At 39.0% G+C, this 210,991-nt stretch overlaps 3 protein-coding genes, 2 long non-coding RNA genes and 1 pseudogene across 16 annotated transcripts; 1 reads left to right on the top strand and 5 right to left on the bottom strand.

Annotated features, from left to right (window-relative positions):
- Positions 1 to 21,848: 21,848 nt before the first annotated feature.
- Positions 21,849 to 31,065, top strand: LOC148845918 (uncharacterized). Of its 2 annotated transcripts, none has more exons than XR_016102154.1 (3): positions 21,849 to 22,307; positions 30,406 to 30,593; positions 30,689 to 31,065. It is a non-coding gene; the product is annotated as an uncharacterized LOC148845918 (long non-coding RNA). The 2 variants fall into 2 exon arrangements; XR_016102153.1 differs by having other exon boundaries at positions 30,322 to 30,593.
- A 19,365-nt stretch (positions 31,066 to 50,430) lies between these two features.
- On the bottom strand, positions 50,431 to 58,417 carry LOC148845917 (BTB/POZ and TAZ domain-containing protein 3-like). Of its 4 annotated transcripts, none has more exons than XM_088953192.1 (7): positions 57,959 to 58,417; positions 56,511 to 56,593; positions 56,212 to 56,435; positions 55,174 to 55,304; positions 53,717 to 54,023; positions 52,945 to 53,258; positions 50,431 to 50,855 (listed from the first exon to the last, which is right to left on the bottom strand). In XM_088953192.1, exons 2-7 carry the CDS (start codon positions 56,551 to 56,553, stop codon positions 50,705 to 50,707), a joined length of 1,170 nt encoding a protein of 389 aa, XP_088809318.1. In that variant the 5' UTR covers positions 56,554 to 56,593; positions 57,959 to 58,417; the 3' UTR covers positions 50,431 to 50,704. The 4 variants fall into 4 exon arrangements, with proteins under 4 accessions (XP_088809318.1, XP_088809319.1, XP_088809316.1 ...); XM_088953193.1 differs by lacking the exon at positions 57,959 to 58,417 and adding an exon at positions 57,278 to 57,409; XM_088953190.1 differs by having other exon boundaries at positions 56,212 to 56,593; positions 57,959 to 58,308.
- Positions 58,418 to 77,633: 19,216 nt separating this feature from the next.
- LOC148845916 (uncharacterized) lies at positions 77,634 to 120,154 on the bottom strand. Its single transcript, XM_088954376.1, has 15 exons — positions 118,167 to 120,154; positions 117,276 to 117,940; positions 116,871 to 117,183; positions 105,707 to 105,853; positions 105,496 to 105,584; positions 105,262 to 105,354; positions 103,962 to 104,088; positions 96,679 to 96,743; positions 96,424 to 96,598; positions 93,602 to 93,796; positions 93,441 to 93,488; positions 91,296 to 91,442; positions 91,093 to 91,175; positions 80,506 to 80,621; positions 77,634 to 78,104 (listed from the first exon to the last, which is right to left on the bottom strand). Exons 2-15 carry the CDS (start codon positions 117,872 to 117,874, stop codon positions 78,022 to 78,024), a joined length of 2,280 nt encoding a protein of 759 aa, XP_088810502.1. The 5' UTR covers positions 117,875 to 117,940; positions 118,167 to 120,154; the 3' UTR covers positions 77,634 to 78,021.
- Positions 120,155 to 126,533: 6,379 nt separating this feature from the next.
- LOC148845915 (uncharacterized) lies at positions 126,534 to 133,929 on the bottom strand. Of its 2 annotated transcripts, XR_016101855.1 has the most exons (3): positions 129,296 to 133,916; positions 126,885 to 127,011; positions 126,534 to 126,797 (listed from the first exon to the last, which is right to left on the bottom strand). It is a non-coding gene; the product is annotated as an uncharacterized LOC148845915 (long non-coding RNA). The 2 variants fall into 2 exon arrangements; XR_016101854.1 differs by having other exon boundaries at positions 126,534 to 127,011; positions 129,296 to 133,929.
- A 3,418-nt stretch (positions 133,930 to 137,347) lies between these two features.
- On the bottom strand, positions 137,348 to 195,716 carry LOC148845914 (Tetratricopeptide repeat (TPR)-like superfamily protein). 7 transcript variants are annotated; one of them, XM_088953224.1, is made up of 7 exons: positions 192,928 to 195,716; positions 166,645 to 166,789; positions 165,881 to 166,519; positions 165,508 to 165,574; positions 146,314 to 146,611; positions 145,348 to 145,739; positions 137,348 to 137,461 (listed from the first exon to the last, which is right to left on the bottom strand). In XM_088953224.1, exon 1 carries the CDS (start codon positions 195,654 to 195,656, stop codon positions 193,047 to 193,049), a length of 2,610 nt encoding a protein of 869 aa, XP_088809350.1. In that variant the 5' UTR covers positions 195,657 to 195,716; the 3' UTR covers positions 137,348 to 137,461; positions 145,348 to 145,739; positions 146,314 to 146,611; positions 165,508 to 165,574; positions 165,881 to 166,519; positions 166,645 to 166,789; positions 192,928 to 193,046. The 7 variants fall into 7 exon arrangements, with proteins under 7 accessions (XP_088809350.1, XP_088809353.1, XP_088809348.1 ...); XM_088953227.1 differs by lacking the exon at positions 137,348 to 137,461 and adding an exon at positions 174,762 to 174,866 and having other exon boundaries at positions 145,147 to 145,739; XM_088953222.1 differs by lacking the exon at positions 137,348 to 137,461 and having other exon boundaries at positions 145,147 to 145,739.
- On the bottom strand, positions 189,643 to 201,440 carry LOC148845913 (putative glycosyltransferase At5g25310; annotated as a pseudogene).
- Positions 201,441 to 210,991: the final 9,551 nt, after the last annotated feature.

Here is a 210,991-nt window from a genome sequence, read left to right as displayed (position 1 = left end):
GGAAATGAAGCTTGAAGTCCTTTGGCATAGGAACAACAAGAAGTTATGGCGACAAAAGGGAAGGAACTGAAAGGAGAGGAGTAGCTTTTACTTCATCTAAGCTTACCTCCTCCTTACCCTTGAGCTCGGGCAGGACGCGGGTAGCAGTTCGGCGAGATCGCCAGCGCCTCTGTTGCTGCTTCGTCAGCTCGGCGCTGGTGCTGCTTACTTCAGTATTATTGAGCTCGATGGGCTCGGGCGGCTGATGATAGCTGTGAACCGAAAGGCCCTGCATGTAATATGCGGCTAGGACCTCAAACTGGTTTTCTGCGAGCGGGAGCTCGAATTGAGAGTGTTGAGGCGATGTAGGTTTGATCGGCTGGGAGGCCCCTGACTTGCCTGCAGGCTGCGAGGCGGTGGTGATTGGTCTCTCCTTCCTGTCGTAGGACGAGACTTGGCTCTTGGAAGGATTCTAGGTTTGAGAGGCCTCTCCCTAGTGAGGACGTTCGCTCCGACGGGAGGGCTTGGCTTGCTTCGCGGCCGGGTGCCGTAGAGGAAGCAACTGCTAGGCCTAAGGCAATGAAGGGAATTGCTGTTGGTACTGATACTAAGAAACCTGATGCAACACTTGCTGCTGGTAGAGTTGAAACTGCTGGAACTATTGCATTTGATTTTGCATGGCTCGCTTGCACTACACTAGGTCTTCAAGCTAGTTTTGGTTGCTCACTGGGGGAACAACGGAAGGTTCAATAAAGGTTGCTCCAAACGTGGAAGGGAGTGGAGTGTTCACAGGTGCCACTGTCAGAGGCGCATTCAGGCTGGGAATTCTATCCATAAAGAGGGGGATGGTGAACTGTCCAATGCAGACAGTGGGGAGCTGAGGTTGTTCCCCAAAAGCGTCAGAAGGAGATGTGATGCAGTATGATGGGTACGGTCTCGTCAGATAAGAAGCTTCCTGAGAACGTCGCGTTGCTCAATAGTGAGCTGCTTTGTAACGAGCTATCCCATAGCGAGCTGCATTGTAGCGAGCTCTTGAATGTATCTCGAGGTGATTCCACCTAAGATTGCCTTTGGGGCAGTCTTCTTGCCTAAGTGTTGGAGCGAGCTGATTCTCTCAGCTCTCGAGCTGGGATAGACTTGGCTTGAAGTATTCCCTTTTCACATACCAAGGCCCTTGATCTCGCGTTGTAGCGAGCTGTCCTACGAGGACTTTAATGAGCTCGTTACTCAGTTGTAGCCAAACTGTCATGCTAAGTTGTTGCTTACATTGAGTCACGTCCACGTGTCGCCCTCTTAGGAGGTCGGGTCAAATCACCATCCATTAACTTTCATAAAAGTATTTTCGTAAAAGTGCTTTCGTAAAAGTACTTCCATAAAAGTGTTTTTGTAAAAGTACTTCCATAAAAGTGTTTTTATAAAAGTACTTTCGTAAAAGTATTTTACATAAAGTGCTTTAGTAATGTACTTTTACAAAAATGATTTCATAAAAGTATTTCCATAAATAACTGAGTGGGGCGATAATCCAAGTCATAGCCCACACTCTTTTTTACTTTATCTCTTCGTCTTCTCCTTTTCTTATTCTGTTTCTTCTTCCCCTCTCATTCTCAAATTTCTTTGCCTTGTTTATTGTACACTACAACTAGGACAGATTACATAAAACTCGACTTCAAAAATAGGTTGAACTGTGATCGCCCCTACACTCAGGTTGAACAAGTGGGTCCGATTCATGTTACATTTGTTAAAATGGCATTATGAAAATTGACATATCTTTCCAAATTTTCACTAAACATAAGTTATCGCTTTTCCATGTGGGGCCCACCTTGGAACGCTGTGAGGTGCTGCCCAAGAGTCAATTGGTCGAATTTTCCAAACCATCATCGGCCATTATTCTAGGTTTGGTTATTTTAAAACCTGATTACAGGTCGTCCGTTGTATGCTAAAAGTGAATGAAAACTTTTAAAGGTCATAATTTTGTGTTCAAATGTCTTATTAGGTAATTAAATATAAAATAGGGTAAATTTTTTAAACTATCTTATGGTTTAACTAATTGAATAATTATTGTCTTGAGCTACCCATACTGTTTCTAATAATTACTATAGTCGTTAAGTCATAAAGGAACATATGAAATGTCTATTTTGCCGCTGAATCAGAAACCTGTGTAAAAGTTAAAATTATGAGTAAATTTTTTAAACTACCATTATAGTTTAGTTAATTGATTAAGTGTACCTTACTATTTGAAAATTGATAGATGATACCCTTACCCTTATCGTTAATATTTTGTCAAAACCCATATACACGTGATATCATATGTCATTTAAAATTCTTTTAAAACCCAATATTACCCCTCCCTCATCCCCTTCCTCTGACGGGAGTTGTGCCCATTGTTGTTGCACGTTGTTCAACCTCACCTCTCCTGTTTTTCCTCCCCTACCATCGCTACTGCAACTCTTAGCAGTGGCGATTTGGATCGAACCTCCCTCACCGAACAATCTGGGTTTCTAAACAATACAAGATGATAAACGTGCATCTAAAATCTAAACAATACAAGAAGATCGCTACTGCAACTCGGTGGTTGTTTGCAGAGGGGGCCACCGCCGCAGGTTAGAGCTGCAACGAATTGCTTCTGACGAGCTGAGGTGAGTGCCAGAGAGAGAGAGAGATTGGGGCCTGCACACATTTGTGCTTGAGGAGAGAGAGCAGTTGGAGCTAGACCCGTAACATCTCCGCAACAGCAGCAGAGCCGCTTTTGATCACCAAAGCCTTGAATTGATTCGTTTAGGCATAATAGCCGTCCGATCAGTATTATCAGCCTTCTTCTTCCTCCGTAATAAATTCAATCAAAACCCAAAACAAAAATAAATAGCATACACAGCCATAGCATCAATCACGCCATCCTGTCTCGAGCCTCTCGGCGCTAATGGCGGAAACGACAGTCACCCGTAGCGATTGTTGTGCTTACTATCGAATTGGCAGGATGAGAATGCCACAGTGTTTTCTCTGTTATCTCCTATATCACCACCGTAGAGTGAGAAGATCCAGTGGCCACAGAGTTTGAGAACTGAATATCTAATTAACAGCAACCATCATAAATATTACGACCTTGAAGAGCAGTTGCTAAAACAGCACTCTGGCGTGATTGATACTGAATAAGTGCTTGAAAACCAGCTGACTTCTGAAATTTGACGATCTTCTCACAAATCCATGAGGAGAAAAACTTGATGCAGCACTTTCACTATTATAGGATAGATCAGATGATGGACTGTAACTAAGAGAATTCGATTGGGCTGTGTGTCCTGCTCTCCTTTTCGTCTTTGAGCATTCTGATCCATTGTCGTCGATTATTGGTGCGAAGAGAACTGAATGTACACATTCCTCCCCCTAACGCTTGGTTGAACATTTGTATAGTAATGCAGTGCATTGACAGTTGAAGCAACATCATCACAAGCTTGGTGACGACACCAAAAGGCTCGACCAACTGATGCAGATCATTTTCAGATATTTAGTGCTAAACATCCCGCTGTTAACCCTTTACCTAATAGAACCGGTGCACTCTCTCAGTGATTGTTCACTTCAGGTTTCCTTCCACTCACACCGACTTCTCCCTTTCTGGGGTGACTTGTGTTGATGTCGCCGGTGCTAGGGTTCCATCACAAAAAGAATACGAACATTATCAATTTCATTATCTGGGGTCCACAGAATGCAAAAAAACGTGGTGGGTTGCTTCTACTGCTGGGTTCTCATCATCGTTTCCGACAGAGGAGAAGACGAGATGATTCTTAATGTAATCGCGGATGATTGGGAGTCTAGATGAATGAGTTACTAGGTTGCCACTACTTGGAGGGTGTGCTTGAGCATTTCACCATCACCGATTGAACCAGAGGAGGAAGAGAAAACAAGAAAGAGAAAGATAGAGGGGAGAGAGAGAAATCGGAGCAGGGTAATATTGGGTTTTAAGAAAATGTGAAACAAGAGTGTCAAATTTGTACGGATTTTAATGGAATATTAACTAACACTAACCACAGGGTAGAGTTATAGTTATGTAAGGATAGTTTAAGACACAGTAAGGGTATAATTTTTCAATTAACTAAATAGTAGGGGTAGTTTAAGAAATTTACCCTATAAAATATTACATATATTATATGTATAATATACATATACGCACAATGGGGGTAACCCATCCCCCAAACCCATAAATAAACCCCCTAACTCAGGTGCAAGCCATCTCAAGTCTCCGCTACAATCAATATGAGACCTTACCAACCAGCCGGTTGACACCTTGCAAACTAAAAAACTTATATATATTGAGTGATGATATGATACGACCCGAACCATTTGACCCATATGGTTGAACTAGTGACCCCCAACTAGGGGTGGCAAATGGGTGGACTGGGTTGGGTTGGGTGTGGGTTGAGTATTAATCCACCTATGTTAGTGGGTCACAAGCCACCCTAACCCACCCCATATGACCCATCTTGACCCACCCCATATGACCCATCTTGACCCACCTATATGACCCATCCACCCAAAATGTGACATATTTTCTAATTTTCCATTATTTCACATGGAGTAGAACATGAAAATATCAACTAAGAAAACAAAAATATGATAAAAAGTTCAAAAATAATTTTCAAATAAAAACAAAATTGCACAAAAACAATGAAAATGCTAAATATATTTCATATAAACATCAAACTTATAGAAAAAAAATTAAATGAAAGTATCATTTCACATAAACATGGAAAATTGTAAAAAAAACATAGAAAAATGCAAACAAAAATAAAAAATGCAGAAATTTAGAAAAATATAAAATAAGAAAGATAGAATTTTCAAAAAAAACTAAAGAAATTATAAAACATTTTAGAAAAACAAAAAATTGCAAATAAATAAAAAACTAATACAGAAAAATGCAAAAAAAACATAAATTATGAAACATTTAGAATAATGATAAAATGCAAAGAAAAATATAAAAATTACAAAAAACACAAAAAATGGAAAAATATAAAAATTACAGAAAAAATCAGAAATTATAGTAAATCAATAAAATGCAAATAAATAACAAAAGTACAAGAAAACCAAACATAAAAAATGTAGGAAAATTACAAAAATTGATAGATATTTTTGTATTTTTTAATACAAGAAAATAAAATGTCAAAATGTTAGTAATTTTTTTTATAAAAGTTTCCATCATTTTCTAAAATTAATAAAAATTTTCAAAAAAATGTAATTTCCATCATTTTCTTTACAAGCGGCTGATTCCATCTTCTTTACGGGCGGCGAATCCAGATCTGTTTTCATAGAGGAAGATGATCAAAACAAATATGGGTTTAACTAGATCTACTACAATCTCTGCAATGGATCTGTTTGGCGAACTCAGATTTGTCTTCACAGAAGAAGACAATAAAGCTTGAACCAGATCTAGCGCGACCTTTGCCATAGATGTATTTTGTGAACTCAGATCTATCTTCATAGAGGAAGACGATAAATATTTGAATCAAACCTAGTGCGATCTCTTCAGCATATCTGCGTTTAGGAACCCAGTGGGTACTCTCGACCCAACCCCACCCTGACCATCTTCCCCTGACCCAAATGGGTGATTCGACTCATAATGGGTGGATAAGATTGGATGGACTTAACAAACGTTCAGCCTCCGGGTCTGTTTCTGTTTTTTTAGCATTGCCCCAAAACTGCTCCCAAACGGGGCACTAAACGTAAAATCTCATGGTGGGTCAGACCGACCGCCCTCTTTCATCTTACAAGATTTACGAGAAGCAAAGATGCGAAAAATTCGTCTCACGCGGCTCCACGAAAAATGTGAATCTCAACGTCTCTCGTCTCCTCGAATCTTCCCTCTCTCTGTTGATCTCATCCTGTCATCCTTATCATTGATGAGGAACTCCTCCTCGACATTCCTTAACTTTTTCTAAACCCGAAAAAGACTAAAAACTCCAAAGGCTGCCTTTAAACAAGACATGACATAGTTAACAATGTCAACACTCAAGTACGAGAACCAGAGGACTTCTCTCGTTTGAACTCTTATTTGGTAAATGTCCGCACTTGTGGCACTAATGGGAAGTACATGTGATGCTTACGTAGGAACGGATCGGATTCGACCCAATTCTGAAATATTCAATCCGAATCTGATTTGAAGATATTTAAAAGGTTGACATTTTTAACTTATACATATAATAAATTAATAAAAATATCAAATATTAATACGTGTATATAGTATAGTATATCAACTTATATAGTTTTATATTTATGTATAATTTATATAAATTTCAGTTCAGATATTGAAATCAATATATATTATAATTTTAGTATAATCGGATTTCGATTTTAATTGGATCACATGAAATTAAAGCTGCATATGATGCAATTAGTAATCGGATGTGATGTAGTGCGATCTGGTGCTCTCTGTTGGTAGACAGCTCGGATGTTGGGCTGGTGAGGTCGCCTGGTCGAGCTACAAGAAGAATAAATCAGAGTGTCTAGATTGCTTGACCTAGGGTGGGCACTGTGAGAGCTAAATCATGTGTACCTCTTATGTGAATAAGGATGCCTTTGTATAGGCTAGCTGCTGTGAGGCTCAAAAAGCATGTCCAAGATCTATGGCGTCTGGTTCGGAGGTGGTTTCATGCCCATAGATGGACTCTGCGTAAGCGGGTAGTGTCTATCAAATCGCATACGAAGTGGTTGGGGTGATAACTAGCTCTTCAGACATGGCATCATGATCCCGGGGAAATTGGAGATGATAACCTGTTGAACGAGGAGGTTACCCGACACGTTAGGTAGGTCGCTAGATGAACTCAGGCCAGGTCGCCTCTTACGCCGACCTGAAGTCTTACTAGGTCGTTCGCAGTTCAGTTTGTTGTGGTCATCAGGGCGGGTGCGAGGTGTCCAAGGCACCCCCAAGGTCTGCTTACATGGTGTTGAGATGTCGTCTAATTGTTTTAAGATGCCACGTGTTATCACGTCACTGGAGGGCCAAATCGCCCCTCATCAATTACCCCACACTCCTGAGTTGAGGCTAGTTCGACAAAGGGAGTAGCCTAACACAAAGCCTTTGGCTTGGAGTGACTGGTCTGGTTCCCTATAAGCTCGGTCTGGATCACCCACTCGGCCTAGAGAGCGAGTTATAATGCGTGCCATAATTTTTTTAGTGTTGCGCGAGTTCAAATTTCGAATCTGACTACCAAGGCGAACAATTTCATTTTTTATACTTGGTGAAATTTATAGTCTTTGCAAACACAACTCGAAATGACCAAACTCTTCATAGATAATATCTCCTTAAGCTATCAACATTCCACGCACGGGGTACTTGCCTTCCATTCAACGTTTTGAGCTCGTATGTATCCTCACCAATCACCTTGAGAGCTTTGTCGGGGCATTCTCAGTTTAAACATAAATTTCCCACGTTGGGCACAGGTACCATAACCTTCCTGAGTACCAGGTTGCCAATTCGAAATTGGCATCTCTTAACTCAGGCATTATAATATTGAGCTACTTGTTGTTGGTATGTCGTGATCTAGATATAGGCTAAGTCACAAACTTCTTCCACTAGGTTGAGGTTAGTCTGTAGCTCATCCTCATTAGACCCCTCATCCTACGTCTTAGACCGCAAGGTCAGCACCTCGATCTCGATTGGGATGATAGCCTTCATCCCTTACTTTAGGTTGAAAAGAGTCTCGCTAGTCGTCGTTTTGATTGTAGTTTGGTAGGCCCAAAGGACACTGTGTACCTCGTCCACCCACAAACCCTTTGAGCCCGTGGAGTATCGCCCTGTTTGTCACTTCGTCTTGACCGTTTGCCTAAGGGTGAACCATCAGAGTGAAATTTTGCTGGATTTCCATCTCAACACAACAATTTTGAGATTTTATGTTTTTGAACTACTTCATCTTGTTTGATATCAACACCTTGGAGTCTGAATCTACAAACAATGTTCTTCCAGAAAAATTTTGTACACGTACTGAGTTATGTTGGACACCAGCTTCTTGACTTCCACTCACTTTGTAAAGTAGTCAACTACGACGACCAAGAACCTCCTCTACCCAGTTGTAGGTGGGAAAGGACCAAGGATATTTATCCCCTACTGTGCGAATGGCCATGGGCTAGTAGGGTACCTCATGTCAACATTGGGCTGGTGTGGTATGTTAGAATGCTGCTGCCCCCAGGTGTCATTTGCAGAGACCTTTGTGGATCTCGCATAGCACCTGACTCACTTTAGTTGGGCACAAGTACTACATGTAGGGGAGCATGAACGACTTACGATATAGTTGCTCGTCAATGATTACATAGCGAGCTAATTGTCGGTCTACCCTTCAAGTTACATTGCATTTTGCTAGTAGGGTCTCGTGGTGCAGATAGTCAATGAATGGATCCATCCAGCTTGGCTATACAACTAAAACAGGAGCGCCTTCTTGCGCCACCTTCTCTAGGCTAGGTCGCGGCAAGTCTTCAATGTAGACTTTTCTCTTCATAGTGTCTGTTACACTGGCCAGCTTTGAGAGTGCATCAACTTTGGTGTTTTTAGGCCTTCGCACTTTCTAGATGTACCAAGAGTAAAAGTTGGGCAAGATCTCTCTAAACTTGGCAAGGTAAACCGACATGGCATGCTTCTGTGCCTCATACTGCCCATTCATTTGGTGCACCACTAGTTGCGAGTCACCACATACCACGAGATGTTTCACACTGACCTCCTTCACTAGCGATAGCCTGGCTATTAGTGCCTCATACTCAACTTCATTATTCGACGCTCAGAATGTGAATTGGAGAGCGTACTCTGGATTTGCCTCGCTAGGTCCATAGAGGATCAGCCTAGCTCTGCTTCAGTGTTGGTTGGACAAGACATCCACATGAAGGATCTAGGGCTCCTTGTCCCAAGTTGGGTTGGGTGCCGTACTACTTGATGCCTTCGAGGTGGCCACAGGGTTGGCATACTGAATGTGCACTTGACGATGAAGTCATCCAGGACCTATGCCTTGATCGTTGGGCGTGACTCAAATCGGATATCATACTCATTGAGCTCGATGGCTTATTTTATCACCCTACCCGAGACATCAGGCTTCTAGAGGACTTGCCTTAGCGGTCAATCAGTTAAGATCACGATAATATGGGCCTAAAAGTTAGGGCGGAACTTACAGGTTGCTAGCACCAACGAGAATGCCAACTTCTTGATGTTCGGGTACCTGGCCTCCGCATTATACAAGACTTTACTCACGTAGGGTTGAACTAACTACATCATCACTTGTAGAGAGTTAAAGTTTGAGTTGACGCCTAGGTTCCAACCTAATTAGCAAAGGTGGCGAATTGAGGTACCTCTTGAGCTCGTCAAACGCGACCTGGCACTCTTGAGTTCACTCAAAGTCTTTGTTCTTTTTTTTTGTGTTTGAAGAACGAAAGACATCACCTAGCCGACTTAGACATAAGTTGGTTCAAGGCGGCTATCCGACTTGTTATCCTTTGAACTTCTTTAATCAACTTAGGGGGTCGCATATCTAGGACAGCCTGTATTTTATCCAAAATTCAATGCCATGTTGGTTCACTGTGTACACAAGAAACTTGCTCGATGAGACTCCAAAGACGCACTTGTTCGGGTTGAGTTTCATGTTGTATTTTCTTAGAATGTGAAAAATGCAGTTAAGATAAAAAATTAAAGAATTTGAAAAATGGGTTTTCACAACCATATCATCAACATATGCTTATATTTTATTTTCAATTAAATTAGAAAAAAAAAACTTTGTTTACAAGGTGCTGGTAGGTCGCTCAAGCATTTTTTATACCAAAGGGCATTATTTTATAACAATATAAGCCCATTTCAGTTAGAAAAGAATTTTTTTTCTTCAATCGGATCCATCTGGATTTGGTTGTAGCCAGAGTATGCATCCATGAAATTCAACAGCTTGAACCCTAAGGTCGTGTCTACCTAGCAATCATTCTTAGGGAGTGGAAAACTATCATTCGGGTAGGCTAGATTGAAGTTAGTGTAGTCAACGTACATGCGCCATTTGCCATTGGCTTTCTTCATAATTACTAGATTGGCAATCCGACTCAGATATTGGACATCTCTAAAAAAGTCTATTGTGAGGAACTTCCCGATCTCCTCATCTACTATCCTCCACCACTCCTGGGCGATGTTCCTCTTCCTCTGTAGCATTGATTTAATACTTTCATTACCATTGCAATTGTGGTGAAGAACATGTACCTACAATTGGAAGGTGTGAAACTCTGCAACAATTAATAGTTGATATGTGAAAGTACAAACCAAGTACCATTACTCCGTGAATTACTAATGGAAGATGCTTAGAGATGATGTATAGGTAACAATGTAATATTCTATGTTACATAGAGGTGCCTTTATAGAGACCTGAATATTGTGCAAGCCACTCGTTCCAATAGACAAAAAGAGAAAGATGTTATAACGTTCAAATTGGAAAACCCGTTTAAATAGAATAGAAAATAATCAATATGGTTAATCAAATTTTAAAACAATCAATCAAAACATAATATAAAAAGATATGATGTGGTGCACGTACACACCCACACCCACGTCCCAGCTCAGTCTGCTTAACGTGTGGGTGTGTTAAAACCACCCCAACCCCTCCAAAGCATGTAAACAAAGTGTATAGTGTATTTTCCTCTTATCCATAAAGAAAACAAATCAACTTATATACTTACCTCTATTACTAAGCAATGTGGGACAAGTGCTTTTATATGCTTAAAGAGGCTAAAGAAGATAAAATACAAAAAAGTCAGATCTATAAAAAACAAAATTCTGACACAAGAAAGGAAATTCAAAATTGAATATTCCCTCCAAAATACATAAATCTAACTATTTTTCAACTACAAAATGAAATACTCAAAATTATCAACTTTTGCTTTCTTCATAAAATATGAAAAAAGTTTTAATCCCACTATCTTCTATATTATCTTTATTTCATTTGATACATAAAAAAAATATCTTCTATGTATTAACTCAATCAAGGTTGGAGGGACAATAACTTCAGCCTTTTAACTTCATCTACTTCACCTCGGAATCAATATACACAAGGTCGTACGTATCATATTCTATTACTTTATCATCTTTGACATACTTCATCATTCGTATGGGTGCTCGAAGAAAGTTGTATATTGGTGAAAGCAGTTCATCCCAAAGGACAAGAAGTGTCCTAAATAGCTTCAATATATATGAGGCAAGAAAGACACACTTTTATTAGGCTCCTTTTGGGAATGATGCAAATAAAGTGTAAATGTAAAATATGCAGAGTGTAAAATGGTTCATGTAAATATAATGTTGGATTAGTTTTACATTGACAAATTTACCTTCTTACCAAACCAAAATTTAATTGTAATGAATGTAAACATGAATCCCAATAAAATATATGCCTTTTTTTTTTAACAAAAGTCAACATTGAATGCAATTTTACTTCTTTTTTTATCGATGTACATTTACATCTCATTTTAAATGTAAATATGCATTGAAAAATGTGTTTTGTCATCTGTCAACGTGTAAATGCATTCTTGCCAAATATCGGCAAAACTGAACCAGAGTACATATTTACTATGAATCGGGGTTTACACTCTATTTGCATCGTTCCCAAATGGAGTCTAATGGATTTTTTATTTTCAATTAGCATGGTATGGAAAACGAAACTGATGCCATCCCTAGCCAACAAATTGAAAATTTGTTTCAGCTCCCCCCACACGTCAGCCTAAAAATGTTATCATTATACCCATTATACCCTTGGAAGCTCTGTTCAATATTAATCTAGTTGTTGAACTCTCAGCAAGGAAGCTCTGTTCGAAAACCGAAACCTTCTTCTTCCCCATATTGTCCGGTGACTATCCCGATCGGTTTGTCTACTTCCCCATCTCTATTTGAAATATGAAACCTTCTTCTTCCCCATCTTGTCCAACGACTATCTCGATCAGTTCATCTTCTTTAGCTCTATCTGAAGACTGGAACCTTCTTCTTCCCCAGCTCGTCTAGTGACTATCTCAATCGGATCGTATTCTTCCCTAGCTCTGTTTGAAAATTGAAACCTTCTTCCCCATCTCTATGGGTGCTCACAGTTCGGTTAACTAAACTATGGGGTGCTTTTCTAGATCGAACCGACTTGTTCGGTTTTTACATTTAACCGAACCAAATCGATACAACCAGTTAACCAGTCGACCAATTGACTGTGGTTCAGTTTTTCAGTTTTTTATGCCCTCAAAATTTAAAAAAGGGAAAAACAAATAGTTGAAGAGAACTGGGAGATGCAGTAGAGCCTCGAGGTTGTGAAAGCAGGAGGGATTGCCAATGTCACCGAACAGGAGGGATCGCTAGTGTTGTGGAAGTAGGAGGGATCGCTAGTGTCGCTGAAGTAGGAGGGATAGCGAGTGTTGTGGAAGCAGGAGGGGTCGCCAATGTCGAAGGCCATCAGTGATTTGGTCGAAGGGTAGAGCGTCAAAGGCCGTTGGTCTATTGGGGAAGAAGAGAACAGGAAGAGTGGGCGTTTGAGAGAGAGAGAGAGAGAGAGAGAGAGAGAGAGAGAGAGAGAGAGAGAGTGGGAAAGAAATTAAGGGAAAAGGGGTGACGGGTGCCAAATAGGCTATTCTCCAATTTGCTAGAATGGCGAACTGAAACATGAAAGTCTCAGTTCGACAATTTGAACACTCTCAGACTTCTAAACTTTTTTATTAGATTTTCAAAACTAAACTAAAATAAAATATAATATATATATATATATATATATATATATATATATAAATATATTACTGTATATATATTGGTCGGTTCGGTTAACCGTCGGTTTTTTAAATGGTTAACCAAAATTGTCGTTTTTTTGAAAATATAGAACCAAAACTAAACCGACCGGTTGGGTTAACTAATTTTTTGGTTTGATTTCGGTCGATTTTATTTTTTGGTTTTTTTGCTCACCCTACCCATCTCATTTGGCGACTGTCATGATCGGTTCATCTTCTTCCCAGCTCTGTTTGAAAACTGAAACCTTCTTCTTCTCCAGCCCATCCAACTACTATCCCAATCAGTTCATCTTCTTCCCTAGCTCGTTCTGCGACGACATTAGTTTCGGATAAAGCTCTAGCCATCTAAATTAGTCTATTCTAAAAACCTATTCTTCCCCATCTCATCCGACGACTATCCTGAAAAACCTCATTGAAATTAATTTGCTCTGTTCGAAAAACCTCTCGGTGTTGAACCTCTATTTGAAACATAACCTTCTTCTCCCCCATCTCGTCAAGTGACTATCCTGAATGTTTCGTCTTCTTCCCCATCTTGTTCGAAAAAATATCTGGGCATTGAAACTGTGGTTGAAAATGCAACAAGGATTCTCAGGGCCTCTTGTGTTCACTGGACACCAGGCATTGATGGCACTATACATTCACCATTCAAAGGAAGCTCGAGGGCCAGTTTGCTGTACACTAGCCATTGGAGGCACTCTGCATTGGTTGTTGAAGGGATCTTGAAGCTAGGTTTAGCGACTGTTTGCAGGATTCTCAGGCCCCCTACATTCAACTAACTTGGTGGCCCTGTGTTCCCTGTGTTTCCGGCGAACTCCAGTTGGTTGGCCCATGTGTTTTCGACTAACTCCGGTGCTTTAGCATTCCGTTGGCCACCCGTGCGAAGCCTTCCCCACCTCGTTGCACTCTTACATGTCGTTCTCAATCAATGTCGGTGATTGATCGTTCAACCCCTAATCCAATCTTGGTAATTTGTAGCGCACCATAGATTGAAATCTGACCACAGATAATTTACTTTGCTACTTGATTGATTGCTAATGAAAATGAATTATTTATTATTAACTAAGATACGAATGACATTACCATGGGTTATGGAACATTTGTAGGTGTGAATAGCTAACGGAGTGTTGGGAATCAATCCCTTAGTAGTTTGTAGTACGATACTAAGTATTACTATTGCAAACGGAAATGCATCCTTAGAATTTCAACCATCTGGAATAACCTGCAAAAGTTGTTTTATAGCCATCGATTAAAATCTGAGGTTTTTTTTTTTCAGTGGGTGATATTATTTGTTAGCATGTACATTGCAAGTCACATGTGTTGCACTTGCAGGAGTAAGTGTTGGATAACCCAATGACTGAAAGTGATTCTGCTGGCGGTTGCAAATTTTTTGAATGGGTGATTCCTTGAGGTTGGTCGAGTGAGGTTACATTGGCAAGTAGTCATGGCGATGTTGTGAAATGCCTTAGAAATGTGGAGAGTGCATTTGATGTTTGTATAAGGCAGATTGTGTCCATGAAATCTGCCCATGGGTTAGCTGTTGAAAGTATGACTATAGTTAGGTGACATGTTTTTGTTCTTTTTGGTTCTCCTGATACTGGTCTTCTGGAAATAGTTTATCATAAGAGGTGAATACATTGGTTCAGCATTTTTATGATTGTATTAGAAGATTCCCCCTTTTTTCATGTTGGCGAACCATTTTGGCATCTCGTTGCAGTTATTTTTTACTTTTAAATATTAATATATAAATATAATTGCTTACACAATTTATTTTATTCACTAAGAGATATTTGTATATCCATCAAATAGACATTCTCCCAGGAAGCAAAGAAACCTAGGCTTACAAACAAGGTTGACCGTGGGAAATGCTGCTTTTGTAGAACTATTGTTTCCCACCGATGGTCTGGGCCGTTAGGCCGAGGGGTGACCCGAAGGTGTGAGGATGCTTAGTGGGTGAGTGGTAGTAGAGGGGAGTGGGTTTGGTGGCCAGCGAACCCCTCCACAGCCGTTGGAGTGGCCTCCGGGTGATTCTGCCATTTCCCACACACGGTGCGATGATACCACCTCCATGGGGTGGGGAGAGGTTTCCTAGACGTTTGTAGAGGAGGCAGAGATGCCCGGGCCATCGGGGAAGGCTGATGGTGGAAAATGGGGCTTTTGCATAACCACCGCTTCCCACCATCCGTTTGGGTTGTTAGGCCGATAGACGACTAGAAGGTGTCAGGATGCTCGGTGGGTGAGCGATAGTAGGAGGGAGTGGGTTTAGTGGCCGACGAACCCCTCCACACCCACTAGAGCGGCCTCCGGGTGATTGTGTTATTTCTGACATGCGGTCCAAGAGGGGGGGCACGGGTGTAGACAGACAGTGATACCACCTCCACAGGGTGGGGAGAGGTCTCCTAGACGTCCCTAGAGGAGGTGGAGATGGCCGACGGTGGGAAACAGTGCTTTTACAGAACCACTATTTTCCACCGTCCAGCCGATGGGTGACTTGAAGGTGTTGGGATGTTCGGTGGGTGAATGGCAGTTAGAGGGAGTGGTTTTGGTGGCCAGCGAATCCCTCTGCACTTGCTAGAGCGGTCTTAGACGGGCAACGGTACCACCTCCATGGGGTGGGGAGAGGTTTCCTAGACATCCTCAGAGGAGGCGGAGACGCCTCGGGCCAACGGGGAAGGTTGACGATGGGAAACAGTGCTTTTGCAAAACCACTGTTTCCCACTACTGCTCTGGGCCATTGGGCCGGTTAGCGACCGTAAGGTGTCGAGATGCTTGGTGGGTGAGTGGCAGTAGGAGGGTGCGATTCCACCTCATAAAGTGAAGCAAATTTAATTGTCAGGTGTGATGTACAAGCCTATACTATATTTTTGGCACATAGACATATAGATAAACCTAAGGGAATTCAATTGTCATGTGTACAGTGTAGGCACGCATCAATAGTACACAACTACTTCCATTAAAAATTGCGCATACATGTTATATTAGTATAAAGGAAAGGGAAGGTTCCTAACAACCCCTAGTGGGGGTGATTACATGTTGTGATAGTGTTTAGGTTGGGTGGGGGTGGGGGACGGTAGGGACGATACAACTATTGATTAAAATATATGACCAATAGATATGATTAGTCCCTTCGTGGTACCAAATGCACCGATGGCAACCATGGGGATTGTTACCCTCACGTTATAGATTTTTGCTCAATGGTTTCGGTCCTTGACCTCATCTCTATGATCTCATGTTCAAGTTCTAAATTTTGTTTTTCTCATAGCCAAATTCTCTTGCATCAAAGCTTCCATGTCTCTCTGTAGGTTCTGAATCTACCTAAGAATGTGGCAATATTCTGGGTATGTGACATCCACCACACGAATGTTGTGGGCTTCTCTGATGTGGTAGATTCCTATAGTAGTCACTGTTTATATGCTAGCTCCCATTGATGGACGGAGTTCGCTGACAAATGATACATCATGTCCACGTACGTTGAAGGCCATGATTGCTTTATAGAGATCATTATCGACACTCGCAATCCACTCTACATCCTATGCATTCAATTCATGAAGGATCAAGTCAAGCAACTTCCTATGTGAAATAATTACAGTGGTAATGCATCCTATGCATTCAATTCATGAAGGATCAAGTCAAGCAACTTCCTATGTGAAATAATTACGGTGGTAATGCCATTGTGCTGTATCATGGACTTGAAAAAACAGTAGAATTTGGTTAGAATGTGAAGTGTGTTAACCGAGTTCATGGTCCACCCCATTTATAGATGTTTTAAGAGCCTGTCAAGGCCAACAGGTCATTGCAATGCAATATATTGGAGTGATTTTCAAAGGTTAATTCCATGGGGATGTTTGTCAAAGGGTCACCACACTGGCCAATTGACCTGCATCACGCTGTAGTGCTCCTTCTTTACATCAGATTACCCCATGATCATTGGGCGGCACCTCGTACAACCGGTTTCCTTTACATTAGAATGCCCATTGGTCATTGACTTGCACCCCTTTCCCATTGATCCTAGGCCTGCCTTGGTCCTCGTGCATGGGCAGCCAAGACATTTGTGAAACAATACCTAGGTCTGGTCTATCCCTCAAGTCTATGGTGATATTTGTCAAAGGGTCATCACACTGATTGATTGACCTGCATGTAGTGCTGACCACCATACTCCACCTTTCCCCTACCCCTCTCATTTAAACCCCCACCCCCCATCACAAGCAGTTATCTCATAAGCACCACCCCACCACCAAGGTTGGTGGTGGTATACATATCCTTCGACTAATGCACAATATTGTGCTCTTTCTTTGAATTTTCCCCTATTTTCTCTTCGCATCAATTTTTATGGCTGATGATATCTATCTTTTTTGCAAGTGTGCCTTCCATTCAAAAACAGATATAGACCCGGGGCGATAAGTCAATCTTATGTTTTTGTATCTTTAATGGCAAATCAGATGGCATTGTTATAAACGAGAGCATAGATTTAAATTCATTCGTACAGAACATCTGTGGGCATTTTGGGATCGACCCACACATTGAGAAGATAGAGTACACAATCCAGTGTGAGGAGAGACACACCGTAAGACTTCAACACCAAAGTGACATACAAACACTTATTCAATACAACATATCCTTGGACATCATCGTCTCATTGAATGAACCGGCGGGGGATATGGATTGCTCAAATGATGGTGGAGAACTCGACTTCAGCGACTACCAGAGCATGCATACGCATGTTGGCTCAAATGGTATATCTAAAAGCGGTGGCCTAGTAACAAAAATGTAGCATTGTCTCATAATCGAAGTCAAGCAAGTGTTCGAAGATGCGACTGCATTTCAAATTGCCTTGTCTAAATACTTTATAGCCCATAGATGCTCATTTAAGTATAGTAGGAATGACAAGACACGCATTCATGCACAATGTAGTCTGGAATACTATTAGTCGGAAATTCGAGCTAGTGCATTGGGAGGAGGGCCAATGGTCGGAGTGCATAAGTACCAACCTCTACACTCCGGCACTGTAGGTACATCATCCCCTGTAAGTCTTCCTAGGTTGAATAAGTTTGTCGGGAATCTTCTTGTTGATAAAGTATGGGACAGTTCATCGTACAAAGCAACAGATATTGTAAAGGACATCAAATGTGACTACGTGTTGCGGTTAACGTATCAACAGGCTTGGAGGGGAAAAGAGGTCGCAAAGGTTTTAATCAACGACAACAATGATGAATCCTACTCACGTATTCCATGGTTCTATGAGAAGATTGTCGAGTCCAATCTAGGTTTGTACGTCACTTATACCAACAATGAAGATGGCCGTTTCAAGCAACTCTTCTTAGTATTTCAGGCATCTCTTCATTGATTTCTCTATGGGTGTCGCCACACTTAAATGGGAAATACCAGGGGAAGTTGCTAGTCGCCACTGTGATAGATGCCAACAATGGGATGTTCCCCATGGCATTTGTCGTTGTCCTCATAGAGTGCCTTGAGGATTGCACTTGGTGTATAGGGCATCCTAAAACAACAATTAGTGATGGCAGAGATGTTGTAATTGTTTAAGATAGGGGTAATAGCTTGGTGAGTGCGGTCCAGCGGATTTTCTAACCAAATCTACATGCCTTATGTTGTTGACACCTCATGGAAAATCTAAAATCGTACATGACCAGCTTCGTTTATCGAAGGAGTTGCGTGATGCAATAAAGGCTGTAATGTTTAAAATCTTGTACGCGGGATTTATCGACAAGTAAGAGGCTTTTCACATTGGATGAATGTGTTAGCAGTTGGGTAAAGGGCATTGAACCTAAGCATTGAGCGAACTCCAAGTTCTCAGGAATGCGGTATGACAAAATGTCATCCAATATTGCAGAGGTATTCAGTGGATGGGTATCAGACATTTGTGATCAGCGTACAATGAACCTGCTGAACACATTTCAGTTGAAATTGATGGAACTCCTTTGGAGATGACATCGTGAATCTCGAGGTTGCATAACACTGGTTGGGAGAAGGATCGAAGAGAAGTTGCACGTGACAATTCACAATAGCATCCAGTTCCAAGTTGTCTATGCGTATGTTCATGAGTTTGAGGTCATGAAGGGTGAAAGGTAGTATAGCGTTCGGTTGGACTAGAAGATGTGCCAGTGCATGGAGTGGCAAATGAGTGGCCTCCCATGTGCACATGCATGCATGGCCATATCATTAGCAGGGTGGAATGTGTATGAATTTGTTGATCTTTACTACACAATTGGAAAATAGAGGGTTATATACTCTCAGCTGATACACCCTATGTTGTCTGATGAGTGTAAACATCGATAGCTCATCATATGCTACACTTTGCCCACCGAAGACCAAACGACCACTGGGCCAACCACAAAACAAACGGATTGAGTCCTAAACTATTGAGAGAAGGGAGGTTCATTGCGGGTGATGTGGTAACAAGAGACACTATAAGAGCACATGCGAGGGACCCATAGAGTAGGGGCAGGTCCAACAAAGTTGAAAGCCTAGAGTGTCGGAAATTTCCCTTAATCTTTGCTGTTTTTAGTTTTTTGGGGACCTCTTTTGAGCAGTACCATGCCCTAATGGCCCAACTGCATGTGCACTTGAGTTAATGGTTTGATCGGGGTGTCGAATGAAACTAAATGCATTTATCTATTGGTTCACGAGTCAATGGGCAGTCTACAAAAAATGATCCACCGAGCATCTCAACACCTTTCGGCCATCCATCGGCCTGATGACCCAGATCGATGCTAGGAAATGGTGGTTTTGTATAAGTACCGCTTCCCACCAACAATCTCCTTTGTTGGCCCGGGGTGTCTCTGCTTCCTCTAGGGATGTCCAGGAGACCTCTCCCCACCTCGTGGAGGTGGTTCCGCTGCCTATCTACCCCGACGCCCCCCTCTGAGATCGTGTCTCGGAAATGGCAGTATCACCTGGAGGCCGCTCTGGCGGGTGCAGAGGGGTTTGTTGCCCAACAAACCCACTCCTTCCTACTGTCATTTACCCACTGAGAATCTTGACCCCTTATGACCGTCCATCAGCCTGACGACCCGAACCAATAGTGGGAAATAGTGGTTTTGCAAATGCACCATTCCGCATCGTCGGCCTTCCTTGTTGGCTTGGGGCATCTCCGCCTCCTCTTGGGACGTCCAGGAGACTTCTCCTTACCTTGTGGAGGTGGTTCCGCTGCCCGTCTACCCTTGTGCACCCCTTCTAGGATCGCGTCTCGGAAATGACATAATCATTCGGAGGCCACTCTGGCAGGTGCAGAGGGGTTCACTGCCTACCAAATCCACTCCCTCCTACTTCCACTCACCCACCGAGCATCCTGACACCTTTCGACTGTCCATTGGCCCTACAGCCTGGACCGAGGCTGGGAAACGGTAATTTTGCAAAAGCATCGCTTCTGACCGTAGGCCTTCCCCGTTGACCTGGGATGTCTCCGCCTCCTCTAGGGATGTTTTGGAGACCTCTCCCCACCTAGTGGAGGTGGTTTCATTGCCCACCTACCCTCGCGCCCCCTTCGGGACCGCATCTCGAAAATGGTAGAATCACTCGGAGGCCACTTCGACGGGTGTGGAGGGGTTCGTTTCCCACCAAACCCACTCCCTCCTATTTCTACTCAGCCACCGAGCGTCCCGACACCTTTTGGCTGTCCATCGGCCTGACGGCCTGGATCGACGGTGGGAAATGGTGGTTCTAGAAAAGCATCGTTTCCCACTGTCGGACTTCCTCATTGGCCTAGGGCGTCTTGACCTTCTCTAGGAACGTCCAGGAGACCTCTCCCCATCCCGTTGAGGTGGTTTTGGCACCCGTCTACCCCCATGCTCCTCCTCTAGGACCGCGTCTCGAAAATTATAGAATCACCTGGAGGCCACTTTGGCGGGTGAGGAGGGTTCGTTGCCCACCAAACCCACTCCCTCATACTACCGCACACCCACTAAGCATGCCGACACCTTTGGGCTGCCCATCGACCTATCGGTCTAATCAACGATGGGAAACAATGGTTCTGCAAAAGCACTGCTTTCCACTTTCGGCCTTCCCCGTTGGCCTAAGGCATCTCCGCCTCCTCTATGGACATCCAAGAGACTTGTTCCCATCCCACTGATGTGGTTCTACCGCCCATCTATCCACGTGCCCCCCCGGGACCACATCTCGGAAATGGTAGAATCACTCGGTGGTCGCTCCAACGGGTGCAGAGGGGTTCATTGCCCACCAAATCCTTCGTACTTGTTATATGACATTGCTTTGTGCAAGTCACACCACACACGCAATGGGACAACACTGCTATGGAGATAAGGTTTCACCGGGCAATATAAAAAATTTTGCATTACTTTAACCCATTCATATGTAAATTTACATAGTTAGATCTACTCAATCGTTAGCTCAATCGTTAGCTAGTACAGGGGGCCTTTGAAATGCCTTACAACCTTCGAAACTTTGGGATGAAAGGAGTACATGTCTTCATTTTCTTTAAACGATGGGTAAATCGAGCTTCCTTTGGCCAGTGACGAAACGGGCCATTTATTGGACAACGAATGCAGGGAACTTGAGAAATCTTTCACCGGTCGAAATGGGATGGCCAGTACAAGGGTCTCTGAGAAACCTTCCACCTTCGAAATTTTGGAATGAAAGGACCGAATCAATGTCTTCGTTTTCTTTGAACGGCGGGTAAATCGACCTTCCTCGGAGAGGAGAGCGAATGTATTCGAACAGAGCTTCCACGCCGAGAGTTCAATGGCCAGATTAATTTCGAATAGAGCTTCCAGGGGTAGCGGATATAATGACAATATTTAAATGCTGACGTGGGGAAAGAGCTGAAACAAATTGAACTTTGTTGGCTGGGGAAATTTCGATATCTGAGGGGGAGCTGACTGAAGAAAGGAAACCCCTAAAAAGAACGACCCCGTTTGACTAATATACGCAAATTGACAATTTTGCCATCAGCGACCTTTCATATTTATATATACATGTCACTCTCAGAGTTCATTCGATGGGCAAGCCAAAGCCAAAACAGTAGAAAAATTCAAACCGTTTCGTCGCCATACCATGTTCAGGCCAAAACAAGTGAAGATCAAAACCACAGAGTCTGAAATTTGCATACCAAACAAGCAACCAAAACTCAGCTATAAATAGCCCTCCACCCCCCTCCTCCCCTTGAAAGTTGAACCAGCCCATCTCATTCGTCCCAGACTCAAGTTGTCCTAGTCGCTCTGTTCACCCAACTCACTCAAATCCCATTTATTTCTATCTTCGTCTTCCCGTCCGACCACCGTCACCTCCTGTTAATCGTTGTCTGATCGCCCTCCTGCTGTACTGCTCGCCCTTCTCACTTTTCTTAAACATCGATCGTCCCAGCAGTTCCGTCCCCGCAAGCCTACCGGCCGGGGGACGCATCAGACTCCTCCCTTGTCATTTTCGATCAAATTAGCGATCGATGTAGCGGCAGGAGAGAGAGTTGAACTCATGGTCCAGGCCATCAACATTATCAACTAATCTGACTGCCGTCAACCCAAGTCGTACAAGGCGACTGTCAATCTGACCGACCTTCCGTCCATTTCGGTCTAAGCCTGAAGCGGTGTATTCTTCGATCAAAAGGCGATATTGAGGTAAAAACTAAAAACAACCTCACTCAGTCCTCGTTGTTCGTTTTCCCATGATTTTTGACTAGTGGTTAGTTACTAATTACTATTGACGATTCATTTTTTTTCTTTTTTCTTGAACGATCGAGTCTTCTCTCTTTTTTTGTGTTACTCTCACGTTATCTTTGTCTCCATCTATTATTATTCTGTGTTTTTGCTGTTATTTTGTGTTAGATTTTCGGGGTATTTGATTCCGTGGGCGTTTATTCAATAAAAGCCGTCACTTAGGCATGCCGTTCTCCTCTCTTGCTCTTTTTTATGCATTGAGAATTGAGAATGATAATATTTTTTTTTGCTATTTGCTGATGTATAGGTTAGTGGTCCAATGAATTGATGTTAAATTCACGGGCAGAATGTGATTAGGGCTGTTCATGGGGTGGGTTAGGTCGGTTTAATAGCGTTTTTCCAATCGACCCAATTGACTCAACCTGGTCGGTTTACCTAAAAATGAAATCGAAACTGATTCAATATAAAGTAAAACTGACCTGGTCGGTTTGGATCGATTTTGTGAATGATTCTCTCGATGTGAACGATAAAGAATTCAAGTCTAATAAAACAAAGGCTAGATGCCTGGAAATTAAAAATGATTTGATGGATTAAAACTGATATAACCTATTATTGCTAGCATCAGCTATGGGTTTTGTGAATTGAAGACATTGTGTACGTAGGGTGGGTGGAACTAAAACAGAAAATCATGCGTTGGATCTAATACAGTGGCTTCATCAAGAAGTTACTTCATTTGTTTCAAGGTGGGACCATGATAATTTACATGTTTCAGTGTAGGAGTACGACACTGTGGTAGCAAATGTGGATTGGGGTCTTGTAGGGTCACATAAGCGGTTTGTAATCTGATCAACAAAATAATTAATTAGTACTAATTGGGCATTTGAAAATTGAAATATCCAATTGAAAGACACTAAAATCTAATATTCGATTTATACATTCAATTAAATAAAAAAATACAAGTAAATTCAATAAATTTCAAGATTGATATACTAAAACACAATTGCCCTAATCAATTTCAATGCGGGATTTCAAAGCATGTGATGGTACAAATCTTTTCTCTATATCAACAATTGATTGTTGGATATTACACATCGTGTAGAGTAGCAAATGAATTGAATGTGTGATAATTAGGGATGACAATTTCTAACCCATCCATCCACTTCTAAGAAATCCAGATCGATCCTCCTTACATCTACCTCACAACTTGTTGCATCTGTACATCGGAAACATCTCCCCATGAATGAAAATATACAAGTATGAGATATATTCCTAATGTGCGATTGGAATATGCTATGAGGTGAGTAGGAAATCTGAACTCCACTTGTAACCCATTGAAGCCGAAAATGTTCAATAAGCAACAATAGGCTTTAACCACAAATATTTAGGCTCCGTTTGTTTGCTGGTAAATAAGAGAGGGAAAGTTGGTCAATGGGTATGTTTTTCCCATTGACCAACTTTATAGTGTTCTTTTTGCAATAATTAATGGACCCCATGGTAAAGTTAGTTTCATTTATTCAAGTAGAACTTACCTACCTCTCAGTGGATAAATAACTTTCTCACATGGGGGAAAAGTTTATAAAACATAATGAGACAAGTTTTCCTCTTTCAATATTGACTTTTTTTATGAATAAAAAAAATCATTATATTACTTAATTGAGAATATAAAGAACATGGGTAAATGAAAAACATTTAGATGGGCATGGGCATGTGACTAATTTGTAAATGAACAAACCTTACAAGCAAATAAGAAAATAAAATTAGAAGAGGAAATAAGTAATTCTACTATGGTTGTTGGCTGCCATAGAAATAGAAAAAGAAAAATATTTGTTTAGTTGAAAGAAATAGATTATTCTTTATAGTTTCCCAGGTAGCCTAAACTAGGGGGATAAATGAGGTTCTAAAAAATTTTATCTACCTATCCTAATATGAATGCAAAAGAATCAACCCACACAATTTGCATCCTCTCCTCAAGCAACCTCCTGCAAATTTTAAATTTAGTATATAGTTGGTCTTTTTGGGTGCCAACCAAACTGCTTATAAACATTGAATAGCTTTCTAGGTGCTATTCAAACCTTTTATGTTCTATCCTGGAACACTTAATTAATCTAGCAAGAAATCTACTATCTAATCAATATTAACAAATATACTAAATAAACCAACAGACAACAATAGATGGGCTATCACCAAGTTTCTTAGCGAGAATAAATCAAGCCTGAATGGCTTTTTCAGCTTTTCTCACAAAAATGAAACTCCTTTTAGTATAAGATCTCTTCACATTCTTTTTCTCTCTTTTCACTTGAACCTGTTGATTAATTCACTTCACCACTTTTTTTTTCCCAATTCAAACTTATGCATATATAAATAGCATAAATCAAGACTGAACACTTGTGACTATTATTAAGCCACTGGGAGAGGATGAAATGACTATAGGAAACATCCAGTGTTTTTTCCCAACGAGATTGAAGGCTTACCGGTAGAGGAAAGAATTGTTGCGCCCCTTGGTGTTATCTTTCTATCCAACCATAGATCCAAGGTTTATAAACCCGGACTGGATAGGGAACTAGAACTGTTTTGGGGTTCGGTTCTTGGGTCGAATGGTCTGACCATCCGGTCTGAATGGATGGCATGCTCTGACAAAAAAATAAAAAAAAAAACAAAAAAAGAAAAACACTGTTTGGTTCGATGATTTGATCATCCAGGTCAGCATTTTGTTAACCAAATCAACAGTTTTTGGTTAAAAAGCGATTTTAGGGTAAAACGGAACCAGTTACCCTAAATTTTCTGGTCCGATCCAATTTAGTTTTGAAAACCATGCATAAATCTACCAAAATATAGATTCTCCAACCTAGTTTGATGATACTAATTGAAGCAGAAAAATTTACAGTGCGCAACAATAGGCTTCAACCATATGTATTAATAAACAAATAAAGAACAGAATAGAAGAGGAAGCAAGAGGTAGTTCTACTATATCTAATGACTGTGGTAGGAATAGAAAAAGAGAATTTTTATTTAGTTGAACAAAATAGACTGTTCTCTACATGACTTATTGACACCTTTCTATAGATGTAAAATAGCAACTTCCAACTCTTATTTTAACTCTAAGACCCTAACACCTACTTGTATTCAAACTTCAAATAAACAGTAGATTTTTATTTTTTATTTTTTATTTTTATTTTTCAATGGGCCACACAATAGGGGGCATCCCTCCCCAAAACCTCTAGTCCTTCCAACTTGGGCGAAGGGTGGGATTCGATTGTCTCAATTACAACCAGCTAATAGACTTTATCAGTAGTCTAATTGGCACGAGTTTACATCTCCAGTCCACAAGAGGCTGCCCCACAACGCTCCATAGTACATCCTGCCGTGTATTTGAAACATCTTCCAATAATAATATCATTTTCGATGATATCATCATCAGGAAATGTTCCCAATACATGACGGGGATGTGCTGTAGGGCATTGTGGGGCAGAAATGTGATCTCAATTGGCACCATCAAAACTTCCTTTCCGAACTAGAATAACTCTCTGGTTCAATTATACATGAAACTAGAACTTACTAAAGATAGTTAATCATCCCTTACTATAATATTGGTCAACTTATTGACTTCGACTTTGACCATGTCTTGGAGAACTAAAAAATCAGTCAAATTGAAGTCTTTATTTAGGGCCCTTTTACATGTTGGTTTGAACTAAAATTCTTCACTATTAGAGTACTATAAATGTACTTTAATGCCACCAAATTCCAGTCAAATCAAACAAGGGATGACTACTCAAACAATTTTTTTTTCTAGTTGATGATGTGTTCTATAGATCTACTATTTGACCTTCTTTTCTTCATTTTTTTTTATTTGGATATGGGTCAAGTAAGTTGGGTTAGGGTGGGTCATGGATATCCATTTAGATAAACTATATGATAGAAATTCTCTCTCCCTTAGCCAAGAGTATTTCACAAAAAAAGAGGAAAGAGAAATGATATAAAGGAGAGAAAAATCATACAACTAATTAGAGAAGAGAGATTCTGAAGGATAGAGTACAAAAGATGAGAGAAAAAATTAAAAAATTGAAATTCATTAGAAAGAAGTTAAGAGAGAAATGAGAAGAGAAGCCACATAACCAAGAGAATAGAAAAATTAAAGGAGAGAGGGTAGAAAGAAGAGAGAGTGCGAGAAACATAAAAATTGTATCATTAGGAAAAAAATTAAAAGGTAAAGGATATAAAGAGAGAGAAGCCACATAATCAAGAGGAAAGAGAATTTTAAGGAAAGAGATGAGATAGAGGATAGAGAAACAATATATTTTTATTAAGAAAAGTTAGAGAGAGAAATGGCATAAAGAGAAAGAGAAGCCGCATAATCAAGATGAGGAAAAATTTAAAGCTCAATTCGGGGAGAGTGCAAATACAAATATGTATAATGTAAATACAAGGCTTAGATAAACACAAACCAAGCCTAAAGAAAAGAAAGGAGAGAGAAACATAAAAATTATATTGAATTTCATTAGAAGTTGAGAGTGAAAAGACATAAAGTGAGAGAAAATTACAATTGGATTTCATTAGAAAATGGAAAGAGAGAAAAGGGAGAGAAAGGCCATAAAACCAAGAGGATAAAGGAACAAGATGATTATGGAAAGGAGAGAAAAACACAAAAGTTGGACTTCATTAAAAATGACAAGAAAAGAGAAAATAAAGATAGAATAGAAAACCACATATTGATTAGAGAGAATCTAAAGGTGAGGGAATGAATGTGAAAAGAAAAACATAAAAATTGGATTTCATTGATGATGTGGATTTTCTTTTAAATTATCTCTTTTCTCAATGCTTTTCTCCCCTTTCTTTACTCTCTCTATTTCCTCTCCTTTGGATTCTCTCTCTTATTGGGTATGTGGCTTTTCTCTCTTTAATGTCATTTCTTTCTTTTAACTTTTTGTATACTAATTAAATCTATTTCTTATGTTTATCTCTCCTTTCTCTTAATTTGTTTCTCTCTTCTATTGGTTATGCAACTTTTTCTCTTTTATGGGCTTTCTCTCTCTAACTTTTCTTAATGAAATCCAAATTTTAGGTTTTTTCTTCTCTCTTATCATGTTTCTCTTTTCTCTTTGTACTTTCTCATTTTGGTTATGTGTTTTTTATGTCCTTTCTCCCTTTAACATTTTTTTTCTAATGAGGTTTTCAATTTTCATGTTCCTATCTTGTTTCTCTTTCTCTCCACTCTTTCCCTTTTAGATTCTCTCTCCTCTTCATTATGCTGTTTCTCTCTTTTATATCCTTTCTCTTTCTAATTTCTTTTCCTAATAATGAAATCTAATTTCCATGTTTCTATCTCTTATCTTTACTCTCTCTCCTTTTTAGATTCTATCTTCTTTTGGTTATGTTGTTTTTCACATTTTTCTATTCTTTCTCTCTCTAACTTTTTTTTTTTGTTTCCAATATTTAATTTGTTTCTCTCTCCACTCTCTTTGTTTCTTTGTCTATATCTCTCCTTCTCCCCCTTATCTCCTCTCCTTTCTTCACTCACTCCTCTAGTTTCTCTCTCCTCTCGGTCATGAGGCTTCTCTCTACTTCATCTCCTTTCTCTTTCTAAAATGAAGTCCATTTCTTATGTTTGTGAACCAATTAGGTAAGGACATGTGACGCTAAAAGAGAAATCTAAATTTGTTTCCACAAAATGTGAATAACTAGAAGAGGATTTCAGCTGAATTGAGCCGAATATAAGATTATTTGAGCTTGGCTTGGCAAAAAACTATAGGGCTCAAGTTCAAGCTCAATTTTGATTATTTGGCTCAACTAAAAAGCAGGGATAGACACAAATCAAGCTTTTCGAGCTTGGCTATGGAGAATTTTGATTCAAGTTTAACTAATTCGAGCTTTGAGCTGAACTCACTGAAACCCAATATATATAGCTTGTTTGCTAATCGAATTGAGCTCAGGCCCAATGAAACTTGATTTATAAAACTCATAAGTAAAATGAAGCTTTATATATACATATATACATATATATATATATATATATATATATATATATATATATTAATTTACATGTATAGGATATATATAGTTATGTATGCAATTTATATATAAAATTTAAATATTTTTTATCTTTTATTATTGGATTCGAGTTCGATCCAAGCTGAGACCGAACATATAAGTATAACAATAAAAAATTATAAAGATTTGCAAAGGAACGTGGTTGTATATTCTATTATCTTTTATTACCATTTTATCCCGAGTTGGATTAGTTAGAGAAGCATGTTGCCATATGGCGTTCACCGTTGTCCTAAATTCGCAGCATGGACACAGGATGAGCAAACATGCATGATCTGGTGAGTTCTAGCCGGTTGACTGATTCTCCCCTATTAATGAAATCAGTGGATCACGAATCTACCCCTCTTGTTATCAAACACTGGCCATATTGTCGGGGGGTATTCTCGTCTTTCCATATCCTTAATCAATTACAAGGGGCGTTCTATTTGGCAAAGCCATGTGATTTATTTTATTAAATCACAAAGCCAAGGCTCCGTTGGTTTGCAGTGCAAATGAATTTTTCACTAATGTAAATGAGTAGTAGGAGAGCAAATGAGTTGAGACTAAATCCTGGTTTTTTTGTTAATATTTTAGATTTGGTTTTGTTTTGTTTGTTTGTAACAAGTAAATGATACCCCCTCTTTACATCAAAGAACGGGGGTTAATTGAAATAGGAGTACAAATGGATGGAATCAAATTGGACATGGCTATATCCAAGTTTGATTCATTTATATTTGAATCAAATCCGGTCCATTGGATTTATATTACATTCAAATGAATTCAGTTCACAATCAGATGTTGAATAGTATAAAAAATAAATTAAAATAAAGTTGTCACAATATTATATAATTAACAATATAAATTGAAAATGACTTTGACATTGTATTTTATGAACAAATTAAAATGAATTAAAAATTACTTGTAAGAAACTTGAACTTATGATAATTTAGTAAAAACATTCAAACCAGCTTTACTTTTTCTTTGGTAAGAAAAATCAGCTACAATATAAATTTTAAATATATACGAGCATATATGTAGAAATCCAAATGGAGCCTTAGGCTCAGTTTGGAAAGAATACAAATGCAAATTTGCACAGTGTAAATACATACAAAATGTACGGTTTTGCACTTTATATATTTGCATTTGTACTCCTTCCAAACTCAGCTTTAGATGCAAAATTTACAGTGCCAACGATTGCAAATTTTGCATCACATAATGGTTCAAATCATAATTATAGATAAAATGGTATAAAACTGGATTGGGTGTAAAATTTGTATCAATTCAAAGGACATCACATAGAAGGATTTTGGCACAAATATGGAAGTTATATAAGGTGTATTTATGATGTAAGGGTTGAGTGACATCACTTCTGTGATGCTAGCATTGACTCTTCTCTATCTCTAGTTCTCTACTCTTTTTTTTTTTTTTTGTAAATTTATTATTTATTAGTTTATTTAAATTAAATATAGGGATAAATAGGCTGTACTGCCCCTCAGAAGGTACTCCTCATTGTGTGGGATTCAGATTTAAGACCCTCCAATAAATGGGTCCCACCCCAAGTAATACCTACAGGAACGATCATCATGATGTTGATGGATGGTCATAACTATATATTTTCATTTCTAAACTTGGAACTGTGATATTGTGGTTTACTTAGGCAAGTGACCCGTACTCAGTACTCTAACAAGATGTGTTCAGGTCGTGGGTCCTGATCCTCTATAAATTGTACACTTGGCAGTTGAAGGTAGGTCAATAGCCACTACTATAACTTTATAACATGGATCTGTCTTATTGTATTATTGCTCCTTCAAGCATCTGTAGTTGTCACTACTGCGTAACAAAGTCAAAGTCAGAACAGAAGATTCCTTGCCAACGGAGTTGGGATCTGTACTTAAATTTCCCTACACTTCCCTTCAGTCGATCAGTCTTTGACATTGACAATTGTGTCCCACAGACTGAACCGAAGTGCAGGATAAAGTGCAGCAGATCCGACTGCATGCATAGTCACATCTCTCTCTCTCTCTCTCTCTCTCTGTAGATTGAAACTTGAAAATGCCAGAGCACCACCACCACAACCACCACGGCGGTCATCACGGTGGCAACCAACACATCGACATCCACATTGACACCCATGAAAAACGGGGTGCAGACTGCATGGATATATTCCTGAGCTTCTTCCTTCCGCCTGTTGCGATAATGTATCATTTCGGCACCTGCTGCTGCAGAGTACGTTTGCTACATTTCCTTGCTGAATCTATATACTCTGTGTGTACTGACTACTGAATTTCGTTTTATATAATGTGGCTTAATCACTGTTACAGTCGGAGTTCTGGATCTGTCTGCTTCTCACACTGTGCGGAATCTTACCTGGAATCATCTACGCTCTCTGCATCGTCACTGGGTAAAAGGAAACAGTGTAATCTCTCTCTCCTCTCTCTCACAATATAATTAAGAGTAGAAGAAGATTGACAGAGGATTTATCGGGTGAGGAGGATATTGAAGGATAGATGCATGAATAGATTGGACTAAAGAATTTGGTGCTGGTCTGTTTTGGTTTTTTCATGTCGAGGTGTTTATGGTATAAGTTGGTCGTTTGATCTGTTATGTGCGTGCAATATTGAAGTTGGGGAGTTATTTGTTTTGTATTCGTCGTTTCCATGTGTGCAGTTTCATGTATTGAAGAAGAAGATTGGACGTATATGAGAGAAGAACTTGATTTGATTTGTTAATTAATGAAATAATAAAATGAACTATTTTTGTTGTTCAGTGTAAATTAAAATGTGTTCTATGCACAATTGAGACATTGATGCAAAATAGGATTTGGACCAACTGAGTAAACATTTATAAAGTTGGTTTTCAAAGACCCATTTTAGTTTATATAGGGAGATAGTGACGTAGTAGGGGAGAAGCCCAATAAATTTTATACAAGTTGAGACCATTCCAAGACACATATGAAGCATAAATGATGCCACCAACCCAGATTAATAAATATTTACCAAGATAGCATCACCTCAGGAATTCTATCTTAGTACGTTTTTACCAAATTGGCACCATAACATAGTTCCCATCTTAATTCGTTTTTACCAAAATAGCATTATTTTGAATTTATATTCAATTAGGACTTTCCTTTTGAAGGATTTTGGTAAGATTTTATTTTGAAGTATTTTCTTAGATTAGGATTTTCTTTTTTAAGGAGTTTTAGTAGGATTCTATTAAGGAGTGTTTTGTTAGGAATAGGAGCCATAAGAGTGTATGCCCATATAAAGGGTAGTTAGGGGAAGGCTAAGGGAGTTCTCTTGTTATCGATTTTCTCTTAATTGTTTAATGAAGAATTATTCTTTCTAAAATTCAATTTTTATTTTTTTCTTTGAAGATTTTCTCATGTATTTCGTTTCCGTTCTGCATCAAACATACATTAAGGTTCTGTTCCATGGCATTTCATATCAAGATGGCAACATAAATGTTTTTACATGAAATTGTTTGTACCTTGGTACTTATGCTGACTAGGTGTTGAGTAAGTGTTTGAACAATATTTTGTTTTGTATTGGCATTGTTACCTACAAAGGTTCAATGCTGAATTCGCTTTTCGGTAAGTCACTTACCCATGTTCTTTTATTTTCCATGTAAATAAGGCAATGATCATCTTAGCCACAAAAAAAATCATTATTAAAAGGGGTATTTTTGTCTCATCCAAGTATTGTCAACTTCCCCTAGATGAAGAAAAGTTAATTTATCCACTTAGGATATGGGTAGGAAAATAAACTTTCATTGGTTTCCACGTAAATCTGAAAAATGAACATGAGTTTCTTGGTCAATGGGAATAAAAATCCCATTGACCAACTTTTCCCCCTCTCAAAATCCAAAAAAAAAAAATGCACCCTTAATGAAATGTTTATATTCAATGTAACACCATCTTACCTATTGACTCTTATCCAATTGTCAAATTTAAAAATAAAAGTGTTTTTATTTTTTTACGCTTGGCCCATTTTTATTCATGGGTTAACATCTAGATATGTAGATCTAATGGTTTCATAAACATAGAACCCAAAAAAGAACCTTTTGTTTTGGAGGGAGTGTTTATGCAATGGTAGATCCGGGACCTTTGATCAATGAGGGCAGGCATTATAATAATGTTAACCCAATTATAACATTTGAGTAATTAAAACAAAAAAAAATAGATTAAAATATTTTTGCACAAAACATTTCAAGACAAATACATACATATCTCACAATTAAAAAAAAAAAATCTAAGAGAAATAGATACATCTCATGCACCCCTGCGGTTTGTATGCATGTTGGCTACTTGGAAACTTTACAGCTAGTCGGGGTGAATGGTGAGGAAGCAGGGAAGGATTTTGGGTATTTGGGATGAAAACGAAGAGGAAAGAGAGAAGTCTATGATCTTAGCTATTTTGGTTTCTTTATCTCTCTTCATTCTCTATCTTTTAATCTTACTGAACCTTAAAGCTATGTTTGGTTTGAAGGAAAAAGTAGGGAAAAGAAAGAAAAGTTAGAAAAACCTTCACAAATCTTGTATAAATTTCCTTACCTTTTCTTTCTTTTCCCTACTTTTTCCTTCAAACCAAACATAGCCTAAGGAAACCCTCTCTATGACTATCTCCCGATTTCCTTGCTTTGTTCTTGGTCTCCCCCGAGTTGGACGAAAAACAAAGAAGGAGATGAGCCAAAGTTCCCCCTGACATTGTTGCATCTAGACCCTCTCCATTAACTTAACGTTACAACCCACCCTATCCACCACACTCAGTATTTTTCTCAAAATACAAAAAAAATCGATATATATATATATATATATTCGATTAAAAATTAAAAAAATATATATTTCAATAAAAGAGTAGGAAATGTAGAATATACATAAAATTCAAAAATTATACAAAAATTGTAGAGAAAACACAAATATTATGAATTTTATGGTTAGTGTAATAGGAAGGGAGATTTAAAAGCCAATTTACCATTCAAATGATCAAAATTGGATATTTTGGTTATTTCCCTCTTTCATCAACTCAAGATCACGGAGGGGGTATGGATGAAACAATGAAAATTCAGGGGAGGACAGTGCTATTAGCATAAAGGGATTTGACAACGTTACATAAACATCGTCGAAAGATGTGCAAGCGTCGTCAAAATGTTTTCGTGACGTTTGCACAAACGCCACAATCATCAATGTTGCGAAAACTTTTCACGATGTTTCTGAAAGAAACCGTGAAGTTTAGCAAATGTCGTAAATCATGTTTTAAATGATGCACGACTGATTTTTCATTTTTTGTGACATTTAATCAAACGTCGCCAAAAGTCATATTAATTCCATTACCTATATGTGTAATTACCCAATAAAAATTTTATTAACCCGTAATTTACATCCATTCATACACAATACATGAAAATTAAAACTAAATTTTAATATTAAAATTTCAATAGTCATTCTTTACAAGAAAATTTTGTGATTTTTACATTCAAAACCAAATGAAGACCAAAAATTAAAAAAAAAAAAGAGAGAGAGAGAGAGAGAGAGAGAGAGAGAAATATATCTTTTAAAAAGAACTTTCTTCTTCCCCTTCACATTGTCCCTCTTCCTATGCCTCTCCCTCTTGGCTTGTTTCACATGCATGAAATCCGCCTAATTCAGGTTGTTGGGTCTCGTATAAATGACAATGTAATGAAAATAGAATATTATTTTCACACTAAACGTTGTAAATGTATGAAAATAAAAATAAATTCAGATGACTTATAGGATTTGGTGGTGAAACTTCATGAAAGATATGGAGATAATCTTCACCCAACATAGGAGCATTTTCCAATCATTACTCTACACAAAAACATGCATTTTTAAAATTCAAGCAATAACTTATTCTTCTAAATGTTAAATCACTATAATTCAAAAAAAAAAAAGTCAAATTAAGTCAAATAACCAATAGGTATTGGGTATGGAAGTATTTCTTTAGGTGTAGCTAACCATAGTTTGTAAGTCTCCTAAAGCCATCCATATATGAAGAAATCCCTCATCCTTTTGATAGCAAGACAACTCTCCATTTTGCAAGATGAGAATAGATTTAATGAGTTTAGCCACATAAATTCATTGAGCTTTTTCTCATGATGGATTCTAGGTCATCTTTCCATTGGACCAGCAGGGCTAATGTATTTTACTTTTTGAAGAGCAATGGAGAATCAGAAAAGATTTATTACATGGGCAGCTGGTTCTACAATTCAACAAACATACCAGTTCCAACTAGATTTAGTTAGGACTTGTCTTGATTTTATTTTATTCTAGTCTCAAGTTTTGTTTTCAACTCTTATTAAGTGGACACATGGGTTGGTAGCATAATGTTGGAATTATTTTTAGGGGAAATGCCTTTGGTTTTCTAATTTGAATGATTTTTTTTCCATGCAAGTACATATCAAAAAGAACAACAGTACAGAAGAAATTAATATGATATTAATCAATCACAAGGAGAGCCCTTCAGGGTCTCTCCAATTCCAATCCCAACGAAGAAGAATTCACCTTAGCTTTAATAATGGACTACCTACACTTTATAAACTCAAATAATGAATTTTCACAAACTGCACTTGCTATTAACACCCAATAAGGTTTTGAATCCACCAACCCATGAAGTGGCCCGAATCACTCTCCTGGGTGTACAAGCCCATCAAGTCAAGAGTCATAATGCCCATCTTCTTTTGTTCATGGTAGAGGTCTTTTTCCTTTAAAACTAATATCATGTTAAAATGAATAAATACAAGTTTTCATTTTTTTTTTAAAAGCAAAATGGATTTTCTGATTCTTGGTAGATTAGAAAAGCAAAATGGATTTTGTGAAAGTATAAACATAAAGTTCAATTTGACTTATCATACCGGGTTTGATGGTGGAGCTGCATGATGGGGATGGAGATCTCTAAGTGGAATGTGAGTATTTTCTGAACCATGGCTTTGCACAAAAAAAAAAAAATAAAATAAAAAAAAAAGAGAGAATGACGATTCAGCTCAGGGTCAGAATTTTTAAGCCTAAAATACAGTTGGGGTGAATGTCAGTTCGGAATTGATGCCAGTTTACGGGCGGATATTGATATATAAAATAGGGGTTTTTGACATTTTGAATGTTTATAGTTCTTTTCTGAAAAATTCAAAAATCAAAACCATGGCTCTGTTACATGCATTTTCAACGTGAGTGTCTGTTGGCCCAAAATTGAATCATATTCATAATTTTCATGTTTGATGAAATCTAATTGGGCAAATTGGGTAGAAATTAAGCACAGTTGGTTGAGGGTTAATTTAAATAAGGTGGTTTAATAGGAGGGATTTCTCGAGGCTCAATGGTTTAAATAAGTTGATTATAATTTATTAGCATATCCATATATAGTAATAGCATAGATCCATGAACCCAGACAATTAACCCAAAGATTTTCTTTCCTAGTCCTAGAAAAGAACTGTTTGTTTGAGCTGGAATATATCCCATCATATTATCATGAGTAGAGTGTAGGGTATAGACTATAGAGAAGAGTCCATTTATTTATTATAATATTTATGGGCCTCTTGTGCTGATTGCTGCTACCCCAACCCAAGGATATATGCTCTCCTTCTACTTTTGACCTTGATAAGTAAGTGCAAGTGGCTAGAGCAAATGAAATCAGAAGAAAAATGAATGCAAGTTGACAAATGGATGTGTGATTCAGAAACCATGTTCTTACCTAAAGGCTTGATGCAAAAAATCATACTGAAATCTATCTACATGATGCTACTACATTTTATAGACAATGGGACTGTAGGATCGGTTTTCAGGTTTGGGCTCGGGTAAGGTAGGTGATGGTGCACGATCTGGAGATCCTAGTTGGATGGCAGTTCGGACGTTGGTTGTTTGGCTGGTGAGTCGAGTTGCGAGAAGAGAAAGCACAAAGAACCCAGGGTGATTAACCCGACATGGTCACTTTGATGTTTAAGTCAGTGGCTGGTTGTGTAAGCGAGATAATACTTGAATGCAAGAGAGCTAATAAGCACAAATCGCGCGTACCTGAGTCTCAGGGGTTGATGTCCTTATATAGTTGAACTGCCATGGGTCTCATGAATCACCTCCGGGATTCTCAACCCGGGCCGTTAGGAGTTCATTCCATTATGGGAGGTGGATAACGTGCTATCCGATAAGGCCTATCATGTCCGGTCAATCCGGGCAGGATGAGGATAAGTCTTACGGTTGTGCGGCATGATCCCGAAGAGCTCGGAGACAGCTGACATGCTTATAGAAATTTGATACATGTCACTTTGATAAGTTGGGCATTCTCGGACTACTCGGACCTCGGTCATTGCCGAGGTGCCCGAGACACCCGATATGGCTTAGCCCACCGAGGTGGCAAGTGGTGCTGTGAAGGCAATACGTGTTGAGTTATAGTCTAGCTGGCAAGTCGCGCCCACGTGCCCTCCGTCTATTTGGCTAGGCCAAATCACCCCTCATCAGTAGGCATCCAACCTTACCCCTATTAGTTAATGGAATCATAGGGTTGGGCATCTAGGCTTAACCTATTCTATTATTATTATTATTATCTCTAAAACAATAACCGATTATAGGGTCTGTTATTATTATTATTATTATTATTATTATTATTATTATTATTATTATTATTATTATTATTATTATTATTATTATCTCTAAAACAATAACCGAACCGATTGATTCTTGGGACAATTGGATCAGGTCTGAGTCAGTTTGGAATTGAATAAAACTGGTTCCAAAACAATATTAATCAAGACAATGGACTAGGAACCGGAACTGACCCATTGACATTCCTGCATATTATTATCAATCGACCTATTGGGTCGGACATGATTATCCTGGTTATTAATCAAGATGGCTTTGCGTCCATCGTTTTGTCCGAATTAATAATCAATTAGGAACTTGGACACTCTGTCCCAACCCATTGACAACCCCTAGGTGAATTCAATGGGTTAGGTTCTTCGATTGGAAATTACCAATCACGCTTCCAATTTTGAGTATCTACTTATTAATATTAATCAATTAAATAACTATTTAATTAAAAAATTAATAATGAATTATTAATAACTGCTAATTAATAAAATTGTAGAAGAATACAAAACGCTAATTCTTTGACTCGAGTCAAACTTAGATTGGGTTTGGGTTTTTATTGACAGAGCCTATTGGGTCATGACCCATGAACATTATTAAGGGTGCAAATCAAATTTTGTTTGGTCAAGTACTTGAGGTCAACACTATTTTGAATTTGGATCAGGCTAGCCCAAGTTGCAACAGTAATCATCATGATACCCTTACATATATAGATTTAATAAGTAACCTTAACTTCAGAGTAAGTGTCACCTTAAAATCTACAAATCAAATTCCTACTAAAATTAATGGCTTTTAAGTTTTAAAAATATATTTTAAAGAAACTATTAAAAGCATGGGATGGGTCAGGTTGGTATTACTGTATAAGATTGAACTCTATTGGGTCATATCAAGTTTGAAAATTGCATGTTATTAAGTATATTTTTGGCATGACTTCCATTTAATAAAATAAATGTTTGTATTTGATTTGTTTTCAAAACTGAGAAAAAGTAGTTGATAAGCATTTTTCTAGGATTTGTTGACAATTAAACGCCAGCCACTAGACACCACATCAAAGGAACAATGAATAAACGCTTAACCATTGAGAGAAGCGTTAAAATGAATCTTCCCCAATGGTTGGTGCACATAAATCAAGATCAACATTTATCTTTATATATGCATACAAATCAGCATGATGGAACACATGCTGATTTAGTGATGACATGACACTGTTTATCAAATAAATGTCAGCCATACCAACACTGCCTAAGTCAACTCAAGTTGGTTTTAAACATGGGAACATTTGAGGGTCAAATTAGGGTTAAGGAAAACCCATGCCAAACCCAATTTGTCGACATCGCTAGATGCAATCTTCCAAGGTTAATTAACTAAATATGAAAAATAATTAATTAACTAGTTAGCTAATTAATAGCCAATAATAAAATAAAAATAATATAAAAAATAAAACTTTGTGGATAATTTAGATATTAATAAATACTTAATCAAAATAAAATTTAATCTTAATAAATTAATAATGTTATTAGTGTTGATTTACCCACTATATATTTTCCCTTTTGAAACCAACTAATAGAATGTGAAAAATGTACACATTTATTTATATATAATCACTATAATTTTTAAGAAACATAAATGAATAAAATGAAAGCACAAATATTCTAATTATAATAAATTATATCATGAATAAATTTAAACTCCATTTCAATATTCAAAATAACTTTAATTAAAATTGAGAGTACAAATAATTGTTGAATACAAATTTGTAAGATTAATGAAAAAATTAATAAAAATATTAACTACATTTGTAAAATAAAAATAAAAGTATCACATAATAAAATATGTTTTTGTAATTATTTTCAATTTAACTATAAGTTAACTTTGTAATTAATTAATTTTAAAACTAATTGATAAAAAAATTAAATAAAATAACGTTTCTATACTTACTTTCAAATCAACTATATGTTAATTAATTTTAAAACTAATTGATAAAAATTTAAAACCAATAAAAAAGAATTTTTGGTGATGTTTCTCCCCCTTTTTGTGACGTTTATGTCTAATGTTGTAAAAAAAAGTGATTTCCACCATTAACCATAGTGGCGGAAGAAATGTATGATTTAATAATAAATTAAAGTTCAGTTTGGAAGGAGTATAAATGTAAATATGTACAATACAAATACATACAAAATAATACAACATATAAGGTTTTGCACTCTAAAAATTTGTATTTATACTCCTTCTAAACTGAAACGACACTAAATAATGTAATCAATGACGTTTAAAACCTTGTTTAACATTTTTGGCATGGAAACGTTGGTGTGGCGGGAATAGGTTTTACTAAAATCTCATATATGGCAATAGTTATATATAACCAAGAATAGAAAAAGCAAAGAATACTAGTCTTATCAATACACATTGATACCTAATTGTTGATATTAAGCTTATTGATATTTTGGTCCTACAAAAATGAGGCGATTTTACTTTTAATTATCTTTAGGTTTCTACTTGACATTATCTTTGGGAATAAGGGCAATATGGATATTTAGGGCCTAGGAAGTTGCAAAATATTCCAATCCAAAGGTTGGGATACAAGTGGGTGGGGTGTCTTGAGCCAGTAAGATGGACTCTAGGATGTGATGTTGTTTTCTTTCTTTTTGGGATTTTTTGAACTAATTCGGCGGGGGGGGGGGTGTTTATGCAACTTTTAGCAGTGAATGTTTCTAATTGGTTGAATGTTTAAGGAGCAATCAAATGGTTGGAATAGGTTTTTGGTGATGATAAGGCATGGTACTGAGAATGAGTCTATAGAATAGGATTTCATGAAATGGAATCTTTGCTTGTTTTGGGGCCTGGTGAAGGTATTTTCGAGTGAAATTTGGTGGGTGATCATTTTAGGTTTTATGGGATTTAATTTGATTGGTTTTAAGTGGAGTTGGATGGGGTGGTTTTAATGGTGTGGGTTGTTGGAGTGAAATTTGGTGGGAAGATACTTAACATCTAAGAACTAGCAGAAAATATGGATCTTCAATTGGATATGTATAATGAGAGATATCATGGCTCAAAGATTCTTAGGTCAAATTAGGTTGGTCAATTTGATGTGTTGAAAGGGAATCTGGGTTTGTTTAGGGGTTAAATGGAGTTTTAGTATGAAATTTGGTAGTACTATAGGATTCAGTCAAGAGATCAAAGATAGGTGCTGATTAGGTTAATGATGTATATGGATGTGTAGTTTTAGGGTTTGGAGATCTGGAGTTTTCAAGTGTTATAAGGTGATCTAATCGGCCTAGGGTGTGAAAGGTGGAATTCAGATGTGCCAATGGTCAAATCTCATGTTTTTTGGGAAATTTAGGGAATTTTGGTACCCTTTTCATTTTACTAGGTTTTTAGTGATGTGAAAGGAAATGACACTTGTCCTTCTGTGAGAATGTTTTTTTCATTAGGAGCCTACTTCTATTTGTAGCTTATCTCCTCCCCTCCTCTTTCATGTCGAGGAATGACACCTTTCCCCTTCATTTGAACTTAGACACCCTTGCTATCGAGTAAACTTAGCTCCCCAGCTCTCGATCCTTCAAGACTCTCCTTGCTTCTCCATCCTTTAGGACATCTCGTCTTCACTTCCTTAGGTAATCAATTATGTTGTTCTTGGACTCCGGCCCTAAATGCTATGAACTCCCGAACACCTCGGGAGGGAGCTACCCTGAAACCCCTTCTCCTCTATCTTCTCTAGGTTCTTTAGTTGTAGCCCCCCTTCGGTGGGAGGTGGCCGTATTGAGGGAAAGGTTAGCCTCGGGGGGTGCCAAGGGCTGCCATCGGGGTAATAACACTCCCCATGAAAGCGTCGCGTCAACATCGCCTAGGGAGCCCGAAGGGTCTCCTTTCTTCGAGGAGGATGTCATGGAGGTCGTTGTCGGATCGGTGGGAGAGAGTGCTGCCCGAAGGGTGGCTGATGCTGGTGTTCCGTGTTCGGAGTTTGACAACTCCTTGGATGTGGGACAGGTCAAATCCATGACAAGGAAGTTCCATATACCCTGGCCTTATGACCTTAGGGTCCCCGATGTGGGTGATCGGCCGTGGACCCCTGAGGAGGGGGAAATCGGTGTTTACTAGCATTTTTTTGAGTCTGGCCTCAGGTTTCCCCTCCCTTCTTTAATCTTTGAGTTGTTGGAGTGGTACGGTATCACTATCAGTCAACTCGTACCCAGTGCCCTTAGGACCACCGTAGAGATGATAGTATGGGCTCGGCTTTTGGGTGTGGAGATGGCGTTGAGGATATTTTTGTGCCATGTTCGTGCCGAGGAGGCACGCTTCCAAGGCCAACATGTATTACTTCCACCCTCGGAGGGGGAAGCCGGTGCATAATCCCTCATCCGTCCATGGGTGGAAGGACAAATTCTTCTACGTCTCTTGCCCCAAGGGCTGGAGGTTTAGGTTTGACTAGGGGGAGGCCTGCGTAATCGTCGTGAGATGTCCCCCTCCGCTCCGAGATGAAGAGGCTATAGCTGTAGCTCATGTGCTAGTGATGGGGACATTCTAGGTGAAGCCGTTGATGGAGGAGGAGGTCTCCCTAGTCTTCGCTGGGATTAGCCCTACCCCCCTCGGTAGGAGAGGTTTTGTGGTTACTTAGTACGTCTTCCACGTTTTTGCTTTGGTGTACTAACTGTTTTCTGTTGTTGTTTCGCATAAGTGCCCATGGATGCCAAGCAACGCTTGCTCGAGAAGGCCCAGGTGAAGTAGGCAGGGAAGGCAGATGCTAAAGCGGCCCGACGATAAGGTTGCCCCCCCATCCCGATGAAAGGGGAAATCCGTAGGTCCCCGCTAAGGGGAAACAATCGATAGTGGCACCCTAGGAGGTTACCGGTGGGGTGAAGAGCCCTTGGAGGGGGTCAAGAAGCTAACGAAGGTGCCAAAAAAAGCCAATTGACAGGGCCGAGGCATCGAAGAAATCCATGGACGGGTCCGAGGCGGGTCGGAAGAGGCCCGCTGTAGATATTCTAAGGGAGGAGCCCCCATGGAAGGTGGCCAACACGGAGGGGCAGGCAGAGGAGGTGGTGCGGAGGTCCATGCCCGGGGAGCACCCATCCGAGCCTTCATCAGCTCCTCCATCAGTACAGGGGCTCCCCAAGAGAGCCGAAGGGGATGGGAAGATCTTTCGGCCGCAGTGGCAGCTCCGAGAAGGGCCATCTAGGATGGGGGGGTCAGCCAAGAGCTGGTGAGCGGGGCCATCCTGCCGAGGGATCATTGCCGCCTATTGCAGAGCGACCCTCAGTGCATATTCAATGGTTGAGTTATCCGAGGTGAGAAGGATAAGGTTAGTGCCGCTTCCTTTGGCATTGGACGACCCGTCTACAAAAAGCTTCCAAGCACCAATGGGTCGCCCATTTCCTGATTCATCTTTCGGGACCCGGGGAAGAGCTCGGTTAAAGGTTCACTTCGTCATAAAATCTGCAAGGGCTTGTGCTTTGACGGCAGACCTCGGATGGTACTGTATGTCAATTTCGAAAAGCTCTATCACCCATTTGATTAGGTGCCCCGAGGTCTCGGGCTTGGCGAGGACGGCTCTAAGGGGCTGATTTGTCAACACCATAATGGTGTGAGCTTGGAAGTATGGCCTAAGCTTTCAGCCAGAAACCACAAGAGCGAAGGCCAACTTATCCACTTCGGAATATTTGGTTTCGGCGTCGCATAGTACTTTGCTGACATAGTATATCAGTTTCTGTGCTCCATCTTTTTTAATTAGGACTGAGCTGACTGCTTCGTCCTCGGCTGACAGGTAATGGTATAGAGTTTCTCTTGGGACTAAGCGGGCCAAGAGGGGAGGCAAGGCGAGGTACTCCTTGTGTTTTTCAAAAGCTCGCTAGCATTCCCTCGTCCACTGGAATTCCTTAAGTTTCTTGATGGCTTGGAAGAAGGGAAGACAATCAGTTGACTTTGACATGAAGCGGTTGAGCACCGCTACACGGCTAGTGAGCTTCTGGGTTTCCTTCACGAACCGAGGAGGTGCCATGTCCAATATGGCATGTATTTTCTCAGGTTTGGCCTCGATACCTCGTTGAGTGACGATGAAGCCTAAAAACTTGCCTGAAGTTATGCCGAAGGCAGACTTGTTGGGGTTCAACTTCATATTAAACTTCCGCAAAGTGTCGAAGGTCTCGGCCAGGTCCGAGGTGTGGGCCTCGGCTTTCAAGCTCTTCACCACCATATCATCTATATAGGCCTCAACGTTCCTCTCCATCTGATCCTTGAACACTTTATTAACAAGACGTTGGTGGGTAGCTCTTGCATTTTTAAGCCCAAAGGGCATCACCTTATAGCATTATGTGCCATGCTCGATGATGAATGAGGTATTCTCTTCTCTTCAGGGTACATCTTTATCTGATTGTATCCAGAGAAGGCGTCCATAAAGCTAAGCAGTTCATATCCTGCAGTGGCGTCAACAAGGTGGTCTATTCTTGGCAAGGGAAAACTATCATTGGGACAGGCTCGGTTAAGGTCTGTGAAGTCAATACAGATTCGCCATTTCCCATTAGCTTTCTTAACCAAAACCACATTCGACAGCCAGTTAGGATAGTATACCTCTCAGATGAGTCTGGCATTGAGTAGTTTGTCAACTTCATTTCCTATGGCCTTCCATCACTTCGGTGCAAAGTTTCTATTCTTTTGTCGAATCGGCCTAGAGCTCAGGTCCACGCTCAGCTTGTGAGTAATGACTGAAGGGTCAACTCCAGGCATGTCGGCGGACCAAGCGAAGACGTCGGCATTAGTTTTGAGGAAACTTACTAGTGCAGATAGGCTCTATGGAGGAAGGTTGGACCCGACACAGATAGTCTTTTCGGGCTCGTCCTCATCCAGGGGAACCGAGACGAGGTCCTCATCTCATTGGCTCCTCCCTCGAACGACTTCGGCACAATGCTTGGTTGGGAATTTGAGGGCGAGGTGGTAGAGGACATGGCGGCTCGCAATGTGTGAAGGGTCAATCTCCCCATGATTGCATTGTATGGGGAGCCAATCTTCACGATGAGGAACTCCATCATCCTTGTCACCTGTCGAGGCTCGGTTTCTATTGTGATTAGTAGGATGATGTTTCCTTCCGGCCTAACAAAATTGCTAGAGAAGCCGACAAGTGGGATGTCGACAGGCTGAAGGCGCTCTGGCTCTATCTTCATCTTTTCAAAAGCTTCGTAGAAAAGGATATCTGTCGAGGAGCCACTATCGACAAAAATCTTCTTGACTAGGAAGTTTGCCACTATGGCCGAAATTACCAATGCATCATCATGGGGGACTATAATCCCATTAAGGTCCTCGTCCATAAAGGAGAGGTCCTCGTGCTGCTTTGGCCTCTTCGGGGCTGTCCCTCGGATACTCAACTACCTGGTATAGGCCTTGCGGTCCAAAGCCAAGGCTCCGCCTGAGGCCAAGTCCCCGACAATGACGTCGATGACTCCGACAACTTGTTGGTGTTGTTGTTGCTACTACTGCTAGGAGGATGAAGCGTCGGCTTCACCTCCGACGTACTATTTCAAGTGTCCACGGCGGATGAGAGACTCTATCTCATTCTTTAACTTGTAGCAGTCCTCGGTGTTGTGGCCTACGCTGCGGTGAAATTTGCTGTACTTTTTATGGTTCCCCCTCTTGGGGTTTCTCTTCATCTTTTCTGGTCACTTCACGAACTTCTCCTTACCTATTTGTATCAGGATTTGGGTTCAGGAGGAGTTGAGTGGCGTATATTGGTTGTAGGATGTGGTTGAGGCCAACAACTTCCTGTTATCTTTGCCGCCATCAGTGCAGTGATCTTTGTTCTTCCTTTTCTTTCTGGAGAGCCCACTGTTGCATTCGGTTTCCTTCTCTTGGTGGTCCCCGGTAGAAGCCTCCTCGGCCGCAATGTACTTTTGGGCCTTTTTTAGGAATTCTAGCTTCATCTTCGGTAGGGTCTTAGCAACCAAAAACTTGAGGGCGGAGCCATCTCGGAGTCCATTGATGGCGGCGTGCATTGATACCATGGGGTCAAGGTCCCTAACCTCGAGCTTTTCTTTTTTAAAGCGGTCGATGTAAGATTGCAAAATTTCGCCCGACTTCTGTTTAATGGACATGAGCGAGATGATGCTCTTCTGGCATCGCTTGCTGCAAATGAAGCGGGCGAGAAACATATTGGTGAACTGCTCCCAAAAACTAATTGACCTCGTGGGGAGGCTGGAGAATCAGCGACGCGTTGCCCCCTTGAAGGTGGCCTGGAAAGTTCAGCACATCAAGGCATCGGAATACCTGTAGAGTATCCTGAGCACTTGAAAACTCTCTAGGTGGTCATCAGGGTCCGAGGAGCCGTTGTACATCTCCAAAGTTGGAGGCTTGAAGTGTGGGGGAGAGGCTCCAAAATGGTTTTTGGGGTGAATGCGACCATGTGGCCAGTGGAGTTACCATGGCTAGTTGAGGCGTCGACTTGGCTCTCCTTATTATTCTCAGTTCTCTGCACCATGGTTTTCGAGCTTAGGAGGGCTTGAAGTAAAAATATTTTTTATCCTTAAAAGGGGGTCGTCTTAGCAACACTTCCCACAGGCGACACCAACTGTTGCTGCATGAATTAGCTAGGGGAAACATGGTAAATTCACTCTCCAAGTTTCGAAGGTAGGCCAAAGGCTCCGAGGTCTTAGAAGAGGTAAGCCAAGGCCGAAGACTATAGGCCAAGGTGAGGTGTTCCTTCCCAAGTACCGTAGAAGCCGAGGACTGTAGGTCATAATCTCAGTGGCAAGGTTCCTAGAGATCCGAGCTACTACAAAACAAGAAGTGTTAGGGGCCTCGGGTGGAGACTCGAATCAGAGGCTCCAACGCTCAAGTTAGTACGGGGTGTAAGGTAGGAGGAGGTGTAGACGAGGTCTTGGTGATAGTCCTCGGATGCATCGGGTCCCTAGGAGTAAATGCTAAGGAAGCAAGGTAGGTGCGGAAAGTAAATGAGATAGCTATGTTAGAATCTAGGGTTCTAGCCCCCTGTCAAGGGAGAGTTACCTCTTATTTATACTTGAGTGGGCTAGAGGTAGGTGAAGATGAACACACCAGATGAGGGTCTACGAGGTCAAGCAGCAGGCCCTGGCGGTTACGTCTGACCGCCCCATGGTTGTCTCACAAATGCAGTAGGGCTTCCCCCCTGCTGTGGTTGGCATTGTCAGGCGTTAATGGGTTGGGCCTAGCTAGCCCACATTAGTTTCCAAGTTTTTTCAAGATGTTCTCCTCTCTTTAGAATGGAAGTAGGCGATGGACGATGAATTTCATGCTCTTTAATCTATCACACTCGGGACATTATTTCTCTTTCTCCTAGAAAGAAATCAATTGGCTATTGGTGGGCTTATATAGTTAAGCATTGTGCAAATGGTAGTGTGAAAAAGATACAAAGCATATTTAGTAGCCAAAGGATATACATAAACCTATGGAGTTGTTTCACCCATAGGTAAAATGGGTTTAGTCTATGTGCTTATTTCCCTAGTTGCATATTTTGATTGGTTGTTGTCTTAGGGGAAGGAAGGGAAGGTGTGTCAACTAAACAAAGAAATCTATGGGTTGAAACAATCTCCGAGGGCCTAGTTTGGGAGATTTAGTAGTGTGTAAAGCAGTTTAAGTAAACACAATGTAGGGTTAATCATTCAATGTTTAGTAGAGCTACTACCTCTAACAAGATTGTGTTGACAGTCTATGTAGATGACATTATTATAAGGAGTGATGAATATGGCATCAAAGAGCTCAAACAGTTCCTACAAAACTAGTTCCAAACTAAGGATGGGGCACTTTAGGCATTTTCTCAGCATAAGCAAGGTCAAAGTGGGGAATTTCTCTCACAAAGAAAGTATGTGCTTCACTTGTTGGAAGAAAACTAGTCTATTAAGGGAAAAAACAGTGGATATTAGGGATCCAAATGTCAAGATGTCTGATATTGAGGGAGAGCCCCTAGATGATGCCGGATGATACAAGAGAATAGTTGGGAAGCTGATTTATTTAGCCATCACAAGGTTACACATTTCCTTAAGTGTTGGGTTGTTGAGCTAGTTTATGTAGAACCTAAGGACAACCCATTGGGAAGGTATTGTTAGAGTACTATGATACTTGAGATTCTCTAGGTCAAGGGTTGTTGTATAAGAAAGGGAGAGAAATTTCCTTGGAGGGATATATAGATGGTAATTGGGCAAGATCAGTTATAGATAGGAAATCAACAATTGGTTATTGCACATTCTTGGTAGGGAATTTGATTACTTGGAAGAGTAAGAAACAAAATGTAGTGACTCGAAGTAGCGCTAACGCTTAGTACAGAGCCATGACTCACATTACGTGTGAATTGGTGTATAAGAAAGGGAGAGAATTTTCCTTGAAAGGATATATAGATGTTAATTGGAGAGAACTTTCCTTGTGATTTATTTAGCCATCACAAGGTTAAACATTTCCTTAAGTGTTGGGTTGTTGAGCTAGTTTATGTAGAACCTAAGGACAACCCATTGGGAAGGTATTGTTAGAGTACTATGATACTTGAGATTCTCTAGGTCAAGGGTTGTTGTATAAGAAAGGGAGAGAAATTTCCTTGGAGGGATATACATATGGTAATTGGGGAAGATCAATTATAGATAAGAAATCAACAATTGGTTATTGCACATTCTTGGTAGGGAATTTGGTTACTTGGAAGAATAAGAAACAAAATGTGGTGACTCGAAATAGCGCTAAGGCTTAGTACAGAGCCATGACTAACATTACGTGTGAAATTAGTGTATAAGAAAGGGAGAGAACTTTCCTTGAAAGGATATATAGATGTTAATTGGAGAGAACTTTCCTTGTGATTTATTTAGCCATCACAAGGTTACACATTTCCTTAAGTGTTGGGTTGTTGAGCTAGTTTATGTAGAACCTAAGGACAACCCATTGGGAAGGTATTGTTAGAGTACTATGATACTTGAGATTCTCTAGGTCAAGGGTTGTTGTATAAGAAAGGGAGAGAAATTTCCTTGGAGGGATATATAGATGGTAATTGGGCAAGATCAGTTATAGATAGGAAATCAATAATTGGTTATTGCACATTCTTGGTAGGGAATTTGGTTACTTGGAAGAGTAAAAAACAAAATGTGGTGACTCAAAGTAGCGCTAAGGCTTAGTACAAAGTCATGACTCACATTACGTGTGAATTGGTGTATAAGAAAGGGAGAGAACTTTCCTTGAAATGATATATAGATGTTAATTGGATAAGGTTAATTACAAATAGTAAATCAACAACTAGTTATTTCACATTATTAGCAAGGAATTTGGTTACTTGGAAGGGTAAGAAACAAAATGTGGTGGCTTGAAGTAGTGCTGAGGCCAAGTACAAAGCTATGGCCCATACTACGTACGAATTGGTGTGGCTAAAACAATTGGTACAAGAAATGGGAATGCCGGTAACAACTCCCATTAAGTTGTTTTGTGACAATCAAACAACCATTCATATTTCCTCTAATCTTGTATATCAGGAAAGAACTCATAGAAATGGATTGCCACTTTGTAAGAGAGGTGGTTAGTGGAGAAATCATTATCCCATTTGTGAAGTTTGAAGATCAACTAGCCAACCTCTTCACTAAAGGCTTAAATGGTGCACGTATGAAGTATTTCTTTAACAAGTTAGAGCTTTATGATATATACGCTCCAACGTGAGGGGGAGCATTAAATTTTAGTGTTGTGCAGGGTCTTTTTTGGTCTTTTTTCTTCTTATGTTTATGGTTCTTATTATTTCCATCATAAATCACATAATCAAGGGCATTTATATAATTTGATTCTTTTATGGATCGAAGTAGTCATATTTGGGTGGTAGGTGGGTCTCTCGACTAGAACTGTCTGCCAAATTCCTTTTGTATTCTTCTTCTTCTTCTTCTTCTTCTTCTATATTGCTACTCTGTATCGTGGGATTATACCAGGATTTTATTTGTTTATTTTATAAAATACAGGTTTGATCACATATAATGTTAAATTTACATTAATTAATTACATATATAAGTTTTTTTTTTATATTTAAAAAAATTAAAGTATAATTGGATTAAATTTGAATCCAAAGTCTTCAAATCCGATCAGATTCGGATGCAAGTTTGCAATAATTCAACCGGATTCAGATTTTACAAAATCCGATCCGATTACAAGCCTATACCATGATGGCCCAGTAGGGTTTGGGGCTAAAGCTACATAAAGCTCTCTTTGTGTGACTTTTGTGGCTCTTTGGCTTTAATGAGTTCAGAGTATTTATAGTCTCATTTATCGGAAAGAAGTTGGTATACATGCAATGAATCATATATACGTAGATGCAAGTTAAATGATGTCGTGCATGGGTGTTAATAGTATTATAACATTAGGGCCCATTTGGTTTACAGTCAGAATCAGAATTGAAATTGGAATTAAAATCCTTGGGAATCAGAGTTGGAATGGTCTATTCCCATAATATGTTTAGTTCAGGAATGAGAATAAGAATTAGAATCAGCAAGAATGAAATTTCATTTCCATGGGAGGGGCAGGGAATGGCCATTCCCTCAAATGAGGGAGTGCCATCCCAATAAGAATGGAAATGGGATTCCGATTCCATCCAACCAAACAGTTGGAATTGGAATAGCTCAACCCGATTTCGATCCGGACCTCTATTCCCATGAACCAAATGGGGCCTTAATAGTATTTATAGTAATTATAACCAAATATAACTTACATAAATTTAAATTCTCTTTATTTATCATAAATAAGTTCCATTTAAATATGAAAAAAAAATTACTTAAATAAGGCTAATTATTTAGATTTACTTAAGATTAAAAATAAAAAGTTAATAAAGCCCATCCAACCTAAAAATAAATGCATGGGTTGGACTTAGACCGACTATCACATCAGCTTGTTTCCTTACCCTCATTAAAATTGTGGTTTTTTATTTAAAAATAAAAAATAAAAAAGCATGGGCTACTCACAACCAATGAAGTTTCCTTTTTATTAGGAAACCTGTAATCACTCCCCCCATAAAACATGATCATTCTTTTTAACACCAGCCTGTGCATCGCAGGGGCTCTTATAACTTGTTCTTATTTTCAAACCAAAAATGATTTGGGTGGCATAATAGAAATCAGGGGTGAAGTAGCAAAGATGCCACATGTACTTTATGAATTCCCCTAATGCTGAGTTGGCATAACAACTAGATCACTTGTTTAACCATCTGCCATTGGTAATAATCATCTGACAAAAGCAACTTGCTAACTTGTGCTGATCTGGCATAACTGCCTAACAAACAGAAAATTCTGAAGGATCCTCGGGGGAGGGGCGGGGGAAGATTAAAAAAAGACTAGAGTGGGGACTCACCTGAAGAACCTCTCCCGAGCCAATGCTCAGATCTTCAGAGCTCTCAGACCGCCGTTGCCTTTCAGCCCACTAGGATCCTACAGTCTAAATCATTTTGATATAAAATTGGAATTCCTGGGGGGCATTGAATCCAATGATAATCGTAAGGAGAAGACCCAAATGATGTTTGAGACCTTCAAAACTCCTGCAATATGTGATGCCATTTGGGCATTTCTTATCTCTTTAAGCTAGTGGTTACATGGTTTGTGAGTAGCTCAGTAAGTTCTAGAACAATACCTCCATTTGGGTTTTATTTCTATGAAAACTAATTCTATTTAGTATCATCAATTTAAGTGAGTTCAACAGCAGCACCTTCTGTCACTGGCATAATACAGCTTTTTGGGTACTGATGGTGAAATTCCAAGATGCAGGATCCAGTCTCTGTATATACATGGACTGTCTAAAGCCTAAATGGGTTGGGTTGCAAAAACACCGGCCGGCCAGTCAATGAGGGCTTCGACATGGTTTTTGCTGCTTTCACGTTGCTGACCAATAGGTTCCACTTTGCCTCGTCATTTTTGCTCTGGTGCTGCATCTTTTCTTTGAAATGCCTGAAAGAAATGAGCATTAACAGTTAAGACCCCCACATTTTGTTTTTTAAAACTGTTGATAATGAATTTGTATTAAGGAAACTCAGAGGCATAAAGAGATGCCCCTGTACACTAGGGACTATACAAAGGGTATTTACATCAGAAACATAAGACTATTGAAAAACTGCATACCGTGTGCCTTAAAAGTTAAGAAAAAAAAAATATATCAAAGGTAAAAAATGAACCGACTTGGAGCATTCTCATTATCCGAAACTTCATGTGGGACTCAAACCATGGAATAGGCCAAGCCTGTGCTAGATGATGCAATCACTATCCTAACATGCAATTTTTTTGTCACATTTGAGTATGCGATTCTTTTTTAATGGGTGAAATTGATGAGTATAGATTTCTGCCGCACAGATGGGTTACAGCAGAGTCAGCTTCCAAGGTGTAGGAAAATCCAAGTTTCATCTATAAATAACAACTTAGTGGGGGGGCCTGGGGGCAACTTTTGTTAAATGAACTTTCTCTTACTTCAAGGTTTTGACAAGGGCCATATTAACACTGTTAATAACCAAAGTTAGATAACTTAATATGAAATTAATTTCTTCCAAATTAAAACCATAATAAATTATTGGGAAACTTCCTGATCAGTACCCTGTGCTTTGGCTCAAGTGACAATTTGGTCCCCAAATTTTAAAATGCGACAATTCAGTATCCAAACTTTCAACATGTGACAATCCAGTACCTGCAATTAACCAGTCCGTTAATGAGCCGTTAAGTGACATTTGAAAAGTCAAAAATGCCCTAAGAATGTCATCTAATTCTCTTCATCAGCCATTCAAACATTGACAATAAAATGAACAGTCCCAAATTCTAGATTCTTCTAAACAGTCACTAACTTTTTTGAATAGAAGAGGCTAGGATTTGGGACTGTTCAGTTTTTTTGTCAACATTTGGATGGTTGGTAAAGAGAATTAGATGGCATTCAAAGGGCATTTTTGATTTTTCAAATGTCACTTAACGGCTGATTAACAGGTATTGGATTGTCACATTTTGAAAGTTCGGGTACTGGATTTTCACATTTTGAAAGTTGGGGTACTAGATTGTTGCATTTTAAAGTTCAGGGACCAAATTGTCACTCGAGCCAAAGTACAGGGTACTGATCAGGAATTTTCCCTAAATTATTTATTCCCCATTCAAAACCCCAAGTGCTATAAGGACTTCTCATATTGTGTTTGTAATATTAGTTAATTTTCTGTTGCAACCAACATATGCATTGTAACATATTGAATAATGGGGGTCCTTGTAATCTTCACCTTATAAGTGAATCTGCTAATCCTTCCATGGATATTTTTAGCCAACCTATTCAATCATACATCTATGCATCAAGTTCTAGGTACAAACATGATAAAATAGGTTCCAACCTGAAAGTCATGATTTTGTGTAAAAAAATGCCAAAGGTTAGGTTAGATGAGGTCCATATCCTGTCTACCCTTCCCAAGACCCCAGATGGGAGGGAAAATCACTGGGCAATGGCCCATTTTTATCCCATGTATCTAATAGGATCCCTCTAGCATAAGGAAGTTTAGTAAACCAAATTCTAGATAACTCTCTCTCACTCGTATATATAGAGTGGGAGAGAGAGAGAGAGAAAGAGAACTAACCCATATATGTCCTGCGAGTTTCATGACTAGTTTGTCTTCTGCCTTCATCAGGAGTTATGTTCTTACAAGTTACAACAAGGAAAAATATCATCCATGAACAGAGAACCACCTAATAATTTATGAAATAGGATGGGCTAAAACACAAGGTGAAGGATAGAAAAATAACTTATTTTAAATGGTAGCAAGGCACTTAATAATAGAATGTAAAACACAGTAATGAAGAGTTGGAAATGGAGCCTGTTGTTATGGCAACCACTATCTGTACTCTATAGGTGTGACTGGCTAAAAAACAGTTACAACAGTGAGCAATGGTCAAAATGAACAACCATCAACTCTTTACTTCTCTTTAAAGTTGATTACTTTTGTTATTTTTGTGAACTTGACTTCTTTTCACATATTCTACAATGGAAATGTTAAATGCCCCAGAGGAGTTGCTTGCTTACCTACAAAGAGGAACCTTGCAAAAATCTGGTTGATTGCATATTCGAGAATGCAGTTCAAGAAGCTGCCACATGCGCTTGCAGTGAATACATCCACCAGGCACACGAATCTTGCAACTGGAGAAGTGCCGGACCAATGTCTCAACCCCCTTGCAAGCTGGAAATCCACAGGCTACTTGGCTTCCTTTCAGGACCTTGTCACGGGGCCCAATAGTCCTACATCCATCTTTGCATATGTGCAGAAGTGCCTCCATGGCTTGATGCAGTTGCAGGTACATGTTCTTCTCTTCTATCTTCTTCAACCTCTCCTGTTTTTTCTGTACCAAAAATGAGTGAAATAAGAACCAACAAAAGGTCGTAGAAGAACAATGAAGATCTTAGATTTTAGTAAACTGAAGTGCAAATGCAAGATCAAGACTGGGTGAATTTTGATTTTAGGAAGGTGTAGTTTCTGCAAATCCAAATTAAGAACAGAAAATAAAGAATAAATGAACAAATGATGAAGAAGATAGTCACTGAAATTCCTAAGCTTAGTTCTATAGGCAGAAAATTTTAGCGATGAGTGTGCACAGGAAATTCCCATTTTATGGTCCCAACCAAGTATATGAATCCTCTTGCTAGCCATGCGTTAAGAAGGAATTTCCATAATGTTATATTATGTTTCTAATCACTTAAATGACTTAGATTAGTCTGAGAAGGGTGTGCCCCTGAAACATGATAACAGAAGCTACAGAAATTTCTGTAGAGACTGGACAAAGAATGACATCTGACTTACAGAATCTGCTTCAATAACTGCTTCAAGAAGCTCCTGCTCAAGTGCAGGATCAGTTCGCTTCATCACTTTCCATCCTTCAGTTGCAGAAATGGTCTTAAAGTTCTTCACAATTAGACGAACACAAATGAGGGAAAGTCGGGGTGCATCACATTTCCTTGCTAATTGAAGCACATCAATTGCATTTTCTGTGGTTAGCCATGCCTGCTCCAATAGATTTATGCAAACTCTTTTCAGTGATGGAAGTGAGAAGGAGTGAGATAAAACCAGCAAGTGGAGAACAAACTTCTTCATCTCCTCCTGCTCATAGCTGTGTGGGAAATCAAATACAAGAAAACTTAAGGAACTTGAGTTAAGAATATGGTCGACGATAAAAAAATCATCTAAATAGAAGGACATGTAGTTAACTCTTGAAGAATGATTTATACTCAGATTTCAATGATTTCATGTAAAATGGACTGCATACATTATGCACCAAGTTAATTTCCCCAAGCTATGTTGACTGGGAAGTTGAAAGCTGATACTAAGGTGAAATCTGATGTTTTAAATGACAGAAAAAGGTAAGAGGATTATTACTTTTGGTCGGTAACAATCAAAACTTTATTTGCATACCACCTTATTTATCTATACTTAAAGACATTCATTCATATCTCAAGCTTTTTAAGAAGTAATATCCATGTAAAGAAGGCAGTTAGGCTAATTATGCTTATATTAATGACCCCAACTGAACTGTCTGTTGGATCTACTCCCTTCTATGTTAGGTGTAGCCTTAGTGATGGTACTAGTGCTGGAATATAGTGAATCCTGATTCTTAAACTGCAAATATATGTTAAATTAAGTGTGCAACTTTGGCAGGCATGGCTTGAGTTTTCTTTCATTTTGAAGGGGCAAGGCCAAAATCAGTGGAAAATAGAAAATTTTCAAATCAGTTACCATATTTGCACCCCTAATGTCAAAGCTGTAAATGTAAGTTTATACTTGCATATGAACAGCATTGAGACGTACATGTGAAGTCTAAATTAAGATAGAATGTATATACAACCCAAAAATTTAGATTGTCTAGAAACTCTAAAAGCATAGATTATTAGAACCTAGGTTTTACACTAGCATGGAAGATCAATAATCAATTCAACTTTCATATTTTCATCCATCTCAACTCCTATAAACTCTAGCCTTTAATGCTCAATTTAAGGAGTACCTGATCATTTAGTTGATCTTTATGGATGAAAGATGGGAATAACAGTTTTTTTATATTTTATATTTTAAAGATTAAAGATTATTGTAGGTGAGGGACTTAAAGTCCACTGCATTATCAAGAATATAAATTAAAATTAACAAGAATATGTTACTAATGACAATGGAAGGAAAAGCTCTTAAAGATATTAGATTAGTTTCTATTATGCATGAGCATCAAGGACATATTCATTTAGATGATGAGAGGATATGGAACTTAGGTGTACCAGGAGGAGTACAGAAAGCGGATAAATGCATAAACAGCTTCAGAAGGTACCCCTGGAATCTTGATATATCGAACACCATCCTTAACTTTAGCTTGCTGCAAAAGGTTTCTCAGCACCGGTGATGCCATACCCTACCCAAAGAAAAAATAGCATAATTAAAAGTTGTTTTGTATTCATAAATTCCTGTTTCTATAGTATCCCTTTTTATTCATGTTCAGAACACCATAATAAGATTCTGAGAAGCTATAATGATTCAAATTTCATCTGAATTTTGTTGCTATGAACCAGGGCAGAACATGAGGAAAGATAGAGCATATGTAAATTGCACCGAGTATGGGAATTAGAGGAGGTTATGGGGCAAAACCACATGATGTAGCTGAAGCAAGAAAAAGCCATAGCAGAGGCTCATAATTTAATCAATACCATTGGATCTTTTACATCCCTATTTACACCTAAATCAAGTCCTTATTTTTCAGATGTGCCCATGTAACTCAGAAGCTAATGTCAATCAGATTTGCTGGTTGAGAACTCTTCTGAAAATATATTTGTTTGCACGGAGGATCTTTATAAGATTCCCCAATTTGTTTAAGCAGGGAGCAATTTCAAAGTTCAATATGCAGGTGAAAGGACGTAAAAAAAAATGCAGGTGAAATAAAAGCCAAAAATGTGATCATCAACCCAGTCAGTTGTTCATGCAAGTCCATGAATTTCATGGCAACTCAAATGATCTGAATTCAGAACGAAAAAGCCCCAAAATAATATAACTTGACTATCACAGTTGATGATAATGCATCTTTTCTTTTCCCCCTTGTCAACAAAAATCAATCCTTCCAAGGGAAAGTTACATCATATACTCTCAAAATCCATCACCATCACCATTCCAAAGAAACAAAGGTCAGTCAATTGCATGAGCACTTCCCATACTTGCTAGTGAGTTTTTCAGTTAAAATCCAAGCTAACACTAGAGAAACAATTATCTAGGATCAAAACTAGGATAAGATAAATTTACCAGAAACCACAAGAACTCAGTTAACTCACCAGAACATTTGAATGAGCCGGAATTATGGTCTTGACCTCAGTCAGAACATGGACATCTGCTCCATATGCTTCCTTAAAGAGATTTTCCCACCTATCTTTAGTTTCCTTTGAAACATAACTGCAACCTTTGACCCTTTTGGGGAAGTTGACTCTGCCAAAACTTGCACGAGGGAATGGAGGTGGCTTTGGGATGTTACTCTTTTGGCATAATGATGATGTGGAAACTTCCAACACAGGTAAAATGTCAGCTGGATTTCCTTCTTGACCCTGTAGAATGAATGAATCCTTGAAGAACTCACCGGTTGTGGTTGCCCAGGAAGAATCAAAATCTGTCTGTGCCATCAATTATAGCAGCTTATACCAAATCAATATTCAGTTGTTCCTGAATACAGAAATAAATGAAGGAAACAGAAATTAGCCTAAAAAGCCTCCCATAAAACGCAGCACTTTTTTGACTCCACCAAATTGTTACAAACAAGGAAATTCACGATTGCAATATATATAAAAGAATATAGACTAATAGATTTGAGAGAACCCTAGATTATCCCAGAAGGAAATAATTTCTAACTTTAGCCAATACATATGGTCCCATAGGAATTTAAAGCAAGATCAAAGCATAAAACAAAGCCAACAGGTTCAAATAGGAAGAGGATCAAAACAAGAAAATTCTTTTGATGCCTTGCCAAGTTGCCCACAATTCAAAGATTTATAGCTAGTTTAGCTTGTGGTATGAACACTAGGATTCCTGCCTTTACAACATAAAGAAAATTTCTTTACAAAGAAGTATAAACCCAGAATGTCTGCATACAAGTAACAGGTGGATAATAAATGAAAGAATATGATTAAATCTAAAATCTGCAAATCAATACAAGGAAAGCACTGAACTTTCCAAGGAATTAACTCGAGAAAGTTTCACCTTCATTACAAGATATCAAGCTTTACAGGGACTTACTCTAAAAGAAACAGGCTTTGAGAAAAAAAAAATATGCTAGACGTGGTGAAGAAGATTAAAAAATTAAATCTAGACGCCAGAGTTGCATCCCGTCGAACATTTCACATGGAATACCTCCAACAACAAATGGAATGATCCGACGTTTCTTTCTTTAAATATTCCAACTTTTCAGAACGATTCTCCCAACCTTTCGCATGTAATACATGATATAGAACTAACCCATGCCATTAACAACAGTAAGCAAGGCTGCAAACAGAACATTTGTTTATTGTTTAAATCTGACTCAATTTCAACTGAAATGGATAAGGTTCTAAGAACCTCTGAAACCTCGAATCTTTCAGATAAAAAAAGCAACAAGTTGAAGACTGGAGGAATCTCGTCAGACTAGACCTCTCCACGATCACTTAATTTTCTAATAACAGTATCTCCCACCGTATATTTAACTCGAAAATGTGAAAACAAAAGCAAAAGAAATTTCAAGGGAATTTCAGTTAAACCAGCACGGCTTGAGCCAAAACCTGCAAATCCTCCAAGAAAACAAACAAAAAGGAGATTTGCTCAATCTTTGACAGGAATCTCACTGTGGAACAATGAAAAACTGCTCCGAAACCACACAATTTTAACAAAAACAAATGCAAAATTCAAAATCCGTACAAATTTTGTGAGTAAACACTAATATGAAAACCAAAAGAATTGACCTCATCAACTAACCTCTCGCTATGGAACTTAAATCTACACGACATTCACGACAACCCAATAAAACGTAAATAAGATTAGTCGAAAAAACGAGCTTACTTCGATCAATCGACCTTATCGTGTAATTCACCAACCACCATGACTCCATCATCTTCTATGACCTCAGAAGATGTGCAGATTAACACATGCATGGAATGATGGAATAAACAACGACCTTGGCATGAGATTAAGATACTTTAGAGAAAGATTTCATATTAAAGATAAGACGAGAGAGATAGAGAGGGAGGTGAGACTGTGAGAGGGAGGGAGAGAGAGGTGTCAGACGTGTGGCGGAAATTCGGAAAACTGGTGGGAAAAGCAGGCACGAATCCGTCCAAACATTTATTGTAGGACGACGAAGGAGAGAGAGATTACGTTGAAATCAGGTGAGATTTTGACAGTTATTAGTTGAGTTTTCTTCTCGAGAGATTTCATTTTATAGGGTGATAAAAGTGTGGCAACAGTTGGATAACCGCTGAGTCGCGTGTGTTCTTCGACAATCTAGCAGTCTTTGGCCACGTGATTCTGTAAGAAAAAACCTAATTAATGGGAGCAAGTTTAGCTGAACATTTTGGCTGTTAAGCACGCTGTAGAACCGATGATAAGGTTAAAATACATGGTACCGCATCTTTCACATGGGGCCAATGAATTTATTACTGACGTAGAACCTCGTCATTGATTCCACAGCCTGCTGAACAGCCAAGGCGTTCACCATCTAATCCGAATTCAATTACAGGAGGGTTGAGTTGGTAGAGCGGTTCGAGTCCTAATGAACCAGTCATGGATAAACCGGTTTCAATTTTTTTTTTCAAATAGGGATGGCAATTTTTTCAAGCCTCCGGATCATGTCAGTTAAGTGCTTAAACCAATTTAGATCAATGATTTTATTTTTCTTTCTTTTAAGTAATTTTTTTGTCTAAAATAAACTTATGATTAAAAATATGGAAAAATTCCACTTCAATACCTTGAACTTTGGGGATAGTGTCAAGTTAGTATTGGAACTTTCAAGTGTGTCACTGCAGTATCTAAACTTTCAAAAAGTGTGTTGATCACTGCTCTTAATTGACCATCTATTATTTATTAAAAATGTCAAAACTACCCTTCAAAAGAATATATTGTTCATTGTCTTCTTTCTACCTTGAGACTGAACCGGTTGAGGTGTTTGAAATTCTAGACTAATTTAAGTCAGTGTCTTCTACCTTTAGATCTGAAACACATTCTTGTCTAGTTATTTCTTTGCTATCAATTATTGTTTCTCTCTATCATATTTCATGTTTTTTCTCTCTTTTTCTTTGAAGATAACAAGTTCAGTCTCAAGGTAAAAGATAATGAACAATGTCTTCTTTTGAATGATAGTGTTGACATTTTCAACGGATAATTGACTGTCAATTAACAACAGGGACCAACTTGACACTTTTTGAAAGTTTAGGTATTACGGTGACATGTTTGAAAGTTCCAGTACTAACTTGACACTACCCCTAAAGTTCAAGGGTACTAAAGTGGAAATTTCCATAAAAATATAAAGAGACCTCAATGGGGATCCATCTCCATCGTGGAAGATAGAAGTTCATTTTTCTCCTCAATGGAGACCGGGGATGAGGATGGAGAGGTACCTAGAAATTAGGGGCGGGGGAGCTAATATGGGAAATTGTTATTCAAGTTTAGGGACTTATCCTCAATTTTGTTGTCAAGAACAAGCCAGTTTGCTACTTGATTTCCTTCGCAATTAGATCATTGTTTGATGTTGTTTGAGTTAAGTTGGGCAAGCTGAAGAGGCTTGAAGTGATGAGTTCAACGAATTTTGAATTGAACTCAATGACCTATGAGCACAAGTACTCAAAGGCCTTGAGGTGAATTTCTAGGGAGGAACACTTCAATGCTCAAGTCAATAAAGGTAAGAGGCATGTTGGTGGTGAGAAAGCTAGGGTTCTTTATATAGCAGGAGTGTGTAGAGAGTCTCACCTTGGGAGGCATGCCCTTGTGCTCCTCATTCATGGGACACACATCAACATCTAGAAGCAAAACAAGGACATTCAAAAACCATTCCACTAACTCTAGTAGTTGGTCTGGAGTCAGAGACAGAATAGCCCCCCACAATGTCCCACAACACACCCCTGCCTTGTATGGGGAACATCTCCTGATGATGATATCATCATTCCGAATATTATCATCGGGAGATGTTCCCAATACGTGATGGAGATGTGTTGTGGGACGTTGTGGGGGGATGATTTGAACTCCTGGAGTGATTGACATTTGCCATACGTCGCACTACATTCGGGACACTTGGTAGGGTGTTCTCTTAGGTTTAAAGGGCACCACATCACAGCTATTCCACCTAGACATGTCTTTCTCTGCCACATGTCAGTTCTCAACTTGGTTGACATGGCAATCCTTATTAGATGTGGATTACTGTTACATCAGAGTTTTTTCTTTTAAAATCCCTAGCTATGCACCCATCTAAGGAGTCCAAATCTGTTCTTCACTGAGCACTCCTCACAACATATACGAGCCTTACATCAGGAGCATCTTTCGTACTTATATATTATTATTTATTGGAAATATTTCCATTACATGGTGGGATGTGGCTCTAAAGTCAGTGTGAAAGGAGCATATCACAATTCCTATATAATGCCATTTACATTTACGTGTTATGCTTGGTTTGAAGGAAAAGGTAGGAAAACACATACAAAGGTTTGTAGAGGTTTCCCTATCTTTCCTTTTCTTTCCCTACTTTTTCCTTCAAACCAAACATAGCATAAGAGAAGCATCAAAATTTATTTTAATCTTCTTTTCGTAACTTTTTTTTTTTGTTGCAGACACAGAAGCAGTAGACACACTCGTAGGCGAGCCTAACCACTGCAGCCAACACTGAGCAACAGCACTGAAGGGGGGCCCACATGACAGCTCATCAGGGCCCCACTTACCTTGTCACTCTAGCCAACTCACCACCAGCTTAACTTATCCCTTATTCCTTACCGTATCCCTTATCCCATCTACTGTTCTTAGTAGGAGTTGTGTTACCAGTAGAAATAGGAAGTTAATTACCATTAGAAGTAGGAGTTTGAGTTTTGATAAGAGATGGATTATCCTAGTCGAATACAACAAGGAAACCCTCTTGTAATCTCCTATTTAAAGGAGCTTGGAATTGGAATAAAGGCATTGAATTTTGGATCAAGGAAAGTGCTTAGGAGAGTTAGGGTGATCTCTTGAACAAATCAACCCCTAGTTCGCCACAATAGGGTCAGCACGCGAAGGGAAGGGCAAGGTTAGGAGTTTTCCCCGTGGACCGCCCCATGACGAGATCCTACGCCCGGGCCCATAACATTTTTATTTATTCCCCTTTTTGATAAATGATTATTTTTCCACACACGTTTTCTATACACACTGCTACCAACCGGAAGAGAATAGAGAGACCCTCTTCTCCCAAACTCACTGCACTTAGGCGTTTTCTCTCTTTCTTCCATTAAAACGTTTTAACTTCCAAGCACTCAAGAACGAACACGTAACCTGCCCTTCATTAAAAGAGACCTTAAAAACTCTTCATTACGTGTTGTGCCTCTGCAACTACAACCTTCACCCACCGACACCCCATCTAATGGTGATTCATCATCAGACTATTAACACTGCAATTAGTCATAGAGGTAGAGGTTTATTGCATAATAGACGTTGAGAAAAACCAGTTCACACACATCTTGTATATGTTTGGCATCGATGCTGTGAGAAAACGGTGTTGTATAGTGGATTGATAGTATCGTTTTCTGAAAAAAATGGAAAATATGGATACACCTAATGCATAAATCTGATTCTCATGCACAGTTATAAACATTCAAAATGTCCAAAAACCATACCTTATGCATTCATACTCGTCTGTAAATTGGCATCAATTCTGAGCTAGTACCTACCCCAAATGTACTTTAAACCTACAAATTCTGACACTAGAGGTACCGTTCATTCTCCCCCTAAAAAATGTATTTTTTTATTTGAAAACATTGCTATCATGTAAGATGTTTTTTGAGTCAACCATAATATCTTTTGTTTGGCACCAGTGCTCCATATCTATTTTCATTACCGATATCTATTATAGGAAGTCCATATCACTGCCACATCATTGTGCATTTTCAATTTCTAAGGCATAATTTAGAATACCATTTCTGAAGCACCGTTTTTTTTAATGTAACGCTGATGTATTCCCGCTTTACGAAGCAATGACATCAATGCCAAACACTGCCCTCGTTGAAAGAGAAGGGACGTTTCTTTCTGAGTTCGGATCTCCTGACCACAAAAACGCTGGCCACAAATGAGATTTGGGAACATGAACCCCCGTGTGCGTGTCAGCGACCAGCGTTGTGTGGTCAGCAGATTCGGACTCGTAGAGTCCTCGTTCCCACTTGACGATTTTTCCTTGATTAAGATATTAATAATTTAATATATTCAGCGAACTTGTTCTTAGTTGCTAGACCACAAATCTTCAGGCCTCAGAGCCGCTAGCTTTTGAATTGACAAGAATGACACATAATACGAAATGTATACCGTTGGATTGGAATCCAGAAGAATAAAAAAATTAATTTACATTATAAAACTTCCAAAGCCAAACGATATTTTGGTATGTCGGAGAGGAAACGATATTTATTATTTTATATAATTGAGGGGCGAATCTGAGTGGCCCCATGGGCTTAGGTGAGGATGGTGGTGGGTCGTGGATGGACCTCCACGAGACCGGCCTGATATCATAAGAGATAAATATAGCCAATAAAACATGGACACGTGGAGGATATTATATTCTAGCTACCGCAGAAAGGAGTGATGACGACAGATGGTAGGGAGGCTGCTATTATTCCGAAAAGATAAAGGAGATGGAGGGAAGGAGGGCGGTTGTGGGAGGCGGGATCTGCGTGAAAAAGACTGACACGTGGGCCTTTGAACGGAAGCCCATTATATCACTCGATGTAGGTGGGGGCCCGGTTCGATATCTTGGGAAAGACTGCGTCGTCTGCAGTCTACAGTCTGCATGTTGGGATATTCGAGTGTAAACTGAATAGGACAAGAAAGTAGGAGATGCCTGATGCATGGCGGTGATGGCACCTATTTCAATGGTTAGAATCTCAGCCCCGCGTGTCCTATAAAAAGGTTCACGCCTTTCACGACTTTAATGGTCCAAGTGACGGATTCACGTGGGATCAAACCTTGGTACAGTCAACTTCATGTGCATCTTGCTCTTCCCCCCATTTCTCACATCCTTTTTTTTCAGCCGTGCGATTTGAATTCAGATCTCTCTTATCCACAAGAGTCCTACCCACATCTCACTACTGCTATGGAAACAATTCCCCATGAATAGCGCCTCACAAATGCCCCATATGCACATCTCACTTGGAGATATTCCCAATACATGATTAGGATGATGTGCTGTGGGAAATTTGTGGGGTGAGTGGGGTGCATGTAAATTTTCAAATATGGGAGATGTTTTCGATATATAATTGTAGAGTATAGATAAATGTGAATAGGGTTGTTGTGACTGAGATTCAAAATTTCAATACGTATAAGGGATTTCTCGATACATCCCTACAGGGAGTGTTTGAGGGTCTCGATACTGTACGATACGTATTAATATTTTGAACCTTGGAGATCCGAGCTCATCCGATTTCCCCACCAAATCCATAAAAGTGTAAATTAGGCCGGTGACGCCCGTGGCTTGGCATAAACTTCGATCCATGGCATGATCGACGGTCCATATATATATACATATTTATATATATTATAATTATATAATAATATAATATATTAATAAAATAAATATTTTTTTAATCTTATTATACTAATTTATTTAATTATTGCATATAAAATAAAATTAAAAATTTGAGTTTTTTTTGTTAATTTTTTTAAATAAATAGCTTTAATCCGATACGTGGCCTGACCTGACCCAAGACTTAACCCATAGGCCAATCCAGCCCATGGCATGCATGACCCGACACGGGCCCACATGGGTATAAGCCATGGGTCGTATTGGACCGACCTCTAAATTTTTCACTAGAGAGGACAGCACAACCCGCACCAAATGAAGATCACCCACGAGCCATGCCATACTAATTACCATACTAATTCGGCACGGCCCACTTTACAACTCTACCAATCCATTTTGAAAGTAGGGATTAGCTACTAATAAAATACTCCCAATACTATTCCAACAGGCCACTGCGGGCATGTACTGGGAACATCTATATTGTTATTCACGGGTAGATGATTCCTGATGTGCCAATGTAATGACCTATTGAACAATGTTGTTAGCCTTTGGCTGGGAGCATAGTTAATTTCCATTTTCAACATCTTTCACTCAACAAGGTTTGGACTTTAGAGTTCGGCTTCAGTCCAGGCACGCTCTATACGTGCACTGTTCGCGCAGCGTGATGACGCGCCACGCGTCCTACAAACGTGTATACGCTTTAAACGTGCAAAATGATTAAACGCTCCTCATTCCCTCTCCTTTCTCGCCAGACTCCTCTCACTCCACACTGAAACTTTCCACTCTCCCTCTCTCCTTCTCCAACCAGCGGCGACTAACAGCCATCACCGGTGACTAGAGAAAAGCTTCAGGCAAGCATTAGTAAGACGTTGTTGGCGACTATTAACACCGAACTGAATCCGTTTATTCTTCTTGTTAGTTGTTCCTCTGGATCTCAGTCTTCAATGATCAACCCCCCTTTCTATTCGATTCTATTGAATTTGGTTAGGTGGGAATCCTTGAACACCATGGCATTCCTTTCCAACCATACCCAACAACCACGACAGGAATTGCCTCCCAAAAAACTTTATCCTCTTTTACCAAGGCGTTCAATTATCCACCTCTCAAAGATGACGTTAATAGGTGGAGAGAATGGAGGGGAAGTTTGTCCCGGCGAGTAGGTGGAAGAAGGCTCTGGGTGTGGAGAAAAAAAGCTTTCTGTTGGAAGAAATAGGAGGAGGTTCTACTTTCAAGATCAGAGAAAACAAAAGGAAAAGGACTGTTGTGGTTCTAATAGGGAGACGACAGGATGGCTCAATTCATACATGGTAACCTTTTTGCCATTACAGAGACAGGGTGGAAAGCTGAACTAAATTTGCAGAAGAGGTTTCTGGTAGAAAAGAAGAAAAATGTTAAATGTGAATTTATCCAACTGATCGAGTTTTTTGGTTTGGGTAAAAACCAGGTCGTTTGCTTTACTGCTGAAGGAAAACAGAGCTGGATGAAGGTGGGCAAGGCTTTGGACGATTATGAATAAAGGCTCTGGGTAAAGGAAGGTCAGAATGTTTGCAGAGAAAAACCAGTGGAAAACCCAGACATGGAACGATATGCTGAAAATATCAGTCCTGTGGATAAGCCGCTAGAACTGGGAGGCATGAGCAGAAATACCATATGCTCAAATATGGTGGCTGATGGTAGACTGGATGAGTGGAGAAGAAAGAAGGTGCTCAGATTGAGCAAAACAGTAATGGATTGTGATGGAGTGCTACAGGATTTGGTTGAAGCTCTGTCGATTACCATAAGCGGATTCAGTTCGGTGTGGCTGTAAGCTCAGCTTTTTGCCATTTTTGCCACCACCTCTTTTGCAAATTTAGTTCAGCTTTTTTCCATTACAGAGACAATTTTCTCTGGTCACCGGTGATGGCTGTTAGTCGCCGCTAGTTGAGAGGGAGAGAGTCAGTGTGGAGTGATAGTGAGAGTGAGAGGAGCGTTTAATCACTCTGCACGTTTAAAGCGTGTACACGTTTCAGGACGCGTGGCGTGCCCTCACGGTGCGCGACCGGTGCACGTATAGAGCGTGCCTGGACTGAAGCCGAACTCTAACTCGTCACAGTTTCTATAAAAAAAATGGTAAGCCCAACTTGTGGAGAGATCTGTCACTTTCATTAAATCTAGGAATTCAATGACTAAAATGTTAGATCTAGTTGACAGAAATGTTAGTTTTATAGATGGAAATTCCGCTTAGTTTAATGATAACGTTTTTGGATTTTGAGAGGGAGAAAGTTGATTAATGAGATTTTGATTTTCATTAACTAATTTTTTTATGTTCTTTTTTTAAATTTATGTGGACATCAGGAAAAAATTATTTTTTTGGGTATCATTTAACCGAATAAGTCATACCCATTTTCTAGGTGGATAAATAAGTTTCCTACCTTAGGGGAAAGTTGCTAATACTTGAAAGGAAGAAAAATACCCTTTATAATAATGGATTTTTATGGATAAAATGGTTATTATCTTATTTACATAGAAAATAAAGGAATATGAATAAATGCACTTACTTGGGTAAATATTTTCTATGAAACAATTACCGAAGTAAGTGCATTTACTCGGATAAATAATTTATCGAAATGTAAACAGGGCGTAAATGTTAATTTTACATATATAAAAATGTTAGTTGCTAATTTTACAAATCTGTAAAAATGTTAGATCTAGGAACCCAATGACCAGATCTATAAATTTTACAAATCTAACAAAGTCATGTTGTTCTTAGTTTTACAGAAAGAAATCCTACACAAATCGATGCCGAAGAACAACATGAACACCAGTCAACCAGATCTCACTGGTGGGTAGACATGGGAAAAATTGAAAACAAAAAGAAATGGAGGTTGTTGGAGAAAATGGAGTTTCTCTCTGGCCAAACCTTCACGAAAGACACTAAGAAAACAACTGGGTCTCGAGCCATTTATGGGGAAACAAAAGGATGGGAAGAAGGAAGAATGGACCAAAAAAACAAAATAATGAATAAACGAAGGAAATATAAGATGGATTTGGTCTTACTTTTGAACGAAACGGCCAGAGAAATTATTGGAGATCCGACCGTTAGGATGGGTAGAAGTCAAAGAAGAATTGTCTCTCAAGTTCTCTATTCTGACAAGACCCAAAATATTTTCTTAGCGGATCCGGTGGCTCACATATTTTCAATACCACTGACTAATATCTAGATTTCTTTGATAGTAGCAGATCCCTACCCTTCTATTCCACTTATATCTAGATTTCTTTGATAGACTGATATGGACCCAATACCACTGACTAATATTCCTTTATTTTATTTTTAATTCAAATTATTTTTTATCAAGAAAAATATAAAGAAAATCAAGCGCAAAAAAAAAAAAATTCAGATACACTGTCAAATGACTCCGGATCTCCTGCCCATAACCCACAATACACTACCTCCTGTGAGTGAATTGGGAACATCTCCCCCTGCATAATAATATGCAGAGGATGAGATGTTCTCCATGTGTGGTTGCAATAAATGTGGACAGGAGATCCAGGCTCCCGCCAAATTTCATAGAACAAAAGAAAAGCATAAACTGAGCAGCAAAGAAGCATGCCAAGAGTTGGGGCAAATGGATCAAATCAGATTCGGAAAAGGGTATATGTGATCTGAATCCAATAAGAATTTGTCGGATTTTCAAGAGTATGATTCAAATTCAAATATCTTATTGGATATCCGACTCAATTAGAACTGTAAACTTGTAATAAAAAAACTTGATGATTAATATCTAAATAATATATTGTATTATTTATATACTATAATAATTTATTATAATACATAGCATATATTTATATTTATATAATTAATATATAGAATATACATATATAATATGTAAATAATATATAATATATAATATTTCATAGCTAACAGATCGGATTGGACCACAAAAGATTGAATCAGGGTATATCCAAATTCGATCTATTAACTAAACAGACCAGCTTTTCTGATCCCATTTGTTAGGATCAAGAGAGGTATCTGAATCTGACTCTTACTGGATCAAGCAGCCATTAAATGCACTAAGGAGGGAAATTCGTCGAACAAGAAATTAAGAAAATGGATATCTACCACTACGAGTCACCATAATAGAATACGTGAAGAGATTGCGAGGGAATTTCCTGAAAGTAAAAATTCTGCACATATTATGAAAGCATAGAAATCCTGCCATACATTAAAAACATCTCTCCATGAATTTAACATAAATGTATCGGAGATATAAGCAATGTGCGAGTGGATACTATATATAAACAGAGTTTTTACTGGTAAGAGAGTCGAGCTCAAAGAGATCAAATAAGCCCAGCAGCAGTAGCGTCCATGGGCCAAAAAACAGCGAATTAGTACATGCATTGCCAATACCCAAAAACAAAATCAGCACCCTGGTACAAGGGCTAGTGTGTAGGCCCAATAGCAAGATTTGGGTAGTTGAGTCCACAATGGAATGGAAGCTGTCCAACCTACGTAGGACACTAATGATAATTGATAATCAGTAAGAGATTAAAATCCCATAACTGCCACTGGAAAGATCCAAATACAATGGAACCTCATAAAATAGGAGGAATACGTAGTAACACCCAAGTCCCAAGATTTAGTCTCCATTTGGAGGGTTTTCACTAGGGGTGTTCATTATACGGTTCAATTTTCTAAATTATGATTTGCGGTTTCAGTTTGGTTTATTGAATTTTATAAATCAAACCGTAAACCAATATATATATATATATATATATATAATCTAGGTGGAATGAGTAAAATTATAAATATATAATGAACTCTTTATTTTATAATAAAATTATAAATAAAATTTTTTAGTTTTAATTTTTAGGGGAGTTATTTGGGCTTTCTAATTGGGTTAATTCCAAAAGAATCATAGAATGGTCTAAAGTTCCTAAATCGTATTAGAAACAATACCAAACCATAATAAAACGGTCGGTTTGGTTTGATTTCCATACCAAAAGGGTTTGGTTCGGTTTAGAAATTTCTCAAACCATAATTTACCGATTTGGTCTGAGATCTCCAAATTGGACCATGAACACCCCTAGTTTTCACCAAGCAGGCTTTTCACATATTGGAGATAGAATCCAGATTTCCTTCTCACTTTCTCTACCCACAGTAGACTGCAATTGTACATCTCACAATATAAGATGGCGATATGTAGTCGTAATTCAAGGCTAGTAGAGAATTGTGGGCAAGAAATCTGGACACTTCGAGATAGGCCCAATATGGAAAACGCAAAAGCGAACTTTAGTGAAAATCTGGGGTGTAGATGTGTGCTTTTCAAACATAGTTTTTAAAAACAAATCGGTGACTGAACTTGACGAGGGGTAATTTGGCCCGACCTAGCGATCGGGGTACATGTGGATGCGATCATCCAATAGGCGACAACTCAGCAAGGGATCCTCATCAACAGCTCAGGAGCTCGGGAGCTTGAGCACCTCAGCACCCAATTTAGTTCAGGGACAAATTCGGAGCCAAAGAACCGAAGTACCAATTCAAGGCCAAAGAATTGAAGCGCCATGTAATCAACTCCAGAAGGTTCCCCAGCGGACCCTGAATTTCCCAGGATCACGATGTCCAGTAACAGGGCTCATCCTCACTCTTCTTGAATTGGAGGAAAGTGATAAACCTTATCAATTGGCGCATTGCTCTCCTTCGGAAATGAAACGGATCTTATCTATGCAGTCTGGAGATCTCGGAGCCTTTTCGTAGGATTCACAACTACTCAACTATATAAGGGCATTGATCCTCAAGGCGAAGGTATGCGTGATTACGCACATTTAAGCTCTCTAGCATTCATACTTAGCTCGCAAACACATAGAATACTAACTTAAGCATCAGAGTGACCTGACCGGGTCTTCCACCCCGGTCCCTCTGAGCACCATTTTGCAGATTGATCCAGCTCACCATGCAAGTACGTCCATGCAGTTCTCTAGCTAGGAGCTTCCAGATCGCGCACCATCAATTGGCATCGTCTATGGGAACCGATCAAAAGGTCATCCCAATCTTAGTTGCAGTTCTAGCTTTTGCACCATCTTAATGGATTCTTCCAGCAACACTGGAAAAGCATCGAGATGAATGCCACCGGGGGGCAAGATCAGCAATCAACCTTCCCCCAAGGCCCCACGGTATGTATCGACTAGTTTACTATTCCCCTTACAGCTTCAGGGGTCCCGTCACTATCCGTACCATAGGGCACCACGCAAGTGAGTGTCTCGCTTCCCCTAGTGGGTGCGACTTTCTTTGAGCCATCCGTGGTCCCCCCTGGAGTCAAGCACTCCCAATTTCATGACCTTGTTCAGTGCGTCTAGACAATACAGATCCAGATGCAACATGTCCAACAATTTGAACAATATCAGCAGTACTACCTGTACCAGCAGTATCAACAGCGGTTTCCACCATTGCAGTCGAACCCACCTCGGCACCCAGAGTTGCGCAAGGGGCAGAACCAGAACCGGAACCAAGTCGGAACCAGCCAAAACATCCGTTGATCCCCTCATCGGGATGAAGGGACCTCGCAGGTGCTAGTCCCTCCCAGGGGTCAGACTCCACCTCGTGGGAGGAGGGACGGTCAACATACTCCTCAAGTATCACAAGGAAACCCAGAAATAGGCCCGAGGGTAGCCAGCTCAACAGGGCCAACCCACCGCGACACTCCCAGCGGGAGAACAATGGATTGCAGGGAGATAACAACCAACCCAGAGCTAGAGGCACAAACTTGAGGTTGGTCCCTTCGGTGCCTCATGATAGCCGGTGTGAACTCCACAACTAGGAGAACTCGATGAGAAGGAACCAAGACCCACCTCGTGACAATGTCCGCAACGATGTCGGGATACCAGACAAGATCGTGGTCAGCAAACCAATGTTGAGCCAGTGAATAAGCAACAATGGCGACATCGCAAGACACGTCATCGCTCCTCGGCCAGAAACAGTCTGCCAGCGAAGTCAAGCCAACAAGCAGAGCGAGTTAAAGAAAGGGAAGAAGTGAGCTCGGTGGCAATGAAGACTACGCCTCCCTTGCTTAGCCGGTCATCTCCTCTAAGCTCCTAGCAACCCCAATGCCGAAAGACTTCAAGGTTCCCCCCACTAAATAAGCATGATGGGTCGTTTGGCCCCAATGATCACGTGGATTCCTTCCAGTCTCAGATGCACCTAGCTAGGGCTGACGAAGCCTACATGTGTGTGGCCTTCCCCACCATGTTCAAGGGGGTAGTTCGGACCTAGTATAGGAATCTTGCACCGGGCTCCATCAAGAGCTGGGTACAGTTTGCTGACCTATTCACTGTGCATTTCATTACTAGCAAGAAATGCTCGAAGTCTCAAGAGAGCCTTTTGAACGTGGTTCAGAGGAAAGGAGAGTCAATTAGAAGCTACATCAAGCGCTTCAATGATACTTACCTACAAATACCAGAACTCGATCCAGCAGTGCACCTCACTGTATCAAAGAAAGGAATCACCCATAGAGAGTTCAAGTGGCATGTGGTAGCCAACAAACCAAAAGATATCACCGAGTTCCTTAAGTTGGCAAACCAGTTCAGCGGTACCGAGGAGATTAACCAGAAGACTTATAATCCACCGGCTAAAAAGAGGAAGAGGGAGAATGAAGGGACAAGTAGTAGTGGGCAGAAAAGTAAGAAGAGCAAGTCCCCAAACAGGGGAAGAAGCAAGTCAAGAACCAAGTCCCCCTTGTGCAGCCACAAGCCAGGTCGGCGTTCCAGGACTCCGCCCGTAGAGAGAACGAATTATACACCTCTGAATGCTAAGCAAGGCGAGATCTTAACGACTATTAAGGACTCCTCTTTCGTCAAATGACCGCCCAGGCTAAGGGGGAGACCCGACAACGAGAAACCCAAATGTCTACTGCCATTTCCACCGAGATCATGGACACAACATGGAAAATTGCAGGAATCTCCACAATGAGATCAAAGAGCTTATCCGCCGTGGGTACCAGAAGAATTACATCTTGTGAGAAGAGAGGGGGCAGGAAGATCGACAGGGGGATCATCAGGGGGACCAGAGGAGGAATGCTCTCGAGACTAGCAGGCTGAATGAGCAGCCACCTCAGCAGCTACCATAGGAGAGGCTAGTTCGCGGAGTGATCAATATGATCACTGAGGTGTCCATCATCGCGGGATGTACATCAGCAGCTGAGAGGGCCTTAGTCCGCGAATTGGAGAATGAAGGTGAAAACCCGCCAAAGCGACCTTGGCTCAAAGAACCTATCTACTTCACTGAGGACGACGTGCGTGAGATCCAATACCTGCATGATGATGCTTTAGTAGTGAAGCTAAGGATCAACGACTTTGAGGTAAAATGCATTCTAGTAGACTCAAGTAATTCAACAGATATACTCTTCAAGGAGGTCTTCGACAAATTGTAGTTGCAATAGATCGACTTGAAGCTGACAGATACATCCTTGATAGGGTTCAAAGGCGAAGAGGTCAGGCCTCTTGGTCGAGTCACAATACCTATGGAGGCAGGCACGTGGCCAAACATTGTACGATTTGAGCACACATTCTTGGTGGTCACGACTCCGTCCCCCTACAATGTGATAGTAGGTCAGCCTATCACACATGTTTTACATGTGATAGTGTCCACTTACTACTTAGCAATGAAGTTCTCGACTGACTACGGTGTGGGGGTCTTGTGAGGTGACCAGCTCGAATCCTACAAGTGTTACGTGGCAGCTCTGAAAGGAAAAGCATAGCTAGCGGAAGATGTCGAGCTCGAGTAACCACCAAAGTACATCGAAGAGCGACATGCCCCGACAGAAGAAATAGTCCACATACCGATCTCTGATGTCTAATCGACCAGAACTCTTCAGATCAGTGCCTCGATCAACGAGCCACTTTGGACACAATTAATAAGTTTTTTTACTTAAAAATTTAGATATTTTTGCTTGGTCCACAGTAGAGATGCCTGGGATTGACCCAAAAATAATAACTCACAAGCTTAATGTCGACCCTTTAGTCAGGCCAGTAAGACAAAAGAAACGCAACTTCGCCCCGGAACGTTGGAGGGTAGTTGATGAGGAGATCAGGAAGCTCCTTGCGATAGACTTCATGAGGGAAGTCCATTACCCGAGTTGGGTGGCCAACCCAGTTCTAGTGAAGAAGGCCAACGGCAAGTGGCGTATGTGCGTCAACTACATTGACTTGAATAGAGTCTGCCCGAAAGATTGCTTCCCACTACCCAAATCGTAAACCAAAATTATATATATATATAAAATCTAGATGGAATGAATAAAATTATATATATATATATATAATGAACTCTTTATTTTATAATAAAATAATAAATAAAAGTTTTTAGTTTTAATTTTTAGGGGAGCTATTTGGGCTTTCTAATTGGGTTAATTCCAAAAGAATCAAAGAATGGTCTAAAGTTCCTAAATCGTATTAGAACCAACACCAAACCATAATAAAACGGTTGGTTTGGTTTGATTTCCATACCAAAAGGGTTTGGTTCGGTTTAGAAATTTCTCAAACCATAATTTACCGGTTTGGTCTGAGATCTCCAAGTCGGACCATGAACACCCCTAGTTTTCACCAAGTAGGCTTTTCACATATTGGAGATAGAATCTAGATTTCCTTCTCACTTTCTCTTCCCACAGTAGACTGCAGCTATACATCTCACAATATAAGATGGCGATATGTAGTCGTAATTCAAGGCTAGTAGAGAATTGTGGGCAAGAAATCCAAACACTTCGAGATAGGCCCAATATGGAAAATGCAGAAGCAAACTTTAGTGAAAATCTAGGCTGTAGATGTGTGCTTTTTGAACATGATTTTTAAAAACAAATCGGTGACCGAACTTGATGAGGGGTAATTTGGCCCAACCTAGCGACCGAGGTACACGTGGATGTGATCAGCCAGTAGGGTGACAACTTAGCAAGGGAGCCTCATCAGCAGCTCAGGAACTCAGGAGATTGAGCACCTCATCACCCAATTTAGTTTAGGGACAAAAAACCGAAGTGTCAGTTCGGGGCCAAAGAACCGAAGTACCAATTCAAGGCCAAAGAACCGAAGCACCATGTAATCAACTCCAGAAGCTTCCCCAACGGACTCTGAATTTCTTGGGATCACAATGTCCAATAACAAGGCTCATTTTCACTCCGCCTGAATCGGAGGAAAGTGATAAACCTTATCGATTGGTGCATTGCTCTCCTTTGGAAACGAAACAGATCTTATCTATGTAGTCTGGAGATCCCGGAGCCTTTTCATAGGATTCACAACTACTCAATTATATAAGGGCATTGATCCTCAAGGCAAAGGTATGCGCGATTACTCACATTCAAGGTCTCTAGCATTCATACTTAGCTCGCAAACATACAGAGTACTAACTTAAGCATCAAAGCGACCTCATCGGGTCTTCCACCCCGGTCCCTCTGAGCACTGCTTTGCAGGTTGATCCAGATCACCATGCAAGTACGTCTAGGCAGTTCTCTAGCTAGGAGCTTCCAGATCGCGCACCATCAATTGGCGTCGTCTGTGGGAACCGATCAAAAGGTCATCCCAATCTTAGTTGCAGTTCTAGCTTTTGCACCATCTTAATGGATTCTTCCAGCAACACCGGTAAAAACATTGAGATGAATGCCACCGGGGGGCAAAATCAACAATCAACATTCCCCCAAGGCCCCACGGTATGTATCGACCAGTTTACTATTCCCCTTACAGCTTCAGGGGTCCCATCACTATCCGTACCACATGGCACCATGGTATGTACCACAAGGGTCCAACAATTTAAACAATATCAGCAGCACTACCTGTACCAGTAGTATCAATAGCAGTTTCCACCATTGCAACCGAATCCACCTCGGTACTTTCAGTTGCACCAGGGGCAGAACTAGAACCGGAACCGGGTCGGAACTAGCCAAAACATCCGTCGATCCCCTCATTGGGATGAAGGGACCTCGTAGGTGCTAGTCCCTCCTAGGGGTCAGACTCCACTTCGTGGGAGGATGGACGGTCAACATACTCCTCAAGTATCATAAGGAAACCCTAGAAATAGGCCCGAGGGTAGCCAGCTCAATAGGGCCAACCCGCCGCGACACTCCCAGCGGGAGAACAATGGATCGTGGGGAGATAACAACCAGCCCGGAGCTAGAGGCGCAAACTCAAGGCCGATCCCTTCGTTGCCTCGTGATAGCCGGTGTGAACTCCACAACCAGGAGAACTCGGCGAGAAGGAACCAAGACCCACCTTGCGACAATGTCCGTAACGATGCCGAGATACTAGACCAGACCGGGGTCAGGTGACCGGTTCCTGATTTTCTAGTCCGACCGTCCGGTCTGGTCCAATTTTGAAAATAGAACGCTATTTTCATGATTGTCGAATGAAGCTACATTGAATTCAACCATCGTTGGTTCACCGCAGCAGTTCAATAAAAACACAGAGCCCTCCTAAACAGGCTCTTAATTTCTATTAAAATACATGAACTGCCACCAGAAGTTGGGATTTCCTGCCAACAAAACATGTTCAACACCCTACCAATTGGATCTAACACTGCATATTTTTCACCATGAGACTGGAACGCACAATGTTTGAGATGTGTGGTGTCAAATGATGTTGATAGGCTGTTGGAATATATTTTGTTGGCAGGTGATCCAGACTCCAAAACATACGCCCATTTCCTTCGGTGCAGGTAGACAACCACAAGCCACCGGATCCGCCATAATTGGCTTCACAGTCGTGATGAGTACTTGAAAACCAAAGGAGTCATGAAGAAACTAAACTGAGAGAATCAACATATAAAAAATCCAAAAGCAATCCAAATATGAAAACCCAACATTCAATGGCAGCCTTAAAAAACCTCCTCCATCAAGATTTGATAACGTAGACTCTGTCATGGCTGTATTCCATCGCCATTAAAGATTAAACACGCGAAAACACAAATACAGCTGAACTGACAAGGAATTAAAGAAGGTGGAAAGCAATTAGGTCTAGGGGTGTAAATGGATCGAATTCAAATTAGATCATGTAATATTTAAATTCGAATTTGCTTACAAAATTCGATATTCGAATTTGATTCGATATTTAATGGATATTGAAAATTACTATTCAATTCGATTCGAATTTGACTAATTAATTATTTTAGGTAATTAATAAATATTTTATTTATATAAAGTATATAAATTATATAAAACATTTAAAAATTTTATATATTATATATAAAAATTAAATACTCAGTCGAATTCGGATATTTATCGAATCGAATCAGGTCATATTTGAATTCAAATCCAATTAACTATTCGATATGAATATGATATCTGAATTCAACATGTTAGATATTTGATTTATCCAAATTCGATTTGATTATGTCCAATCTCGAATTTGAAATCGGATTTTCGAATACCGTTGACACCCCTAATTAGGTTGTATTCTATTTTCATGTCATTAACTCATAAATTTAAGCCATTATTCTCTCTTAATTTCTTTCACTCTACTCTCCACTCGAATTCAAAATTCGCCTGAATTTTGTCTTTTAAGACATTTTCTTTTCTTGTAACATGTCTATCAAAAATAAAAAGAAAAATAAAATAATGTTTATGTGAACAAGAATCATATCCGTTACCTAAGAATTAAGATACATGCATATTTCTAGTTGGAAAGAGTGTAAATACATATATATATATATATATATATATTCAGTGCAAAACCTTATACGTATGTTAGGTAGGTAGATATGGGAGGAGGTTTTTATTCTCTAACAAACGCTAATTCATATCATACACAACTTGCCCTGAGGAGATTGCCGTCATCCTAGCAGAAAGAGCTTCTTCACACAACCTTGCTGTGGACGCCAGTTAAGTCCGCTCTCGCAGAGAGAACATCGTCATTTGACGCCGGCAATTTTTTTTTAAAGACCTACTTTGCTTTCTTCCTCTTCCTCCGATTCTCCTGCTTGGCTTTCTTCCTCTTCGATGGCTTCTCCCTTCACTCTGCCATTTATCATCTCTCTCATTGTTTTAGAGCAATTCAATTCAAGATTTAACCCTGGGATTGCCTTCCTTTAGAATCGAGGAGTCTCTAACTCCAGGAGTACCAGTGCTAACAGTATTCTTTTGTATCTGCTGCGCCTCCATCAGGATGGTGAATTGGATTGCATTATCATAAAATCTTGAACAATTTGGATAAGGTCATACAGACAAGAAGCTAGATCTCCACTCTTGTTCTGTCAGTGGACCAATATGACCACCAGCGAATTTCTCAGTTGCGGTCAATTTAGACCGTTGGATTGACTCATGATACTCAAATATCAAGAGCATATATCACACTGTAACATTCATACAAATGTTTCTTAAAATGCTACACCAAACACCCGAATCGCAATAACCGTTTTCAAACACCCACAAAACACCCAACCAAACAACAAAATAAAAAAAAAAAAAAAAACATTTAAAGCAGCGTTTTTCATATAAACTTTATTCAGATAAGCATCCCCTCAATAAAACACCAAGTATGTGTTTGATTCTGTGAGCGTTTATGAATAGACTGTTTATTTGTATTTTTTCACTTTAAACATTTATTTATACTTTTTCACTTTAATCATTTTCTGTTTCTATTGTTTGATTGGACTTCACTTTTACGTTTTTTACTCTCCACCTCAGATTAATACCCATTAAAATGTCACATCAGTATTTGGTTTAAAGAAACGCTAGGGTGTTGAGGGAAACAAGAATTTAGCATTTCCCCAAATGCCCTATGCACAAAAATCAATGCATTTCAGTTTTTCTACCATTTATTTAATAAACGGTAAAACCAAACAGTTGTTTCATTTTGCTTTATCTACAATAAACACCAATGCCTATGTGGTACTGTGGTGGTGTTTTTTCAATAAATGCCCAAGAACCAAACACAGCCATCGTTTGAACATCCGATCCAGTTCTTATAATATTGCAAAGAGAATTCGTGTTAGATTGCACTATCCAGTTTGAGTTGCCAATGGTTTGAAGTTTGAACAGAGCCTAGATACAATTTCCTCATTCCCTCTGCATTGAGGGATAAATAAACTTGTAAAAATATATTTATTTCTACTTGTCAAGTATCAGAACAATAATACAACTCTGAGCCATTGTTATTTCTTATAGTATATTTGATTGTTCTTTCTCTTGCAGTAAATTTAGAGCAGCAAGAAATGCATCCTTTTAATCTACTGCAACAAAGAATCAGGTCTTTTTTATCATCTATCTGATTGCACAGTACCCTGAGAGCTAATCAGCATGTCTGAGGTACACGGCTTTAATACCTTCTTGATCCCAGCCAGGTAAAATGTGTAGACATAACAGAAGGTTGGTTATGCCAATCCACTTCAAAGAAACCGAGTCAAAAACAAAGAATATGCAGTTTGGAATACTATTAACATCTAAATTCTTCCTGCTTCAGCTGTATTGGAATCCTCTGCTCGACTACCCAATCTGACAATGTCCTCAACAAGAATTCTTCCTTCTGTTGCAAGGAAACTTAAAAAGTTACATTCATACTTCATGGCCTAGTATTTATTGCTTCAATTCATCAAGAAAAGAAAACAATAATGTAAAAACTAATAATGAATAATGTAATTACTGACATAACCGAAGCAGAAAAAATTTTGGACAAATCCTTCAGCACCAATATATTGCATTCATTGTTGTAAAGAATCAATAATTGATGGTTCCGCATAGGAGATCAGAATATAAATTTCCAGGGGTGCAACTTGGATGGGCTCAGGTTGTGAATTTGTCAAATTTTGAATGGGCCCAACCCAAAAGCCCAGGCTTGACACTGTAGATTCTTCAACTTGGGTATCTGACTTGCACCCCTATAGAATTATTCAAACAGGGGTAGTAATATGCATGATTTCCCTTTTCTTTATTAGAACCAAAGTTGTCAAGGCATCTAGGCGATTCTGGGCAATAGAGAGGCACCTACTAGCCAAGTCATCTAGGAGATGTCTAGGTGATAAGAATTTCAAAAAACAAAAATAAAAAATTGGCTAGTTCCCTAGTTTTATATAAGTTCAGCTTCAGTCAGGGCAAAGCCCGTTCGAGCAGCCTTTACAGCCTTGCATTGAGAATATCTCCGTACTTCTGTACTTTATTTCATGGGGAGATATTCCCAATGCAAAGTTGAAAAAGGCGGTTGGAACAGTGTGGGCACGGGCTTGCCTTGACAGAAGTCGATCTCATTTTATATACCATTCAGCATGCATGTTAATTAAAAAAATAGCAATTCTCTTTATTAAGAACATAAAATTTCCTTTCGAAACATGGCAAATCATCAAATCTAGGACATAGTATCTGAAATAATATTAATTTCAATAATAAAACAAGCAATTAATAGAGCAAGTTCGTATCAAATTAAAAAATAAATAAGGCTATATTTTTATGGTAATATTTAAGATAGCAAGTCAAAGAGAAAAAGAACAAAACTGGAGGCATGTTTTATTTAATGTAAGAGCAAGGAGAATCGGAAAAGGAAAATGTTTTTATACATCCATTCTTTCTTTTTCTTTTTTCAAAAACCTTGGATCTTTTAAATTTCAATACTGGGACTCTAAAGCAAAGGTGCATACGAATAATATTTAGGGAAATTGTCTAAAAAGTTTTCAGCATTTCTCTTAAACTGACCACAACTTTTCAAAGTGTCTAAAACTCACCATGTCACTAACTTGATGTTAAACAGACTAACAGGTGTTAATATATTACCATTTTAACCTTCATAAAAAAATATAAAATATATACAAAATAAATTAACGGGTGTTAATATATTACCGTTTTAATATTTAGACATGAAAAAAGGAAAAAGTTCAAAAAAATATTTTTAAATTATAGAAACTATAGAAATTGAAAAACAAAATCAGAAAATAAAAATTGTAGAAAAAACACCAAATTTTATAGAAAAACACAGAAACTGTAAATAAAAAAAAATTACAGGAAAATTTATAGATTGTAGAAAAAAGAAAAATGTAAAAAAAAAAGCAGAAATTATAAAAAACATTGAAAATTATAAGAAAACACTAAAAATGCAAAAAAAAAAAAAGAAAAGTGAAAACTGAAAAGACCATTTTTCCTCTAATTCACCATTCAAGGGTAATTTGGTCATGAAAATTGTTATTTATGTTGACATGGACACCTCTGTTAAGAAGCATTAACGGTGCACTAATGGAAGGTGAGTTTTGGAAAATAAAAACTTACTGATATGGGGAGTTTTAGACATTTTGAAAAGTTGTGGTGAGTTTAAGAGAAATGTTGAAAACTCATGGTGAGCTTTAGACAATTTCCCATAATATTATAAAAAAGGTGCCCACCTTGTCATTTTTATTGGCTAGGTGGGCACCTAGTTGCCTAGACAGGTGCCTTATTGCCATAAGTCAAGGTATTCAGGCAAGGAGTCTAGCTGCCTAAGCGACACTCAGGCAACTCCTTGATAACTATTTAAAACTATCTAATTATTCAATGATATGGAAAAATATGGGAATTTCTCATGAAAACATATAATATGTATATAATACAGGATTTAATATTTTAATGCATACATACGTACATTTAAACATAAAATATTCCACTTTCATTTCATTTTTATAAATGATAATGCATTAAGCATGCATTCATTTTTAATGAAAATTTTACCATACCATATAATTTGTCATTGTTTCATTTTTTCTTTAAAGCAAATTATAAACACTGTTCCATGGTGCACCTTTTTACATATGTAATAGGATTTACTATGCCTACAACTAGCTATTTAGATCCATTTAACTTTCATCGTCTCAGTAATGCACTAGATTGGATGATTTGACTCTGTTCAAGAGAACTCATGGGCAAGTTCCTGCAAGGGAATACTGGAAAGAAGAGAATGAAAGACCAACCTCTATCTTTTGAAAGGTTGCTTATAAGCTCTTGGATGCCATCCTTGCCTAAGGTGTCTTTGAGGTATATAGCTGCAGCAGCCACCTCTTCTGGAGTGACTTTCCCATCAGAATCCCTGGCATCATATGGATGGATGGTGTCAATGAGTTTTGCCAAACTCTTTAATATTATGAAATATAATTAATGAATTGCATAAATATTGGATTGTTCATTCACAACATTTACAGATGGCAATCAAAATACTCAATCAACATGTCACATTGAGAAAATACAATAAATGAAGGCCAACAAATTCATCTGGGTCAAAATCAACCACATCATGAAATAAGAAGAAATCAATTGACAGTTGTATTCATACGATCGGGTTGAGTTTCAACCTAGGTAGAACAATCATGTCATGATATCAGGATACCCATACATGCTTAGTTGGCCAGTGTCAGACAAGAACAAGATATATATCCAATATGGCAATACTCCATGGAGACTTCGTAGGGTACAATGTACAGCATGAACAATAGTAGAATATCCAATTGATACAATTTTATCAAATCATTACAGTAGAAAACATGTACATTACAATAAGTTTAGATAAATTTGGCAAGAAACCAGTACTGTAAACAATTTTTGTTTTGATAAGTAAAAGAAAATTTTCATTAAAATAAAGAAAAGAAAGAATACATTCTGTATAGGTGATAAGGTGGCACCTAACCACAAAAAACAAAACTAAAACAGTACAAATTCAAAATTCCAGTTCACAATTTTGAAACCCCATCACCTCCCATAAGCTTTCTCCTAGATCCTCTTGGGCTGAGAAAACTCTGGCAATGCCAAGACCCAATCTGCAACAGATTTGCCAACAGCCGCAACCAGTTTATCCGGGTTCCATTCCTTGTCTTCGAAGATTCTTCTATTCCTTTCTTTCCAAATGTTTCCTCCCTTGATGCTTGGCCAAGTAGAGAAGATTTCTGCAGGTGTCCTTGGCTAGTAATTCCTATACTCCAAAAAGTGCCGAGAACAGATTCCACAAGAACCCAGAAATTTTGCATGAAAAGAGGTGGCTTCCTGATTCTTCATCCTCCTTACACATCATACACATGCTAGTCATGCTAAATCCTCTTGACTTCAAATGATCCACTGTCAACACACTATCCATAGCCACCAGCCATGCGAAAGCTTCCACCCTCTGGGGAATTGGATTACCCCATACCCATCTATTGCTTCAAAGTCCATTTGGTTCCTGCACAAGGCTGAATAGCATAATTTGACAGTAAACTTTTCATTTGAGCATTCTTTCCACCACAATTCATCCCTAGACTGAGCTGAGACTCCAATTTCCCCAGTAAATTTGAATACTCTTCCATCCCCTGTCAAGGAGTGACCTTCTGAACCTTGGGCACCATACTATCTGCTCTCCCGATTCTTTCATAACAGCTTAGAATATTCACTCCTGGTTCCGACAGCCTGACTAATCTTGGGCATACCTCACAGTCTTCCCACCCCACTTCAATCATCCTCCCAAAATCTTATTCTAGCTCCATTTCCAACTGTAAAGATTTTCAGAGTTCTAAACTCCTGATTAAAGTTCATTAGTACTTTCCACACACTCACACCATAAGAAGAGCTAACTTCCCTTGATTCCCACCCAAATCTAGTCACCCCATATTTGCTAACCACCACCCTCCTCTCCATAGGGAGTTTTCCTCCTTGACCCGAATCTCAATAACCATTTCCCAAGTAAAGCTTTGTTGAATAACACCACACCCTTACCCTAAGCCCCCTCCTTATTTGGGTCTACACACCGTATCCCATTTAACCAAATGAAACTTTTTGCCCCTCCCTCCCCCCACCCCTTCCCATAAAAATCCCTCTGAATCTTTTCCATTCTCTCTGCAATTTTTTGTGGAACCCTCAGCAATGATAAATAATATGTGGGCAGACTTGATAACACACTTCTTATAAGGGTTTCTCTTCCCCCAAGGATAAGTATCTCGCCTTCTCACCCATCCAACCTCCTCTCTATTCTTTCAATGACTGAATTCCAGATTGTGATGTAAGTAGAATTGCCCCCAACCAGTAAACCCAAATAGGAAAATGGGTTTTCCCTATTCTGCACTCTCACTGAGGTATCCAAAAAAAAGGCATCATCAGCATATTGTAAATGAGAAATAACAGGCCCCTCCACTCTCACCTTAAATTCTTCAATCAACCCCAGCTGCAAACTTCTCTCCAGCAACAGATTCAGCACCTCCATGCAAAATCCAGTTTCTCCACCTTTTTCCCCTCATCCCATCAATCTTTGAATCTCGTCTAAGAAACTCCATTCTACATGGTCATAGGCTTTTTCAATATCAGTTTCACACCAAACCTGCTCTACCACTTCCAACTCTTGAATGAATATGTTCACTAGCCACTAAAACCCCATCTAATATCTGTTTCCCTTCCACAAATGTCATTGAGTCTCCCCCACCACTTCATGGATCACTTTTTTAAGCCTCTTATATAAGACCTTCCAAAAAGCTTATATAGACGGCTGTTAAGGCTAGTCGGTCTAAAGTCTTTCAGCTAGAATGCTCCTTCCTTCTTTGGGATTAATGACAAAAAGGTAGCATTTGCCATTTTCTCCTTGAAATTCTTTAAACATTTGAATAAAATCTTCCTCAATAATGTTCCAAACGATCTTCATGAAAGAAAAATTAAACCCATGTGGCCCCAGAGACTTATCTTCATTTATGTCTCTCAATGTTCCCTTGATTTCCTCTACCTCAAAGTCTCTTTCAATCCAATTAACTGAGAATTCACGTAATTTTTTAGGAGTCACTTCCCCGAGTGATGCCCAACTCCAAGTTCTTGATGTGAAGAGCCATTCATAGTAACCCACTACCTTCTCCTGAATCCCCCCCCCCAAGAATCCACCACCTCATCCCCCACCTGAATTCCTTGTACTTAGATTTGCCCTCCTCACATTCGTGTATGCATGGAAAAAAGCAGTATTTTTATCACCAGCTTTCAACCATGGCATCCTTGACTTTTGTCTCCAACTTTCTTCTTCCCTCGGAATTAATCTTTCCAGCTCAGCTTGTAATCTTCCTCTCTCCTCCCTTGCCTTTCTCGACAAATCATTTTTTCAAGCACCTCCCTCTTCTTGTTCCTTACTTCTCCAAATACATACTTATTCCAACTTCTTAGTTCCTTCAGCAACTGAAATTTTCTAATCAATCTGAAACCTGTCGTACCAGCTACATTCATCCCTTCCCACTTCCTTCTTACCCAATCTGAAAGGTCTGGGTGATCAAGCCACATGTTTCCAAATTTGAACAGCTTAGCACCATTAACCACCATAGACTAACTTAGGAGAATTGGTTTATGATCTGACATGAAGGAAGGTAATGTTTCTTGGATAACTTCCACCACATTTTTCTCCCAATCCCTTGAAAAGAGAAATCTACCAAGCCTTCTCAAAATGGGTGAGCATTGCCCATTTATCCAAGTATATTTGCTACCACTTAATTGTGGATCAATCAAACCATTCCTTATAATGAACTGACCAAATCTTTTCATCCCCACATTTTCTCTCCCCTCTCTTCCTCCCTTCATTTCCCCCACTCTCCTTACTACATTAAAATCCCCCCCCAAAACACCAAGGACCTTCCCACTCTTGCCTCAGACCCACCAGCTCCCTCCAGAATTCCACCCTTTCCCCTTCTTCATTCATCCTATACATGTTTGAAAGACCCCACCTCCACCATCCCTCCACCCCTTCTTCCCCCAATTTTCATCAATATCCTCAGATCCCAAATAATTACCCCCCCCCAAGATAATCCCTCAAGCTCCAATTACAGTCAATCCCCACTATCGGGGCCCCATATTTCACTTTTCATGGTTGTATCAAATTTCTCTAGCTTTATTTCCTGTAACATTACTACTTTTGGATTAAATTTTCTCACCACACTCCCTACTAGCACCCTTCTTCGACCATCTCTTAGACTTCATCATGTTCCAAGATAGCAACCTCATTTCTGCCTCACCCTTCACTACCCTTCTGTCACAAACTTCCACGCACCCCTTCACACTTCTTCAACCCAATCGTCTTCCTTCTCTTCTCCTTCTTCCCGTTCATCTCCTTCCTCCCCAATGTTTTTTTTTTCTTGTTCTTTTCTTCTCCTCTGCTTTTCTCAAACTGTTTTTCCCTTCTGACCACCCTTTTCCCCTCCCAAAAAGAACAAATTGTAAATCTTTCCTACCTCCACCTGTCTCTCCACTACCGTCTTAATTTCCACTCTCTTCTTCCCTAGGCCTCCTTTCTAGTATCTCCCCCCCATCACCCACAACCACTCTCTACTCCCACCACTATAAATTTTGAAACTTCCTTTTTCTTTTAACCCTCCCTCCTCTTTCTCCTTCCTCTTCGATCCCTACTCCCTCCTCCTCCCTTATCCTATTAACATCTTCCCTTATTTTTTACTCTGAGAGAGTGGTCGAACTTACCTCCTTATTCAAATAAGCGACAATCTCTAGAACTCTTGAATCAACCTCCACAACTTCCTTATTTCCTATTGTCAGTGATAACTCCACCTTATCGTTACTTTCTTCCTCCCTAACTTTGAACTCTTGTCAGTCTCCCTACTTCATCTTCGCTATCTTGTTCCTAACATGGAACTTGTGACTGTAAGGTGATTTGGCTCGAATGGCTATCAATCCTACCATGGTTGAGTTGTGATCTTATGCCTTCCACATGGCATCGTGTGCTGACAAGCCTTTCCGCTTCTAATCACATGCTAACTTTCTCCTCTTCCCTTCTTGCACATCTTCGCCCTAATCTATTGTGGTTGTCTTCTTCCCTCCTTCATATCTTGTTGTCACCCAAACCCAGTTGTCGGCCTAGCTTCCCAAGGCTAAGATTTTCCTTCTACCATCTCTTCTTCTTACATTCAATCCCTAATTCAGTTTTCCAAAAATACCCCTTCACCTACCACCATTTGTTCCAGTTAGACTTCTTAAAAGCCATACCACAATTCTTCTTCTTCCTCATCCCAACTCTTCAATTCCCTCTCCTCTCTTGTTTCCTCCAGTCCTCTACCTTTACTCTTACATAATCTCCCCCTTCCCCTACCTCCCTTCCTACTTCTAATTTCTGCTTTTCTATCAACACCCCCTCTCTCCTAAAAGAGTTCCATCTTCCTCGTCTAATATTATTCTTAGGTCATATTTCTCTCTAACAAACTTAAAGGTCATGTTGTAGGGGACAGCAAAGGTATCCTCCATCTCTATCAGGATCCTTGCCATGTCCAGATTCTCCAAAGATCATCACACTTCAAGAAGTTTCCACACCTATTGCCCATCTCTTCAAATGTTAGGATGCTCCACGCATGTAATGGAATACTGATGACCCCAATCTAAACTACCCTTCTCTTCCTATCTCCAAAGACTACACTTGCCACCAGGAACCACTAGTCAAGACACAGATCAAGTCTACTCTTCCTTAAGTTTTCATACTTCATTATGCACTCAGCCGCATGCCTATCATGAAACATTAAGAGTAGCAGTCCCCCGTTCACCTTTCTAACCCCATAACCTTCTCTCTCCCCCATTCTATCCCCCGCCCAGGTTTTAACTTTCTCAATCTCCATCTCTTCCCCTACTATCCTACCTACCAAACTAGCATACAAAAGTCTCATCCTTTCCTACAGCTTGTCGACTTGCCTCACGTCTATGGACACCTCCATTATTAAACCTGCTCTTTCAACCTCAACTTCATAAAATCAAAGATATTTGGTGAAATTTCCCCAAAATTGCATTTTTCTAGGTGGTGATGATATTAAAAATTTCAAGAATCTTTTTTCCTAATATCTCTGATGTTTTGCCGATATGTTAGCGATATTTTGGATTTCATTGATAGACTATGTATTTGAGGTTTAGAAGATGAGGAAATCAAACAAAGATAGAAAAATATTTTGGAAATTATTAAATAAACAATAGGGAGAACGTGTTAATGGAGGAGAATCTAGCAAACTAGTAGTGTTAAAAATAATGCATATCTTCGTAGAGTTAAACTTACTAAAGGAAAGAGGAAAATAAGATTAAGGGAAAGACGTTAGGACCTGATGGGATTCCAAAAGCATGGTGTCTAATAAGATAGCGAAAGAAAAGAATGATGCATGATGATTAGAGAAACAACAGTATGGTGTCCATATTTAAGAACAAAAGTGATATACAAGGTTGTAATAACTATCGAGGGATTAAACTTATGAACCACACTATGAAGCTTTGGGAGAGAACACTTGAACAAACATTAAGACTTGAAACAAGTGATCAAAGAACCAATTTGGCTTTTTGCTAGGGAGATCAACCATGGAAGCTATATTTCTTTTGAGATGATTGATAAAAAAGTTCAAGAAGAAGAAGAAAGACCTTCATATGGTGTTCATTGATGTAGAAAAGGCATACGAAAGGGTTCCTACAAAGATAATATGGTGGGTCTTTAAGAAGAAAGGGATTCAAAATAGGTACAAAAACCTAATTAAGGATATGTACGAGGGGGCAACAACTAATGTTAGAACACTATTGGGAGAGACTTCGGATTTTACAATCACTATGGGTCTTCACCAAGGTTCAGCACATTGTCCTTATCTATTTGCATTAATCATAGATGAATTGACTAAAAATATTCATGAGGAAGTTCCATGGTGCATGCTTTTACGGATGGCATTATTTTAATCGATGAAACTAATGAAGGATTAAATGCAAAATTAAGCTTATGGACAAATGTCTTAGAAAGAAGAGGCTTTAAAATAAGTGGGACTAAAACAAAGTATATAACATGTAAATTTAGTAATAATAGGAGTGTGAATCAAGATACAAGTAGGACTGGAGACCAAGAGATAACTCAATGTGACAATTTCCGATACCTTCGTTTAATAATTCATAACAAGGAAGAGATTGAGGAGAACGTCACCCAAAGAATTAGAGCAGGATGGGGAAAATGGAGGGGTGCATTTGGACTTTTATGTGGTAGATGAACACCACGTAAATTTAAAGGAAAATTCTATAAAACAGTTTTGAGGCCAGCTGTGTTGTATGGAGCGAAGTGTTAGGCAATCAAGAGACAACATGTCCAGAAAATGAATGTGATAGAAATGCGGATGCTAAGATGGATGAGTGGGAAAACTAGAAAGGATATGACTAAGAATGAAGTTACCCGTAGGAACCTAGGAGTAGCTCCAATAGATGATAAAATGAGAAAGTAGATTAAGATGGTTTAGGCACGTGCATAGAAGACCGCCAACTGCGCCAGTTAGAAGAAGTGATTTGTTACACATTGAAGAGGCTAAAAGAGCTCAGGGTGGACCAAAAAGAACAAGGGTAGAAAGTAGTAAAAAGTGATTTAAGCATAATAATTTAACAGTGGATATGGCGTTGAATAGAACGGATTGGCAAAACAAGATTAATGTAGCCGACCCCATATAGATGGGATAAGGCATGGATGATGGATGATATCTTAACTAATCCAGGCTGTTCATTTTCATGGGGTCTGTTGGAGATAACTCTCCATCTAATGGCTCTAATCAGTCTTAAGTCTCAACTAATCCAGATCTTAAGGAGAAAGACCTTGTTGTTTGGACAAAACAGACTGGGCTGTTTGGGAGTTTTTCCACATGACATGTTATCTCACTCAATCCTTTGTTTGTCTTTTTGACTAAAGGAAGATTGGTTAAAATTATCCTTTACCCACACCCATGGTAACATGTCATGCGTAGGAAGCACTCAAACTGTTAAACAACCAAGCATTTCCCGATCTTAAGAGCATCTGATCAATGTTATAATATTCTCTTATCCTTTTAAGATTACCGTTTAATCTGCTGTAACAGTTATATATAATAACTCAGTTTATAAATACAAACTCAAATGCATTGACAATATTATCAAGTGTGCAACACTTTGTTTTTGTAATAAATAAAACAAGAAAGTTTATTCATGGAAAAGAAAAGATTACAATTTGAGGTGATAAGTTATCACCCCAAACTCCCAAAGAAGAAAAGCTTACCACCCTCCAATCAACTTTTCAAGTACAAATTTGAGACCCTGCCTAGCCTTTTCAATACATAAAAACCCTCTCCACATGCCTCTCACAACCACCCACCAGTTCAAAACTTGCACAGTTGCACCCGACACCCAAAAACCAAACCCTTCCCCCATACACCTTAGAGTGTTTTGTTGGCATCTCGCTTGGAGAGCCTCCAGGCATACGCCTCCCATGCTTTTTAAAACACCGTTTCCAAAAAACCTCCATCAATGGAATAATTACTCAATAATCCTTTAGCCTCTCACAATCTTGGCCCCAACCTATTAGTGGAGCCTCTTTCACTATACCAGCTACCTCAATCCTTTATATCAATCCATTATCCTCCACCCCTACAATAGGAAAGGAGTTATTGATTGAACCATTTCCCTTCTTGAGATTCCAACACTGTCCTCTAGAAAAATCTTGTCTTCAACGGTTCAACCATGCCTTCAGATTATTTGTGGTATTTTCCTATAAGAATATAGTAACCACCCACTCCCACTTACCATTCTCCCTCATGCTTTCTCTCAATCAATGTTTCTTGATAATGGAGCCTTCTCTTCCTTTCGAAGCCTTAAACCTCAACCCCTTCAACAATTTATTTTGCCTAAACCCCAGGCTCTTCTTCCCCTTCACCAAAATTCGAGCTGGATCTCCCAGGTCTATTAGCTCACCAAATAACCTCCCCTCACGTGGAGCTTTAAAGCTGAACTCATTTGGCTCACTTTCTCTAGGCTAAAATCCACCCCATGAGGTTGGCCCTTCCTGCCCATAACACCCTTATTTCCCCTCACTTGACTAGTTGAAAGATCGCACATATCTCCACATCACCAAGTCTATAAGTTTTTAGCCTCTCCCTCTTTTAGAATTGTTTCTTCATCTTGAATTTCCAGCTTCCAACCTATTGACCTTGTATTGCCAGCATTCAAAGAAACTGCAATACCATTAGTCAACAGCTGGAGAAAGGAACTGCCACACACCAACCTATATTCTCATTCTAAGCACATCACTTCTACTAGCTCCATGTCTTTTACTCTTCCCAGGTTTTGATTACAAATTTTTAGGAAAAGGTTGCAATCGTTTGAACTGGCTGCTTGCAACCTGCATGTAGCATCTCTCCACTTTTTCATCTTCCTCTCCGCATGCTTCCCCCATAGCTCAGCTTCGATGGAGGTCACCATCCACACAGAATAAGAGATACCATTTGCCAGGATCTCAACCTTTCTTGGAATGTCATTTGGCTTTATTGCATTTGGCAATAAGGCAGTAGAGTGCAGGTCTACCCTGAAAACACCATCTAGTTGTCCATTGCAAACCAAAGCAATTGAGTAAAAAAAGAATCCTGCTTCCAAAGATGAAATGACAGACCATACCTCACATCACCACACCATCTTCTAAGATAAAATGTTTTGAGTTAGATAAAGGACACTACCTGGAAACTGTAAAAACCTCAACCTCAAACTGAAAGTTCACCGCTGCAACTTTTACTTTATCGTCCATCAGCTCAAATAGTGACTTATGTTTCTCAAATGGAATGAGTATCACTGTGCCCTTCAGCTTTTCAAACCCTTTATTAAAATATTGGCTACTTTCCTCCAATCATTTACCACTTCCTTGGCTTCAATCACCAATTTGTCAACTGTTCCTCCTTCCCAGCATTAATCGCCTTCTTGCATTTACTATTTACATTTTATGCTGTCAGTAAATCTGATACAGGGGCCTCTTCTCTTAAAATGCAAATCTATTTTCTTCTCAACCTTTTTGGGCTTTTGAATTACTTTAACCAAGTGTACAATGAAGTCTTGTAAAACGATGGAGCTTACTCCCTTCAGGGAAGCAGACTAACTGTTTTCTAAAACATCCTTTTTCTTTCTTCCATCTTCATATTCTTCATACTTTTTAAAATTTTCTATCCTCTGAAAAAGACTTGCCTCATCCAAAAGCACAATTGCCATCTTTCTTAGGGCCATCTTCCCTTCAATCTCAACTCTTCAAACAGCAAGTGTTTTGCTTCAATATTCACCACTTTCTCCATGTTGCTGTGTCCATCTTCACCACTCCACAATGTGAACTTATCAATAATCTCGGTTTCCAGTCAGATCATAGTCAAGTGTTATACACTTTCATTGGCAAAAGAAGATAAGATCTATGAATTGGCTCATGAAGATATTTTGTTTCCTTTTTTTCCTGGGGGAGGGGGTTGTCCGTGGTATCATTGTCACCTGGTTGTGGCTCCAAATTGAAAGTCCAGATTAATGACCAGTAACCTATCTGACAACTAATACTAACTCCTTGCTGAAAGTGGAAAGTCATCATATTCTAGCTGAACATTATAAAAAGAAAAAAAGAAACCGAGTTTTAGTTATTTGCAAGATAGCAATATCATCATTCTTAGATATAATAATTCAGTCTTTACATTTCTCAAAAAAAAAAAAAAAAAATAGAATTCAGTCTCTACCAATAGAAATGGCCCTCAGTACAGGAATAAAAATCAAAAAGTATATGGAAATGCCCCAAGAGCACTAACCTGTCAAGTAGTCGCCAACGGTCACCAATTTTAGCATCAACATCATCAATTTCCTTCTCAAGCTTTTGAAGCATGGCATCAACCTGAAGTTCAAGACAAGGTAAATGGTACATAAAAGGAATATCATAACGCACAAGGTAAATCGCTAATGTGCATGTAGAAATAAAAGTGGAGAATGCAAATAAGTTCAGACAATTTCTTACCCTGTCTATAAGAGCTGAAGAAATCTTGTCACCAGCAGCCCTTTCAGCAGCATGGTCACTATCCTCCCTGGCAGCTTGGTATGCCCTTTTAGCCTCTTCTTCTCCATCTGTGCCCTCTTTCTCCACCATGCTATTATATAGTTCTATCTGCAAGGGACATCATGGCATTAACAAAATAGAAGTTCTTAGAAAATACAAACGGGTAATCAATATTTCAGAATGGAAAAAAGGATATTACTAGAACAGTAAATGCATTAGATATGTCATACATTGTTAATTCAGTGTAACAATCAAATATCTACAATCACCTTATTAGAAAATAAGAGAAATATATGGTGTCTAAGTAAACTGAGAACGTACTTCTGAAAAGAAGCAACTTGGGTTATCAGATCCTGAATGGAAAAGCCCCCAACTTTATTTAGACACCACCAAATATAGATCAAACAGCAGAAAACAATACTATGCCAGTAGGCTGTTTTTGTATGTATGATACAAGAAAAGGTTAGAGTCTTGGTGACTGATCAAGCACCCTCCCACAAGGACACCATCAAGGTCATATTTTCATGCTCTGTACTTGTCCTGCAGGGAAAGGAGATTCCATTCAGGTTGAGATTCTAATTTCCACTCACGGGTTAAGGTTGATATTCTCGTCAGGTTGCCTGAATTTAGAGATGGAGAGAGAGCTTCACAAGTAATTATTGGATGGATGAATAGTGTTGTGACAAGTATTTGGCAGATCTGACATTACACTAGGGAAGCTACAACCTTGGCTCAAAGTATGAATGCCTAATCCACTTGGGTCTTAAGATCTGCTAGTACACGAGTATTCATAATGAACAGATAAAAAATTGTATCTGGGGATCAAACCCTATGGACTAGTGGTGTGCTGGGCATGGGTTTATGCTTGACAATTGGGAGGGAGTAGCTAGGGACTGGCTCTTTTTCTACTTTTGTTGTGCCAATGCAAGGCTAGGTAACAGGGGGTTGTAGCATGCCTTGTTGCCTAATCACCCAAGTGATGGATTTAAATAGAAACCATGAATACTAGGGTAATTTCCTAGGTTCCATAGTTACCAGCAACAATCTTTCACTAGTAATTATCTATAGTGTTCATAAAAAAAATATAAACTTCATATTAAAATATAGAAAACCAACATATTCATGAGTAGAAAAGAAGAAAGAAAGGGGGTTGTAGCATGCCTTGTTGCCTAATCACCCAAGTGATGGATTTAAATAGAAACCATGAATACTAGGGTAATTTCCTAGGTTCCATAGTTACCAGCAACAATCTTTCACTAGTAATTATCTATAGTGTTCATAAAAAAATATAAACTTCATATTAAAATATAGAAAACCAACATATTCATGAGTAGAAAAGAAGAAAGAAAAAAAAAAAAACAGAAAATAGAGGGGCTGAGCCCCTATTTTTGTCCTAGGAAAAGAAGCAAGGTGATCCTCCAAGGGTGCCTTGTCACCTAGGCATCACCTTGACAACTACAGGAATGATTTTGTTCCATATCATGTTTTCTTACTAAATCTTGGATTAATTATTAAATAAAATACAAAACCTACTAAAACAAACAGAAACATATGAACATAGCCATCTAATAATCAGTTTTTAGGACATGCTACATTATGCTGACAAGCAAAAAAAAAAAAAAGTGAAATTCAGATGAACAGATATTAGTTGGTGTAGAAAGTTACCCAAGCTGGGACAACTAAATATGTGCTCCAGTGTAGAGAGAAGGTAAAAGGGCTCCCAATGAACAGCTTTTAGTTGCTACTATCTCTAACAAGATAGGTAGTTTTTTTTATTTTGTTGCTGTGCTTGGTGATATCTTATCACCCTCCTAGTTTGTATCCTTTTTATTACTTTTTAAGAAATTTTATTTTTTACTTATCAAAAAAAAACTATCTCTAACTCATAATTGCAAATAAAGTATGGGGAAAGAAATAAGATAATAAAGAAAAAAATATGAAAACAATAACAAAATACACATGAACCCAAAACCATATAAATCATCTTTTGAAATCCCTTATCTCCAAAATACACATAATACATCTTTTGACAAAATACACATAGATCATCTTTGACAATTTGTATGCTGCAAACAACAATTATTATAACCATGTGGTTTTGCACACCTCCTTATTGACCATCCTCAAAAATTCTTCACGCTCCCTGCTAACTGACTGCACAGATAATAAAAGAAATGATGTAAATATTAACTATGCAGAACCTCAGAAAAAGAAAATGTAACAAAAATCTTCAAAACAGATAAAAGCTCTTGAAAATAAATTCTTACAGATGCAGAAGCTAGTACAGCCAATGCACGGCTAAGCTCACAAAGCTGCCCTTGCTTCTCCAATGCTCGATCTCTAGCTTGTTCTCGTGCTTCCTGTGCTGTTGGAACAGTCATCTCTTTCAAAGCAATATCTTCCTGACTAATTACATATTCCTTCTTCCTAGCTTGCTCTTCTTCCTCTTTCTCTTCTTCCTCCTACAATTGATTAATTTAGAAATTACCATTTAGTGTACCAACTAACCAAACATTACAAAACTATGAAACTAGGAACTAATGCAAGTATATCTGAAAATAAAATAACTTTTTGCAGAAGTACCTATAAGATAAACAAAAAGAAAATAAAAACTTTTGAATTGAAGCATGAAAAAAACAGTGCCATATGTAGTGGAAATTTGAGGGACTAACATATTCAAAGAATAAAGAATTATCTTAAAATATTTATTAGCTACTTCTAAAGAATACCAGATAAGAGTCCACCCATTCAAAGAAGTTCCCTTAAACTCTGAAGAGCGAGATTTATAAATACCTTTTACGCACACCTTGACTAGATTTCTCAGTAGCATTCTTTAACCAAATTAAACGATTTAAAAATTGATGATAGAATTATAAAGTTTTTTTATGAATTAGAATTATTAGGTTATAATTCAGCCAAGTTCAAAAACTAATGATGTCAGGTATAAAGGAAACTGATAGTAAATTACCACACACTTGCATCTGTAGAGTGTAGCCATATCAATGTATCTTAACAATACAAAATTTTAAAAGATAATTATGACATCAGAAATTTGTTAGTTAAAGGTCCTGGTTTGACATATGCATAGGGATACAATTGCCCATTTCTATTTTTTATTATTTTTATTGTCTCTCTTCAATTATTTTATCTAGTGGGTATGAACCTTTCCCATGAGTTGGCATTAAACCCCTTTGAACTAACCCCAAACCTACCACAGAAAACATAACCAAACATGGCTTCTAAATGGCATTAAAAGCTGACAAAAATAGGTAATCCAATCCATAAGAGATTAAATAATGGAGGAAAGATAAAGGGGCTTGGTTATGATTTTAACTGCTAAGAAGATAATCCGTATCAAAATACTCATTAACAGTAATGTAAGACTTATTAGGGTAAGAGGCTCTTAAGTGAGATTTAAGGAGAAAATTCAGTTAGATAACTTTTTTGACTTTTTGAAAATTGAAGGAATTTAGTTGGAGATTATGGATGGTGCAGGGTTCCAAAAAGGGTTTTGAGTGTTCAGGATGAACTGATTATGTCTAATTTTGTTTGAGATCTTATACGTTTTGCTTTCTCAAGAGCGATTGAAAAACATCAACAACTTGAGTTCTGGATGGAATTTTAGCTGAAACTTTGTAGGATTATGGAGTTATACCCATACATAGGGGTTTAATTAGATTGTGAATCTGGAACAGCTAGGATTTTATAGAAAGTGGCAAAAATAAAAGAAATTTTTCAAATTTCTAACATAAGCAGATCCTGTAACAGTCACTAACTTGAGTTTTGACTGGATATTAGATGGATGTAATCATTGTTATAAAAGCTTTAAGAAGGTAATAGAGAAAGAAGAGAAGAAAACCAAGGATTTTTTTTCGGATCATCTGTAGTAGAAAACCAAGGAATCATCCCTAGGGGACATAGAATCACCCTAGGGTTTCAATGGAACCACCCCATAAAACAAGCATGCAAGAGAAATCAAGATTTAAGCTTTCATTAATTTTTATATTCCAATAAGGCAATAACAAGACGAAAGAAAAAAACAATTTATATATTTACTGTAATTAAAGAAGTGCCACTTGACCCCAAAAATAAGAGAATAACATCTATAGCTTTTTTTATGAATGATTAGGCAATTTTATTAAAGAGATAAAAAGGGGTAAGTACAGTACAAACAGCCTTGGAGGAGGCACGAGATGCTACCTACCCAAAGGTATGCGCACAGACCCAAGCACTATGAAATTAAAAATTAAACCAATACAATGATGCCCAAGAAACCCCTTGCTTAGAGCAAATGCTAATAGCAATTTTTCTTGTGTTTCCTTCTTCAAAGAGCTGTGGTCTAGCCCAGCTCCACCTAAAGTGAAGATTTTTTGTTGGGAGGCAGCCAAGCAAATCATAAATATTTGTGAAATACTCCAAAGGAAGTTGGAAAACCGGTGAATTTCCCTCACGTGCATGTCCTTGGCAGTTCAGACCTATGGTGAGAATGGCCCATTCTCTTTGTTCCAATTTGAACTCATTCAACTAGGTTCCTAGGAGTGCTAATACAGTAGCAAATTCTTTAGCAAGAGCTGGGGTGGGAAGAGTTTCTCTTTAATGAGGTTGTCCTGAACCAGGATGTAATCTGTAATAGCTCTTTTTCTTTTCTCTCCTTTGTGTATTTGGGTTCTGCTCTTGAGCTTGTTTTGTACTATTTGGTTAGCTGCATTGATGTTTTTGCAGCTGACCTTTGATCCTATTCAAGATTCAGAATATCGGTACATGGCGATACACCGGTAGGGCATACCAGTACTGTTTTTTTTTTTCGAATCTGGTTCAGAGGGGCTGGTCTACCCCCTGAACCATTCACTTACCCAAAACACCCCCTGTAGGGGCATATTGGGAAGGCTCCAATACAATACGTATAGGCCAATACGTGACGAAATTTTGATCCCTGATCCTATTAATCAAGGTCAGAAGTTGACAGAAGAAAGAAATGGTTAGCATAATATACTTAAGGGTTCAATGGTTCAATCAGGAATTTGGGACCACATGATCAAGAAAAATCCATAATTCCTCAATATGATATGAGAGCATAAATGCTATTAACCTTTATAAGTTCTTCTTGCATTTCTAGGAACTCCAATTTCCTCCTCCTCTCAGAAACAGAATCCTCAGATGGCAAAGCAGTGACACCAACAGTATCCACAACCTCGTCTGGCAAAGAGGAAAGTGTCGCTTGAACAGCCTCCTCTGGCCTTATCTTTCCAGAGACAGTGAAGGCTCTGCAGATATTACAGACCAGAATGAGAAAAGTTATACATTGACCATAATTTTGAAGGTATGAATTAACAAGTTTCTTTACCTGGAAAGGATCAAAAGAGAAGATGGCACAGAGTGGTTCAGAGACAAATCCAACCAATCACGGAGCTGCAACAAGAAATTATTATTAAAATAACAAATGACAAACACCAAACTTCACTCTTTTTCTTTTTTCTTAAACAAAGAAATTGAAAATTTTATATTTCACGCAATGAAGTATCTCAATTTCTTCCTTTTGATAGTTGATACAGGCCTCAAACTCCTAACAAGATGGAAGACTACAATTGAAACCCAAACATTAACGCAAACAACAACCCTGTCTACAAGCAATATCCTACAGAGCAATGATCTGAAACTTTGGTCCAGCATAAATGCACCTATAATTGAACAAAAAACCAGAGAGAACAGAAAAAAAAAAAGGACCAAACCAAAAACAGAAAAAGGAACCAGTAAAACACTCCAGACAATAACCAAACCAGAAGAAACTGAAAATCACTAGCAATAACCAAAATTTATAGATTCAACATTCCAAGCTAAAACGAATCATTCTATATGGTTCCAACTTCTTTACTCATTTGCCTTGTCCAAATCACAACGATCAAGCTGGGAAGTGAAATCCTAACTGTTGGAATCTGGCTTTGTGATTCAGTCTCTCACTTCTAGGTCCATAAGCACCCTTCTGGAAAATTCCAGTCCAACCAACACAAAAATACCCAAGCCCTTAGCAACCTGCACTTGTTCACCACCTTATTTAATCAGTTTTTCTTGGCAATTTGTCACTGCTGACACACTAAAACCAAGCTTCTACTCTTGCCAATTTCAATTACCTATCCAACCTCCTCTCCACATCCTTTTTCTCCTCTCCTAATGAATTATCACTGCAGGAATGTTTACAGGAATCTTAAATTGAAACGTCCATCCTCAAAACATCAATAACACTCCCCTGATTCACAGCATCAGAGACACCTTCTACAAATGCCAGTAGCAAACTATCTTTTGAATTGTAGGGTACTTTTTTATTGATGTTGCTGTTTGTTGCTTACTACAAGAGGGATGGGAGCCTCCTTCAAACCCCTCCCCCCTTGTACACCTTAAAACTCTTACTCGAATCATCTCCTTATAAACCAATTTTCAACTGAGAAAAAAAAATATTTGAAATATAAAATAAAGAAGCATTTTAAGATCTCTTTGCTTTTCTGCTCTTTTTCTTTTCCTTTCTTTCCTTTTTTTTTTTTTTTTTTTTTTGGGGGGGGGGGGGGGGGGGGGGGCAGTAACAGAAGCTTGATTGCTTAAACATAACATAGCTAGCCTATATCCAATGACATCAGCTCTCCGTTTGAGCACCAAAATAGATCTTTGGGTCCACTTCCTAATCTGGCCTGTATCCAATGCCACCCTGTGGCACCAGCCATTCAGAAGATGTTAACAACATCTCACCTTCTAAACCCCCTCCCACCTAAGAAGCCCACCCAGGTACATGCACATCTAAGATAGCACCCTCCATCATTTGTTTGAAAGGTAAAAAGAAAGATTTTATTGAAAGAAAAATGACAAATGACTGGATCCAAACAACGAACAAGGTGTTAAGATAACACCCACCCTTCAACAGCAAAAAACAAAAATTTAAGATCACAAAACAGAGGAAAGCAGCTGAAAGCCACCTTGAGACAGAGCAAGCTTTTTTTTTTTTGATCAATAACAGAACCAATTTAATTAAAAAGAAAAAATTTAGTACAAAGAAGGGGGAGGGATAAACTCTCTTAGCCCTCCCCAAAAGGAAGATTACGGAACAGCCCAAATTAACTCATTCCTTCTCGCCCCTTGTTTAGCAAGCGTATCAGCAACAGAATTTGCATCTCTTTTAACCCAATTACAAGACACCTCTACTCCTTGCAGCAATTAACAGCTTTTCTCTTTTCATGAATGTAGTACCACCACCCCTCTTCCTCCTTTTTTTTTGAAGCCAACTAATTACAAGCTTTGAATTACCTTCTATCACAAACTTCTTGATATTCAGCTCTTTAGCCTTTTGGATCCCTACCATAACAGCCACAATTCCAGCTCTTAAGAAATCCCCTTCACCAATTGGGCCTGAGAAGAGTGCAACGATATTTCCTTTTTCATTCCTGAAAACTCCTCCAATGCCATAGGGACCTGGATTACTTTCACTGCTGCCATCAAAGTTAAGTTTAATGAAACCACTAAAGGGTGGGGACCACAATGGCGTGACACCTGACCACCTCCTTAGCTGGAGTAGAATCAGCCACGCCCCTCCACTTCCTCATCACCTCAATGCCAGGAACATCTCTGAAAATATCCAAAGACTTTCCCAATGATGGTGATAGCTTCAATGACAGCTTCTATACTTCTTGATTTTTCATGGAAAATCCTTTGATTCCTCTCCTCCCAAATTGCCCAACACATCACTGCCCTTATGCATCTCCACAGTATTCTTCCCCTCTTTTTTGACCAGCTTAAGCAAGTTTAAAATTCTTCTTCGAGAATTTCATCTTGTCCATCTCCTTCAACTCCTTCCTTATCTAACGCCTCTCCTCCTTCCCTAACTGCAAGCTTCTTCGAGCTTTCTTCCCTCTTGTTTTTTTCAAAAGCTTCGAAAGCCTTTCTGGCAAACTCCTGTCCACCCCAATAAAACAGACCTAAGCCCTTGCCCACTCTAACATCCTTACCAACCAAACAATTAATCTCCACCTTCCCCACCCCCCCCCCCGCTTTCTCACCCGCGCTGACTGATGAAGTTGCAATTAAGCCCTTTTCACTATCTTCATTACCCCTTTCCTCCTTATCCTCAACCTCTAGCCTCGACTCCAAACCTTCTTCAATAGTCGGCATCTATTGCAACTGAACCCCTTGTGAATCTTGGCACTTGGCTCCCCTGATCTCAGCAACTTTCATCTTCAAAGCTTTATCTTTTGAGCCTTTTTTCTTATAAACTCTCAAATTTGTTGGTAGGACCAGCACCAACCAAACCATCTTTCAAACATTGAGAAAACTTTTGACATATGGTTAAGATAGAAATTGCTTGGTTCTCTTACTTTCTTCAAAGACTCTAAAGTATCCCTTTCCTTGATCTCAATATTCCTTCTTCGGCCTAAGTCGATACCAAGTATTCCAACTGAGACTTCAAAGCATAAGCGCTCTTCTTGAACTTCTAACCCACCATTCTCGTCTCTTTTGCTCGCTTCTTTAGGCTGACTCTTGGCTTCCCAACTAGGGATGCAAACGGATCAAATTGGATTCGAATCAAGGTATATTCAAATTCGATCCAACATTGTTCACGCTAGATCCGATCCGATCTGATAGGACTCGATTTGAATTCGAATCCTATCGGTAAGTCAGATCTTCAGATCTGACCCAATCCGACTTGTTTTCTTTAAAATTTAATAAATTATTAAAAGAAAATTAAAATATACTAATTTAAAAAAAGTAAAGACAAAAAATATAAGTATTTTTTAATTATTTTCATCATATATACATGTTTTTTATAAATAAATAAATAATATAACAAATTTATAAAAATATAATATAAAAAACATATTTATAAATAAATAAATAACATATATATGTATTATATATATTTATATTTATAAATATATAATATATATCGGATCGGATCTTCTCATATTGGATAGGGTGATTCGAATCTGATCCAATTTCTTATCGAATCTTATTATCCGATCCGATCTGAAGATCCAAACAGGGGTGATCCAAATTCAACCAAATAGGATCGAATCATGATCCGATCCATTTGCACCCCTATTCCCAACCTCGTTTGGGAACCTTCATCCCCCCTCGCTCCCTCTTCCTCTCCTTTCTCTACCCCAACCTTCTTTCCTCCCCTGTCTCCCTCAACCCTAGCAGAATCCCTATCAGACGACACCAAATGCCCCACTTGGGTCCCTCATTCCTAACCACATCTTTGTTTTCATAGACCAATTGGCAACTCGAGGAGCCTGGTTTTCTTGGTTCTTTGATCTTTTTTTAATGTACCACTTCCAACTTAATTGCAGGCAAAGTTCGAAGTATCAATATGCTCGATATGCAAAAATTGTGTATCGGGCATTTCAAATGGATAGAATACACAAAAACAAATAGTTAAGTATTGAAAATTTGGTCAGGGCATTGTTAGGAAAGGTAATTAACCTTTAAAATAGGTTACAAACCCAAACTCTAAGGCCTCGTTCGTTTCACAGATTTTGGAGGGGGAAGTTGGTCAATGGGATTTTGATTCCCATTGACCAACTCTCCCACGTTCTTTTTCAAGATTTAGGTGGGACCCACAGTAAATGTCTTTCCCTTGGGTATCACTTACCTAGGAAAGTGTTACCCTTCTCCCACTTGGGAAAATTAACTTTTCCAAGTGGAGAGTAAATGCTCAAAATATAATGTCAAAAATGCCCATTAAAAAAATATATTTCAAAAAGCATGGACCTGGACCCAAGGGTGAAAATGACAAAACATAGAAAAATTAACCACTTACCTGGGAAAGTGGATGAGGCAAAAGAACATGGGAAAGTTGAAAGGTCTCATTTACCCGGGTAAATTTAACAAAAAAGAACATGGGTAAATACACTTACCCGGGTAAATGTTTCTTGGGAAACACTTACCCGAGTAAATGGCCTCTTTTTAAACGAACTAGGCTTCAAGTATTTGGCGTCTTGGGGACACCTTTTTTTTCTAAGATAAATAAAGAAGAAAATTTATTAACATAGAAATAGCACTAAAGAAGGGTACAAACAGGTGACAAGAAATCACCAAAAAACAAAAAAAAAACAACTTGAGATACCCAAGCCACTTCGAAACTCAAACAAAACCCGAAAATTCAACAAGAAAAACAGGACCCTTAACCCACCCCCACTAACACTACACTACCCAATACAGCAATCTGACTAAACCCTGCCTAGGAACCCTTTACAAAGCAAACCAGGCTTACCCCACCCTTCTGAAATTGAACTAAACTTTCTCTTTCTTTTTCTTGACTAGCCTTCTATTCTTCTTAACCCTCTTGTTGATTCCAATCCCAAGTGAACCCCCTTTCAATCTATCAAACACCTTCAAGAGCAAGGATCTACTGAACTTTTGTTGGCTAAATCTTTTAACCGCATTGGGATAACCTTCACTGTTCTTCCTTTTTTCCATTAAGATCATTAATCCTTTCAAACTCGAACACTGCATTATTCTCAAATACCTACTCCGCAACCAAATCATCTCCCTTAAATACCATGATATGGAATGATGCACCAGATACAGGGTATATTGTATTGATGCTTTGAACCTTGCTTACAAGTACTTCAACCAATTCAATCCTTACATATGATCCAACCAAGATCTCAGCTTACAGGTATTTCCCTGTCCACATCTATCTTTTTGAGTCACAAACCTATGACCACCTGGCACATGATCGAACCAAGATCTCAGCTTTTCACCTACCCTGTCTCACAGCTTTTAAACTCCACCCACCCTTGGGTTAAACCTGAATAGCTCTGATTGCACTTTATGTACCCAACTGCCCTGGTATACGATTTTATTTTTCTTTTTTGTCAGTTTCTCAAACTGTGACTTTACAATCTTTTTTTATCAGCAATTGTGACTTTTCAATCTTATAAGACCATTACTCCACTGGCAGTAGCCTTGAGAAGCTATATATGTTAAAAATTATTTCTAGTAAAACCAAAAAAAGAAGCATAAATCCCCCAAACTAAAGGCAAAAACTTCAGTCTGGCAACACAAGACCCTTTAACCAGTCTGGGTCCCATAACTTGTCACTTGTGCTTTATTCAGAGAACCAGAAACCACCATTAAAAAATAGTTCTATCATGAAGATAAGGTGCATCAAGCATCAAATGTGAACTTGAAATGAGATAGCCGCCCTTTCTATTTCTTGCATTTGGATAGCAGGAAAGAACATTATGACAAGTTGACAACTATTAAAGATCAAACAGATAATACATAAATCAAATGGCAATGTCATTTGATCATGCTAATTTTTTGTGCACCACAACCCTGAGATGGGCACTGTTCACTGATGGGTTCTCATCAAGACAACACTTCATAAACAAGCTAAATGCAACTCTTTCAGCCAAACTAAAAGCAAACTACAAAACAAACCAGATGAGATTCTCTTCTTACAAGCACTAAATGCCATCCCGACAACATTCAGTCATCCCCATCAAAAACTTTTTCCTGCCCTTCTTCCTCTTTCCATATTTCTGCCCCTCCCCCTATCATGGTTTTCTTAGTCTCTCTTCTTTCTTTCAAATTTCCAAAAGATCTTCTAGCAAAAGTCTCTCCTCGGCTCCTCCCCAGAAAAACAAACCCAAAGACTTGCCAACCTCCACCTACCTGTCAACAATTTTCTTTAAATCCACACTTCCTTGCTTCACCTCCTCTCCTTCCAGCAATATCTTGACAGCAACCTCCTTGGCTTCACTTCCGTTATCCCTTTCCTTCTCTTATGTAACTCCACTTTTTTCCCAACTCCCCCCCCCCTCCACTGGTGAAGAGACATCTAAAGGTTCTTCTTTTGATCATCTTGCTGTTCTTGACTCTTCCCCAGCATGGTCTTTGTGATTTGGAGGTCTGAATTTTACCCCCTTTCTTTTGTACAACTTTTTGGTATTTGTTGGTCAGACCTGCCCCAACAAGTCCTTTCAACTGCAAAAAACCTTGGTAACATGCACGATGTGGGTTTTTCTTGAGACTCTGGACTTCTTCAGAGCCACCAAATCAACAACAGTCTCAACTTCATCAGACTCCTTCCTCCTACGGCCCAGGTCAACACCCACTTTTCCAACTACCACTTTGGTAACCAAATGACCATCACAGCTTTGTAAAGAAGCAGACATATCCATTTTAACTACTATCTTGTAAGTGTAATTAACTACATCTGTACACCATCACTCCCTTCTGCATGGCACCCCCTTCCCCTTTCTTGTCCTTCTTGATGCTCACCACCACCTTCGCAACCAACTCCACCCAATTTCTCAAAACCTCTTCAACCCCCTCTCCACCCCCCTTGCACATCCATCAAAAAAATCTGCAACTTCAGCCCACAATTACAGGCCAGTTGTTCGCAGAACCAAGGCACTGCAAACTTAATATATGCCAAAATGCCTTGAAGATTTTTAATGCTACATAAGCAATACAAATATCATTGTACCCATACCTAAACTTCAAATAGTTAACACTGAGAAAATGATTCAAGTCATCTTTAAAAGGATAATCTTATATACATAATTGCAATATGAGGCGTTTGTTACCTAATGAGAAAATGAGACAAGAAAACAAAATTCAAGTTGAGCAGAAAACCTGTTGACGCATTTCTTCAATGGATAGCAATCCAAGTAGGCCTCGATCCCTACAAGCTTGACGAAGTTCAGCTTCTGAAAGGGACTCAATACCTTCTGCTTGAATCATTTTATCATCATTCTTAATCCTAATCAATTCAAAAAAAGTTCACTTTATCAGTGATGGCTCAGAAAAGATAAAGCAAAAAATAATTAAATCTCGAAGAATAATAAACAATATGATTCTCATAAACTGTCACTAATAAGATTCTACATTGTTCGGTTTTCTGTATTGATCCATATGAAGAACAACCAGAAGGAAATATATTGAAATAGAACCAGTAGATTAGGATTTTAGGAAACTGTATCTAGACAAATTCAAGGTAATCTGTGAATGAATGGTAAGCAAACCAATATCTTCAGTTTCTATATGTCAAAATAGAAAGTTGGTAAAATTAATGATAGAGAAAAAAGTAATTATATTGTCCTAAATAGTTTCCAACTGAAATAAGATAAAAGGTTGCAACGATTTCCTTTATTTATCTAGATATTATGATTTAAGACCCTCAACTTAAGGGTCTGCTACTTAGGTTACAAAAAACTAGCCTTAAACTATAGAAATGTTTCTCACATTTTTACAAAATTCATAGGAGTATTGTAAGGCATCCTTGATTAAGGAAAATGGGATCTACCTCCTACTTTGGCTTTTCATAAGGCATCTTTGATTGACCTCTGGCATGTCAGACTTAGTCAATTTATCTTGTGTACCTATTAAAGTTTTGTTACCTGATCTGTTTAATTTTGTCTCATTTATCTCTCCAATGTGAGGTCTGTTAATTAGCAAAATAATAGAAGTTTCTCTTTACTTTTTATACAAATAATAAGTTTCTCTTTATTTTCTATTGCCACAATGATAATAACTACTACAAGTGTCTTTCGCTATTTTATATTTTTTATTGATGACCACTTAAATTTACTTGGCTATATCAACTAAGCTCAAGGAATGAAGTTTTATAGATTACCAAAACCTCCACCAAATGGGCAGAAGTAGTTCAATAAAAGGATAGAAATGTTCAGATTTTACCATATAATTGCAACAGGTAAACATAAGGTACTAGATTAGATAAATGAGGTGAAAGAAAATTATAAAACCAATAAATCTAGAACCTCTATCCACAAACACAACAAGTTGTGGTTATTACCATCTGCTGAGGTTTATAGTCCACACTTTATGCCACTACTAAAAGTAGCATAAAGTATTATATTAGACAATCATAGAGATAAATGAATTAAAATACTTAGAATGTGCTTATAGATTTTACCATTGGAGTCTCTTACGAAGCATGTAGCGTAAGTATGTGTCTGTTCCATAAGGGCTGATTCCCATATATTTGCACATATTTACTAGGCGGGGCCTGAAAGCAACATAATATTACAATGGATGCAAGTGACACTGGTACTAAAACAATGTGAACAGTCAAATGAGCAAAGAGGCTTCAAAATGGCAATTTGCAATTCAAAGTTTCAAACAATACAAGAATCCCAATAATACCAACCTGCTGATATTGTCCAGTGTAAGCTCATCATTAAACAACTTCGCAAAACCCAAAATTTCCTCATTAGAAACACGACCACCAGTCCTAACCTATTTGAACATACAGACACACCCAGTTGCAAGGCTCAACAACACATGATTATATAGGAAAATTAATGCAGTTCAAGAAGAGAAACTGGGAAAGTGGGAAACAATAAAGCAATAAAATGTACCTTGCTTAAAAATTCATCAAGATCTTCAGCTGTCTTCTTAATTTCTCCACTTCGCGAGTTTTGGACTTCCTTTGCCATTTCTTTGACTGTGTCTTGAAGAAACTTTGCATACTCTATTCTTGCATTAAGTCTCCTTTTCAGTGATTCCTACAGGTTAAGCATCTAAAATAAGACCACCAAACTTGCTGTAAAGAAAAGAGATGATAGAATACCTTAACCAAATAAATGAATATAATATTTGAGTTGCCACTAGATTTGGTCCAGGTGTACCAAATTACCCATACTGAAAAACACATGGGCACTGATCAAACAATGCCATGGGGGATACCACCCCAACTTGCCAAATAATTGGTACCGTGTCAGGTAAATGTAACTCAACCACTTGAAATAACAAAGTACTAAAATTTGAATTTATAATAAGAATGAAAATAAAGATGAAGGAAAAAGATAAAGTAATTTTAGCAGTAAATCGTTTACCCTCTACATATTCCATATGTATGTACCAACTATTAATCAGATCAAAACATGTGGACCAGATTGAACCTTTTCTTTTTTAAAAGATACAATCAAAATGATTCATTCAGGTTGACATAGGATTGGCTGGGTTTTCCTTTTTTTTTTTTTGATAAATAACAGATTTTATCAAAGAAAAACTCCACACTGCCAACAAACATGGACAGTAGGGCTAGAGTATACAAAACAAACACCAAAAAACATGGAGCAAAAACACAGTTAAAGACACGTTACAGACTACAACCCAGCCTTGGACATCCCCACTCCAATTGATCCCTTGCAACCCCTATCCTAGCTAAAGAGTCTCCCAAAGAGTTTGCATTTTAAGGTGCCCATTTTAATGAGATACTCAAATTGGTACCTAGAAATATTTTTTGGTAGTTAAATAAAAATATTAAAAATAAAAAGAAAAGAGGGATACAAAGATGGTGACTAGAAGTTGCCAAAAGAAAAGAAGAAACCCCTGACAAAACCCACCTAAAAGAAAGACTGCAACAGAACCTAAAGAACCAACTTTTTTGACTAGAGAAAGAAGATCCCGAAAGTATCCTTCCCCCCTACCACAACAATCCCACCTGGTTCCCAACACAACTCAGATTGTAACACCAAGCCAGCTGAACAGAAAAACAAATATCTAGCCCAAAGAAAAAAATTAACTTAGATATAATGGATCTCTACTTCTAACTTCAAGGTTTTCTTTGATTTCATCTTCTTATTTGGCCCAATCCCAAATAAACCCCATTTTAATTTAGCAAAAACTTCAAAGACCAAAATGTTTCTATCTTTTCTCTGATTTCTCTGGCTTCTAAATCTTGACTTCATACAGCTTTCTTGGCTTCTCCCTGGAAAGCCATCCATGACTGTCTTCCTGTCTTCCTCAATCACATCAGGTATGACTTGGTCTTTGGTCTAAAGATTAGGTTTTGGGAGGACATCTGGGTTGGGGAAACCCCTTTATTGGAGGTTCCCTTCTCTTTATGCTATTTTGAACTTTAAAGGCAGGTCGGTGGCTGACTTCCTTTGTTCCTCTCCCTCTCCTTCTGATCTAAACTGGAACTTGGGTTTCATTAGGAACCTAAGAGAGTCTGAAGTTCCCTGTGTTTCTGCTTTGTTTTCCTTGCTGAATTCTGCGGTTCTTGGAGATGGGGGTGTGGACAGTAGGGTTTGGATCCTTAACCCAGCCGAGGCATTCACTTGCAAATCCTTTTTCAATTCCCTTGTTGTTTCCTCTCCCTCCCCTTCCCCTTCTTTCCCTGTGAAGGAAATCTGGTATCCTCCCATTCCCCTTAGAGTGAGTGCTTTCTGTTGGGAAGTGTTTCATGATTGCATTAATACTTGTGATAAGCTTCAAAGAAAAGGCCAAACTGGTGCAGCTTGAGCAAGGTTAATGGTCAGACTGCTTTTCGTCTTTTAATCTCCTGTCCATTTGTTGGCTTTATCTGGATGTGGTTTCCCTCACTTTTTGGTTGCAGGTGGCTCTCTCCTGTCAGCTTGGAAAGGATGTTTTCCCCTTCTGTTTGCAGGTGCGCTACTAAAAGAGGTAGACTAATGTGGAAATGTACAAGGGCAGCAGTTGTTTGGACAGTCTGGGAGGAAAGAAACTCTAGAATTTTGGGGGAAAAGGAAAGAACTAAGGAATCATTGATTGAATCCATAACCCTTCGAGTGGCTCATTGAATTAAGACCTTGAGCTTGTTCTCGGATTTTCAGATTGATGATTTCTTCAGAGCTTGGGGAATTATAGTTGCTTCATCTTCTAGAAGACAAGTTGAAACAGTGATCTGGTCTCCTCCGCCTTGTGGCTGGTTTGAATTAAACTTTGATAGAGCAGTGTGGGCAATCCATGCCCTGCAAGTATTGGAGGAGCTATCAGGGATGAGGAAGGCAACATTTGTGCCTTATTCTCGGGTCCAGCTGGGCATAGCGATGTGGCATCTACAGAATTCTTAGCTGTTGTATTTGGGCTTGAGAAAGCAAAGGAATCAGGCCTAGAAAGGCTAATTATTGAAGGTAGCAGTGGCAATTGGGCGGGTTGGGTTGGGTTGAGCTTCAACCCAACCCATCTAACCCGCCAACCCATTAATGACCCAATTATATAAAATTAAATGGGTTGGGTTCAACCCAAACCTGCTTTAACCCAATCCAACCCGCCCATACCCATTAATCTTATATTTATGTACTTAAAACTAAAAACTAACTCCGTCATGACAATTAAGTTGGTCATAGCTTGGTGGTAATAGTAATTGCTTTTTACACAAGTGAAGGTTCAAATCACATTACATGCATGTTATTTTTACACAAGCAGCAAAGCCATTTGACTATGTTCAGGTTTTGGATTTGACCGAACCACTTAGGTTCAAACCGGTCAGACCAACTTGAACTATTTAATTGGGTTGTTTTTGAGCTAATCACATCAAGAGTGATTGAACCGTTTAGATCTGGATCAGTCCAGGCAGACCAGACCGGACCGATTCAGTCCGATCGGACCAGACCAGACCGGTTCAATCAATGACGAATTGACTTGGACTGGCTCATTCCAGGTTTGTGCATGGGTTTGGGACCGAACCAACTGGTCCAAAGCGGGTCAAGATAAGTAAATCGGTTCGGGCTAGTCAAACTGTACAAATGCGAGCTAGATCGGGCGATCCAAACCGGACAAAGGAAGTTGTGCGGATTTAGGCTTCAGACCACATCCAGTCCAACCCGTTTCATATTCGGGTCAACCCATACTGGTATGCGCTTGTTCGGGTTTGGGTTGGGGTTGGGCTAGTCGACTCGAACAAACTGAACCAAGGTGATCGGGTCTGTTCATATTTAGACCAATTTGAGCTGGTCCGAACTCGGGTCAAGTTAATTTGGATTTATATCGATTTGGGTAAAGTGTGTTATTTGAGACAAAACTAATTTTAGTCAATAATTAATTATAAATTATTTCATTCAAATGAAGAAAATAAAAAAAAAAGGCTAAGAAGTTAATACTTATATCTTTAGTGGTTAACCCAATGGTTATCCACAACCCAACCCATTTAAATTGACCCAATGGGTGAACAAACCCATTGCTAATCCACCAAGTAAATGGACAGGTTGGGTGGGTTAGATGTTGGGTGTGTTGGGTGAAAATTTGCCACCCCTAATTGAAGGTGACTATGACTCCAAAACAGTTGTGGATTGGTTAAAGAAAGGGGAAGGAGTCTCTTGGCACCTAAGGAATGGCCTTAGGAGATTCAAAAGGCTCTCCAGGGATATGCTGATTCAAATTACTTGGGTTAGAAGATCAACCAACAGTTTGGCAGACAGTTTGGCCAAACAAGGGGTACAAAGGCAGTCTATGTTTTGGGCCTATTTGTAATTTTTGGGGGTTTGGACATCTGGTGTCCTCTTTGTTTCCTTCACAACTTCTGGTTGTACTGCTTTATTTAATTCTAATGAAATCGATTTTCTGAGTTATTCATCCAAAAAAAAAAAAAAATCGCCTTACTGCTAGTGGAACCTTCCTGACACTCCCCAGATCTATAGATATCTCATTAATCCACTCAAGCTCCAACACCACATTCTTCTCAAAAATCTGACCTGCATCTTCTCCCCACCATCTCCCATGGCATCCCCAACGCTTCCAGCCAATTCTAGACCACTAGAATTATCACCAACCTCTAAGAAATTTCTTTCAGCTTCTTTACCCATCCCCTTCTTAAGCATTGGAAAATTTTCTTCCAGTTCCCTAAAAGTTTTCCTTGCAAATTCCTCACCCCATACAAATTGAAGACCCATAACTGCACTCACCTCCACCTCTTTGTTCACCACCAACCCCAAATCAATTGAGCTACCAACTTCATAAATTTCATCCTCACTTGATTCCATTCCTTCATCACTTTGATTTCTTGCATCCTTACCTTGATAACTAGCTATATTTCCTTCCCCTTTTGTAAACTTTTGACAAAGAAGTTCCATCTCTCTTTGCACTCCCTACCCCCCACCTCCCTTCTTAGCATCAACTTCTTTCTCAAGATCCCCTAAGCAGTCAGTACCAAATTCAGTTCTCAAGATCCCCTACGCAGTCAGTACCAAATTCGGGTTTTCTTCTCAGCCTCTAGGTTGTAAATGCTTCAGAGACCTTTCCCTAAAGGCCCCTAAGGTGGGGGGAGGGAATGAAAAGAGAGAAGGAGATGGAATTTCTTTGTCAAAAGTTTACAAAAGGGGAAGGAAATATAGCCATTTATTAAGATAAGGATGCAGAAAATGAAAGAGATGAAGGAATGGAATCAAGTGAGGATGAAATTTATGAAGTTAGTAGCTCAATTGATTTGGAATTGGTGGTGAACAAATAGGTGGAGGTGAGTAAGATTGTGGGTCTTCTATTTGTATGGGGTGAGGAATTTGCAAGGAAAACTTTTAGGGAACTGGAAGAAAAATTTCCAATGCTTAAGAAGGGGATGGGTAAGGAAACTGAAACAAATTTCTTAAGGTTGGTGATAATTCGGTTCTCTTCTCAGTCTCTGGGTCATTAAATGCTTCAAAGACCTCTCCTTGAAGGCCCCAACCCTCTCCTTTTCTTCTCCATCCCCATCAATTCCATTTCTTACCTCTCCTTATCATTCTCACTACATTCCAGACTTAAAATGTTTTCCCCAACAATGCCCTTCTTTTCCCCTTCAGCCAAAACCACTAACCTTCCTCCCCCCTCTTCTTCTTCCACCCTCTTCTAATCTTCTTCATTCCCACCTTCTACGGCACTCCCCCACCGGCCAAAATGAGTTTCATCCTCAATCTTCGTCTGACCATCACCCACTAGTAAACTTTCCTAAACATTGACATCCTCAGCCCCTGTTTTGCCAAGTTCAAATCTCACTTGAGCATCCCTAACGACCACTTCTTCCACAGTCAAACTAGCCCCCTTATTAGATCAGTCAAACAAACCTTTCTTACTTGGGCAAAATTAAGTAACATCAAGTTTCTCTTTCGAGGGCATCTCCTTTCTTTCATAAAAGTATTTTGTTATGTACCCATCTTTATCCTGCAATGGCATCTCTAAAACCTTCATCAGAGACCTCAACTGAACTCAATGTTGCACACTTGTATAAAATGTCATGTGATCCTTCTCCACTAGACCTCAAACAATTAAGCAGCCCACCAACCTGATTGAAGTCTCCACACCCCAGATCTTCCATTCAAGGCTCATCTTCCAACCCACCCACATGATCCCTTAAGTCATCACGTGTGGTGACTGTGACCCAATTCACCTACTCAAAAGAAGCCACTCAAATCCTATTGAGACCCTTGTCATACTCCTCTAGCTTCTCCAAAATGCATCTTTGCCCTTGATCATTTGACCCAAGCTCCCACCTATCAGAATCTATTTGAATGCCCTGCCACGCATTGCTTCCCCTTCTTTAATTAAATTAATATTTTCATTACAAGTTCCCAAACTTTTGCTCTTCTTTAATTAAATTCCTATCTTTGCCACATAACACCTCATCTTCCACCTGCTGATAAAAAAAACACCTTATCTTCCACCTTGTCTCCTAGTCTGCAACTCTGCTTCCAGAGAGCTCTGTCTCAGTGGAGGTCACGAACCACATAGGAAAGCTCATATCCCCAACAACAACCTCAACTTTCCTCGCAATATTTTCCAGCCTTACTTTGTTCAATCTCATAGTGGGTGAGTGAAGATCATGCAAGAATACACCCACCAATCTGCCACCACCTAGATTTTTTTTTTTTTTTTGAAAAGGTAAGATAAATTTATTAGAACAAACTCATAAAAGTACAAAACAGAACCTGCCCACAAACAGACAGACCTGGGGAGCCCAAACCACTTCATTGCCAAAAACTGAAAGTTTCAGCAATCGAGGCATCCTGGTTGGAGGCACACTGGAAGATAAGAGGGAATTCATCAGCCAAGGAATGATTCAAACACCAATGATTTTCCAAAATTTGATTCTACCCCTTTTCTGACTTTGAGGCTTATTCCCCCATCAAACAAGGGAGCAACCTTCATGATACATATTCCATAAGGAATATGTCACCTTCATGATACTTATTCCCCCATCAAACTAAAACCCCAGTTAGATGGGGGGGTTTTAGTTTTCCAGTTACCCCACTCAACCCCAAATTTAGATGCAATTAGGCTTCTCCACCAAGCTCTCCTTTCAGTGGCAAACCTCCAAATCCATTTACACAGCAGAGCTGAATTTGTCACCTTGATTCTTCTCAGACCTAGACCCCCTTGTTCCTTAGGAAGGCAGATTTGGTTCCAATTCACAAGGTGGATTTTCCTTTCTTCCTCCCAACCCCTCCACAAAATGTTTTCTTGGAGAGTCTCAATTTTCCTAGCCACTTTATTTGGGATAGGAGAAAGGGAAAGAAAGTAGGTAGAGAGATTAGAGAGAGTACTTTTTGCCTCTCCGACCAACAGCCTAAACTTCTAAGGGATCTGTTCTTGTGAAATCATCCAGCAAATTATTGTTTTGCAATATTCCTCCACCTCCACATTCCTCGTTTCCATCATACTCATCAATTTTAGCCCCTAAATCAAGGCCTGAAGTTCAGCCTTTAAAGAGTTATCATATCCAATTGAGCCTGAAAAACCCAGCGGAATATTACCATTACAGTCCCTGATTACACCTCCAATCCTGCATTTCCTATGCGGCTATGCCACACTCAACAAAATTAAATTTAAGCTGGCCCATAGCTGGAGTTGTCCACTCCTTTGATGTTTACTAGCTTAGAACCAGCAATAATTTGCCATCCCCTTAGCAGGTCGTTTAGTGAGACACCCCTGAAATCCTCATGTTAGAGCCCAATGATCAATTCTAACAATATTGAGATCTATTGGTTCCTCAACCCTCCTTGATTTCTCTTCAAATGTTCTTATGTTTCTTTCGTTCCGCAATCCTCATAATACTGCTGACTGCACATACTTCCATAATATATTTTCTCTTGAAGTGTTGCATGTCAAACTATTTGTGGCATAAAGGCCCAACCAAAGCCGAAGCCTCCTCCCAATTTTTCCGACCAATGAGAGGAAATACCTAGGTCGCATAATCACAATGTAGAAGAAGATGGTTGGTGTTGTCCCCACTTCTCCAGCAGAGAATGCACATGAGGGGAGACCAGTTTTTCCATTTCCCTTGGAGTTGATCATAAGTGTTAGAAACTTGGTTGGCAACTTATAACAAAAAAAAAAAAAACCTTTACCTAAGGAGGAATTAGACCACACCAGAGAAATTTAACTAGGTATGGGTGAACCTCATGGAAATGATGATAGGTTTGAAAGAAAGAAGCACATGAAAAAGAGCCATTGGCACTTGGGCCCCACACTTTCATAATCCCAGCTGGAAACGATTTTACTTCTTGTATAGCTTCTAGAAAATAGACCATTTCACGTATTTCAACATATCTCAAAGCTCTCTTCAGCATCAAATCTCAAACCAAACGACTCTCATCAAGTGACACTATTTCAGCAATAGCTTTACTTTTGGAATTTGAGATGTGATAGATCCTAGGAAAGGCTTGGATAATAGTAGAATCACCCGCCAAGTATACTCCCTAAAATTAAACTTTATCTTTGTTCTAGAAATAGCATCATACCTTACAATGTTGCGAGAACATGGAAAATACAATCAAAATTGTTTTCCATTTTTTTTATCAATCAAAATTGCTTTCCATTGGCTCTCAAGTAGAGTTTCTAGCAGGACCCAAGTCCCACTCATTAGAGTGCAGGCCATATACTTTTAATTACCAAATGCCACGATGCCTTAGTTTCTTTGGGGAATAACAACCATATACCCAACAAAGCCACATTCGTCTCTTGCACTCTTCCTATTCCTAGCCTTCCTTCTTGCATTTGCATACCTCTGCCCATCTCATTAGGTGGTTTTTTTGTCACCCCCTAGGGTCCCACAGGAAGTCCCTCATAATCTTCTCAATCTTATTCACAACTCTCAAGGGAGTCTTAAAAATTAAGAGAAAATAAATTGGGAGGTTAGATAAAGTTGACTTTATCCATGGTTTAAAATGTCCCTAAATTTCCTAATTTTTCCATGACATATTTCCATTTCCATGGGTAGCAACACAAAATTTTACTGCAATTGACAAATTCCCAATGAACACCACTAACACTATGTGCCACATAGTATGTGGAGTACAAGAGATGGTATTGTAACATAATTTGGTGACTATTGTAGATATGTTGGGTAGCAATGTTATTACCTGCAGTGTACATGATTACCATTTTGAGTGGCAATTGTTATAATAAATGTGATACTACTAAATTCTGTCTACCCACTCTAAATCCTCTAAAGAGACCTCTATCATCCATCCTCCTTGATAACTTGATAATGACCTCCAACACTAAAATGAACAGAAATCAGATATAAAGGATCTCCCTATCTCAACCCTCCAGTTGCCTGAAAGGAAGTCTTTGGGGTTCCATTGATTAGAATTAAGTACTCCTCGAACACCCCATTACCACCTTATCTGTCTCTACCCAAAACCCATCTTTTCCTTCACAGCTTCAATGAGGGAAACCTTGTTATCAAATATCCTGCAGTTTCCTTCCATCCATAAGGTCCAGCATGCAGTAAATGGCACCAAGGACCACTAAAACTTTCCTCTCTTGTAAAAACATTTAGATGGCCGGCTACAAAACAAATAATCAATGTCTCTCAACATTACCCATTGGACACCAAACAACTTCATAAAATGAACCCAGATTTTATAAGGGAATGAACAGTGCACTAGCAAATTCTGCATAGTTTCACCTACAGACCTACAATGCTGGCAAGTGTCCCATGCTTCTATCCTTCTTGACAGCAAGTGGTTAATGTGATTATCTTGTCATTAATTGCATTCCAAACAAAGAAACTCACTATGGATGGAACCCCAGCTCTTCAAATCCACCTCCAACTGACCACTGATCTGCAAAGCCAACCAGCTCCCTGTATAATGACTCTTTTTTATCAGTAACAGAGTAAATTCATTGAGAGAAAGGCAAACTGCTAAAAAAAAAGCAAGCAGTAGCCCAGAACTAGTACAATATCAACAACAATAACACCTAACCAGATGTCACACAAACCAAGAACAGAAAAACAGAAAATGACTTTACAAAGAGCAGCTTACACTGCAGCATTTTGAAACCATGTGAAGAAACCATCACTGCTACCCAACCAGCACATCCAATCTTCCACTGCAGGGTTTGGAATCTGATGGCTCAAAAGCTCCTTCAGAGACAGCAACTCCTCGGTCTCCCAGTCAAAAGCATTCCTTCTGAGCATCCATGATCCATGTCACCTGACCTCCAACATACTCATAATACTCCTTGATAGTTGGATGCTTGCTGGCAGCAATTTCAAAAATGCTAGGATGAGATATTGATAAAAGGCTAGATCCACACCAAAAATACTCCAGAATCAAATGCTTTCACCATTGCCCAGCTTAAGTGCAATGAGATTTTGCAACGAATCCTTCTTCTTCATAATTCCTTTCACAGGCCCAACCCAACTTCACCACATAGGCTTGATTACCCTTCCCCATAATTCATTCTTCTCATCCTCAAACATCAAATGCAATGAACAGAATAAAAAATAAATTAATGGCAACAAAACCTTTCCATGGGCTGGCCAGAGCAACAAAGAAGCCTTAAGTTACTATTCAACCATTTGTATTCACCCTCTTCTTCCTACCAATTACAACAGCCCATAGAAAAGATAAGTGGAGTCCTCAATAACCATTTCCTTTAGATGGCCAAATTTCAAAGGAAAGAAAAAAAGAACATAAAACAAAACGACCTATTACACAGGTCCTTCCAATTCACCAATTAGTCCTGAATCTCATCACACCCCCCATAGAAAATTCCTCTGCAATTATTTGATTCGATTCATAAACTCTGTAGGGATCCTAAAATCCACACTTGACTAAGCAAGATGCCAACAATATTAACATCAGTAACTTTTAGGTAAGAAATTGAAATACACTCTTCCAGACATTCAGCCAAATACATGGAAAACATCCATGGTGTTCTTTCCTCTAAGTTTCAAGCATGACCTCGTGATGAGAGAAGACGGTCTAAGTAACAAAATAGGTTGGAAAAGGTTTAAGAATATTCATATTGTTGGTGCAAATTAATCTTTCTTGGACCCCTTGAACATTGTGTTCTCTTGTTTCCTGAAACAGGATATTAAGACAATGGGTTTCTCTTGCACAAGGAAGGTGTGAATACAGATTTTGTGTATCTCTATATAGCATTGCTTTGCATTTTTTGGAGGCTTCATGCATCCCTTCTTTCTAACTTAATTTTGTGTTGAAAAAGAAACTAGCAAAAGACTCCCACACCAAATCTCTTGGGTGCAGACAAAACTGCCTTTGCAATAGAGGCAATAGATATGACATTAACTATGCCTGGCTGTGGTCCATAAAAGAATAGTACATTAGTTGGATATTAGGACTATCTGTAATTTAGACTCTCAAGTATGCACTATTAGTCTAACTAATTTCAACCTCCAAAGTACCATATAAAACCCTCTGAACTGCAGTAAATTATGAAAAAATTTGAAAAGAAAGGCTAAGACATGAAATTCATTATCTGGCATTGCGGCTTACATAGTTCATTTTCAGCAAAGCAGGAACCATATTATGACACTATCAAAATCAGTACCTGTTCTTTCATCTTGTCCTGGAAAGTAGATGGCAACATGTTGGGGAATAATTTCAGGAATACCGGCAGTAAGAATTCCATAAATGGAACTATCACAAAAACTGCAAAAGGAACTAGCCTGAAAATGTCGGCTGTAGTACGTGTCAATTGTTGCCTCTCCCTCCTAGAGAGACTCTTCCCACTGGCAAGTTTTAGGAGTAATCTAGAACTGATCCTAATATCAACCCAGAGTAGTTTGGTACCCAACCAATAATGTTGCATAGTTGCCTTAAATTCATCTTTCCAATAACGAAGCTTCTTGACCCAGTCCTCCCTGAAAGATAGAAAGAAAATAAAATGAAAGAAAATGCCAAGATAAGAAACCAAGTTTAAAAGTAATACAACATAAACAAGATGGTGTGAAACCTGCTCATAGAAGCAATAACCCTCAATGCAGGACCAATCCCCAACAGAGTAGCCCAGACTCTCTGTAGTATGGACTTCGCACTCTTTTGGGATTCTTGCAACTTCTTAGCTTTTGCTTTAGCCTTTGCTGAGCTCAAACCTTCAACAGCTTGATCACATTCCTCAGGGGATGCCTCCTTTTTCTGTTTAGCAACCTGTTCTTCATTTCCTTCATCTCCAGTGCTGAATTCGGGTTGTCCGGCTGTGGCTGTGGATGCATTCCTAATAGATTGCGACATCCACCTAACTGCCAATGTGGACGTAAACTCCGATCTTCCATTTCCCCACCCCGATATCGGAAATCCAAAAGAACTCTTCTTAACGAATCCAGCTGCTGAAAAGTTAATTAATTCTTCTTTGGCCACTGAACCAACATTCTCCTCCCTTCTACGGTCAAACTCTGCGGAAGGATGGTGAGACTCCCACGTCGAAATCCGTGAATCCAGATACTGAGCTGTTCGACCATACCCAAAACTCGACAGACCTTGAATCGAGCGAGAGGGTGTGTTGAGGCAATCGAAAAGGAACCTTTTCCTTCTGAGAAGTGCTCTGGAAGCCATTGTTGATACTTTCCCCCCTCCCAGAGAGAACTATGGTCATATCTCTTACAACCCCGCCCAATTAAGCTGGTAAGTAGAACAGACCCAGAAGAACAACCAAGCTCATGAGCATAACCAACATATAAAAAACAAGCAAACCCACAACACAGAAATGAAGAAAAACAACCAGGGTCCTATCAGACTGCAACTGATTTGCTTCTAACAGTTATCATGTTGCTTCTAACCAATATACTAAATCTTCATATGTTTGTTTGAGGAAAAATATCATCAGAAGGGTACTGCAGATACTGACCTTTCGATAATGGAGGCGCTTGCTTAGTTGCTTATTCCTCTGGACTATAAAATTATCGATATTCGACGAGAAATGAATTGAAGAACGAGATACCAAAAGACTAAAAAATGGGGAAGGATCTTGGAGAAGAAGAAATTTATATGCAGTAATTTGAGAGAGAGAGAGAGAGAGAGAGAGAGAGAGGTCTCCGAGTCTTCATGTAACGAGGAGGGTTTTAGAGTCCAACACATTGCTGGCTACATCCACCCAGCCGCACATACGGAGCATCGCTTGAGCTGTGGTCACTGATATTCTCGATGTGCGGCTGGATGACCGTAGCTAGCAAGGTGTGTTGGTCAGCAGATCCGAACTCTTTTTCTCACGTTAGCCTTCTTTGACTCTGGTCACAAAGACACAAACCAGCCGCCGAGCCGAGCTCTACCCAACTCAGCACACGCAGTCACACTCGTGACTCGCCCTGTCGTCCACCTCCACCTAAGGGCAGGGGGGCCTCAGGCGTGGGCCGCGTGGCTCGGGCTAATCTCAAGCATTGACTCGGCTGGACCAACTCGTTGAGTGATCCGAATTTCGAAGCAACACGGCAGGCAACACAATCGTTCGGGTTAAATAGAGGGGTTCGAATAGTTCTGATGGTGGATGGAATATACTTTTAGAATTGGAAAGGATTCGATGCATCGCAATGTTTTGTTTGTGATTGCATGTTGGAGATGGATATCCTCACACAACAACTTTCTCCAGACTCTCAACTCCTAACATGCTTTCAATGTGGTTGCAACCTCTGTCCCTTAGGCACAGAAATTTTTCTGTCCATCCAATGACAATCCAAAAGCCACCTTCTTCTTACATTTAAACTGAGGGAGTCTACACTTAAAAGTATGGACATCAAAAAATTATGAAATCCAATTGAACCGCCCCCACATTGACCTAACCGGAACCACTTCTTACTCTTTTCTCATTCACTCTCCTCTTCTCCTCCCTCTCCACCACCCACCCCAATACAGCACCGAAATAAGTGGTGATGTATTGGGTTTTATATCTTAGGATGCATTTGCTTGAAGTGCAAATTCATTTTTACGCCGATGAAAAATATGATGCCGATTCAATGGTCGAATGGATTTGAATTTTTACAGTGATGACGTTTGGTTGTCACAGAGTAAAAGTAAAGCTTTCCACTTTGTTTCTGCTCTAAAACTCTTCCTTCCGTCGAACCTAGTTTTTGCTTTGTGGAAGACTGGAACTCTCCTAGAAATTCTCCTAGCTTTTGTTTCTACGTTTTTGCACGGTGTAAAAGTAAAGCTTTCCACTTTGTTTCTGCTTTGAAACTCTTCCTTCCGTTGAACCTAGTTTTTGCTTTGTGGAAGACTAAAACTCTCCTAGAAATTTCTCTTGGCTTCTGTTTCTATGTTTTTTGTTTTGAAACATTGGAAACTTTGTTGCTGTTTCTGCGTTTCTGTCTTGCAAATCTTCCACTATTTTTGTGTTTCTGCATTTCTGCCTTGCAAATCTTTCACTCTTAAGTGTTGGAAACTTCCACTCTGTTTCTGCGTTTCTGCTCTGAAATAAACCTGGCTTCTGTCTTGCAAATTTTTCACTTTGAAACGTTGGAAACTTCCACTCTGTTTCTGCGTTTATGCTCTAAAATTCTCCTAACTTCTGTCTTGCAACTCTGAAACGTTGGAAACTTCCCCTCTGTTTTTGCATTTCAGCTCTGAAATTCTCTTGGCTTCTATCTTGCAAATCTTTGCGGTTTAATACAGTCTACAGATCTGCAACACTGATGGTGGAGTCTTCATCATTGGAAACTTGATTCTCTACTCTACCATGGAACACCAACACAAGTGAGATATCCAAGTAACTGATCGGAGAAGGGGGAGAACTGCTTCTACTATTGTCGGAAGTTGCAGTGGGATGTAGGTAGGAACATACGAGAGTGAAACCAGCGAGGAAGAAGAATAAGTTGGAGAGAGCGTGTGTGTCCATCGAGTTTTGAGAAGATGGAGTTTTACATTGGTTTTATCAGTGTTAACTTTCCACCAATTTTCGATGTAAAATTTACCTAGTGGAGTTTTACACTCACCTACGATGTAAAATAACAACTCATCCAAACGTTAGCAAAACTGAATGGAGTGCAAAATTTACCTCGTTCAAATTTACATCTTAAACAAATGCAGACTTAGGTGATTGCTTTGTGTGAATGGAAAGGACTACCATTTTTGGCTTCTTCACCAGTGTTCTACTTGGCAATCACTCAATATGAACTGCTCTAGCATTTCGATGAATCCCAACCAACAAAATACTTTCCCATGTTTCATAAACCCTTACCTTATTTGAAGATGGCCCAAGCAAAGGAATGGCATGGGTGTTTCATAAACCCTTACCAGGCCTTTGTTCCAAGCCTAAACCATGTAAAGAAAAGTATTATGCTAATCTTAATGGAGGTAGTTGCGATGCCACAACCAGTGGGGTATCTAGGTGGGTCTATTTAGAAGAGATTCCTTTGTTTTTATCAGTATAGTAATAAAATGAACTTGATTTTTGGTTATGTGGTTGGTCCTTCTATACACCATCCAAGTACTAGGACTCCTAAACCAATGTTCTTTTGCCACTGATAATTACCTTCGCTATGGTCGCTTATTATCGTCTACATTTTTTTTCAGGCTTGTCAGCACCTTATTTTTGTTTGGTTTGCTGTCTGAACCTCCAATTTACCCCAAACACCTTATCAAACCCTTTTAATCTCTTTAAAACACCAACCCGCCCCCCCCCCCCCCAAGAAGCCAAATTTCAGCCCAAAAGCCCTCAAATCCATTGTTAAATATACTCGATACCAAATTGATGGTCCTGATCAACCCCCATTTACACCTCAATCATTAGATCAAACACCACCATCAAACTAAAGACCTCCCCCAAAACCTACCTAGCAAATATCAACTCAAAATTCCTTCACCTACCCTCTCATCAGGCGAAGATTCCATTTCGACCCTTGCCATTAGCCTAAAACACCCACAAACCAGATCCCCTTGATCCAAACACATCCGAGCCCATCAAACAATAAGATTTAGCCCTAAACACACAAAACACCTGCCTATAAGGTTTTAACCCAAGATTTCCTCGTTTACCCTTCCGTCAAACTAAGATTTCATTTTAAATCATCTCGTTGATTCAAATTCCTATGATCTTGACACTCATAAATTGACCAGATATTACCACCAAATCCTCGACACCCTAAAATATCCACCTATAAAATTTCAGCCCAAAATACCCTCGCTTGCCCCTCCGTCATGATAAGATTCCATTTTCAAACTCTAGATTGATTGAATAAAACACTTTCTAGATCTACCCAATCTAGGCCCAGTTGGGCCAATCTAACCTTATCAATCAACCTAGAATAATCAGAAACCCTACCCTTCCAAATTTCAAATGAAAATACCCCTATTTGCCCTTTCATCTAGGTTTTATTTCGGCCAATTGAACTAGCCCACACACATAAAACCCTTCTTTATGATAGACTCATCCCGTCCAATTGACCCACGTATCCCAAAATTACAAAAATACTCCTAAACTTTCCAAAAAGTATGAAAATGCCCCTGGCTCCCCGTATAAATTTAATCGAATATTTTGATTTGCCCTAATTCCAAGAATTCAATAAAGACGATTCATTCCCTCCTTCCTTCGAACCCAAAACCAAAGCGGTGGCGAACCCACTCCACTCTCTATATTCCCTGCCACATATCTCGTTCTTTCTCCTTTCCTCCCTCTTTCTTTCTACTGCCCCATTTTTTTTTGTTTTCTTTTTCTTCTCAGCTTCCCCCCCATTTATTCCCTTTTCTTGATCGCCGCTACAACTCTTGGTAGCGGCGACCTGCCTGACTTTCCCATCTCTTTCTCTAATTTCCTCTCTCTCTCTCTTATATATATATCAATTTAATCCCCTAAAGATGGCTTGTTCAATTCCTCTCTTTTGTTTCAGTATGATAGATATGTGGATTTGGCTCGAACCCATTGGTTTATTTTGGTTTTTTGATTGCTAATGTTTTTAATATCTCCCAATGATTGTTTTAACAAAATCTATTAGTTGAATCTATCGAATCTAGTTTTCCTGGTCATTAGTGGTCATCGTCAATAATATTCATACTCTCTGGCTCTACTCTATTTATTGAAAGATGTTGAATACTAGTAGATCGTTTGGTTCCATCTACTCTTAGTATTATCAACTGATGTCTATAATCACTGCTATGTTTAAGGTGTGTGAAGCATGTGTTTATGTTCTCTTAATCGTGAATGTTTGGTTTAATATTAGATTCTGTTATGAAACGCTTTGTGATGTTTTGTTCCTCTATTATTCTCATAGTTGTTTGAATAATTGTTATTTCTATTTGTGTTTATTTATGTCCTATGTGGGCCCCACCTATTGGACCCGGGAGTGGGGTGCCTAACCCCTTCCCTCTCCTATCCGAGTTTTACCCACACTAGTTTAGCCGGTGTCTTGTCACTATTTGATAAAAATGTTTTTTAGATGCCCTTTACAAAGGTCTTGTTCCCCTATTATTCTCTTAGTCATTTGAATAATTGTTATTTCTATTTGTGTTCATTGATGTCCTATGTGGGCCCCACCTATTGGACCCGGGAGTGGGGTGCCTAACCCCTTCCCTCTTCTATCCAAATTTTACCCAGACTAGTGTAGCCAGTGTCTTGTGTTTTGGAGTCACTATTTGATAAAAATGTTTTTTTGATGCATTTTTTACAAAGGTCTAATCACCTCCACTTCCTAATCCGATGGGTGGTGACTCCATTTCAGCCCAAGTGAGTCATTTTTCTACGTTCATAAGGCTTATACTCAAAAAGCGATTACTGATTACTGTGAATGTAAGTACGTTCAAATTGAACAAGCAAGGCTCGATTAGATTCAAATCATATGTTCTAAACTTTGTTCTTATAAAGAAAATAACTAAAGGAAGTAAAACAGGAAAAATCATTTCATAAGAAAACAATTGAAATCGCATTCTGTTTCACGCCATTATGGGATTCGACCTAGGTTAATTTCGAAGGGAGAAAATTGATAATTCTATGGATTCATCAATCAAGACTTTTCTGTTCTAGGAGGGAAGAGCGAAGGGATTCAGGAGGGAAGGTCCTTTAAATCAAAACAAGGGCAAGAAGCAGGAGAAGGAAGAAAAAGAGAATCGGGGGAAAACAAGATGGAGTAACAGTTGTCAAGTCTCCCATTTCTTGCATGGGGAGAGCAAGCGTGACGTGTTGGAATTCTATTGGTGGGAACAGAAAAATTTCTGTCCCAAGGGGACAGACAATGCGAGCTCACTTCCAACATGATCCATGTCACCACATCTCCAATTTGGTGGGTTCCACATTCGTGTCCGACTGTCCGCACATCTCTTGTATGGTGAGTTTCGGTCTTATGGTGAAATGTGCAGATATGGATCTTGTTGAAAGAGTATTGCAACAATATTTGTTGGGATGAGATCTCAAGCCGTTGCCCAAGGCAATTCAAGACAATAATATATTCTCATCCATATCCAATGAATTCACGTATGCACCCCACAGTATATCCCAACGGTGTATTGTTGGGATCATCTCCCAGTGATGACTTTGAGAAATGTTCTCAATGCACATTGAGATGTGCATGTGGGACATTTGTAGGGCGTTCTCTATGGGGTGCAAATGTGATCTCCCATACAGCACCACTCCCGTGTAATGGGAACAATTTGTGAGTAGTAGATGTGAGCCCCCGGTTAAGATGTTCTACTTCCTAGATAAATCTCCCATACAGCACCACTCTACATATGTGCCTTTGTCGTCGGTTTCATTTGTAGGAACTTTCACCATTCTTTATTTTGTATCAATTACTTTTGCATTTTTTTCTATTGTGATTACCAAGTACGCCTTCATTTACAGGAGCTTTACTTGCATCGGTTCTTTGCTTGCCTCTGTTTTGTTTTGTTTATATATATATATTTTCCGTTGCATCTGAACAAGTTTGAATCTTGCTTTGCCATGAAAATGGTTTTCTCTGCATTTGCCTCCGGAAGAAGTTGAAAACTCATTGTCCAACTGGTAATAGGGTCATTTCCTTTTTCTTAATATAGGCGTAAAGCCCATTGTGTTAACAAATCTAATTCAGGACCCAAGATCCACCCAAGGCATTCTTGATTAAGGTTAACAAAACCCAAAACTCACTTTCCCCCTATCACTACAATAGAAATGGGCATCAACGACACTTTCCCCCTATCACCCAAGGCATTCCCGCTCTCCCCCCACCCCCCGTCTCTCTCTCTCTCACTCACTCACTCAATCAACCATTTCTCTATGCTCCTACTCTCAGTCTTCCCTCACCATCGAATGACATCTAACCGGCGATTCGTATCTCAGTCTTCCCACACTATCAAATAAATACCCAACAAGCGACATCATCGACAATGACAAACTTCCTTGGATCTGAAGTTTGAGTTCATTTCCCAACGACAACGACAAACCACTCCTTAGAGTGTTGTAACAAGTGGGAGACCTCCTTTGATTTGAAGCTCAAGTTCATTTCTCGACAGCAATGGCAACGACAGACCACTTCTTGGAGTGCAGTAAGAAGTGGGAGACCTTGGATTTAAAGCTTCATTTCTTGACGTAGATGATTTATCATAATTAGGTCACAATCTTCTTGATTTAACGAAGGCCCTCTCTCTCTAGCAACCGTGTTGGATTTTCTTTGTTCTGAAATAGCCTCATCGTCTCAGGTTCTGCACACATCTCACGTCCTTGTTGGTTCATCACCAACAGATGGTAAAATTGAATGCCTCCATGACCTAGGATAGTTATCCCCCTTTTTAGGATTGAACTTTTGTTCGTTCATCACATTCTACTAAATCTGGTGTTATCTTTTTGATTTTTTTTTTCTAGATTTGCTTAAATTTTTGTAAGTACGTAAATAGTAGAATCATGTTGATCAACTTAAGGGATTCAAGTGGCTGGACAGACCTTTATTTTTTAGCAAAGCTTTATCAAAGCTCTCACTGTACTACCCTTCAGTCGATAATTAAGATTGCCTATTTTCTGCATCTTGCTCTTCCATAGTAGGCGATAATTCCTCAGTAGGTGACTTGTTATGTTCTTTGTCACCATCCTAAAAGATTAACAAGGAAAAGCAAGTGGAAAAAACAGAAAATATTTGTGCGTTAACCAGAAAACATATCATGTAATAGTCAATGTAAAAGCTACAAACAATGCTAGGATACAATTGATTTTGCTTGCTCATTGAATTAGAATGGACTAGGATTGGGGGTCAACAAAGTCCTTGGGGTACAAAACCCTCCTACCATGAATTTTCTATCTGCTGTTGCGGGTCCCCAAACACCCCACTCTGTGACTAGTGATTAGTAATAGAGGGCTTGAGGAACAATTTTGGATGGGTGTTCCCGTCTGCATCTTGGACTATGGAAATCATTCTATTGGTAATTCTTCTCCAAGGAAGGATTCCCAAAATCTTCTAGAGGGATAGCACTCTTTAGTAATGGTGAACTTTTAAAATATGAATGTTGCTCACTCCCCTTAGAGGAAAATGGTGGAAATCTCCTTATGAAATTTCACTCTTATGTTGCACATAGTCTTTGCTAATCTAAGGAGGGTGAACATGAAAAAATCCTGTTATGTTTTCATGTGATTCTGTTTTCTCAGTCTGATCCCTCTCCTCCCTTGCACGAAAAATCCTTGTGAAGAGCCCTTATAACTAGGTCATTTGCACAAAATCATTTGGTTTTCATATACCATTGCCTCTAGTTTTGTATAACTTTAGAATTCCAATAGAAGTGGCAGTACTTACTGAGTAATGCATCATTCAACATTCCAATACATGAGGTGTTCTCTCTCTCATGATGATGATATATTGATTTTTTAAGCAATTTGAGGAGTCCTTTTTTTTTCTTACATTTGCAATTGAAACATAAGATGCCATTGCCGCAGATAGAATTTTAGGTATGGACTCTTGAAAAAGGATATCCAATTGCTGCCACAGATATTGTTGTTGTGTGACTTGTGTCTTGCCATGGCCTCAGAGCATCTTTTAGTATTTAATTATTGTTTGTACCACCCTGCAACAAATTTTACTGGTCCTCTATATGATAAACATGGGGGTTCTAGGTATTTTAGAGATAAATACATGATTTATTGTCAACATGTGAACACTCCAGTCAAAGGACAAGTTCAGGGGAACTGGTAGTGTCTCATCTACAATTTAATGATGTCGTAGGTATATATATCAATACAGATCAATACACCCCATCTGACGTATCGACCTCTATCAATATTTAAAACCTTGATTATAATAACTGAGGATATTGATTATTTATATAAATTAGAAAATGAAAGGGAATATAAAAAAATACTGAAAGAGAAGGGTCTTTGCCATTTTACAACAAAAAATTTCTGCACCAATAATTCTAGCAATTCAGCAATTTCCTCAAAAGCCAAAGATGTATTCACTTATCAGGCCCTTCAAAATAGAAGAAAAGACAAATGAAGAATGTGAAGGGATGAGAGATCCATCGTATGGGCGTCCAAATCTTGCGGAATAAAGGGGCGAATTTCAAAAATTTTTCTCTCCCTTTCAACTAGGAATCACATTCCCTATTTAGAAAATCATATTTTCAAGGATCAATCTTGATCCATAAACTGAACCAGATCTGAACCAAAAGTAGTAGGACAAGATTATACCTGATACGGAGAAAAAGTATCTCCCAACGAAGGTGTTCACGCCTAAAGAAGGATCCAAAGACTGCTCTCACTGAAGATGGCGCAGTGCAGGATGGAACAGAATCAATAGTATCATTCTCCAATAATTCTGTCATTCACAAGAAACAATAGGATGGCACGTGAGCACAGCTTCTTATCAATTCTTTCTCAAAGAACTGATGTCAAGATCGAATCTTGACTTCTCCCACAACTAGAGATCGAACAGAATGTCTGGCGGCTGCAGGAAGGAGGCGGCAAGAAAGATCTTTTGCAGGGATTGCAAAAATCTTTCTCCTCTGATTTCAGCTCTCAAGAGAATTTAAGTATATCATCTCTAAATCATATTTAGATCTGGACTCTCTAAGTGGATAGGGTTAAGTCCCTATCCTATCTGCTGGTCCATCTTAGAATTCGCCCATATTTAACTTATTAAATAAGTCTAGTTCGAAATGGGCTTTAGGCCCATTAAACTTATGTGCTCACTTAACCTCCCTAACTATTGCCCAGTTGGGCTTCCTTGTATGGCGTGGGACCCAAACATTGATCTACACATCAGCCACATGGGTTCGGCCCAGCCTTTGTTACAAGGCCTGGCCGAATACACTATTAGGACAGTGCACCCCCTGAAACCCATCAAATGGGCTCTATGGGCCCAACACTTACCCTAAGTGGTCCCTGGGCCAAACCACCTTGTAACACCTAGGGACTATGGGCAGATGCAAGATTAGCCCATCAGGTATTATCCTTAATGGTCTTACACTTAACCTCTCAGCCCATAATGATCATACACTGCCCGACAAGAGAGGACATCTCCCTCGACTGCAAGGAACAGTGTTGCACTCTCTACTTATATGGATCCCGGGAATTAAAACCTTTTTGCAAATCTTTTAAAAACCATAATATATATACTTTTATATCTCATATAAAATATACTTTGCAAAACAAATCTCAATGATTGAAATCGGCTGTCAGTAGTCTTGGTTTCCATCAGTGAGAGTGCATCCCCGATCATTACCTTTGTCCGATAAAGGAGGCCGATCCTGTCACTATGATCACCCACTCAGATGAATTCTTAAACTGTCTCAATATACCCAGGTTTTGACCCTCGCTAAGGATCTCACTGATTGGTACATCAAAGACAACCCAATCCGACACCTAGTGCAGTATCATAATCGAGTGTAGGGGTCGGGTGTAACTTTCCAGTTTTTCCCATCAATCTCTAAGGTCCAGAGCAATACTGAAAATCTGGTCCAGTTCAAAGATTCAATTAATCCTACACTGTATGTGCCTAGGGTCTCACCCTGGTAGTTGAGACAGGCCACCCCAACCGACTTGGTGGCACAACAGTGTCAGCCTTATCAGGATAGGTCTCCCCAGACCGATTCACTGGTTGTGAACATTTTAAACTAACGCGAATCTCATTAGGTGTCCAGTTTAAGAATATTTCACAGAAACATACCAAGGGAACATGAATCAAATATGCACTTTTATTCATTTACAATAAATTTATAAAATACATCATTTTGATTGAAACTAAGGGCATACAAATTTGTCTAACAGAATGAAGAGAGATCCATCATATACAAGTAGTGTTTATAGTGTTTATGATGATATGAAAGGGTAGCCATGTCTAAATGAGAAATAGTTCACTTGGAAAAAAATTGCAAACCCATCATAAACTTAATGGAGGATGGAGAGTTTCCATACAACAGTCCAACCGAATAGGGGTGATGGAGAAGAATGTTAAAGGTAGGAGCAAAAACTTTTGTGTTCGAGAGTTACAAATCAAGAGGGAACTTAGCATTGAAGATTAGGGAAACCAATATGGCGATGGTTCTACTAGTAGGCAAGGAGGTGATTGAATGGTTTATGGTGTTTTTGGAAGGAGCTTTTACAGACAGGCAGAAACTCTGTGTTCAAAGATTCAAGGGTAGGGGAAGAAAGAACTTAAAATCTAAAGGCAGGTATATCACTCTTTATGGACTCTTTGGTCGAGGGAAGAAGCAAAAGTGGTTTGTTTCTCAGAAGGAAAAAGAGGGGAAGGTTGGAAGGAAATCACATATACTTTGAGGGAGGTTTTGAGGCAGGAGAAGAAGGCAGAGAAAGACAAAAAGTAGAAAACATGAAAACTAATAAACGAAGGAAGAGGAAACTGGTGATAGAATATGGGTTATGACAGGCAAAGGAGGTTTATTCAGAACCATAGCAAATTGGGAGTGAGGCGACTGGGAAAAGAAGCTAGTGGTTCAGACAATGAAACAACCATTAGATTGGAAGAAAATAGCAGAAAAAATAATCAAGGACTTACAACTGAAGGGGGCGGTAGTAATAACTCCCTTTGAAAAGAAGAAGGCTTTGCTAGAATTAACAGAAGATGTGGTAGATGTAACTACCTTGAGTATTGCGGGAAGTTCTGGCAGCTTCACAGTGGCAAAATGGAGCCCATTGTCTAATGAAAGAAGTTTTACGATAGAAGATGGGGTAATTGTTTGCGTTCTTGGTCTCCCATTCCACCTGTGGAAGGAAGAAACCTTCAGATCAATTGCTTTATTGTGCAGTGCAAAGCTGGATAGCATCTTTGCAATAGACCTTCACTCGGCAGCTATTTGCTTGAGCGGGGTCAGACCTGAGGAAATCCCAAGGAAAATTTTAGTTGCAGATGATCAACTGGTGTACTCAGTCTGGTTGACAACTGCCATTGAAGCTGCGTTGTGGAAAGCTGCTAGAAGGGAGGAAGACAAAAGGTTTGAAGAAGAGTTCCTACGTGGCAAAAGCCAAGTGGTCGAAAGTACTGCGATTGGAAATTACTCTGAAATGGCAAAACAAGTCCTGGGTAGTGGAAAAGGCAAAGGCGCAGGAGAGGAAATGAAAGTCCAGGGACTGGAGGAGTTTTGACGCGTGGCGGATCTTATGCTGAGGTACTGACTGGTGGAGCTTGGCATGGGAAGCAGGCTCATTTTCAAAATTTGAGCAAGACTTTGGGTCAGCCTTTAGGCGGTTCAACCTTGAACCGGGCTGGTCTTACCGCGTCAAACTTGGCATGTGTCACCTTGAGTGACCATGGGATGATTAAAACTGGGCCTGGCCTTGTCCCTTTGAGGCTCACAAATGAATTACTTTCGGATCTGAATCTGGGCCCAACTCATGACTTCAAAAAAACACTTCACTTGAGCATTTAAAAGGGCACATGATATCAAAAGGAAGCCCAACGATAGACAATAAAATATGTCTATCATCATCTTCCTCGATCAAGTTAGGAATGCAAGAAAGCCGTTGTGTGACAATGGGGCAACAAAGATCGATGCAATGGGTATCTAGCAAAGGTAAGAGGGTTGAATCTCCTGAAAAGCACAACCCTAGATTTAACAGATGCAGTAGCAAAGGAAAGGAGCGATGTCAAGATGAAGACTCAGATTTTGACGACAGAAGCAGCGATCACGATTCAGACTGTGACTTAGAGTCCTCGGAATACTCGAGCTTAGGTAGCATTGTTCAAACTGTGAGGATCGACCTATATGAGGCAGAGAGCTTCGACACAGAAGAGTTGTTCCCGGAAGAAAGAGAAGACAATCAGGCTCCCGAGAAGTTAACAAAGTCAGTCAGGCCGGTAGTGTGCTTAGTCGAAGTTGAGCAGGCTACTTCTGCTCCTATTACAAGGAACTTACCCCCAAGCAAGGACAAGGATCACAGGAAGTGAGACAAGAGGATATTAGGAAGGTTTGCATCGAGGGAACAGAGAAGGGTGTACTGGAAAGGCTTCTGCTGCAGATAGTTGAGACCGATCTCATTCCCACTTTACAACAACCTTTTTTAAGGGATAGGTCAGATGTCTTGACCCCCAACCAGGGTGTTTCCCCCTTCTCTGATTTCTCGAATCTTGCTACACCTGCTTTGGGCCCAGGTATGTACGTCAATTCAGTTATGCTTACTAATGTGTGTGCTCTGGCTGAAACAGATACACCAGATTCCCAGCTTGAAGAGTTGAGGAGAAAGGAAGAGGTTGTAACAGCAAGCCAATCTGAAAGGGTAGTAGAAGAAGGGGGAGTGTTGGGAGCAAGAATAGGGAAGGGAGAAGCAGGAAAGGACCTCAAAAGAATGAAATAAATAGCTGAGGAGAATAATCAAGGAGTAGATAAATTTGGACTTTGTCCCCCTCTAGGGTCTTTTCTTGTGCTTCTTTCTTCAAGTCCTTGGAACAACAGACCAACAACTCTATCTAGTCTTTCCTAGAAAGATGTAACACATGTGATTTACTCCAGAAAAAAAAGGCCAAATTGGTGCTTGTCCCCAAACAGGTGCACCCTCTGCAAGGCTAATGGTGAAAGCTCCTACCGCTTACCAATTTCCTGTCCTTTTGTTTCTAATATATAGGAATGGTTTATTTCTTTTTTTGGTTGCAAGTGGACCCCTCCACCAAATATGTGGAGGTGTGGGGGCTGCTACTTGCTGGACTATATGGGAAGAGAGGCTCTAGGACCTTTTCTGATAAGGAAAGGAACAAATAAGGTATCATTGAGGTAATATTGGTTAGGTCTTGTCTACAAAATAATTGCTAAGGTCTTGTCTTTGAGGATTAAAGTGGTATTGCCCTCTCTCATAAGTCAATCTCAAGGAGCTTTTGTTCAAGGGAGACAAATAATCAATCAAATCCTAATAGCCAATGAATGTGTAGAGGAAATGAAGAAATTGGACCTAAAAAAAACATATGATTTGGTGGACTGGAATTCCTATTAGAGGTGATGCATCAATGTGGTTCTGGAGAGAAATGGTGTCATTGGGTGTTTGGTTGTGTTCGGTCTTGTTAATGGAGTGATGAAAGACTTCTTCCCAGCTTGTAGAGGCCTAAGGCAAGGGGACCCTCTCTCACCCTTCCTCTTTACTTTAGTGGCCAATGTGTTTAGTAGACTCCTGTCTAAAGCTGATAAGGAAGATGAGATTAGGGATTGGAGAGTGGGCAAAAACAGTGTTCCAATTACTCACCTCCAATTTGCAAACGACATCATAATTTTTTGTGAAGGGGGCGATATTAGGAGGGTGAGGAGATTAAAATATTTGGTCGAGAAGTTTGAAGGGATCCCAAATCTGAAAATCACTTAGGTAAGAGTTGCGTAGCAAGGGTTAACATGGAGGATGTTGACTTAAACTTGGTGGCGGGTTGCTTAGAGTGTCCTATCACCCATTGGCCATTGACATATTTAGGTCTTCCTTTAGGCGCCAACCCTAAGGAAAGTAGATTATGGAACCCAATTGTATAAAGATGTGGGAAGAGATTGGCAGCTTGGAAGATGAACAATATTTTACTAGGAGGTAGGATCACTCTAATAAGATCAACTTTAGCTAACCTACCAATCTACTTTCTCTCTGTGTTTAGGATTTCACCAAGGGAAGCAAAAAAAAATAGAAAAAATCATGAGGGATTTTCTTTGGGAGTCGGGAGAGTTTAAAAAAGACCACCTAGTTGATTGGGAGATTGTGTGTAAAAACAAGAAAGAGGGTGGCTTAAGAATTGGGAGTGTGTGAAAGAAGAATATGGCTCTATTAGGGAAGTGGTCATGGAGATGGCCTTTAGAGTGGGATAGCTTGTGGCATGAGGTGGTGGGCAATATTCATAGAATATTGGAGGATCAGTCTCTAAAGGATTCGTTTCCTTCTTCGTATTCCATTTCCTTGTATAAAAATGAGAGCATCTCAGTCTTTTTAGTACCCTCTAGGTCATAATTGGAATTTTGGGTTTCGAAGGGGATTGAGGGATGAAGAAATCACCTGTTTGTCAGAGTTGTTGTTGCTTCTTAAAAGATTTTGGTTAGAGCCTCCTAAACCAGATAGAAGGGTTTGATGTCCAAGTTCTAAGGGTCTTTTTTCCTGTGCCTCTTTTTTTAATACTCTTTGCTAGACCCCTTTCCCTCATTTCTTTCCTACTAAGGAAGTTTGGTGCCAATCGATTCCTCCAAAAATTAAGGCTTTTGTTGGGAAGTGGCTTATGGGAAAGTTAACACTCTGGATTACCTACAAAAGAAGAGGCCTTTTCTGTGTATTTCCCCGAATTAGTGCACTCTATGTAAATCGGATGGTGAATCTTGTTACCATTTACTAATCAATTGCTACTTTGCTGCAAATATTTGGGAGTGGTTTTTCTCTTTGTATGGGTGCAGGTGGAACACGCCAAGGGAGATTAAGATGTTTGATTTGGCTACCTTTGTGTGGCCAAAGAGAAGGGGAAGAATAATGAGGAGATGCACACGAGCAGCAGTTATTTGGACCTTATGGGAGGAAAGAAATGCTAGGATTTTCCAAGAGAAGCAAAGAAGCAAACAAGAAATTATGGATTGTATATTGACCAGAATTATACATTGGCTACTAACTTTGGACCTGCTTAGACAGCTCTCCTTTGATGATATTTGGAGGAACTGGTTATTAGAGGCTTCTAGTTCAGTACAGGAGACTAAAACAAGGTTGATATGGGCACCTCCCAGTGAAGGTTTTTTGAAATTAAATTTTGATGGAAGTATCAAGGCAATCCAGGTCCCTCTGGAATTGGAGTCATAAGAGATAGGGATTAGGGAAGGGAATCTGGTAGTGTTGTTTTCAGGACCAGTGGGGAATGGAGACTCCATAAGGGCTGAACTGTTTGCAGTGGTATGGTGTTATCAAGACGAAATGAAGAAACTCAGATGGTTAACACAACAGATGAGCTTGATTATACAATGGTTGAGGAGGGAGGCGAATACTATGGCTGATTCTTTAGCTAAGCAAGGGGTAACTAAGGATCATTTGTTTTGGGCTCAACTGTAATTTTTGTGCTGTCTTTTCTTTATCAATGAGGCTGTATCTCATGCCTCTATTGGGGAAGCTTGTAATAGTTGCTTATCTTTACTGTTTTAATGAAATTTAAAGAATCTTTTACTTATAAAAAAATGGAGAGTTTCCATACACTCCAACTTCATCCACCCTACATACCGCTAAAACACAGAAAGTTCCTAATCAAAAGGATGGTGCCACCAAAGCAATTCCATCTTTTGCATGTGGTTCTTGGGCCCAATGCATCTTTCTACCATAGTGCCACATAGACTTGTGTTGTAGAGACTGTAATCAGTCCTACTGTAGATGAGAATTCAATAAGAAGAAGAAGAAGAAGAAGAAGAAAGAAATCATAGAGAGGAGATTTAAAAAAAAGTGTGGGTCAGTTGATGATTGCTGCCCCTCTCAGTTGCTATTTATATTAATACTTAAAACATAGTAAACTTACGATAATTGCCCCTACTGTTAACACAAATAAACAACAGCTAACATAATTGAAATAACTAATTTTGTAACACTACTAACATGCTAACTCTACACTCCCCCTCAAGTTGGGAGTAGATATTACTCATTCCCAACTTGCGTACATCTATCTCCAACTTGGTCTTTGGCACCACCTTAGTGAAGAGATCAGCAAGGTGCATGTCAGAGGCAATATATGGAAGACACGCTTCTTGAGAGGCAACTCTTTCTAATAAAGTATCAATCCACTTCAATAAAATTAGTTATGTCATGTTGAACTGGATTATGGGCAATGTTAATAGCGGCCTGATTATCACAGTATAGCATTGGGGGCCTCTCATAAGTAATGCCCAATTCCTCAAAAAGAGATCTCAACCATAATACTTCAGCCACACCATTCGCCATAGCCCTATATTCAGCTTCAACACTAGAACAAGCAACAACATTTTTCTTCTTGCTTCTCCAAGAGACAAGATTTTCTCTTACAAAAGCACAATACCCAGAGGTGGATCTCCTATCATCAACACACCTAGCCCAATTAGCATCTGTATAGACTTCTATTTTCATGTGACCATTATATTTGAAGAGTATGCCTCTGCCTGGACATCTTTTCAAATAAACAAGGATCTTCTCAACTACAAGAAGATGAGTGGTTTTGGGGGAATGCATATACTGGTTAACAACACTAACTGCATAAGAATAGTCCGATCGTGTGAGGCAAAGATAAAGGAGTTTCCCAACCAATCATTGAAATATAACCTTGTCTTCAAGGGGCTCTCCCCCATTATCTTATGATTTTGTTCAATAGGTGTGTCAGCAGGTTTAACACCTAGTTTTCCAGCTTCTTGCAAAAGGTCAAGAATATACTTTCTTTGGGAAACAAAAATCCCATGTTTAGATTGTGCTACCTCAATGCCCAAGAAATACCATAGTTCCTCCAAATCTTTGATCTCAAATTCTTGGTGAAGCAACTACTTAAGAGAGTCAATCTCATAGGTATCACTCCCTATCACCACAATATCATCCACATATGCAGCAAGTAGGGTTAAGGAGAAATCATTTCTCTTAATGAAAAGGGTGTGATCTAATTGAGCTTGAACATAGCCAAAATTTTCAAGCGCCTGTCTAAATCTATCAAACCATGCTCTTGGAGACTGTTTCAGTCCATATAAGGCTTTATTCAGCTGGCAGACCTTCCCTGCTTCTGTATTGTAGAATCCAGGAGGTAACTCCATATACACCTCTTGCAAATCACCATTGAGGAGGAATCATTTCTCTTAATGAAAAGGGTGTGATCTAATTGAGCTTGAACATAGCCAAATTTTTCAAGCACCTGTCTAAATTTATCAAACCATGCTCTTGGAGACTGTTTTAGTCTATATAAGGCTTTATTCAGCTGACAGACCTTCCCTGCTTCTGTATTGTAGAATCTAGGAGGTAACTTTATATACACCTCTTGCAAATCATCATTGAGAAAGGCATTTTTGACATCCATCTGAAACAATGTCCATGAGAAATTTGTTGCAAGGGATAGTAAAACTCTGATGGTATTCATCTTCGCCATTGGTACAAAAGTTTCCAAATAGTCTATGCCATCAGCATTATGTTTCACTATAAACACCCATTTGCACCCAATCGGGTTTCTTTCTTTTAGGTTGCTCAACTAAATTCCATGTATTGTTCTTTAGAAGAGCATTCATCTCTACCTACATTGCATCCTTCCACTTAGGTACTGACAAAGCTTCTTGCACTGTTTTGGGAATGAGAATAGCAGTAATAGAGGCCAAAAAGGACTTATAGGATGGGGATAAATGATCATAAGACAGAAACTGAGAAATGCAATGGACTGTAGATGAGGTACAATGATGCTTCCCTTTACGAACTGCAATTAGAAGATCAAGATCATCGAAAGGAAGAGTAGAAGTTTCAACAATGGGAGGTATCTCATATGTAGTGGAAGATAAAGGGACTGTGGTACTTGGATTTGGAACCGCAAGGAAATTGGACTTGGCTTGGATTGCTGATGCCCGAAATCAACATGCCTCCACCACCTGTGATACACCCTCACTACACTCCCCTTTAGTGATTGGGACAGGTAATGGAATTTCTGATGAATGTGACCCCATCTCAATACTCTCCCCCTCAAAAGAAACTCTACGATAATAGGGTACATCCTTGAAGAACGTGACATCCATAAACACAAATTGTTTCCTAGAAATAAGTTCATAGCAGCAATATCCTTTTTTATTTTGTGCATAACCAAGAAAAATACATTTTGAGGATTTAGGATCAAATTTAGAGCAATGAGGCCCAAGAATTTGAACAAAGCAAGTACATCCAAAGGTCTTAAGGGGAATAGTAAACAAGTCCTTATCGGGATATAATAGGTTAAATGGAATTTTCATGTCTAGGACCCGTTAAGGAACTTGGTTGATGAGGTACACAACAATGTGGATAGCATCCCCCCAGAAACATGTGGAAACATTGGAGTTTAGCGTAATGCTTCTTGCCACCTCCAATATATGCCTATTTTTCCTCTCAATAACCCCATTTTACTGAGGTGTATGAGGACAAGTGCTTTGATGGATAACCCCATGGTCAAGGAAGTATGGAGCTAATGGTTTTGCAAAGTATTATTTGGCATTACTGGATCTGAAAACTTTGATTTTGACCCCAAATCCAGTCAAAACCATCTGATGGAAAATCCGAGTTAGGTTAGGGACCTCATCTCGAGTGCGATTAAGATAAACCCATGAGAAACGAGTGTAAGGCATCAACAAATAGCAGAAAATATTTGTATCCCCCCATGGTAGTTATGTGATATGGTCCCCAAACATTAGTATGCACAATTTCGAAGGGAATACTACTTTTATTGCTTAAAGAATAGGTTGTTCTACAATGCTTTGCAAGTTCACAACTTTAACATTTTAAACTAGACATTTGGACTGACTCAAACAAATAGTGATGTGATATGGTCCCCAAACATCAGTATGCACAATTTCAAAGGGAATACTACTTTTATTGCTTAAAGAATAGGTTGTTCTACAATGCTTTGCAAGTTCACAACTTTAACATTTTAAACTAGACATTTGGACTGACTCAAACAAATTGGGAAATAAACTCTTCAAAGACCTAAATGACAAATGACCTAACTGATTATGCCAAAGCATAACCTGACTCACAAACTGAAAAACTAATGACCTCCCCACTTCTTTATCTTCCTCTTGTGAATGTCCTCCAAGCAAATAGATTCCATTCGTCTCACGGCCAATCCCAATCACCTTCCTTGTCTCCAGATCCTGAAAAACACACCAATCAAGAAAGAAAGTCATAGAATAGTTTTGGTTTTTGTGAATAAACCCTAGTTGTTTCTAGGTCAAAGTAGAGAAGAAGAAAGAAGAAAGAAAAGAGAAAGAAGAAGAAGGAGATGAGAAAAGTATTCGGCCAGACTAGAAGAGAGGATGTACAAAAGTACCTCTCCTAGCTGACCCACTTAACTTTTATTCATGAAAAATTTGAGTTACAAGAAAGACAATTTTGTCCCTCATAGAAGATGGGACACATAACTTAAACTCAGATACAATAGACATTTCACTTTCAATAAGATACACCAGAATGACCAAAATACCCCTGACTCGAGCATTCTAACTTTCCCCCTCAAGTTAGAGAGTATATATCATATAGTCCCAGCTTGTTACAAATGTAATCTATTCTTCCCCGAGACAATCCTTTTGTGAAGATATCTGCTCACTGATTTCCTGAGCTCACATGAGATGTAGTTATTACCCCACTTATCACTTTCTCTCTCACAAAGTGACAATCCACTTCAATATGTTTAGTTCTTTCATGGAAGACAGGATTGGATGAGATGTGAACAACAACTTGGTTATCACAGTATAGTTTCATGGGTTTGTCAATTGAGAAACCCATCTCCTGTAGTAGGTTCTTCAGCCATACTAGTTCACATGTGGTATGGGCCATAGCCCTATACTTTGCTTCCGCACTACTTCTTTCCACCACTGTTTGCTTCTTGCTCTTCCAAGTTACAAGATTGCCACCCAGGAAGGTACAATACCCCGTGGTTGACCTCCTGTCTGGTATAGAGCCAGCCCAATCAGCATCTGTGTACCCTACTATCTCAAGAGGTCCTCCTTTTTGGTATAACAAACCACGACCTGGAGCACCCTTTAGGTACCTAACAATTCTCAGAACAGCTTCCCAGTGAGGAACCCGGGGATGTTGCATAAACTGACTCACCACACTCACAGCAAATGATATATTTGGTTGGGTAATGGTCAGGTAGTTCAACTTTCCCACCAACCTTTTGTATCTTCCAGGATCATCAAACTCTTCACTTGCATCCACATTTAACTTGGCATTGAGTTCCATAGGAGTCTCTGCTGGTTTAGCACCTAACAACCCTGTTTCTTCAAGTAGATCAAGAACATATTTCCTCTGACATAGGTTGATCCCCTGTTTTAACCTCGCAACTTCTATTCCTAAGAAACACTTTAGCTTCCCCAGATCTTTTGTATTGAAGTGGTCCTGTAAGAATTTTTTCAGCCTGTAAATTCCATTGTTGTCACTTCCAGTTATTACAATATCATCCACATACACGACTAGCAAGATTTTTCCATCTTCCGAGTTATAGCTAAACACGGAATGATCAACCTGACACTGTTTCATCCCAAAGGCCTTCACCACTTCACTGAACCTGCCGAACCATGCACGAGGAGATTGTTTCAGTCCATAGATTGCCTTTTTGAGCCTGCACACCTTACTAGCCTTCCCCTGAGCAACAAACCCTGGTGGTTGCTCCATATACACCTCAACAAGATCACCATGTAGGAAGGCATTTTTTATGTCAAGTTGTAGGAGATGCCAATCATACATAGTAGCCAATGAGATCAACACCCGACCTGAACCAATTTTAGCCACAGGAGAGAATGTCTCCATATAGTCCACACCATATAACTGAGAATAGCCCTTGGCCACTAACCGTGCCTTCAATCGTTCCACATTGCCATCAAGAAGATACTTCACTATATAGACCCATTTACACCCAACAGTGTGCTTACCAGGAGGAAGGGTGGTGAGTTCCCACGTATGATTATGTTGTAGAGCAGAGAGTTCTTCTTCCATGGCTTGCCGCCACCCTGGAGAGACAAGGGCTTCCTGTACAGTCTTGGGAATGGGAACCGATGAGAGTAATGATATAAACTTGCAATGGGAAGCAGAAAGGTGAGCAGTGGAAACATAGTCTGAAATGGGATGAGAAGTACAAGTACGTTTACCTTTCCGCAAAGCAATAGGGAGATGAAGATCTGAAGAAGGGGCAGTAGCAAGATCTATCGACGGATGCTGAAGTGGAGGAGGAGCCGAAGCACTTCTGCGAGTATACACTTGAGTAATTGGCGGCTTCTCTGTAGTAACCGGCATATGATGTGCATTTGCAGTAGGAGTGGGAACTAAGGGAAGGGGGTCCACAACTGGAACAGGAAGAGGAACCACAGAGGGAGAAGAAGAGACCCCGACATTGGAGAAAAAGGGAACTGATTCAAAGAAGGTGACATCAGGGCACACAAACGATTTATGAAACTTAGGGTTATAACACTTGTACCCTTTCTGAGTCCTTGAGTAGCCAAGAAAAATACACTTTGTAGCCCGAGCATCTAGCTTGTCTACTCCAGGCCCCAAGTGCTGAACAAAACAAACACAACCAAAGACTCTTGGGGTGAGAGGAAAGGGAGACAAAGTGGGGAACAACACGGAGAAAGGGGATTGACATGGGCATCCGATTTATCAAAAACAGGATGTAAGAATAGCATCACTCCAAAAATGCTTTGGGACATGCATATTGATCATCAAGGACCGGGCAGTTTCAAGAAGATGTCTATTTTTCCGTTCAGCTACACCGTTTTGTTGTGGGGTGTAGGCACAAGAAGTTTGATGAATTATTCCATGATGTTCTAGGTATTGCTGAAATGATGAGGAGATGTATTCTTTGGCATTATCGGAGTGAAGTATTTTCATATGAACACCAAACTGAGTGCGTATTTCAGCATGAAATTTCTAAAAAATAGAGAACAATTCACTACGGTCTTTCATAAGATAGATCCATGTCATTCTTGAAAAGTCATCAACAAAGATTACAAAATACTTAAACTCATTGTATGACACCACTTTAACTGGACTCCATACATCAGAATGAACTAAAACAAAAGGACTTGAGACACGACTATCAGTTCTTGGACTAAATGAGACTCGATGATGTTTTCCCAACTGACATGACTCACAATCTAATGATGAAAGATGACTCAAGGAAGGAACTAGCAGCTTCAAAGCCTTGAGAGAGGGATGACCAAGTCTGCAGTGCCATTGGAGAGGGGTAAGAGACGACTGAAAAGCCACTGGAGGGCCACCACCATCAAGGTAATACAAACCACCGGCTTCATGCCCTCCACCAATCTTCGTCCCCGTCTAGAGATCCTGAAACACACAAGAAGAAGGATAGAAGGTTACAAAACAATTAAGGGACTTGGTTAATCTACTAACAGACATAAGGTTAAAAGGGAACTTAGGAACATATAAAACAGATGCTAAAGACAATGAGGAGAGATCAACATCACCAACACCACAAATAGGAGATGTAGAACCATTAGCAAGTGTAACTGTCTGAGATGTGGAGGTGCGAGAAAGGGAAGAAAATATATCAGGAGTCCCAGACATATGGTCCGAGACGCCAGAATCAATGATCCAGGGTGAAGCTTTGGAAGCTAAACAAGTCATACCTGAATGGGCAAGTGTAGTTGTGTTCTGCTGAGTTGTTTGAAGGAACTGCTCATATATTGCCCGTGGTACACTCACCATTTCTTGCTCGGAAGCACAAGTGGGTGTGGAGGGGGTTGGTGCAGTTTGTTGGCTTTCAGTAATTGTGCTACTACTCTTAGATGTAACATGGTTAGCCCAAGTGTTGGGTGGACCACGCAAATCATAGTAGAAATTAACTGTGTGCCCCTTTAAGCCACAATGTGTACATTTTCTCTGAGCATTGCCCCTTTCTTTTCCATGGCCTCCCCCTGACTCACGGCCTCTAGTCCGGCCACTGGCTCGGTTAAACATGTGCCCACCACGGTTGCTTGGAGGGCCACTGCCGCCACCACCACTTCTACTTCCACGACCACTCACTTTAGTCACTACCAAACCAGATCTATCAGAGAAGGAAGAATGTTCCACTGGCTCAATGGATGTCCTCTTAAGACGGGCAAAAACTTCTTCAAGTGAGGGGAGAGCTGATCCCCCCAATATTTGTGCTCTGACAGGCTCATACTCAGCCTTCAAGCCCACAAGAAACCTAGTCACATCAAGCTGTTCACATTGTTGTTGTTGGATCTGGACATCTGATGTGAGAGGGTGATACACATTTAGCTCATTGCAGATGTTTCTCAAACTTGCATAATACTCTTCTAAGCTTTGACTTCCTTGCTTCAAATGGAAGTACTCTTGGTATAACTGATATACCCTAGTTGTATTGTCTTGTCCAGAGTACAACTTTTTAGCATGATCCCAGATCTCTTTGGTTGTATTTAGGAACATGAAGTTCACACTAATCTTTGGTTCCATGCTGTTCCAAAGCCATGTCATTATATGTGCATCATCTTGTTCCCAATCACTGAACCCAGGAGAATCAGAGGAAGGTTTCTCCTCCCTCACATGTTTTACTTTCCTCTTGGCCTTCAAGAACACCTCCACAGATTTTGCCCATGGTACATAGTTCTCACCATTCAACTTGATGGATGTCATTTGAACACATAGATAATCTGAGGAGAGCATGATACTTGTTTTGTTGTCATTCCCAACTATAGTTGAATCCATCTCAATTATGTCTCCTCTGAATATACACCACAATCTCACACTTGTCACAAGACTTATCTCACTTACAATACCACCAACCCACTTTCTTCAACTGCACATTACACACTACACTCTAAAGCTGAAATCATTCAGTCAACACATCAAACACTTGGATTGCACACTGCAAGACCATTTACCACCAACACACCACTACTGAAATTACTCAGTCATTTCATCGAACACGTGGTCTGCAAACTGCGGTGTCCATACCTGTATACGACCAGCCCTCTTCGTACACTGAATAAAGGGTCTAGTATACCATTTCAACGACCACCACAGCACCGGACAGAGGCATTATCACCTCCAGGCCCTCAAAACGACAACTCCTTTTCAGCCTTTTACGAGTCTTCAATCAGATCAGTTGTAGGATGATGAAACCTACTGTGAAGCTGGCGGCGAACCTAGGAAGAAGACAGTAGCAAGAAAACGAACACCAGACCTTAATGCTCTGATACCATGTGAATAAACTCTAGTTGTTTCTAGGTCAAAGTAGAGAAGAAGAAAGAAGAAAGAAAAGAGAAAGAAGGAGAGGAGAAAAGTATTCGGCTAGACTAAAAGAGAGGATGTACAAAAGTACCTCTCCTAGCCGACCCACTTAACTTTTATTCATGAAAAACTTGAGTTACAAGAAAGACAATTTTGTCCCTCATAGAAGATGGGGCACATAACTTAAACTCAGATACAATAGACATTTCACTTTCAATAAGATACACCAGAATTACCAAAATACCCCTGACTCGAGCATTCTAACAGTTTTTAGTAATGTTACTAACTGAAAGCATGTTAGTACTAAGTTTAAGAACATGCAAAATTGAGGACAAGGAGATGGCATTAGATAGTCTAATGTCTCCCTTGCCAAAGAAGGGAACAAGGGAGTCATCAGCAATAGACACTTCGTCTCTAATAGAGGATAAGCAATAAACAATGAGGATAAGCCAGTCATATGGTCAGATGCACCTGAATCTATAAGCCAACAAGGTTCATTGTTACCTGGGGTTGAAGCATGATATGTTGAAGCTATTATACCTGAATGAGTGAATGCTGAAGTAGGAGTAGCTGATGTTGTAGTAGGTAACTGAGATAAGGGGGCTAAAGTGCCAACTTCACTTTCCAACTGAGTCAGAGCAGCTCGGAGAACAACTAAAGTGTTTAGAGATATGGCTTTTGTGCTTGAGGATGATACACCATCAGTAGTAATTGCCACATTAGCATTCCCCTTTTTGTTTCTAAGCTTTGTTGGAATTAGATGTGGATACAACTTTCAACAAGTACCCCTTGTGTGCTTTGGTTTCTTGCAATGATCACAAATTATTTCCCTCTTTTCTTCTTTTTTCATGTCCCTTTCCTTGTCGGACCCAAACTTTGGTTTCACAGTTGCTAGGGTTGATTCCATAGGCTGATATTGTAGCATAACCTTTCTCCTACTTTCTTCACTGTGCACTAAGGAATAGGACTGAGACAAGGTCACACTCTCCCTGGTGAAAAGTTGTTGCCTCATAATATCATATTCTGGATTCAGACCAACTAGAAATTAAAAAACTCTATTGGTTTCAACTTGTTTTCTGTATGTCTGTGCATCCTTTGGACTTTTCCACTCAATTGTCTCTAGGTGATCAATTTCATGCCACTAAGACTTCAAAGTAGAGAAGTAAACTGAGACCGGTTTCTCTCCCTGCTTAAGATTATTGACTTCACACTTCAGCTCATAGGCCCTAGCAACATTAAGTGGCTAGGAATAGGTTTCTCTCAAGATGTCCCAAATTTCCTTAGCAGTTTTGGCCCACAAGTAATTTCATCTGATATGAGGCTGCATGGAATTGCACAACCAAGTCATGACCAAATAGTTCTCTTGAACTCATTTGGCATATAATGGGTCTTCCTTGGCTGGTTTCTTTACATCCCCCTCATATAGCCTAATTTTCCTCTTCCGCCAATAGCCATCATAGCTGATTGAACCCATTCCAAGTAATTTGATCCATCAAATTTGACATTGATAATCTGAAAATTATTTTCAGTCATGTTTCCAGCCCCCAACACACCTTCCCCTTGGGTCTTTAACTCAGTTTCTGTCATCTCTATCAAGGAATTTATCAAAAGAACTCCCTTTTATGCTGAAATAGAGGTAATTATCACCCAGAAATTTCTAATAGCCCATTTAGATTGCTGAAAAAGGTATAGAAAACACCCAGAAATGTTGAAACAGTTCTAACAAGTTCTCCAAAGTAATTATCAGTCAATCTGAATACTAAAACAGAACTAACTGTTAGCCAGAAATCGATAACAGTCAGGATGTTAGGGTTTAACCAACTAGAACTGGTCATAGGTTTGAAAAAAACCCTAAAGAAAGTCCAGAAAAATTAAGGGAAAACCAGTTGCTCCTTCCAGATCACTCTAACCAACTTCTGGTGGCTGTTGATTTCAAAAAGAAACTGAGGCTTACCCAGAAAAGCCTGACCGCCACTTCCAATCCTTGTTTGAAACCTAATCTTGAAAATCTTTCCTTCCCTCTGATTCTTCCTGATCACCAAAAACTTTCCAAGGCTCTTCAACCTCTTGAAAAGCTTCTGAACTCAATCAGTGATCTCCAAGAACCAGCCGATGGACTACTCTTGCTCAAACTTCCAACCCTATGAAGTTCTCATGCAGTCGACCTGATTAGACTCACATGAGAAACCCTAGGTTGGCTCTGATACCAACTTGTGTTGTAGAGACTGTATTCAGTCCTACTGTAGATGAGAATTCAACAAGAGAGTTCAGAAAATAGAAGAGAGAGAGAGAAAGAGAGCAATCGTAGAGAGGAGATTTCATAAAAAGAGTGTGGGTCAGTTGATGGTTGCCGCCTAACTCAGTTGCTATTTATATCAATACTTAAAACATAGTAGACTTACAATATTGCCCCTACTGTTAGCACAAATAAACAGCAGCTGACATAACTGAAATAACCAACTTTCTAACACTACTAACATGCTAACAGCAACATAAATAACATGCTAACTAACTCTACAGAAAGTATATTAACTGAAGCGTTCCTTTATATCCTAACTATGTTGATCAGCTAAAACACAGAAAGTTTCAAATCAAAAGGATGATGAACATTTTGTTCTTGGGCCCAATGCATTTGTATATTATAGTGCCACATTGAAAGCATGATAACTGAACTGTTCCCTTATATCCTAACTATATTGATCAGCATACCACATATAAAAATCACATGATACCTAAAACATATAATAAATAGGGCTTTTTCTTGAGAAAGAACAAGAAAAAAAACCTGCAGAGAAGTCAAATACAATGGTTGTTTTATCATCATGATGACAGCTGGTTCTGGACTGGATATTCACTACCAAAGGCTAGTAGTATTTGTTGACGAGAAAGATGACCTACAAGCTTCAATTCAAATGCCATGTAAATGGTGGCTCTGTGAAGAATGGCAACAGTTGGAACATCAGTAAGATGCAACTCTCCCTTGTCTGGTATGACTTCAGATTGGGTTAAGCCCCGCAGGTAGTACTGTTTGCATATTGCTCAACCAAATTCATCAATCCAACCCACCGTTGCACTTGAACCAACCATCATTCCATCCTTAGAAAATTCCAATCAAATCCACCCACTAGTGTATACAGCAGATACTATAATAGTCAAGACGTTATCGCTCTGAGAATGCTGCAACAGAACAGACAAAATAAATATATCAGAAATATAACTTTTTTATTGACGAGCAAAAAATGCTTTGCTTCCTTTCTCCAAACCATTCAACTGGATAGACGAGAATTTTTGTATTATTAGCTAAAACTTTGACAGTGTAGTAGTTTACATATTAGGGCAGTTACAAGTCATTATGTAGTGCTTGAGAGCACAAATTGAATGGATTAAAATTCAGTTCATTTAACTCCTAAAGTTATCTCCAACCACGGATTCTTTGCATAGTTCATAAAATATGGTGAAATACTTTTGTAACATGTAAAACAGAAAAATACTACAATCAGTTCTGTACTTAAACAAGAAATTGACTGGCGGGTATGGGGATAATTGACAAAATAATAATTGAAAAAAAACAACCAAATGATCAAACTATCCATGATGCATCTAGAGAGATAAATTCAATGTCCTATGCTCCAAGAAATTGTGATGGACTGGACTTCCTTCTCAAAATAAATGTTGGGGAAATTCAAAAGTTTTCATCTTGGCACCATGAAAACCAATAGGAAACTAAAATTGGAAGGAAAATATGACTTACTCTCAAAATGAAAGTATTCCAAACAGATGCGCAGGTAAAGCAAGAAGAATTGCTATAAGGAGGAGGAAGAAGGGTACTTATATCTAGACCACAAACATCCGATAGCAACAGTGGGTCCTCTTCAGCAGAAGTTGCCACAGCAAAAGGGACCCAACACTATGAACACAAGCACTGGCATTGGATCAGATCGCTTTTGTGGAAAGATTTTTCATTCCTTCCATGTTGCATCCCATTCCCATATAAATCAAGCAAGAATTCTAAACACAACTAATAGCTGTTGTTTTTCCATCTTAGCAACCTGCAAAATTAAGAGTACTGATGCTCTAGGAATTGTTTTAAAGAGCCAATATGAGAATTATTAATATAAAAAGGACCCCAAATCAAATAGCTTGTACTAACAGGCACTGTGATCACATAAAAAGTGAGACGTAATCATATCAAGAATAGTGGTAAATGAGATTTGATGAGACTTAAATAGAAAGTAAAAAATAAAATAAAAATGAAAGTAGATATAGACAAGAGAATATGAAGTAAAATATTGATATAGATTAATCGATTCTTTATTGATATTTCACAACATATCAGCCAAAGTAGCCACAATGAGGATTAACTGCACTTGTTTATACTAATGATGGGTCAATGCAGGGGTGGATAAATCTCTCAAGGGACTTCGATCATTTGAAGGGGCAAAAAATATAGATAATGAGGAAGGTGAGAAGATCTTTAAGAAGCATGTGGTTTTGGAGCTGGAGAGAATCAATGCAAGTCCTAAGAAGGTTAGAGATTTTGAGAAATTTCCTAATGATGTAAGACACTTCAGAAAGCAGAAAAATACTCAATTGATGCAGTTTTCCAAGATTTCACAAGGCTGAAAGGGGGCTTATTTGGTTTGGGTCCTATCAAGAAGGTGAAAAGATCAAAGAAATACTTAAAGAGAAGCAGAGACATTGCTGTTCAAGTTGTTGATAAGACTAGGTAGTGGAGTTGAGTCCCTTTTGTTGTGGTGAAATCTTGTCTATTTAACGCTTGGTTTTACTGTTAGTCAGGGGGTAGTGATTTTATGGTCAGTAGGAATCAGAGGTTCGGGTTGTATTTGTTTCTATTTTAAGTTTATGATAGAAGAAGGGAGTTTGCTTTTTAGGTTTGCTGTCAATAGTGTGTGAAAGTTTGGAGTCAGGCTGGGGAGGAAGTAGTTTGCTTTTTCTTCTCGTTAGCGACTGCTGGTCACCTTTCTTGTTCTTTCTGTTTTGTTTTAACATTTTTTTTATTTGCCTTAAAAGAAATACTAATGATGGATCAAAAGCTAGATAAAACAAAACCATTAAGGCAGGGCCAAAGTACAATTGCTAAATCTCAAAATAAAAATAAAAAAGGGGGTTAAGGAAGTTAGTTTATTTTAATAATTGGTAGTATATAAAATCAATAAAATAGTCAGCATATAAAATAAATCTAAAAAATTATAAAAGGAAAAGGAGGGTTAGTTAATCTGTTTGTTCAAATGGTCTGTAGAAATGCAGAGTGGAATATGACAAAATAACTTGGGCAACCTATCAGTGAATTTATTGTAAATGTACATTATGAATTAATTGTAAATGAATAAAGTACATATTTGATTCATGTTCCTGTGGTGTGTTTCTGTGTAGTACCCTTAAACTGGACACTTATGAGACTCGTGTTAGTTTAGAATGTTCACAGTCGTTGGATAAGTCTGGGAGATTTATCCTGTCAAGGCTGACACTGGTGTGTTGCCAAATGTTGGGGTGGCCTGTCTCAGTCGCCAGGGTGAGACCCAAGGTACATGCAGTGTAGGATTAATTGAATCTTTGAACCGGACCGGATTTCCAATATTTCCCTGGACCTTGGAGATTAATGGGCAAAACTGAAAAGTTACACCTAACCCCTAGACTCGATTATGATACTACACTAGGTGTCGGATAGGACTGTCTTTGATATGCCAATCAGTGAGATCCTTAGTGGGGGTCAAAACTTGGGTATGTTGGGACAGCCTGAGAATTCATCTGAGTGGGTGGTCATAGTGACAGGATCAGCCCCTTTGTCGGACAAAGGTAATGATTGGGGATGCACTCTCTCTGATGGAAAACAAGACTGCTGGCAACCGATTTCAATCGTTGAGATTTGTTTTGCAAAATATATTTTATATGAGATATAAAAGTATATACCTTACGGTATCTAAAAGTTTGCAAAATGTTTTAATTCCTGGGATCCATGTGAGTAGAGAGTGCAACACTGTTCCTTGTAGCCGAGTGAGAGGTCTTCTCTTGTTGGGCAGTGTTTGATCATTATGGGCTGAGAGGTTAAGTGTAAGGCCATTGAGGGTAATACCTGATGGGCTAATCTTGCATCTGCCCACAGTCCCTGGGTGTTACAAGGTGGCGTGGCCCAAGGACCACTTAGGGTAAGTGTTGGGACCATAGATCCCATGTGATGGGTTTCAGGGGGTGCACTGTCCATAACAATGTATTCGGCCAGGCCTTGTAACAAAGGCTGGGCTGAACCCATGTGACTGATGTGTAGATCAATGTTTGGGTCCCACGCCATACAAGGAAGCCCAACTGGGCAGCAATTTGGAAGGCTAAGTGAGCACATAACCTAATTGGGCCTAAAGCCCATTTCGAACTGGGCTGATTTGATCAGTTAAATGAGGGGCGAATTCTGAGATTGGATTAGCAAATAGGATTGGGCCTTAACCCTATCCACTCAGAGAGTCTAGATCTGAATGTGATTCAGATTTGAAAACCTCCTAATAGGATTAGGAGGGGGCTGATCTAATCTGCAGATAAGATAAGGGTTTACCCTAAACATTTAAAGGGAATTCTAATCCAAATATGATTTGGATTAGCAACTCTTAATGGGATTAGGAGCTGATCTCTTTAAGCTTATAAAAGGAGGAAGGGGCGGCAGCCTTTAGAAGACATTCATTCACATCCTCTTCAGAGTTGAAATCACAGAAGAGAGAATTCAGTATCACTGTGCTAAATCTCTCTTGTCGCCGCCATATCTACCAGTTCGATCTCCTCTTGTCAGTAGGAGTGATCAAGATTGGATCTTGATATCAGTCCTTTGCGAAAGGGCTGATTAGAAGAAGTGCTCGCGTGCCATCCAGCTGATACTTGCGAAGGATCTGGTTCTTTTGAAGAACGCTGCTGATTCTACTCCATCCTGCACTGCGCCATCTTCAGTGGGAGCAGTTTTTTGTTCCTTCCTTGGGCGTGAACACCTCCATTGGGAGATACTATTTCTCCGTATCAGGTATATCCCTCTCCTACTGCTTTTGTTCAGATCTAGTTCGGTTCTTGGTTCAAGATTGATCTTTGAAAAATATTATTTTTACTGTAGCTACTGTAGACCATGTTTTTACTGTAGCTACTGTAGCTACTATAGCTACAGTAGTCCGAACCAGTAAGGAGAAGAAGAAAGAGAAGAGAAGAAGAAGATGAAAGAACTGTCGAACTTGATAGCTAAACCCTATCAGTCGACCTCTTAATAGTGATTAGGCTTCTAATTAAATGTACAAGGACTAAACTGCCCCTATTTAAGTATGGGACAGAGAACCTCTAATAAGACTGCCACATAAGCTCATAACTTAACCAAGGTGAGATGACTAATCTACCCTTATTCGGCTAACTCTAACACTCCCCCTCAAGCTGGAGAATATATATCATATAATCCTAGCTTGTTACATATATAATTCACTCTCCCTGAGCTTAAGGCTTTTGTAAACAAATCTACCCACTGATCACTTGAGCTTACATGTTCTGTGCTTATCTCTCTAGTAAGAACCTTCTCCCTCACAAAGTGGCAATCAATCTCTATGTGCTTTGTTCTCTCATGAAAAACAGGGTTGGATGAGATATGGAGCGCAGCTTGATTGTCACAGTACAACTTCATAGGTTTATCCATGTGGAACCCGATTTCTTGTAGGAGATTCCTCAACCACACTAATTCACATGTAGTGTGTGCCATGGCTCTGTACTCGACTTCAGCACTACTTCTAGCCACAACCGTCTGCTTTTTACTCTTCCACGTCACAAGATTTCCTCCAAGAAATGTGCAGTAACTTGTAGTAGATCTTCTATCAGACACAGAGCCCGCCCAATCTGCATCCGTGTACCCAACTACTTCAAGTTTTCCTCCTGGTTTATACAATAGCCCATGGCCTGGAGCTCCCTTCAAATATCTTACAATTCTAAGAACTGCATCCCAGTGAGATATACGAGGGTTCTGCATAAATTGGCTCACCACACTGACTGCAAAGGAGATGTCTGGTCTCGTGATAGTCAAATAGTTCAGCTTCCCCACTAGTCGTCTATACCTTCCAGGATCATCAAATATTTCCCCTGTATCACCGCTCAACTTAACATTTGGTTCCATAGGAGTCTCAGCCGGTTTTGCACCTAACAATCCTATTTCGTCCAATAGATCGAGAACATATTTTCTTTGGCACAGGTTTACACCTTGTCTTGATCTAGCAACTTCTATACCCAAGAAATACTTCAATGTCCCAAGGTCTTTTGTTTGAAAATGATTTTGCAGAAAGACCTTGAGTTTGTCGATCCCCAATTTGTCACTGCCAGTTATGACAATATCATCCACATAGACCACTAATAAAATCTTTCCAGCTTCTGAGTCATAGCTGAACACTGAGTGATCAACCTAGCATTGTTTCATTCCAAAATTCTTCACCACTTCACTAAACTTCCAAACCAAGCATGAGGCGATTGTTTCAACCCATAAATTGCCTTTTTCAGTCTGCACACCTTACCAGCCTCCCCCTGAGCAACAAACCCAAGTGGTTGCTCCATATATACCTCTTCTATAAGGTCACCATGAAGGAAGGCATTTTTTATGTCAAGTTGAAATAAGGGCCAATCATACATAACTGCCAGGGAAATTAACACATGGACAGAGCTAATCTTAGCCACTAGAGAGAAGGTCTCCATATAGTCCACTCCATACAACTGTGAATACCCTTTAGCAACAAGTCTGGCTTTCAGACGCTCCACATTACCATCTAGCAAGTATTTAACAGTATACACCCATTTACAACCCACAACATGCTTACCAGGGGGGAAGAATAGTGAGCTCCCACGTGTGATTATGTTGAAGAGCAGAGAGTTCCTCCTCCATTGCCTGCCTCCACCCAGGTGAACTAAGAGCCTCTTGGACATTGTTAGGTATGGAAATAGATGACAATAGTGAAACAAATTGGCAATGTAAGGCAGAAAGGCGAGATACTGAAACAAAATTGGAAATGGGATGGAGAGTAGAACTACGTTTACCTTTCCGTAAGGCAATGAGTAGGTCAAGTCCTGAAGGTTCAGCAACAGGAGCAACGACAGGATCCGTGGACAAGGTAGAAGCTGGAGGAGGGGCCGGTGTCGTTCGACGTGTATACACTTGTCGAATTGGTGGTCGTTCAGTAGGGATCTGCACTGGATGAGATGACGAGTCAACTCCAACAGGAACACCCGGAACGGGATCACTGACCGGAAGAGGAAGAGGAAGTAAAGGTGGAGACGAAGATGCTTCAGTTCCTGAGAAGAAGGGAACAGACTCAAAAAAGGTGACATCAGGACAGACATAGCACTTCCGAGTAATGGGATTGTAACACTTGTACCCTTTTTGAGTCCGAGAGTAGCCAAGAAAGACACACTTAATGGAGTGTGCATCCAACTTGTCTATTCCAGGACTCAAATTGTGAACAAAGCACACACAGCCAAAGATACGAGGTGTTAATGGAAAGGGAGACAAGGTGGGAAACAAGATAGAGAAGGGAAACCGACCATGAAGAATAAAGGAGGGCATCCGATTAATGAGGAAACATGCAGTAAGTACAGCATCACTCCAAAACCGTTTAGGAACACTCATATGATGAAGAATAGACTGAGCTGTTTCAAGGAGATGACGGTTCTTCCGTTCAGCCACCCCATTTTGTTGAGGAGTGGATGCACAAGAAGTTTGATGAATGATGCCATGCTGTTCTAAATACTGTTGAAAGGAAATTAGAAAATATTCACGACCATTATCTAAACGAAGAACTTTGATTGGAACACCAAATTATGTATGTATTTCAGCATGGAATTTTTGAAAAATGGAAAATAATTCACTCATTTCTTTTATTAAATAAATCCATGTCATTCTTGAACAATCATCAATAAAAGTGACAAAATACTTGTAACCATTATAAGACTATTTTGATCGGGCCCCAAACATCTGAATGAACCAAAGCAAAATGACTCAACATACGACTTTCAACTCTAGGACTGAAGGAAACACGACGATGTTTCCCAAACTGACACGACTCACACTGTAACACTAACAAATGACTCAAAGACGGAACTAGTATCTTGAGTGCCTTGAGAGAAGGATGTCCCAGTCGACAATGCCACTGTAGAGGAGTGAGTGAAGTCTGAAGTGCAACTGACGATCCACCACCGTCAAGGTAATACAATCCACCAGCTTCATGCCCCCCACCAATCTTCTTCCCCGTCCTGAGATCCTGAAAAACACAAGAGGAAGGGAAAAAAGTAACAGAGCAGTTAAGAGTCTTGGTTAATTTATTAACAGACATAAGATTGAATGGAAACTTAGGGACATATAGAACAGATGATAAAGAAAGAGAAGCCATGTCAACATTGCCAACACCACAGATGGGAGAGGAGGAACCATTGGCAAGGGTAACAGTTTGAGATGTGGAAGTTTCAAAGAGAGAAGAGAACACACCTGGAGTCCCGGTCATGTGATCAGAGGCTCCAGAGTCAATAATCCAAGGAGAGGTTTTAGATGACAGGCAAGCTATACCTGAGTGGGAAAGAGTAGCAGTAGTGTGCTGTGAAGTGGACTGAAGGAACCGTTCATACTCATCACGCGGTACACTCACCATCTCCCTTCCGGAAACAGATGTAGATGTGGAAGGAGTTAGGTCTGCCTGTTGATTATCACTGACATCAACCCCACCAGCAATAGCATGATTGGCCCATTTAGAGGGAGGGCGGCCATGAAGATCATAACAGAAATTTACGGAATGCCCTTCCCTGCCACAGTGGGTACACTTCCTTGTAGAGCTGCCTTTTTCTTTGCCACGGTCTCCCCCTGAGTCACGACCACCACCACGGCCAAATATGGAACCACCACGACCTCCTCGGGAGGCATGTCCTCTCCCTTTCGTACCACGTCCACCTCCTCTAGCTGTTACAAAAGCTGATCTATCAAACTGTGTGGGATTCTCTATCTGTCCCAAAGAAATCCTGCAAAGCCGAGCAAACACTTCCTCAAGTGTAGGAAGGGTAGAGCCCCCCAATATTTGGGCTCTAACTGGTTCATACTCTGATTTCAACCCCACTAAGAACCTTGTGACATCTAGTTGTTCCCTCTGTTGCTGAACCTTAACATCTGGAGTGAGAGGATGATAGACATTGAGTTCATTTCTGACGTTCTTCATACTGGCATAGTACTCTTCTAGGGTTTTATTTCCTTGTTGCAGACCAAAGTACTCCTGATAGAGCTGATATACCCTTGTAGTATTATCTTGCCCAGAATACAGCTTCTTGGCATGTTCCCATATGTCCTTAGTTGTATCTAAGAACATGAAGTTGGCACTTATTTTGGGTTCCATACCGTTCCATAGCCATGTCATGATTTAAGCATCCTCCTGTTCCCAATCATCAAACCCTGGAGAGTCAGCCGGTGGTTTATCTTCTTTCACATGCTTCACTTTTCTCTTTGCCTTGAGAAAAACTTCCACCGACTTGGCCCATGGAACATAGTTCTCACCATTCAGTTTAATTGAGGTCATCTGTACACCTAGATAGTCAGAGGAAACCACCACACTAGGTTTCTGATCACTACAGCCATCTCCCATTGCTGCCATGATACTCTTTCAATGCTGCCTCTAATCTGAATTCCTAATCACCAACTAAGTGCTGCTGTCAAGAGTTTGATGTTCCAGATCCTACAGCAGTCCCTTCGTTTGAGAGCTTCAGCCAACCATTCACTGCTGAAGTTGTTTTCTTAGGAAAGAAGGTTCTGTGCACCGGAAAAAAAAGAGCTGTGATGTTTCAGGCCTGGGACGAATCACTTTTTTCCATTAACAGCCCAGAGAAGAAAAGGAGAGAATTGAAGCACGAACTGAAGTTGTCACAAACTGAAACAGGTCACGAACTGAAGTTGTCACGCTCTGATACCATGTTTTTACTGTAGCTACTGTAGACCATGTTTTTACTGTAGCTATTTTAGCTACTGTAGCTATTTTAGCTACTGTAGCTACAGTAGTCCGAACCAGTAAGGAAAAGAAGAAAGAGAAGAGAAGAAGAAGAAGATGAAAGAACTGTCGAACTTGATAGCTAAACCCTATCAGTCGACCTCTTAATAGTGATTAGGCTTCTAATTAAATGTACAAGGACTAAACTGCCCCTACTTAAGTATGGGACAGATAACCTCTAATAAGACTGCCACATAAGCTCATAACTTAACGAAGGTGAGATGACTAATCTACCCTTATTCGGCTAACTCTAACAAATATGATTTTTCTAATATAGGGAATACGATTCCCAGTAGGATGGAGAGAAATTTTTGAAATTCGCCCACTCGATTCCGCAAGATTCGGGCGTCCATACGATGGATATCTAATCCCTTCAGTGGTATCAGAGCCATGGTTCAAATCTTGAACCGAATTGGATCAAAACTGAACCTGCGCAAATGGGCAGAAGGCGTTCTACCCGATTTGCGCAGATATAAGGTTTTTCTGGAAAATTTGTTTCCAGTTAATGGGCGATTAATCTAAAATTATATTTTTATAAATCTGAATATTATTTAGAATTGTTCTATATAATTTTCTTGATTTATAGGCTGTTCGTACACATGGAGATCAAAATCTTGATTGGCGCAAGGAACCTGCGTTTTTGTAGTTTCTTGATTATTTTATTACATTTGGTCTGTAAAATAATTTTTTATTTTTATTTTTAGACTGAATGTATAGGCATTCGATCTGATGTAATTATAATAGAAATTAGGTTTTCTATTTATTTTTATTTTGAATCGAAGATGGCAGCGCAAGGAAGGAGATTTCGCAGATGGGAGAATCGTTATCTGCGATTTGCAGTTTATGAAACTGCAAACTGTGATCTAACCTCTGTTTTGCAGAATGGATTGTGCGAACAACCCTATCTGATTGATTCTTGTTTTTCTTTTATCAGTATTTAATTTCAGATTAATTTCTTGAATTAAATCTTTAATTAAAGATCAAACCCTAGACCCATTCGAACCAGATTGGTCCAAACTGGTTGGACCGAATCTGGGGTTCGATCAAGGCTGAATGTCAGCCCTAATTCTCCCACAAATGGGCCTAAGGATTGATAATTGATTGAATGTTTAATTCGGCCCAACCTGTAAAGGCCCAGTTTTAAATTGTTAAAACTGCTAAAAGCCCACTTCGCAGATAAAGCTATATGGACCAAATTGATCAACCCTAATTTTGGCCCATATATCTAGATAATATTAATGATTAATATTATGGGCTTTACAGTTATTAATTGATTGGATCAATTCTTCCTTGCGTGTGATGTATGGATGTGTGATGTGCTACGTTCATGGGCCATAAGTGCTTGGCCCATGCCGATTCGATAGTGGCTCTTGCGCACACCATGGCTGAATGCACATCATTGCCATGGTGTCTCTGCTGGTCATTGGATGACCTCTCTCAGTGGTGGGTCCCACACCTCCTGAAGAGGATACGTGCGGAATCCTAGTCGATTTGGGCCCACCGAAATCTGGCTTTATCAAAGTCAGTAGAAGCCACTTTGGTTTGACCTAAATCAATCTAGGGCGTAATTTTTCGTTCCCTCCAGCAAATATGAGTGCATGTGATAGGGAGATTCATATGACGAACTCTCTAAAAGCCTTCCATCATTAGCATGAGGATGGGTCCTTCAGTAATGAGGAAACGCACCGGAAAAGGGGCTATCCATTTGCTGTTGGGCTTGTCTGAGTGTTTCATAAGATGATAGGGGCATCATAGACCGATGTGGGAGGGGCTTCACCAGAAAATGGGAACTCTCTCACGGTACCTTGGCATTCACGAATATGATGGGTGAGCACTCACTGGATAGAAAGGTTTACCTGAAAACGGCTCTGAACCTTGTCTGACAGAGGCCAAAGGGAAAACTCACGAATATGAGTGGATATGATCCTTCACATTAGGAAGGGGCTGATCTAATCTGCAGATAAGATAAGGGTTTACCCTTATCACTTAAAGGGAATTCTAGTCCAAATATGATTTGGATCAGCAACTCCTAATGGGATTAGGAGCTGATCCCTTTAAGCTTATAAAAGGAGGAAGGGGTGGTAGCCTTTAGAAGACATTCATTCACATCCTCTTCAGAGCTGGAATCACAGAAGAGAGAATTCAGCATCACTGCGCTAAATCTCTCTTGTCGCCTCCTTTTGTTCAAATCTGGTTCGGTTCTTGGTTCAAGATTGATCATTGAAAAATATGATTTTTCTAAAATAGGGAATACGATTCCCAGTAGGATAGAGAGATTTTTGAAATTCGCCCACTCTATTCCGCAGGATTCGGGCATCCATACGATGGATATCTCATCCCTTCACAATAAAATAGTCAGCATATAAAATAAATCTAAAAAGTTATAAAAGGAAAAGGAGGGTTAGTTAATTTGCTTGTTCAAATGGTCTGTAGAAATGCAGAGTGGAATATGACAAAATAACTTGGGCAACCTATCAAACTAAACTAAGTTTAATTAAATTCTAAGAAAGATGAGGATAACTACCTAAATTTAGATAGTAGTAGAAATCTACTGAATTAAAAAATATGAAAGAAAAGTAGTTTCTTGAAGAGAGAAGGAAGCATGGTTTCAAATGTCGCCAAATGTCGCCCGACATATGATGTCGAGGCTCACCGACATGAAAATGGATGGTAATATAAAAATTACATTATTTTGATCGACATTTCCTATATTTCGGAAATGTCGACCAAATCGGTCCAAATAACCAAAAAAATGCAGTTTTTCCTATTATGTCGACAGAATGTCAACTAATTTCGACAAGATGTCGACTAATGTACATTAATAATATTTCCATTAATAATTTCTATTTAATATTTCAAACAAAACATTTATAAAAAAAGAATTAACAAAATATAAAAACAAAAGAATAAATTAATTACTTTATAACATAAAACATAAAATATTTTTCAAGTAATAAAATATTAACTAGTTAGTATTTTCTAAAATATTTATTAAAATCAGAAAATGTTTATTAAATTTTATAATAAATCATATTCTACATTTAATATAAAAAATCAGAAAAAATTTAATAAATTTTATACTAAATCATAATTTATTATAAATTTAGTACAAAAAATCATAATAAATTCATTAAGTTTTATAAGAAATCAAAATTTATCATAATCTTAATACTACAAAAAAGGAGAATCAGTTTATTAAATTTATAATAAAACATAATGTATTATAACTTTAATATTTAAAAAATCAGAATAAATGTATTTCTATTCACTAGTGTGAAATAAATATATTAGAATTTATAATAAATGGGAATTGAAAATAAGAAAAGAAAATATCAGATAACCTTGTAAAAACATCAAAATGCATAATAAATCAGTAAATTGTCATTTACTAATTTGTTATTGATCTTAGTTTCTTAGCTTTATATAATGGTTGGGAATAAGATAATAGTCTATAAATATGTATTCATGCTTCTTTTATCATTTTACAAAATATCTTTGCATATTTCCACAATGTCTCTAATTTTTACAATATTTCCCCTCAACATTTCCGACATTTCCGACATATGTCCTATATTTTGGTAAGCGACATTTCCATCGACATCGACATTTTAAATCTTGGAAGGAAGAGAGAAGGAGAAGAAGAGAAGAAGAGAAGTTGAAAAGAAAAGAGAGAAATGATCTGCCCGCCCCCTTCACTTATTATTTATACTAAAAATAATAGAACGGTACAAAGACAACTATGCCATTATAGGGCGGCAAAACATAAAACAACATATATAACACTCAAAAACATAATAAAGTTTGGACTCACATAACTATTGTGGTCCCCACCTCCTATCTAACAACTAACATAAAACATCTACTCAGAAAAACATCATAAAACCGATTAATTTTCAACACTCCCCCTCAAGTTGGGAGTAAATGTCACACATTCCCAACTTGCGTAGATCATGTCCAAGCTTGTTCTTTGCCACCCCTTTAGTGAGAACATCACCCAGCTGCAACTCTGAAGAGACATAAGGTAAACAAACTTCTCCGGTTGTTACCCTTTCTCTTATAAAGTGTCTATCAACTTCAATGTGTTTTGTACTATCATGCTGATTTGGATTGTGGGCAATATTGATTGCAGCCTGATTGTCACAGTATAACATCATAGGTTCCTTTGCTTTCACCCCAATCTCCCTCAAAAGAGATCTAATCCAAAGAAATTCTAAGACACCAGGAACCATGGATCTATACTCAACCTATGCACTTGACCTTGCCACAACCGCTTGCTTCTTACTCTTCCAGGAGATCAAATTTCCACCTACAAAGATACACACTCCTGATGTAGACCTCCTGTCATCTAAGCATCCTACCTAGTCTGCATTTGTATAGGATTCTAGCTTCAGATTCTCATGATTTGAGTAAAGAATGCCTCTGTCAGGGTGCTTTTTCAGATATGCAAGTATTCTCCCAATAGCTTCTCAGTGCTGAACTTGAGGTGCATGCATGTACTGACTCACAGCACTGATAGCATAAGAAATATCTGCTCGTGTCTAGGGGTGTAAACGGATTGAATTCGAATCGGATCAGGCAATATCCGAATTCGAATCCGATTAGAAAATCCGATATCCGAATTTGATTCGATATCCGACGGATATTGAAAATTAATATTCGAATTCGAATCCGATTAAATATTCAAATATTCGATTCGATTCGAATTCAGTTAATTATTTATTTAAATAATTAATAAATATATAACATAAATATTTTATTGATATAAAGTATATCAATATATAAATTATTTATATAACTTAATTATTATATATAAATTATATAAAATATTTTATATATTATATATAAGCATTAAATAATCGGTCGAATTCGGATATTTATCGAATCAAATCAGGTCATATCCGAATTCGAATCCAATTAACTATTTGGTAAGAATAGGATATCCGAATTCGACTGATTAGATATTCGAATTATCCGAATTCGATTCGATTATGCCGAATATCGAATTTGACATCGGATTTTCGAATACCGTTGACACCCCTAATCGTGCCATACACAAATACAATAGTCGGCCCACCATTCTTTGATATCTTCCCACATCCTTTACCAACTCACTATCCACACCATTAATTATGTGATTTGAATCAATAGGAGTGCCTGCTGGTTTGGTCCCCAGCTTCCCAGTCTCCTGCAGTAGGTTAAGTACATACTTTCTCTATGAAATGAAGATCCCATGCTTGGATCTTGCAACTTCAATCCCTAAGAAGTATTTGGGCTCACCAAAATCTTTGATCTCAAATTCTTGCTGCAATGATTTTTTGAGATCATCAATCTCCTCCAGATCATTTTCTGTCACCACTATCCACATACACAATCAGAATTGACACCAGAGCATCTCTCCTATTCACAAAGAGGGTGTGATCAGACTATGTCTGTGTGTATCCAAAACGGATGAGTGCCCCTCTGAACCTGTCAAACCAAGCCCTAGGTGACTGTTTTAGTCCATACAAAGATTTTCTGAGTTTGCACACCTTTCCTTAACCAACATTTTCATAAAAGCCTGCTGGAATGTCCATATATACCTCATCCTGTAAATCACCATTGAGAAAGGCATTTTTGACATCAAGCTGGAACAAGGGCCATGAATAGGTGGCTGCTAGAGATAAAAGGATACGAACTGAACTCATCTTAGCTACTGGTGCAAAGGTTTCTAGGTAATCAACACCATAGGTATGAGTATACCCTTTTGCTATCAACCTTGCCTTGTACCTCTCTATCTTGCCATCGGCCTTATACTTCACTGTGAATACCCATCTACATCCGACTGTCTCCTTGTCTGGGGGGAGATCAACTATTTCCCAAGTTTGGTTTTTGACCAAAGCATCCATCTCATCTTGCATGGTTGTTTTCCACTCAGGTTTGGAGAGAACCTTAGTAACATTCCTGGGTATAGACACAGAATCCAGGGAAGAAAGAAAAGCATGGTAGGAGGGTGATAAGGCACTATAGGAAAGATGGTGTGAAATGCAATGTGCTGTACACTTTCTCTTCCCCTTACGAAACACAATGGGAAGATCAAGTTCAGCGGGATCAGCTGCAACAATGGTGTTAGGGACAGAAACATTATCATCAGAAAACATAACAGGCTCAGGCTCAAGAGGAATACCTGGAATTGTATCTGCCGAATCTGGAGTTTCAGAAGGACTAATATAGAGTGGTGAGGGTTGAGGATGTGTGGAGTCAACCATCATCTGCCGGCGCTGATATTTCTGTGAGGCTGCCTGTAGTGGCTCAAGTACTGAAACTGGAGGTGCAGGTGTCGGCTGAATTGATGGAGGCACCAAAGAAACAGGAAGAGGAACAGATTGTGAGTTCTTCTCCCTAAAACTCTCTCCCTAAGGAGAACCACTCAAGAAGAAGAAGGTCGATTCAAAGAAGGTAACATCTATAGTGACAAATCTGCTCCTCGACACTGGGTCAGAACAGCAATACCGCTTTTGGTTCTGAGCATACATAATAAAAACACATTTCTTGGCCTTATGATCATATTTCTTGCTATGAGGGCCAATAATGTGAACAAAGGAAACACAGGCAAAAACCCTCAGAGGTATATGAAATATCTCCCCATCTGGAAAAAGAAGACTAAATGACACCTTAAATCCCAAAGTCCGTGAAGGAACACGGTTAATCAAATGCACGGTTGTAAGAACTGCATCTCCCTAAAATTGCACAGGAACTGAAGCACACACCATAAGACTCCTTGCCACCTCCACAATGTGTCTGTTTTTCCTCTCAACAACTCCATTCTGTTGCGGTGTATATGCACAACTACTCTGGTGAACTACACCATGTTTTAAGAGATATGTGGTCAGGTCCTTTTCAAAGTACTCTCTAGCATTATCTGATCTAAAAGCCTTAGTTTCACTCCAAATTGTATGAGAACCATCTAGTGGAACTGTCGTACCAAGTTAGGAACCTCATCACGTGATCTCATCAAATATATCCAAGAATATCGTGTATAATCATCCACAAACAAGAGAAAGTGGCGGAATCCTTCCATGGAAGGGATATGATATGGCCCCCACAAACAAACAGAAGACCATCTACAATGCTTTCCCAACTGACAACTCTCACATTCCAAAGTAGATAACTGAACAAACTCGAACAACTTTGGAAAAAGACATTTCAAAGAACTAAAAGAAAGATGTCCCAAGCAATTGTGCCAAAGCATAACTTGGTTCACTAACTCTAACCCACTACTACTGCTACTGCTAACATGATGGCCCTAATGTCTCAGAATCTCATATAGAAGGTAGACTCCATTCACCTCACGACCACTCCCAATCAACTACTTTGACTCCAGATCCTGCAAAACATAATTACTAGGAAGAAAGGTCACGGAACAATTCAATTTTTTTGTCAAAGAACTAACAGACAGTAGGTTGGTATGAAGTCTAGGGACATGTAAAACAGAAGATAGAGTTATATCATTGGTCACTCTAACTGTCCCCTTCCTAGCATTGGGCATATGTGAACCATCTTCTATAGAGACTTTGTCTCTACCAGAGCACAATTGATAGGAACTGAAAAGGGTAGGGGCATTAGTCATGTGCTCGGATGCTCCTGAGTCTATAATCCAAGGAGGTCCCTCCTTACCTAAAGTGGATGCAAGATTTGCAATTGCATATGAACTACCTGTATGTGCAAAGGAAGTGGTGTAGTTGGCTCCTGCATTCTGCTGTCCATCTAGAAGGCTAGAGCTAGGTGAATCTTTCTTACTCATAAGCTGTCCAAACCTCTCCAATTCTGTTGTCACTGTTGCTACTGCAATGGATTCCTTGGGAAAGAGGGGCCAAAGAGTCTCCTGTAGTGACTACATTTGCATTTCCCTTCTTGTTCCTTATTCGAGCAGGCAGAAGATTTGGATGAAGCTTCCAACAAGTGTCCCTGGTATGCTTAGGCTTCTTGCAATAATCACACACCAAGTCCTTATCTTCCCTTCTAGTCTCACTACTCCCCCTGCCTCCATTTGGCTTAGGTTTTGTTGTACCAACCATAGTCGACTGGTCAATCCCAGGCTGTTTCAGCATTACATTCCTCCTACTCTCCTCTCTAGAGACAAATGCATATGCCTGAGAAAGAGTCACACCCTCCCTAGAAAGAATATGCTTACTAGCAATGTCAAATTCAGGGTTTAGCCCTGCCAAGAACTCAAAAACCCTATTCCTCTCTACCAATCTGTGATAAGTTGCTGCATCATTTACACTTTCCCATACCACAGTTTCTAAGTGATCTATTTCCTGCCATAGGGTTTTCAGCATTGAGAAATACACAACAATAGGTTTTTCTCCCTGTTTCATACTTATCACCTGATTTCTTAACTGATAGGCTCTGGCTTCATTTTGCTTCTGAGAGTAGGTTTCAACCACTCCATCCCAAATCTCCTTAGCAGTATTAGCCCATAGGAATTTTTTTGCAATATGAGGTAACATAGAATTACATAGACAAGACATTACCATGTAATTCTCCTGCACCCATCGGGAAGAGTCTGCATCAGGTTTCTTCTCCTCCCCAGGTGAGATACTCTAATTTTCCACGAGCACCAATGGCCATCTTAGCTGATTGTGCCCACTCCAAATAATTTGTACTATCAAGTTTTACTGTAGTAATGATCCCAGACCCAAAAATATCACTACTACCTCCAACACCCAGTCCCACAGTATCAGTAGATTTCATCTCGGTATTCCAACTCTCCATCTTACTTCAAACAGTTCAACAATAAGAAAAAATAGATTGGAGACCTTCAAAAAATACTTTAATATCACACACACAAAAACCAACCCTTCCGGAAGAAGAAAACCCTAGCTGGAGAGAAATCTCTCTCCTCCCCACGCCTCCCAACAGAGAAAAGAGTGAATCGATCACTCCAGGAGGCTCAGCAAATTCCGGAAACCAAACCGCCCTCTTTAGAAAATCAAAAGAAAACTAACAATACCTGGATGCCCAAGATCAGATCAAAAACAAAGAGTCCAACTTTTCTGGGACTCTTCCCCGTACTCCAGTTCTTCCTGATTTTGATGTTGAACAGTAGATCACCTTCCTGATGACTAGATCCCACCAAAAAATCCAAGAATTGGGCAATCAATAGCAGATCAATCAGCCCTTTACTACTTCATGCAATCGGCTGATCTAGGGCTACATGAGAATGCTTCAAGAAACCCTAGTTGATGCTTTGATACCAAGTAGAAATCTGCTGAATTAAAAAATATGAAAGAAAAGTAGTTTCTTGAAGAGAGAAGGAAGAGAGAAGGAGAAGAAGAGAAGAGAAGTTGAAAACAAAAGAGAGCAATGATCTGGCCGCCCCCTTCACTTATTATTTATACTAAAAATAATAGAACAGTACAAAGACAACCATGCCCTTATAGGGCGGCAAAACATAAAACATATATAACACTCAAAAACATAATAAAATTTGGACTCACATAACTATAGTGGTCCCCACCTCCTATCTAACAACTAACATAAAACATCTACTCAGAAAAACATCATAAAACTGATTAATCTTCAACAATAACTCATGTCAAGTTCTAAAAGAAAATTGCATAAAATAAAATGAAATGCAACCATGGACAAATCATATTAAAGGGATCTAGAGGGGATATGAAAAGAGGGCATAAACTAGGAATAACCTACTTCAATAATCTGTACAACTCATGTATGACAAAATGGAATAAGATGAGGATTTAACTGTATTAATCTATTCTAGATATTTATGCAACTTAAAAAATTATATAACTCACTATTAACCCAACCCAACAATTACATTAACCTGGCCTAGACATAAGAATGCATGATCATACTAATCTAATCTCAGTTTTGCCATATATCAACAAGACGGATGTACTCAAGATATCACATAAGTCAAAATCAACAACTTTGTAAAATTTTGAATAAAATGAGATGAAAGAAAAACAAAGAAGACATGGAAACCATCAATCTATATTCAATAAAAACAGATCAAAATAAAATGAGATAACTATTAAATGGGAACTAATTGTGGAAAGGATTGAGAAAAGGCTGGCTGGATGGAAAGCAAGGTAACTATCAAATGGGGTAAGCTCACTCTAATAAAGAGTGTTCTATCTTCTTTACCTGTCTACTTATTATCGCTTTACCAATCCCAGTAGGGATGGTCTCTCAAGTTGAGAGAAGGACGGTAAAAAAGTTCATTTGGTGCACTAGGGAAAGGTGTTTAAACAAAAGAAGAATGGGGGATTGAGCATAAGAAAACTTAGAGAATTGAACTTAGCATTTCTTAGTAAGTGGTTCTGGAAGTCTGAACAACAAGGGAGTTGTCTGTGGAAAAGAGTAATTCAAGCAAAGTATGGTACAAAAAAATGAGGGGTGGGATCTAGGAGGGAAAAAAATCAGTCGTTTGGTTGCTTGGTTTGGAAAGGAATAGAAAAGAGCTACAGTTTTTTTAGCAAGGAAATCAAGTTTGAAATAGGGAAAGGAACCAGGATTAGATCCTGGATGGATTGCTGGTGTGGAAGCAATTTGTTGAAGGATGATTTCCCAGAACTCTTTGCAGTCGCAGTTGATAAGGAGGCAAATGTGGATGATTCTGTGCAGTTCCAGAATGGGGATCATGTCTGGATCCCACAGTTTATAAGAGCTTTGAATGATTAGGAGATTGAACCTTTTGGAAGGCTACTCCAGAAGCTGTACAGCATGCAAATTGATTTTAACTCAGAGGACAGAAGGGTGTGGCTCAAGAGGACGAGTAGGATTTTCCTTGGTATCTAATCTAGACAAGTATATCCCTTCAAAGGTGGCTTTCTTTGTTTGGTCTGCCTATCTGAACAAGATTCTTACAAAAGAAAATCCAATTAGGAGGGGAATGATGATTGACTCACCTGAATGTGTGTTATGGAACAGAATAGAAGAATCAGGTGACCACCTGCTGCTGCATTGCAGTTTCACCTACAACATTTAGGTGAAATTTTTCAGAATTTTTGCCATCAAAAGTTGCTGCCCAGCATCAGTTGAAGCTTTTGTAAAAGGTTGGTGGATCAAAGGTTTAATCAAGAAAGGGAAAATCCTATGGCAATTGGTCCCAGGAGCAGTTTTCTGGTCGATATGGCAGGAAAGAAATTCAACCAGACTTTAATAGTAACCATTACTCTCAACCGGCTAAACTTTTCTTCGGTTGGGTCATTATGCCGACCAACACGTGGGGATGTTCGTTCAATCTTTTCTACTATGATCTCAACTTGTTAAAGAAATTACCATATGGGTGAAGAACATGCTTTGCTTCATGGGGCCTTTTCCCACATATGTTGTTGAAATGTTGACATCTTTTCACTAATGATACCAGAGTCCTGTCCATGACCTTGGACACAAACCAGACCAGCATCCAGCATATGTAGTGAATTCGTGCAGTCTTGAGAACCTACCACCTATGGCCAAAACTGATACTTGTTACCATTCAATCTGTTGATTTACAGATGAATATGATACTTGAATAGCATTGAACACATTTGAATGATCTTAAATCTGCAGTCAAGGGGTTAGTTTGTTCTCCATTATATGGATGAGTGACATCTGCTCCAAATATTATGGTTGGTATAGCACCAATCAAATGGCATCTTCCAAGGGATGGTATCAACCAGCTACAACAGTAATTCTTCCTTCCATATGAAACAAGTGCATGGGAATATGTATATAAAATGAAGCTCTTTCACGTACGTCTGCACTTTTGAATTCATATGCACATTCGTAAAGCATTAGTGTAGTTCACTCATCTGAAGTTGTTCGGTCCGGCCTTAACAATGATTTTCAGCACCACATTAATCCTGAAGACTTGCTCTGGTTGACAGTGTTGTGATATTGAACCCATAGCTGGTTCACATATCCGTCTGAGATCACCTGAAAACAATATAGAATTATGGCAATTTTCAAATAAGTTTCCTTATATTTGTAATTCCAAAAATCCAGATCAGAATTTATCTAATGCAACAAATTCACGAAATTTACAGTAGCATATGACATACCATGGAGAATACCAACTGCTATCAGGTAATATTGCTACTAGTAGCTCCAACTCCATCCCCTTGACTTTGTTCATTGACACATGGTAAACATGCCTCAGAGCCTTTCTACTACTTCGATTGGGAGCACATGTTGTGTATTGAACGCCTACAGAAGAAAACATGCACTATCAAACAGAGCAAATGGAGTTTGTTAATCGAAAAAATAATAAAAAATACAAAATTCATAACTATTATTATTATCAAACACATCCCAGAAATATGAAATCAGAAGTGGGAGTACCACCATGACAAATACCTATTGGTGAGTTAACCTACGATTAGGCATGAAAGGACATCTCCATCAGAACAAACTTCTGAAACACATACAAGTGGAAGCCATGAAGAAATATAAAAAAGAAAGAAAAATTGAAGCCAAATCATAAGTGAATCATATCCTCCAGGGTTGGACTAGTATCTGCTTACTACACTGATAGCCTGTGTTATGTCAAGGCAAGTGCACAACATTGCATATATGAGGCTCCCTATTATGGAGGAATAAGGGAACTTCATGTTCTCTACTTCCTCAGGAGTCTTTGGTGACATTTTGTAAGAATGTAACATTTTGCAAGAGAAATCTTATTTCGCCAATCACAATCTACTCTTCTTCTACGCTCAAAAGCATCCTCTTTAGGATCTTCAAGGGTATCCTCAATCACAACCTTTTGTAACTTTTCAGATGTAAGGACTATATTCAAGTTGCCTTTTCAGTCTATGTAGTTAAGTCCTTTGCTTATAGTAATCAAGTAGTATGATTAGGGGGACTGAACGTCGGTTCTAAGAGAAGGAACATCTAGTCAGTTTAAGACCTCAAATCATGTATCATACCTAAGACGGGATTTTGTCTAGGTTCCACTCCCATTTATTCATTTTTGAGAATACCCTCATATCGAAAGGAAGCATTTTCACACCTTTGAGAGTGTAACATATGTGCATAGGATCAACTGTTTTAACTGCATAACCCTATCATTTTTGTGAAGGATACGTTATGCATTCATCTAATGAACTTCCTTTTAGCCTCCATCGTACTTGCCATTTTAGGTTAAACCTCTTCTAATAGATAAGTACAGACCCATCACATAGAAACATCAAAGGTATCATAAAGAGCTTTCCATTTTGGGATAGGCCTCCCCAAATAGTCTCTAATGCCCTATCATCTCAAGAAGTGGTCCAAGAGCATCTACAATCAAGTAGATAGCTCCATTTTAGGATGCATCTCCACTCACTTTCCCACCGATGATGGAAGGATTTTAGAGATGACTTCCTAAGATCATCCCTATCTCTAGCACTTATATAATTAGTGATGGAACATTTAAATTTGTAATCACAATGGATTTAGGGTTAGGTTAACCATGGGACTCCCACAAGCTTTCACAAGTCTAGAATTACCACCAAGTCCATGTAGGTGATTCCTTTTGGGAGTGTAGAGGAGATGGGCCGAATGGCCCATAGACCGTCATTTCATGTTATGTTATGTTTCTCTTTGTTATGGGCCTTATTCTGGGCCCATACTCTGTAATGTTCTGTTTTTGTATTTTTTTGCCCACTCAAGGGCCTCTCTGTAATTTATCAAAGATTAGCACCTTAATAAAATGTTTAGAGTGTTAGAGTGAGGTTAAGTTCGAAACTCTCACTCTCTAACACTCATTGCTGCCAGCTCTCTCTCTTCTCTTCCTCTCTTGTTTGTTTAGATTCTGTTTTGCATCTAATCTCAAACAGTTCCATACATCAAGTGAACTGTTTTCAACTTGGTATTAGAGCGGGTCATTGCTTGGCGTGTCCCTCATGTGGTTCTAGTTCAGCCAACTGCATGAGGAGGTTCTAGGGCTGAATGTTTACAGTCATTCGCTTGGTTCTTGGAGGTCATTGGAGGGTGCCCAAGTTTCTATACACTTGGAGAAGGGTTCGGTGACCAGGAAGAATCAGAGAGCAAGTTTTCCAGCCTGATTTGAAATCAGAAAAAGGGGATTTCGAAACTAACTCAGAGAGCAAAGTGTTCGGCCTGGTTTGAAGTTCAAACCAGAGATACTGTAAGTTGTTTTCTCAGTTCTTTGCTGAGTCATTTTGTTATTTGGGAGGACTGTTAAAGCATTCAAAGCACACCTCCATTCAACCCACTGTTGCTGGACTGATTCTACTCAAAAATTTCTGGGTTATTCTGGAAGTGTGGTTCGACTGTTATTGGACTTCCAAAACTGCTGAAAACTGATCTAAACTATGTGGTACAAGCCTCTACTTTAGTTCAGCTATTTCTTGGACCTAGACGGAGTGTTCTTGAAGTGATTTCTACTGGGTTAACAGTGAAGTGTTGACTGTTGCATACATAGTGTTTGTAAAAAGTCCTCTTAGGTACTGTGGACTGTATTTTTTGTTCTCCTTGGGAAATTATTGTTGGGAACCAAGGATACATATTGTTTGAGGCCTACTAATTGTTCCTTGAATGCTGAATCAGGGTTTCTTCTCCTTGAAAGTGCTGCCACTAAACTTGGTTCTCACGATTGTCAGATCTGAACTGAGTTTGTGTGTTGTTGTGTTTGCTATTGTTTCAACCCAATCTGAGTTATTTGAAATCAGGTCACTTTTGGAAGGCTTGCCGGAACCCTAATTGAAGCTGTTACATAATGGACTTCTCAAAAATTGAGAACAAGAGCACTGCTGAATATGGACATAATTCAGGAACTACAACTGATTCCTTGTTGGCTGTAACTACAGTTAAACTGGATGGAACCAATTATTTGGCCTGGTCACAATCCGTAAAAATTCATATTTGCAGTAGAGGAAAGTGGGGGTTTATCTCTAGGAGCAAGAAAGCTCCCCTAGAGGAGGATCCCTCTTATAAGAAATGGGTGCAGGAGAATTACACAGTGATTGGGTGGCTTGTGAACTCAATGCAGCCACAGATTAGCCAACATTATCTGTGGATGAACTCGGCTAAAGAAATCTGGGATAGTGTTGCAGAAACTTATTCCCAGAAGTTGAATGTTGCCAGAACCTACAAACTGAGAAGTGATGTGAAGAATCTAAGGCAGGGGGAGAAGTCACTTGCAACATACTTCTCAACCATGAAACCTCTATGGCAAGAGATTGATTTGATAGAGGCTGTGACATGGGATACCCTCAAGGATGCTGAAACATACAGGAAATTGGTTGAAAAGAATAGGGTCTTTGAGTTCTTGATAGGGCTGAACTCTGAATATGACATTACAAAGCAAAACATCTTGTCCAAGGAAGATGTTTCATAGTCACAAGCATATGCTTTGGTCAGCAGTGAAGAAAGTAGGAAGCAAGTGCAGGTTCAAGGAGTCAATATCAATGATCATTTTGCAAATATGGGAATTAAACCCAAAGGGGTTACAGGAGCTCACAGTGGCACAGGAAAGGAGGTGGTGTGTGAATATTGTAAGAAACCGAAACACTCAAAGGACAAGTGCTGGAAATTGCATTCCAATCTTGTTCCTATCAGATTCCAGAAGAAGAATGATAGTAGAAAGACAAGAAGTGCACATGCAGCCACAAGCACAGATACAGAGGTTGAGTCTACCAGTGCACAGTTGGCAGCCATGAAAGCTGAATATGAGAAGTTTGGAAAGATGATTAGCCAGTTTGAAGGTGTAACTTCATCATCCAACCCTTCTGGAAGTCCAGCCACCACCGCATTTGCTCACTCAGGTATAAGAGCTTCTGCTAACCATGCATCCACCTCAGGTAATCTCAAAACCCCATGGATCATAGACTCAGGTGCTTCTGATCACATGACCAACCTTTCCACTTTGTTTGTTTCATATGATTTACTTCCTGGTCGTGACAAAATCACCTTAGCTATGGTTCTCTTGCCCCTATTTCTGGCAAGGGAACTGTCAAGGCTACAGACTCCTTACTCTTATCTTCCACTCTTCATGTACCTAAATTAAATACCAACTTATTATCTGTAAGTAGCTTGACCAAGTCATTGAATTGTTGTGTAACCTTTTTTCCTTCTCACTGTGTGTTTCAGGACCTGAAGTCTCAGATGGTGATTAGGAGTGGCCATGAAGCGAATGGAATATACTTGCTCGACACCCCTAGCCAAAGCTTTGATCATCCCAAGAATGTTGCTTTTGGTTCTACTTTTCCAGAGTTAGTCAGTCAAATTATGTTGAGCCATTGTCGGTTGGGTCATTTACCTTTTTCTGCTTTAAGTCATTTGTTTCCCAAACTGCTTAAGGGAGTCAGTGTGTCCAGTCTCAATTGTGAGTCCTGTCAGTTGTCAAAGCACTGTAGAAAAAATTATCCTGTGAGCAATAAAAGATCCTCTTTTCCTTTTCATATTGTGCACTCTGATGAGTGGGGACCTTACCACTTATCCTCTATGGGGGGTTACAGATATTTTATCCTGTTTATTGATGACTTTTCTAGATTCACTTGGATATACTTAATGAAATCCCAGGACGAAGTCCCAAGACTTGTGAGGCAATTTCATGAGCTTGTTTTAACTTAATTTGATACCAGAATTAAGGTTTTCAGATCTGACAATGCAAAAGAGTATTTTGAGAAGAGTTTATCCTTGTATCTCTCTGACATGGGGCTTATTCATCAAAGCTCCTGTGTTAGAACCCCTGAACAAAATGGAGTTGCTGAGAGGAAAAATAGACATATTGTTGAAGTTGCAAGGAGCCTTTTGTTTGCCTCGCATGTTCCCACAAGATTTTGGGGTGATGTTGTACTTACTGCTACCTATCTCATAAACCGTATGCCATCCAAGGTTTTAGGGTTTAAATCCCCCTTCTGTCTTCTTCATCCAGACAAGGATCTCTTCCCAATTCCTCTTCGTGTGTTTGGTTGTACCTGCTATGTTCACATTCCAAGTGTGCAGAGACATAAGTTTGAACCGAAAGCCCACAAATGTATCTTCCTTGGTTACTCCTCCACACAAAAGGGTTATTGTTGTTTTGATCCAAAGACTGGCACCCGACATGTTTCTATGGATGTTACCTTTGATGAACTTTCTCCTTTTTATGGTTCCTCTCAGGAAGGACATTGTCCACAGGGGGAGAGTCTGTCACAAGTTTTTGCTCTTCCTCTTCCTGTCCCAGTTGAGCCTCTTGACAAACCTGTATCCTCACCAAATGAATCAAAGAATGATCAATCACTTCATACCTCTTGTCCTAGTAACCCTATTTCTTTACCTCCTCGTCCTACCCATAATCCCAAAGTGTATCAAAGGCAGAGATCCAGGAATGAGCAAGTAGTTTCCCGTACAACAGATGAGGCTCATACATTCCCAATCACAGATGAGATAGCAGGTACTGCTTCAGCTCCTTTGGAATCATCCTTCCCAGACCTTGATGTCCCCATTGCTGTTAGGAAAGGAAAGCGGAAGTGTACTGCACACTGCATTTCCAAACACCTTTCTTATGACTTGTTTTCTCCTTCATACTTTGCCTACCTCTCTTCTGTTGCTTCTAACCCCATTCCTAGGTCTGTCTCAGAGGCTCTTGGGATTCTAGAATGGAGAGATGCCACGAAGACTGAAATGGATGCTCTACATGCAAATGGTACTTGGGAGGTGGTGGATTTGCCTGAAGGGAAGGATCCAGTTGGGTGCAAGTGGGTTTTTACCATTAAATACAAGGCTGATGGAACTATTGAGAGGTACAAGGCTAGACTTGTTGCAAAAGGCTACACACAGACATATGGGATTGACTACCTAGAGACTTTTGCCCCTGTTGCCAAGATGACATCTGTGAGGGTTCTTTTATCTCTAGCAGTTCACTTTGATTGGCCTCTCTATCAGTTAGATGTAAAGAATGCATTTCTGAATGGTGACTTACATGAGGAGGTCTACATGTGTCTTCCTCCAGGAATGTATGGGAGAGATATGCAAGGAAAGGTATGTAAATTGAAGAAATCACTTTATGGTCTCAAACAACCTCCTAGAGCCTGGTTTGAGAGATTTAGAGCTGCACTTGTTAAATTCGGCTATGTTCAGACACAGTCAGATCATACTCTGTTTGTAAAGAAAAGTGGATCTCTAGCAGTGTATCTCATTGTGTATGTTGATGGCATTATAGTGACTGGTGATGATGCCTCAGGCATTTTGGCCCTTAAGTCTTTCCTCCGTACAGAATTTGAGATTAAGGATCTAGGGGAGTTGAGATACTTCCTTGGCATAGAAGTTGCCAGATCCAAGGATCGGATTCTTATTTCCTAAAGGAAATATGTCCTTGGTTTGTTGTCTGAAACTGGAAAACTGGGTGCAAGACCAGCTGCAACTCCCATTGATATGAATCACAAACTTTCAGCTTCAGATGGAACTTTGTTGGAAGACAAAGGGGTCTTTCATAGACTTCTTGGGAAGCTTCTGTATCTGTGCATGACTAGGCCAAATATTGCGTATGCTGTCAGTTGCATTAGCCAGTTCATGCATGCTCCTAGAGATACTCATATGGTAATAGTAGAACGGATTTTGTGCTATCTGAAAGGCTCTCCAGGAAAAGGAATTCTATTTACCAAGCATGGTCATCTGAAACTTGAAGCCTATACTGATGTTGATTGGGCTGGAAATATTGATGATAGAAGATCTACTTCAGGGTATTGTAGTCTGGTGGCTGGTAATGTTGTCTCTTGGAGGAGTAAGAAACAATCTGTTGTGGCCCGATCCTCCGTAGAAGCAGAGTATAGAGCCATGACACATGGAGTCTCGGAATTGTTGTGGCTAAGATCCTTAATGGAAGAACTTGGGATTGATCATGACAAACCCATGATGTTGTACTATGATAATCAGGATGCCATCAACATTGCTCACAACCCGGTACAACATGATCAAACCAAACATATTGAGGTTGATCGACACTTTATTCGAGAAAGAGTCTCCTCCGGTGAAGTGTGTCTTCCATTCATTACTTCTGAAGAACAATTGACAGATTTTCTCACCAAGGGCATTTCCAAGGCAAGGCTTCAACATGACACTGGCAAGTTGGGCATGATTAACATCTATGCTCAGCTTGAGGGGGAGTGTAGAGGAGATGGGCCGAATGGCCCATAGACTGTCATTTCATGTTATGTTATGTTTTTCTTTGTTATGGGCCTTATTCTGGGCCCATACTCTGTAATGTTCTGTTTTTGTATTTTTCTGCCCACTCAAGGGCCTCTCTGCAATTTATCAAAGATTAACACCTTAATAAAATGTTTAGAGTGTTAGAGTGAGGTTAAGTTCGAAACTCTCACTCTCTAACACTCATTGCCGCCAGCTCTCTCTCTTCTCTTCCTCTCTTGTTTGTTTAGTTTCTGTTTTGCATCTAATCACAAACAGTTCCATACATCAAGTGAACTGTTTTCAGCTGGGAGGAAATACAAAATGGACACAGTTTTGGAAAGATTATTGAATAATCAATAAGACGGGGTTGGGTAGGTTGGACTGCATGAAACGAGCTAGAGTCACCAAAAGTCTCACATTGACCCAATTCCCTTCACTGACTACCCATGACCCATCCCATAAGGGCTGATAAGATTCATTCTTCCTCAAGGAAAGTAAAAATAGCCAATGGCATTCTCAATCTTGCCCTTATCATGCATTTTCAGGCTAGGCCAAGATCAATCCCTTTTGCTCTCCTTTCCTTCTCCTTCACTTTTCCTACTTTTTATTTCCTTTTCTTTCTTTTCTTTTTTGTTTGCTCAGGTCAAGGTTGAACCTCTAGAACCCAAAAAGGGTAATTGGGCACCCTTGCCCATAGTTTGAAAGAAAATGTCTTCATGCCCTTAATGTGCACACCTCCAAGTGGTCTTAGTAGATAGGATGAAACATGGCTTAGGTTGGGTCTCATCAAGGAAGGATAAAAGGTTAAAAGATTATGAATAGATGACTGTAGCTACAAAACGGATATACAAAATAGTAGCAGGAGCTGTAGGGCTTAGTAGTTAACAATTAAGCACAATATTATTAATAAGGACTACTAACAAGATGATAGCAGCTGATAAATAAATTGTACAGTTAAGAACTGCAGCCTACTATGAAGGTTAGTAGTTCTACAGTTGCCAAAGGATAAAAACAATGAATGTAAATAACTGTAGAAAAGAAAGGAGCAACTAAAATGTAACTTAACACAATAGTAAATGGCAGCTGCACTAGTGGTGTATGCCTTTGAAATTGGAGAGAGTACTAGCAATAAACAAGTATGTAGCACTGAAATGGACTTGCTGCAAGATAGCTGAGATATGGACCAACTATCAAAAGAAATAGAACTAGCTGCAAGAATGTAACTGCTGCTAGAAATGTAAATAAGCAAAAAATATAAACAGAAGAACAATGAATGTAAAGGCAATTAGTAATGTTAGTGCAGTTAATGAAGCTAGTTGAGTTAAATCTCAAATTGTATTAGTCTTCCTTGTATCTTTCAGATATAAAAAGAAAGAAACAAAACACAGTATAGATATGCAAGATCTAAAGGTAACTAGTGAGATCCACTTAGAGTCAAATACCTAGGTATGTTGTAGTTTAGAATAACATTTGAGTGGGTGGTGATTGTAATAGAACCAGCCACTTTGTTAGACAGAGAATATTCTGGTTTACACTCTCTAATGGAAACCTAAAACTGTTGGTAGTAGTTTTCAACTTGTTTTAAGATCAGTTTGCAAAATGTGTTTATTTATAAATAGTTTATTTTATAAAAGGTTTGCAAAAGGTTTTAATCCTGGGATCCATCTAAGTAAAGGGTATGACACTACATCTTCTAGTCAAGGAAGAGGTCCTTTCTCGTGGGCATGGTTTCAAATGTCGCGACATTTCGCTAATGTTGCCCGACATATGTCGAGGTCGAGGCTCACCGATATGAAAATGGATGGTAATATAAAATTACAATATTTCGGTTGGCATTTCCTATATTTCGGAAATGTCGACCAAATCAGTCCAAATAACCAAAAAAAGACAGTTTTTCCTATTATGTCGACAGGATGTTGACTAATGTACATTAATAATATAATATATTAGTATATTATATTAATATAATAAAGTATATTAATATAAATTATTCCGTTAATAATTTCTATCTAATATTTTAAATAAAATATTTATAAAAAATAATTAACAAAATATAAAAACAAAAGAATAAATTTATTACTTTATAATATAAAACATAAAATATTTTCAAGTACTAAAATATTAGCTAGTTAGTATTTTAAAATATTTATTAAAATAAGAAAATGTTTATTAAATTTTATAATAAATCATATTCTAAATTTAATATAAAAAATCAGAATAAATTTATTAAATTTTATACTAAATCATAATTTATTATAAATTTAGTATTAAAAATCATAATAAATTCATTAAGTTTTATAAGAAATCAAAATTTATCATAATCTTAATACTACAAAAAGGAGAATCAGTTTATTAAATTTATAATAAAGCATAATGTATTATAACTTTAATATTTAAAAAATCAGAATATATGTATTTCTATTTACTAGTGTGAAATAAATATATTAGAATTTATAATAAATTAGAATTAAAAATAAGAAAAGGAAATATCGGATAACCTTGTAAAAACATCAAAATGCATAATAAATCAGTAAATCGTCATTTACTAATTTGTTATTGATCTTAGTTTCTTAGCTTTATATAATGGTTGGGAATAAGATAATAATGTAGAAATATGTATTAATGCTTCTTTTATCATTTTACAAAATATCATTGCATATTTCCACATATTTCATAATATTTCCACAATGTCTCTAATTTTTACAATATTTCCCCTCGACATTTCCGACATATGTGCTATATTTTGGTAAGCGACATTTCCATCGACATCGACATTTTAAACCTTGCTCATGGGTAATGTGCTATATTATGGATTGAGAGGTTAAGAGCAAGTGTCTACTTGGGCAAAAATTTCATGAGCACTTTTCTCAAGATAAACCATTGGATTTGGGTTCATAGGATGGCTTAAACCTAAATCCCACTTGCAATAAAGTGTTGGACCAAATTTAAGCCCAATTAGATTGGGAGCAGTTCACTACCGAACCCATATGGTATAATTTCAGAGCTTGTTGGGTCCCCCACCATAGAAGCCAGAGGCCAAGAAGGTTGGTTAGTCATGTGAGAATAAATAATCACTTGAGAGTTTTAGTGATATTCCAACAAGGCAAGTTTGACTAGGAGGTTATGTTATTGAGATTATTGGGTTGAATTAGGAAACATCTTTATTCTCTCCAACTCCTAATTAGATTAGGATCTTATCCTAATTAGAAAGTCTCCAAAACAGTTGGAAACAAATTGGTAAACTCCCATTAGGACTCTAGAAGTCCAACTTTATTTAAGACAAAAATATAGGAGACATAAGAGAGATTACACAATCAAGATTGTCCACCCAAAACCCTAATTCAACCAAGGCTTAAGGAGAATTGGTTTCTCTCTTTTCTCTTTGAGTTTTTTAGCAAAAACCCTATTCTCTCAAGTGATTAACAGCTGCAAACTTATCCACTCATGTAAGAAAGACACATACATCAGATGTAGCATAACCTATAGACCAGAGGATTTATTATATAATGAAATATAAGATACATTAGAATCTGATCAATTAAAAGCAGTGGATATTAGGATAGATAAATCAGTTTGAGCAACCATGCTTATTGCAAGATTAATCCTTTTATGAAGAGTTATTCTTCATTGGAAAATTCCATATTTTATGTTTCTGAACCTGATTATTAGAAAAAAGTGACCCCTTTTATTGTGTAGGAGGCAACAAAAACTGGATTTTTTTTTTAAATTTTGGATGAAACCAACTATGGTTCCAGGACTTAATTAGATATGCCTAGCATGCTTTTACGGGGAAAAAAAACATCCCCTGTAGATGCGAAAAGGCCAAAGATCGTCGCACAATCAATGATAATTTGCCAAAAAATATAAGTGATTATTGGGAATATATGTGGAAGTAATAGGACACTACTTTTTTGTATTGTTAGCCAAGGATGAAACTATAGTGCCCTCTTGGACTTGGGGGTTTAAACGGTATTCGAAAATCCGATTTTGAATTCGATATTCGACATAATCGAATCGAATTCGAATAATTCAAATATTTAATCGGTTGAATTCGGATATCTTATTCATACCGAATAGTTAATCGGATTCGAATTCGGATATGACCTAATTCGATTTGATAAATATCCGAATTTGACCAATTATTTAATTCTTATATATAATATATAAAATAATTAAGTTATATAAATAATTTATATAGTTATATACTTTATATCAATAAAATATTTATTAATTATAAAATAATTAATTAATCGAATCGAATATTCGAATATTTAATCGGATTCAAATTCGGATATTAATTTTCAATATTCGTCAGATATCGAATCGAATTCGGATATCGGATTTTCTAATCGAATTCAAATTCGGATATTGCCTGATCCGATTCGAATCGATCCATTTACACCCCTACTTGGACGGGTGTAAGAGTGAATAATACAGACTGGAATGGCCAAAATAACTTTGATATAGAGAAAGTCTGACTCATAAAATGTTACTCATGCTAGTTATGAAAATAGCTAGGAGGAAAGTGGGTGACAACCAAACACAATAAATCACAAAATAAACAGTTTTTCCTTATTAAAGGGTACTTGCTTTGGATCAATTTGCATCCTTGGATTCACTAATAGGTGCACATGCAAGAATCTGACATGGGTATAGGTTCAGTCAACTATAGAACAAGGATTTCTCGAATTTGTAGTATTTTAGATGATGCTTCTTTTTCTCAGCAACATAACTGAGGAAGTAGTGACTAACAGAATCATGGGGAGGTACTTGGTTGGTGTGCCACAGGTTGTGTAAAGGAAGAGACTCTAACACATTTTTTTATCTTGAGAATCTTTTTGTAAACAGAAATGGTCCGATCACATAGTTGATGTATGGTTTTTGTTTATTTCCCGTTTAAAACAACATGTTGTTCATGGGCTTTTTGCCAGTTTGCCTTCTGATATTTTAATGAATTATATTACTTGCCTTTCTCTGAAAAAAAAAAAAAAAAAAAGAAAGAAAGAACTAAGAAAATAGCTGAGTAGCTGGCATTGCCTTCTCCCCTCCCATGAAAAGGAGAAAAGATCCATAAGGTGCTGAGACAAAAATACAATGAAAAAAGAGTAGCATGCTAACCATTCTCTCCCCATTTATTACTCCACAGTGAAAGTCTTCTGTGGGTGCACCTCATGCCAAGTTATCTGCTAGCACACTGCCCAACCTTGGCATCTATTTGAAAGAGCTATTCAGTCTATAAGACAAGGATTTGGGAATGTCTCAAATATCAAGGCCTATCTGATTTGGATACCATCCATCTTATGATCATGTGTGAGTCCTTCTACCAGGATCCATTCATCACTTGAAGGAAACCCCACTCTATGCCTGTAGAAAGACTTCCCCTATACGGTGTAACCTTCCACTACTCTTCTCTATTTCTGTCATGCAATGCCCTTCCTGCACCTGATGGGCCAGGATTTCTAAGTGAGCATCTATGAAAATGTAATTCATGTACCTAGAAATGGAGGCTTCAAGGAGACATTGAGTACCTTACCGGAAATAAACACCTACTTTATGGAGTAATGTTTCAATTTAATATCAAGGAAGGTATGGATGGCAAACAGAAAACAACTAACCAAGAAGAAACAAGAGATAAAACCCCAGTAAATCATCTTCCTTTAGTCTCTTCAACCTAACAGGCTGGTTTTCCAAGAGAACAAGGAAGCTCCAAGGTGGAAAGACTTTCTCTATTTTACTGGTACTGAGAGTGAAGAGGTTTGAAGAGGAAGATGAGATGATAAGAAAACAAAGAAACAAATAGGGGTAAAAGAAATTAAAGCAAAACTATGTCTGATCCATAGTTCTCAAGGTCTTTGGGCAATGACTTGTATCAAAGTGCACCTAGAAAAACGTAGAAAACCTATACATGTTATTGCAACCAAAAAGCTCATACATGTTCTATGTTTAACACAAACCATTTTTGCACGTTTATAGTCTATTAGTAAGAAAGGAGTCAAAGGACCAAACTGGTTCATGGGTTCATATATCAAGGCATATTAGTCCATGAATTTAATAAGGCAACAACAAGTTGAGAATAAATTGCATCCCAATACGGTTTATAATCAACAGTTAAACACTGTTTTGATACACAATTTGATAATAAATTGCATCCCCATGCATCAATTATTATCTATTAATGCTCGACTGTAATTATTAGTCATAAAATTATTATCCTCTTACAGTGGGATGAGGCTTGGATGATGATGACGATCATAAAATGATTATAACAAAGAAAGAAAGGAGTAATTGCAGCAAAGATAAATACCTCGATCAGTTTTTTATGGGAGCTCTATCTGGAACATTGAACTTTTCATCTAAACCTTCTCTTTGTTCTCAATCCTTTTCATGAGGCCAGTTGGGGGAGGGGAGGGGGGCAGGAGGTGACAGCAGACAAATCCCAAGTCTCAGCTACCAGCAGGATATTAACCTTTGAACCTTGAATAAAGCATCACAAATCCTTGTATGCATTTTGGTTTTACTTGATTTCATGTGATGAATACCACGACTCTTCTAGATCCTTATTTAAGGAATGATCAGGCACCTGATCAAATCATTTTGCCACCAGCCAGACACTTTAGTCTTACGGTGGAAACTATGGCTAGAAGGGATAAGGATGGGGCTGAGGTTTTACATGTTTTCTAGCTTGATTTTGAAGGTGAAGTTTCTTCTTATTGATCAAGACGTCTCCTATAGGAGGATGGCTGGGAGTAAAAGTCCCTCCCTTTACTCAGTAATGCTTTGGCTCTCTCAAGATTGTTGGCCTCCCCTGTGATGAGGATATTATAGAAAAAATAGTAGAGGTTGAGGTATACATCTATGATCTACAGTATTAGTGTGAGGTTTTAGTATTGACACTCAAGGAAATTGAACGTGGAGAAAGTTTATGGTTCACTGATTTTGGTTGTTTGTTCACCTCTAGTTCATTTAGTGGCCTAAGGCTCCATTTGGTTCACAGTCTGAGTCAGAAGTGGAATTGGAACAGAAATCCTTCAGAATTGGAATCGGAACCGTCTATTCCCATAGTCTGTTTGGTTCAGACAGGGAACGGAATAGGAATTGGAATCAGCAAGAATGGGATTTCATTCCCAAGGGAGGGGGAGGGAATGGTCATTCCCTCAAATGTGGGAATGCCATTCCACCAGGAATGGGAATGGGAATGGGATTCCACCCAATCAAACAGTTGGAATTGAAATAGCCCATTCTGACTCCAATTCCGACCCCTATTCCCAAACAGGTCCTAATAGATTATATTCGCCACCAGAATCTCCATCAGCCTTGAGGGTTGAGGCCCTTGACCAAAGCAATGTTGCAAGACTCAGACCGGACATAAAAGCAGAATGTCTGCTGGGTCACGGGTTAAATGGTTTGACCATGAGGAACCTACCAGGTGCTACCAGTAGGGTTTGTTGGGCGTGGGGAATAAATGCCTAGAATTGTTTTTTTTTTATCAGCTTAAATGCCTATATTTGTTAGACTCTATAGCCATATCTGGCCAAGGACCCAAGGCTCAAAATATTGACTTTAGGGATAAAACTGGTAAAAATGCTTTTTTATTTTGTTATTAGTCTTTTACTAGAACACCCCCTACAGTTTCGTGGATTTAATTAAACCTAGCCTATAGTTTTCATTTTACAAAAACAAATGACCATGAAATTTATGGTGTTACATTGCTGATCAAGGCAGAAACACCATAAAGGACAGCCATGCCAATTAAGTAGCACCCTTGAAAGGGTAATTAGGGCTGCAAGTTGGGTTGCCCGATTCGAAGAACTCAGATATTAAACGGAATTAATAAATTAAACTAAAATAATCAAAATATCATATCTTGCTGATAAAATTAACTAAAAATGACTTTGATATTATATATCTGATGAGGGCGGATTTGGCCCTCTAGTGACATTATGACACCTAGCAGCCTCTTGACAACTAAGTGCAGTCTCTTGACAACTAGGCAACTCGCTACATGCAGCTCGCCACTAGGCAGCTCGCCATAGGCAGCTCGCGACAAGCAGCTCACCCTCATGTAGCCTAGCACCTCAGAACAACTAGGTGACACCCATGACCACTTTGACAAGAACTTGCCTTTGCTAAGTTGATGGTGTCCCACCAGGCGGCCTGGCCCTGGCATGAGCTGGCAGCCTGGCCCTAGCGCAACCTGACGGCCTGACACAGGCGCCAACCTGACAACCTCGAGGAGCTCACCAACATACCCCGCATTTTACGGGATTGTGACTTGTAACGGCTATATTAGCTCACCCACTCCCCGAGTCAGGCGGAAATGGGCAACCTTACCAATTGGTGGCTTTATCCCCACCTAACACGAAAGTAGGTCCCATCACAACGAGAATCCAGGAACTGCTTCACCTAACCCACGAGGACTCTAGTATATAAAGACCTCACCCCCCAAGGGCAAGAGGGGGAGAGAAGATGGATGGTAATCTCTGCTCTCTAGCTCTCTCATTCTCTTATATCATCTTCAAGCTCTCTACTACTATATTGTGCTAACTTAGCCATCAGAGTGACCTCACCGGGTAAACACCTCCAGGTCCTCTGACATCTAGTTCCTTGCAGGCCCCTAAAAGAGCAACAAAGCTCATCAAGGTAGCTCACCTCCAAGCAGCTCATCAAGGTAGCTCACCTCCAGGCAGCTCATCAAGGTAGCTCACCTCCAAGCAACTCATCAAGGTAGCTCACCTCCAAGCAGCTCATCAAGGTAGCTCACCACCAGGCAGCTCATCAAGGTAGCTCACCTCCAAGCAGCTCATCAAGGTAGTTCACCACCAGGCAGCTCGCCACCAGGGAGCTCCACTTCAGCCTCTGAGTCACCGACCACATGGGAGCAGACGAGATGATGAGGTACTTAGCCAAAAAATTGATACATCACGAAAAAATGATACGTGACCAGAAACAGTGAACATCATTTGGTGCCGTCTGTGGGAACACGCTACAACAGCTATGTTCTCTTCCTACAAAAAGCTAAGTTCTTATCTTACAAAAAAGCTAAATCCTCTTCTCCCAGAAAGCTAAGTCCTCACCTTTTTAGAAACTGAAGCTCTCGCTTTATAGTTTCCCTTTATTTATGAACTCAAAGAAACTGAAGCTCCCACATTATGAGGCAGAGGCAGCGCAATCATAGCCCTAAGGCCCCCCCCCGCCAGCCTGGCAGCCTGGCACATGCGCCGACCTGGCACGGGCGCCGACATGGCGGCTTGGCCCAGACGCGAACTTACGAACTGAAAAGGCACCAGCCTCAGAAACAAGTAAGCAAGCTCTAGCTCCCATATTGTGATTTCTAGTCTACAGTCTACTATGAGAGTACTAACTTAGCCATCGGAGTGACCTCATCGGGTTAGCCACCCCGGGTCCTCTGACATTTAGTGCCTTGCAGGTCTCTAAAGGGCAACAAAGCTCATCAATACAGCTCAGCACCTGGTCAGCCCAGCGCCTCACAGGCAGCTCGGCACCTCACAAGCAGAAACCTCGGCGCTACAACAAGACCTAGTCACCTCTTCGACATGGGCAAAAGTTCAAGAGTGGACTACGAGTCCCTCCCAAAGCCTAAGGGCCAATACTGTTGAAAGGCCCAGTCGCCTCTTAGGCATGGGCAAAAGTTCAGGAGTGGACTACGAGTCCCTCCCAAAGCCTAAGGACCAATACTACTGAAAGACCTAGTCGCCTCTTCGGCATGGGCAAAGTCCAGGAGTGGACCACGAGTCGCTCCCCAAAGCCTAAGGGCCACAACACTGCTGCTTAAGACTTAGTCGCCTCTACAGCATGGGCAACACTACTACTAAAAACCTAGTCGCCTCTTCGGCATGGGCAAAGTCCAGGAGTGGACCACGAGTTGCTCCCCAAAGCCTAACGGCATGGGCTATACTGCTGCTTAAGACCCAATCGCCTCTACGGCATGGGCAATACTACTGCTTAAAACCCAGTCGCCTCTACGGCATGGGCAACAATACTGCTGAAAGACCCAGTTGCCTCTCTGGCATGGGCAAAGTTCAGGAGTTGACTATGAGTCGCTCCCAAAGCCTAAGGGCCACAATACTGCTCAAGACCCATTCGCCTCTTTGGCGTGGGCAAAGTTCAAGAGTGGACTACAAGTCGCTTCCAAAGCCTAAGGGCCACAATACTACACAAGAGCCAGCCGCCTCGTCGGCATGGACAAAGTCAACAAGAGTGGACTATAAGTCGCTCCTGGAGCCTAAGGGCTAAAATACCGAACTGGCAGAGACCTCAGCAACTTACGGGCAACTCGCTTCCAAGCAGCTCCCAGAGCCTAAGAAACTGAATCAGCGCTTATGAGCTCGTCGAATTACGGGCCAAAAGGAGAAATCTACTCCCTTCACCGAGTTACTTTCAGCTCGGGAGTGGGGGGCAACTGATGAGGGCGGATTTGGCCCTCCAGTGACATTACGACACCTGGGAGCCTCTTGACAACTAGGTAGCTCACCACAAGCAGCTTGCCACTAGGCAACTCGCCACTAGGCAGCTCGCCACAGGCAACTCGCTACAGGCAACTCGCTACAAGCAGCTCGCTACAGGCAGCTCGGCACAGGCAGCTCACCCTCATGTAGCCTGGCACCTCAGAACAACTAGGTGACACCCAGGACCACTTTGACAACAACTTGCCTTTGCTGAGTTGGTGGTGTCCCACCAGGCGGCCTGGCCCTAGCACGAGCTGGCAGCCTGGCCCTGGCGCGACCTGGCCCTGGCATGAGCTGGCAACCTGGCCCTGGCGCGACCTGGTCCTGGCACGAGATGGCAGCCTGGCCCTAGCACGAGCTGGCAGCTTGGCCCTGGCGAGACCTGGTGGCCTGACACAGGCGCCAACCTGACGACCTTGAGGAGCTCACCACCGTACCCCGCATTTTACGGGATTGTGACTTGTAACGGCTATATTAGCTCACCCACTCCCCGAGTCAGGCGAAAATGGGCAACCTTACCAATTGATGGCTTTATCCCCACCTAACACGAAAGCAGGTCCCATCAAAACGGGAATCCAAGAACTACTCCACCTAACCCACGAGGACTCCAGTATATAAAGACCTCACCCCCCAGGGGCAAGAGGGGGCGAGAAGATGGATGGTAATCTCTGCTCTCTAGCTCTCTCATTCTCTTATATCATCTTCAAGCTCTCTACTACGATACTGTGCTAACTTAGCCATCGGAGTGACCTCACCGAGTAAACACCCCCGGGTCCTCTGACATCTGGTTCCTTGCAGGCCCCTAAAAGAGTAACAAAGGTCATCAAGGTAGCTCACCTCCAAGCAGCTCATCAAGGTAGCTCACCTCCAGGCAGCTCATCAAGGTAGCTCACCTCCAAGCAGCTCATCAAGGTAGCTCCCCACCAGGCAGCTCATCAAGGTAGCTCCCCACCAAGCAGCTCACCACCAGGGAGCTTCACTTCAGCCTCTGAGTCACCAACCACATGGGAGCATACGAGATGACGAGGTACTTAGCCAAAAAATTGATACATCACGAAAAAATGATATGTGACCAGAAACGGTTACATCAATATCTATTTATAGTACTATACATGGTTCAAAGTATCGATACGATACGCCCAATACGGGGCATATATCTTATACATGTTTCGGACCCCCAATTTTTTTTAACAATAAAAAATATCTTATAAGCTTTCCAAAAAACTAAACTTTGAAAAAAAAACTAAAAAAAAAAGTATGTATCGGTCGTTCCTAAGTACCGATACCATACGACCGAAACCCGTATCATATCGATACTTTGAACCTTGGTACTATATAAAGCAAATACTTGTCTTGGGCTCCATGAAGATCATAAAAGTTAAATCCAAATACCATATAATCATATATCATTAGTACTTGTTGACCTCTTATCATTTGCCTTCTTGGGGTTGTTCCTATCTGGAAGGGGATTATGAAAATTCTTCCTTCTTTCTCTGGGGACCATGGACCATGGCTTCAAAGTGGGAAGAAATGACAGGCTCAGCTTTTAGAAAGACCCATGGTGCATGACCACCCTCTAGAGCTGACTTATTCCCCCAGCTCTTCCAAAGTGGGAAGAGGTGACAGGCTCAGCCTTGATTGCTAACTGCTTTGAGATTGTGAGCAGTACTACTACCTGGGGACCACAATTTAGAAGAAATTTTCTTGATTGGGAGCTGGAGATGGTGCTTGAGTTGCTGTAGCTCCTTAAGGATTAAGCTGTGAATGTCAACCAAGAGGATGAGTGGAAGAGGAAATGGAGTGGGGATGGCACTTTCTCTGTCAAATCTCTGGCTGTGAAGCTTAATGGTAACAGTGATGCTCCTTTCCCATTTAAATAGGTTTGGAATCCAATCGACCCTTCTAAATATAATTTTCTGGTTTTAGTTGTGGTGCCAGACAAGTGTTTGACCAAGGATAATCTAGTTAGAAGAGATATGCATCTTCTTGACCTGAATTGTGGCCTTTGTGGAAAGGCATTGGAATCAGCTGACCACGTGAGTATTCATTGTTCCATCTCAGCCAAATTTTGGGAGCATTTTTCTGGCCTAGGTTGGGTAATCAGTTAAAGATCTAACCTGGTGCTAGAAGCTTCCTGGCCTGAGCAAAAAAGGAATTGTTGTTGGAGGCTGTTGTCCTGGGTCTCTGTTGTTAAAGAGTTTAGAACCTCCCTGCTGCTTAGCTCTCAGTCCTTGTGGGAGCTGTAAGCTGTTTTTTCTTCTCCTGGGTGGTATTGTTCGAGCAGGACCCTGTTGTACTATGTTTTCTTTTATCAATAAATTTCCTTACTTTACCTTTCCGAAAAAAAAGAATTGTAAGAAAGATAGTGTCACTTGTAAGCACGAAACTGAGAAGACTTGTATACCTAATTTTCTGTATGAACTCAGCGCTAAATTTGAGTCGGTTAGGGAGCAAACTTTGAGTAAAGAAGAAATACCTACCGTTAAACTAGATAAATCTATGTCAATGTAATTATTAGTAATAATAGTAGTAGAGGATGACAAGGTAGTTTAGTCCTTTCTCTTGATTATGTCAGGATGCTCCTACTCTATTTTATTATTAAACAGGGGTAAATATATAAATGTAATTTGATTAGTAACATATAAATACACAGAAGTTTCCTAAGTGGTACTAGTGTTTTACAAGCACAAGGTGCAGAAAAAGCGAAAGGGATTTTTGCACTCAAAGCACAAGGCAAGGCATGTGCCTTTTTTCAAGTATCGCACAAAATTAAAAAATAAATAAAATGCAAAAAAAAAGTACAGAATTTAAAATAAATCAACATTAAAAATAGTATTAATTAAAAATGCAAACTTCAATTTTCAACAAAATGTTTTCAAAATTTGTTAGCTCAAATTAACATGTAAAACAAATTCAAAATGAAAATGAGGAAAAATAATAATAAAACCAAACATAACATATAAAATTCATTCAAGCACTCAACAATTCAAGCATGTCAAACTTTTAATCTCTTTATTTCTTTTCCAATCACATTATTTCAAAAAGTTATTGTAATGTTGAACATCTTTCATTCCTAATTCTACAAGCCGCCCTTGTACCAAGCCCTTGAGGCAAGCCCAAACAAGTTCACATTAGGGTTTTAAATTCTTAATCTTTAGAAAAAAGTAGTTTATAATTTTAATTCTGGTTCCTTATCTTTGGTCCAGACACCATGCTTCAAAAAGAACAAAATTACCGAAATGCACATCTAAGCTGAGGTGCAAGGTACAGTAGGCATACACCTTTTCAAAGAGGCTGTGCCTGGGCCTAGGCAGGCACAGACCTTGAAATGCGCCTTGGCACACCTTTTAGATCACTTAGTGGCACTTGGTAATTAGAAGTCACCACCAAACAGGAGAACTGGGGTTTTCTTCTCTGCTGAGTACAATCATCTTCTCTCTTTTTTTTTCCTCAATTTCTTTCAAGTCTGAACCATATTTACATGGTATTAGAGCAGGTCAGAGGCTGTGATTTTTATTAAAGGCTGCAATTACTATACTCTCTCTTTTATTCTTTGGACTGATTCTATTGAGGAATCAGACTTGTGAAGAGTTGTGATCTCTTCTTCGATTCTAGTGCATCAGTCCATGAGGTTATCTTGTGACAACAAAGCTGCCATCAATATTGCTAAAAATCCTATCCAGTATATATCCATACAAAGCTACATAGAGGTCAATCATCATTTCAATAAGCAGAAGGTTGAAGGTCATGATATTTGCATGCCCTTTGTAATCACCAATAATCAGTTAAGGGAATTGTAAAATCAAAGTTAACTGAAATTCTCAGCAAGTTTAGCATGTTTAAAATCCATACTCCACTTGAGGGGGAGTGTAAAGATACGTTTAATAGGTGTTATGGGCAATATTGTAATTTTTCTATTTCTGTATTAAGTAACAATGAGGTAACTTGGGAAATTAGGCAAATGCACTCTTTCATTCTCTTGTTTCTCTCTTTCCCTTTCTCTTCTCCTTCTTTTCTTCATAGATTCAAATATTTTCCTCTTTCATCGGACTGCAAATCTTTGAACCATACAAGCCTCTCCAATCATAACAATGGTTGCCTTCTAATCTTCATTGTAACTGTCGTATTGTTTGCATTCTCCATCACCATGAAATTCTTCTCTTCAAATGCTAGATGCCTTCTCCACATTGCCACTGGTGAAAATGCTATTGTTTTACCGTTAATGTTTCCTTGTTCAAATGTGGTCAATTCAATTCCATCCCTCTTGTAAGTCAACTTAAGTCCTAAGAATTCTTTTTCGACACAAAATTTGTGTTTCCTGACAGTTTCTCAACATTGAGCTCCTTCACTTCAATATTGACAAGCCTCCTCCACTTAGTCACTAGTTAAAAGTCCATTCCTCAGAAAGGCTTCAATCTTCAAGTGCATTTCCCCAAGATGTTAATATTTTTCCTTAAAATACCAAATTTCTAACCTTACAACTTTTTACTGATACAAACCATTTCCCAATTGGTTAAACAGTCCCTTTTTTATTCTCCTGGCTCCAAAAAAAAAAAAAAAAAAATCCAGCACCACCATTAGGAGACCTGAACACAAAAAATGTAATAAGCAAGCAAAATGGAAAAAGTAAAAGGGGAAAGTTGTAGTAAGGCTCAACCCTAACTGGTAAATGTGTCTTATGGAATCACTGAAAGTTAGGAGTGAATATTGTTAGGCCAAAGAGTTTTTTTTTTTTCTTTCTTTTTCCTTTATGAAATTTCTGATCTCCTTGTTTTCTTCCTTCTTATGTATTTCCATTGTCCTTTGATTTCAATTAATAAATTTTACTTGATCATGTTACAAATCAAAACAAATAAATAAAGAAAAGTAGATAAAAAAGGATTTTGGGAAGGGAATTCCCATTCCAAATCCAAGACCTACTTATACCCTTCTTTCCCTATTATTTTTGTACCAGTTTATTCACACTACATTATCATACTTAATCCTAAAATATAACTTCAAGGAAAAAATGTAAATATGACTAAAAGCATCAAACCTTTCTATAATGAACTGACCAAAAATAGCTTGCTATATTAAATTCAGTATTCATACTTTTACACTATATGAGAAAATTTAATCAATTTGCAGAAGCTTATGAGCTATGAGAGTTGCCTTTATTAGAAGCAAATTTCACTTGGTCCAATTTTCAATAGATACCAATTTTCTGTGAATTAGATAGGTTTCTTTTCTCCTCAGACTGGGAGGTTGGTTGGAGGGTCATGGTAAACAAAGCTTTACCAAGACCTACTTCAGACCTTTGCCCAATTAAACTATCCCAAGAAAGAGTACGGAGTGGCCCAAGCCCATTTAGATTCAAGAATATGTGGGCACATCATACTGATTTTGTACCAAAAGTGAAAGAATGTTGGGAGGAGGACCAGATAGAGTTTAGATGGAAGGGGCACAAGTTCTGCAAGAAGCTTCAAAATTTGAAAGCTAGAATCAAGGTTTGGAACAAGGTCTTTGGGATATTAGAGGAAAGAAATGGTTGGATTGCTCACAGACTAGAGGAGATAAATGGCGCTGAAGCTGAAAGAAGAATAAGGGAGGAAGAGAGGGAAGACAGATGGAGACTAAAATAAGAATTGGAAGAGATACTAAGAGGTGATGGAAACATAAGCTTTTTTCATACTTTGGAAGGAAGAGGAAAAACTTAATCTCCGAGGTGGAATGGAATGGATCAGTTCTAACAAAGGAAGATGACACAACACAAGCTTTTGTTGATCATTTCAAAACCATCTATTATAGCCCTAACAAAGTAAGAGAAATGTGAGGTGAGTTTGAATGGAGGGCTGGTTCTAGAGAGTTGTTGGATCCTAGAAAAGAACTCTGAGGTCCAAGGAATAAAAGATGCAATCTTTTTCCATTGAGAGATAAAGCACCAGATCCTAAACGTTTTACAATGGCATTTATCAAGATTGTTGGGAGCTAATTGAGAATGATCTTGTGGAGGTGTTTCCTAAATTTTTTGAGAGAGGCAAATTTAATTCGGATGCCAATGCAACTTTTATTACCTTGATTCCCAAGAAAGTGGACGCAAGCCACCCAAAGGACTTCAAGCCTATAAGTCTAGTGGGATGGGGACTCAAAGGAGTTAATCAATTTGAAGAGGTTAGTGACCAAACTTGAAAGGGTTTCAAATCTTAAGGTAAATTGGGGCAAGAGTTGTGTAGTGGGAGTTAATATGTTGGAGACAGAGATGAAAAACCTTGCTAGGAATTTAGGGTGTGAGGATAGGGATTGGCCCTTATAGAATTTGGGTCTACCTTTGAGGAGAACCTACAATCCGGAAGTTTCTAATATCCATTTCCGGAAAGATTTAAAAAGAGACTTGGAGGTTGGAAAAGAATTCATATTTCACTTATGGGTAGAAAGAATTATACTAATCAAGCCAACGAGCTAATTTGCCAGTCCATTTCTTATCCACTTTCAAGATTCATGTTAAGGTTGCTAATCAACTAGAAAAGATAATGAGGGATTTCTTGTGGGAACCGGGAGATACAAAGAAAGATCATTTGGTGAAGTTGGGGGAGGGGACTAGGTTTAGGAAATATCAGATCAAGGAATTTTTTTAGCTTTGTTAGGGAAGTGGTTATGGAGATTGGCCTAGAAACAGGATAGGTTGTGTCATAAAGTAATTGTAAGCATTCATGGATTGGAAGACAACAGATGGGATGTTGGTCTCAACCCTAGGGGTGTCAATTGGACAGGATTTGGTCCAATCCGATCCAGTACAATGTGAGTCCATTATAAATGGACCAGGTCCAATCCAATCCAATGAATGCTTTGGACAATTTTGGACCAGTCCAATTCAATATCTGGACCATCCAATCTGTTCAAGTTCATTTTGATTTAGATTGGTTTCAATCCAAACCCAATCCATTGACACATATATTCTTATCTTATATCAATGGACCAGATATTGGCTTAATCCAACCTAATCCAATATAAAGTTGTTACGGATGGACCAGGTCCAATCCAATCTAATAAATATTTTGGACCGGATTGGTTCAATCCAATATGTCTTGTTGGTCCATCCAATCCGTCCAAATAGATTTTGGACTGGATGGAGTCCAATCCAAAACCAGTTCATTGACACCCTTACTCAACCCTAGGGCTACTCATTCCTCTCCTTGGAAAGCTATCCACGATATTTTTCCTTACCTTCTTCCATTTTTCAGGTTTAATGCTTGTGTAAGGAAAAAAATGCTCTTTTGGGAAGATGTTTGGTTTGGAGATACTTTGTTTAAGGATAGATTCTTGTCTCTACATTTATCAAAAAAAAAAAATATTCTTGTCTCTATATTCCCTTTCCCTAAACAAAGGAAAAGTAACCTCTTCTATCTATGGAAATGGAAATTCTTGGGGTTTGGGGTTAAAGAGAGGTTTAAGGGAATTTAAAATGTGGAAGGTGGATAAACTTATTTCTCTTCTAAGTACAATGTTTTTGGATCAATCCTATTTGGATAGCAGAATTTGGTCGGCTTTCCCTCTGGTATTTTCACTTGTTCTTCTTTCTAAAGGATTCTTCTTCATTCTTCTAACCTCATAGGAGCCTTTCTAATGAAAGAAGTTTGGTGCAGCATGGTACCACTGAAAATCAAGGCTTTTTACTAGGAGGTGGTGCTCCAAAAAATCAACACCATGGATATGCTTCAAAAAAGAAGGCCAAATTGCTGCCTTTCACCTCATGTCCACAGCCTTTGCTTTAAGTTTGATGAGACAGTGTCACACGTATTAATCTCCTATCCTTTTGTACCTTTTATTTGGTCCTGGTTCCCTTCCCTTTTTGGTTGCAAGGGGGACCCCTCCCTCAGATGTGGTAGTTCTTTTTGACCCTAGTTTCTTTAGGCAATCAAAGAAACAGGGAAGAATTACGTGGAGAGCAACAAGAGCAATTGTTATTTGGTCAGTTTGGGACGAGAGGAGTAACAAAATTTTTCAAGATCTTGGAAAAATCTAAGGAAATCATTGACTCCATAACCATAAAGGTTATTCATTGACTGAAATCGATTGAACTTTTCAAAGATTTCTCAGTTGATGAGTTACTTGGAAGGTGGAGTGTAGTGGCCAGTTTGCTTCTTTGAAGAATGTTACTCAGGAAACTTGGTCCCCTTCAGCACAACAAAGGGTGAAGTTGAACTTTGATGGAAGTTCTACCGGTCAACTAGGTCCTTCTGGATTTGGGGGAGTTTTCAAAGATGGAGAAGCAGATTGCTAGCTCTATATTCAGGACCATTAGGAGTGGGTGACACACCAAGAGAAGAAATGTTGACCCAATTTCAAGGTATAAGGTTGGCCAAGCAGTTGGGGCTTCACCAAATTGAGGTGGAAGAGATTCTAAGCTGGTAATAGGTTGGTTGCAAACAAATAGTCTGGGGATCTGAACTTATAGCTTATAGATAGTTTGTGAGGGAAATCTACTGCTTAGCAAGGGAGATTGGGGTATCTTTTAAGTGGATTAGAAGACCAGTAAATGGATTAGCCGACACTTTGGCAAAGCAAGGGACCTCTAAGGAGCATTTGTTTTGGGCTGTTCTGCAATTTTGTATTAAAGTATGGAGTCAACACATATTTCTGGGTGGTTGATAATTGTATTCTATATCTCTTCAATTAATGCAAGTAACCGTTCCCCATTGGGGAGAAAAAACTTTTACACTATGTGTGTGTATGCACAAACTCTATAAGATCAATGTTGAAAAGATAAGCAGGAACTGACTGACATACCTCACTTTTTGAGATGGAAGAGCATAATTTCCATTTTTGAACCGCTAACAATGATCCAAAAGTCTTCAAGCTAGAAATAATTCACCAGCCTGACTGACTAGACAAAAAGCACCAATAGGTTAATCTCTAAGTTCAACCACACTTTTAACATTCATGTCAGAGACATTGCCTATTGTTGGAATGAGGCCCTGTACAATAAGATTCTTCACATCTGAAGATGTTACAACATCTTCAGACAACTTGTGCAGAGCACTGATGCAAAGTGGATAGTCCTTGTCTAACGGACTAGGAAACTTCTCATTTGTAACCATGTCCTTTAAAACCTCAAGAGCCAATACTGAGTTTCCTTTGGAGACAAAATCATTTATTAATGCTAGATAGACAAATCTATCAGGTTTCATTTCCTTCTCTTTCATCTCATGGAAAAAGACTACTGCTATATCGGCCTTATTACACTTGATAAGACCATGGATGAGAGCTGTGTAAGCAATCTTGTTAGGAGAGCACCCCTTCTTTACCATTTCATTCCAAAGTATGAGAGCATCATTTGGTCTTCCAGCATTGCACAACCCATCTATCAAAGTTGAGTAAGTAACCACAGTCGGCTCCCTTGCTTTCTCAACCATTTTAGAAAGGCAAAGGATGGCTTGGTCAATCTCATGTGTCTTACACCAACCATCGATTAATATGTTGTATGTAACTACTGAGGGCACAACTCCCTTCTCTAACATCTCATTCAGAACGTACTGGGCCTCTGATACTCTCCTAGCTTTGCAAAGCCCATTCATTAAAATGTTATAAGCAATTACATCAGGACAATACCCACGTCCACAAATGTCCCTGAATAATTTAGTAGCTTTATCCACTCCTTGAATCTTAAAAAACCCATCCATAACTATTGAGTAAGCAATTATTTCAGGCAAGAAGCCTTCTTGAACCATATTATTTAGAAAATCACTCGCTTCAATTACCTTGCCATGTATACATAGTTGTTTCACTAACAAGGAATAGTATTTTATCCATGGTTCATGTCCATTTTCCCGCATCTCCCTAACCAAGTCAATGGCTCTAGAAACATCTTCCCTTCTACAAAAGCATCCAAATATAGAGTTGTGTGTAAATTGGGTCGGCTTGAACCCAGATTTCTTCATCTCCTTCAGAAGCTCAAAACCTTCTTCTACCCTATTTGCATTGCACAGCTCATTGATCAAATTATTATATAACAAGACATTTCCTTTCCATCCCATTCGAATCATGTCCCAAAATAGTCTTAGGGCTGAATCTAACTGCCCCATGTTGCAAAAACCATCAATAACAATGCTAAAAGAAGTACAATCCGGGCTGACTATTTTCTTAATGCTGACTAGGTCATTGACAGCTTCACTGAAACTTTCTGCTCCCATCATGACCCGTAGAAGCAAATAAGCTTTATCTACCAAACCATGATTAACAAGCCCATCTAATAAGGTGTTGTATAGCAAAATGAGAGCTTTGGCATCCAAAGCTTGCTCCCCTTCCTCAAGTAATATTTTCGTTGAAGCCAGATCTCCTTCTCCACATAAAGATGAAATAAGCTTTGAAATTATGCTAACATCAGGAAGAATTCCAGAATCTTTCATCTCCATATACAAATTTAAAGCCTTTCTAAGCTCTTTTTCCTGACAAAGTCCCCTGATTAGCACATCATAAAGTGGGAGATCCGGCTTAAAACCCAACTTCCGCATTTTATCAAACAGGTGCAGGGCCTTATCTACTCTCGACTCTCTCACAAATCCATGAATCAACACACATAATGTTTTCTCGTTCAGGCTAATATTGAGATCTTCCATTCTCTCAATCAACTCCATAGCCTTATCTACTTCACCCCACTTGCTGAACGATATCATCAAGATAGTAAAGATATGCCCATCTATCCACCCTCGATCACGGATCTGATTGAAAACATCCAGAACCTTTTCAAACTTCCCAGCATTGCAGTACACCCGCAAAACTGGGGTTAGTGTGAACTTATCCGGATCAAATCCTGAATTCTGCATCTCCCTCAACCTCTTTTCAACCAAATCAACAGAAGTGGATTTAGAAAGAGCCTCCAGCAGACAATTATATGTGTAACTATTCGGAAAACAAAGACCCATCATCTTGACCTGATCAAAAATGTAGTTAGCTTCGTCTACCAATCCCTGGCTACCCAAACACCGGATTAAGAACCCAAGTGCCCCCGGGGTCATAGGACAGCGGGAATTAACCATATCCCTCGCTAGGATTTTCAATTTGGCACTCTGTTTGGCCCGAGATAGGATTGAAGCCATAGCATTGTATGTGTAACAGTTGTGTCTGTACCCATCTTGGTCTGCAGCCCATGAGAAGAACTCGTACGCAATTCTCCAACTCTTTAGACCTTTCAAGACGGATTCTACGGTCTCTGTGTTTAATTTTGTTCCGAGGGTTGTCAACTCTTCACTGGTCCGGAGAAGCGGCTGGTTGGTGAAAATAGCAGTAAGTTCTTCTACAACTGTGGTAGAGTCGGAATGAATAGAAACAGCATCTTCAGAAGAATGGTACGGTCTACTGAATTCGGTATAAATGTTCGATTCGGGAAAGAAGGGAGAATGTTCATTGATAGATATTTTCTTTTTATGAACGAAAGACGGAATCAGATGGCAAGGGTTCAAGGTTTTAGGAGGAAATAGCTTACTGGTGTTTATGGTTCTCCCTAGCTTTGATGCCATGGTAACTGAGAAGAGGAGTTCAGAATGATATGTTATAGAGATAGAATAGCTTGCGACAAAATTTTCTCTTTTGGCTGCGTTTGTTGCGGGGCGAATTTTATTTGCACCGCTGCAAATGCATGGCGGTTGTTTTTTTTTGGGGGAAATTGTTTAAAATTCAGCATGAATTTTCAGCATTTCTATTAAATTCATCACAATTTTTTTAAAATGTTTAAAACTCACCACATGCTTCTTAACAAAACTCACCTTTCGGTAGTGCACCCTTAATGCTTCTTAACAAAGGTGTCCATATCAGCATAAATAACAATTTTTATAATCAAATTACCCTTGAATGGTGAGCTATAGGAAAAATGGTCTTTTTCAATTTTCAATTTTCTTGTTTTTTTGCTTTTTTAGTATTTTGTTATAACTTCCGATTTTTTTTTATTTTTGTTTCTTTTACATTTTTCTATTTTCTACAATCTATAAATTTTCTTGTATTTTTTGTTATTTGCAATTTCTGTGTATTTCTATGATTTTTGGTGTTTTTTCTACAATTTTTTTTTTCTGGTTTTGTTTTTCAATTTCTAAAGTTTTTATAATTTGAAAATTTTTTATTTTGTTTGCAATTTTTATAATTTTTTATATTTTTTTGTAATTTCTATGTTTTTATGTATTTTATATTTGAAAATATTTTTTGAACTTTTTCCTTTTTTCATGGCTAAACATTAAAATGGTAATATATTAACACCATTTAATTTATTTTGTATATATTTTATTTTTTCTATAAAGGTTAAAATGGTAATATATTAACACCCATTAATCTATTTAACGTCAAGTTAGTGACATGGTGGGTTTTAGGCATTTTGAAAAGTTGTGGTGAGTTTAATAGAAATGCTGAAAACTCGTGGTGAGTTTGAGACAATTTCCCCATTTTTTTTATCTTATAAGTGAGAAGTAAAGTAGGAATTCAAACCCACCTTATTCACCTTATATGAAAGATGTTGCCCAATTATAGGGGTGAACAAGGTTTTAAAGGATTTTCTCCCAATTAAAACCTTCTAAAACATTAAATTAGTAATTATTGCATTTTTTCCATTATCAATATATTTTTAGTAATTGTGTATTTTTGCTATAATTTTTCAATAACTATTTGAGATTAAACTATTGTTATTTATCAGAGATGAGCTATTAATTTAGCTGAAATTATGAGTGTTCATTAGTTGGTTTGGTTGGTTGTAGGTTGTTTGACCAACCAAATTGACTTGGTCAAATTGGGGAGTTGGTCAGTTGAAACGACTGACCATTTGTGAAAACCAACCCACTCAGGTTATATTGGTTTGGTAAATCGGTTCAAAAGATATAAACTTCAATATTAAATTTAAATTTTAAAAATTATAGCACAATTGTTAAAAAATAAAAATTAAATTTTATAATATAAAACAATTTAGACTAAGAAATATTGAAAGTTTTCCACATTTCTATATTAAAAATTATATTTAAAATATAAAATATTAAATACAAAGTATGTTTCTAAATTTTCAATAAATAGTATCTTCCTCTATTTTCAAAGAGAACTGGATCCACTCCTAAAAAGAGTTAAAGTTGTTAGCATCTTAAAATGTGAGAGTGGGTAGTAAGACGTGTGGCATCTAATAGAGGAAATACTCTTTGGTTTAGACATGTTTCCACCCGCAAACCCACATCCATTTGTAATTGAATTTTACTAAAATACAAAAGGTAAATACTCTTATTGTCATTCAAAAAGTAAATACTCAATAATTGAATACTAATTATTATTAAGAATATAAGAAAATGATCATCATTATTACTGATTAAAAATAATATTAACCTTTAATTAAAAGTAATCATCATCAAAACTGTGAAATTCCTGTCCCATCCGATAAAAAATGGTGTAAAAATAAAAATGCATTTAGATTAGACCCCATTTATTGGTGGCTAGCTGCTACTGCTCATTTGGGCAATGAGGAGAGCAGATTAATTGATATCTCATATCGGTAGTTGGTGGGAAGATTTGAAAGATAAGACCTAATATAGTTTTTCTGGAAAGAAATGTTTGGAAAAAACATGGTTTTTTAAAAACAAACTGATGATGGTCGGTCCGTGCTGACAAAAAAATTAAAAAATATTAAAAAATTAGAAAATGATCAAAATCGTTTAAACGATTAGCCGGCTGGTTTAGCGGTTTGTTGATTAAAATCAATGGTTTTGGGGGAAAATCGATTTTGGAGAAAAATAGACCAGTTCTCGGTTTTCCGGTCCAACCGTCCGGTCTGATCTAGTTTTGAAAACAATGGAAAAAACACAAAGGCCAAACTTGCAATTAATCATGTAGTCATTCAAGTAGTTATTTGTTGAAGTTCATTTGGTAGCTTCTTGAGATTAGCTTAACTAATATTATTTATAGTAGCTAATACTATTTATAGTAATAGTATAACATGTGGTAAAACCAATTCCTCAGACATGTGGTAATGTATAACAAGTGTCACACATTCACCAACAGTTCTTTACAAATACGTGAGAAGTGGGAAGCTCCTATTCTCAATCCATTCCTAAGAAAATGTAAAAAATGCAAAAATGGTGATCCACAAACAATTCTGCCTACAACATTCTGTCAATCTCAATAATCATTAATCCTCTACGTATCATAATTAAAGAAAACTATCTATATTTTAATCCAATCTCATAACAAAAGGAAAAATTGTAGACAAAGGTGATTGATTTACAGGCACGGGCTCGCATGGAGAGAAAACGAAGATGCTTAGAGGCTTATACCACTAAAGAGGGCAATTACCATCACACCACACTGGAGATAGTGAAGTTCCATGATCCATGATCAAGACAAAGATCATGGCTACCAGCCCAAGAAAAAAGTGCATAGGTAGGGGAAAAGAAATTTATTGTCAACGGTAGAGGCAGTGATAGTGGGTGGGTTTGGCTTTTGTTGTTCTTAAGATATTTGCAATGGCTGTTATGTCTTCTAACATTGTTTCCCGCATGCATGAAGCTAATCTCTCTCTCTCTCTGTTATAAAAATATGATACAGTCATGTGCTTCTTATCAATGGTTTCCTTTAGAATTTTGTTCCTATTAAGCACTTCAACTTCTAATAATTTAATGTAGTGGAGTTTCATCTTTCATCTGATTCAAACAACTAAGTTTTGTATTTTGATTGTAAGGTGAACCAAGTGGAACCAAGAATTTGACTCTAGTGGAGATTGCTTAGATTGGTTTCCTTATTACATGTTGTTTAAATATTGAAGATTAAAAGAAAAAATGACTATGACAACCCACCATTATAACAACCCATTATAATATGTTAATTAATTATGTTACTAACTTAATAAAAAAATTTAATACTAATTAATGCAAATTTAATAAAAAAATTAAAAATTCATAAAAGATATTAGTTTTAACATTAATTTTTAATAAAAATAATAATTAACAAGTTTTATTTTCCAAAAATTAATAAATTTATAACAATTAATATCCATTTATAAAGTTATTGCAAAATTTTCAGACAAATATGAGCCAAATCAATGATTCCATTGGACTCCTTCAACTTCGTGTACTCTTCATTTGGAATTCCCTGCAACACCTTCTTCAACCTTGGAATATCCGACACCTCGACCTTGACGTTAAACGGTTCCCACCGTAATACATCGTTGAATGGCAAAACGTAATTATCCGATATGATGACTAGCACGCACTCGGCGTAGATGGCCTCGACGATTCTTGGGCTAGCAACCTCATTCCCACTCGGGCACAAGCAGAACTTCGACTGGAGCATGAACGTATGATAGTCAAGCTCCTTTGGTAGGTATTTATATACTTGAATGCATGGTTTTTAAAATCAGACTAGATTGGACGGTGGGATCGAAAAAACTGGGAATTGGTTAGGTGATCGGTTCTGTTTTTTCTCAAAATTAGGATTTTTCAAAAAACTGTTGATTTTGGTAAGCAAACCGTTGACCTGGGCGATTAAGCGTTCGAACAGTTTTGCCTGTTTTCTATTTTTTTTAATTTTTTTGTCAGAATGGGGTTGGACTGCTCGACCCGATAACTGAACCCCTGACCGGTTCGTCTCTGGATTGATTTTAGAAACCATGCTTGGATGTCTGCATCTTGGCTCTTCCACTGCTGGAGCATAGGTCATATGGATTCATGGAGACCGCCGGCAAAGAATGCAAGATATGGTCTTGAGGTGTCGTCTGGTTGGGGTGAGAGGAGCTTGGGCGAGATGTTACCGTCGTAGAGGTTGATCTCTACGAGGCTGACATCCTTCTCAGGGACAAACCCTTCAGAGGCATTGGCATTGCACAAGACCCGAATGGATGTGTTGTAGAGAAAAGGGTTGCCTTTCGAGACATGAGGACCCTGCGTAGACACAAACCATATTAAGCATGGTGTCGCGCAAAACTCAGAAATGCAGATTTTAATGACATCCAAAGAAATGAAAGAGAGATAAAGAGAAGTAAATAGAGAGGATACAAAAATTTATGTGGTTTATAGCCTATGTCAGGAGTAGAAGTCTACTATGAGAACAACAATGGAGAAGAATACAAAGTTGTGTGTTCTAGTGGTACCTTAACTAGACAAAGTTGCCATGTGGTCACTTCTATGGCCAACGTCGTCTTCGGGCCATGGAAGTGTTTGTCCAAGCAGCTATGCCACCGAAGACTCTTTAAGGAAGCAGAGTAGGAGATGCGTCCCCACCGGGGAAGGCGGAGTCTCTCAAGAACTTTGGTGGGTGACTTTATCCCGATAACCCTGTAAAGAACCTGTTTGACTGCAATACAGGCACTCATCTATTTAAAGGCATCTCCCCCTCAAGGTAAAGGACTTTTAACTCCCCCAACGATCTAGCTCACTAACTACCTTACTTCGTCTAGGTCCAGCTCACCCTCTAAAGCTCGGCCCAACCGGCTTCATCCTCCTGCTACTAACTTGAGCATTGGAGTGCCTTTCAGGGGATCATCTCATTGGGTTTCTAATTCATTTTGTGATTGCAGATCTCTTCGGTGCACAATTTTATCCTTCCACCTCAGTCTCGTCTAATTGGCAGGATTTTATTTGCTACATATTTGGTTCATCCCACATCGGATCACACAATATTAATGTGCACACACCTCACTCACATAAAACCCTAAACCCCAAATACACCCAAAGTCTCTTGACTTTTTTGACAAGACAATAACCCAAATATACAAGAGAAAAACCCTCAAAATACAATACTTTTCCTATTCAGTTCAAACCAATAAGCTGAATATGGATCGGGTCATATCACTGTGGCCCGCTCCTACCCTTCCACCACAAACCACTATGCCTTTGGATTTTTTTCTCAACTTAATACGAAACGGGTTCATGAAGCGGTAGCAATACAAAGAATTCAAGGAACAACCGTAACAGCATACCGCATGGTTTAGAGAGTGAGAGGCTTACCCAATCATGGCAAGAAAGCATGAAGTGATCAACTCCTTGAGTTCTGTTTCAGCAAGGGTAATTGGACGAAATTGATCTTAGATAGCCAGAGACAAACCATTGGAGAGGAGAGAGATCATAGCTAAGAGGTTGGTAGATGTAAGCAACCATTTTGGTCACACTAAAGGGCAAGAAGAAAACGTGTGTATGTTGCGCATCTCTTGTCCTGAACCCATTCATCCCAAACTCCATCTCTTGTATGAACCTTCCTTTTTCAATGGTGTAGATATTCTTGCATGGCCCATCATGGAATAAAGGTGGGTCCCCATCTTTGTACACATAAACCTTGAATCTCTTCTCCATCTCTACGTAGCTCCTGTGATTGACAAACATAATAGATTATCATGATCGTCTCTCTGAATGTTCTTAATTAGAGGAGAATTAATTAGCAGTAGACTTTGTGTTCTATGAGAAAAAAGGAGTTAATGAGTGCTAGGAATTGCGTGCACAGAGCACTCCATGGCTGGCATTGGATTGAAGAATTGATTCTTTTTAGAACACAAAGAGGTGGTGGAGTAGTGGGCCTAATGGGGTCTTGAGGTGGAAACCTACTGATAAAATTCGTGTGGATTACGGTATATATCTCCTCTCGAGATGAAATCGTCATTGATGGCATACGAAATGTTTCTGGTTGAAACGACTTTTCGGATTGTAGCTCTGGCTCGAGCTAGTCCTCCTTCAAGTTGTTCAGCCTTGGTGAGTCTCTTGTTTTTCTTCTGTTACGTTGCCTCAGAATATAAAAAAACGGAAAAATGGAAAACAGAATAGAGTAAAGAGAGAAAAGGGGAGTGATTTGCAGGCTTATAACAATGACAGTAGCGGTTTGTAGCACTTTGTTAGATGAACCAGTCGAGTTATCAGATAGAACAACCTGGACAGACTTAGAGTTCGCAAGGTGGGTCTACAGCTGAACTAGGTCATTGGATTTTGGATTGAAGAAGGTCAAGGAAGGGTTGAGGTGATGAAAAATGGTCATGAAAATTGTTATGAATGAGAGAATCAACAGCAGATGGAAAACCAATGACCACCCACAAGACATTATTCCCATTGTTATGAAGGCCTAGAAGCTCTTCTATTTGGTGTCAGTGATTGGGTTTCTTGTCTTTGGTTCTGTCGAGTTCTTAGAACAGGTTATTGGAAGGAGGTTTGAAGGGAAGGAAGATCAGTTCAGACAAGAATAAAAGAGGAAAACATTTGGAATGTAGGAACTCGGAAGAAGCTAGTAGGAAAAGGGAAACCAACGAATATGTTTTTATAGTGCTAAAAAGGTTTTTATTTTTGCAACAGATCTAGGTACCCACCAATTATAGAACATTGGTGGGTACTGTCTGCAATATTCTAGATCTGTGGTATATGATCTTATAAGAATTTAAAAAATAAATGTATGCTCAGAGCAGTTTTCATAATAAAAAATTTGCTTGGTTTAATTGGGATGCAGTAAAAACTGGGTGTCAAATCTGATCATGGAAAATGGTAGAGCTTGGAACTTAGAAGCCCTACAAGAACTCTTTCCCCCTCTTGTGCTCTCTGAAATTAAAAAAATTCATTTGCCTCAAATTAAAAAAATTCATTTGCCTCAGGTCTTTTGTTAGTGCTCTGCCTCATGGTCCTGCGCATAGACCTGTATGGAAAACTCTGTGGCATTTAAATATCATACCGAAGATTAAGATGTTATTCTGGAAAGCACTCCATAATGGATTAGCTGTTCTTGATAATATCTCTAAGAGGATTCAGAATGTTGACAGCAGTTGCCCTCTCTGTGGGCTTGAAAATGAGAGCACAAATCATGCTCTGCTATATTGCAGCTCAAGCAACAGTTGATATTCCAAGATCAGCAGTTCTTTTCTGAAGCTTAAGCTATCTTACTGGGTATCCAATTAGCAAAAAGGGTTGGAGTGAAATCTATTACTTTGAAGTGCGACAATAAAACACTCATCTCTTACTTACAGTCAAGAATCCTGAAAAGCATTCAGATATTTGATTTTTGTATGAAGACATTTTGCATGAAGCATGCTAAGTTTGATAATGTCAATTGGGTCTATGTTAATCGATCAAGAAACAATGGTGCTCGTATTTTGGCTAGTCCAAAAGCCCAATTAGGTATGTGGGTTCAACACCCCCCAACCTAGTTTTCTCTTTTTGATTGTTTAAGTCAGCTTTTATCCTTTGATGAATCTTGTATGAACTTTAATCTTGGCTCTGAATTAATGGAATGAATTTCTGTTTTACCAAAAAAACTTTAATCTTTAGAGACTGATCATGACATCCTTGAAGACCTACTGTCCTTGGCCTAACGGGAGGGCTTGAGATTCAATTAAGCTGGTTCTGCTGATTTGAAGAAATATTCAGTGACCGTTTGGGAGGATTTTCATACAGCGGCGTTTGGAAAGCCATGAAGTAAAAAAGTTAAAAAATTGAAAACAGGCTTACATGAAGTATTCAACACTGCTGAATCCACTTAGATGCTCTCCCAAATGGGCCCTCAAAGAGGCTGAAAAGTGCAAAACCCTTTCAACTGACTGACTGATACATGAACCACTAAACTGGTTCAGCTGCTTTGAAGCACTTGGAGTAATCTATTTAAAGTTCAAATGACTGGGCGGTTAATTTGGACTCTCCAGATTTTTCACGGAACATGGCTAAACATACGGGTGGTGGAAAAAATCTCCACTTAGGGCAAAGGAAATTACTAGTGTAGTGATTCCATCATCTCTAATTTGCAATTTGTACATGATTGCATGTTGCCTGGAAAGAAAATATTTCCAATCTATGGAAATTTTTAAGGAGGAAATTCCCTAATATCTATGGTTTCTCAGTTGATGATTTGTCTAGGAATTAAAAGGAAATTGTAGATTCAGCCCCAGCCAAGAGGGTCACAAATTTTGTTTGGACCCCTCCACCTATTGGCTTTCCCAAGATGGACTTTGATGGCAGCAACATGGGAAATCCTGGACCCTCCGGAATTGGGGGAGTCTTGAGGGTCGAAAGAGGGATTGTGATGGCTATGTTTTCTGGCCCAATTGGGATAGGCGACTCATTAAGGACTGAGATTTTAAGCAGCTTTGGAAGGAATTCAAAGGCCGGCTAAGGACTTGAACATAAACAAGCTGATCTTAGAAGGAGACTCTGAAACTGTAGTGAATTGGTAAAAAGAAGAAAATTAAGACTATGAAGCTACAACAATGAAAAGAAGAAATACAACTGGATGACAAAAGATATGGAAGTCCGATGCGCTTGGATAAAGAGAAGTGCAAACTCCTTAGCAAATGGATGAACCAGACAAGGGGTGAATAGAAGCTCTGTTTTTTGGGCTCAACTGTATTTTGGCTTTAGTAGCATTTGTGGGGAGTTAAGTTACTTTATCTCTCTATTTGAATGTTTTTTAACTCTTAATCAATTAATGAAATCGCTGTTATCGTTGAAAGAACTTGAACAAATTTGACAAGAACTTGAAATTGAAACAGAGATGAACAGCAGAGATTAAAAGAAGATAACTCCACACTCAACTGATTAACAGTGGAGTCATATTGTATTATATATAGGCATCTATACAATCAGTTCCATTATTGTACATGTAACATTAAGATAATGTACAAGAGTCCTAAACCCACACATGTGCTATTATATCTATAGTTTTGTGACGGATTGGCTGGATAATGTAGGTCATGAGGTTGGTTTTGATGGGCCTTTGAGTTAAGCTAGTTGTTATATTTTATTTGCTTTGATTCATGGGGGAGGGCTACCCCCGAGAATTAACTTGGTTGACAGACACTCTAATGTTGTAATTCAGGAAAAGTGAGAATTTTGAAGTATTTAAAAGAAGAATGTCATCATTCTGTTAGGCTACGAGACGGGTTTATTTATATCATCGAGTGAAGAACATTTGAGAGGTTAAAGTACATGGAAAAGTAAAACTTTATAAAATAATACACAAGGAGGTTTAAATAATTTACATAAAAGCTTCCACTGAACTTTCTGTCAAATTAAACATAGCCTTCAATTTTTTTTCTTTCTTGACGATCCCCCCCTCCCCTCTTCTTCTCCATACTCAAACCCACACAAGAAGAAGTATTTTATATATATATGAGACAACTGATAATGTGGTGTATATAGATGTCAATGGATCGGGTTTATGATAATGTGGTGTATATAGATGTCAATGGATTGGGTTTAATACAGTCAATCCAAAGCAGTGCCAACCCAAACCTGTCCTGACTACATAATGATGGGATATCGAACCGATCAACCCAAATACCCAACTTGACCTGTCCCACTTATATAAATTATTTAGTGGTGTCAAATGGGTCGTGTCGGGTTGGAATGACATGGCCCGTTTGTGGCCCATATAAAATTCGGGCCGTGTTGTGCTGCCTCGTGGGCTGTTCTGGGTTGTGCCATTCTCCTTAGGGATAATTTGGGGTTGGTTCGGTACAGCCCACGTCCCAAGCTTGTACGGGTCCGTGTCGTGCCGCGAGCCTGGGCTAGGCAGGTTGTAGTTCGTGTTGTGGGCCTGGGCTAGACTATTATTTTTGTTTTTTGATTTTTTATTTATTTACTAAGTAAAATTAAAATATTAAACTTTCATTTGGGAATTATTTGAAAAATAAGAAATCTAACAAAGAAATAAAAAAAAAATACTTAACCAAATAAAACATAAAAATACAATACAATTACAAATTGAAAATAAAAAATATATTATTAAAAAATCAAATAAATTAAATAAAATTAAAACAAAAATTAAAATAATTAAAAAAAATTATATACAACTATTGAGTATACAAAAAATATTGGCTTCATCATTTTCTCCTATTGTTCTTGACTTTGATCATCTGCTTTAGGTGAAACATCAGGTGTAGTGCCATGCCCTCCTTTGTCTTGTAATCTATCTTTAGCATCTAACCAATCTTTAAAACAGATGCACATCTCTAGACTTTCATCATTCATACAGATTCTCATGCCGTCTAACGCTCTAGTACCTGCACTAAAGCAAGACTCTGATAGAATTATAGACACCGAAGGGGTTAGTAGATCACATGCCATGGTGGCAAGAACTGGATATAATTTTTTTGCATGTTCACTCCACCAAACTAGCTGTTCACTTTACCCAAAATGCTCCCAAACTAGTTGATATATAGTTATTGGAGGGGATTTGTGTCATTCTTTCTCCCCCAAAACCAAAATACATAAATACCCAGGCCATGTCGTGCTAGCTTGTGGACCTGAAACCCCAGGCCCAGCACGGCTCAAACCATCATGTCAGGTCTGGCATGACCCATGTGCTGTCGTGTTGTGCCATGCTAGGCCGGCCCCAAATTTGGGCCGGGCCACGGGCGGCATGACCCAATTTACAACTCTAATATTACTCAATTACTCATATACCAGACCAAGACTATATGTCCACATGTTTCAATGCTGTAATTAGGAATGGCAATTTTCCTAGGGGTGGGTTTTCCTTGAGCTTAAAAGAGGAAGGGGCCAGGATAGGGTTTGCATATAGTTTCCTGAATCTGTTCCGAACCCAATGATTAATTATAAAATACTTCTAGGTTTAATATTAATTTCTAAAATACCCTTAAAATTTCTCTAATTCCTAAAACCTTAGTATCTCATTATCCCATTTCTAAAATTACCCCTAAATTTCTATAATTATATTTCTAAAATAGTTCTGAAATTTGACATATTTAGAGAGTTGCCTTGGGGCAAGGAAAGGTGCCCCCACCACAAATCCTCCCTACCATCAGGGACAGGGACAGGGAAAAAATTGGATAAGGGATTTTGACTAGAGGGTGGGGATGGAGAGGGAATGCCCGGTCCATTCCGTTTGCTATTCCTAGGTGTAATGTCAAACGATTGGGTTTATACTTTATTCAAGCACAACCTGAAACACAATTACAATCAACCTCGCACTATCCCAATATGATTTGTGGGTGTACCAATATAAATTCGACCTCACTGGTATCTCTAGTTGTGTGAAACCTGGATTACAAACCAATTCTTAACCCTCATCATTACAAACACTAACAAATATATAAATTCACCCACCTATCCTAGTTTTTCTTTTATGGTTCTTGGCAAATGTGCACATGCTTTTTGTACATGGTAATTTTAGATGATGATAATAATAGTAATAATAATGTGTCCAGATTATTTTAATATTTTTTATGCTTCTCTAATATACAAATGGTTAAAGCTGTCCTACATGTTAGAAACTTGAACCCATGATAAAGCAATGCGTCATATAAATGAATTTTTAATTTTGTTAAAGCCATTAATGTTAAGTATACCTTCTGAAATGAGAACTAATGAAAAGTAAGTAAATTATACAATGTCTTAATTGATTAAATTTTATATCAAAATACACCATAGTTGGATTCATATTAGAGATGTACCCAAATTTTTCTATAAACGATTTTTTTTTTTAGTTTTATAATATTTTCATTAGTTGATTGATGCACTAACAGTGGATATATCTATCACATGAATGCATCCATGCCAATGCAAATGTCTCAAAAGGAGGCAATAACTTTGATTTGCGTTGATCCACTTCTATGGTTGATGAGTCCATCTTCATCTTTTCTTGCAGCATTATCCTACTCTCTCTTTCATGGAATCAATTGTCTTAAAAAATGGTGGAATCAAATAAAATGAAAATTTGTTTAAATTGAAAGGGTATTATAGGTATACAAAAGTTAAACCAAAGGGGATGGGCATGAAACCTGTATCTTTTATATACACTCTTTATATATATATATATATATATATATATATATATACTAGTAATTAAGCACATACGTTACATGTGAGAAAATTTTCTTCATATTAATTACTTGAGTTTTAGATATATCATAGTTAAGATATAAATTGAAAATTAACAGAAGTAATAATATGATTACAAATAAACTCAAATGCTTGTAGCAAATAACAATTATTGTTATTATTATTATTATTAAATTTTGTATTCCTATTCAATCATAAATAAAAATAACTTTTATTTTTACAATTATTTTTATTTAAAATGATGAATATATGACATTAGAAATGTTCTCAAATGTTTTCTATAGAATTTGGTGTTCTATCATTTTTTAAATATTTATTATTAAATTATGACATTATGGGTTTTTTGAAAAGTTGGATCATTGACCCACCATCTAGGTAAGAAAATAGCTTTGCTTTTGGGTTATTTTTAAATTAGGAAAAATTATAGTGAGAGTGGGCTATACATTTAAAATTAGGCAACAGGTTGGTCTTGAAACCGACAAAACTCTGACAAGTGGATATACATTTCATATTATAGAAACCCCCACCATGTCATTGGAGGCTTACATGGCCATTGCCAACATGGGACTCTTAATCCATGTTGGACCCAACAAAAATATTATACCGAAATTGCCCTTTAATGCTTGGTGATTGGAAAAATAAAAAAAAAGTGTTTTTAGTTTCTCTTCCTCTCTCTCTCCTCCCACTCTCTCACTCTCGTAGTCGTCTCTCTCTGCTCAATGACTGTGTGATTTGAAAATATATAAAAATGGTTTTCGGTTTTGGTATTTACATTCTCCTTATCAATTTCTCTCATTCTCTCTCTACCTATTGTTCTTCCTCAATCTCTCTCATTCTCTTTCTTGATCAATCTCTCATTTTCCCTTAATTTCTGTTATTCTCATCAGTTTCTCTCCTACTCCCTCTCTCATTCTTTTTTTCTCTATTTTCTTACACACTTATATGGTGTTAATCATACCATATAAAAGAACATGAGACCAACTTGGTATGGTTCAGAAATCATTACACCACAAGAAACTCTTGACTATGAAATTTACACAAACTTGATAGAAATTTATAAATTGATTGTACAAGTGGTTGGTCCCTTTAGTTTTTTAATACTATTTGATCAATATTGTATAAGTTTGTATGAAAAATAAAAAAGAACGATAGAGGGAGCAGAAGAAAGACTGAGGGAGAAGGAGATATTGACTAAGAGGCAGAAGATTGAGAGAGATTGAGGGAAAACGAGAGAGAGAGAGAGAGAGAGAGAGAGAGAGAGAGAGAGAGAGAGAGAGAGAGAGAGAGAGAGAGAGAGATTTTGATTTGGCTACAAACCAAAGCTAAGAGAGTGGGAGAGACAGAGGGAGTGGGAGATCAAGAGATGATTGTGAGAGTGAGAGAGAAGGGAGGGAGGTCGAGAGATAGAGGGAGCATGAGAGAAACTTAAAACCTATTTTCGATATAGGCTTTTTGTTGTGTCCAACATAGATTAAGAGTCCCATGTTGGTAATAGCCGGATAAGCCTCCGATGACACGGCAGGGGATTTTATAATTTGAAATGTAGAGCCAATAGTCAGAGTTTTGTTGGTTTCTAGACCAACTTGCAACCTAATTTTAAATGTACAACATACTTTAACTATAAAATTTCCTTTAAATTGTATATTCCATTTATATTATATAAATAATTTTACTTATCACACTTAATTTTTTTTGTCTATGATATCATTTGACCCAAACCACTAACCTACCACCCAAAAAGAAAAATAGTTTAATTTCTAGGTTGATATTAAATTTGGTATTACATTTTCATCATTGATAAAATTATTTCTTATCTATAATATTTTTTTGTTCAATATAATGAATGCATAATGTTAGAGATGTACCCAATATTTTATTTTTTATAAATATATAACACTAGATATGTGCCCAAAATTTTCTTTATCCTTTTTTTTTGTGATTCTTTGAATTTTCTATTTTCTAAAATTTTATTATTTGATTATGACATCTAGGGGTGCTCACGGTTCAGTTTGTGAGGTTTTATTGAATAGAACCAACTTGGTTGGTTTCTTAATAACTTGAACCAAAACTGAACTATTTTTTGGTTGTTTTTGTGCAGTAACCTTGGACAACGAACAAGCTAAAGCCAGAAGGCCTGTATATTTATGCAAAAAAAATAAAATAATACACTATAAATAATATCTATGCAAAAAAAAAAAAAGAAATACCTTAAACAAGCTGAAGGCCTGAAGTCGAACTTGGACAATGAACATTGAAGTGGTGGCCGATTTTCCAGTGTTGGACTGGTGGGAAGAAAATGGTTTTGTTTTCAAATTACTTTTCAAAATATTTATTTTTATACTATTAAAATTAATGTTATGGATTTCATTACAAGAATTTAATGATGAAAAAAATATATCTTAAATATAGGATTTAGTGAGAGAGAATAGGAAAATATTTTTATTTCCAATTAAATTTTACATTCCATTTCCATTATTAATAAAAACATTTCTTATTTATCATACTTATTATTGTTTAATATGTTTGTTAAAAATGTTCTCAATTTTTTTTTTATTTCTAGTTTATTTATTTATCTAATTTTGAATTTCATTATTTAATCGTGGCAATATGGATTGACCCATTTGACCCAAAATGGTTTAATTTCTTACCACTGCCTAAATGAAAACACTATTTTTTCTAAGTAGATTTTAAAAGTATAAGCTTTTATGTTATTGGAATTATTAATTTATTAAGTATGAATTTAATTAATAGAACTTAATGATGAGAACTTGAGAAGAAACAAAAATGACTTCGATATATGATTTAATGAACATGAATGCAAGTTAATAACTTAAATGTTGGATTTAATGAGAGGGAATTGAATGCATTGAATATCTTAAAATTACATATTTTCAACTTATTTAATATCAATAACCGCTTACACTATTTGCCCTCATTTTTATCAATAAATTTAAACATAGAGGGGTAAATTTTTATCCTCAAAAAATTACAGAAATATTCTTGAGGCCGTTCGTACTTTTTAAAGTAGTATAGATACTTGTGGTGTGGCATTGCATTGCATGTGAAAAAGGAGAGAG

This window comes from Nelumbo lutea, chromosome 7, assembly GCF_056320005.1.
Source record: "Nelumbo lutea isolate HS-2025 chromosome 7, American lotus-T2T, whole genome shotgun sequence".
In the NCBI taxonomy this organism is placed as follows: Eukaryota; Viridiplantae; Streptophyta; class Magnoliopsida; order Proteales; family Nelumbonaceae; genus Nelumbo; species Nelumbo lutea.
The sequence above is the reverse complement of the archived record's forward strand: the minus strand, read 5'-3'. Positions and strand labels throughout refer to the sequence as shown.

What these genes read in the sequence shown, in the direction of transcription:
- LOC148845914 (XM_088953224.1), bottom strand. Translation starts at nt 195,656, where the DNA reads ATGGCATCAAAGCTAGGGAGAACCATAAACACCAGTAAGCTATTTCCT.
- LOC148845917 (XM_088953190.1), bottom strand. Translation starts at nt 56,553, where the DNA reads ATGGCACAGACAGATTTTGATTCTTCCTGGGCAACCACAACCGGTGAG. An exon ending in CGCTTTCTGTACTCCTCCTG is followed by an intron (nt 54,024 to 55,173) that starts GTACACCTAAGT and finishes TTTCCCACACAG; the next exon opens with CTATGAGCAGGAGGAGATGA. An exon ending in CAGTTATTGAAGCAGATTCT is followed by an intron (nt 53,259 to 53,716) that starts GTAAGTCAGATG and finishes TTTTTGGTACAG; the next exon opens with AAAAAACAGGAGAGGTTGAA.
- LOC148845916 (XM_088954376.1), bottom strand. Translation starts at nt 117,874, where the DNA reads ATGGCTTCCAGAGCACTTCTCAGAAGGAAAAGGTTCCTTTTCGATTGC. An exon ending in GTTATTGCTTCTATGAGCAG is followed by an intron (nt 117,184 to 117,275) that starts GTTTCACACCAT and finishes TCTATCTTTCAG; the next exon opens with GGAGGACTGGGTCAAGAAGC. An exon ending in TGAGGATGGTCAATAAGGAG is followed by an intron (nt 91,443 to 93,440) that starts GTGTGCAAAACC and finishes TGTCCCTTGCAG; the next exon opens with ATAGAACTATATAATAGCAT.